The sequence below is a fragment of the Lynx rufus genome, unplaced genomic scaffold (assembly GCF_022079265.1).
Source record: "Lynx rufus isolate CCGP_SWC_20201006 ecotype Redwood Valley unplaced genomic scaffold, mLynRuf1.p SCAF_10, whole genome shotgun sequence".
Lineage (NCBI taxonomy): Eukaryota > Metazoa > Chordata > Mammalia > Carnivora > Felidae > Lynx > Lynx rufus.
In genome coordinates this window covers 72549810-72838167 of record NW_025814824.1, presented here as the reverse complement: position 1 = coordinate 72838167, position 288358 = coordinate 72549810, and the positions used below count along the sequence as shown (strand labels likewise).

The window sequence follows — 288358 nt, the reverse complement described above, 5'->3', positions numbered from 1 at the left end:
CAGTTGGTTAGACATCCGACTGTTAATTTTGGCTCAAAATTTTGGCTCAGCACAGAACGTGCTTGGGATTTCTTCTTTCCCTCTCTCTGCATGCACTCACATGCATGCAGTCTCTTTCAGAATAAACAAACTTAAAAAAAAAACTCATTATAATAATAGCATACTTAGTAAAAGCCACATGATGTTTCATAGAGCAATCGAGAAATCATACACTAAAAACAGCAAAGAATAATATTTCATATGCTTTCTTTAGCAGTCATTTATTTTACTCTAAGATTTTTATGATTTTAGGTCTTACAAGGTGTTGTTACTGATTCATTTTAAGTTAATTTTCCTATTTCCTATTTAAGTTAAATTTCCTACCATACCTTACCTTATGGTATGAAGTAGGGATCCAACTTCATTCTTTTGTGTGTGGAAATATAATTGTCCCAGCACCACCTGCTGAAGAAACTTCTTTTCCCATTGAATGGACTTGGCACCCTTGTCGAAAATCAATCAGCCCTGGGGCTCCTGGATGGCTCAGTCAGTTAAGCATCTGACTTTGGCTCAGGTCATGATCTCACAGCTTGTGGGCCCAAGCCCCATGTCAGGCTCTACTGACAGCTCAGAGCCTGGAGCCTGCTTTGGATTCTGTGTCTTCCTCGCTCTCTCTGCCCCTCCCCCACTCACACTCTGTCTCTCTCCCTCTCTCAAAAATAAATAAACATTTAAAAAAATAATAAAAAAAGAAAATCAATCAGCCCTATATATAAGGATATATTTCTAGACTGTTAATTGTATTCCACTGGTCTATACTTCTATCCTTATGCTAATACCACACTGTTTTGATTATAATAGCTTTGTAGTAAGTTTTGAAATCAGGAAGTATGAGTCCTCCAATTTAAAAAATTTTTAATGTTTATTTATTTTCGAAAGAGAGGTGCAGAGTGTGAGTGGGGGAGGGGCAAAGAGAGAGGGAGACACAGAAACCAAATCAGGTTCCAGGCTCCGAGCTGTCAGCACAGGGCTCGACACAGAGCTCTAACTCCTAAACCATGAGATCATGACCTGAGCTGAAGTCAGGCACTTAACCAACTGAGCCACCGAGGCACCTACCAATTGTTCTTTTTCAAAATTGTTTTAGCTGTTCAAGATCTTTCGCAATTCCAAATGAATTTAGGTATCAGCTGTTTAATTTCTGTAAAAAAAAGGCTATTGGAATTTTGATAAGAATAGCTCAGGGGAATATTGACATATTAACAATATTAAGTCTTCCTATCCATGAACACAAGCTATATTTCCATTTACTTAGGTCCTCTTTAATTTCTTTCAGCACCGTTGTTTTTTAATTTTTTTTATGTTTGTTTATTTTGGAAAAAGAGAGAGACAGAGTGTGAGTGGGGAAGGGGCAGAGAGGGAGACACAGAATCTGGAGCAGGCTCTAGGCTCTAAGCTGTCACCAAAGAGCCTGATGCGGGACTCGAACTCACGAACTGTGAGATCATGTCCTGAGCCAAAGTCAGACGCTTAACCGACTAAGCCACCTAGACACCCCTCAGCATTGTTTTAAAATTTTCAGTGTACAAGTATTTCATTGCCTTGGTTAAGTTTATTCTTAGGTATTTTATTCTCTTAGATGCTATTATAAATGGAATTGCCATCTTAATTTCCTTTTTGGATTGTTTCCTGAATATGTACAGAAATACAAGTGACTTGTGTGTGTTGATTTTTGTACCTTGCAACTTTGCTGAAATCATTTATTATCTCTACTGGATTCCTTGGGTTTTTCTATATATATGATTAGGTTATCCGTGAATAGAGATAGTTTTACCTCTTCCTGTGAATTCTGTGAACTCTAGTCACCTTGGCCTCCTCAGACTTCTATCCCTACCTTTTCAACTCAGTGAAACTGGCAGTCTCCACTTGAGTTCCCCCTCCTTGCACCACAGCCTAGAAATCCTTTCCAGGTAGTAAGCTGAAGCAGTCATGGGGTTCACCTTACTTGTTTCTCATCTCTCAGAAATCACTTGTATGTCAATGCCTGATATCCAATGTTTTAAAAATCACTGTTTAATATATTTTGTCTGGTTTCTTAATTGTTTCAGGTGGAGTGATAGTTTTATGTATCAACTTGACAGGTCACAGGGTACCCAGACATTTGATTAACATTATGTTGGTATGTTGAGTCCGTGCGGGCATTTCTGGATGACGTTAACATTTGAATCAGTACACTACATAAAGCAGATTGCACCCCTTAATGTGAGTGACCTTATCCAATCAATTGAAGACCTTAATAAAACAAAAAGGCTGAGTAAGAAGAAACTCTTCCTGCTTGATAAATGAACTGAATAATCAGTCTTTTCCTGCATTCAGACTCTAAAAAAAACACTGGCTCTTCTTGGGTCTTGAGACTTCAGGCTTTCAGATGGAAAGTATACCATCAGCTTTCCTGGTTCTCAGGCCTTCAGACTTGGACTGGAACTACATCATTGGCTCTATAGGGTCTTTAACTTGCAGACTGCAGAATTTGGGAGTTCTCAGCTTCCATAATTAAGCGACCCAATTCCTTATAAAAAATATGTAAACAAACACATCCAATTGGTTCTGTTTCTCTGCAGAATTCTGACTAATAATACAGGTGGGGTGATAAATCTGCTCCCAGTTACTCTAGCTTGGCCAGAAGCAGAACTCTTTCCATACTTTGGCTATTGTTGATAATGCTGCTGTAAACATGGGGGTACATGTGTCCCTTTGAAACAGCACACCTGTACCCTTGGGTATTTTTAAGACAACGTTTTATTACAAGGCAAGCAATAAGAGTCATCAATACTTTTTCTTACTTTTCTACAAGATTCATATCTTTTTAACAGACATAGGCGAAATTATTTGTACTACATAAACAAAATTCAGGATATAGAAGAGGAGGAGGGCAGTGTGGAAAACAGTGGAGGGTAATGATTAGGAGATGTGACTTTATTACTAGGAGATGTGACTTTATTATTAGGAGTAATTTTATAAAATATTTTCATATGCTTGTCTCTCATTTCATATCGTAAACAACTGTGAGACTAAGCTATTAGGTACTTTTAGTTCTATTGTACAAATATTGAAATTGATTTAGAAAAGTTAAGTAACTTACCCAAGGCCAACTAACAAAGGCAGGACCTATACTTGGCAGTGACAAAGAATGAAATAGGGCCTTTTGTAGCAACGTGGATGGAACTGGAGAGTGTTATGCTAAGTGAAGTAAGTCACACAGAGAAAGACAGATACTATATGTTTTCACTCTTATGTGGATCCTGAGAAACTTAACAGAAGACCATGGGAAAAAAAAAAGTTAGAGAGGGAGGGAGCCAAACCATAAGAGACTCTTAAAATTGAGAATAAACTGAGAGTTGATGGCAGATGGGTGGGAGGGGAAAGTGGGTGATGGGCATTGAGGAGGGCACCTGTTGGAATGAGCACTGGGTGTTGTATGGAAACCAATTTGACAATAAATTTCATATTAGAAAAAGAAAAAAGGCAGGACCTGAACTCAAAACTTTTTTAAACTTGTTTTATTTTTTATTTTTTTTTTAATTTACATCCAAATTAGTTAGCATATAGTGAAACAATGATTTCAGGAGTAGATTCCTTAGTGCCCCTTACCCATTTAGCCCATCTCCCCTCCCACAACCCCTCCAGTAACCCTGTTTGTTCTCCATATTTATGAGTCTCCTCTGTTTTGTCCCCCTCCCTGTTTTTATATTGTTTTTGTTTCCCTTCCCTTATGTTCATCTGTTTTCTCTCTTAAAGTCCTCACATGAGAAGTCATATGATTTTTGTCTTTCTCTAATTTCACTAAGCATAATACCCTCCAGTTCCATCCACATAGTTGCAAATGGCAAGATTTCATTCTTTTTGATTGCCAAGTGATACTCCATTGTATAAATATACCATGTCTTCTTTACCCATTCATCCATTGATGGACATTTGGGCCCTTTCCATACTTTGGCTATCGTTGATAGTGCTGCTATAAACATGGGGGTGCATGTGTCCCTTCGAAACAGCACACCTGTACCCTTGGATAAATGCCTAGTAGTGCAATTGCTGGGTCGTAGGGTAGTTCTATTTTTAGTTTTTTGAGGAACCTCCATACTATTTTCCAAAGTGGCTGTACCAGCTTGCATTCCCATGAACTCAAAACTTTTGACTCAAAATTACTTGCTCTGACATACAATTCTAAAGTCAGGAAATACTAGTTTTTAGAGACACCTGACTGAAGGGAAAATACTTGTAATTTAGAGTTAATCAGAGATCTGTATCAGAATTTCCTTCACTGACCAATTCTTTGACTCATTGGGACTCAAAGTCAATCCTACCATGTTTTCGCTGTCCCAATGATCCATCCTCCCTTATTTCTTTATGCAACTTAGATTTTGTGGTATATCATTTAAAACAATACCTTGTACACACTCAATTCCCTCGTCCCTTTCTTTCTTCAACATAACCTAATGACTATTTTCACATTAAACTTAAGATCACTAAACTCAAGTGGGTCCTCATGGCTATGTACTAATTTGTACTTATCTCTTTAGTCCGATGGCTCTCAAACTTTTTTGTGCATAATATCCCAGAAGGCTTGTTAAAACATACATTGACTGTCCTCACCTCCAGAGTTTCTGATTCAGTAGGTCTGGGATGAGACCCAAGAATTTGCATTTCTAACACATTCCCAGATGATATTGGTGCTGCTGGCCCAGGGATACACTTTGCTCAAATCTATTCTCTCTCTACTGTCCTAATTGAACAGCTCTTCAAATCTCCACTTCCTTCTGCTCCATCCTTACTCTCACTGAGGAAACATAAGCAATCAGAAGATAACTTTCACATGCTCCCAGTGTGCATCTACTTACTTCTCTGACATCATCCCCTTGTCTGTCACTCTGTTCCATCTGCAAAACCCTCCTTGCTCTTCCTCAAATGCATCAACCTTGCCCCCACTACAGGGACTGTGCATTGACTGCTTAGAATGTTTTTCTCCCCAGATATCTCTATGATTTGCTCCTTAAATCTGCTTTAGTGCCCTCTTAATAAAGATACCTTCCCAGACCACCTTATAAACCCCCACCCCAACATGTGTCTGGCACTCCCAAGCCCCCCTATCTTGAATTATTTTTCTTCACTGCACTTATTATCACCTGATCATTTTCTTAGGTGTTTGTCTATTAGGTAGGTCTAATTTTGTGGAGACTTTGAGTAGAAGGGGCAGAGACAGCCAAATTCCCTAAGATTAAAGAGAGTTAGTGATAAGAGAAAAGATAGCACCATAATCCATTTATTTAAGAATCTGGCTATGAAAGAAAGGAAATGGGAACAAGAAGTAGCAGGCAGGCTCAAGCACAGGTTTCTCAGTATGCAAAGACAAGAATGAAGGACCAGGGGCTAGGACCAGTGCAAAGAAAAAGTTTAAGGATGGTGAATATTGAAAGGATGCATGGGAGACAAGACTGCTTAAATATCTGGAAAGAATGGGCTCATGGGGCACAGGATTTTTACATTTGTTTTTAAACCAGGTATCTACTAAGAGGTTACTATAATGCAGAGCACTGTAGGAAACAGTTTATACCATCATCTAATTTAGTTAATCTCCACAATAACCCTAGGAAGTAGGAACTTCATCTAGACCTTTTTGAACATAATCAGAGACCTCTACTAACAGATTTTCCCACTACAAAAATAACACAGGCTGGTGCTCCTGGCTGGTTCAGTCAGGGGTCCGACTCTTGATTTCAGCTCAGGTCATGATCTCACAGTTTTAAGATCAAGACCCATGTAGAGCTCCATGTAGGAGCTTAAGAGTCTCCCTTTCCCTCTCCTCCTGCCCCTCCCCCACTCACACAAGTGGATGCTCTATCAAATAACTAAATAATAAAAACAGCTTTATTAAAAAATAAATAAATAACACAGCCTTCTTCTCCAAATAATTTCATCCTTCCTTTTTCCCTTACCTTACTTATAATTGATCCTGTAGGATCTCTAACTTCAGGGTCTCATGGAGTCAAACATCAGATCTCAGAAGCAAAACTGTGTGGAAGAAGATGAACTACTTCTTTACCACCTCAGGTGGTTATCAAGGTGCCCACACAGGTAATCAACTGCTTATGCTCAGAGAATTCAGAAATCACCCTGACTCACAGGCACCAACCTTTGTTGAATGACTCCACAGTGTCTTCATACGATTCACCCTCAGTTGAACCCTTAGAGGTACACCACATACTTTTTCATCACAGCTACTCTAAATTCTTTCTTCTCGTTCTTCTTAGTTGCTCAATTTCCCTCTCAGCGCCCCCCTACCCCAACCCCCCCCCCACCATTTTCTGCAGAAAGCCTTCATTCACCAAAAACTTGGAGGACCAACAGAAAATGTTTCAATCTCCCTTCCCTCCAATTTAAACTTTCATCTTATTCTCAAAAATATTCTTTTCCTTGGGACGCCTGGGTGGCTCAGTCGGCTGAGCGTCCAACTTCGGCTCAGGTCATGATCTCGCAGTCCGTGAGTTTGAGCCCCGCGTCGGGCCCTGTGCTGACAGCTCAGAGCCTGGAGCCTGCTTCTGATTCTGTGTCTCCCTCTCTCTCTGCCCCTCCCCCCACTCATGCTCTGTCTCTCTCACTCTCAAAAATGAATAAAGGTTAAAAAAAATTTTTTTTTAATATTCTTTTCCTCTATCCCATCACTATTCCTACAAATGGTGATAATTATATGGTTTCCTTTCCAATATCTATATCCATTTTTCTTGCCTATCTTAGGATTTGCAAAACAATGGTGATAACAGACATCCTTATCTTAACAGACATTCTGACTTAACCTGAAGGCCTTCAGTGTTTTCCTCATGTGGACATACCTTTACTACATCCATATGTTTTTAGTGTTTCCCCACTAAGAATGGGCCTGGCTTCTCACAACGATGCTTATTTTAAATGCTCAAAAATGGAACATCTACAAGGAGTCAGTCAGTTCAGGCTCACACAAAACCTCTTCTCTATAATAAAGTTATCCATATACTATTCTGCTAACAGAGAAGACATTAGACATAGCTACATTACTTCTTTTTTTTTTTTTTTTTTTTTAACACCATGTATAGTAGTCCCCCTTATCTGAGGTTCTGCCTTCAGTTACCCACTGTCAACTGTGGTCTTGAAGCAGATGATCCTCCTGATATAGTGTCAGAAGGTCAACAGCAGCCTAACACTGTGTCATTCACATCACTTCACCTCATAAGTTAGACATTTTATCATCTCAATCATCACAACAGTGAATGCAACACAATAAGATATTTTGAGAGAAACCACATTCACATAACTTTTATTACGTATAATGTTCTAATTGTTCTATTTTATTATTGTTGTCAATCTCTTACTGTGTCTAATTCATAAACTGAACTTTATAATTGGTGTATACACACACACACACACACACACACACACACACACACACACAGTTTGATACTATCTGCAATTTCAGGCATCCACTGGCAGTTTTGAAATATATCCCCCCACGGGATAAGGGAGGACTACTGTATTATCTTTCTAGGCATTTTAATTATAAGTCAGCTATTTCTTGAAATGTTTATTTTAGTGTCTTTTTTACACAAAATAATTTTCTTTCTATAATAACTATAAATGCAGGCTATGTATGCTCATATGTATGCAAAAGTACAATATAGGTGACTAGCCTATAAAAGTGAATAATTTTTAAATTAAACCATATAGTTTAACTAGTGGCCAGCAGGGCCAAATAATCTTATACAAATCTTATTAGAAAAAAGAAAATTAGACAATCAGCTTTATGGTACACATCAGCCAACAGAAAACTGATTTCAAAAACAATTCTCAAATGTTTAATAATGTATATTTTTATGACATGACTTTCAGCTGTTGTTTCACCTTCCAGCTAGACTGAATCAGATTTTAACCACCCTCATGGCATTGTACATATGCAGGGAGCAAATGCAATCTATTGAAGCGAAGCAGTGTGTGCAAAAAGGGCTCAATTAAATTGTGGAATGTTTCTTGTAAATTAAAGCCCTATTGAATAATCATCTTCCATGCAAATTATCTTTCATGGGGTGTTCCAACAATGTGCCATCATCATATGTAGCCGCTTTAATACATGCTTATTTGTAATGCTTGACATAATGAATTCACCCTCTTTATTCTCACAGAAATGACAATGAGAATTTAAGCTTTTAAATTTTTCCTTGCTAGACTGCCTTTGTGAATGTACCAGTAGTGAGACACTATTTTTTCATAACCTACAGTGCAGAAGAATGATTTAACCAGATGCACTACTCGTACATTTATCAGAAACAACAGTTTAAATGGATTTCTGATGGAAAAATACCATAGTATCCCCTCCTTCAAAAACATAAATTTTCCCTGGAAGTCCATAAGTTCACTCTCCTAATTCTTATCTCAAACCTTTAAGGTTTCCATTCTTATGAAGACAGAAGAAAGTCACATGCTAAAGTATAAATACACAGAATAGAGGTTGTTAGCATAATGTGTCAGAAAGATCTAATTTTTTCCTAAAATGTATACAGAATTGTATGCTATATATGCAGATGTACATTTTCTGAGAAGAGAATCCAAATTTTTTATCCAATTCTCAAAGGGGTCAAAGACCCACAAAAAGATTAAGAATTACCAAGTCAAGCTAAAACATACAGTATCTCAGAGTCATACTTGATCTTACAGGAATATAAACTTTGACTGATATCCTAGTCAATAGAAATTTAGTTCCCCTGCTGCTAATGCAGTATATTTATCACACAAAACAGAAAGTCCTACTCAAAAGACTCAAACTAAAATATTCAATCATAGTCATTTCTTACAATCTGAAGAGAGATTCCGTACATCCTTCCTGAGTATTCTGTGCATTCGATACACCAACCCAACCCTGAAAAGAATAACGAACCCAACAACAAGGGTGTTAGGGGGAGTGTGAGTCATATGCTACCTCTTTGGACCAGAGCCTAGGGTAACAGCAGAGGGCTGGGAAAAAAAAGGCTAATTCAGTGTCACAATTTTGTGTTTCATGAAAGTCTTTGTAAATGTATGGCTTCTTTCCTCCCACCTCCAAATACTTCTAAAAGTCCTTAGCTTAACTATTAACTAAATCATAAATACTGAATTGCATTTTTAAAAACTTTCTCAGTTTAATATAATGGACTAGGAAAGCTCCGAGCGACCTTCAGGTTCAATTAAATACCACAACAGCTACAACAGCAATGTCCTACTGAGCATATAAGTACCTGAGTTCTGTTAGGAACTCACTACCAAAACCACCACATTTCTAGTTAAGCACAATCCCTAGGTTCTATTCAGAATTAATGTGCCCACAGAAACCCTAAGTTATAACCTATGATTCTGCAAGGAAGGCAGAAACACTGCTGACTATATCTGCATTTATCCAGCTATGTTAAAAAGAAAAAAAGCAGCAGCTTGAGCAAGTAAAACTCCTGAAGACTTAGCACTGAAGAAAACAAAATCAACAGTGCAAAAAGATTTCAGATTTTTCCCACTAAAAAGTAATAGAATTTTATGCAACCCCCAAATAGTCACAAACACAAAATATAGTATGGACACAGTATGTATATAAAATCATCCTTCACTAAATTAAATACCACTAAGAAAAATATATCTAACTTTTTTTTTTTCATAAATTGTCAAAGTACTCTGTAGGTTAAATTCTGGGGTGTTTTTTTTTTCATACTTCAAATTTTAGCAAGCTTTATAATACATTTTGAAAGTCATTTTCTAGAAAAACTAAAAAAAAAGTGTTAATTCTTAACTATATCCATTATTTGAGTTCATTGGTGCTCAGCCTCTCTGAGATTAGGGGCATTCAAATACTAGAATTTTGGTGGCATGCTTCAGAGGACAGGGTTACATCCTCATCACTCTCTACTTGATTCCCTTTCACCAATTTGTGTCTGTCTATGCAGAGTTCTTTACTGCCCTGTGTATGCAGAGTTCTTTACTGCCCTGACCTATATACGCACAAAGCAAAGCTCTTGCATGCTCCAGTAAACAAGCAATCTTTCCTAGAGCTGGCTGGACACTGTGCCAATAGCTTTCAGGCCAGCCAGTGGCCTTTTATCATTCATCCTGTGCTGTGTTTAGTCATGTGACCCACTCACTCAGGCCACTCACCTAAGTCACAGTATTTCTCCTACTGAAGTTAAAATAAGTATTCTTCCCCCCAAAATTTGATAGCTGTGAAGGGTTTATAATATAAGTGCTACAACAGCACATGATTTGAACTCACTATGCTAATTAAGCTGATGTTAATTAAAATGTTAATAAATTGCTATTTGTTACCTATTAAGTCAAAGTAGAGAAACACATACAAACTTTCAATAACACAATCCAAGTACTTGCCGAACTCAAATTTCTCTGGTATCTAAGGCTCAAATACTTTCCCTTCCTGATATTTAAGCCTCCATAATAATTTGGCCTAGTTGCCTGGCATTCTACCCACATGAATTCATTTAATCCTCACAACAACCCTATGAGGTACATAGTTAGTACCAAATCATTTTATAAATGGGAGGTTAAGTACTAATAAGAGCCAGAAACAAACCCAGGTAGTCTGAGTCCTTCTATATATATGGTCTCAACCAGGGTGCTAGCCAAAAGAATTCATTATTAACACCATATTGGCTACAGGGGTTTTGGCACTGAGAAAATCTGGACAACAGAGATTTAAATTTCATTATTTTAAAAAGGATTTTTTTTATGTTAAAGATTAGATAAGTTATTAATGACAAAAATCACTAAAATACAGAATAACCTCAGATTAAACAGTGATGGAACATACAAACACGTATGGAAAAAAACTGAAAGCCTGAGTTCCTTCACTTCTTCAGATCATTTCCTTTACCCATAAAACAAAAAATAAAGGGGTCTCCACAGTTCCTTCCGGTTCAAACACTGAAAAATTAATCATTAAAAAACCAGCAACTCCTAAGATGATTTAAGACAGTGCTGTCCACTGGCAGGCTACAATCAACTAGAAGTAATTGACTACTAAAGTATGCAAAATCCTTCAAGTTTCAAAATACGCATTTTATTATAAAAGATAGCTAAATTATACGAGGTTGACCATGATGCATCATCACTGCCACCCTCACCCCCATTACCTGTCCAACCTCATCCCTTGCTACTCTTCTCCCCTTCCTTCACTCTACTGCAGCCCTTCATCTTACTGTCATTCTCAGAACACATCAAGCACATTTCCAACTTTGCTCCTTTATGCTTGATTTTCCCTCTGCCTCAAATGCTCTTCCTCCAACTCCCTGTATATCAAGCCCTTTCACTTATTTTAAGTCCTTACTCAAAAGTCATTTTCTCAGAGAAAGAAGGCAATCTAAAATATCAAGCCCTCACCCTAAAATATTTATCTCCCTTCCCTTTTTTTTCCATCTTAGCACTTATGTCATACATATTATTTTAGATATTTATCTCATTTATTTTCTATCTCCTCCACTAAAATTAAAGTTTTATGTGGGCAGGAATTTTTGTCTTTACTGATTTGCCAGCACCTAGAAAAGTAGCTAACACATAGCAAATGCCCAATAAATATTTGCTGGATTAATAATCTCTATCATCATTTTACTATTTAAAACAATTTTTAACGTCTATTCATTTTTGAGAGAGAAAGACACAGAGTGTGAGTGGGGGAGGGGCAGAGAGAAAGACACACAATACAAAGCAGCTCCAGACTCTGTGCTGTCAGCATGAAGCCTGGCAGGGGCTTGAACCCACAGACTGTGAGATCATGACCTGAGCTGAAGTTGGCCACTTAACCAACTGAGCCACTCAGGTGCCCCTCTGTCATCATTTTAAATGACTATATCCTACTCCATCAAGTGCTTACACCAGGATTTATCTTGTAATTCCCCAACTGATGGATATACTGGTTATTGCTAATCTTTCACTACTCTAAATAATGCTCTGATGCAGGGGTCAGCAAGCTTTTTCTGGAGAGGGTCAGATAGTAAATATTTTCTGTTTTGCGAGGTTTCTACAACTAAACTCTTCCATTATAGCACAAAAGTAGCCACAAAAAACAAATGGTTGAAACTGGATGTGGGCTATAGCTGGCCAGATTTAGCCTATGGTCTTTGATCTCTGCTTCACGGAATGTTTTTGTGCATGTATCTTTTTCCATCTTTTCAATTAATAAAATTACTAGATAATTGGCGATAGATATATTTATGTCTCCTGATACATTCTGTCAAAATGCTTTTCAAAAGGATAATCATGAAGAAGTGGAGCCACTGGGACACTAACACACTGCTGATGGCAGTATAAATTGATACAATTACTTTGGAAAACTGGCAGTATCTATTAAAGCTGAGCATATATACCCTGACTCAGCAATCAGTCAGGATACTTATTTTCCTTCAAAAAGACTATGTTAGATACAGAAAGCAGTACAAGGGGTTCCTCTAGGGTGCTGATAAAGTCCTGCTTAGTGATATGAGTGCTAGTCACATTTATACAATTTGTTAAAATTCAACTGTATACTCAATATGTTCATTATTGGTACACATTATATTTTGAAGGGGTTCAGAACATGCCACCCCAAAATATGTCACTTTGGCATATTATTTTGGGCTGAAAACACTTGAGAAATAGAAAATTCAGGAAAGTCTCTCTGACCTCTCTCTTCCTACCCAAAAGCAGATCATAAAATTTCCCATGAGAAAGATGCCCTCTTTATACCAGAAGAGAAGAACATTCTTAGCACTAGAGACTGGGAGATGATGCCAAAATGGATCTGTACAACCAAACCTACTAAAATAACCCTTATCTTCCATTAGTCTCTCCCATATATTTTCTAGTCACTGTTTCACAATTTATGGCCTCTAGCTGAAACTCCTTTGCCTAGTCACTTCCCATCAAATTTATTGATTCTTCGTTTAAAACTTATATAAACTTTCTGAGGTGCCTGGGTGGCTCAGTCAGGTGAGCATCCAACTTCAGCTCAGGTCATAAACTCATAGTTTGTGAGTTCGAGCCCCACTTTGTGCTGACAGTGTCAAGACTGCTTCGGATTCTCTGTCTCCCTCTCTCTCTGCCCCTCCCCCATGTGCACACACTTGCACTTGCACAGGCTGACATTCTCTCTCTCAAAAATAAATAAACACTAAAAAAAAAAACAAACTATATAAACTCTCAGTTCAACCCATTTCTTCAGGTCTTAATTTCCCTTATGAAGACCCTGTGTGCACATAAAAATATTAAATAACATCTCAGGGCCCCTGGGTGGCTCAGTAGGTTGAGCTTCCGACTCTTGATTTTCATGCAGGTCATGATCTCATAGTTTGTGAGTTCAAGCCCTGCGTTGGGCTCTGTGCTGGCAGTGTGGAGCCTGCTTGGGATTCTTTCTCTTTCCCTCTCTCTCTGGTCCCTCCTCTGCTCCCAAGTTCTCTCTCTCTCTTTCTCTAAAAACAAATAAACATTTAAAAAAATTTTTTTTACTGTTTATTTAGTTTTGCGAGACAGAGAGACAGAGCATGAGCAAAGGAAAGGCAGAGAGAGAGAGAAACGAAACTTGAAGCAAGCTCCAGGCTCTGAGGTGTCAGCACAGAGCCCGTCGCAGGGCTCAAACTCAGAAACTGCGAGATCATGACCTGAGCTGAAGTCATATGCTTAATCGACTAGGCCACCCAGGCGGCCCCTGAAAAATTTTTAATATTAAGTAACATCTGTATGTTTTTCTCTTACCATGTTTATTACTCAGGCCCTGCCACAGAATTGAGCAGGGTAGAACCAAGTTTTACCTCCCCTACACCTTCAAAGTTTAAAAGAACAGGGGCACCTGGGTGGCTCAGTCGGTTAAGCAGCTAACTCTTGATTTTGGCTTGGGTCATGATCTACTAGTCATGGGTTTGAGTCCTGCATCTGGCTCCACACTGGAAGTACAGAACCTGCTCTGGATTCTCTCTCTCTCTCTCCTTTCCTCCCTCCCTCCACCCCCAACTCATGCTTTCTCTCTCTCTTGCTCTCTCTCTAGATAAATAAATTTTAAAAAAAATTAAAATTAAAAAAAGGGAAATTTCCTTTAAAAAAAAGTTTAAAAGAACAAATAAATAATTCTATATACACATCGGCAAGATATGAGAATAACTTCCTCCCTTCTTTTCCCCCCCACCAGCAATGGGCATTATCTCATTTTATATTTTTTGCTGATTTTTTAAAAAGCAAATGATTAAGAAACAAAACAAAGGAACACAGAAAAAGAGAGACAAACAAACAAAAAAGCAGACTCTCATATATAGAGAACTGGTGGCTACCAGAGGGGAGGTAGGTGGGGGGATGGCTGAGATAGATAAAGGGGATTAAGAGCACACTTTTGGTGATGAGCACTGAGTAACATACAGAATTGCTGAACTAGTGTACACCTGAAACTGTATGTTAATTATACTGGAATTAAGAAAGCAAATTAAAAGAAAATGGATTGCTATATTATTTTTGCTTAATTATCAGTGAGGCTGAACATTTTTCTTGCTCATTTAACCTAATTGTCCTTGAAGTTTTATTAATTCTTTTGTAAATCATAAAAATAATACAGTGCCATGAAGACCTCAACTCCCTATCATATTGCTACATTTTCTACAAACTATTGCCTTTCTTTTTAATTGCATTATCTTTTTAAAAACAAACTTTTTATTTGTGTGTTTATGTGTGTGTGTGTTTTGAGAGGGAGAGCACAGTGAGTTCAGGCGTGCGCACACACACACAAAGGGGAGGGACAAGGGGAGAGGGAGAGAGACAATCTCAGTCTCCACACTCAACACCGAGCCTGCGCAAGGCTCAATCTTACATAAGTGACCATGAGATCATGACCTGAGCCGAAATCAAGAGTGGGACGTTTTTTGACTTTGGCTTAGGTCATGATCTCACGGTCTGTGAGTCTGAGCCCCGCATCGGGCTCTGCACTAACAGCTCAGAGCCTGGAGCCTGCTCTGATTCTGTCTTCCCTTCTCTCCCTGCCCCTCCCCCCCACTCGCACTCTGTCTCTCTCAAAATTAAATATTTTTTTTTCAATGTTTATTTATTTTTGGGACAGAGAGAGACAGAGCATGAACGGGGGAGGGGCAGAGAGAGAGGGAGACACAGAATCGGAAACAGGCTCCAGGCTCTGAGCCATCAGCCCAGAGCCCGACGCGGGGCTCGAACTCACAGACTGAGAGATCGTGACCTGGCTGAAGTCGGACGCTTAACCGACTGCGCCACCCAGGCGCCCCTCAAAATTAAATATTAAAAAAAAAAAAAAAAAAGTAGCACTGGGTGTTGTATGGAAACCAATTTGACAATAAATTTCATATATTGGAAAAAAAATTAAAGAGATTACTTCCTTGAAAAAAAATAAAAATAAACATTATCATGCTTGTAAAAAAAAAAAAAACAAAAGAGTGCGACGCTTCAACCAAGTCACCCTGACACCCCAAAAGCAAACTTTTTAAAAGTTTAAGTTTTCACATAGCCAAACTGACGGACCTTTTCACCTATGTAATCTTTTCTCAAAAAAAACCCCAAAACTATTATATAGAACTACATTCTTTCATTTTAAACAAAAATATTGTTTCTTACTACATAATGTATAAGGATATCCCTACTTCTCAGACTAATAGTATGCTCTTAGAAAGACAAATAAAATAACTATTTGAATGACTAACAGGAAGGCATCAACTAAAAAGGTATTAAGGCAAATCTACAGGATGAATTTTGACTCTAAAAATAAGTTTTAATAAGAAAAACCCTATGGGTGCCTGGCTGGCTCAGATGGTAGAGCATACAACTCTTGATCTCAGGGTCATGAATTTGAGCCCCATATTGGGGGGGGGGGAGGTTAGAGTTTACTTTAAAAAGAATAAAAAGGGATGCCTGGGTGGCTCAGTTGGTCAAGCATCCGACTTTGGCTCAGGTCATGATCTCACGCTTTGTGGGTTTGAATCCCACATTGGGCTCTGTGCTGACAGCAAGGAGCCTGGTGCCTGTTTCAGATTCTGTATCTCTCTCTCTCTGTGCCCCTCCTGCATTCACACGAGTGCTCACTCACTCTCTCTCTCTCTCTCTCAAAAAATAAATATACATTAAAAAAAAAAAAACTAAAGATTTGAGGCAATTACTTTATTAATGGAAAGTGTAGATTTTTTAAGTTTATTTATTTACTTTGAGAGAGAACCTGGCAGAGAGAGAAAAGAGAGAGAGAATCCCAAGCCGGCTCCATGCTGTCAGCACAGAGCCTGGCGCAGGGCTTAAACTCACAAACTGTGAGATCATGACCTGAGCCAAGAACAAGTCAGACACTTAACCAACTGAGCCACCCAGGTACCGCAAAAGTGCAGAGTTTTATACCTTATCAGTGTATAAACACATGATCAGAGAAATGCTAAATATACAGGAAATATAATTTGCGGTAAGACTTTTGTCTGTCAGAAGTAAACCAGCCAGTTGGCCAAAAAACAATTTATGAGTACAGCATATTAAGAATATATTCACAAATACTAAATATATTTAACAAAATATATTCATTGGTAGAATATTATTTACAAAAATATACACTTTTCATTGAATATACACATTTGCATGAAATATATTAGAAAGAAAATATTTACAAAAAGACTACACCATCATATAATCTTTGCTTTCAAAAACAGAACATTCCTAAAAACAAACAAAAAAACCCAGAACATTCCTTAAAATGCTGCTCTGAAGGTAGAATGGGAATACCTTCAGCTAAAATTTCACAGAAACATTCAAAGACTGTTTAAACAAGGTTTTGGTAAATCCATAAATTTGATCAATTTGTCAGTCAGGTGGATGGAATCTTCCTTGCATTTGTTGTAAGAAACCTGTCTAAAGTTGCAAAACTTCAGAGCCAGAAAGCTGAAGAGAATTTTCTGGGGACAGAAACAAATTTCTTTATCTGCCTGTGTTCATCCAAATGCCAGAAAAGGATTCTTGGCAGATTTCCATAAGTAACTGAATTGCCACCCTTTATTTAAATTTAACCACAGATGGGAAACATTTTCCCTAAAAATAATTAAAATCTTAAGTTTTGTACAAGAAATAAACTTTAGTTATACAAAAATTCATTAATGTGGAGCTCTGTTTTCTCAAGATGCCAAAGTATACTTATTATTATTGAACCACAATTGTCAGGAAAATGTTAACAACCCAAGTAATTTACAAAAGAATTGAATTCTCTGAAACAAATCTATGTCAGCTTATCACTATATTATAAAGCAAATAAACTCAAAAAACTATTAATCAAATTACTGCATATCTTAACCTTTTTTAACCTAATATTTGTCCCCTTTGACCAACAGGAACAAAAAGTTTTCCACGATAATAACAAAAAAAATCATACGTAAGAATGAACAAGGGGGGAAAAAAGAATGAACAAGGAGTTCTAAGCAAGTTAAACAGTAGCAAAGGCTTAGTTCTGGATTCTCCTCAAATCTATTCACAAAAACAGATGGAATAGACCAAGAGACAGACCCATCCGTATGCTCAACTGCTTTTTTACAAAGATGCAAAAGCAATTCAATGGAGGAAGAACAGCTTTCTCAACAAATGGTGCAGGAACAACTGGACATTCACAGGCAAAAAAATGAACTTCAACCTAAACTTCACACCTTAAATAAAAATTAACACTGGGGTGCCTGAGTGGCTCAGTAGATTAAATGTCCAACTTCAGCTCAGGTCATGATCTCACGATTCATGGCGTTTGAGCCCTGCCTCGGGCTCCGTGCTGACAGCTCAGAGCCTGGAGCCTGCGTTGGATTCTGTGTCTTCCTCTCTCTACTCCTCCCCCACTCACACTCTGTCTCTCTCTCAAAAATAATAAATAAACATTAAGAAAATTTTTTTAAATTAACACAAAACAGATCAGACTTAACTATAAAATGTAAAACTCAGGGGCACCTGGGTGGCTCAGTCAGTTAAATGTCAGACTCTTGATTTCAGCTCAGGTCATGAGCTCACAGTTCATGACCCACATCAGGTTCTCTGCTGTCAGTGTGGAGCCTGCTTCGGATCCTCTGACTCCTTCTCCCTCTCTGCCCCTGTCCCACTTGTGCGCATGTGTACACACACACACTCTCTCTAAAATAAATAAAATATTTAGAAATTAATAATAATAATAATAATAATAATAATAAACTATCTTGGCCTACTTCCACCTCCATCACAGAAACCTTCTCCTAAAGTACAGGTGAATCCATCTAAATTAAACATGAACAAGAGAAAAGAATGCAATCTAATCCTATGTGAAGTACTGTGATAAAAAGACAAAAAGAACCAAAAAATGCATTAACCAATGAAGGCACATCAGAAAAATATGGCCATAAAGTAGATAAGAACTGTCACATAATATCTTAATATTAATTAAAAGAAACTAAGAAACTGACAGGAGCTATAAAGAATAAATCAGAAATAGAAAACCTAAAAAAAAGAAAAGAGAGAGAGAATGTAGACATAACAAGAGCATTTACGAAAGCAATGACAAAATTCTGGACAGAATAAGAAAGAAAAAAAATTCAGAAAGGAAGACAAAACTGGAGGAACACTAGACTTAAAGGACAGATACCAGGGATACTGCTTAATAAAGGATAAAAAGGAAAAATACAAAAATAAAGCAAACTTTAAAAATAAGATAAAAAGAATTTGAGGAAAGATGTAGATATAAAAGACAAGCAATGAAGATCCAACATACATGTAACAGGAGACCCCAAAAAGAAAATGAAAGCAATGAAACGTTAAATACTAAAATCTATCACTGATGAAAATATTTATGAGAACAGCCAACACTTAATACATATTCTAGGGGCATCTGGGTGGCTCAATTGGTTAAGCGTTCAACTCTTGATTTTGGCTCAGATCATGAAGATCTGCGCTGATAGCACAAAGCCTGCTTAGGATTCTCTCTCTCCCTCTCTTTCTACCCCTCCCCTGCTCATGCTCTCTCTGTCTCTCCCTCAAAATAAATAAACCTTTAAAAATACATATTCTAGTAAAAGTATCGGTTTTTAAAGATTAAAAGTCCTTTGGGCATCTAAGAAAAAGTTAAATTCACTTTAAAAAAATCACAGGTATTAGACTCTGACAACAACACTTTTTACCACAATACAATAGAATAGGGCTCAGCAAACTATGGCTTGGGTACCAAATCCAGCCCACTGTCAGGTTCTGTAAATAAAGTTTCTCTAAACACAGTCATGCTTGCTCATTTACATACTCTATACGGCTGCTTTTGCACTACAGTGGCAAAGTTATGTAATTTTGACAGTGACTTATGTTCCACAAAGCCTAAAATAATTACTATTTGGCCTTTTACAGAAAAGGTTTGCCAAACCCTACCAGAGAGTAACATATTTAAGAAACCCGAGGAAAGAAAATGTGAGCCAAGTACTTATATTCAGCAAAACTGACCTTTTTTTTTTTTAATTTTTTTTTTCAACATTTATTTATTTTTGGGACAGAGAGAGACAGAGCATGAATGGGGGAGGGGCAGAGAGAGGGAGACACAGAATCGGAAACAGGCTCCAGGCTCTGAGCCATCAGCCCAGAGCCCGACGTGGGGCTCGAACTCCCGGACCGCGAGATCGTGACCCGGCTGAAGTCGGACGCTCAACCGACTGCGCCACCCAGGCGCCCCTGACCTTCAACTATAAAAGCCACAAACAGTTTTAACCATGAAAGACAGGACACATTATTCACATGAGGCATTTATGAGGGTTCAAAGAGCTTTAAACTATCAAATGATGATTACAGAAGCCTTAGCATAAAGACTTGTGTTGTGCATTGAATATATTTAACTGTAGAACCAAGACCAATGATAGGCAAAGGTGAGAGTACTATGTGATCTGTATGGGGCAAACAGAACTGAGAAATCTTGGGAAGCAGGAACCAAGTAGTCTAGGGACTTGATTATATCACACATATGGAGTGAAGTAGGTATGCATGAAAGGCAATGAGTGGAGGAATGGGCTGTATTATGAGCTGAATTGTTCACCCCCTGCCCCTGCCAAATTCATATACTTAAGTTCTAACACCCAGAACTTCAAAATGAGACAATATTTGGAGACAGGGCCTTTAAAGAGGTAATAAGGTCATTTGGGTGAGTTCTAAGGTGACGACTTGATGTCCTATAAAAAGAGGAATATAGGACACAGACAGGCACATAGTGAAAATATCTGAGGAAGACTGCCATCGAAAGCCAAGGAGAATCCTTAGAAGAACCCAACTCTGCCAACATCTTGATCTGGGACTTCTAGCCTCCAGAAGCGTAAGAAAATTTTGTTGTCTAAACCACCCAGTTTGTCATACTTTGTTATGGCAGACCTTGTTAACTAATACTGGCTAGGAAGAGGAAGTAGTTTTGGCTAGATAGGAGTTCACAAATACTGTTAACTCTGTCCCAGAAGTATGAAGTCTCAGAACAGCAGAGCTTTTGATATGTGGTGACTATGCCTTAAATAACACAATGATTTTTTTTTTGGGGGGGGGGCACCTGGGTGGCCCAGTTGGTCAAGTGTCCCACTTCAGCTCAGATCATGATCTCACAGTTCATGGGTCTGAGCCCCAGGTGAGGCTCTGTGCTGACAGCTCAGAGCCTGGAGCCTGCTTTGAATTCTGTGTGTGTGCCCCTCCCCTGCTCATGCTCTGTCTTTCTCTCAAAAATAAACAAACATCTAAATTTTTTTTAATGTTTATTTATTTATTTTGAGAGAGAGAGAGAGAGAGAGAGAGAATGCATGAGGGGAGAAGGGCAGAGAGAGAATCCCAAGTAGGCTCCACAAAGTCTGCACAGAGCCCAATGTGGGGCTCGAACCCACAAACCCATAAACCCGTGAGATCATGATCTGAATGGAAACCAAGACTCAGATGCTCAATCAACTGAGTCATCCAGGCACCCCAATTAAAAAATGTTTAAATAGGGGCACACAGCTCTTTTTTTTTTAATGTTTATTTTTGAGAGAGAGACAGAGAGAGAGGGAGAGAGGGAGAGAGGGAGGGAGGGAGGGAGAGGGAAGGGCAGAGAGAGAAGGGGACAGAGGATCCAAAGCCAGCTCCGCGTTGACAGCGGACAGCCCCATGTGAGACTCAAATTCAGGAACCCTGAGATCATGACCTCAGCCGAAGTCGGATGCTTAACCAACTGAGCCACCCAGGCACCCCTGGAGCACAAGACTCTTGATCTCAGGGTTGTGAGTTTGAGCCCCACATTGGGCGTGGAGCCTACTTAAAAATATTGTAAAGAAAAATAGGGGTGCCTGGGTGGCTCAGTCAGTTAAGCGTCTGACTTCAGCTCAGGTCACGATCTCGCGGTCCGTGAGTTCGAGCCCCATGACGGGCTCTGGGCTGATGGCTCAGAGCCTGGAGCCTGCTTCCCATTCTGTGTCTCCCTCTCTCTCTGCCCCTCCCCCGTTCATGCTCTGTCTCTCTCTGTCTCAAAAATAAATAAACGTTAAAAAAAAGAAAAGAAAAGAAAAATAATAATAATCCAAAAAAAAAACCACTTTAAATAGTGAACATTCAAGAGAAAACATAATGGACACAGTATTTGCAACTTGAAAAGCCCGGAAACGTTTCAAGTAGTGTCAGTTCTAAGGAAAACCAAGAAGAAGGAACACCCAAATAAGATACGTCTTATTCCTGAAATCAACTAAAAAAGTAAGTAAATAATACATAAACAATCCTGCCAAGCAAGAGAAAGTAATGGCAGCAACTTTGGATAATTCTTTAGAATTCAAATTAACTTTTTTTAAAGTAAGCTCTACACCCAACATGGGGCTCAAACTCACGACCCCAAGCTGCATCCTCTACCCACTGAGCCAGCCAAGTGCTCCTCAGATTAACTTTAAAAAATTTTCAGGGGCACCTGGGTGGCTCAGTCGGTTAAGCACCAACTCTTGATTTCAGCTCAGGTCATGATCTCACAGTTCTTGGGATCGAGCCCCATGTCAGGCTCTATGCTGACAGCACAGAACCTGCTTAGGATTCTCTCTCCCTCTCTCTCTTCCCCTCTCCCACTTGCACTCGTTCCCACTCTCTCTCAAAATAAATAAATAACTTGGGGCGCCTGGGTGGCTCAGTCAGTTGGGCATCCGACTTCAGCTCAGGTCACGATCTCATGGTTTGTGGGTTCAAACCCCGCATCAGGCTCTGTAAGACAGCTCAGAGCCTGGAGCCTGCTTCAGATTCTGTGTCTCCTTCTCTCTCTGCCCCTCCCCCACTTGTACTCTGACTCTCTCTGTCTCTCAAAAATAAATAAATGTAATAAATAAATAAATAAATAACTTAAAAAAATTTTTTTGCTAACAGAATCCCTGACGATCAACAAACAAAAACAGTTGCAAGCATCAAATGAAAAGATAGTTTCAGTGAGTATTAATGAAATTATGGTTCATTGCAAGTTTTTTTTAAACAAGTAATAATCACTAATAATTGAACCTATATTATTTCTTGCCCTGTATCTAAAACTATACAGGCCATAGATTTTGAGAGGACAGTAAGGTAAAGGGGAAAGCTATTTTCCAATTTGTAGCTACCTAAAAGAGACTTGCTCCCAGGTGCTGAGGGGGCCAAAGTTCAGGCAGATCAGAGGGGAAATAGCTAGAGTCAAATGCATCATTTTACAACAAGACTTTTAATGTTTTTAAAAGTTTCTTAAATGTTTTGGGGCGCCTGGGTGGCGCAGTCGGTTAAGCGTCCGACTTCAGCCAGGTCACGATCTCGCGGTCCGTGAGTTCGAGCCCCGCGTCGGTCTCTGGGCTGATGGCTCAGAGCCTGGAGCCTGTTTCTGATTCTGTGTCTCCCTCTCTCTCTGCCCCTCCCCTGTTCATGCTCTGTCTCTCTCTGTCTCAAAAATAAATAAACGTTAAAAAAAAAAAAAGTTTCTTAAATGTTTTAATGCCTTCTTAAAGTTTTTAAAAGTTGTATTTCACATGAAATTGCACAAGTTAGCAACATATATGTTACTTTTCTTTCAGTACAAAAGAACCAATTACAGATGTCCTAGACAACAACACTTTGCTATCTATATTAAAGTGTGACAAAGTTTTGAAATACATCTTGTCACTAAAGCCATTGGTATTACCAATATAGAATAGTGAAAAGGCTCTCCAACTAACTGTTTCAAGACTTTACAAAATACACTTGAATACTGCTGCATAATTTGCCTTTCTCCAGAAAAGCATATTAAACTTTGTTGACATTGAATACAAAATAAAATTCAAAAATCTGCATCTTGAGTACTTTTGGTTTCTTGACCTTTATTTGAATTTGAGACTAAGCTTTACCAAACAACAGAATTTACACTGTAACTAGCCAACCACAGTCCTCATTATGGAATCTATGCAGTACATTTGTTACCTAGGAAACAGATCAGAGCACAGGCAGAGTGCAATTTCTGTATAGCAAAAGAATTCTCCAATCATGCTGGTAAATAAAGTCCATAAATCAACTAATCAAAAGCAAAGTCAAGAAGTATCACATAAGAGTTAAGCTCTATGGAAACTTTTTTAAAGGAAAAAAGAAACCTGTGGGGCTTCCTCAGGCAACTATGTAGCTCTCTTAAGTAAATATTATGAGCAGGTTTCTTTACAAACACAAACTGTCAAAAAATAAACTGTTCAAAATAAATGGCTTCTCTCCAATCTTCAGCTTCTCTATTTTTGACAGTATTTAAAAGAAAAAGCTTCTTCAGAGCCAGCCTCGTACATCTGGTAGCAGAATATTAATCCAAGAATGAATTCCGCATTTTCCAAGAGCAGCACGAGTTTGTGCCGTTCTTAAACAATGCAGGACGATAAAGGCTGGAATGAGAGGTCACTGTCCACACTTCTAACAGTCAAGACCTGCTTCCACACCAGGCTACAAAAAACTTCATGAAAAAGAAGGATCTGAAAGTCACAGGTCTATTATAAAGAATAAAATTGCTACTTTTCAGCTTCCATTTGGTTATTACTAATGATAATACTAGTCCTTTGAGGGTTCCAAGTAATCTCAAGTGGCCATTTTGGGTTTCCTTTAATGGTAACACGCTGGTAACTAACAAGCAGGAAAAGTCTATAGATTTTCAAGCCTATCAAATTTAACTGGACAGCTTAGTGTTGTTTAAAAAAAAAAAAAGAAACTGGTAAGTGTCAGTTTATATTGCTCAAGTATATTTAAAACCCAACTTTACATAAAAATTCAAAATTTCTGGAAGTAACATTTAGTAGCTGAAAAAAATTTCAACCATGAAGACTAAAAAATAATTTATATGCCTTCCTAAACACCGACATACCAGAAGAGAAATCAATTGAAAATATGTAAGGTTCTCTGCACTGCTTCTGATTACTAAAATGTTACTGCTAATTATACAAAAACCAAAAAATATCCACATATCAGAGCCAAAAATAAAAACAAAGCAAAAAAAACTAAGTGTTATCTTTTAGCCAGCCCACGTAAAGACACTACACTGCCAATCCCAGAAAACTGTTAGGCATAACTACAAGTTGCCAAGCAATTCTCAAAACAGGCCACACACTCTTAATGTTTAATTTACACACTGACTCTTTGTTAAACCTTATCCCTCCAATTGCCAGTCCTATAAATAAATACATAAACAAGCAATTCAAGTTGTTATTTTCTTTTTTTGAAATTTCTAAGAACTGATAAAGAGTGTGTAATCTAATAGCTGAAACTCTGGGAGTGTTTTCGAATTCCATCCCATTCCTAATACAAATTAGGACAATAAAAACAACAACAACAACAACAACAACAACAAAAATAAATTAGGACAATAAGCCCGAACAAATTTCAATACCCATGCTCTTTAGGCCATCCTTATTGAAAAAGAAGAACCCTGCTCAAGAGCTTACTAGTGCCTTGCACTGAGCTCTATGCAGCCTAATTTGGTTTAGCTAATCTAGACAGGAAGTCAAAGCAGGAATATAATTTGATCAATTCAAAGGGGCTGGTGAGACAAATGTTAGAAGTAGCCTCGTCTAGGTTTTAAGTGTACAAAAATGTACACTCCAGGTATACATAAAATTAGGCATGCAATAATATTAATCTGTTAATGTAACTAGGGCAAGAATCTAGGATAAATTTTTCTCCTAGAAGAAGATCACTCTTTTTGGCATACTAAAATGGTCTCCTCTTCATAAGGACAAAAATCAGTTTGCCTAATTAAAACTGCATTAAAACTGTGCACTTCTGGGGCACCCGGGTGGCTCAGTCAGTTGAGCGTCCGACTTCGGCTCAGGTCATGATCTCACGGTTTGTGGGTTCGAGCCCCGCGTCAGGCTCTGTGCTGACAGCTCAGAGCCTGGAGCCTGCTTCGGATTCTGTGTCTCCCTCTCTCTCTCTGCCCCTCCCCCACTCTCACTTTGTCTCACTCTGTCTCTCAAAAATAAATAAATGTAAAAAGAAAACCTTTTTTTTTTAAAGTGTGCTCTGCTTTCTGATGAAAGCACATTGCGTCTGTACAAGCACATTGCTTTCTATATCTCATTTGATGAAAATTTAAATATTTTGCACCACTACGTTTTTCAAGGAAAGCCTCTGTTTTCTACATATAGCTGTATATATAACTGAGTGTACCCAAAACTATTCTTTTAATCTCCTTGATAAGTCAGATTTAAATTTGTCAACATGGATTCCAAACAATAGACAAAAAGAAAAAAGAAAAGTCTCCAGAAGTGAGTAAATTGAGATTAATATAAAGATATAAATCTGTACCTGCATTAAAAATCTGAATGTGCAATATTAAGTTTCTGGGTACTTATTCAACTTCACTTACAATTTGGATATCTACAAATATATAACAACTCTTCATAAGAAACTCAGATAAATAACATAAACTGGAAATATCACCCACGGTACTTTTCAAAAAATTATATCCACCAGTGCAACCCAATCGTTAGGTTTTGTAAAGAGAGAATACATAAAAACATAGAATAAAAGAGGGAAAGAACAATCACAGGGAGAAAAATCAGTTCTAACATTCACGTTCTCCCCATACGCTGTGGAAGATCTCATATTTTAAACCAACAAAAATAAAGGTTTTAGCCTGAACGGAAAACTAGATGTTTACTGCACTCCAACTTAACCTCCACTGTGGAAGCTATCACTATCTGAGTCGCTTGTTAACTGTTTACTTAATAGGTAGAAGATTCGGTCAGGCTAATCCTAAGGAGTCTGGGAAATAGCAAAACTTTACCATCAAACTTTAAAATATGGAGAGATATCCAAAAATTCCTAAAAAATCACAGCCATGTTCATCTTTGATTTGCCTGAAAGTCCCAACCTAATCTTAAGAAACAGAAGAGGAACCACCTGAAAACCAGAAACCTTCTCTGATCTGGGTTTGATTCTGGTCAACCCAGCCTCCTTGCACCCAGGGAATACATTTGTCGATGTATTTGATAACAAACACAAATCACTGCGCGCAGCCTCGGATGGGGGAGGGGGCGGAAGAGCGCTTCGGAGAAAGCCCTCCTCCGTTAGAAACAATAAATAAGGGACCGAAGCGATGCACGTTCCTCCACACACGCCCCACACGCACCTCAGCGTGCCTCTCGCGAGGGAAACAAGTCGGGCAAAGACCCGAACCACCTCTCTCCCTCTCTCCACAACCATCTCAACACTTGGAAACTAAGAGGGCAGATCTTTTCTTTCTCCTTCCCGCCCTCCTTCCCACCTCCAAACAGACCCAAGAGCAGGAGCAGGCGAGCCAGACCCACGCAGCGCGCCCGCGGCGGCGACAGGAGATGCCGGGCGCCGCGCCGGCCCCGCGAAGGCTGACCAGAGCCTCGGCCGCCGAAGCTCGCTCACGGAGCCCGCTCGGCCGCCTGGGGTCTCACCCGTCGCGCCCCCAAGCCCGGCGACGGCTGGCCGCCCGGGTCGCTGCCCTGACTCTCGGCCTTCCCACCCCGCCCCCCCCCCCGAGAAGACAAAAGAGGGTTCAGCCGGGTCACTGCTTGGCGGCCGAAGGGGAGACAGCCCGGACCCCAGCGCGGCCGCCCCCCACACAAAGGGGCTCCCCGGCCCAGGTCGCAGCGTCGGCGCGCTCGTCCCCGCCCCGCGCGCGGGCTCTCACCCACCTGCAGGTGTCTGTGCGTCTGTCCATAGGAACGCGGGCGGCGGGGGGGGGGGGGCCTGCGGGAGCCGGGCAGCCCGGGCTGGACGGGGCGGGACCGAGGGGAGGGAGGGAAAGCGGCCAGAGGGCCGGGGAGCGGCGGCAAGAAAAGCGGGGAAGGCGCCGGGCGGACGGAGGCGCGGAGCGGGGGGCGGGGGCGCCAGCCTGGCTCTCCCGACCGGCGCGCGCCGCTCCGTGCGCCCCGGGCTCCGCGCGCCCGGCTCGGAGCGCGGCGGGCTGGGGGCGGGGCGCGGGCGGGGCGGGGCCGGCGAACGGGGCGGGGGCTCGGACCCCGGGCTCCAGCCGGCACCGGAAACGCGCCGTGGTCCGCGAGACCTACAGGAAGTGTGTAACGACACCTCCTACGAAGCGCTCCGAGCTCGCGGTCGTCGCTGCCCGGAGGGGGTGTGGACCGACCCTCCTACCACACACCGGCGCGCACGGGTTCGGGTCTCTGCACCCAGACAGGTGTGAAACCCACTATCCCCGCTACGCTCTGAAGTGGGCAGCTCTCCGTCCTGCCGCGGTCCCCACTGCTCCTTGGAGCACCATGCAGCTCCACCTAAACCCAAGGAGCAGACCTTGCAAGAACCTGCTCCGTTCGTCTGGTGTGTAACACCTGTTTTAACGCACCGAGTAGAGTCACCTCCACATCCAGGCACGTCCAGGAACACCTCCTGCTGACACATCTAACCCACAGTCACCACAGCCCAGTAGAAGTTACCAATCCAACTACCACACTCCCATCCATCCCATAGAGAGAGAGGGGCAACTTAACACCTAAAACACACTAGAACCAGGGAGGCATACAATAGTATCACCTAGACAGCTTGGTACAACAGAGGTAGGGCTGGCACCTTCCACCTTTATTTTATCTAGCACACACTTTTATGGCACTTAATATGTGTCCGGGGTTAACACTAAGTGCTTAGAGAATACTAATTTGTTTAATCCGAAGAACTCTATGCAGTGAATGTTGTTAGCATTACCAGTTTTATGGATGAAGAAACGGAGGCACAGAGAAATTAAGACATCTGCCCAGGATCAGATGGTAGCTGGAGGAACCCAGATTCATCCCAGATAGTTTGGCACCATGCTCTTAACTCCCTTTCTACTTATAGCATTAAGTATCTCCAAAAAATAATAGTGGTAATAAATAACATTTAAAGCATATCTTATTAGCTATGTGGTGCTCACATCCTTGCCTCACCCCAGTGACAAAGGACACCTTAGTCCCTTTTACGCTTGGGGTATGTGAGGGGAGAGAAGAATATGAGGCAGAGAAAGAGACTAACTTCTAAACAAAGGATTCTTAACACCTTGCTCTGTCAACATCAGGACTCCTCCTGGCATAGGCTAATTAAAAAAAATCCATGTGAACATTTTTGACAAAATAATGTCTGTCCAAAAAACAAACAGTTACTTGCCACATATTTCAAATATGTTATCCTGTGGAGAAATTGGAACCCTGTGCACTACTGATGGAAATGTAAATGGTGTAACCACTATAGAAAACAGTATGGAGTCTCCACAAAAAGAATAAAATTATGAGCCAGAAATCCCACCTCTGGGTATATGTCTAGCAATTAAAGCAGAAACTTGAAGAGTTATTTGCACACCCGTTGTCACTGCAGCATATTCACAATGGCCAAGAGGTGAAAGTTGCCCAAATGTCCACAGTTGGATGAAAAAATAAACAAAATGTGGCATATACATACAATAGAATCTTATTCAGACTTAAGTCTTAAATTTTAAGAAAGAAATCCTGTCAAATGCTACAACAGGAATGAACCTTGAAAATATTCTAGGAAAATGTGAAATACTTCACATTCTTGTGAAGTAAACTAGTCACAAAAGGACTATTGGGATACTGCATGATTCCACTTATGTGAAATACCTAGAGTTGCCAAAATCATGGAAACAAAGTACAGTATTATGGCTGGTGCCAGGCACTGGGGGAGAGGAACATGGGGAGTTGTTCCACGAGAATAGAGTTCCAGTTTAGCAGAATGAAAAAGTTCTAGAGATCTGTGACAACAATGTGAATATAGTTAACACTACTGAACTGCAAACTTAAAGGTGGTTAACAAGATAAATTTTATATTACATGTTTTTGTTTGGGTTTTATTACAAATAACTTTTTAAAAATGCAATCCCTGGGGTGCCTGGGTGGCTCGGTTGGTTAAGCATCTGACTCTTGATTTTGGCTCAGGTCATAATCTCACAGTTTGTGAGTTCAAGCCCCGCATCTGTGCTGATAGCACAGAGCCTGCTTGGGATTCTCTCTCTCCCTCGCTCTCTCTGCTTCTCCCCCACTTGAGCTCTGTCTCTCTCAAAATAAATAAATAAACAAAAAGAATGCAGTCCCATTTAAAGGATATTTCCATCATGATGAATTTCTTCAATGATGCAGGCTTTCAGCTATGGTGGGATACTTTGTTGAACAAACTACTTCTCCCACTAAGGACTGTAAAATCTGTATTTAAAACATTAAAACAACAACAAAAACTGTTTAAAGCTATTGTAGAGCAACCTAGGCAACCAAGGCTTGAGAGTCCCAGAGCTCAGCAAGAAGGGAAACACATTGAAGTGAATCCTATATTCTCAATCACTTTTCCTTCTTAGGGCATTGTTGATTTGTGCCTAGGAGTATAGAAACCAGTGAGGAGCATCGTAGAATTTTCAACAGTCTGATTGGGCTATGGATACAAAATTTGGAGGTCAAGTCTATCAAGGCAGCTAGGACTTAAGAGGCCAACATCCCAGAGAAAAGGCAATCATGGCAAAAGGAGTCAATCACTCTATATGTCATTTGCTTTGTACACACAACAGGCATTTGCTTTGTGCACGCAACAGGCAAGAAGCCATGAAACTGCTGAGTACCCCCCACAAAAAAAAATCTTGGCAACAACACTTGACTGTCGTATAGTGTTAGAGAAAATTAAACAGGAAGGAAGGGTCCCAGTGAAACCTCAAACTTGCAGTTGAGACCCTTGAAGAACTATACCCTAAGAGTAAAATCATATCAGAAATAGCACTAACAATGACTGAAACAGCCTGAACTATTTATTTTTTTTAATTGTTTTTAATGTTTTATTTATTTTTGAGACAGAGAGAGACAGAGCATGAACGGGGGAGGGTCAGAGAGAGGGAGACACAGAATCTGAAACGGGCTTGAACTCACAGACCATGAGATCATGACCTGAGCCGAAGTCGGGCGCTCAACCGACTGAGCCACGCAGGTGCCCCAGCCTGGACTATTTAAATGACTAGGTGGGTCAAGATGATCTTTCCATGTTCTATGTGCCTGCAAGAAAAAAATCTTCTTTGAAGAATCTTAATATTTCATATACAATATCTAACATTCTATCAACAATCACCAAATACACCAAGAAAAAACTAACTGCACAAAAGCCAAGAAGAAGAAAAAAAGACTTTAGAAACAGGGGTGCTTTCATGGCTCAATCAGTTGAGCATCCAACTCTTGATTTCAGCTCAGGTCATGATCCTAGGATGGGGGGATCGAGTCCCACATTAGGCTCCACACTGAGCATGGAGCCTGCATGGGATATTCTCTCTCTCTCTCTCCCTCTGCCCCTCTACCCCACTTGTGCTCTCTCTCTTAAAAAAAAAAAGGACTTTAGAATTAGATGTACACATGATCCAGATACTGTAGTTTTATATGCAACTTTTAGAACAATTATGGTTAATATGTTCAAGAACATCAATAACAAAATGGAGAATTTCACTAGAGAGCTATAACCTTTAAAAAAGAATGAAATAGAGCCATCAGGGAGACACAAATCAGAACCACAATGATATCACTACACACCAAGATGGTTATAATGAAAAAGATAGACAATAACAAGTGTCGGTAAGGATGTGGAAAACTGAAACCCTCATACACTGCTAGTGATATTGTTAAAATGGTGCAGATGCTTTGGATAACAGACTGGCATTTCTTCAAAAGGTAAAACAAAGCTACTGTATGACTCAGCAATTCTTCTCCTAGGTATATACCCCAGAGAAATGAAAACATGCACACAAAACTTGTACATGAATGTTCATAGCAATATTATTCATAATGACCAAAAAGCAGAAACAACCCAAATGTTCATCAACTGCTGAGTGGATAAGTAAAAAATGGTGTGTTCATACAATGGAGTATTATTCAGCTAATAAAAGGAATGAAGTACTGTACACGCTACAATTTGGATCAACCTTGAAAACATGCTGTGTGAAGAAAGCCAGTCACAAGAGACCATATATTCTATGGTTCTATTTATATGAAATGTCCAGATAGGCAAGTCTAGAGACAAAAAGTAGATTAGTGGTTGTCTAGGCCTGAGAGGCTTTGGGGGGAAAATGGGGTAACTGCTAAAAAATAAAGGGTTTCTTTCTGGGGTGATGAAAAATTTTCTAAACTTGATGCTGATGATGGTTTCACAACTGTGAACATATGAAAACCACTAGATTATACACTTTATATGGGTAAATTATATGGCATGTGAATTATACCTCAAAAAAGCTGTTACAAGAAGTACTGCGTGCCTGGATGGCTCAGTTGGTTGAGTGTCCAACTTCGGCTCTGGTCATGATCTCTCATGGTTCATGAGTTCAAGCCCCGCATCAGGCTCGCTGCTGTCAGCATAGAGCCCACTTTGGATCCTCTGTCTCCCTCTCTTTCTGTCCTTTCCCTGCTCATGCTCTCTCTCTAAAATAAGTAAACATTAAAAAAAAAAAAAAAAAAGGTGGAGTGCCTGGGTGGCTCAGTTGGTTGAGCATCTGGCTTTGGCATCAGGTCATGATCTCACAATTCGTGGGTTTGAGCCCCACCATCGGGCTTGCTCCTGTCAGCACAGAGCCTGCTTTGGATACTCTGTCCTCCCCTTTGACTCTCCCCCACTCGCTTGCTCACTCTGTCTCTCAAAAATAAACATTAAAAAAAAAAAAAGAAGATAGTACCAAAAAAATTTTTCCAGAACCAAAACCTGTACTAACTAAAATTCTAAATCCAATAGATAGGTTTAACAGCAGATTGGACACAGCAAACATGAAAATTAGTAAACTGCCATAAAACACCCTCCCATATTTCAAATTCAGATATAATGCCACTTGATACTGGCTCCCATCCTCTGCCCAGCTCCTATTCTCAAACTGGGGAAAATTAAAGTTCTTATCTCCTAGAGGGGTAGGGAATAGCTGGGAAGTGATTTGGTCCTTTCTTGGATAAATATATGGTCAACTGTGTATACTTTTAAGTTTCACTAACTTTACTGTCATGCATTTTTGTGTGTGTTTAAACAATGTTTTGCATTAACCCTACAATAATGAAACCCTCAAGTTATATTATTGCAAAGTTTTAATAGGTTATATTATACATTTCAAAGTTCTATTAGATTCTTTTTATTTTTAATTAACCTGTTTTAGATTACTAGTTACTAGTAACTCAGGAACAGCCAGATGGAAGATATGGAAGGTGTGGGGAAAGGGTGTGAGGCTTCACTGCCTTCTCTAGATGTGTCACTCTCCATGTGTTCATCAACCCAGAAGTTCCTCTTAAGCTGTTTTTAAAATCTGCTGTTTTTCAATAAATGATGCTGGAATAATTGACTATCCCTAGTTAGAAAAATGGTCTACACCTTTCAACATGTACAAAAATTAACTTGATTTGTATCATAGACTTAAATGCAATACTTAAAACTATAAAACTTCCAGAGTTTTCAGCTAAGCCAAGATTTAATTATGACACCAAAAGCATCATCATGATTCATTAAAAAAAATTGGATAAATTAAAACTCCATCAATATTAAAAATGTATGTATGTAACTGGTAAGAAAATGAAAAAAATAAGCCGTTGAAAGGGAGAAAATATTTGCAAATATCTGAAAATGACTTGTATCTTGAATATATAAAGAACTACCATAATTCAATAAGAAAACAATGTAATAAAATATGGATGAAAGGTCTGAGCAGACATTTCACCAAGAAAGTATACAATGTCAAATAAGCACATGAAAAGATGCTTAACATCATCACGGATATGAAAATTAAAATACAATGAGATACCACTACATACTAGAATGGATAAAATTTAAAAGACTGAACATATCAAGTGTTGATGAGAATGTGGAGAGATGAAACTCTATACATTGCTAATGGAATGTAAAATGGTACAACCACTTTGGAAACAAATTTAGCAATTTTTTTAAAATTTTTTTAATGTTTAATTTTGAGAGAGAGAGAGAGAGGCAGAGAGGGAGACATAGAATCGAAGCAGGCTCCAGGCTCTGAGCTGTCAGCACAGAGCCCAATGTGGGGGCTCGAACCCACAAACCATGAGATCATGACCTGAGCTTAAGCCAGAATGCTTACATCTACTGAGCTACCCCAGGCGCCCCAGCAATTTTTAAAAATTAATTAATTAATTAATTTTTAATTTACATCCAAGTTAGCATATAGTGCAACAATGATTTCAGGAGTAGATTCCTTAATGCCCCTTCCCCATTTAGCCCACCGCCCCCCCCACACAAACCCCTCCGTAACCCTCTGTTGTTCTCCATATTTAAGAGTCTCTTATGTTTTGTCCCCCTTCCTGCTTTTATATCATTTTTGCTTCCCTTCCCTTATGTTCATTTGTTTTGTATCTTAAATTCCTCATTCCAGTCATATGATATTTGTCTTTCTCTAATTTCACTTAGCATAATACCCTCTAGTTCCATCCACGTAGTTGCAAATGAGCCCTAGAAATTTCTTAAGTTAAATATACACTTACCATATGATCCAGCCATTCCATACCCAAGAGAAAACAAGGGCTTGTACATAAATGTCCATAGCAGCTTTATTTGTAATAGCCAAAAGCTAGAAACAACCTGAATGTCTGTCAACAAGTGAATGGATAAACGAATTTGGTATATCCATATAATGGATACTCAGCAATACTACTCAGCAATAATAAAAAAGGAATGAACTATTGATATATGGAGGAACATGAATAAATCTCAAAATAATTATGCAGATTGAAAGCCAGAATGATAGAATATATATTGTATAATTCCATTTATATAAATTCCAAGGAAATGCAAATGAATCTAGTGATAGAAAGAAGGTCAATAGTGGCAAGGAATGGTGTGGAAGATGAGCATAAATGACTACAAAGGGGCAGAAGGAAACTTTTGGATATGTTTATTTTTGGATAGTTAGTGATGGATATATATTTACAGTGCAAATAGTAAACATATGGATAAATTTAAAAGGCATTTCTCATTTTTAAAAAAATTTTATTTATATTTGAGACAGAGAGAGACAGAGTGTGAATGGGGAAGGGGCAGAGAAAGAAGGAGACACAGAATCCGAAGCAGGGTTCAGGCTCCAAGCTGTCAGCATAGAGCCCGACATGGGGCTTGACTCACGAACCATGAGATCATGACCTGAGTTGAAGTCGGATACCTAACCGACTGAACCACCCAGGTGCCCCGACATTTCTCATCTTTTAATTTTTAAAAAGATAATTTACTTGTTTAACAGAACTATTAAATGATATACTGTGGAGCTTATAACATACAGGAAATAAAATGTATAACAAAAATAACACAAAGGATGGGAATGGGTAAAGGAAATATCTTGTGATATTCTTGCATTACATGGAAGACAGAATGAAATGGAAGACAGAAGAACTAGAAAATAGAAGAACAAAGATATACAGAATGAATGGGAAAGAAAGCAAGACAGTAATTAATAACCTTCCAAAACCTAAAGCACCAGGTCAAGAAGTATTCACTAGTGAATTCTAAAAAACATTTAATGAAGACATTATACCAATTATCTATAGTCCCTTTCAGAAGAAAGAAACAGAGAAAATACTCCTAATTCATTCCATGAAGCCAACATTACCCTAATACCAAAACCAGACAAAGACATTATAAGAAAACTAAAGGCCACTATCTCATGAACATAGAAACAAAAATCCTCAACAAAACAGTAGTAAATTGAACCCAACAATATATAAAATGAACTATGTTCCATGACTCTCATAGCCTGCTCAGGCTGCCATAACAAAGTACAGATCTTCCTCAACTTACCACGGGGTTGTACCAATAAACCCACCGTAAATTGAAAATATTGTTAAGTTAAAAATGCATTGAATACAGATAACCTACCAAACATCCTAGCTTAACCTAGCCTACGTTAAACACGCTCAGAACATTTACATTAGCCTACAGTTGGGCAAAATCGTCTAGCACAAAGCCCATTGTATAATATGTTGTCATGCAGTTTATTGAATACTATACTGAAAATGAAAAATAGAAAGGTTGTGTGGTACAGAACGGTTTGTAAGTGTATAGGTTGTTCACCCTTGTGATCGCGTGGCTGACTGGGAACTGCAGCTAACTGCCACTGCCCAGCATCATGAGAGTATTTGCCAGGTATCATTAGCCCAGGAAAAGAATAAAATGCCAATTTGAAGTGTGGTTTCTACTGAATGTCCACCGCTTTCACACCATTATAAAGTTGAAAAATTGTAAGTTAAACAATCATTAAGTCAGGGACCCTCTGTGCCAGAGACTGGGTAGTTTTTTAAACACTAAAAATTTATTTTGCATAGTTCTGGAGGCTAGGCACACACAGATTCGGTATATGGTAAGGGTTCAATTTCTGGTTCATAGATGGGAACTTCTTGCCGTGTCCTCACATGGTGGAAGGGATTAACTAGCTCTCTTGGTTCTATTTTATAAGGGCACTAATACCAATCATGAGGGCCTTACCCTCATGACCTAATCACCTCCCAAAGGCTCTACTTCCTGATACCATCATCTTGTGGGTTAGGGTTTCATCACATGAAACGGGGGAAGAGGGGAGACATGAACATTCATATGGAAACAACCATGTGGGATTTATCTCAGGTATGCAAGGCTGGTTCAATATTTGAAAATCAATTAATGTAAGCTACGACATCAACAGGCTAAAGAAGATCATATCAATACATGGAGAAAAAGCAATTGACAAAATCTAACACATACTCATGATAAAATCTTTTAGTAAACTAGGAACAGAGGGAACTTGCTCAACTTGATAAGGAATATCTGCAAAAAACCTATAGCTAACATACTTAAATGGTGAGAAACTAGAAACTTTCTAAGATCATGAATAAGGCAAAAGGATGTCCCTTCTCATTAATGCTTTTCAACATGATACTGGAAGTTCTAGCTAATGCAATAACATCAAAAAAGGAAATAAAAGGTATTGAGATTAAGAAGAAAGAAATAAAAACGATCTATGTTCACAGATGACATAATTGTCTATGTAGAAAATCTGAAAAAATTGGCTAAAAAATCCCTCCTGGAAATAATAATGATTATAGTAAAGTTGTAGGATACAAGGTTAATATACAAAAGTCAGTCACTTTCCTATATACCACTAAGGAAGTACTGAAATTTAAAATTTAAAACACATTACCACTTATATTAGCATCCTGCAAAATACTTAGTTAGGTACAACTCTAACAAAATCCAACAAGATCTATATGAGGACACCTATAAAACTTTAATGAAAGATACCATAGAACAACTTAATAAATGAAGAGGTGTTTCATATTCATGGATAGGAAGACTCAATATTGTCAAGATGTTAGTTTGCCCTAAACTAATATATGGATTCAGTGCAATTCCAATCAAAATCCCAGCAAATTATTCTGTGGCTATCAACAACTTGATTCTAATGTGTTTTTTTAATTGAGAAATACTTTTACTTTTGCTTTTTTTTAAAAATTTTTTTTAATGTTTATTTTTGAGAGAGAGCATGAGTGAGGGAGAGGCAGAGAGAGAGGGAGACAGAATCTGAAGCAGGCTCCAGGCTCTGAGCTGTCAGCACAGAGCCTGATGTGGGGCTTGACGCACAAACCACGAGATCATGACCCGGAAGCTTAACTGACAGAGCCACCCAGCATCTGTACAAATTGATTCTCAAGTGTTGTTGTTTTTTTTTTTTTTAATTGAGAAATACTTTTACTTTTGTTTTGTTTTTTTTTCTAATTTTTCTTTTAAGTAAGCTCTATACCCAATATGGGGCTTGAACTTATGACCCCGAGATCAAGACTGGCATGTTCTACCGACTAAGCCAGACAGGTGATCCTGATTGCAAAGTTTATATGGAGAAGCAAAAGACCCAGAATTGCCAACTCAATATTGAAGGAGAACAAAGTTGGAGGAGTCGCACTACCTGACTCCAAGACTTACTATAAAGCTACAGTAACCAAACAGTGTGGTATTGATGAAAGAATAAACAAATAGATCAGTGGAAAAGAATAGAGAGCCTAGAAGTAGGCCCACATATGTACAGTCCACTGATCTTTGACAAAGGAGAAGACAATCTTTTCAAAAAGTGGTGCTGGAACTGGATATCCATATGCAAAATAAAACAAATCTAAACAAAGACTTTATACCTTTCACAAAAATTAACTCAAAATGGATCACAGATCTAAATGTAAAATGCAAAACTATAAAACTCCTACAAAATAACAGAGGAGAAAACTGAGATGGCCTTGTGAATGGCAATGACTTTTTAGGTACAGCACCAAAGGCATAATCCATGAAAGAAATGATTGCTAAACTGGACTTCATTAAAATAAAAAAAACTTCTGCTCTGCAAAAGGCAATGTCCAAAGAATAAGAAAACAAGTTACAGACTGGGAGAAAATATTTGCAAAAGACAGCTGATAAAGGTCTGTTTTCCAAAATACACAAAGTACTCTTAAATTGCAACAATAAGAAAACAACTCAATTTAAAAATGGGCCAAAGACCTTAATAGACACCTTATTAAAGAAGATAGAGAGGCAAGGAAGCATGTGAAAAGATGTTCAGCATTGCAAACTAAAATGAGATACCATTACACACCTGTTAGAATGGCCAAAATCCGGGGTGGCTCGTCCGACTTTGGCTCAGGTCATGATCTCGAGGTCCGTGAGTTCGAGCCCTGCGTCGGGCTCTGTGCTGATAGCTCAGAGCCTGGAGCCTGTTTCGGATTCTGTGTCTCCCTCTCTCTCTGCCCCTCCCCTATTCATGCTCTGTCTCTGTCTCAAAAATAAACGTTAAAAAAAAAAATTAAAAAAAAAAAAAAAGAATGGCCAAAATCCACAACACTGACCATACCAAATACTGAAGAGGATGTAGAAAACAGGAATGCTAATTCATTGCCAGTGGGAATGCAAAATGGTACAGCCACTTTGGAAAACAGTTTGGCAGTTTCTTTTCTTTTTTTTTAAGTTTATTTATTTTTTGAGAGAGAGAGAGGCAGAGAGAGAGGGAGAGAATCCCAAGCAGGCTCTGCACTGTTAGCTCAGAACCCAACTCAGAGCTCAAACTCACCAACTGTCCGTGAGATCATTAGTTGAGCCAAAATCAAAAGTCGGATGCCACCCATGCACCCCTTGGCAATTTCTTATAAAACTAAGCTTGCTACCATGTATTTTCTTTTGCACAATTTGCCACCCTAGAAACTCATTTTTTTTGGTATTATTTCTCTAAAAATGTATTTTCTTTTGTTAAGATGTTATATAAGCTCAAGTTCTAACCACCCCTTTGAGTTACTCATGTCTGAATACTCCCACGTATATTTGTAATGCACTTTTTTAAAAATATAATTTATTGTCAAATTGTGTAATGTACATGTTAACACACTTCTCTTTATTTTTCTCTTAAGCTATCTTTTGTTAATCTAATTTACAAGGCTCCAACTGAGAACTTGATAGGCAGAGGAAAAAAAGACATTTTTCCTTCTGCTTAAGAGGCTCTTTATAAGAGGATTTGTTGAAATATAGGATTACTAGCAACAAACCATCTTCAAAATATCTAAATAACTTCACTCGATCACTCACAAGCCCAGTGACCTTGATTTCCCTCCATACCTTTTAATTTCAGAAATAGAGTTCAACTGGTTGCTGGACAACACACAACATGGCCATTCAAAACTTATGGGCGGTTCCACAACTTCAATGCAGCTGATGGGTAAGAGCCAAAAAAAGGTAACAGGTGAATTCATCAAGGCATCTGGCGGATGTGGCAGAAGAAGGCTTCAGGAATCTAGGTGTGGCCACCTTTATTTCTGACACAATACTGCAGATGGCTCAGAACTTCTTAGTGATAATGAGCCCAAAGGGGCTGCAGATGACCTAACCCAACTTCCTCAATTAGAGATGTGAATACCAGGGCCCTTGTGAAAATACTTTTTCCTAATGTTCTAAAGCCTCAGTAAGCAAGTTCATGTTTGAGTGATCAGAACCCAGAATTCTTGTCTCACAAGATTTTCTACTTTTTATTTTCCCAAAGCTTTGAGACACTTAGGAGAAGGCACAGAAAAGAGAAGTCTTTAATAAGCTTCAGTAAAGGGGTGCCCGAGTGGCTCAATCGGTTAAGCCTCTGACTTCAGCTCAGGTCATAATCTCTCGGTTCCAGCCCTGCATCAGGCCCTGTGCAGACAGCTCAGACCCTGGACCCTGCTTCAGACTCTGTCTCCTTCTCGCTCTCTGCCCCTCCCCCACTCACATTGTCTCTCTCTCTCTCCCTCAAAATGAACATTAAAAAAAATTAATAAACTTCAGCAGAAAACGAGTCTGCTGGCAACATCTGACCAGGATCTTCATGTAGCTAGAAATGACTGGCAGATGTAAAGGCAGTTGTGAGGCTGCCACCCCAAAGGCAATCCATCTGGGCTTCCTGAACGAGGAGGCAGTCTTCAGGAGTTCTATTCAACGATTATATCCTGGGAGGTTTTCATTGGATAGGGATTGTTAATTTTGGCTTTGGGCTAGTCTATTCCCATCTCTGATCAGGTTTCCTCATTTGTACTATACAGATAAATGCTTTTTAATATTATGGTTCTATGGAATGCCAGAATTAAGCTCAGTAATATTAGAGAATGTAAAATGAGAAGTAAAAGAATTACACCAAGTTTTTTTTTTTTTTTTAAGTTTACTTATTTTGAGAGAGAGAGAAAGAGCCCAAGTGGAGGAGAGAAAGAAAGGGAGAGAGAGAGAGAATCCCAAGCAGGCTCTGTGCTGTCAGCACAGAGCCAGATGCGGGGCTTGAACTCACAAACCATGAGATCATGACCTGAGCTGAGACCAAGAGTCAGACGCTTAATCAGTTGAACCACCCAGGCATCTCTGAGCAAGAATTTTTAACATATGAAATGAAAGGAAAGGGTTGTTTCTTGTTTTTTTTTTTATCCTTAGCTTTTTAAAAAAAGAAAAACAAATCATTATATTAGTTTGCTAGGGCTACGATAACAAAATACCACAGACCGGGTGGCTAAACCAACAGAAATCTTACAGTTCTGGAGAGCAGGAGTCTTGGTAGAACGGCTTCTTCTGAGGCTTCTCTCCTTGGTTTACAGATGACTGCCTTTTTGCTGTTCCTCACATGGTCATTACTTTGTGTGTATGTCCCTGGTCTTTTATCTCCAAATTTCCTCTTCTTATAAGGAACCCAGTCAGACTGAATTAGAGCCCACCCTAAAAGTCTCATTCTAACTTAATCACTTCTTTAAAGGCCTTATCTCCAAGTACAGTCACATTCTGAGGTACTGGGGTTAGGAAGTCAACAAATGAGTTTGGAGCATGCAGTTCAGCCCGTAACAACCAACTATTCTAATGTTCTCATTTTAAAAGCTTTTATTTATTTTTAAGTAATTTCTACACCCAATGTGGGGTTCGAACTCATGATCCCAAGATCAAGAGTCATGTCCTCCTCAGACTGAGTCAGCAAGGCATCCCTAATGTTCACTGTAAAATGCTGTGACCAAATGCATACTTCTGGGGAGAAATTATTTTATTTTAGGACATTATTACATACTTTAAAAAGAAAATACATACTATAATTACTTGAATTACATTAATAATATTTTACTATAGGTAACATACCTAGAAATCTAGTTAAAATGAAAAACTTTTTGTTTCATTAGTCTTCACAAATAGTATTATTAAGTAGTTTATGTGATTTCTGTGAAAATGCACTGTAGATGATCTTCTTCAAAAAAAGTATATAAAAATCTAAAATATCATTCAGATTTCATTAGTATACAATCCAAAACTGCAAAGTTTAAAAGAGATTAGTCTCCTTTTATAAGGGAAAAAGTGTTGAAAAGAGCTAATTTTACTGCTGGGACCTGATTAGTTGCTCATAATAACTTTCCTAGAAAATAGTGAATGAAATATAGAGCTCAGAGGGCAAAACTCACTAAATACAAAAGGCAGACTGTCTTAGAATTCCATGTAATGAAACTTATGTTAGCTAGCTGTTTTAATTACAATTTCAAGTCTTACAGATACAGAAATTCTATTTTTTCCAGAACAAACATGCATATCCTTATAACATGACAGAGAAGAAAACAGACAGATTTTTAACTGTTGAGCCCTTTTACTTTTTAAGCTTGGCAGCCAACAATTTTTTTCCCTTTTCCTTCACAGCCTGGCATTCATCTGATTCATTAACTTCTCCAATTTGATTGCTAGGGCCATGTTTCCTTTAATCTTCAATTTCCCTGACACGAATGCCATTGATGGTTTTAGTTTCCCTAAAATGAGAAAATGAGAGAAGGAAAAGCATCCATTAGTGCCCTTAGGGATATACCACTTCAAGAACACACATTATAAAAAGAATCTCCTTGAGTTCTATAAATCTCGGAAGCACACAAATTTCTAGTCCATAATTTTTTTTATCAGTACCTTGGGAATCCCAATTCCTAGGCTTAGATGTTAAAAATATATTATAGTATGAGAGATAATGTAAAAACAACAATCAGCAAAAGATTATATCAAAAAGCTGAAGATGCAATATTTATATACAAGTTACAGTACATTAAAGGTACATCGCCCTCAGATGAATTATAGTAAACAAATCTACCTACTTTAGTTGATTTTCCAATCTACTAGTTCATTAAACTTTAGCATTTCAGGTTTATATTAAAAAAAAATCAAATGTTGTAAATGCATATGATATTCTTAAGAAATTATCATTAAAAATATAGGGTAGGGACAACAAAAGTGTTAGCAATATTTTAACCACAGAAATGCCAGGATGTAAAACCTGAGTATTAAAATGGAATTGTAGTTAATAATAACATAAAATAAACTGAAGCTCCACAGAGGGAGTAAACTTTTTATTTGCTACTCTTATTCCAGTGTTAGTACAGGGTCTGGCACATAGTGGAGTTAATGAGGAAACTGAGGCTCTGAGAGGATTTTGACTTCCCCAATGTCACATAGCATGTATATAATGGTATTGTAATTCATAGCCAGGTGTTTCTGATTCTCATTTATAGTTTTCTGACCTATAGCATGCCAATTTATATATAGATCACATCTCCAGCAGACACAATATATGTCTGGTACATTAGTAAACTTCTACTGGGCCACACACAGACAGGATCTTTGTGTGGGTTGATGTATTTATATATATTGAGATATTAAATACCTTTAAATTCTTCTTTTTAAAAATTAGAAAACATATTTATTTTAGAGAGAGCATGGACGCACAAGCTGGGAAGAGGGTCAGAGGGAGGAAGGGAGGGCAGGGGAAGAGGGACAGGGAGAGGGGGAGAGAGGGAGAGAGGGGGAGACAGGGAGAGGGGGAGACGGGGAGAGGGGGAGAGGGGGAGAGGGGGAGAGAGGGGGAGACAGGGAGAGGGGGAGAGGGGGGGAGAGAGGGTGAGGGGGAGAGGAGGAGAGGGGGAGAGGGGGAGAGGGGGAGAGGGGGAGAGAGGGAGAGAGAGAATCTTAAGCAGGCTCCATGCTCAGGGCAGAGCCTGATGTGGCACTAGATCCCACAACCCTGGGACTCATGATTTTGGCCAAAATCAAGAGTCAGATGCTCGACTGACAGAGCCACAGGCATACCAAAACACCTTTAAATTATTCTATGTAGGGGTTGTAACACAATATTATAGATTGCTTAGGGATAGAAAGAATCAAGTCTAATTCTTTTACTTTAATGAATAAACTGAGCTGTGCAACCTTCTATGGAAATGTGATGTTAAAATACCAACATTTACAAATAAGTAAATAAAGGGTAATTTTTATTTACATTGAGGATACTGGAAAATCTGGGTTTTTTTTAATGTTTATTTATTTTTGAGAGAGAGAGCCCAAGCAGGGGAAGGGAAAAGGGAGGGGGACAGAGATCTGAAGCAGGCTCTGTGCTGACAGCAGAGAGCCCAATGTGCGGCTCGAACTCACAAACTGTGAGATCATGACTTCAGCCTGAAGTCAGACGCTTAACTGACTGAGCCACCGAGGCGCCCCGATCTTTGTTCTTTAAGGGAACAGAACAGGGGCGCCTGGGTGGCTCAGTCAGTTAAGCGGCCGACTTTGGCTCAGGTTATGATCTCGCGGTCCATGAGTTCGAGCCCCGCGTTGGGCTCTGTGCTGACAGCTCAGAGCCTGGAGCCTCTTTCAGATTCTGTGTCTCCCTCTCTCTGACCCTCCCCTGTTCATGCTCTGTCTCTCCCTGTCTCAAAAACAAAACAAAACAAAACAAAACAAAACAAAACAAAACAAAACACCGTTAAAAAATAAATAAATGAACAGAACAGCTCTCTGGAAACCTACAATCACTGACATCTAGGTGCCCTTCAGCTAAAAAATTGGCTCCCTGTTCTGTCACCCTCCAGTGGAACCTACTAGTCCTCAAGCCCTACTCACACATACGCAGCTTCCAACCAGCTTTATGGAGACTTGCCTACAAAGATGAATAGACATCATTAAAAAAAAATTAAAGGGGCACCTGGGTGGCTCAGTTGGTTGAGCATCCGACTTCAACTCAGGTCATGATCTCACGGCTTGTGAGTTCAAGCCCTGCATCAGGCTCTGTGCTGACAGCTCAGAGCCTGGAGCCTGCTTCGGATTCTGTGTCTCCCTCTCTCTCTGCCCCTCCCCCACTCATGCGCTCGCGCTCTCTCTCTCTCTCTCTCAAAAATAAACATTTAAAAAAAAAAAAAAGGAGCATCTGGGTGGCTCAGTCAGTTGGGTGTCCAACTTCGGCTCAGGTCATGATCTCACGGTCTGTGCTGACGCTCAGAGCCTGGAACCTGCTTTGGATTCTGTGTCTCCCTCTCTCTGACCCTCCCCAGCTCACACTGTCTAATCTCTCTCTCTCAAAAATAAATAAACATTAAAAACAATTAAATAAAAAAGAATGGACATCAAGTGGAGACAACAAAACACACAGGTAAAAGCCATCTGGAGGAAACAAAGTGAGGCACTGAAGAAAACTCAAAGTAAATGAAAAATAAAAAATTCCATAATTCATGTCCTTATTGTTAAGAGAAGACATAACAACAATGTATTAAGAACAGAATGCTAGAGAAAGGGGGAAGAACAAAGCACAGGAAAGAGGGAAAAAAAGAGGAAGCAACTTAAAGGGGTAGGGGTGGAAAATGAGAAGGAAGGGAGAGAAGCAGCAGCAGAAGGCGAACAAAATGGGATTGAGTGAGTAGGAAGGGAACGGTAAGAGAAGAAACAATGACTGGAATTTAAGAAGCAAAACAGGTGAACATATGAGAAGGGGGGAAAATAAAAGAGAGGGAAACAAACCATAAGAGACTCTTAATGATAGAGAACAAACTGACGTTGATGGAGGGAGGTGGGGAGGGGATGGGGTAGACTGGTGATGGGCATTAAGAAGGGCACTTGTTGGATGAGCACTGGGTGTTGTATGTGAGTGACAAATCACTCCTGAATTCTACTCCTGAAACCAATACTGCACTGTATGTTAACTAACTAGAATTCAAATTAAAATTTGAAAAGAAAAAATAAATTAATGAAATTAAAAAAAAAAACAATGACAACAAAGGTGAATGCCTGGAAATTAAAAAGTTGACAGATAATACTAAAGTACAATAGGAAAGAGGCACTTGCAGATCTCTGGTCACAGAAGTCAACTCTCTATTGCAACCATCCCCCTCCCATTGCAAAAGTCTCTCTCCATGCACCACCCCCAAAAACAGTCTTTCCAAATTAAGTTTCTCCTTACTATATAAAAAAAGAAAATAGTTCAAAATAGGAAAGTAAATCAATTTCCCAAAAAATAAAAAGGTTATACAAAGAGATGTGCAACCGAAGAAAGAGATGATGAAAGATCAAATGTTTTCTCCAGAAAGTGAGAACTGAGAGATCAAAGAGATAAGACACATTCTCAGGGGCCCACCAAATACCCAGGAAAATGAAAAAAAAAAAAAAAAAGAAAAAGAAAAAGAAAAAAGACCACATGACCCTGCATCATTGTGAAATTTCAAACCACTACAGAGAAAGAGAGCATTCTGATTCCAAAGCTTTTAGAAAGAAGAGGGGGTAGACGCAAAAGATTAAGAACAACAATAGTACCAAATTCTCAATGGTAATCTTAGAAGATGGAGCAATGGCTTCACAATTCTGAAGAAAAATGAATTTCAACCCAGAAATCTCTACCCAGCCAAACAATGTGTTGGTGGGATATAAGTAGTTTTAGACACTCACAAAATACCACCTCTTCTGTATCCTTTCTCGTGAAGCTACTGGAGAATGTGTGCCAGCCACCAAAAGAGGATGTAAGCCAAGAAAAAACATGAGACACGGGAAAAAAGAGGTTCAGTGCTGGAGAGAGTTAAAAATTTCTAGGATCACAGCTGTGTGGCAGGCTTAATGAGACTATCTGTCTATTATAACAAGACAAAGGGCTCCAGGAAAAAAGTAGACTGACAGGTAATCCGACACAACTGGCACAGTGGAAAAGTGTATCAAAAGGTTGTGGGAAGAGAGCATAGGAAGATTTTGCTCAGTTTCTTTACACCTATTCTAATGAGGAAAAATAGGGCAATTATTATGTCCAGGAAAAAGAAAAGTTCTGCGAGGAAACATAATAATAGTATACTATTTGACTCAGCAGGAAGCTACATCAGAATCATAATTATTTCAACAAACACAGAGTATTGACTTAAGCAAAAATGGTGATATAATTAATTGGGAGGATGGGAGAGGGGGAGGTAAAGCAAAATCAAGGTGCTATAAAGAGAACTTAAATCCCACCTGCCAGTCTTTACTGAATCTAAACAAAACAGCATTAAGTATACATCTAACATTGAGAAATGTGATCGCATTGAAAAATGTGGAGTTAGATAATGAAAGAAATACCAAAAATACCTGAAGGAGATCACCTCTGTGGAGAAAAAGGGGGAAAGGCCAAAGAAAACTTTTTGAAAATATATACTTTGGAGGCGCCTGGGTGGCTTAGTCGGTTAAGCATCTAACTTCGGCTCAGGTCATGATCTCGAGGTTCCTGGGCAAGCCCCATGTCAGGCTTGCTGCTGTCAGCAAAAAGTCTGCTTCAGATCCTCTCTTTCCCTCTCTCTCTGCCTCTCCCCCACTCTCACATGGTCTCTCTCTCTCTCAAAAAAAAAATACACATACACTTTGGGGCACCTGTCTCAGTTGGTGGAGCACGCAACTTTTCGATCTTGGGGTCATGAGTTCAAGCCCCATGTTAATTTTTTTTTAACATTTTTTAATTAAAAAAATAAAAATATATACTTTTAAAAACTGAGGTGAATTCAGAGGATATAAAATTAACCCTTTTATTATTTTAAAAAAATTTTTAATGTTTATTTGTTTTTGAGAGAGAGACAGACAGAGTGTGAGTGGGAGAGAGGCAAAGAGAAAGAGGGACAGAGAATCAGAAGCCGGCTCCAGGCTCCAAGCTGTCAGCACAGAGCCCATTACGGGGCTCAAACTCCTGGACAGCGAGATAATGATCTGAGCTGAAGTCAGCCACATAACCAACTGAGCCATCTAAGCACCCCAAAATTAATCCTTTTAAAGTGAACAATTCAAGGGAGGTGGGTGGGAGATGGGCTAGATGGGTGATGGGTACTAAGCAGGGCACTTGTGACAAACACTGGGTGTTTTATGTAAGTGATGAATCACTGAATTCTATTCCTGAAACCAATATTGCACTGTATGTTTAACAGAAATTTAAATTAAAAAAAGAAAAAAATAAAGTGAACAATTCAGCATTTAAGTACAGTCACAGTGTTGTACAACCACCACCTCTATCTAGTCCCAGAACATTTCTATCACCCCAAAAGGAAACCTACATCCATTATGCATTCACAGTTCCCCTTCCTTCTAGGCCCTGGCAACCACCAATCAGCTTTCTGTCTCCATGGATTTACCTATTCCAGTGTATTATATAAAAGGATTCATGTAATATGTGATCTTTTGTGTCTGGCTTCTTTCACTTATTTAAGTTTTCAAGGTTCATCCACATTCTACAATGAATCAGTACTTCATTTCTTTTTATGGCTGAATAATATTTGTTTATCCATTCATCTGTTAATGGACATCTGGGTAGTTTCCAACTTTTGGCTACTGTGAATAGAGCTGATATGAACATGAGTATACACGTATTTGAGAGTCTACTTTCTTTTGAATATAGGCGTGGAAATGCTGGGTCATATGGTAATTCTTAGGTTTTTTTTTAATGTTTATTTATTTTTGAGAGAGAGAGAGACAGAGCGTGAGTTTTGAGAGGAGGGACAGAGAGAGAGGAAGACACAGAATCCGAAGCAGGCTCCAGGTTCTGAGCTCTCAGCACAGAGTGCAACGTGGGGCTGGAACTCACAACCGTGAGATCATGACCTGAACTGAAGTCGGACGCTCTACCAACTGAGCCACCCAGGCACCCCATATGGTAATTCTGTATTAATTTTACCCGTATATCTATGGTCAACTAATCTTTAACAAGGTTGCCAAGACCATTCAATGGGAAAAGAATAGTCCATTTAACAAATGGTGCTGGGAAAACTGGATATCCACACGTAAGCAAATGAAGTTGGGCTCCTACTTCACACCATACATAAATATTAATTCAAAATGGATTGGAGGCCTTGGGGAGCCTACATGGCTCAGTCAGTTAAGCGTCCTACTTTGGCTCAGGTCACAATATCGTGGTCTGTGAATTCAAGCCCCGCCTGAGGCTCAGTCCTGACAGCTGGAGCCTGCTTCGGATTCTGTGTCTCCCTGTTTCTCTGCCCCTACCCCGCTCGCGTTCTGTCTGTCTCTCTCTCTCAAATGAATAAAACATTTAAAAAAATGGATTGGAGGCTTAAATATGAGAGCTAAATCTAAAAACCCTCAGGGATGCTTGCGTGGCTCAGGCCTCAGGCATTTAAGTGACTAACGTATGGTTTCAGCTCAAGTCATGATCTCACAGTTTTTATGTTTGGGCCCTGTGTTGGGCTCTGTGCTGACAGCATGGAGCCTGCTTGGGATTCTCTGTCTCCCACTCTCTGCCCATCCTCTGCTCATACTCTCTCTCTCTCTCAAAAATAAATAAACATTAAAAAAAAAGTGAAAAGATAACTCCCCAAAATTGGGAGAACATATATGCAAATAATGTATTTCAAAAACAATATCTTCTTTATACCTGGAATGTACAGAGAATACTTATGTTTAATAGAGAAGGTCTTTTTTTGTTGTTGCTTTTTTTTAATGTTTATTTTGAGAGACAGAGAGAGAGACAGAGTGAAAGAGCACTTGAGCAGGGGGGAGAGAGAGAGAGAAAGAGACAGAGAATCCCAAGCAGACTCCATGCTGTCAGTGCAGAGCCTGATGAGGGCTCAAACTCACAAACCACGAGATTATGACCTGAGCCAAAATCAAGAGTCAGATGCTGAACCGAATGAGCCACCCAGGTACCCCTGGAATATATAAAGAATCCTTAAAACACAGTAAAAAAAAAAAAAGGGGGGGGGGTGCCTGGGTGGCTCAGTGGGTTGAATGTCTGACTCTTGATTTCGGCCCAGGTCATGATCCCCGGGTCATGGGATCGAGTCCCACATCAGGCTCTGTGCTGAGCATGGAGCCCGTTTAGGTTCTCTTTCTCTCTCCCCCTACCCCTCTCCCCCACTTGTGTTCTCTCTCTCTCTAGGATGGAAAAAAATAATAATAAAAACCAACTAAAAAAAAAAAAAGACACCCAATTAAAATGTGTAAAGGACCTGAAGAGACATTTCTTAAAGGAAGATGAACATATAACCAATAAGCACATGAAAAAATGCTGAACATCATTAGTCATTAGGAAACTGCAAATCAAAACCACAACGTGGTATCACTTCACACCCACCAGGATGGCTATTAAAACAAAAACAAAAACAACAAGTGCTGGTAAGGGCAAGAATGCAAAGAAACAGAAGCCTTCATAACACTGCTAGTAGGAATGTAAATGGTACAGCTGCTGTGGAAAACAGTTTGGCAGTTCTTCAGAGAGTTAAACATAGAATTACCACATGACCCAGCAATACAAGAGAAATGAAAACGTAAGTCCACTCAGACACTTGGACACATATGTTTATAGCAGCATTACTCACAACAGCCAAACAGTAGAAACAACCCAAACGTCTGTTAACAGTGAAAGGATAAACTAGTTATGGCGTATCTCTATGATGGAATACTATTCAGTCATAAAAAGCAATGAAGTATTGATATAAGCTACAACTTAGATGAACCTTGAAAACATTATGCTAAGTAAAAGAAGCTACACACAAAGGTTACCTGTTGCGTGATCCCACTTATGTGAACTATCCAGAATAGGCAAATCCATAGAGAGCAAGAGAGAAAACATTATTAGTGGTCGCTAGGGGATGGAGAAGGCTGGAATGAAAAGTGTTACTTAAATGGTATGGAGTGCACTGGGTGTTGTATGGAAACCAATTTGACAATAAATTTCATATATTGAAAAAAAATAAAAAATAAAAAATAAATAAAAATAAATAAAACAAACAAAAAAAATGGTATGGAGTGTTCTTCTGGGGTGATGAATAAGCTTTGAAACTGAAGGGAAATGCTGGTTGCACAGCATTGTGTATTCACTAAATTAAATGCCACTGAACTGTACACTTTAAAATGGTTAACTGTATGTCAAATGAATTTCATCTCCACTAAAGAAAAGAGAAAGTACTGATACGTGCTACATCAAGAATGAAATTTGAGGGGCACCTGTGTGGCTCAGTCAGTTAAGCATCCAACTTCAGCTCAGGTCATGATCTCACGGTTTGTGAGTTCGAGCCCTGTGTCGGGCTCTGTGCCGACAGCTTGGAGCCTGGAGTCTGTTTTGGATTCTGTGTCTCCCTCTCTCTCTGCACTCCCTCCCTGACTTGCACTCTGTCTCTCTCAAAAATAAATAAACATTAAAAAAAATTCTTTTTAAATTAAACTCGAACACATGCTAAAAGGAAAAACATGCTGAAAGAAGCCAGTCACAAGCAAATCAACATTATACTATTCTGTTCATATGAAAGTTCGGATTAGAAATCTATAGAGACAAAAAGTAGATTAGTGGTTGCTTAGGAGTGAAGGTAGGTAGATGGGGATATGGGGTTAACAGCTAATGGGTATGGGGTTTCTTTTTGAGGTGATGAAAATGTTCTGAAAGTAACTGTGGTGATGGTTGCAAATATCTGTGACTATGCTAAAAACTATTTAACTGTACACTCTAAATGGATGAATTGCACAGTATGTGCATTATTCCTCAATAAAGCTATTAAAAAATAAAAGCTATTGTTATATATAAAACAATAAATTGAATTAATAATTTAAAATTTTCCCACAAAAAATCCCAGGGTTAAATGGCTGCACTGGTTTTTCACAGGATATAAAATTAATACACAAAATTAATTATATTTATGTACAGTAGGAACAGATCATTCAAAAATAAAATTAAAGACAATAATTCCATTCACAACAGCATAAAGAAGAATGAAATACTTTGAAAAAAAAGCATGAACCGTAAAAGAAAGAAATGATGGATTAGACTTTATCAAAACTAACAAACTTTTGTAATTCAAAAGACACCATTAAGAAAATGAAAAGAAAACTCAGACTGAGAGAAAATATTGGCAAATCACATGCATCTAGAATTTATAAAAAAATTTTAACAATCTAACAATAAAATGATAAGTCAATTCAAAGACGAGCAAAAGTTTTGTTTTTTTAATTTTTTTTTAATGTTTACTTATTTTTGAGACAGAGAGACAGAGCATGAATGGGGGAGGGTCAGAGAGAGGGAGACACAGAATCTGAAGCAGGCTCCAGGCTCTGAGCTGTCAGCACAGAGCCCGACGTGGGGCTCAAACTCACGGACCGTGAGATCATGACCTGAGCCGAAGTCAGACACTTAACTGACTGAGCCACCCAGGCGCCCCTGCAAAAGTTCATCAAATGTATATATCCATTAAGCAGATGGAAAGATGCTCAACATTAAGAAAATACAAATTAAAGTCACAAAGATGTACCACCACACACTTACTAGAATGGCTATAGTACCAAAGACAGGGCCATGTGTAACAACACAGATAAACCTAAACATAGAAAGACAAATACGGATCTCACTTATATGTGGAACCCAGAAGCAGAGAATAAAATGGTGGTTGGCAGGGGTTGGGAGTAAGAGAAATAGGGAGATGTTGGTCAAAGAGTACAAACTTTCAGTTACAAGATGAATAATTCCTGGGGATCCAATGTAGAGCATGATGACTACAGTTAATAAAACTGCATTGTATATGTGAAATTTGCTAAGAGTAGATCTAAGAGTAGATCTTTTTTTTTTTTTTAAGTAGGCTTCACACCCAGTGTGAGCCCAATGCAGGGCTTGAACTCACGACCCTGAGATCAAGACCTGAGCTAAGATCAAGAGTTGGATGCTTACCTGTTGGGATGAACACTGGGTGTTGTATGGAAACCAATCTGACAAGAAATTTCATATTAAAAAAAAAAAAAGAAAAAAAAGAGTTGGATGCTTAACCAACTAAGCCACCCTGGCACCCCACTAAGAGTAGATCTTAAGTGTTCTCACTACACACACAAGGAAGTTAACCATGTAAGATGATCAATGTGTTAATTAGCTTGATTATAGTAACTTAACAATGTGTGTGTGTGTATATATATAAAAAATCATCCTGTTTTATACCTTAAATAGTCTTTGTCAAGTATACCTCAATAAAGCTGTAAAAGAAAAAAAAGCCACTAATAAGTATTGGTGAGGATTTGGAGAAACTGGAGCCTTCACACATTGCTAATGAGAATGTAAAATTGGTGCAGCTACTTTAGCAAACAGTCTGGTAGTTTTTGAAAAAGTTTTATATACAGAAACTTTAACAGTTCCACTCTTAGGAATCTATCTAAGAGAAATGAAAATATATATCCACCCAAATACATGTATGACAATATTTGGAGCAGCATTATTCACAAAAGGCAAAAACTTGAAGTAACCCAAATGTCCACCAGCTGGTGAGCAGACAAATAATATGTAGTACAGTCATACAGCAGAATGTTATTCAGCAATAAAAAGGAACTGAACTATTGATAAATACTATGACATGAATGGATGAATCTCAAAAGCCTTATGGTAAGTGAAATAAGCCAGATACAAAAGGCTATATATACTGTTTGATTTCATTTAATATCTAGAAACAGCAAATCTGTAGAGACAGAAAGCAAATCAGTGGTTGGCTAGCTGGGAGTAAAAATGGGGACTGACTACAAAGAGACATGAGAGAATTTTCTGGGGTGATAAAAATGTTCTCAAACTGGATTGTTAGTGATGGTTGTACAGCTCTATGAATCTACTAAAAACTACGTACTACACTCATACTGGGTGGACTTAATGATATATAAATTATATTTCAATAATACTGTTTATAAAAATAACTTTTAAAAAATTGCTAGTAAGCACAATATCCTATATAGAATCTCTCTTCCCATATATTAATCAGGTAATCTTGTACAATTTATTTCCTTTCTATTATAATGTTTTACCATACAGTGGCCTCTACTGGCCAAAAGGAGAGATTTTGATTAGTTGCTCAAAAATCACTAGTTGCTTAAAGTTTTTATATTTATAATGTATCTGCTATATAAATTAGGTCAGGAATGGCTATGGTTTCTTAAAAGAGAAACCATATTAAGATATAAGGGCTGGGGCACCTGGGTGGCTCAGTGGGTTAAGCATCCAACTTCAGCTCAGGTCATGATCTCACAGTTCACAAGTTCAAGCCCCTCCTCCAGCTCTCTGCTGTCACACAGAGCCCACTTCGGATCCTCTGTCTGTCTCTCTCTGCCCCTCCCCTGTTGTTCCCCCCACCTCAAAATAAATATATAAATAAATAAACTTAAAAAACCAAAGATATAAGGTCTAAATTGTGCCCAAAGGAAAGCAGATGGGATAGAGTAGGAATGAAAGGACATAAGAAGCAGAAGCAAACTCACTGTTGCTATAAAAGAAACCTTGTAAGAATACTTTTTTTTTTAACGTATTTATCTGACTGATCTTCCCTAGTCAATCCAAAGACACATTCACAGAAAGATAAACGGAAAGCCCATTATTACAGGTTTATGATACATAAATAAAATGTAAATTAAAGTCGCCACCTGACTCTTCCACCTTTGGAAGGCAGAGTAATATGATGATTAAAAGAGCATGAGTAAAGAGTTAGCCTGGATTCAAATTTCGGCTTCAACATTTCCTCACTATGTGACTTTGGGTTTATTATTTAAATCATCAATGCCTCAGTCTCCATTTTTATAAAATGGAGAAAATATTTTATCTCAAAGCATTTTTCAGAGTATTGTTCATCTCATAGTAACCATACAATGCATATAATGCATATAATTATTGTTATTTAAATTTAGAAATCGACAGTAAATTTTTTTTAATTTTTTTTAACATTTATTTATTTTTGAAACAGAGAGAGACAGAGCATGAATGGGGGAGGGTCAGAGAGAGAGGGAGACACAGAATCCGAAACAGGCTCCAGGCTCTGAGCTGTCAGCCCAGAGCCCGATGCGGGGCTGGAACTCATGGACTGTGAGATCATGACCTGAGCCGAAGTTGGACGCCCAACCGACTGAGCCACCCAGGGGCCCCAATAGTAAATTTTTAAATAATCTTTAAGTTCAAAATATTACTTATTTATAAGGTGCAAATTTGCCAACATTTACTGATCATCTAGTATGTACAAAGCACTTTAAGCTTTATAAGGAAATAGCTGTTGGAATACTAAAACACTAAAAACACTATTGAAAATGACTAAAGAGAGGGGTGCCTGGGTGGCTCAGTTGGTTAAGCATCCGACTTCGGCTCAGGTCATGATCTCACGGTTTGTCAGTTCGAGCACCATGGCAGGCTCTGTGCTGACATCTCAGAGCCTGGAGTCTGATTCAGATTCTGTATCTCCCTCTCTCTCTGCCCCTCCCCCACTCGCACTCTCTCTCAAAAATAAATATTTAAAAAAATAAAAATAAATAAAAGAAAATGACTAAAGGCATAACTATTCATTAACACTGAAAGATGTTATATTAGTGAAAAATATTACCAAACAGTAGTAATGCTATAATCCTGTTTTTATAAGCACATATGTGTATTTATTTTTTATTTTTGAAAAACACAATTTTTCTTTAAATGTTTATTTATTTTTGAGAGAGACAGAGACAGAATGCAAGTGGGTTAGGGGCAGAGAGAGAGGAAGACACAGAATCCGAAGCAGGCTCCAGGCTGTCAGCACAGAACCCAACACGGGGCTCTAACTCACGAGCTGTGAGATCATGACCTGAGCCAAAGTCAGATGCTCAACCGACTGAGCCACCCAGGCACCCCGAAAAACACAATTTTTTAAAAATGTTTATTTATTTATTTTTGAGAGAGTGAGAGACAGCAAGTGCAAAGCAGGGGGAAGGCAGAGAGAGACACAGAATGTGACACATGCTTCAGGCTCTGACCTGTCAGCACAGAGCCAGATGCAGGGCTTGAACCCACGAACCGAGACATCATGACCTGAGCTGAAGTTGGATGCTTAACGAACTGAGCCACCCAGGGGACCCATGTGTGAGTATTTATATATTCACTCACAGAAATATATATGACTCTAAATCAAAATCAACTGATGGTCATTTCTTATTAGTGTGATAAAGAAGTATTTTTATTTTGCTTTTTCTTAAGTGTATTTTCTGATTTTTGTACCATGGATATTTACTACTACTGTAAAAAAAAAAAGAAAAAAAAGGAAAAGTTGAAGGGACCTCAACCATTAGTAACACATACAGATTGGCTCATAAAGTATGTAGGCCATCAGCACCCTGTATTGGAGATGGAAAGCAAGACCTAGAAGGCACGGAGTATGCACTGTGATCTTCAATTTATGAAGATTAAAACAGAGCAAAGAATGAATAACACTTATAGATCATTAAGTGAATCTTTTTGATTAGAATGTTGTAACGGTTTAAAGTGTTGTTTCTAAAAAATACATGTGATAATTACTGTTTGGAGTAGTGTTCTAAGAGTAGAAAATTGAAAAAATACCCTTAAAGTTTTCTGGCACAGTTAAGAGGTACACGAGCAGAGTAGAAAACTACGAAGAAGATTCTCCTGGCTAGGGATGCCACAGAAAGCAGGCTCATGGGGCTATGGGAGAGGGCCACTGTTTCCTATTACAGTCACGGCAAGATTGAAATATGACCTTAGTCTCAACAAATGGGCTGCAGCTGAGTGCAGCACCTTTGGTGTCCCAGGTGTTCTCGGAAAGGGTTTCTTAGTTCAACTAGTACAAATAAAGCCCACCTACAAGTCCTCTTGAACTACGTCTCTGTTCCTAATATTATCTTTGGGCTTCTCAGCCATGAAAAAAGGAAATTCTGACTTCTACTTCCCACTTGTTGGCTGAAGTAGAAGGGGCAGGAGAGGTTAGTCGTAAGAGTAGGTACCAAACAGTAAGAATCACCTTCTGCAGACTACGTGCTCTTCAACATCAATAGTTGCTAAGGGTCTGCAGCTACAAAAACAAGTCTTGATTATTTGGAAAGGAATCAAGTTGGAACTAAAGTCTCCTTAAACACTCAGTAAATTCATAAAATTGAAAACTCACCTGAAAACATTTTTACAAAATCATCAGTAGACATACTCATCACCACATCTGCCTGATGAGAGGGCTCTCCATATCCAACGTTCCCACCTTTGCTTTTAAGATCAAGAAACCATGTTCCACCATCTTCACCTACACAAAATATAAAGATGTAGAAATAAATGCCAAAGTAGCCCTGTTCTTCTTAAACTTAATAACTGCTGCAGTTAAAATAAACGCTCTTTTCCAGGTTAAAACCCTCAGGCCTTTATCAAATTCAGCAAATATCCATTAAGTACTCACATGCCAGGCACTAGGCTAGGCTCTGAATACTCCGCAGTAACATGGTTCTTACACAAGAAGAAGTGGAAGGTTAATGTGGAGTCAGGCAAGACCAGCGGAAGGTGAGATTTAAAAGTCAGGTAAGCGGGTGCCTAGGTGGTTCAGTCAGTTAAGCATCCAGCTCAGGTCATGATCTCACAGTTCATGAGATCGAGTCCTGTGTCAGGCTCCATGCTGAGTGTGGAGCCTGCTTGGGATTCTCCCTCTCCCTCTCTCTCCACCCCTCCACCTGGTTATGCTTTCTCTCTCTCAAAGTAAATAAGTAAACACTTTATTTTATTTTTTTTATTTTTTTTTCAACGTTTTTATTTATTTTTTTGGGACAGAGAGAGACAGAGCATGAACGGGGGAAGGGCAGAGAGAGAGGGAGACACAGAATCGGAAACAGGCTCCAGGCTCCGAGCCATCAGCCCAGAGCCTGACGCGGGGCTCGAACTCATGGACCGCGAGATCGTGACCTGGCTGAAGTCGGACGCTTAACCGACTGCGCCACCCAGGCGCCCCAATAAGTAAACACTTTAAAATGAGTAAGAGTCAGGTAAGAATTAGCTAGATGAGGAACTGAAAAACGTATACTGGGACTGAAGGCAGAAAGAGAATGAAGAGTGGCATCAGATGAGCTCATGAAGTGGTCCAGATGCAGGGGGGGCAGTGAGCCATGTAAAAGATTTACTGACTTCATCCTAAAGGGATAGGCTACAGAAGGAGAATGACATAAGGCTGGTATTTTCAATAAATCACCCTAAAAGCAGTGCAGAGAATATACCGGAGAGGGATGAAAGAGGATGCAAAAGGCAAGTTAGGATGGTGTTGGGGTAGTTTGGGAACTTGAGGATGTATGCCTGGACCAGAACTGTGACAAAGGGAATATGGGAAAGTAGGCTTATTTGAGAATTTCAAATAAGAAACACAAGACTGGGTAAGTGAATATGATGAGGAAAGGTATGGAGAGTGCATAAAAATGATTTGCTAATTTTTGGCTCAGGATACTGGGTAAAACTGGTGTATTTTTTACTGAGAGATGACTACTGAAGAAAAACAGATTGAATAGGTAGTGTCTGAGGCAGGTGTTGGGAATGGTGTGCTGTTTTAGGCATTTTCAGATTGTTGAGGCATTTTTGTGACAGCCAAGGGAAAATGTCAAATGAAGTCTGACTAGCCTAGAAATATAGATACATAAATAATCATTTCCTCTTTTTTTTTAATGTTTATTTTTTGAGAGAGAGAGAGAGACAGAGAGAGAGAGTGAGTATGGGGGAGGGGCAGAGAGAGAGAGGGAGACACAGAGTCCGAAGCAGGCTCCAGGCTCCAAGCTGCCAGCACTGAGCCCGATGCGGGGCTCGAACTCACAAGCTGTGAGATCATGACCTGAGCCGAAGTCAGACGCCCAACCAACTGAGCCACCCAGGCTCCCCTGAGTAATCATTTCCTATGGTCATTGAAGCCATTTGAGTGACTGAGGTTTTCTAGGGCAAGTCTGTAACTGACAACGATGATTACAGACAGAGGAAGGAAGCGAGGAGAGGGGCTATCAGCGAAGTCAAGGAAGGGAGTATTTCCAGAAGGAAAGAGTGGTCAACAGTTTCAGATGCTGTAGAGTGGTGACAAGGTAAGAATGACAAAGGCCCACTGACGATATAGAAGTCACTGAGGACTTTGGTGACAGCAAATTCAATGGAATGGAGAAATATACCAGCGCAGAGTGAAGTGCACATGGAAATAAATTTGGCTCTTAAAAGGGAGAAGAATGGTGGAGGCAGAAGTGGGGCTGGGGGTTGTGTTTTGATTTGAAGATGGTATGGACTTTGAGAATGTTAAAATACCACCAGAGAGTAGGCTGTAAGATGAGCAGGTCAGAGAGAGGGCATAATTACCAGCACAATGTCCCTAAGGAGGCCACAGGACATGGGATCTACAGCTTTGCTACTCAAAGTGTGATCTGTGGGGGTGCCTACGTGGCTCAGTGGTTAAGCATCCGACTTCGGCTCAGGTCATGATCTCGCGGTCCATGGGTTTGAGCCCCGTGTCAGGCTCTGTGCTGACAGCTCAGAGCCTGCTTCAGATTCTGTGTTTCCCTCTCTCTCTCCCTTTCCCCCACTTGTGCACGCTCTCTCTCTCTCATGAATAAACATTAAAAAAAAGAAGAAAAGAAATGCAGAATTCAGACTCTGCTGGAGACAGGCTAAATCAGATTCTGCATGTTAACATGATCCCAGGTGATCAATATGAACATAAAAGCTTGAGATGCATGAATCTAGAGATGAACTCTGTTCTACTGGGAAGGAAGAAAGAATGATGCTCATAATGGCTGATTTGATATCAGATGGCAGGAAGCTGAAGCAATTTGTCTGCAAGTTTCTATTATCTCTGTGAAAGAGGAGGTGGGATTATCTGCTGACACTGGCAGGGATGTGGTGAAGGGAGAGCTGGGAGATTTGTGGAACACTGAGAAGGTTAAAAATAATTACTGTAGTGCTTTCAACAATAGCCAACATTATGGAAAGAGCCTAAATATCTATCAACTGGATGGATCTATCAATGGATAAAGAAGATGTGGTTTACATATACAATGGAATATTACTTGGCAATGAGAAAGAATGAAGTGATGCCATTTGCAGCAACGTGGATGGAACTGGAGAGTATTATGCTAAATGAAGTAAGTCAGCCAAAGAAAGACAGATATCATGTTTTCACTCCTATGTGGAACTGGAGAAACTTTAAGAGAAGACCATGGGGGAAGGGAAGGGAAAAAAAGTTACAAACAGAGAGGGAGAGAAGCAAACCATAAGAAACTCTTAAATAAAGAGAACTGAGGGTTGATGGCAGCAGAGCAGGGGAGAGAGGAAAATGGGTGATGGGCACCGAGGAGGGCACTTGTTGGGATGAGCACTGGGTGTTGTATGTTAGTGATGAATCACGGGAATCTACCCCCAACACCAACAGCACACTGTATACACTGTATGTTAGCCAACTTGACAATAAATTATATTAAAAAAAGTTAGAAAAAAATAAAATAAAAATAAAATAAAATAAAATAATTACTGTGAAAAAGGAGGCAGTAAGCTTGACTACAGAAAGAGAATTCTAAGGCACTGCTTAGACTCCAGCTGAAGAAGGGCAATGATGAATTTCTTTACTTTTTTTTTAAAGAACTTTTTTTTTATATGTTTATTAATTTTGAGGGAGAGACAGAGAGCCGACACGTGTAGGGGAGGGGCACAGAGACAGGGAAAGAGAGAATCCAAGCTCTGACAGTGCAGAGCCTAATGGGGGGCTTGATCTCATGATCCGTAACATCATGACCTGAGCTGAAATCAAGAGTCAGATGCTTAACTGACTGAGCCACCCAGGTGCCCCAGTGATGAATTTCTACTGGTACAGATCCACTGGGTGGTGTGATGGGTTTTTTCCATTTCTCCAGGAGGACTTGGCAGCCTGGGTGCAACTGTGGGGCAGTCACATAACGTGATTCATCCAGGATTAGGCTTTTGACAGATGGTGACATAAGCACAAAAAGTTCAGGAAATTTAGGATACAGGCAAGAGAGTGATTAAAGCAATGGACCATGGGTTCTAAAGGGTAAAAAGGAAGAAGAGATGAAACAGGGGAGGCAAAGGATAAAAGAACTGATAATGTCAAAGTTTGCATTCAATGGGACTAAAGTAGCTAGTTCTCAAAACTATCATTAATGTGTTAATACTATGTTGAGAAGAAAACTACTGAGAAGTTTGAAAAAACTGACTACATGTAGACTGACCTAAATAATTCCAAAGATAAAAATGGTAAGGTGCTACAGCTAATGATAAATTACTGTATTATACTGCCTGTCATGATCCACATGCCCTCCTAAACAGGATTTTCTCTCAATTACATATGCCAAAAATGTATTTAACACTGACAGTATAGGTAACGAAATTTTATGTTTATTTATTTTTGAGAGAGAAAGAGTACAGTTGGGGAGGGGCAGAGAGAGAGGGAGACACAGAATCTGAAGCAGGCTCCAGGCTCTGAGGTGGCAGCACAGAGACTGACTCGGAGCTCGAACCCACGGTTTGCCAAAGTCAGACGCTTAACCAACTGAGCCACCCAGGCACCCTGCTATTCTTGAATGTCTACATTCTAGGGTTAAGGGTTCTGGATACAGCCAACTATCAAGGTGATTACTACTGGAGGCTGATTTTCTGCCAAGGGACATACCCTACTTTGTTTCACAAAAGTGCCAAATTACTAGATATGATTTTTACCTGAGAGTTCAAACTGATAGATTCCTTGAGTGGCTTGAACGACGTCATCAGTGAGAGAGTCCTTAACAATTCTAAATGTTTCTTCCACAGCTCCAGAACGTGGTTTTGGTGGTGGCTGTGGCTTCTCTTCTTTGAGTTCCGGAACAGCACCTATAAAACATTATTGATATAAATGTCTTTAAAGCCTAGGCAGTGTAAGGCCCCACACAGAATTAATTAATTAGCAAAAGAGACTTGCCACCAATTAGACCTGTTTGACCAAAATGACTTTAAATATAGTTGGTGACAAAGTGTTAAGTCAACCTGATGAAATAATATCCAAATACATCAGTTACACATCAGTTGGTTTATACTCTCCAGGTAAAAGGCTGACTCTCAGATTACGTTGAAAAAAAACAAACCATTACTAAACAATAGTGTTTTTTATTTTTTTGGTTTTTTTTTAAGGGACCTAAACAAACTTTTGGGAGTTTTAGGAGTAATAATCACTCCTTTATCATCCGCTCCGAGTTCTAAAACCAAATGAGAAAAGACACTAGAGTAGGTACCATGGAGATCAGAACATCAACCATGTAAACAGCAGAGCTGAACTGGAGATTGTAGCTTGAATTAACAGCCAAGTGAACTTCCTAGTAACTTTGCTTCTAAATTTGACTTAGTTCCTTCACCCCTGGATTGAACTTGCCTCCTCCCATCAGGGCTTAGAAATGCCTCTAAAAGTACAGGTCATGTGAAAACCGGGGACAACCTGCTCAGACAGAAAGAACCTTCACAAGAGTCTAAACCACACAAAATTAGTTCCTCTTCCAGTTTCATCAGACTGGTCCCCCCCATTGGATAAAGATGGAGATCAGACTACAAGCCTCATGAAAGCCCCCCCTGCCTAGAAATATAAGGCCAAGGGAATGGAGGTTATAGTGTTTTTAAACTTGTATCCATGTAACCCATTGGCCGTAACCATTCAGCGTGTAACGAGCCAGTAGATGTGCAGTCCATAGGACTGTTCAATTGCCATAGCATGAAGCTGTCCTCCAAAACCAACCTCTATTCCTTTATTTTTCCTCCTGGAATCACTTGTGGGCAGTTTAGCAGTTGCCCCCAGAAACAGGTGAAAACAATTCATTAATTAAATTAATTCCAAGGCCAATCTGTGCTCTAGGCTAAAAATGAACTCTCCATCTACTTCCCGACTCAAATTACACCGAGCCATGTAACTCACCAAAGGTTATTAAATGAAATATAATTGGCAGCACAAAAATACTCCATAGTACAACAGAAGCAATATAAAAGTATCCCAAATTTGCTGGATATAGATTACCCTCCACTATAATGATTCCAGAGACAAAAACACCCAAACAAATAAACAAGAAAATCCTTCTCTTCTTACAAGTTAAAATCCAAACAGATATTAAAGATGAAATCCTCAAGATCCAATGGAGCAAAGATACACACTTTTAAATAAACTTTTAGTTTCTTACTAGTTTTAAATTCATTAGAGAGTGCACCTCTTTATTGCCTACACCCATGGCAAACAACTCCGACTGCCTTGCCCTTGCTTTTTATTCATGGATAACATGCATGAATAATGATCGTAAGTGTATAGCTCAAAAAGTTACCAGAGGGGTTGGGGGATGTGTAAAAAGGGGTGAAGGGGAGTAAGAGGCATAGGCTTTCAGTTATGGAATGAGTAAGTCATGGGGATAAAAGGTATGGCACAGGAAATACAGTCAGTGGTATTGTAGTAACGTTGTATGGTAACAGATGGTAGCTACACTTGTGATATGCACAGCATAAGATATAGACCTGTGGAATCACTAGGAAACAAATGTAATATTCTGTGTCAACTATACTTCAATAATTTTTTAAAACCTATCAATAAGTGGATATACTGTGTCATCATCACCTAGGTCAAGAAAGAAGATAGGGGTGCCTGGGTGGCTCAGTCGGTTAAGCATACGACTTCAGCTCAGGTCATGATCTCACAGTTCATGGGTTCAAGCCCTGTGTCGGGCTCTGTGCTGACGCTCAGAGCCTGGTGCCTGCTTCAGATTCTGTGTCTCCTTCTCTCTCTGCCCCTTCCCGCTCACGCTTTGTCTCACTGTTTCTCAAAAATAAATAAATGTAAAAAAAAAAAAATTTAAAAGAAAGAAGATATGGCAAGTCCCCCAGAAGCCTGTGGTGGCAGACTCTAGCAAAAACTTTAGTGTAGCCCCAAAAGACATTTGCCAAGTGATAAATTGCATAATTTGATCATCTGGACTATTTAGACATGGCATGATGACTTTGCACAAGAGAATAAAACTTCAGGAGACAAAAAACAAATCAGTAATATATTTGAAAGGTACAATCAGTAGACTACAAATATGTAAGCTTTAATGAGAAACAACATTTTGGTTACTTAAAAAAAAAAGAGGGCGGTGCAAAAACAGATACTCAGATCAATGGTACAGAATAGAGAACCCAGAAATGGTCTCACAAACGTATGGCCAACTAATCTTTGACAAAGCAGGGAAGAATATCCAATGGAATAAAGACAGTCTCTTTAGCAAGTGGTGATGGGAAAACTGGACAGCGACATGAACCTGGACCACTTTCTTACACCATACACAAAAATAAACTCAAAATGGATGAAAGACATAAATGTAAGACAGGAAGCCATCAAAATCCTCAAGGAGAAAGCAGGCAAAAACCTCTTTGACCTTGGCCACGGCGACTTCTTACTCAACACGTCTCCAGAGGCAAGGGAAACAAAAGCAAACTACTGGGACCTCATCAAAATAAAAAGCTTCTGCACAGCAAAGGAAACAATCAGCAAAACTAAAAGGCAACCGACAGAATGGGAGAAGGTATTTGCAAATGACATATCAGATAAAGGGTTAATATCCAAAATCTATAAAGAACTTCTCAAACTCAACACCCAAAAAACAAATAATCCAGTGAAGACATGAGCGAAAGACATGAATAGACACTTCTCCAAAGAAGATATCAAGATGGCCAACCAAGACATGAAAAAATGCTCTACATTGCTCATCATAAGGGAAATACAAATCACAACCACAATGAGATACCACCTCACCCCTGTCAGAATGGCTAATAAAGGGGTGCCTGGGTGGCTCAGTTGGTTAAGTGTCCGACTTCGGCTCAGGTCATGATCTCACGGTTCGTGAGTTCAAGCCCCGCGTCGGGCTCTGGGCTGACAGCTCAGAGCCTGGAGCCTGTTTCAGATTCTGTGTCTCCCTCTCTCTCTCTGACCCTCCCCCGTTCATGCTCTGTCTCTCTCTGTCTCAAAAATAAATAAACGTTAAAAAAAAAAAAGAATGGTTAATATCAACAACTCAGGGAACAATAGATGTTGGCAAAGATGCAGATAGAGAGGATCTCTTTTGCATTGCTGGTAGGAATGCAAACTGGTGCAGCCACTCTGGAAAACACTATAGAGGTTCCTCAAAAAATTAAACATAGAACTACCTTATGACCCAGCAATTGTACTATTAGGTATTTATACAAGGGATACAGGTATGCTGTTTTGAAGGGACACATGCACCCCCATGTTTATAGCAGCACTATCAACAAAAGCCAAAGTATGGAAAGAGCCCAAATGCCCATCGATGGATGAATGGATAAAGAAGATGTGGTATACATATACGATGGAGTATTACTCGTCAATCAAAAAGAATGAAATCTTGCCATTTGCAACTACGTGGATGGAACTGGAGGGTATTATGCTAAGTGAAATTAGTCAGAGAAAGATAAAAATCATATGACTTCACTCATATGTGGACTTTAAGATACAAAACAGATGAACCTAAGGGAAGCAAAGCAAAAATAATATAAAAACAGGGAGGGGGACAAAAACATAAGAGACTCTTAAATATGGAGAACAAACAGAGGGTTACTGGAGGGGTTGTGGGAGGGGGGAATGGGCTAAATGGGTAAGGGGCATTAAGGAATCTACTCCTGATCATTGTTGTGTTATGTGCTAACTAATTTGGATGTAAATTAAAAAGATAAATTAAATTAAAAAAAAAAAAGAGGGGTGACCAGCTGGCTCAGTTGGTGGAGCATGCGACTCTTCATATCAAGGTCGTGAGTTCAAGTCCCATGCTGAGTGTGGAGATTACTTTAAAAATAAAACCTTAAAAAAAAAAAAAGATAATGACTAGCAGCCCCATCATACCCTAACTCCATACTTACATAAACATGTAAAAAAATTATTAAACATCACCTAGACTCACAAACAATCACTGTCAGAATCTAGGTACAAATGTTCAATAACTCTAAGGTAGACAGAGTCAGCCTAAGAAACACGGAACTGCCTGTGCTTTGCCTCATGAAAGATCTCAGAGAAAGAATAGCTCTACTAACCTAAACAAAGAAGACAGGTTTTCATATTTTTAAACCACTGGACCAGACTCTGGGCTTGTTTCAACTAGAAGACTAGGATCTGTACCTCTGTTCTACAATGCTGCCTTTCAAGAACGCCTCCATCTTTCAAATCCAATTTCAAAGCTTGTAGCTCCCAAATATCAGAGGAGCAGACAGTAGGGGGAGCCCTTGTAGTGAGGCACCCTGGGAAGTACACGCCCCAAAGCAATACTGATAAAAATGGGGAGGGAAGAACCTTGGGAGCAGGGCATGAAGGGGACAGTAGGAGGTAAAAGAAGTTCCCATGTCAGCCTTGCACACAGGCACTAGCTATGTGCCTACCAGGTACCACAACAGAAACTATAGCTCTGAGAACGCAATTCTACCAGAAGGACAAGGAATGAAGCCAGAAGCAATCTATACATCCCTGTCATTTGACTCTACTAGCTCTAGAGATATTTCCTAATATGAAGATAAATTAGCAGTGGGGAAAAATAACCTGATGCCTATGAGAAACAACATACCACAAGGGTAATGGAAAATTATTCTGAAGAGAAAAAAATCTACCTCTAAAAATAATTTACTATGAAACCCACAAGAATTCCTCCACATGAAAACTATATGAAATGAGGGCACAAAGTCATATATAACTGGCTGGAATGAAAAGACAATGGAATAAAATGGACAAGGAAAGAGGGAACATGAGAAATGAAACATAATAAAATTAAAATAAACATTACAGGCCAAAGGGAACAGAGATGAAAGTGTCAAAAGTCTTTTTTTTTTAATGTTTGTTTATTTTGAGAGAGAGCGAGAGAGCAAGTGTGCGTGCAAGCAGGGGAGGGGCAGAGAGCGAGAGCGAGAATCCCAAGCAGGCTCTGCACTGTCAGCACAGAGCCCAATGTGGGGCTCCATCTCACAACTGTGAGATCATCACCTGAGCCCATATTGAGTTGGATGCTTAATGAACTAAGCCACTCAAGTGCCCCAAAAGTCTTTGTTTTTTAAAGTAGGCTCCACGCCCAATGTGGGGCTTGAACTCCAACCCCAAGATGAAGAGTCGCATGCTCTACCAACCAAGCCAGCCAGGTGCCCCATCAAAAGTCTTATCGGTAATTTACAGTACAAACTTGAGCAGGTATCCCAGAATGCAGAAGGAAAGAACAGTAAGATAGAAATAATAAAAGATGGTGACAACTACAGGGGAAAGGAAGAGGACAGCAGGCTAAGAATAAGTGTTTCTGAGGAGAATCCAGAGCAACTGGAACAGAAGCAATAAAAAGTGTAACTAAAGAAAAAAAAAAAACAAAAATAAACTGAACAGACAAAAAAGACTATGGGTTCCCTGTGGTGTAATGGGAGGAGGGAGATCAATGAAGAAATGACAGTATTGCTTTTAAATTTTTTTTTTCAACGTTTATTTATTTTTGGGACAGAGAGAGACAGAGCATGAACAGGGGAGGGGCAGAGAGAGAGGGAGACACAGAATCGGAAACAGGCTCCAGGCTCCGAGCCATCAGCCCAGAGCCCGACACGGGGCTCGAACTCACGGACCGCGAGATCGTGACCTGGCTGAAGTCGGACGCTTAACCGACTGCGCCACCCAGGCGCCCCTACAGTATTGCTTTTAATATGAGAAAAAACACTTAAAATTATGAACATAATCTACAATATACTTCATAATTACAAATACACTATATAAAACAAATATACATAGCACAAATAACCAGAAAAGGTACAATCAAACGTTAATAGAAAGGTGAGCTGCTCCCCCTTGGGAAATAAGGGATACACACTGACCTCTGAGAGAGAGGATGTGGATAGGGACTAACCAATCACCTGAAAGATGTTAGATTCTAAACCAGATATACTGGACTATATGAATATATTAAGGTATCTACAGCAAATGTTGAGTACAATTGCAGTAGACTGAACAAGGAAGAAGAGGGAATAAAAAAAGAGAGCTACAGTAGCAAACGCTCTCTCCAGCAGCATATGGGGAAGAAAAGCTTCAGCCAAAGGAATTTGAGTATTGTGACCTCAAGGCTGAGGGCATCCCTCATGTGGAGATGATATATGGATTGTAGTCAATGCACGTGACACATTCTGATCCCATAGGCAAAATCATTCCTATCGAAATTTGATGCCAGTAAACATTTATCTTACATTTTACTCATCTAACCTCCCTTGTTCTGATTCCACGGTCATGAAACAACCTTCTGATCGTGATTCTGTTCCCTATGTAATTAGGACCCAAGGGAGAGAATGGGATGATCATAGCAACTGTATGCCTAGTCCATGAGATGGCAACTCATTATAAATTAATAAGTTGGATTACTGGGGGGAAAATATGCTAATTTAAAGGACTTTAAGTATTCAGGAGTTAGAAAAGCAATTTAAATTTACTGGTTAAAGTTACAGGCTTAACAATCAGAGAAATACAAATTTAAATCCTGGCTCCACCACCTGCCATGATCTCAGATGTAAAATGAAGATAATAACACTTGTCTTGCAGGCTCGTGTTAACTGTGACAATGCATACAAAGCACCTGGCTTAGTGTTTGATGCACAGTAGTGCCCAATAAATATGTGCTGAAAAACAAAATGAATATACATGATCGATAAGTGGTTCTTATTATTTAAACTTGGAATTTAGAGAAGCTCAGATCCAATGTTACGGTGCTGCACAAAAATCAGGATTTTGCTCTTGCCTGGCCTTAAGCCTAGACTCTTTTCAGACTTTGATAAGATGTGTTTTCAAGTTTTCCATGCTACAAATGAAAAGTTGCCATTTTTATTAAGTAATTTTTAAAACTATCTCCAAAAATTTAGACAAAGATAAGGTAAAGGTAGAAAAGATTAAGCCAGAAAAAAGGTGGCACTAAAATGCACTGCGGTATAAGATTCTATAAATTTGCTATAAAGGTATAGAGGAAATTTGTTCTTAAATTTTCTAGCAGCCATCTAAAGAATCTGTGATCACTTAGGAGATTCACACTGTCTGTGAGATAAAATAAGGTAAGGGCCCAGGAGAAGCACAGCCATTCTTGTTAATAAACCATGAGAGAAATTCTTCTCATGGGTATTTGTTAAACAGTGTTTCTTCTGAAATCTTTCAGTAAGCTAGTGACACAATGCCAGAACACAAAAACTAAAACGTAAACTCTGGACCAATTAAGGGAGGCTATTGTTTCTGAATTATAAAAGCAAAATAAAGTAAAACCAAAATCTCCTTTGAAGTGAATTTCTCCAATAAAGCAGTCACACAGCACAAACTCTGAGAATGCTGTTAGGTATACTTTGATGTGACACATTTTTCCTCAAAATAAAATAACACATCAACATGAAATACCTAAACACAGTGCCAAGGAAAAGAAATAAAAATCTTAAAAAAGGGTCTGTTTTCTTTTTAAGATTTTTTTTTTTTGAGTCAAATGAAAAGCATATATTAAGAACTTCTTACTGGTGGAAGGAAAAGACAACCTTCTTGAATTAACAAGACCACATATTACTGTCTAGTTTAAATTACAATGGATCAAAAGCAGAAGGCAGCAATGTCCAATTTTATATTCTGAAAGAAATATGTAAGTTAGTATCTTTATTTTCCTACATAAAGTATGGTCTACATCTTACCACGTGATTCCACTTTCTTGATAATTGTATCTGGGTGTTCATCTAAGAAGAAATCTGGTAACAAAGGATGGCCTGAAAAATGACCCCAAAAATAATCAGGTTACTAAGACAACTTAAATATATTAAGACTCCTAACACCTGTTTAATGAACATTATATCTGTTTTTATTGTAATAATCATTCTTGTGCAATGGAAAAGACTCCCATGAGAACTGTTAAACTACTTGACTTTCACAAAGCTAAAATACTTTTCCCATAACCCAGTTATCCTCCTCTCCAATGGCAAATTTCATCACTAAGATCCAAACAGAGTCACCTGTTACATTAAGCTCCTAGCTGCCCTCCCAGGAGGCTCTGCCCCCTTCTCATCTATCCATGCAACCCTTCTGTCCTACATCCCTCCGAAGTACTCAGGACTCGTTTCTTACCTAGCCCCCTGAGAAAAGGGGGTTCCTTATTAAGAAACTTGTTTCCCATCTCTGTCTCTGTCTCTCCCTCTCAGAAGATTAAGAAAACTGGAGGTCAGGAAGGCATTGGTCTTTATTATATCCTAATACTTATCACAGTACGTATTCATCTTAAGCTCTCAACACTTGATAGGATTTTTTTTAATGTTTATTTATTTTTGAGAGAGGGAGCGTGAGTTGGGTAGGGACAGAGAGAGAGGGGGACAGAGGATCCGAAGCAGGCTCTGTGCTGACAGCAGACAGCCCGATGTGGGGCTTGAAATCACAAACCATGAGATCATGACCCGAGCTGAAGTCAGAAGCTTAATTGACTGAGCCACCCAGGTGCCCCGATTGTGTACAAAATTTTAAATTTAAGATTAAAAATCGTATCAAGTGGGGCGCCTGGGCGGCTCTGTCGGTTAAGCGTACGACTTCGGCTCAGGTCATGATCTCACAGTTCATGAGTTTGAGCCCAACGTCAGGCTCTGTGCTGACAGCTCAGAGCCTGGAGCCTGCTTTAGATTCTGTGTCTTTCTCTCTCTCTGCCCCTTCCCCTGCTCTCTCTCTCTCTCAAAACTAAATAAACATTAAAAAAAAGAGTACATTAAAAAATTTTTTTGTGTGCACAATGACACTGTGCCTTTCAAACCTAAAGTGATAATTACATTGTACCAGGACCCAGGACACCTCAATCTGGTTCAGGTTCTGCCACTTATTAGCTGACTGCTACTAGGCAAAGACTAAGCTCTTTAAGCCTGTTTTCCTACTGTAAATATTAACTACTGAATACTACAATTGTATCATGTGTCAGGCACTGTGACACACACATTAAACACATTATTGCACTTCTTACAAAAATCCTGCATGGAAGCTATTATTCCCCTAATTTTACCAATAAGGTAAAATAAGTGAAGCTCAGAGAAAGTGGGTGATATGCCTAAAGTCACACAGCTAGTGAGCAGCTGAACTGGAATCTGAACCTGGGTTTCTCCTCTCAAACTCCATGCTTTTAATCCCTAAACAATACTGCTTCTCTCACAGGATTGCTGTGAAGATTAAATAGATAATGTATATAAAACTGCCTTGTAAGGGTACTTGGGGGGCTCAGTCAGTTAAGTGTCTTGATTTTGGTTCAGGTCATGATCTTGTGAGATTTAGCCCCACATTGGGCTCTGTGCTAACAGCATGGAGCCCACTGGGGAGTCTCTCCCTCTCTGCCCCTCTGCTGCTCACAGGTACTCTCTCTCTCAAAATAAATAAATAGGGGTGCCTGGGTGGCTCAGTTGGTTAAGCATTAGACTTTGGCTCAGGTCATGATCTTGCAGTTTGTGAGTTTGAGCCCCACGTTGGGCTCTCTGCTTTTGGTGCAGAGCCCGCCTCAGATTCTCTGTCTCCCCCCACCCCCACCTCTCCCACACTTGTGTTCTCTGTCTCTCTCAAAAACAAATAAACATTAAAAAAATTGTTTTTAAAAATTAAAACTAAATAAATAAACTTTAAAAAATGGCTTTGTTAAACTGTAAAGAGTTATTTAATTCAGTTCAAACCGAAGAGACAGGGATGACGTGGAAGCTCAACCTACTGAATAATATTTAAAATACACTTTATTTTTATCTTTTAATGTTTTATTTATTCTTTTAGATTGTTTTTTTTTTTAATTTTTTTTTCAACGTTTTTACTTATTTTTGGGACAGAGAGAGACAGAGCATGAACGGGGGAGGGGCAGAGAGAGAGGGAGACACAGAATTGGAGACAGGCTCCAGGCTCCGAGCCATCCGCCCAGAGCCTGACGCGGGGCTCGAACTCACGGACCTCGAGATCGTGACCTGGCTGAAGTCGGACGCTTAACTGACTGCGCCACCCAGGCGCCCCTGTTTTATTTATTCTTGAGACAGAGAGACAGAGAGAGAGACAGAGCATGAGCGAGGGAGAGGCATGGCGAGAGAGGGACACAGAATCCAAAGCAGACTCCAGGCTCTGAGCTGTCAGCACAGAGCCCGACGCGGGGCTCGAACTCACGAGTCGTGAGATCGTGACCTGAGCCGAAGTCAGACACTTAACAGACTGAGCCACCCAGGTGCCCCTATTTAAAATACACTTTAGCACAAGTAAATAGACCCCTCGCTTATGGCTATGTTGTCTATTATTTAAATTTTTTTAACGTTTATTCAGTTTTGAGAGACAGAGCACAAGCGGGGGAGGGGCAGAGAGAGGAGACACAGAATCTGAAGCAGGCTCCAGGCTCCAAGCTGGCAGCACAGAGCCCGACACGGGGCTTGAACTCACAAACCATGAGACCATGACCTGAGCCGAAGTCAGCTGCTTAACTGACTGAGCTACCTAGTCACCCCTATATTGTCTATTATTTAACATATATTATGTTTTAGGAGTACCTGGGTGGCTCAGTTGGTTGAACATTCAATATCAGCTCAGGTTATGATCTCAGAGATTGTAGTTTGAGCCCCACATTGGGGTTGCAGCTCTCAGTGCACAGACTGCTTCAGATCTTCTGTTCCCCTCTCTCTGTCCCTCCCCAAGTTGTACTCTCACTCTCAAAAGTAAATAAAACATCAAAACATATATAGAATATTTTATACATACAGTCAGAATTCATTTTCACCACCAGCATCTACAATTTTGGAAAGAATGATCTTTGAACAAGGGGGCCTTGAGAACTTCTCAAATCATACCCTTGTACCAAGGACAGATTGTATTTACTCATCTTCACCATCTATCAGTGAGTTACTCTAAGAGACTGCACTTAAGAGACAAACATTTGGGGGAGTCTGGGGAGCTCAGCTGATTAAGTGTCTGACTTCAACTCAAGTCATGATCTCATGGTTTACGGGTTTCAGGCCCTTGTCCGTGCTGGCAGTGCAAAGCCTGCTTGGGATTCTGTCTTCCTCTCTCTCCCTCTCTTTTTTAATTTATTTTTTATTTTTTTTTTAAAATTTTTTTTTTTTCAACGTTTATTTATTTTTGGGACAGAGAGAGACAGAGCATGAACGGGGGAGGGGCAGAGAGAGAGGGAGACACAGAATCAGAAACAGGCTCCAGGCTCCGAGCCATCAGCCCAGAGCCTGATGCGGGGCTCGAACTCACGGACCGCGAGATCGTGACCTGGCTGAAGTCGGACGCTTAACCGACTGCGCCACCCAGGCGCCCCTCTCTTTTTTAATTTAGAGAGAGAGAGAGAGAGACAAATATTTGGAAAGAGTCCATATATTTTTTTTAAGTATTTGAGAGAGAGAACAGGGGAAGGGCAGAGAGAGGGAGAGACAGAATCCCAAGCAGGCTCCACATGGTCAGCGCAAAGCCTGACATGGGGCTCAATCCCACTAACTGCGAGACCATGACCTGAGCCAAAATCAAGTCCGACACTTAACTAACTGAGCCACCCAGGGTTTTGTAAAAAACTCACTCCTGTATCATCTGTCTCCACGTCCTTGAACAAAGTCTTTCCTCTGATTTTAAGACCAACTTTAAAAACCAATTTTCATTTTTGGTTTCTTTCAAGATTTGGAAATGGCTAATAGCTGATATGCCTTCCATATCTGCATATCATTTAAAAATCCCTCAACTCACTTCTACTTTTCCTTTCTCTCTTTTAAGTCCTACCCTTCACCAGGAGGACGGCTTTTAAAAGAACATATTAATTTTATAATGACACAAACGTGCACACAAAACAGAGGTGTGTTCCTTGCAGGAAATGCAGAAACAGACATCACTACTTTTAAAAACTGTAGGGGCACCTGGGTGGCTCAGTTGGTTGGGTGGCTGACTTCACCTCGGGTCATGATCTCGTGCTCCGTGGGTTCGAGCCCCGCGTCGGGCTCTGTGCTGACAGCTCGGAGCCTGGAGCCTGTTTCGGATTCTGTGTCTCCCTCTCTCTGACCCTCCCCCGTTCATGCTCTCTCTCTGTCTCAAAAATAAATAAATGTTTAAAAAAAAAACAAAAACTGTAAGCATTACCTGGTTTAATTGCATAGACGTCAAAATTTTTTACTCCTTCTTCTCTTAAGATGTTTTCATCAATAATAAAGTTTCCTGTAAAACTTTTTGGCTTTTTAAAAATGGAATAGGCAGCATCTGCAATAATATCAACTTTTCTACACTGGCTTTCAATACCAGATCCTCCCAGCATGTCCATAGCAGCGGTGTGGATGGCTGTGGAGAGAGCAAATACACACACAGAGAACTCCAGATCAAATAATGGGGCTCTGGAAGTAACAAACCAGACAGCTGATCTCTTTACTTCTCAGATGATGAAAATAAGGTCCGGAGAGCTTAACGGATTTGCCGAATGTTCTACTGACATAACCAGGTAGAAAACACATGTTCCTTACTCTTCACAATGCTGCCTCATACAATAGAATGGGTTCCTGAGATTAACCAAATTTAATTGGACTTCTGATTTAGAATGCTCAAGAATTTGCACAGGATTCCTGAAAGTTGAGAAAGCCAGGAGGGTATAACAGAAAAAGCACTGAGCAGTAAGTCAGGTGAGTGGAATTTTTAGTCAGGTGAGTGGAAAAAGCACTGAGCAGTATGTCAGGATTTTTGGCAAGTCACTTTAACATCTCTGGGCCTGTTTCCTGACTCTACAATAAGAAGCTCCTTTCCTAAGTTTATTATCTCGCCCCTCTATTAAAATACAGAGATTTTGTTTCTGTCATTCATCAGGGTATTCCTCGTGGCTAAAACAATGACAAATGCATTATTAGCACTCAATAAATACTAGTTGGATTTTTGGTGGTCCCTTTTAAGTTCAGATACTTCCTTTAATACAGGAAATACTAGAAAATAGAGAAGCAAAAGGAAGAATTTAAAAATTATCTATAATTCCCCTAGCCAGAAATAATTACTATTAATATTTGCATACAGAGGCACCTGGGTGGCTCAACAGGTTAAGTGTCAGACTTTGGCTCAGGTCATGATCTCATGGTTCGTGGGTTCAAGCCCCGCTGTCAGGCTGACAGCTCAGAGCCTGAAGCCTGCTTCAGATTCTGTGTCTCCCTCTCTCTCTCTGTACCTCCCCCACGTGTGTACTCTCTCTCTCTCAAAAATAAATAAACATTTAAAAAATTTTTTAAAATTTGCTTACAATTTCTACTATTTTAGCTGCATATAATTTTTAAATTCTGTGTTTATGAAGTAACTTGAAACTCTACCATTAATAGTACACTATTAATTATACATTGTCAAAATTGTGAACAGTAACTTATCTCAATTTACTTACATTATCTTAGCTTATATTTAAAGCAATGAAAGTCAATTTATTTAAATGTACTTTAGGTTTCAGGGTTTCTAGTAATTCAGATAAGGTTCTCTCCATACCATTGCCGAACCATTATTTTAAATCAATACACACTGGAAGACTTACATAAGTCAGTCCACAACATAAAAACTTTGTAGCTTTTAATAGCCACTGACCCCTTTACATTCATTCAACATATAGTTATCGAGCAATAAGTCAGGCATTATTGTAGGGATTGGGGACAAATGGGTTGATCAAATAGACAAAAGTTCCTACCTTTGTGGTGATTACCTTTTAGCATACACCTCTACTACTAAGACAACACAATCAACTTGGGGAATTTCCAAAAGCACAGAGTTAGGAAATACATCCTGTTCCTATCTTGTAAGTATGGTTTCTTACTAGGAAGAATTTTTTACTTAACCAATAGCTCAAGGGCTCTGGTCTTGCTCTTGGTGTGACACTTCATTAATAAAAAATAACAGCTAATATTTATTAAATGTGGCCTATGCTGGGCATGCTGCTACAGACTTCACATACATTATCTGAATGAATTCTGTGAGGTCAGTACTGTTATTCCCATTTTACAGATGAGAGCACTCATGCACAGAGGAGTTAAAAGATTACAGGAGCTAGAGTTCAAACATCTGACAGCTTGATTTCAGAGCCAGGATCTTAACCATCAAGAGACTAAAGGGTCATACTTTGTAAACCAACATTCTTAGATTTGATTTACACTATTCTCACTCCCATAAACCACAGAATTTTATTTTTTTAGAGAGAGAGTGAGTGTGTGCAAGCAGGGTAGAGGGACAGAGGGAGAGAGAGAGAGGGAGAGAGAGAAAGAGAAAGAATCCCAAGCACGCTCCATGCTCAGTGCAGAGCCCGATGTGAGGCTCAATCCCACGACCCTGGGATCATGACCTGAGCTAAAATCAAGAGTCAGATGCTCAACCAACTGAGCCACCCATGTGCCCCAAACTGTAGAATTTTTCTAAAAGTATTTCAGGGCGCCTGGGTGGCTCAGTCGGTTAAGCGTCTGACTTTGGCTCAGGTCATGATCTCGCGATTCGTGGGTTTGAGCCCCGCGTCGGGCTCTGTGCTGACAGCTCAGAGCCTGGAGCCTGCTTCCGATTCTGTGTCTCCCTCTCTCTGTGCCCCTCCCCTGTTCATGCTCTGTCTCTCTCTGTCTCAAAAATAAATAAAAAACTTTAAAAAAAAATTTTTTAAGAAAAAAATAAAAATAAAAATATTTCAATATAGGGGTGTCTGGCTGGCTCTATCTGGAAACCACACGACTTTTGATCTTTAGGTCATGAGTTCAAGCCTCATGTTGGGTGCAGAGATAATGTAAAAATAAATAATTTTTTTCAATACGGTGCACCTTAAGTCTATATGCATATGTATATACTCTAGTCTCAATGTAGACTATATGAATGGTATAAGAATTCTTAAAAGCTTTAATTAAGAGTATGTCATGGATGTATACGTGTGTGTGTTCATATGTATAGACACACACACCACATAAGAACAATGAATGATTTCTCCAAGCAACCTATCTTTACTTCAGTAATCTTTCTAAGGAAGATACAAAGGCACATAAATTCACAATCAGGAAATAAGCCAGAGTTATTCTCAGCAAAGGTTTTGCAACGTCGTAGGCTAACCTAATAGGTCATAAAACTGACAACAATAGAAATAGGTTAACAATAGGATACAACAAATGAAATTCACTGATGATTCCTGGGAAAGAAAAAAAGCACAAGTTTTAACGAAAGTTGATATGCCTTGGATTACAAGAATCCTAAAGGTGAGCCTAAAACTTAAGTATTATTAAGGAATAATTAAAAAAATATCTAATAGCTTCCAATTGATGCTCCATTTAAAACACACAGTAACAAGTCTTCGTATCAACCAAAGATTTCCTTTCACATAAACATATAGAGTACATATCAGACTTAAAATATCAGCATTGCCTTTGACTCCTTCTCTGGAAAGAAAGTTTGTCTCACCTCTGAAACACCTGCTAGCCACCACACACACACACATATTCTTTGGGTACTCACTGAACCAAAGATACCACTGATTATAAAGTGTTCCGCTAAGAAACAAACCACCTGCCAATAACCTACTGTACATCATTAATAGTAAGAGCAGCCTGATATCAAAGATATAAAAATATGAAAACACGGGCATCTCAGAATCAATGAAATATATATAAACTGCTATTTAAACAAGTTGGTAAGCAAGCCCCTTAAAAAACAAGGAAACTAGTTTCGGTTTCTAGGACCAGAGAGGCCAGCTGCCACTTCATTACCCTGACCTCCGTGGTTAGGGGAGTTACCACACCTGTACGTAGCGTGGTCCAGGTGGCAGAGGCCTGCAGCTGCTCTATGATACATCTGTTATCTTCCACTCGGCTGCCAGTACCAAGATCGGTGGCTGGATGCCCAGACTCCTCACCCCAGCCCACATGCAATCCTTCCCGAAGTGGACCTCCCTCTTCCACCACACTTGTTCTGACCAGCCAAGAGGTCAGAGGCAGCAGGCATTTTGAATGGCAGCTCTTCTCCCTCCTGCCTTCCCCACCCTCCACTTCAACAGAAACTATGAACTAAGTCTTGTAAAAAGACAAACTTCTGAAGGTGACCTAGTTGGGGCTTGAGATCCTCATGTTGTTCAACCACTCAGGGCTATTCTCTGATCCCTTCTCTGGATGTGTTGAATTCAGTGGGGTGAAAAGTTCTAAACCCAGAAGGGGATTGTAGCCGGTTCAGAGAAGAAACACTGAGCCAGAGAGGACAAAGAGTGGACCAGGACACATACAATGTAGACAATGTATGTTACACTGTATCTCTTCCATTAAGTGTCATAAATCTCCTTTTCCTTGAAGGGAATAATGCTGGGAGATTACTTCTAGTTCCAGCAAGCGTAGAGAGCTGCTCTACACAGTCTAGGAAGAGAAACCATGTTTTTGAAATAGAGGCCTCACAAACAGCCAGGAGCCTGGACACCCTCTCGAATCCATTTTTATTGCCTCAGTTATGAATAATGCAACATCCTAACTAGCTTTCCAGGCTCCTCTCTCCATAATCTTACAAGCCATCCTACATTCAGATGCCAAATTAAACTTCTTAAACCTCATCAGCAACCACATCACTCTACTGCTCCTATTTTCCCTCTGCTCTCCTGCTTCTCAAATTCTAAAGTGGCTCTCTATTGAATACAAGTTAGAATTCAAGCCCCTAAATTTGGCAATCAAGACCTGGGGCTTAGCTCAAGCTCCTCCCCCCACCACCTCACACCTACCCAATAATCAAGACAACTGCCCAAGTCCAGTGGGAAATAAAAAGCTCAGAGTCTATCACATATACACCATTATCAAATTCCTTGACAGTTCCACCAAACACACGGTATTTTCCCATACCATGGCCTTGGTTGTTCCCTCTGCTAGGAATGCCTTGCCCAATGTTCCTTCTTGCTAATTCCAACATCCCCCTGAGGTCCTATTTCGATCGATTACTTCTATTAGAACACCTCTTTTCCTGACCTTTAAACGTGAGCTACGTGGCCCTCCTGCTCTCTTTCAAAAGTATCCTGTACACAATCCCATCATGCCACATATCACAAGGTACATGATTGTAAATTCAACTTACTGTGCCATCAAGTCTAGGCTAAAAAAAATAATACTAATGGTTCTAAGTTGTCTGGTAAAACTTCTAAAATGAACATCTCAGACCTAAAACAAAGATGTTGGCAGTGAGCTGATTTCTCTTGCCAATCCTGGTGGCGACCTCCACATTCTCTGTCATGCAGTATTCTGTTTGGAGCTAGGCAGAAGGTAATCATACTGTACATTCATTAACTCATCAAATATTTGCTGAATGTTTACCATGACTACAGTAAAATGAGCAAAGCAGATTCTGTCTCTACCTTCTAGAAACTTTCATTCTAGCAAGAAAGACATTAAACAACTAAGTTATAAAATCAAGAGTTTAGGGGTGCCTGGGTGGCTCAGTTGATTAACTGTCCGACTTTGGCTCAGGTCATGATCTTGCAGTTTGTGAGTTCAAACCCCACATCGGGTTCTGTGCTGACAGCTCAGAGCTTGGAGCCTGTTCAGATTCTGTGTCTCCCTCTCTCTGCACCTCTGCTGCGTGTGCTCTCCCTCTCTCTCTCAAAAATAAATAAATAAATATTAAAAAAATTTTTAAAATAACATCAAGAGTTTAATTACAAATGTTGTTAAGTGATGTGAAGGAGATGTACAGACTACTAAATCCAGTGGTCGGTCCCCATCTTATAACAACTGCTAGCAGCATTTAACATAATGAATCTCTCCCCTTCTTCCCTTAAAACACTTTTTTCAATTGGCTTCCAGGATATCACACTCCTTCGTTTTCTTCCTACCTTTCTCTCCTATATGGTTCTTCTCCTTCCTAATCTCTGAATGCTGCAATGGCTAATGGTCCTTTCTCTTCTTATGTAGCATTTACATTTGATAGCCCACAAATTGCTATCTCCAATTGCTGGACCTCTCTCCTGACACCCACACTTACAAATCCAACCATCTACTGACCATCTCCATATGGATGCATGAGCACAATGCCCCCAGATGAATTCCTAACCTTGCTCCCTAACCTGCCCCATCTGCAGCTTTCCCTGTCTGTTGGTTCCACCTTCAAAATAGGGGCACCTGGATGGCTCAGTGGGTTGAGCATCTGACTTCGGCTCAGGTCATGATCTCACGGTTTGTGAATTCGAGCCCTGCGTCAGAGCCTGGAACCTGCTTCAGATTCTGTGTCTCCCTCTCTCTGCCCATATCCCAATCATGCTCTGTTTCTCTCTCAAAAATAAATAAACATTAAAAAATAAAAATAAAAAAATACAGCAGGATGTGACCACTCTCCATCACCTTTACTGCTATCACCCCAGTCACAGCTACCAACATGTATACTGCAGTAGTCTCTGAACTGGTCTCCCTGTTTCTCCCTTTACCCAAGAATCTATTCTTTAGATCCTTTAAAAAATTCAGGTATGATCAGGTCCCTCTCTACTCAAAGCCCTGCAAAAGCTGCCCATTTCACTCAGAGTAAAAACCCAAGTCTTGGCAAGGACCTACAACATCTGATCCCCATTTCCTTATGGACACGATCTCATTTTCGACTGCTCTCCCCTCACTCTGGCCACACTGGCCTTCTCTCTGCTCTTTCATCATGCCAGGCATGCTCACCTCTTAGGACCTTTCCCCTGGCTATTTCCTCTGCCTTCAATGCTTCTCTCAGGTACCCTGTAGCTAACACATTCCTGGGGCTAACTCCAGCACCCTCTTCAAGTCTATGCTCAAACGTCACCTTCTTGAAAAATATAAACCCTTCTACTCTATTTAAAATTGCAATCTACCCTCCCAACATCTGAGACTCCCAATCCCCCTTACTTTGTTCTATTTTTTTACATAGCATTATCACCTTCTAGCATGCTATATACTTGACTCTTCTTTATGTTAACTGTCTATTGTATCTCTCCCAATTAAACTGCAAGCTCCAAAAGGACAGAGCTTCTTGTCTGTTTTGTTCTCTGATGTGTCTTAAACAACTCAAACAGAGCTTGGACATAACGGGTATCCAAAAATTATCTGTTGTACAAATAAAATCTAAAATTCTTAGAGTCAAACTAGGCTTTTTCTAACTTTGTTACCCCATGGTTCCAAAGACCTAAAGGTGAGCAGAGTGGAGGGGTGAAGGGAAGAACAAAGTGCAGACAATGGTACCCTAAACAGTAAACTCCAAGAGTAAGGCCTGTTATCACAGGCATCTTCATTCCCCTTAATGCCTCGTACACAAGTGGACACTTCATAAATCATCTTCAGATGCATAACGAATAAAGAGTGCAGAGAATTGTACCTGGCATATACAAATGTTCAGAAGATGAATGAATAGAAAATGACAAGTAACATAATAGAGGTACAAAAAAGGAAAAATACGATGTTAGGACTTTGTTATCAGAGAGACCCCTTTCTAATTAACTGCCTGACCCTCACTATCTACCAATAACAGCAACGACTGAAGTGGGGGGAGGCTGAGAAAGGATGAGAGAAGGAAAAGAAGGTGAAAAAGAAAAGCACCACAAAGTGTGAGCTTTTAAAGTTCTTCAGTGTGATCCACAATAAGTATCACTTTTTACCTACATGACTAGTAATACATAACACATACATATACACACACTCACACACATATTCATTCAAATATGAAACAGTACCGACTAACACCCGCAATATTTTATTTTTTATTCCATTAGAAGTAAAACAAAACAATGAAATTCTGGCTGCTACCTTCTAACTCAATTTTACAAACCACGAAATTGATTTCATGATTCACCAATGAGTCCTGACATGCAGTTTGAAAAATGCTATAGAAGCATTCTTTCACTCTCACCTTTTGCCTCACTGCAAAGAATATCACTCTCCAGAAAAATCTTAAGAGAACTGTATCTGCTTCAGAAACATCAGGGAAATTAAGAAGCAACGAAACACGGTTCCAATCCCACAGTGGGCCAGGGAAGAAAGGAATCTCGGTCAAACAGAAGAAAGGAATTTTAAAAAATTGATTCTTGGAGCCCTCAGAAGAAAAGCAAGGTGGTAACTATAGAGGTGCTTGCAACAGCTAAATTTTCCTAGAAATTGTATCAGCAACACGCCCTCGGGCCCCATACATTCTCACCTACAGCCCCATTTCCTGAGCTTCAACACCACAGGCCATTGGCCCTTCCACTACTTCTTGATGCTGAGGAAATCCCTTCACTCAGGAGATGGGAATAAAGATAAAAAGAAATCTCCCAATTGTCCTTAAGCTAGAACTCTGGGTATGTTTCATAGGTTACATGTGGCAATTCAGTTCAAAAGTACTGCTAGGGCTGCAATACTTTGCAAAAATGCTGGATTAAATGTGCTTTTCATGGTCAACTCTTACCAAACTAGTCATCTATTAGGTGAAAGGTCAAAGAAGTAGGCACAGTACCCTGGCACAAGGTCTGCCACATGGTAACTGTCCAACAGGTATTTGTTGAGCAATAAATGAATACACAAAATAATTTCAGAAGGAAGAAAAATAGGAATAAACAATATAAAGGTCCTTAGAGAATAAAGAAACATGTTAAAAGACACAATGGGAGGGGTACCTAGGTGGTTCAGTCGGTTGAACATCTGACATCAGCTCAGGTCATGATTTCACGGTTCATGGGTTCAGGCCCCGCGTTGGACTCCTGTGCTAACAGGGCAAAGTTGGCTTGGGATCCTCTGTCCCCCCCACCTCTGCCCCTCCCCAGCTCACGTGCTCGCATGCGTTCTCTCTCTCTCTCAAAATTAAATTAAAAAAAAAAAAAGACACAGTGGGAAGAATCAGGAAAATACAGGATTTTGGAAATTCTATAAATGACCTGGTTTTTCAAGAAATCAGTGACAAGGAAAAAAAATTAAGTGTAACTACTATAAATGAAAACTATAACACAAATGTAATGTGTTAACTTTTTTTTTTTTTTTTAGAGAGAAAGGGCAAGAGGGGGAGAGGGGCAAAAGGAGAAAGGGAGAGAGGGAAAGAGGGGGAGAGGGAGAGAAAAAGAATCTTAAACAGGCTCCACGCTCAGTGCAGAGCCTGATGCAGGGTTTGGTCCCACAATCATGGGATCATGTTCTGAGCTGACATTAAGAGTTGGACACTCAACTGACTGAGCCACCTGGGTGCCCCTATGTGAAACCTGTTTATATCCTGATGTGAATAAACCAACTGCAGAGAAAGTACCTGAGACACCTGGATAGAGCTAGAGAGTATAAAACTAAAGTGATATAAGTCAGTCAGAGAAAAGACAAATACCACAGGATCTCACTCATATGTGGAATTTAAGAAACAAAACAAATGAGCAAAGGAGAAAGAAAAGAGAAGAGACAAACCAAGAAACAGACTCTTAACTATGGAGAACTAATGGTCACCAGAAATGAGGTAGGTGGGGAGACAGGTGAAACAGGGGAAGGGGATTAAGAGTACACTTATGGTAATGAACACTGAGTAATGTATGGAATTGCTGAATCACTATATTGTACACCTGAAACTAATATAACTATGTAACTGTACTGGAATTAAAATTAAAAATTAATTAAAAGAAAAGGTAGGTAGTTATCTGTAACTTTAAGATCCTAAAGCATTTCCATACCCTAGCCCCAAAAAGAAAATACAATTTTTAAAAAGCATACCATCTAGTATTGTGGCTGCCACAAGATGAGACTGTCGGAATACTTTTCCGTCCCCAATCTTCCAATGCTTATATAGCCCTTCAGAATTCAATTACTTTCATATTTCGTCCTTTCCCGACTTCTAAGCTTTAAAAAGACTGTTTAGTGCTTTTGCCCAGAGACTAATCTTAAAGTTTTCTCTTATGCATGTCTTCTATACCAAGAGTTCTTATTTGATACCCTGTATTTCATATTCTTGGTCATTCTATCACACCTCATTTACATTTAACCATACGCATTACAGGGTTTTTTGCTTGCCATTATTTCCTCTCCACTCCATTTCCCTCTATGTTGAAAAGTCTTGACTATGACTGATTTGCTGTTTGGTTAACAGCACTTCTAGATTTTTCTCAAATGTGATATCCTTGCATGCTCCTATATCTTCCCCTTGTCAATAAATGTTATCTTGAATGGGTCCCTTCCTATCAGTAATCCACGATGTTATTTCACTGCCTTCTAGTATTGATGCAATCTTTTTCCTTTGTAAGTAACATATTTTGCCTGAAAGCTTGCAAGATTTTCTTTTTATCCTTGAAATTCAGAGATGTCTCCCAGATGTCTATACCACCCCCCCGCCACCCCATAAATTCAGCCTCCCACTTGGTAAACCTTTCAACTGACACATTTAAGTCTTTGGCTAAAGGGAATTGTTTTCTTTTTCTTTTTTTTAAATTGTATGTATGTATGTATGTATGTATGTATGTATTTATTTATTTATTTATTTTATTTATTTAATCTCTATACCCAACATGGGGCTTGAACTCATGACCCTGAGATCAGGAGTCAGATGCTCTTCTGACTGAGCCAGCCAGGCACCCATTTTCTATTTTTAGTTAAATTACTGTTTTTCCTCTATTTGTTTTGTCCTTCTGGGGCTCCTGATATTTACATGGGAAGTCCCGTGAGTCTATTTTCTTTTTCTTCAGAGTGTTTTTGCTCTGCATTTTGAGATATCTCTTACACTTCAACGGCCAAGCTACTTATTCAGGTGTTAACAATGACCACTCAATCCCTCAACTACAGTTTTTTTTTTTTAATTCAAAACACAATCTCTGTGTAGATCCAGAAAGCATTTTTATGCTATAATTCAATCTCCTAAGTAGCTGTTGCATTTAGTTTCTTTTTTTTTTTAAGTAAACTATGACTAAAGTGGATCTTGAACTTAGAACCCTGAAAAAAAAAAAAAAAAAGAACCCTGAGATCAAGAGTCACATGCTCTACTGATTGAGCCATGACCTTGGGATCATGACCTGAGCCAAAATCAAGAGTTGGGACACTGAACTGACTGAGCCACCCGGGTGCCCCTCTCTTTAATGAAACTCTTCAAGTGTCCCAATGTTCGATGTCTCTAGCATAGTAATTGGCTTTAAAGTCAGTCATGTAGTCCAAGTCAAAGGTAGAAGGTGACTGAAAAGAGCCTTGTATGTATAATAAAAAGTTTAACTTGTTTGCCACCTCAACCTACCCACCCAAGATGCATCTCAAAACTGTTAAGGACAATAAATGAAAAACTAATTAAATGGATATATTTTTTTAAGTACATACCTGTTTTAGGCCATAATGCATTGACTGCAATTTCACCCTTAAATTCTTCTGCCATTCCAAGCACACACATAGACATACCATACTTAGCAATGGTGTAAGCTGAAAGAAACCACAAAGAATAGGATTTAATTAATGGACTAATTTGTGAGTATAACCAATTTCTTTCTATGGCTATACTGCCAGTGAAACAAGAACAAAAAGTTGCAAATTTGTTTAATCTAGTCAATTAAAACTGAACTTCTTTCAGTTTTACTGGGAGTTTCTATTCCAATTGCCTGTCCAAATTTTAGTAAATTATGTACAAAAAAGGACTAAGTATCTGATGCAACTATATTAAAGGAAGCACCTATACATAATTCTTATAGGTTAGCATACACACCTCAAATCATTAATTTGCTGTGAAAGTGAAAGTACTTCATAGCTTTTAACCAACTTCATTGAAGAATAAGTTATATACAAAAAACACACCTACTGAGACTGGAGGGAGCTTTCTGGAATGATGGAAATCCATATCCCAATTTGGCTATTGGTTATGCAGGTGTATACACATTTGTCAAAACTCATCAAACTGAGCCATTAAGATCTGTGCATTTTATTGAATGTAAACTATACCTCAACGTTTTAAATTACAGATAAAAGATGAAGAATCTACTTTCCAAAGTGCTACCAATATCGCACAGAAACTTTAATGTTGAATGCCATGTACAAATTTTGATCACATCATAGATACACTGACTTAATACAAAGCAAATTAACCAAACAAACCATCCCCTCAACCAACCACCTACCACAGTGCTGTTTGAACCACAATGGATTTAGGTTCAGCGGTGGACTGAGATTGAGGATATGGGCAATTTTACTCTTTTTCAAATAAGGAATACATGCTTTAGATCTGAAAGCAAAAGAAAACACAAGTCAACAGCTTTCTAACAACTTACCCACTTTTTAAAATTATATATTAAAATTTTTTTTTAAATTTATTCTTAAGACAGAAAGAGAGAGAGAGACAGAACGTGAGCAGGGGAAGGACAGAGAGAGAGGGAGACAGAATCGGAAGCAGGCTCCAGGCTCTGAGCTGTTAGCACAGAGCCCAATGTGGGGCTTGAACCCACGGACCACAAGATCATGACCTGTGCTGAAGCTGGATGCTTAACCAATTGAGCTACCCAGGTGTCCCTAAAATTATATTTTAAACTACTTCTACAAAGCAACTAAACTTGCTCAGTAATGTAGCGTACTTTTTGTTTGTTTTCACTTTTCTAGAACAAAGACAGGAAAAGCAGTAATTTTCAATCTTTGAAGTTTTGCTTACTAGCCTAACATGATCTGCTTGATGAAAATAATCAAAACCCTGGTACATTAGCCTTAAATCCAACTGAGGCTACCCTCAACTACATCCTTCCAATTCTCCCTCCCCAACACACGCGCACACACACACACACACACACACACACACACACACTTTTCGGTAAGTTAATGTATTTGCCAGTCAGCACAGGCAGCACTGTAGTAGAGAACATGGTACGCAAGTCAGACAGACCTGGGTTCATACCCTCTTTCTGTCTCTTCATTGTGTGATCTTAGGCAAAATACATTCTAACTCTCAGTTCATTTGTAAATGCTGGTAACACCTACTACCATCGAAGACTGACCAAAGGATTAAAATGAGATGATAAATATGAGGTACTTAAAACAGTGCACAGGGGCGCCTGGGTGGTTCAATCGGTTGAGTATCTGACTTCAGCTCAGGTCATGATCTCACAGTTCGTGAGTTCGAGCCCCCCCGTCAGGCTCTGTGCTGACAGCTCAGAGCCTGGAGTTGCTTCGGGTTCTGTGTCTGCCTCTCTCTCTGCCCTTCCCCCACTCACGCTCTCTCTCTCAAAAATAAATATTAAAAAACATAAAAAAAAACAGTGCATAACTAACCATGAAATAAACAACTATTATTACTATTACATATGCTAACTTATTTCATCCTAGTAGGTGTGGTATTCCTGCTACACTGGAAGTGTAGTTTAATAACAAAACTCCCAATACATTCCCAAATTTAATTTGCACCAATATGCAATGCAATATACTTCTGGGAGCAAAATTTAGTTTTTATATATTTTTTTAAAAATGTTCAAAAAGATCCAATATTTTAAATTTATTAAGCTATAACATACTATATGTAGATTAATAGTTGTATAGCTTTTAGTTTTGTATCACATTCAATAATCTCTAGGATTTTGAATTAGTTCATTCTTCTCGTTAGTTTTATGAACATGTACAACATTCTCATTACCTGTTTTCAAGCCTACATCTTTTCAAGCCTAGAAACCAAATACAATCCATATCACCAAAGGGTTTTTTTATACACATTGTTTTCCCTTTCCAAAGGTGCTTTACTTTTGTGTGGGTGAGTTGGGGAGGGGCAAACAATATTACAGCTAATACTCATTAAAACAGTGAAGATGCACCTCAAAAATCTCAGGAGGAAAAAAACTCCAATCTATTCTAGGCAATAAGACCATGACCACATTGTACACTCAAAAAGTAAAGAACTCATTTCATTTACATTATACACAAGAGCTTCTCCTTTGATCTATTAGACAAAACCTTTCCACCTGCACTTTGCCTACCTGGCCCTCAGCATTACTGACCCTAAATGAGCTGCAGTTTTAACAGTAATAAGCCCTATCTTACATATTAAAAACTATTAGTGCCATGCTTAGGTACTAATATTTCAGCTTAATAAAATAGTTAAGCTTACTGAAAACTTACTGTGTGCTAGGCACTGCACTTACCACTCTTACACGAATTATTTTACCTAACTAGGGTTATGAGCTCAAATGCCTATAGGGTATTTGAATAAATGAATAAAGTAAGCTGGGTACAGGAAAAATCAACCGTTCAGAAATACTACAATTAAACTTTATTACTGAATTTCTATAAGCATTTAACATGATACCAACACATATAACACCTGAGGTTAAATATTTCATCGAAACTTAAAAATATAAATTAAGGGTCTGCCTTCCAACCCTGTTTCTCTAAACCTTTACAACACAAGTCACAGGCCACAGGGTCCTGCGTGCCAGGGATCAGGAAACACTTTTAGATCCTTGCTGAAACTTCCAAACAGGTGAGTTCCTTGGGCCTTGCCCCCACTCTCTCCCTCACAATGATTCTCAGGCTTGCCTGAGAAAACAATCTATACCTTCCCTCCATGAATAAATGGGTGTCACAAAATAAAAAATAAAACAAAATAAAATGGAAATATTTCATTATCAAATTTCTCTTTTTCACCTTCCATAGAGCCAAAAACCTGACACCTTTTCTCTGGTCCAAAGGCCAATGTCAAGTCTTTCATTCAGCATTGCAATAAGCCTTTAACTGGAAAACTATTTAGTTTTATTTTAAAAATAGCTGTTCCAGGGGCGTCTGTCTGGCTCAGTCAGTAGAGAATGTGACCCTTGAACTCAGGGTTGTGAGTTCAAGCCCCATGCTGGGCATGGAGCCTACTTAAAACAAAAATAAAAATTAAAAATTAAATAAAAAAACAGCTGTTCCTAAATGGAGGAACTTTCAACAATGAATAGAATCTTTGTTTTAAAAAAGGGTTTATATTTTAGGGTATCTATTCCTGAGATATTTGTAGATCTGCTATTTCAATGTACTCATATTTAGTTTTGAGTACCTTAGTGCCATATGGCTTACACGTTCCATTTGTAGTTCTTCAACTACACAAGTAGTATTCATTGAAAAAGGTAGCTGAACAAGGTTAGTTCACTATCTTATAGTCTGAAAACAGTGGTTTTTTTGTTTTCTTTCGAACTGAACCTTCAAACCTACAATTGCAAGAATGTAGTTTAGGCCATCATTTTCATGTTTAGAAAATGACCATGGTATATAGGAAAGGGGCCAGATTGCTCTCGCCAAATGTTTTCCAAAGACGTAATTTCACAAGGAATGATCAATGACAATCAAACATTTGTGTTTACATAAGTCATAATATCAACTGAAAAAACTGTCTTTGATCCAATCTTTCTATAGGAATTGAGTTGGGAATTTTATCATGGGTGGTAAAAAGTTGATTTCTGGGATGCCTGGGTGGCTCAGTCGGTTAAGCATCCAACTTTGGCTCAGGACATGATCTCACAGTTCATGAGTTCAAGCCCTGCATCAGCCTCTGTGCTGACAGCTCCGAGCCTGGAGCCTGCTTCTGATTCTGTGTCTCCCTCGCTTTCTGCCCCTCCCCCACTCATGCTCTGTCTCTTTCTGTGTGTGTGTGTCTCTCTCGAAAATAAACATTAAAAAACGTTTAAATAAAAAAAGAGTTGATTTCTTTCAAATTAAAGCCAAAATGTCTTCAACAATACACCATTGCCACATAATCTCATCACAGAGCAGACAATCATGTTTGTAGCTCACATGAGTAAAGCATCTAACTAACTGTGTGGTTGAAACTGTGGAAGTGTATGTGGTTCTTAAAACTCATAACATAGTCCATTTTTAACTTTTTAGCTGGCACAAAAACAGACACATAGACCAATGGAATAGAATAGAAACCCCAGAACTAGACCCACAAACGTATGGCCAACTCATCTTTGACAAAGCAGGAAAGAACATCCAATGGAAAAAAGACAGCCTCTTTAACAAATGGTGCTGGGAGAACTGGACAGCAACATGCAGAAGGTTGAAACTAGACCACTTTCTCACACCATTTACAAAAATAAACTCAAAATGGATAAAGGACCTGAATGTGAGACAGGAAACCATCAAAACCTTAGAGGAGAAAGCAGGAAAAGACCTCTCTGACCTCAGCCGTAGCAATCTCTTACTCGACACATCCCCAAAGGCAAGGGAATTAAAAGCAAAAGTGAATTACTGGGACCTTATGAAGATAAAAAGCTTCTGCACAGCAAAGGAAACAACCAACAAAACTAAAAGGCAACCAACGGAATGGGAAAAGATATTTGCAAATGACATATCGGACAAAGGGCTAGTATCCAAAATCTATAAAGAGCTCACCAAACTCCACACCCGAAAAACAAATAACCCAGTGAAGAAATGGGCAGAAAACATGAATAGACACTTCTCTAAAGAAGACATCCGGATGGCCAACAGGCACATGAAAAGATGTTCAGCATCGCTCCTTATCAGGGAAATACAAATCAAAACCACACTCAGGTATCACCTCACGCCAGTGAGAGTGGCCAAAATGAACAAATCAGGAGACTATAGATGCTGGAGAGGATGTGGAGAAACGGGAACCCTCTTGCACTGTTGGTGGGAATGCAAATTGGTGCAGCCGCTCTGGAAAGCAGTGTGGAGGTTCCTCAGAAAATTAAAAATAGACCTACCCTATGACCCAGCAAAAGCACTGCTAGAAATTTATCCAAGGGATACAGGAGTACTGATGCATAGGGGCACTTGTACCCCAATGTTCATAGCAGCACTCTCAACAATAGCCAAATTATGGAAAGAGCCTAAATGTCCATCAACTGATGAATGGATAAAGAAATTGTGGTTTATATACACAATGGAATACTACGAGGCAATGAGAAAAAATGAAATATGGCCTTTTGTAGCAACGTGGATGGAACTGGAGAGTGTGATGCTAAGTGAAATAAGCCATACAGAGAAAGACAGATACCATATGTGTTCACTCTTATGTGGATCCTGAGAAACTTAACAGGAACCCATGGGGGAGGGGAAGGGAAAAAAAAAAAAAAAAAGAAGTTAGAGTGGGAGAGAGCCAAAGCATAAGAGACTATTAAAAACTGAGAACAGGGGCGCCTGGGTGGCGCAGTCGGTTAAGCGTCCGACTTCAGCCAGGTCACGATCTCACAGTCTGTGAGTTCGAGCCCCGCGTCAGGCTCTGGGCTGATGGCTCAGAGCCTGGAGCCTGTTTCCGATTCTGTGTCTCCCTCTCTCTCTGCCCCTCCCCCGTTCATGCTCTGTCTCTCTCTGTCCCAAAAAAAAATAAATAAACGTTGAAAAAAAAAAATTAAAAAAAAAAAATTAAAAAAAAAACTGAGAACAAACTGAGGGTTGATGGGGGGTGGGAGGGAGGAGAGGGTGGGTGATGGGTATTGAGGAGGGCACCTTTTGGGATGAGCACTGGGTGTTGTATGGAAACCAATTTGTCAATAAATTTCATATATATATAAAAAAAACTTTTTAGCAAAAGCAATTCCTAATGAATAATACAATGAACAAAATTATCTTCTGCATCTCTGTGAAACATTTCTACATTAGTAAGTCTAAAATTAACACTGACCATTTGGGCTTAAAGTTAACAATGACCATCACAATAGCGTTATCTATAGTTATGGTTACTAAAATTTTGACAAATCTATATTAAACTTCCTAAGACGTTTCTCAACACTTAACAAGTCATTTCCATGCTCATGTCATGGATACTAGTCTAAAAAAATCTTAATCACCTCAAAATTCTCTTGATCCCTTAAATAAATAAAATTTGGTGAGTGGAGTATTTATATCTGTGGCTTCATCGTCTACAATTGAAACTGCCACAAATGATTTAACTTTTCACAAATCGTTTCCTTCTAAGCCTTAATTCAACATGCTGAGCAACAGTATTCCTGGTTAGATTATACTTTCTAAATGCTTTTTAAATGAATGTTTATATTTAATCAAAATTCTTTCACAAAGTTACCATCTGTAAAAGATTTTGATGCCCAGATAATTTCTTCATGTAACATATGACTACATCACAGAGCTGCAATGCTTATTTTAGCTGAAAATAAACACAAATCCTATTGAAATGGTAGTCCCTTTTCTAGTTCATTAAGTTTTTCACCACAATCTCTTCTATATCTTTGCCATAGTTCTTACTAGGATTTGATTCACTACACTTTCCATTCAAGAGAGATAATATCTTACATATTGAATTTACAGAAATATGCGCCGCATCCACAAAGTAGTAAACTCTAATGCATTTTTTTTCAACATATGGTCCTCCTGGCATATGTCTCATTTTCCCACTTTAGACAGACACATGGGTATGAGAAATATTTTATTTCCCTCTTTAAGAAAAACAGCAAGGCAAGTACAACAATAAAAATGGCAACCTTTAAGCCTGTCCTCAGCATCCAAAAGACAGCAGACTCATGCCATCTACTGAGGCAGCTAATACTGTCACTCAGCTACAGCAGCTCAAGGTTGCCACATGAGTATGCTGTGGCCACATTTTCTAATGTTTCAATAAAAAGCCAGAAATCTGGATCTTTGTGTAAATCTAATCTTTTTCATATAGGCAACTAATAAAATTCTGAACTAGCAAAGTAGCTAGTAAAAACAAACTTTTTAAAATGGTCAAGGCCTAGTTTTGCATACCCAACAAAACACATCTGAGAGAAAAGTTCAAGACTATTAACAAACTTTACGTTCAACCCTCAGAACGAATCCTGTGATTTTATCATCCCCGTCTTACAAACGAGGAAACAGAATCTGCAAGAAGTTGCTTGCACAAAGTTATGAGATAGCACATCAGAAAGGGTGGGAAGTAGGACTTGAATCCTACTCAAGGGAGTCTAACGCCAAAGCCCAAGGTCCTAACAACCTATTTTGTATGTACATGTAAGGCAGATACATATGAGACACCTAGAAGGCAGACCAACAAGTTCTATATTGATTTATCCTCGTGTCCACATGAAAAAAAAATGGTAGAACCTAAGGGAAAATAAACAGAAAAAAAAGGAACAAACAAGAGTGGGCTGTCTGACCCATCCAGAACAGATCACGACTACATTTGCTTTCATTCTGTATTTTGTATTGCCCCTGATAATCCCCAAGATAGCATTAGCCTTTGTTACATAAAATGTGATTCACAGACACCTGAAGCTAATAAATATAACACTCTATGTTAACTATACTGGAATTAAAATTAAAAATTTAATAAAAATGAAAAAAAATGTGAGTCTTAACAGGCTTCTTCTTACTTATATAACTAAAACCTCGGGTTTTTCAGAGGAAGGAAAGGTGATTGCTAGCTTGAATAATCAGAAGACTTGGTATGCATGTATATATTTATTCATGCAAATGTTTGAAAATGCTTGGGCTATACTTTAGACTTTATTAGATTCACAGAGAAAAGGAGCTCTGAATAAAACGGTTTAAAATCCCATCTACCAGCTTGGAGCACTTTTAGGCCTTTGTAACAAGTGACTAGGTTTTATATTGTATTGCTGATCTGGTTCAAATCTGTTTACAACTAGTTCTCTGAGAAAACATTGCAATGTTCTCCCCAACAACTCTAACTTACGTCAGATAGGTGCCTCTGGTGTTGACATTCATCATCAAATCCACTCTCTTCATAGGCGTTTCCAATGTGTTGGTCAAGCTAATGGCACTGGCATTATTCACCAAAATATCAATTCCTGTTTTCAAATAATCAACTTCCTATTAATGCAATTTAAACTTTGTAACAAAAAGAAATAACATTTACACTATATAGTTGAACCCTAAGTTGGTTCACAAATACTTCTTTTAGATAATATGACTGACCAATACGCCAATGCAAGACTCAATAGCTGTGTTAAAACACCCAAGTATTTTCACCGGCACAATGGAGATAGCCAATAGCCAGAGCTTCGCATGAAACTGTAAGAAGGCTTAGTCCTCAGTGATTTGTAGCTTCCATTCTTATTTGTTCTCTTACCTCCTAGTATTCCCTCCTTGCCTCCAAGAACCTTAGGTTAACTTCCTTAAAGTTCTCCCTTCTCTCTAGCATCTTTCCAAGGCCTGTCCTCCTTCCAAGCTCACTGACCTCCCTCCTAAGACCCTCACTTAAATAAAAGAGGTCCTTCCTGGTCTTGAGAACTGGGAAAAGAAAAAAGACCTAGAGTGAATTTTCAATTCTAGGTAAATCATCAAAGTATATCAAATTTGTTTTAGTAATTCATACACAAAATAAAATTAATTTAGAATAACAATTATTTATGTATATTCTGTCCAGTTCCTCTATATGTAACATATTTTGTTTACAAGTTTAATTACAAGTTTTAGTTAAATAATGTTAAATGAAAATGGTAAAATACAGAAGTATCTTAAACACTTCTCTGTTTCTACATGATTCATAGTTCTTTTTAAAGGGCACTTAATATTCCATCAAATAGAATATCATAACTTCTACTGCTGGGGTTATACTGTTGCAATAAACATTATTTGTTATCCTCTTAACTTTCCTATGCTCCTCTCTCACAGTATGTGGATAATGGCTTAAATAAGTCTATTATACTCACTAAAACATTTTTGTCTTAAGCACCCTTTCTTCATATATAGTAACACTATAACATTTTGATCACATCCTCATTCCCCAATTTCTACATCTTTTTGTATACAGTTTGTGTTGCTAATGTTTTCTTAAAATGTGTCCTTAGAATAACTTTAGACTCAACTACATTACATTTTATACCTTCATTATAACAAAACTCAAACTCAAGTAAATCACCTGGATATCTGAGACAAGTACCAGGCCCTGTGACTACCAACTTTCTAGAAGGAACATAATGATGGCTGCCTTCACAAGGAGTAAAGACCTGTGAAAAAAAGTTTTTTCTTTTTTTTTTTTTTAAATTTTTTTTTTTTCAACGTTTATTTATTTTTGGGACAGAGAGAGACAGAGCATGAACGGGGGAGGGGCAGAGAGAGGGAGACACAGGATCGGAAACATGCTCCAGGCTCTGAGCCATCAGCCCAGAGCCTGACGCGGGGCTCGAACTCACGGACCGCGAGATCGTGACCTGGCTGAAGTCGGACGCTTAACCGACTGCGCCACCCAGGCGCCCCTCTTTTTTTTTAATTAATGTTTTATTTATTTTTTTTTTGAGAGAGAAAGAGAGAGACAGCACCAGCAGGTGAGGGGCAGTGAGAGAGGGAGACACAGAATCTGAAATAGGCTCCAGGCTCTGAGCTGTCAGCACAGAGTCCAACATGGGCCTCGAACCCATGAACCAGGAGATCATGACCTGAACTGAAGTAGAACGCTTAACTGAGGCACCCAGGCACCCTTAATTTTTTCTTTAATGTTTATTTTTGAGAGAGAGAGAGCACGAACAGGGAAGGGGCAGAGAGAAAGGGAGACACAGAATCCGAAGCAGGCTCCAGGCTCTGAGCTGTCAGGGCAGAGCCTGACACGGGGCTTGAACTCATGGACCATGAGATCATGACCTGAGCCGACAGAAGCTTAACCAACTGAGCCACCCAGGCATTCCCCTATGAAGAGAATTTTTAAATATAGGACATGCTTCTCATTCCACAAAGCTATGAGCTACTCAACCACATCAAAGATAATCATGGAGTGGCTATTCTATATAAGGCTAGGGCCTAAGAGGCAAGAAAGATGATACTCACTAAAGAAGCAGCCAGGTGGGAGCAAAGCAAAATGAGTGTACATCGGAGTGAAACACTGGACTGAGGAGTATATACACCACTTGCATAGAATTACCCTCTTCAGAGAGATGAAGGTAGCAGGGGTTAACCAGTCAATAGATTCCTTAAGCAAATCCAGACTTTATTGACTTCATCTCTCTCACTATGTGACAACAAATGACAAGTATGTTAGCAGAACAAACATCTGGGCCCACAGGCAAAGAAAGGAAATGAGGAACAAAAATATACTGATGTGGTAAGCTGTATTTGACTTGCCAATGCTAAAGAAAAAAAAATGGCTCCAATCAAGATGTAGGTTAAAATTTCTAAATTCCAAAGGCCCAAATTAAAATGGATTAGGGAACAGTGAAAAATAATACACAAACAGCATATATACGCCAGCTGCAGAAGAAAAAAAGTAGCAGGAAAGAATGTTTCTGTGGTTTATGAAATAGCATAATTTACTCAAGGCTTGGACAACTCAAGGTGAGGGAAAGCAAAGTGTTAGGGAGCACCCTGTGGTAGAGAACCCTGAGGGCACAGGTTTGAAAGCATTATCAACCGCTCAGGACTTTGTTAAAGACAACTCTCCAGCACAGAGAAATATCAGGAAAAGGTAAAGTCTTCCCAACAGGCAGAATTCACAGGCCTACAGAATTCCAAAACAGAAGGCCACAATAGTAGCAACCACAGTATGCAACTAAAACCAAACAAATAAAAACTAAAGGCGTGGGATCTTTGTGAAAAAAAACAAAACAAAACACGGGGGGGCGGGGAAGGAGCATCTTAGATGTCATTTCTTATAAATGTGGCATTCACCATAATTATGAGAGAGCAGCTGAGTGGTTGAACAGAGCTCCCTCTTTTTTTTTTTTTTTTTTTGAAAGAGAGAGAGAAGGAGAGAGAGAGAATCCCATGAGGGGTAGCGAGCAAGAGAGAAGTGGGGCTCGTGTTCACCTGAGACGGGGCTGGAGCTCACCCGAGATTATGACCTGAGCCGAAGTCAGATGCTTAACCAACTGAGCCAACCAGGTGGCCCAACCGGGTTCCCTCTTAATTGTGCATTGTTATGGCAGGAAAGCAGAAGCTGATAGTTAAAAGGAAAGCAAAAAAATTTAAATACATCAAAGTGGATACTAAGGAGGAAGGAAGGAAAACTTAAGACTTCAAAACAGATAACTCCAGGGGCGCCTGGGTGGCGCAGTCGGTTAAGCGTCCGACTTCAGCCAGGTCACGATCTCGCGGTCCGTGAGTTCGAGCCCCGCGTCAGGCTCTGGGCTGATGGCTCGGAGCCTGTTTCCGATTCTGTGTCTCCCTCTCTCTCTGCCCCTCCCCCGTTCATGCTCTGTCTCTCTCTGTCCCAAAAATAAATAAATGTTGAAAAAAAAAAAAAAACAGATAACTCCACTGCCAATCTATAAATTTATCAAAAAGATAAAAGTGTTTCAGACGCCTCTCTCAATAAAAAGTAGCAAAATATACTGGGAGATTTTTTTCTTCCTCAAAGGTATGGAAAACACATCCTCTTAAGTGAAAATTCCTACCAACAGAGTTTAAGTTCAGGGATACAAATGCCAGATCCATAGTATGGATCAACTGGCATCTGAAAACACAGAAGCCAAGATTTCCTTTTGCTCCTTTTATTTCCTCTGTCCTGGAAAAGGAGATCATATGATTGGCAGAACTGGATTAATCCAACATTGAAGATGCTGAAGGAATGATCCCAGAACCAATGGAAGACAATCTATAATGGCTAAATAAGAAATCCAGACCATCCATGTTTCTGAGTGAAAATTCTTTGGCTGGGGCAAAACAGAGTATGAAAATTGAAGAGATTTCAATGTGGGTCCTTAAATTCTCTGTGGCAAGAAGAAATTAATTTGTGAGAATTCAATTTCTCTGTAGGAGCCCAATACTGCCCAGTGGAGGTGCATCCCATTTTTGACAGGCATAAATTAATGTGCTATGCTGTCATGTACTATAGAATGTGTAAGTCTTTCTGGTGAATCAGGATAGATCGCACAGCTAGAATTCAAGATGGAAGTCAAACAGGGGGTGAATTCTGGGCCTGTACAGTATGGCTTTTAAGCACCTTTAACTAATGTCCTATCTTGACCTAATGTCTCTACATTTCTTGGCACCATACTGACAAGAGCTGAATTGCTGACATTTTCCAGGAGAAAGACAGAAATAAAGACAGGAAGGGCTTAGACAAAGGTGGTGGTGGCTCTCTCTGATATTCTGATGATCTCATTCTCCGGGAAGGATAAACTCACCCTCAGTTGACAGACACAACAGAAAAAACTAACACTGAGCTAAATATAGAAGGGGCACCTGGGTGGCCAGTTAAGCGTCCGGCTCTTGATCTCAGCTCCGGTCATGATCTCGTGGTTTGTGAAATCCAGCCTTACGTATGTTGGGCCTTGTGCTAACAAGCATGGAGCCTGCTTGGGATTCTCTCTCCCTGTCTCTTTGCTTCTCTTCCACTCAAGCACGTGTGTACTCTATATACATACATACATAAAAAAAAAAAAAAAGAACATAGGGAAAGGAAAAGCTCCTGTCTACCCCCTTTCTCTTTCTACTATCTACTTTCTCCCTTAATTCTTCCCTAAAAAGGAATGTTTAAGCTAATCAGGCCAAATCTTAATTAGCACTAATTGGCTACTTTTACTACCAGGTGAAGTTATTTTAGATAAAAGGTCCTGCACATGAACATGGCTTCCTCTCCTTTCTCTTCCACATGTGTCCCTATCAGTAAGAAATAAATAAAACCAATAATTTTGCATTCTCTTTCTGCTTCTCACATAGGCATTGACATTACTTTGCCAGGTAGGGGTTAAGACTTTGGATTTAAAGATAGAGGCCCCACTTGAGCCAAAGCTGTGTTCCGATCCTTTATAACACAGTGCTCTGCACCGAAGGTTATAAGCACAAGCCATGCTAACAATAAAATATTATCTTGTTTCAATTACCTTGTTGTCAATTATCTTTCACATATACATACAGTCTCTGAAATACTATGGGGGACGAGAAAGAGTGATAATGGTTTGGGCAGGATTTGGACATGGCCAGGTGCCTTGCTATAATACCTTCAAAGCCTTAGCTCAATCCCCAACACCTGCCTTCTAGGAGTTTGTAAACTAACTGAGGAGGAAAAAACCCACTAAGATCTAAAGCAGTACAAGAGAAGGATCAAAGGAATGATTTAGGAATTCAGAGAAAGAAAAATACACTTCTGATAAGTCGGCAAGGTCAGGAAGAAGGTAAGATTTAACCACAGAAAGGTGGGATTTCAAAAGATAGAGAAGGGAGCATTTCAGGCAGGATTGGAGATGGAGAGGTGGGCACTAGAGAAGCCTCAGGAAGAGGAAGAGAAAAAGAGACAAAATCTTAAGGCAAGGATATGGAAGTAAACTATCTGGGCAGGAGTAAAGCATTTACACAGGGGTATAAAAAAAAAAAAATGGAACCAAAAAAAGTCTGTTGAGATCAGAATGCGAAATACCTTGAATGTCAGTAAGTTATCTACACTTTATCCAATAAATACCAAAGAGTCATCAAATGATAGGCTACATTAATTGAGGAGAAGCAAGAAGACGGGATCTGGGAAGCTCATTGATTAGACATATGTATGGTCAAGGGCCTAACTTTACATTGAATGGTAGATTTGTTATATTATTCAAAATAATTTTTAGCAATAATAAAAGTCATCAGATGGTTTTAAGCTGCATTTCTACATAACCAAATACTCCTACCTGGTGATCCTTCAATGACATAGAAAATTTAAAAAAATTTTTTTAATTTAAATTATTGTTACAGTAGTCAATAATTATTTCAGAATTAAGGCACTACCTCCAAATTGCTCCACTGCTTTCTCCACAGCATTATTGATTTGCTGTTCATCTCTCACATCAACAGCACATGGCAAGGCCTTTCCTCCAGCTGCTTCGACTATAAAGAATAAACAAACAAAAACAAAGCATTGAGGCATTCAAATACTAAACTTTCCGTTCTGATATGAATCAAAAGAAATAAGTATCCTATTTTCAGAAAATCAATATAAATAAATATGTCTTAGAACTACTAGTGATTCTACCCTACAGCCGGACAGACTGACTAACCCATATCCAGCCTCAGATTAGAAAAGCCAACTCTATTAAAAAACAAAAAAAAGGGGGCGCCTGTATGGCTCAGTCGGTTAAGCATCTGCCTCTTGATTTCGGCTCAGGTCATGAACTCACGGTTCCTGATTTAGAGCCCCTCTGAACTGACAGTGAGGAGCCTGCTTGGGTTTCTCTCTCTCCTTCTCTGTCTCCTCCCCCTGCTCGCTCTCTCTCTTAAAAAAAAGGGGGGGCAAGTAAAAAATATCCTATTAAAAAGAAAAAAAGGGAAGGTAATTTAAAAAACCTTTATTATGAAAAATTTCACAAAAAATATACAACACAAAGAAGAGTATAATAAACTCCATGAATCTATCACTTATTAATGATTATTAATGCTTTGCCAGGTGTTTGAGTTGTTTAATTTTTCTACCCCCGATCCTGTTTTGTTTTTGGCTGGTATGTATTTTAAAACAAATCTCAGGCATCATTTCACTCTTATGTGTTCCCCTAACATAACCACAATGCTATAAACATGACTAACAAAACTAGCAATATTAACCAAAGTTGAATTTTAAGCCCTCCCTCCCGGTACTATGTCTAGCACAATGCCTTGAATATAAGCACTTGATAACTGTGAACTGAAAGTATTAAGATAATGACTTTCAAATGGCACAGAGAATAAATAACATGGAGAGCTTTCTCGAAGTGCTGACATCATCCACCTCTCCATTTCCACTCCCCCATTTTCTGCGTAGATCCAAGAACAACTGCCCTCAAGAGACATGATTTTTGGGGCGCCTGGGTGGCGCAGTCGGTTAAGCGTCCGACTTCAACCAGGTCACGATCTCGCGGTCCGGGAGTTCGAGCCCCGCGTCGGGCTCTGGGCTGATGGCTCAGAGCCTGGAGCCTGTTTCCGATTCTGTGTCTCCCTCTCTCTCTGCCCCTCCCCCGTTCATGCTCTGTCTCTCTCTGTCCCAAAAATAAATAAACGTTGAAAAAAAAAATTAAAAAAAAAAAAAAAAGAGACATGATTTTTAATGGGAGTCTCTCACATCGCTCAAAAGTGATGGGAAAAAAAGTTTCTGAATCACTGCCCTCAGCTGACAAGATACTTCTTTAACCAGATAAAATGATTTTTAGGGTACCTTTCCAATAGCTACAATTAAACTCTCCAGTAAATCTCTATGTATTGAAACCATGGTTAGGACATTTCATGAAATGGCACTGTCACATTCACTCACTTTCTTCAGCAGCAGTATAGATTGTGCCTGGGAGTTTGGGGTGTGCTTGGGTGGTCTTCGCAGCAATGACAATGTTTGCTCCATCCTTTGCTGCTTTCAACGCAATAGCTTTGCCAATACCACGGCTGGCACCTGTGATAAAAACTGTACATCCTGCTAGCTTCCTACAACAGAACAAATATGACCTTATAAGAAGCTCAATGTTTTAATTACTTATTAGTAACAGGAACTTCTGCATATTTCACATACGTATGTTTCCCCTTCTGAAACTTTCTCTGAACCTTCCTCCTTCCCTCCCTGATAGCTAATAATTCTGTGATATTGCCACTGCTATAATATTATAACGGCTTTTGGCCAGTCTTGATATGATTTGGCAATCAAAATCTGCTCAGATACAAGTAAATCTTAAGAAATAAGGAATTATTAACCTATATAGACATGTATTTTTTTCCCCACAGAAAAAGTGTTAACAAAGCTTATTTTTGAGTGGTGGTATTATGAACAAATTTTATCATATTTTTATATTTTTCAGGATTTTTCAAATTTTCTACAATGAATACAAACCCACTTAAAAGAAATTATCTGGGGCGCCTGGGTGGCGCAGTCGGCTAAGCGTCCGACTTCAGCCAGGTCACGATCTCGCGGTCCGTGAGTTCGAGCCCCGCGTCGGGCTCTGGGCTGATGGCTCGGAGCCTGGAGACTGTTTCCGATTCTGTGTCTCCCTCTCTCTCTGCCCCTCCCCCGTTCATGCTCTGTCTCTCTCTGTCCCAAAAATAAATAAACGTTGAAAAAAAAAATTAAAAAAAAAAAAAAAGAAAGAAATTATCTGGGGGTGTCTGGGTTAAGCATCCAACTCTTAATTTTGGCTCAGGTCATGATCTCAGGGTTTGTGACTTCAAGCCCCGCATCAGGGTCTGCACTGACAGCATTCTCTCTCTCTCCCTCTCTCTCTGCCCCTCTCCTACTCATGCTCTCTCAAAATAAATAAATTAACATTAAAAAAAAAAAAAAGGAAATTACCTGAAAGCAAATAATTGTATAATGGATGCTCATCATTGCTCCTAATAGCCAGAGTGGAAACAATGTAAATATCCATCAACTGATGAATGGATAAACTGCAGCATATCCATACAGTGGAATAAATTCAACAGTAAAAAGGAAGTAAGTACTGATCCGCGCTAAATAGGTGAACCTTGAGAATATTATGCAAGTGAAAGAAGCTAGTCACAAAGGACCACACATTGTATGATTCCATTTATATGAAATGTCCAGAACAGGCAAATCTATTGAGACATGAGGACAGTGGTTGCCTAGGGCTGGGGGCAGGAGTAGTTGGGAGTTGAGAGCTGAGGGGTGTGGGGTCTCTTCTGAAGATGATAAAAAGGTTTTAAAAATTGTGGTACTGGTTGCACAAGTCTGTTAATTTACTAAAAAACATTGAATAGTATACTTTAAAAGGATGAATTGTGTGGTAGGTGAATCACATCTCAATAAAGTTAAACAAACAAACCTAAAAGACTGGCAAAGAGCTCAGAGTACTGATGGAAATTCTCTGACCCAACTGTACTGAGGAAAGTTCTCTGTGCCCATTCATCTTTACATTCATCTACCATAACTTTTTTTTGTTAAGTTTATTTATTTTGAGAGAGAGCGCGGGTGCATGTGAACACGAATGGGGGAGGGGCAGAGAGAGAGAGAGGGAGTGAGAGAATCCCAAGCAGGCTCCGTGCTGTCAGTGCAGAGCTCGATCTCATGAACTGTGAGATCATGATCTGAGCCAAAATCAAGAGTCAGACACTTAACTGGTTGAGCCACCCAGGCACCCCCATCTGTCTTAACTTTAAACTTTCTATTTACTTAGGTGTTAGGTGGGAAGGAAACATCTAAAATAAAATCAGGTAGGGCGTGTCTAGGTAGCTCAGTCTGTTGAGTGTCTCTCTTTTTTTTTTTTTAATCTTTTAATGTTTATTATTTTCGAGACAGAGAACAAGTGAGGGAGGGGCAGAGAGAGAGGGAGACACAGAATTTGTAGCAGGCTCCAGGCTCTGAGCTGTCAGCACAGAGCCCGACGCGGGCCTCCAACTCATGAACTGTGAGATCGCGACCCAAGCTGAAGTCAGACGCCTAACCGACTGAGCCACCGAGGCGACACGAGTGTCTGACTCTTGATTTCAGCTCAAGTCATGATCCACAGGTCGTGGGATCAAGCCCCACATTCGGCTCCATGCTGAGCGTGCAGCTTGCCTAAAATTCTCTCTCTTGCCCTCTGCCCCTCTCCCCCACTCATGCTGTCTCTCTTTATCTCTGAAAAAAATTTTAATAAAATAAAATAAATAAAAGGAAATAAAGTCAGGGAATAGGGAGGAAAACCACTCCCCTGTTTATTTTCTAAATGCATATAAAAAGCTTGCCTAAGGAGAAGGATGAAGAGAATACAGTGGAAGTGACAATGACAAAGAGAAAAGGGGACAGTACCCAAAGATTAGCATGTTTGTTAACAATGTTAACATGTTTTGAACATGGGAAGCGTTTTAATATCATGAATAACCAGTTTGGTAAGAAAGAAGCGGGGTGGAGAAGAGGGGAAGAGACAGAGAGGTGTGACTATTTTTAGTGAAATACAGCAAACATACAAAAAGCACATAAACTAATGTATATAAAGAACAAAATAATATGAATTGCAAGAAAGAGAAATAGAATATTACCAATACTCCAGAAGCCATTGGTCTACTCCTCTAATTCTATCCTCCTCCTTTCTTTCCTACCCCACAAAGTAACAACTACTTTACATAGGATTACTTATTCCTGTTTTTTATGATTTCTAATACCAACATAAATGTGTCCAAGCCATGAGCCAAATCCAACCCTCCACCTGTTTGTGCATAGTCCTAAAGCTAAAAACAGTTTTTACAGCCGAATGTTCTACGATCAATTTGATGATAGCGAACACTAACTTTAAACCTCAATGAAGCCAAACATTACCTCCCTGCTGTGGATTGAATTGTATCTACCTAAGTGTATGTTAAAGTCCTAACCTCTAGTACCCCAGAATGTGAATTTATTTGGAAACAGGATTGTTGCAGATGTAATTAGTTAAGATGAGGTCATATTGGGGGCATCTAGGTGGCTCAGTCGGTTGAGCATCTCAGCTCAGGTCATGATCTCATGGTTCGTGGGTTTGAGCCCTGCATCAGGATCTCTGCTGTCAGTAGAGCCCACTTTGGATCCTCTGTTCCCCCCCCCCCCCGCCCTTTCCCCACTGGTTCTATCTCAAAATAAGTAAACTTAAAAAAAAACAAAAAAAGATGAGGTCATATTGGAGTAGGGTGGGCCCTTAATCAGGTTACAATCTTGCCGTTTGTGGGTTCCAGACTCAAATCAGGCTCCACAAGGACAGTGCAGAGCCTGCTTGGGATACTCTCTCTCTCTGTCTCAGCCCTTGCCCTGCTTGTGCTCTCTTTCTCTCAAAATAAATAAACTTAAAAAAAAAAAAAAAAAGAAGAGGAATGTATTTTTTCCCTCCCTTTGAGTCTGGATTAGCTTTATGGCTTTTTCTGAGCAACAGAATATGATGGAAGTGATATTCTGAGATTCCCAACCCCACATTGTAAGATAGCTGGCAGCTTTCACTGTCTCTCTCTTGGTAGCCAGATGCCATGATGCAGAGGGACAGATTACCAAACGATGACAGGCCAAATCCTGGAGGGTGAGAGGCCATCTACGATGTTTCAGGCCCAGCCAAGGACTCAGCTACATACAACCATATAAATGACCTCAACTTATACTATGGAGAACAGAAGAACCCAGTTAGCCCAAGAACTGTGGATTAAAAAAAAAAAAAAAAAAATCACTGTTGTTTTAAACCATTATGTTTTAGAGTCACTGGTTATATAGCAATGGGTAACTGAAATCCACATTGAAGTTCAGCTTTCCCAAATAATGCTAAACATCTTTCCAAAGAGGTTAATACTCCTACTAGCAGCAATATATGCAGCAATGTATGAAAGTTCCCATAAAAGTTCCCATATCTTCCAAGCCTTAATGTCAGACATTCAAAATTTCTGCCAATTTGGTACACATGAATGGTACCTCAGTGTTTTTATTTATTTATTTATTTATTTATTTATTTATTTATTTATTTATTTAATTTACTTATTTATTTTTAGAGAAAGAGAACATGTGAGTGGGGAAGAAGGGCAGAGGGAGAAAGAGAGACTCTGAAGTGGGCTCCACTTAACTGAAGCATGGAGCCTGACACAGGGCTTGATTCCAGGACACTGGGAACGTGATCTGAGCCAAAATCAAGTCAAATGCTCAACCAACTGAGCCATCCATGCACCCCTCACTGTGGTGTTGTTTTATTTTTTCTTTATTTTTGTTGTTGCTGTTGTTTTTAAATGTTTATTTATTTTTGAGAGAGAGCACACAAGCAGGGGAGGGGCACAGAGAGAGGGAGAGAGAGAATCCCAAGCAGGCTCCATGCCCAGTGCAGAGCTCTATGCAGGGCTTGCTCTCAGGACTGTGAGATCATGGATCAAGCTGAAATCAAGACATTCAACTGACTGAGCCACCCAGGCACCCCCTCTCAGTGTTTTGTTTTGTTTTTAAATGTTTATTTATTTTGAGAGAGCAAAAGAGAGGCAGGGAGGGACAGCATAAGCAGGGGAGGGGCAGAGAGAGAGAATCCCAGGTAGGCTTCCCACTATCAGCATGGAGGCAGACTAAGGGCTTAATCTCACAAACTGTAAGATCATGGCCTGAGCTGCAACCAAGAGTAGGATGCTTAACGGACTGAGCCACCCAGGTGCCCGGACAGCACTGTCTTAATTGCAATAGCTTTATCGGTCTTGATAACTGATAAGGCAAATATTTTCAGTTTGTTCTTCCTCAAGAGTTTCCTGGCTATCTTTGGATCTTTGCTTTCCTACAAATTGTTTTAGAATCAGCTTATCTAACTGTGTAAGCAAATCAGTTGGGATTTTGATAAGAAATTTTATTGAACCTATAATTCAATTGGAAAGAACTAGATGACCCTGAGTGCTCCAATCAATGAACATGATATTGTTCTCTACTTCACACAATGCTTATCTATACTTACTGGTAATATTAATTTTGATCATCCAATCATTGTGTTACTAGATATCTCCATTATTAATTACTATTCTTTCCCTTGCAACTAATAAACAATCCAGGCAAAAACACTTAAAGACCACTATAAAATTTTTATTATGAAATTTTCAAGTAAGTCTTAAAGAAATACTGTAAGATCTCATGTTTAACAATGCATCAATTATCAAAAATTTGAAAGTGATTATCAGGAAGCAAATCTCAGAGGTCATAATTTCACCTATAAATGCTTTATAGTGTATCTCTTTTTACATGATATCATTATGACTAAGAAAATTTGTATATTTATTTTTTTGAGAGATAGAGATAGTGCACACACACTCACATGCCAGAAAAAGGGGGAGAGGAAGAGAGAATCTTTTTTTTTTAATAATTTTTTCATTTCTATTTTTTTGAGACAGAGTGCGAGTGGGTGAGGGGCAGAAAAAGAGAGGGAGACACAGAATCCGAAGCAGGCTCCAAGCTCTGAGCTGTCAGCACAGATCCAGACGTGGGGCTCGAACCCACAAACCATGAGATCATGACCTGATCTGAAGTCAGATGTTTAAATGACTGAACCATCCAGGCGCCCCTTGGAAGAGAATCTTAAGCAGGTTCTACACCCAGCATGGAGCCCAATGTGGGGCTTGATCTCATGACTGTGAGATCACGACCTGAGCTGAAATCAAGAGTCAGACATTTAACTGAGCCACCCAGGTGCCCCCATTATCACGACTAAGAAAATTAACAGTAATTCCTCACCATCATCTACTACTTATCCATTTTCAAAGCCATAACTATCTCAAAAATGTCTTTTTACAGTTGGTTTGATCAAATCAGGATCTTCTAAGGACCTCACACTGCATTTAGTTGCTATAAGTTTCTTTTAGTCTGTAACAGCTCTCCTTCCATTTTATTTATGACATTTATTTGCTCAAGAATATAGATTATTTGTCCTGTCCATATCTTAGATTTGGGACTTCTGATTTTTACTGCTAATGTACTGTATTACTTGCAGTTTTTGCTTTATGTAGATATGTGATTTTTTTCACTGACTTGTATCCTGAAAATTTGTTAAACTCTTATTAAATCTAATAACTTAGTTATATATCTTTTTGGTTTTCTATATAATATCAACTGCAAATAATGACAGCATTGTTTCTTTCTCTCCAATCCAGAGACTTTTATTTCTTTTTCATGCCTTATTATTACTTTTTTTTTTTTTTTAATTTTTTTTTCAACGTTTATTTATTTTTGGGACAGAGAGAGACAGAGCATGAACGGGGGAGGGGCAGAGAGAGAGGGAGACACAGAATCGGAAACAGGCTCCAGGCTCTGAGCCATCAGCCCAGAGCCCGACGCGGGGCTCGAACTCACGGACCGCGAGATCGTGACCTGGCTGAAGTCGGACGCTCAACCGACTGCGCCACCCAGGCGCCCCTATTATTACTTTTTTTAATGTTTACTCATTTTGGGGGCGCCTGAGTGGCTCAGTTGGTTAAGTGACCAACTTCGGCTCAGGTCATGATCTTGCAGTTTGTGAGTTCAAGGTCTGCGTCGTGCTCTGTGCTGACAGCTCAGAGCCTGGAGCCTAAAAATCTGAGTAAAAACGAAAGTAATACAAATAAAAATACTAGAAGAATACTTACCAATTCAAAAGAAAATCCTAGTTTAAGATGGCCTTATAGGTTGTCACAAAACCACAAAGCCTTAAAAGATTAACTCTTTTAGTTAATTAAATTAATTAAATTTAGTTAAAGTGATTGTTTCAATAAATAAATATTGAAAAAAATTTTTTTATTAAAAAAAATTTTTTTTAACATTTATTATTGGGAGACAGAGAGAGACAGAGCATGAACGGGGGAGGGTCAGAGACAGAGGGAGACACAGAATCCGAAACAGGCTCCAGGCTCTGAGCTGTCAGCACAGAGCACAATGCGGGGCTTGAACTCACAGACCTCGAGATCATGACCTGAGCCGAAGTCAGACGCCCAACCGACCGAGCCACCCAGGCGCCCCTAATAAAAATTTTTTAAAAATGCTTACTCATTTTTGAGGAGAGGGAGAGCACACACGCAAGCAGGGGAAGGAGGAAGAGATAAAGGGAGACAGAGGATCCAAGCAGGCTCTGCACTGTCAGCCCAGAGCCCGACGCAGGGCTAGAACTCAGGAGAGTTCATAACCTGAGCCAAAGTCGGACACTTAACTGACTGAGCCATCCAGGCACCCCTCATGCCTTATTTATTCGAAGAACTGTTCCCAGATGGAAGGTCAGAAATGCAAGAAGACATTAAAACCAAAAAGAATAAAACAAAGAAAACACACACACAAAAAAAACCCACAAAAACACTGGTAAATTAAGAACAGAAATCGATTAATGTATTTATAATAATCAGTAATAACATAAATAATAAATAATACTTGTATGGTTAAAGAATTAAAATGTATTGTTACAATAACGTAAGTTTAAAACAGAGTGATTAGAGTTTAAGTTTTGTAGATCCTTACAGTGTTTGAGGGAGTGGTAAAATTTTATTTACTTTAGAGATTTTAAGTTATTTTTTTTTAAATTTTTTTTTCCAACGTTTATTTATTTTTTTTGGGACAGAGAGAGACAGAGCATGAACTGGGGAGGGGCAGAGAGAGAGGGAGACACAGAATCGGAAACAGGCTCCAGGCTCTGAGCCATCAGCCCAGAGCCCGACGCGGGGCTCGAACTCACGGACCGTGAGATCGTGACCTGACTGAAGTCGGATGCTTAACCGACTGCGCCACCCAGGCGCCCCTAGAGATTTTAAGTTATTTACACGTTAAAATTTCTACATTAAGTGGCACCTGGGGGCGCCTGGGTGGCGCAGTCGGTTAAGCATCCGACTTCAGTCAGGTCACGATCTCACGGTCCGTGAGTTCGAGCCCCGCGTCGGGCTCTGGGCTGATGGCTCAGAGCCTGGAGCCTGTTTCCGATTCTGTGTCTCCCTCTCTCTCTGCCCCTCCCCAGTTCATGCTCTGTCTCTCTCTGTCCCAAAAAAAATAAATAAACGTTGGAAAAAAAAATAATAAAATAAATAAATAAATAAAAATAAAAATCCCTAGACCCATGACATTTCATTTAAAAAAAAAAAAAAAAATAAGTGGCACCTGGGTGGCTCAGCTGGTTGAGCATCTGACTTTGGCTCAGGTCATCTCACCATTCATGAATTCAAACCCCCACATTGGCTCTCTGCTGTCAGCACAGAGCCTGCTTTGGATCCTCTGTCCCCTTCTTCCTCTGCTCCTCCCCCGCTCACACTCTCTCTTTCTCAAAAATAATAAATTTAAAAAAACATTAGGGGTGCCTGGGTGGCTCAGTCGGTTAAGCATCCAACTTCAGCTCAGGTCATAATCTTGCAGTTTGTGGGTTCGAGCCCCAGGTTGGGTTCTGTGCTGACAGTAAGGAGCCTGGAGCCTGCTTCAGATTCTGTGTCTCCCTCTCCGACCCTCCCCTACTCGTGCTCTCTTTCTCTCTCTCAAAAACAAATAAACATTAAAATTTTTTTTAAAAAACATTAAAAAATTTATACATTAAATGTGATAAACAGAAATCCCAGACCTTGGGGCACCTGGGTGGCTCAGTCAGTTAAAAGTATCCATCTCTTGATTTTAGCTCAGGTCATCATCTCACAATTTCGTGGGATCTAGGCCCACGTCGGGCTCTACACTGATCCTGTGGAGCTTGCTTGGGATTCTCTCTCTTTCTCTCTCTTTGCCCCTCCCCTGCTCATACTCTGTCTCTCTCAAAAGAAATAAACTTTAAAAAAGTATAAAAAAGAAAAAAGAAATTCCAGACCTTGACAGTTTTGGGAGACAAGGATGGTATGCTGACACAGGTATGGCTTTCTACAAGAAAAAGGACAAGAGCGCCAGGAGCCAGCTTAGGGGATATGAAAAAAACCCCAGTAACACACTCTTGCCCAAGGCAAAGGGGGAGAGTAAGGATCTTCATCGTTCTCTTAAGGAAGCAGACCAACTAGAGGAAGGTATATACTATAAGTTACAACAGTATTTGAATTATTGTACTAATATCTCTCTCCTCCAATAATCTACTAAGTTCAAGTTCTCTTTATATTTCTTTCTTTTGTTAGACCAAATCCCTCACAAGGTATACAAATTACTATGTTAAAAATTATTTCTTTTTCTCTGTATATTTGGGATAAATTTGATAAATAGTTAACTTCCTTTGTGAATGTTTGCATTCCATTTCAGCTTATTTTCCCTCATCTTTAGTGAAGGATGTGGTAAAACACAGACATGGTTTAAAAGTTACAACCTTATATAAATATGTACACTCAAATCTCTTACCTGTAGGTAACCAGCTTCAATTACTTCTGGCTTCTTATCCTTGTAGTTCTTTTTTCAAAATATGCAACTACACACATGTATGTATAAAAACACATTGTGTGTATGTGTGTGTAATTTTCCCTTTTTATACAAAAGGTAGCATATACATAGACTTTTTTTTTAATTTTTTAAATGCTTATTTATTTTTGAGAGAGAGAGAGAGCATGAGCTGGGGGAGGGGCAGAAAGAAAGGGAGACACAGAATCCGAAGCAGGCTCCAGGCTCTGAGCTGTCAGCACAGAGCACAATGTGGGGCTTGAACTCACAAACTGTGCGATCACCACCTGAGCTAAAGTCAGATGCTTAACCGACTGAGCCACCCAGGCTCCCACCATAGACTTTTTTTTTTTTTTTTTTTTTGAGAGAGAGAGAGCTTGTGCATGCTAGTGGGGGAGGGGCAGAGAAAGGGAGGGAGAGGAAGAGAATACTAAGCAGGCTCTGCACTCTCAGCAGGGAGCCCAAAGCAGGGCTCAGGGCTGGAACTCACAAACCTAAGATCACGATCTGACCCGAAATCAAGAATCAGATGCTTAACCAACTGACCCACCCAAGTGCAGGGGCACAGACTATTAAAGTGATTTTTTTAGTCTAAGTATTAACATGAAAATGTCTTAACTGTTGCTTTAAAAGCTCCATCCCTTTGCCTTTGGTCTAGCTGGACTGATTCCCAGTAGGATAAAGGACATTTTTCTCCTCACACTGAATCTAAACTTGTGAATGGCTAAAACTTGCTAATGTAGAATTAATCTACACCACAGTTTACAAAACTTCTCTGGTATCTCAAAATCAGAGTCAATGTGATGAAATTTTTATTAACAATTTTTAAAAAGAAAAACAATAACTTAAAAAAAAAACTATACAAGTTACTCTAAAGTTCATTTAGAAAAATAAACATCCAAGAATAACCAGGAAAATTCTGAAAAAAGAAAAAAATTCAAATGAGACAGAAACCACCCTTCCCAAATATTTAAACATTTTATAAAACTAGAGTAATTAAAATAGTTGGGTAATAGTGCATGAATAGACACATTAATGTAATAAAATAGAAAATCCAGAAACAGATCCTTATACATACAAGAATTCAATATATGATAGATGTGGAGTTTCTTTTTAATTTTTTTTTTCAACGTTTATTTATTTTTGGGACAGAGAGAGACAGAGCATGAACGGGGGAGGGGCAGAGAGAGAGGGAGACACAGAATCGTAAACAGGCTCCAGGCTCTGAGCCATCAGCCCAGAGCCTGACGCGGGGCTCGAACTCACGGACCGCGAGATCGTGACCTGGCTCAAGTCGGACGCTTAACCGACTGCGCCACCCAGGCGCCCCTAGATGTGGAGTTTCTAACAGAAAAAAAGATTAGTCAGTCAATGGTACTAATACAACTGTGCAGCCAGCCATCCGAACCAAAATGAAGTGGACTTTCTAACCCACTTCCTATGTCAAAATAGTAAGCAAAATAGTATTTCACCTCGGGTGGATGAAAAATCTGAGTAAAAACGAAAGTAATACAAATAAAAATACTAGAAGAATACTTACCAATTCAAAAGAAAATCCTAGTTTAAGATGGCCTTATAGGTTGTCACAAAACCACAAAGCCTTAAAAGATTAGCTCTGACTTAGTAAAAACATGTTTTTTCATGATAAACAAATAGTATAATCAAAATCAAGACACAGTGGAAAAAAATCCAAAAATATTTGTACCACATATGATAATTTTTTTTCAAATAGCACTCTCAGAGATCAATAAAACCTAACTGTGGGGGCACCTGGCTGGCTTAGTCAAAAGAGCCTGCAATTCTCAATCTCATGGTGGTGAGTTTGAGCCACGTGTTGGGTGTAGAGATTACTAAAAAGAATAATAAAAACTACAAACAAACCTAACTGTGTAAGCCAGAAAAAGAAAAGACACACAGGTGGCTTTAAATCAGAATTTCTCATCTGCACTGCTAACATTTTGGACAAGGTTAAGTCTTTGTTGTACAGGGCTATCCATCCTGTGCATTGCAGGATATTTACCAGCATTCCAGGACTCTAAAGATCCAACAGCGTGCACCCCCACGCATACACAATTAGGACAACCAAAATGTTCCCAGATATTGCCAAATGTCCTATGAGGGTCAAATTGGTAAAAAGATCCTCATCCTCGCTCGTGATGCAAAATTTAACTGTAACGAAGTGCCATTTTTTTTTTCAATTAGGTTTTTATGATCAAACATTTTGCTGTTTGCCAACATGTTGGATTAGAAAATTTCATTCATCCTTTTTACTTCTTTGGAGTGCTAAGGGTATCAGCCATCAAAGTATATCAGCCATATACTTTTTCATTCAGGAACTTCACTTCCAGGAATTTATTATATAGACACACTCAAATATGTGCAAACAGTGGATACAAGGATAATCATTGCAGCAAATATGCAGTAACAAAAACCTAGAAATGATCTGGTATTCAATGACAGGGGACTGGGTAAATAAATTATGGTACATCAATAGGATACCATGTTAACTACCAAAAGAAAAAATCCACATATACATACCTGAAATGTGTGTCCCAATACATATTATGTAAAAATGGCAAGGCCCAGAAGGGAGTTTGCTACTATTTTTAAAAGTGGTGTGTGTGTGTGTGTGTGTGTGTGTTTAAGGTGGTGTGCAAATGTTTATAAATGCATAGACTATCTCTGGAAACAAACCAGAGTAACTGGGGGACTGAATGTTAAGGATGAGAAAACACACTTTTTACCTTAACCATTAGAGCTGTTTAAGTCTTTTTGCCATGCGCCTGTATCTTTCAAGCAAATTACAAAACAGACATGTCACTCAGCTCAAGACACCTACACTTAACAAAAACAGACAACAGAATGGTGGTTGCCAGGGTCTGGAGAGAAAGAAGGAGTTTTTAATGGGTATAGAGTTTGTTTTGCAAGTTGAAAAAGTTCTGGAGATTGGCTGCAGATAATGTGAATCTACCTAACACTACTGCACACTTAAAATTGTGGCTGCGTGGCTCAGTCTATTAAGCCTCCGACTTCAGCTCGGGTCATGATCTCACAGTTTGTGAGTCCAAACCCCACCTTGGGGTTTGTGCAAACAGCTCCGAACCTGGAGCCTGTTTCATGTTCGGTGCCTCCCTCTCTCTCTGCCCCTCCCCCACTTGCGTTTTCTCTCTCTCTCTCAAAAATAACCATTTTTAAAAAACGGTTAATGGGGCGCCTGGGTGGCGCAGTCGCTTAAGCGTCCGACTTCAGCCAGGTCACGATCTCCCGGTCCGTGAGTTCGAGCCCCGCGTCAGGCTCTGGGCTGATGGCTCGGAGCCTGGAGCCTGTTTCCGATTCTGTGTCTCCCTCTCTCTCTGCCCCTCCCCCGTTCATACTCTGTCTCTCTCTGTCCCAAAAATAAATAAACGTTGAAAAAAAATTAAAAAAAAAAAAACGGTTAAGATGGTAGATAGTTATGTGTATTTTACAATGTTTAAAAAACGTAAGTGAACCGTCCCCCCCCAAAAGATACCCATACTTTAAGATTGGTTTAATTTGTTACTCATTTGAAAATCACTTTTTAAACACCCCATTATTATTTCATTATTCCAGAATTGAGCGTTCAGGAAAAGTGAAGACTCACTGGCGGTGCAGCGTTCCAGTGACCCTTCACCTAGAACTTGAAAGACTTCACAAGCCACGGAGAAACCCACGGAAGGGCCCGCCCCGCGAGTGGTGGGGTAACCCACTCTGGATCCTCTACGTTTGAGAGAGATTTGCACGTGGCTGCCACCCCGAAGTACATAACTCCGGGTTACTTTCACGCTCGTCACCGCAGATTCCATGAACACCACGTCCAGCGCAGACCAGCACTCCAAGGAGCGCCCTCCCACCCCAGGGACCCCAGCCATCCACTCCAGCCTAGCCGCGCACCACGCCCCTTACCCGGTCTCCTCCCGCGGCGCCCCCATCCCCTTACCCGGTGTTGGGTAACATGACTTTCCTAGGGCAAAAGTGGTGGCGACAGCAATGGCAGCAGCGGCAGAGAGCGGCGTGCGAGGGGCGGGCCTTCTCTCCTCATTTACGCCAGTCCCCCGAGGCCCCACCCCGAGGCCTGCGGGGAACGGGCCCTTCAAGCACTCGCAGATCTCTGAGTGCGCCTGCGCACGCAGTGGGCCTCCTGGCTCTCGGAGCTAGTTTCCTCCTTCCCCGGCCTGGCCCCTGGAAACTAGCTCTCTGCGCAAGCGTCGGGAAAGGCAACTCCACCCCACCTCACTCGCGGGGCTCTGCGGTGACAATCGGTCTCCCGTCGGCGTCAGCCGCTACGCACGCTTTTTCCGGCTCTGTGAAGGCCTCCTAGGCGCAGCGCTTCGTTCCTGCGCCGGTGGGGTGGCCGTTTTGAGTCGTGCACTAGGGACCTTGAAGGCTAGGGTGCGGCTTCTCCTCTGCAGACACTGAGCTGCGAGTACTTGGCTCTCCCTCTTCTCTCCCTCTATGACCCGAACCTGGGAGCCTGTCCAGCTGCATGCGCTCCGTCGAATTTCCCCTAGTAGGAACCAGTTTTCCTCGGCAGGTACTTTTCTGCCAGAAACCGGCCAGCGTCGCATTTAGACTCTCCCATGGAATCTGGACTAAAGCCTGCCGACCTCACCCAGCTCTACATAGCCCTGTGATGAGCAGCAGCTTCTGGGTCAGAACTCTGCAGGAGTCTGGCGGAAGAATGCATAGTTAGCTCTGGTCTCGTAGAAGGAACATCCAAACTCAGTGCTGGAAGAAGGTGAATTATGGGATCTTGTATTGCCTTTTTTTACATATAAAGTTTTAATTTAAATTCCAGTTAACATACAGTGTATGTAATATTAGCTTAAAGTGTACAGTATGGTGATTCAACACTTCCATACAACTCCCAGTGCTCATCACAGCAAGTGCACTGCAGTATTGCTTTTGGTAGTATCTTTGGACATTAGTTAGCTACCCTAATGAACTAAAGACCAACATATTTTTAGGGAGACATGAAGAAATTTTATTTTGAAGTGATACAACAGGGCGATGAGGTTGTTATCTGAGGACTAGTTAAACTAGCTTGGAGATGGGGTATGTACTCTACCATTTACTGCAAACCCTAAACGGCTCTATTCATGTATATCTCTTGCCTGCCTCCTATAGGTATTTGAATTGACGATCTATGATATTGTCCTTAGAGACAACAGAAGAATTTCTTTATTCAATAAATATCAGCATCTAGTGCATGCTGGTCACTGTCGAGATGCAGCAGGACAAAAAAGACAAGGTCGGCCTGCGTGGGAGGAATGAGGAGTGGCCAGTGTGTTGTTTAGAATGTTGTAAACATTAGGTGTTTCAAAAAGAGTTGATAGGGACTGTTAGATGAAAAGCTTACTCTCCACTCAAGGAAATGAAAAGACAACCTGCGGAATGGTAGAAAATATTTGCAATTCATATATCCAATAAAGTCTGGTAACCAGAATATATAAAGAACTCTTACAACTCAGCAACAAAAACATGAAAAACACAACTAAAAAGTGAACAAAGGATCTGAATAGACATTTCTTCAAAAAAAATATGCTAGTGGTCAGCAAGCATATGAAAAGATGTCCAACAACAATCATTACTAGGGAAATGCAAATCCAGACTACACTGAGACTCCATTTTACATACACTAGGCTAGCTATAATAGAAAATATGGAAAATAACAAATGTTAGCCAGGATGTGGAGAAAATGGAACTCTCTGGGCTCCTGGGTGGCTCAGTTGGTTAAGCGTCTGACTTAAGCTCAGGTCATGATCTCACGGTTTGGGAGTTTGAGCCCTGCATCAGCTGTGCACTGATAGGGTGTAGCCCGCTTGGAATTCTCTCTCTCTCCCCCACCCCCTCAAAATAAACAAATAAAAATAAATAAATAAAGTGGAACTCTCATACATGGTTGGTGAGAATGTGAAAAGGCACAAACCACTTTGGGAAACTGTTTTGCAGCTCCTTAAGTTACCACCTACTGGATATCCACATGCAAAAGAGCAGTTACACTTTTTGGGTACCTGGGTGGCTCAGTGGGTTAAGCATCAGACTCTTGGTTTCATCTCAGGTTATGATCTCACAGTTCCTGGTTTCAGCTCAGGTCGTGATCTTCCTGAGTTCAAGCCCCACATCGGGGTCTGTTCAAACAGTGCAGAGCCTGCTTGGGATTCTTTCTGTCTCCCTCTCTCTGCCCCTCCCTTGCTTGTGCTCTCTCTCTCTCTCTCAAAAAAAAAAAAAAAAAAAGCAATTCCACTTTGAGATTTATACCCAAAGAGAAAGAACCACCAGATGGCACTGTTTTTTTAAAATTCAGAATTCTATAAAGCAAAATGTTAATTTATTAACAATATTATGGTATAATATAATCTGACTTTCATTAAGGCAAAAATAGCATGAAGAGCTACAGGACTCCCATAAAGGGGAAATAGGATGTATAAATTTTAAATTCCTTAAAGAAAATACTTTGTATAATTAAAAAACAGGATGTGATATTCTAGGGGCTCCTGGGTGGCTCAGTTGGTTAAGCATCCGACTTCGGCTCAGATCACGGTCTCACAGTTCATGAGTTTGAGCCCTGCGTTGGGCTCTGTGCTGACAGCTCAGAGCCTGGAGCCTGCTAAGGAGTCTGTGTCTCGCTCTCTCTGCTGCTCCCCCACTCATGCTCTGTCTCTCTCTGTCTCAAAAATAAACATAAAAAAAATTTTTTTAATAAAAAATAAACAGGATGTGATATCCTAATTCATCTTATATTATTATTTAAGTTAATTACTAATTAATTACTTTTACCAACATTAAGAAGTAATTTTCAAACACATGGGAAGTTGAAAATGTATACTTAAATTGAAATACTAAAAGACATGACACTGAGAACAACTTTAATCTTAAGTTATTGAATAAGGACTCTTCTAACCCTATGTTGCATAAGAATATATATTTTTAAGTGTGTAATGCAGTAACATTCTGCATTACATTCTGTTTGTTGGCCACATCCACATAAAGAAAGATATTTTCATCCAGATCCAGTAAACACAATTTTCTATTTTATTGAATCTATTATATTCTATCATATTAAGTAGATCATAACTTACTTAATTATGTTGATGACTCCAATGGATCATAACCTACTGTTTGGAAAACACTGTTTCAGTGTGTTATAATTTACCATTGTGATTTTTCAATTTGCCTTTTAAGATATTTAGCCTTCTCCAGTCAAATATAAAATTACTAATTAATGGTCAGAGGCCAAGAACACAATGCAGATGCTTTCAATGGCTTTGGAACAGTCAGGGTTCTTGAAACTTTCCATTTCCTTCACCCACAGGACAGCTCACCCTGGTCCAGGTTAAACAGGGGAAGTCCCTGGGATTTTGAGGGTATGGCAGCTCCTCTGACAATGTACCAAATCTTCCCCCATTGGACCGGTAGCGGTAACTTCTGTTCCTCAAAGAATTATTACTAGTCACTATGTTATTAGTAACTGTTGGATATTAACCTCAATGCTGTATTTTAATGTCTTTATCTTTCTGATGACTACACCAATCTAGAGAATGTGAAAATTTCCCTCTAATACCATCCTTCAGAGATAATCATTAACAGTTTGGCATGTTTCCTTTAAGACTTTGAAATTTTTATATAGGTTTTGATCATTTGTAAATCATAGGGGAGATTGTTTTGGAACCTGTTTTTGTTTTACTTAATATATCATAGACATCTTTACAAGCTTACAACTAACGGTTTACCTTGACTTTTTAAAAAGAGGTACATAGTTTTCTTTTATATAAATATACTGGAATTAATTTTACCATTCTCATTTGTGATGGACATTTTGTCTCAACATCATCCCTGTTATAAACAGTCTTGCAATAAAAGCTTCTGTGCATGCATCATTGTGTACTGCTCATTTTTCCTTAGAATACAAAAATCAAGACTGTTCAATGGATATACATAACACCATTTAGCAAGGCTGTGCTAATATAGTCAATTCTTGAACAACACTGGTTTGAACTGTGGGAGTCCACTTCTACATGATTTTTTTTTTCAATAAACACAGTACAGTACTATAATCATTTTCTCTTCTTTATGATTTTCTTAATAACATTTTATTTTCTCTGGCTTACTTTATTGTAAAAATACAGTATATAATACATATAACGTATAAAATGCATGTTAATAGACTGTTGATGTTATTGGTAAGGCTTCTGGTCAACAGGAGGCTATTAGTTACTTTTCGAGGGAGTCAAAAGTTATATACGGATTTTTGACCATGTGGTCATCAGCGCCTTTAACCCCTGCATTGTTCAAGGGTCAACCATAACTTAGACCAGTATTTCTCAACCTTGCTGCTGTTGACCTTTTGGGTTGGATAATCCTTTGTTCTAGGAGTCTGCCACGTGTATTCATATGTTTAGCAGCATTCCTGGCCTGTACCCCTTAGATGCTAGAGCCCCCACCTCCAAGTATGTATGTTTAGATATATAACGTAAAATTTACCATGTTAACCATTTTTTAAAATTTTTTAAAGTGTATTTATTTTGAGAGAGAGAGAGAGAGAGAGAGAGAGAGAGAGCATACGCAAGCACAAGGGGTTACGGGCAGACAGAGAAAGAGAGAGAATTCCGAAGCCCGACTCAAGCCTCCAACTCACAAACCGTGAGATCATAACCTGAGCCAAGATCAAGAGTCAGACTCTCAACCAACTGAGCCACTCAGGGGCCCTCGTGTTAACCATTTTTTAAATAATTTTAATAGTTTACTTATTTTTTAGAGAGAGAGCAGGGGAGGGGCAGAGAGAGAGACAGAGAGAGACAATCCCAAGCAGGCTCCAAACTGCCAGCACAGAGCCCAATATGGGGTTCAAACTCAAAAACCATGAGATCAAGACCTGAGCTGAAATCAAGAGACGCTCAACTGACTCAGCCACCCAGGCACCCCTCATGTCAACCATTTTTAAGTGCACAGTAGCCTTAAGTACATTCACATTGTTGTACAACCAACACCACCATCCCAGCCCTTCCAGTCTTGACACTCCAAAATTGCTGAATATCCCCTGGAGAGCAAAGTTAACCCTGATTGTTTATATCATCACGGAGGTAAATGAGAAGTCAAAAATGTCAATGTAATAGAAAAATGAGAGGCTGAAGAGCTGTAAGAGATATTTAAGAAGACTAAAAAGACATTACAACTAAACACATGTGATCTTAGACTGGATTCTATATAGAAAAAAATTTTTGCTATAGCACAATCAACAAATTAGAATATTCTACCCACTACAGGTTAAAGTATTAGGTCAATGATGAATTTCCTGAATTTGATAACTGTACTGGGGTTAAGAGAACATATGTCTGTGTTCTTAGTATGAAATATTAAGGAATAAAAGGAAATTAAGATCCACCTATTCGTGTGCATGTGCACACACATGCGGTGTGTAGAGACAGAGAGGGTATGCTAAAACAAATGTAGAAAAATGTTAAAAATTGGTGATTTGGAGTAAAGATATATGAGAACTTCTTTTTTATTACAACTTTCCTCTAAGCTGGAAATGAATTCAAACTAGAAAGCTCTGGGGGTGCCTGGGTGGCTCAGTTGGTTAAGCGTCTTACTTTGGCTCAGGTCATGATCTCATGGTTTGTAAGTTCAAGCCCTGCATCGGGCTCTCTGCTGTCAGCACAGAGCCCACTTCAGAACCTCTGTCTCCCTCTCTCTCTGCCCCTCCCTGCCCCCTTTCTCTTTAAAAAAAATAAACATTAAAAAAATTACGAAGAAAACTAGAAAGGTTTTCTTTAAGTGAAAGCAAATGCTTACAGCTGACACTATTCTTTGCTTGCCCGTGCTTTTTCAACTCCTAGTCCTTGCTAATTTTGTTCATCCATGCTTTAGAAAATGTAACCATAGGGGTGCCTGGGTGGCTCAGTCGGTTAAGCGGCTGACTTCGGCTCAGGTCATGATCTCACAGTTTATGAGCTTGAGCCCCGAGTCGGGCTCTGTGCTGACAGCTCAGAGCCTGGAGCCTGCTTTGAATTCTGTATCTCCCTCTCTCTCTCCCTCTCCCCCATTCACACTCTGTCTCTTTCTCTCTCAAAAATAACTAAACATAAAAAAAATTTTTTTTAAATAGAAAAGGTAAACATAACTACAGTTTAGAATAAAATCCTGATTAGGGGCACCTGGATGGCACAGTCAGTTGAATGTCTGACTCTTGATCTCAGCTCAGGTCATGTTTTCACAGTTCATGAGTTCAAGCCCCACATCGGGCTCTGCACTGATGGCACTGAGGCTGCTTGGGATTCTGTCCTTCCTCTCTGCCTCTCTCTCTCCCAAACTAAAATAAATTTTAAAAAATTAAAAAAATTTTTTTAAAAATCCTGATTAGTCTAGGTCAGTGGTTCTCAAACTTTAATGTGCACCAGAATCACTTAAAGAGCTTTGTAAAATGCAGGTTAATGAGCCTGACCCAAAGTTTCTGATTAAGTCTAGACAATGGAGTTGAAGAATTTGTAGTTCCATTAAGTTTCCAGGTAATGCTAATGCTGTTGGTTGGGGCACCAGAAGACGTAGGTTTGTAGTTCTTAACTATGTTTGCAAATTGAAATCACTTGGGGGTCTTTAAAAAATTCTGATGTCTGGGTCTTACTGCCAGAGATTCTAATTAAGTTGACACGGAGTACACAGGTGGTATTTTTTTAAATGTTTGTTTGTTTGTCTATTTATTTGTTTTAGAGAGAGAAAGAGTATGAGGGGAGGTGCACAGAATCTGAAGCAGGATCCAGGCTCTGAGCTGTCAGCACAGAGCCTGATGAAGAGCTCGAACCCACAAGCCAAGCCGTGAGATCATGATCTGAGCCAAAGTCGGACGCTCAACCCACTGAGCCACCCAGGCACCCCACACGGGTGGTATTTTTTAAAGCCCCTTGAGTGCTTCTGATATGCGGCCAAGATTGAGAGTCACTGACCTTAGTCAATGTAATCCCATGGCCCTCGCCGATGCCTTGTTTAGAAGTGGGCATGTTATCTGGTTCTGGCAAATGTGAGGTCTGCTGGGAAAGTTTTTCTTATTTTAAGAAAGACAACAGAATTGGTTGCCTCTTCTACATGTTATTTCTGGATGTGATGCTTGGAACAGCAGCATCTATGTTACAATCATGGAGTGGGGGACTAGCCTTCCCCTTTCCTGTGGCTCCTTCAAAGGTGAACTTTCCCCTACAACATTCATGAAACAAAGCTTAGGGTTGGGGGGGCAGTCGTCTCAGTACCCTCCTGAGTTTCCCACATAGCCTTCTGATATTCTCACTGCTCCAAGGTACACTGTGGGTTTTCCTCACTTTGCAGCTGCCATCTCGTAGAATTCCAAGAAACAATTTCCTCAATAGACAAGTGCTAGTTTACTTGAGTGCAAGTAGTGGACTAGGTATGTGGGTGTATGGATCATGCCTTATTTCACTTTTTGGCTTGTTGGTTTATTTACTACACCATCCGCACACAACTAAGCCAAAGGGTTGAGGTTTACATGAGGGCATATTATTATATTAATATGTTAATATAATGATATCATATTAATATATTATAATTATATATAAGGCAATTAACTTTAGCTTTATGTGATAATTGCTAATGCAGAGACTGATATTTGCCTACCTATTATGCATTCTCCACTTCTTTTTACCAACAGTATCTATTTTTTTTTATTTTTCTTTAATGTTTTTTATTTATTTTTGAGACAGAGAGAGACAGAGCATGAGCAGGGAAGGGGCAGAGAGAGAGGGAGACACAGAATCGGAAGCAGGCTCCAGGCTCTGAGCCATCAGTACAGAGCCTGATGCCGGGCTCGAACTCACAGACCGTGAGATCATGACCTGAGCCGAAGTCGGACGCTCAACCGACTGAGCCACCCAGGCGCCCCAGTATCTATTTTTTTAATGTTTTTTATTTATTTTTGAGAGAGATAGTGCAAGGGGAGAGGGGCAGAGAGAGAGGGAAACAGAGGATCCCAAGAGGGCTCCACACTGAGAGCAGTGAGCTGGATGTGGGGCTTCAACTCAGGATCCATGGAGCTGAAGTCCATCGCTCAACTGATTGAGCCACCCAGGCGCCCCTACCAACAGTATCTATTATTGGAAGTGTCAACATGCCCAGAAAAAAACCTGAATCTCTCAACTTGTCTTTACCTAGGGGTGGCCATGTTACCAAATTAAGGCCAATGAGATATAAATGGAAGATATTGCAATGGACTTCCGGGAAAGTGTCTTTTTTTTTTTTTTATGTTTATTTATTTTTGAGAGAGATGGGAAAGTTTCTTTAAAGAGCTTCTAGGGGCACCTCGGTGGCTCAGGGGGTTAAGCCCCCAACTTCGGCTCAGGTCATGATCAAGTCACGATATTGCAATCTCATGCATGGGATTCTCTTTTTCTCTCTCCCTCTCTCTCTCTGCCCCTCCCCCACTTGCCTTCTCTCTCTCTCTCTCTCTCTCTCTCTGTCTCTCTCTCTCTCTCCCTCTCTCTTTCTCATGCACGTGCAAAATAAACTTCAAAAAAAACCCAAAAATTTCTTTTTAAAAAAATTTTTTTTAACATTTATTTATTTTTGAGACAGAGACAGAGTATGAGTGGGGGAGGGTCAGAGAGAGAGGGAGACACAGAATCCGAAACAGGCTCCAGGCTCTGAGCGGTCAGCACAGAGCCCGACGCGGGGCTTGAACTCACGGACCGCGAGATCATGACCTGAGCTGAAGTCGGACACTTAACCGACTGAGCCACCCAGGCGCCCCAAAAATTTCTTTAAAAATAATAAAAATAAAGAGCTTCCAGTCATTTTTGTAATGTTAAGAATGAAAACCATACGCTCACATAATAAAACAAAAGGGAGGCTGGGTCTCTGATGACCATGGAATGACATAATAGCCCTGAAGCTACTACTGCTAGACTTCTTTTACAGGAGAAATTAATCTTTAGTTTAAGTCACTGTTACTTTTTTGTTTTCTGTTATATGCATCTGTACCTGAGTCTTAAGCGATACTCTGTCTCAAGACAAAAGTATCAGAAGAATACAAACCACTGCAGGGGGTTCCCTCTTGAGCTTCCCCCCAGCTTTGCTCCTTGTCTTCATATCTGTCGCTAAGAGCATCAATATTGTTCAGATTTCCTTCTTCAAACTTACTTTTAATAACTCCATCTCCTTTTAGGAGATACCATGCCCCACACACAGGAATTTGTCTCATATCATGAGCCATCCCCCTTTCCCAGGCCATACATTTTCCCAAATCTGAATTATTGATTCTATATAGAATATGACATTAGTAAGAGAGTCCAGGGTTGGGTCTGGGTATTCCAAGTACAGTTCCCTTGGAGATATTTCTACCTAATTCTTCCTGGTGTCCAGTAAAAAGCTATTTGTAAAATACACTCACATCTCCCAAAGTCAGGCATTTATTCTATGACACAATACTCTACTGTCAGTATATGTATTCTTTCCAAGCTGAGAAACACTTGACTCTTCTATAATCAAGAGAGCTTCATCCCTGTTCACTGTAAAGATAGTATTTTATTTTGCAGAATGTCAATTCTTTTCTTTATCTTCTAGCTTTCAAACTGTGCCTAACAGTCATTAAAACAACAACAATAAACCATTCAAAGTTAGCTTAAGAATCTGGCCCATAATGGAGCCATCTATTTCTTAATGCCTACTACTTTACTACACAAAGATCAAGCTTTGGACTGTGCCAAATTAAATTTGTGTTGGTGTCATCCTACTACCTCCCTCTACTAAATTAAATTCTTGTTTAGGGTCTCATACTCCCACTGCTCCAGGAGAAGAGAGGCTATGTGAAGACTTATTATCCTCTGCTAGAAGTAACCCTCCACCTCCATGGATGGGGGAAGGGATGGGGAGATTTGCTTTTCCAGTGACATAAATAACATATTTTCATAGAGAAATGTCTCAGGTTGTTCTTTTGTTTTTCTGCTACTGACCTTTTGCTTGTTTGCCTGTTCAGGGTTGAACATTTGCCTGGTGCCCTGTGGGATTATCTGCAGTTAAACATTTTTTAGAAACATATTGGGGAGGGAGAACAGCAACTCCATCCAGTTGTCCGGCATCCCTGGAACATTTCCACTGACCCTGTAGACTATGATCTCCTTTACAAAAGGCAAAGGAGGAAAAAGAAAACAGATGTACTCGAATCAATCTATTTGGCTCCTTGTTAAATAGTTATGTCAAAAATTTTAGAGAAGGTTTGAATTAGTGGCCAGAGTAAAGGTTTTGTTCTAATTGTAAAATAAAATTTATATTTCCTATTGATGATATGTTCTCAGATACCTAAGAATGGACTATTTTGTCCCATATAAGAAATTTTACAATATTATAGGCATCTGTCATATGTATCAACTTTATATATCTATAGACAAATGAAATTCCAAGGTAGGAAAAGCAAATCAACTATACTATAGTAATATATAGTATGCTAGACCAACTATAGTATACTAAACTATATAGTATAGTAGACTAACTTCAACTCAGGGAGAAAGAGTTGTAAGTAGCAGGTTAAATGGAAAAGAAGAGAAAAAAAGGGAGTTGCCCCTTTTCCTCTGCTACCCTACCCACAGCTATTTCTTTTCTCTTTTTTTTATGTTTTATTATTTATTTTTGAGAGAGAGAGATAAAGAGAGAGCACAAGAAGGGGAGGGGCAGAGAGAGGGAGACAGCAGATCCGAAGTGGTCTCTGTACTGACAACAGTGAGCCCAATGAAGGGCTCAAACTCACCAACCCTGAGATCATGACCTGAACCAAAGTCAGACACTCAACCGACTGAGCCACCCAGGTGACCCTCTGATATTTCTTTCTGCCTCCCCTTTTTAAAAATTTTTTTTAATGTTTATTTATTTTTGAGACAGAGAGAGACAGAGCATGAATGGGGGAGGGGCAGAGAGAGAGGGAGACACAGAATCGGAAGCAGGCTCCAGGCTCTGAGCCATCAGCCCAGAGCCCGACGCAGGGCTCGAACTCATGAACCATGAGATCGTGACCTGAGCTGAAGTCGGACGCTCAACCGACTGAGCCACCCAGGTGCCCCGACTGCCTCGCCTTTTTTGAAAAGATGAGATGAATCATATGTTAGTTAACCAGTTAGGGATAAAGTAAGGGAGAATCCTGTTAAGGGCTGTGGAAGGAAGAGTGGAAATAGCTGCTTGAGAATAATAATATATTATTATATATTATATTAATATTATAAATATAATATTATATATATATATATATATATACATATATTAAGTAGGCTCCACATTGAGCGTGGGACCCAGTGTGGGTCCTGAACCCATGACCCAGAGATCAAGACTTAAGCTGAGATCAAAAGTTAGATGGTCAACTGACTGAGCTACCCAAGTGCCCCATAATGAAAGTCATTAATGATTACATAACTTTAAGGGAAGATGGAAGTCTAGGAAAATGAACAGAAATGAACTAAAAGCAGAGAAGAAAATTTCAAGTATAATAAAACTAGGGAACTGACATAATCCTATCACAGACTATGAAGAATACCTTCCAATTTGCACCCAAATTAAGGAAGGTGGTGAGATTTGTAAGCATTTCCTCTAAATAGTAACTCACTGCTTTTCTCAGAAAGCAAATGAGATGGTCCTAAAGATCCAACAGTAATCTGAAACTTGAAGAAATAAGGACTAGGGACCTGGCCGGACTATGGAAAAATTAAGGCCACCTTGGCATCCATTCTCAAATGGTAAGGAAGGTAGAATTGAGGAAGAGACAATGTAACACACATTTTGATTTTCCAGAACTCAGTTTCTTGACTTATAAGTGAAATGGGAAAGTGAGGGGCAGCTGAAAGGTTAACAGTGACCTGCAAGACAGATCTGCAACCATTGATCAAAGTAAACTGAGCAGAGTAAATAAACACTGACTATAAGATTAAAATCCTGTACGGAGAAAAAGGATCTCTTTTGTACTGCTGGTGGGAATGCAAATGGTGCAGCCATTCTGGAAAACAGTGTGGAGTTTCCTCAAAAAATTAAAAATAGAACTACCCTACGACCCAGCAATTACACTACTAGGTATTTATCCACAAGGGATACAGGTATGCTGTTTTGAAAGGACACATGCACCCCAATGTTTATAGCCACACTATGAATAATAGCCAAAGTATGGAAAGAGCCCAAATGTCCATTGATGGATGAATGGATAAAGAAGATGTGGTATATATATATTTACACTATATATTACATTGCTATTTACACTATATACTATTGCTATTTACACTACAGTGCTATATTTACACTATATATTACATTGCTATTTACAATGACATGGATGGAACTAGAGGGTATTATGCTAAGCGAAATTAGTCAGAAAAGAACAAATATCATATGACTTCACTCATATGAGGACTTCAAGATACAAAACAGATGAACATAAGGGAAGGGAAGCAAAAACAATATAAAAACAGAGAGGGGACAAAACATAAGAGACTCTTTTTTTAATTATTTTTTTAATGTTTATTTACTTTTGAGAGAGACAGAATGTGAGTGGGGGAGGGGCAGAGAGCGAAGGGGGGACACAGAATTTAAAGCACAATCCAGGCTCTGAACTGTCAGCACAGAGCCCAACACAGGGCTTGAACTCACTGGCTGTGAGATCATGACCTGAGCTGAAGTCAGATGCTCAAATGACTGAGCCACCTAGGTACCCCAAAACATAAGACACTCTTAAATATGCAGAACAAACAGATAATTACTGGAGGGATTGAGGGAGGGGGGGATGGGCTAAATGGGTAAGGGGCATTAAGGAATCTATTCCTGAAATCATTGTTGAACTATGCTAACTAAGTTGGATGTAAATTAAAAAAAAAAAAAGATTAAAATCCTATAAATCCTATAACATGCTAGATTGAAACTTTCAAACTAAAAAAAATCAATCTTAATTCCAGTAAACATGAGCATACCTAGTATTCAGATTTGATTTCTTTCTTTTTTTAAAAGTTTTATTTTTAAGTAATCTCTACATCCAATGTGGGGCTCGAACTTACAACCATGAGGTCAAGAGTCAAATGCTCTACCAACTGAGCCAGCCAGGTGCCCCTTAGATTTTATTTATTTATTTATTTTTATGTTTATATATATTTGAAAGAGGGACAGAGCGCAAGCAGGGGAGGGACAGAGAGAGAGAGGGAGACAGAATCTGAAGAAGGCTCCAGGCTCTGAGCTGTCAATACAGAGCCCAACACAGGGCTTGAACTCACAAGCCATGAGACCATGACCCGAGCTGAAGTCAGACGCTTAACTGACTGAACCACCCAGGTGCCCCGGATTTCTAATACTATATACTCCAATAAAAAGAATCAGGGCTCTTTGGAAAAAAGGCCAATTCTAAGGGCGCCTGGTGCTCAGTTAGTTGGGTATCTGACTTTGGCTCAGGTCATGATCTCATGGTTCATGGGTTCAAGCCCCACATTGGGCTCTGCACTGACAGTGCAGAGTCTGCCTGGGATTCTCTCTCTTTGCCCCTTCCCGATGTGTGCCCGTGTGCATGCTCTCTCCCTCTCTCTCAAAATAAATGAATAAACTTAAAAAATTAAAGAAAGTTCCTAAAAAAAAAAAAAAGACATGACCAATTCTAGAACTAGAGCAGAAAATACACAAGATGGGCCTGGAACATCTTGTAGTGGAAGAAAGTTAGGAAGTTCTGAAAAATGAAAACAAAACAAACAGCTCACATTGAAGGAAGTATCAAAAGAGAATAGAAGTCAACTGAAAGGCCTTCCAATGGACAAAGCTGCAAAAAAATAAAGTGGTATTAGACTATAACCAAAGTAAAAATAAATATCTTTCAGTCCATACTGATTGAATAAATAAATGGGAAGAAATAACAAATATCCTGTATAGAAGAATTCCAAATAATTTATGTAAATACTGCCCCCCCTTAAAAAGGTGGAGAATAACTCTTCATTCCTTAAGTATGGACTGTATACAGTGACATCTCCCAAAGAGTACAATAGGAAAGGGGAGGAAAATGACTCTCCTGTGAAGAAAGCTGACAAACATGATCTTGGTTAGGTGATCAAAGTCAAATCAACTGTGATAAGCCATGTTGATAAAACATACCCTTTAAAAAATTATTTTATATTTAAATAATCTCTACACCCAATGTGGGAATTGAACATACAACCCTGAGATCAAGAGTTGCACACTCCACCAACTGAGCCAGCCAGGCACCCAATAATACCTACCTCGGATCCGGCATGATGACAATGGCACTTTATCTCTATGGTCTTTCTCTCAAAAACCAATAACCCTAGTCTAACCATGAGGAAGAAAAACAAAACAAAACAGACAAATCCCAGATAAAATACCTGCACAAAATACACGAGCAGTACTCATCAAAATTGTCAAGACCATCAAAAACTGTCAAGGTCAGGGAAGTCTGAGAAACTGTCATAGCCAAGAGAATCCGAAAGAGACATAATGATTAAATGTAACGTGGTGTCTTGGATGAAATCCTGAATCAGAAAAACAATATTAGGTAAAAACTAAAGAAATCTTAATAAAGTATGGACTTAGTTAATAACAATGTATCATATTGGTTCATTAATATGATTAATTTATCCTACTATGTAAGATGTTAATAATGACAAAAACTAGGTAAAAGACATGTAAGAACTCTGTACTCTGTTCACAATTTTTCTGTAAATCTAAAACTGCTCTAAAAAATAAAGTTTGCTTAAAAAGTTTAAAAATCTTGGGGCACCTGGGTGGCTCAGTTGGTTAAGCGTCTGACTCTTGGTTTTGGCTCAGGTCATGATTTCATGGGTTGTGGGATCAAGCGCTAACAGCATGGTGCCTGTTTGAGATTCTCCCTCTGCCCCTCCCCTGCGTGTGTATGCACTCACCCTCAAAATAAATAAATAAACATTTTTTAAAAAATGTTTTAAAGTCTTAAAGGACTACATAGTTTTTTTTTTTAAAAAACACATCATTTTCAGTGATTGAATTCAGAAGAAAATAAGGGAAATCTCCAAGGCAATGGTTCTCAATGGATTTTGCTAACCAGGGGACATTTGTGAATGTCTGGAGACATTTTTAACTGTCACATTTGGGAGGAGAGTGGTACTGGCATCTAGTGAATAGAGCCCGAGTTGGCTGCTAAACATTCCACAATACACAAGACAGTCTACTTTCCTCCTGCAAGAATGACCTAACCCAGGGTGCCTGGGTAGCTCAGTCGGTTAAGCATCTGACTTCAGCTCAGGTCATAATCTCACAGTTCATGAGTTCGAGCCCCACATCAGGCTGTCTCCTGTCAGCACAGAGCCTGCATGGATCCTCTGTCCTCCTCTCTCTCTGCCCCTCCCCCCACATTCTCTCTTTCTCTCTCTCTCCCTTAAAAATAAACATTACAGGGGCGCCTGGGTGGCTTGGTCGGTTAAGCGTCCGACTTTGGCTCAGGTCATGATCTCACGGTCCGTGAGTTTGAGCCCCGCGTCGGGCTCTGTGCTGACAGCTCAGAGCCTGGAGCCCGTTTCAGATTCTGTGTCTCCCTCTCTCTCTGCCCCTCCCCTGTTCATGCTCTGTCTCTCTCTGTCTCAAAAATAAAAAAATAAAAAATAAAAAAATAAAAATAAACATTACAGGGGCACCTAGGTGGCTCAGTTGGTTAGGTGTCCGACTCTTGATTTCAGCTCAGTTCATGATCTCAAGGGTTCATGGGTTCGAGCCCTGTGTCAGGATCTGTGCTGACAGTGCAGAGCCTGCTTGAGATTCTCTGTCTCTCTCTCTCTGCCCCCCTCCCCTGCTCATGTTGTCTCTGCCTCTCTCAAAAATAAAGACTTAAAAAAAAAATCACACAAAAAAATTACAAAAATGTTAATTGTATCGAGGTTGTGAAACTTCTGCCCTAAGGAATGAGGTCTAGGCACCTATATCATTGCTGACAGAAATAGGTTAGATTTTATGGATATGTGTGGGTATAATAATTTAATACATCCAAAATATGTGTAATGTACAGTAAAACCTTCGATTGTGAGTTAACTTGTTCTGCAAGTGTTCCATAAGACCAGCAAACATTTCTAACAAATTTTAACTTGATAAACAAGTGATGTCTTGCAATACAAGTAGTACATGATGCCCAATGTCACATGATCACAACCAAGCCAATGGTTCCTCCCCACCCCTTTCTCTCTGTGGGATTGTGAGTGACCATCTCCCATACTCAGATGCTCGGTCTCAGGCCATGGTGTTTGGTAGAAATCAGTGATTCTAAAAGAATGTTGGAAAGTGCCCACAACTGGCACTAGTGTATTTTTTGTCACTACAGATAGTCCTTTGTTCTTCCATACAAGTGTAAGCTTAGGAATGCTTTGCTTCATTCTAGGTCAGGCTGCCTGCAGATAGAGACCCTTTCCTCTGCTGCCTTATTGCCAGTTACATTAAATACAGTATATGACAAAGTTTATTAATACTGCACTGTAGTCAACATCCGTGCGAGCATGGTCCCCATGCAGAAAAAGGTTGAAAAGAAAAGCAGTAAGAATAAGGAGATGATCATAGTGGAAGTTAAGAAGGAAATCATCAAGAAATACGAACAAGGTATGTGAGTGGCCGAAACTGCAAGATTTTATACATGTGCATCTCGTCTGCAGAGGAGGAGGAGAGAAAGGCAGAGGACTCCCTCACTTAAAATGAGCTTAGGGAGATGTGTAAAATGTGGGAAACAGTGAAGAATTTGTAAAAAAAGCACCACCTGAATAAGGCTGTAGCAGTGCGAGCAACGAATCTGTTTAACAACAATACAATGTCACATTTCTGCGAAATCCTCAAAAGGAGGCAAAAGCAAGAATCATTGGATAGGTTCCTTGTTAAAGTTGCAGGAAAAGAGAAAGATTTCACTGAGCCAATAGACAGCAGTGATTCCGTTAGAGTGAAAGTCGTCCTACACAATAACCCTCCTCTCTCGTCTCCCTCACACCAGCCAAGAAGGTTTTCAAAGGTAAGTGCAGGTTAATTTGTTTATTTTTCTTTATATTTTGTATTTTCTTTATTATCTTGTATTATATTACGGCATTGTAATCATTTTTATATGAATATTTTTGTGTTGTGGAATGAATCATCTGAGTCTCCATTACTTCTTATGGGGAAATTCGCTTTGATATATAAGTGTTTTGGATTACAAGGATGTTTCCAGAATGATTTATGCTTGCAAACCAAAGTTCTACTGTATATGTAAATCATGAGATGATAATAAACATTTATGAAACTATCACCCAGCAAAAGGACAAGAAATGAATCATGTGCTTCTCTTGATCCCACAAGCTTTATATTTATCTTTTTATCTATTTATCTATATTTATCTTATATTTATCTTTCCCTTGTCATCTTTTATAAAAGTGTGTGTGTGTGTGTGTGTGTGTGTATGATACATTGGTTAAATTTGGTAGAAATGGTATCCTAGTACATACAATTTTCTCTGATTTATTTTTTCATTATTTTATTTATCCATATCATTGCCTATTATACTTTATTCATCTTCATTGCTGTATAGTATCCAATTGTGTGAATATGTCACAATTTATTTGCCCCTTTCTCTTGTTAATGGACATTTAAGTTCTTTACATATTTTATTATAAGCAGTGGTGCTATGAATATTCCTTCACACGTCTCATGGCGCACATGTGCAAGTTTCTCTAGGTTGCATATAACTAAGTGGAATTGCTAAAGTGTACATACATGTCTTTAACTTTAAATTGAAATTATTTGTGGGGCTCTTGGGTGGCTCAGTTGGTTAAGTGTCCAACTTCGGCTCAGGTCATGATCTCGTGGTTTGTGGGTTTGTGCCCCGCATTAGGCTCTATGCTGACAGCTCAGAGCCTGGAGCCTGCTTCGGATTCTGTGTCTCCCTCTCTCTGCCCCTTCCCTGCTCATGCTCTGTCTCTCTCTGTCTTTCAAAAATGAATAAACATTAAAAAAAATTGAAATTGTTTGTAAGAACTCCTTTTTCTATCCTAAAGTCATAAAGATAGTCTCCTAAACGTTCTTCTAGAAGCTTAAAAATTTTGCCTTTCAATTTTTAGTCATCTGGAGCTGCTCATTGTATGTGAGTAGGAGGTTGATAACTGTATTTGGAATGAGCTAGAGATCAACTTTCCACTTCCCCCCAACCCCAATTGATCTAAATACCTCCTGTGTCCTACATCAAGTTTTCATATATGGTCAGATCTGTTCCATTAGACAACCAACTTGCCTATCCTTATGGCAATACATTTTTCTGGATTATTTAATTAAAAAAATTTTTTAATGTTTATTTATCTTTGAGGGGGGAGGGGCAGAGAGAAAGGGAGACAGAGAATCTCAAGCAGGCTCTGCACTGTCAGTGCAAAGCCCGATGTGGGGCTCGAACCCATGAACAGTGAGATCATGACCTGAGCTGAAGTCAGACGCTCAACTGACTGAGCCACCCAGGCGCTCCAAGGATTATTTAATTTTATGATATATGTATTAATACTTTGTGAGGCAAGTCCTCTTCTGTTGTTATTCCTCAAGATTGTCTTGGCTATTCTAGAATACATTTCCTCAAACTCCTGGGAAAATCTTTTTGAGATTTTTATTTAAATCTATAGATATTTTTGGGAAAATATATCTTTACAACTTACTATCTTCTGATCTATAAACATATCATTTAAGTAAGCTGGGTCGTTCCTAATATAATTTCATCTTCCTTTCCATAAGGTAGTACAAATATTTGGTTAAACATATTCCTCAGTATCTTATTTTTTTATTGCTAACAACATTTAATGGCATCTTTTTTTGCTTTTTTGTAGTAAAATACACATAACATAAAATTTGTCATTTCTACCATTTTAAGTTCTATAGTTTTGTGGCAATTGAATTGCCATTTTTATTTTTATTTTCTAAAGTAATCTCTACACCCAACATGGGGCTTGAACTCATGACCCCAAGAACAAGAGTAGCGCATATTCTTCGATTGAGCCAGCCAGGTGCTCTATTTTTAAATGATACTTTCTAACTCTTGTTGGCAGTGATATATCCAAATGCAATTGATTTTTATATATTCATCTTATACTGAAACTCCTTACTAAACCATTTCATTAATTTTAATTTAACATACTATTAAACTTTCTACATAATGATTTCAACTGGAAAAATGGCAATTTATTTTCTCCTTTCCAATGTCAATATCTTTTGTTTCTGTTTCTTGTCTTTATTGCATAGAAACTATGGTATAATACTGAATAGAAACTTAAGCTAAAGGCCCAAATCATAAACAAAAAAGGTTGATAAATTTTACTTTGTCAAAATTAAGAGTTTATGTTCATCAAAAGACACCATTGGGGTGCCTGGGTGGCTCAGTTGGTTAAGTGTTGGCCTTCAGCTCAGGTCATGATCTCGAGGTTCATGGGTTCAAGCCCCATACTGGGCTCTGTGATGACAGCTTGGAGCCTGGAGCCTATTTCAGATTCTGTGTCTCCCTCCCTCTCTGCCCCTCCCCTGCTCATGCCCTATCGTTCAAAAATGAATAAACCATTAAAAAAAATTAAAAAACAAAAAGACACCATTAAGGGGCACCTGTCTGGCTTAGTCAGAATAACATGCAACTCTTGATCTCAGGGTTATGAGTTCAAGTCCTATATTGAGTGTAGAGATTACTTAAACAAATACATCTTAAGAAAGAAAGAAAGAAAGAAAGAAAGAAAGAAAGAAAGACAGACACCATAAAAAATGGAGAGAGAAGACACATTCTGGAAGAAGATACCTACTGCAGATATTACCAAGGATACTGTCACCAGCTAGACACCAACACCTGACCTTTACTGCTCATCTGCTTGTACCCACTGACCTTTGTCCCACATTTTTCCTTAAGCTCTTCTTTACAGCTCATCTCTTAACTCAGGCAAAAGACCTGAGGGGTATAGTATCTCCTGATGGAAATCCAAACTACCCCTTAAGCAATAACAACTCCGCTGACAAAGAATTCTGGCAGGCCCAGACCACTCAGACCAGTTTGAACTTAATCCCAGACTCATGCCTGTGCAGATGGAGCAGAGGGTAACCCAGGGAGAGTTATCTTTACCTCGTTATAATGCTAAAATCTCTGCCCCAGAGGAGCACACATTTCATTTACATAACATACAATATAAGTATAGGCATGTTTCCATAAGGCACATATGCCACCTTATGCCCGCCTCTAAATACGGTAGAGGTGACAAGGCTCTGCTATCTAAATACTCATTCTAACCCTATTTAAAAGGAACCCATTCACCCTTCCTCAAGGAGTCATGGGCTTTGGAAGTTATTCCCTGTGATCTCTTTATTTATTGCAAGTAAAGTTTCCTTTGTGTGACAACTACACCACCTGGGTAGTTTCTATCTGTGACTCACCAAGGAGCAAACTCACGTGAATTCGGTTACAATACCTGCAAATAATTAAAAACCACAACAAACAGGAAAAAAATGGGTATATAATAGTATATAATAAGAAAATTGTCTATAAGATTGCTTCTAGAAAAATTAGTGTATTCAAAATAAGGCATATTCTAAATAATTATCTAAATTTCAAAGATGAAGAAAGGTTTCTTTTACACATCTGCCCAAAGAATTAGTTCATATAGAAGGAAAGACTGGCTTGGGGGCACCTGGCCAGCTCAGTTGGTGGAGCATGCAACTCTTGATCTTGGGGTTGTGGGGTTTGAGGCTCACAGTGCATGTAGAGATTACTTAAAAATAAAATCTTAGGGGTGCCTGAGTGGCTCAGTTGGTTGAACGCCCGACTCCTGATTTCAGTTCTAGTCATGATCCCAGGGTTGTGGGATCCAGCCCTGTGTTGGGCTCTGTGCTGAGTGTGGAGCCTGCTTAAGATTCTCTCTCTCTCCCTCTGACCCTCTCTGCCACTCAAGGTCTCTCTCTTTTAATCTCAAAATAAATGAATAAATAAATATGTGAAATCTTAAATATTCTAGAAGGAAAAGACTGGCTTGAATCCTTTTCATCATAGTTTTTCTTTTTTGGTTTTACTGATCTTTCATTTATTTATTTTTTAAAGTTTATTTATTTATTTGGCAGGGGGAAGGCAGAGAGGGAGGGGGAGAGAGAGTATCCCAACCAAGCTCTGCAATGATAGTGCGGGGCTTGAACTCGTGAACTGTGGGATCATGACCTAGGGCGAAGTTGGACAATTAACCAACTGAGCCACCCAGGTGGCTCATCATAGTTTTAAAGAAGAGTTAGGCTATAGCTACAGGGTTTTCTGGGAAAGGAGGGGAACTCAATAGTTCTTCATCCACTAAAGTTTTAATGTAGAAAAGTAATAGAATCATAAGGACTCAGGAAACAGATAATCCATGATGCCTTCTAAAAAACTTGTTATGGGGCACCTGGGTGGCACAGTTGGTTAGGCGTCTGACTTTGGCTCAAGTCATGATCTCATGGTTGGTGGGTTTGAGCCCCACATTCGCATTGGGCTCTGCGCTGACAGTGTGGAGCCTGCTTGGGATTCTCTCTCTTCCTCTCTCTGCCCCTCCCTAGCTCATGCTCTCTCTCTCTCAAAATAAATAAACTTAAAAAAAAAAATAAATTGTTGAAGATATAATTCTGCTGACTGAAAGATAAATTTAAAAAAACATTGTCAATGAGCATTAATTCACTTAGATGTGAATATTCATAAAATATAACATGATGGTTATAATTCTAACAGAAAATTTACATAATGTGAAGATAATAATACTCTGACAAATTGACTATAAAGAAAGAGAGTCATGACAGAGTGTGAGGGTTAATTTGTTCATTTCTTAGAGTGGAATCAATAAATACATTTTTGTTTCTGAGGTTGACGATTTAAGTATATTATTTAAAGTTTAAAGATAACCACTAGTGGAAACTAAAACTAGATTTTCTAATTTACCAGAGGAAGTTGCCATAATTCTGATACTAAAACTGTACAGACCACAAAAACTCTAAAGCAATCTCATTTATTAATAGAGATATTAAAACTGGAATAAAAATATTAACAAATGTACTAATGTATTTAAAAATGCATACCTTGACAAAGTACATTTTATTCTATGAATGCAAGAATGTATTGACATGAGAAAATCTATGACAATAAATTTTCTACGTTAAAAGAAAAAAGGAGTGGGGCGCCTGCATGGCTCCATCAGTTAAGCCTCCGACTTTGGCTCAGGTCATGATCTCACGGTTTGTGGGTTTAAGCCCCACGTTGGGCTCTGTGCTGACAGTTTGGAGCCTGGAGCCTGCTTTGGATCCTGTCTCCCTCTCTCTGCCCCTCCCCTGCTCACATTCTGTGTCTCTGTGTCCCTCAAAAATAAATAAATGTTAAAAAAAAATTTTTTTAATTTTAAAAGTAAAAAGGAGAAAAACTATATGATAATCTCATGATCATATACTGGCCATCAAGATAATCTCAAAAGCCAAAATACTTGATATATTGAATTGAATATCTACCTGATGAAATTTTCAGAAAGCTATAAATAGAAGAACACTTTCCTTTTGATGCTAGTGTGTCATTTATGCCAATACTTGGTAATCTTTTTACCAAAAGAGAGATAGGGTTTTGGGCAGGAGCCAAATAATAGTATCTGGCTAGAAATTAATAACATTTTCTATTTTCATTGTATCTATTTTTATTTATGATAGCTCTTATGGCAAATGATACTGGTTTTCTATATATGACAGTGATAGAAAATTCCCTTTTAGAAAATTAAGTAAAAAAAGTGAAGTGCTTTAAAGAAAAATGTTAAGTAGACAAAAGTAAAGATGGTTCATGGATTGAGAAAGAATTATGGAACTGGTATTGGAATGAGTCAAGTTTGATAGACTGCTCCAGGCCAATGTTTCTTTCTTTCTTTTTTTTTTTATGTTTATTTTTGGGGGGCGGGGAGAGGGAGAGAGAGAGAGAGAGAATGAGCAGTGGAGGGGCAGAGAGAGGGAGACAGCAAATCTGAAGCTGTGAGAGGCTCCTCACTCTCAGTGCAAAGCCTGATGTGGGGCTTGAACCCACAAACTATGAGATTATGACCTGAGCCAAAGTCAGATGTTCAAACGACTGAACCACCCTGGTGCTCGCAGGTCAAGATTTCTTAAATGAGCCTGTGAATACATTCATGGAAGTCTAAGGGTTTTTTGTAAGAATGTTGGGATTTTTCACATTTGTGTTTATATATATATATATATAGATCTAGATATAGATATCTATATATAACTATATTCTAGATCATGTGGATAACCATCTTAAAACGAAGTGCTATCACGTACATTTGTGTCTACGTTTGTATTTACAGTTGCTTTCTCACCCATTAGTGTCACTTTAATTGTCTTGGGCTAATGAGAAAAGGATAGAGAGGCTTGGTATGTAAGTGATGTATTTGATTCAGATAGAGGCCAAATGATATCATGGCATGCTAAAATGAAGGTATACAGAAAGGTATCTGATACAGTTGAGTCATTGTGACATAGCCCACTATAGTAAAGTTATAGCCAGGAAGGTATTAAGCTAATGTACAAAGGTTTGGCCTTACTAGTTGTTTAAGGACACCTGTTTTGAATGGGTGGTGTCCATTTAGTACCAGTTAGTAACTATTTCAAGCATCACCTATAACAGAGAACAAGTGGAAGAAAATCTCATTGACACTTACTTGGGTTGCTCATGAGAAAAAGGAACAAAGAAGCAAGAATATGAAGAGGGGACAAGGGCAAAAATACGTTATTAGTTCTCAAGAAGTAGATGGCCTAAAGGTAAATCTGAAAAAGTATTCTGTGAGCTCAGGTTACAAAAAAAAAAGTTTCTGGGCAACATCACCTGGGAATCAGCAGTATCACCTGGGAATCTGCTAGAAATGCAAACTTTGGGGACCCATCTCTGAATCAGAAACAATCAGTTTCTGTTTAACAAGCCCTCCTGGTGATTCTAACTCATGTTAAAGTTTGAGAATTACTGATCTACACTGATAATTTTTTTAAGTTTATATTTATTTATTTTGAGAGAAAGATAGAGCTGGGAAGGGGCAGAGAGAGAGGGAGAGAGAATCCCAAGCAGGCTCTGCACTAACAGTGCAGAGACCAAATCGGGCTCAAACTCAGTGAGATCATGACCTGAGCCAAAATCAAAAGTCAGATGCTTAACCGACTGAGCTACCCAGGTGCCCCTCTACACTGATAATTTATCAGTGGATTTAAAATGATCAGTGATGGGTAGTTGAGGGTCATTAAACTATTTCTATTTATTTGTTTATTTGTTTTTAGCATTTATTTATTTATTTTTGAGAGACAGAGCGCAAGCGAGGTAGGGGCAGAGAGAGAGGGTGATACAGAATCCAAAGCAGGCTCCAGGCTCTGAGCTGTCAGCACAGAGCCTGATGTGGAGCTCGAACCTGAGAACTGTGAGATCATGACCTGAGCTGAAGACAGACGCTTAACCAATGGAGCTACCCAGGTGCCCCCATTTATTTGTATGTTTGAAATTTTCCATAGTAAAACATAAAAAATAAAACAACACTCGAATAGAGAACATATTCATATATTACTTCTAAAATAAAAAGTTGAAAAAAATTTTAAGTTTTATTTTCTTTATTTTGGGACAGAGAGACAGAGACAAAGAATCCCAAGCAGGCTCCACACTGTCAGCACAGAGTCCTATGCAGGGCTTGAACTCCCAAACTGTAAGATCATGACTTGAGCCAATATCATGAATCGGAATGCTTAACCGACTGAGCCACACAGGTACCCCAAAAGTTGAAAATCTTTTTTCTGTTTTTTTTTAGAGAGAGGGTGAAAGTGAGCAAAGGGCAGAAAGAGAGAGAATCCCAGGAGGGGAAGAGAGAGAGAGAGAGAGAGAGAGAGAGAGAGAGAGAGAGAGAGAGAAGCAGGGCTCACTCAATGTGGGGCTTGGGTTCACCCAAAGCAGGGCTCATGTTCACCTGAAGCAGGGCTCATGGTTACCCAAAGCAGGGCTCGAGCTCACCTGATGGGGGCTTGAGCTCATGAGCTATGAGATCATGACCTGAGCTGAAGTCAGATTGCTTAAATGACTGAACCACTAAGGCACCCCAAAAGCTGAAATTTTTTTAAAAAAGGGATCCATATATAGAGAAATAGTAGACTAGTGCTTCTCAAATTTCCAATCCTTTGTGGAGTATTACTTTTTTTTAAATTTTTTCCCTGTTTATTTATTTTTGAGGGAGAGAGTGCACAAGTGGGGGAGGGACAGAGAGACAGGGAGACACAGAATCCAAAGTAGACTCCAGGCTCTGAGCTGTGAACACAGGGCCTGACTCGGGGCTCAAACCCATGAACCATGAGATCATGACCCAAGCCAAAGTCAGCAGCTTAACCAAATGAGCCACCCAGGCACCCCTTGAGTAATACTCTTGTAAAAATACAATAAAAATAACTAGAAATTGAAATAAAAAATAAATACAGAATATTAATCCAATTTTTTTTTATTAGGTTCAATAGAAATAGTATTTGTTCAATTGTTAGGAGTTTCCAGACACTTTTTCTCATTCTATTCTTTTCTTGTTAGGAACTAGTTAACAGTTTAGAGACCAGCACCATTCCACTGTCCACATTAAATGATAAAATGATAAATAAATGACTCAAGGAATTCTGTTGTTTTGTAAGCTCATAATAATAATCAAAGTAATAATTATGAACAACTATAAACATTGAACATTTACCATATGGTAAATATCATCTTAGGTACTTTTCATGTACTAATTTAAACCTTCCCCTAAAGCTGTAAGTACTGTTATTATCCCCTCTTTACAGTTGTAGAAGCTGAAGCACGGAGACGTTAAGAAAATTGTTCCAGTTTACTCTTAGCAAGTGCTGGTCTACTGTTAAAAACTTAACAGAAAATCAGGAAATGAAAGTTTAGGAGTCGTGCTAATGGAAAACAGGGAAGCCACGGGGCCAGGGTTGGGGTAGCTGGCAGTAGTGTCTCCTTCGCTCCCACACCTGGTGTTGTCTCCTGCAGAGGGACAGATGGACACATTTCAGAATGGGTGGGGGAGTCTTCTACTGTGTCTGTTCAAGGTATGATGACATGTCTGTCTCATCAGGTAGCTCATTAATATTGACCTCAAAGCAATCCTGCACATCCTTGAGGATCTTGGCATCATTCTCATCTGATATCTGACATAAGTGTGATGGCCAAGCCCATGGTACCAAACTGGCCGGCTCTGACCACACAACGCCGATAGAGGTTGGAATCCTCAGGCATTTTTTTTTTTTAATGTTTATTTATTTATTTTGAGAAGGAGGCAGGGCAGAGAGAGGCAGAGAATCCCAAGCAAGTTCTGTGCTCAGCACAGAGCCCACTGTAGGACTCGATCCCACAAACTGTGAAATCATGACCTGAGCCGAAATCAAGAGTCGGAACCTCAATTGAGCCACCCAGGTGCCCCTCAGGCATGTTGTTGTTAAACGCAATTTGCAATAGTGCAATGTCCATGCCTCAGCCGAATAGGTTGGTAGCCACCAGAATTCATCACTGAAAATCGTTAAACTAGGGCACCTGGGTGGTTCAGTCATTTGGGCATCCTACTCAGGCTCAGGTCATGGTCTCGTGGTTTGTGAGTTCAAGCCCACGTGGGCTCTGTAATGACAGCTTAGAGCCTGCAGCCTGCTAAGGATTCTGTCTCCCTCTGTCTCTGCCCCTTTCCCACTCTCTCTCAAAAATAAACATTAAATTTTTTTTTAATTACTTAAAAAAAATCTTTAAACTTCTAGTACTGAGAAAACCTCTCCTCCTGGGGCATCCCATAGGGGATGGCAATGGCTGGGAAATTCGGCTCCAGCAGGAGCTGGCCCAGTGCGATGCTACACAGACCAAGAAGATTTAAGATTCTAAACTAGGTAGTCTGGTTCTAGAGCACATCCTTAACCATTATACACTATTGTTCATTTGATTGTGTAGGCAGAGGTATTCTTCTACTTAAAGTGTCCTTTTTCTAGTTCTTTGATAATTAGTGAATGGAATTCACTTTGTGAGAGCAGGGGTTATCAGCTTGAAATCAAACAGGAATATATTTAAGCATATCTGCAAAGGTGTGCCAACCTCCACTTCCAAGAGTTCTACTCCTGCAGTGGGGCCAAGGAGTTTCCCAGATTAAGAACCCATCTTCAGGGCAGAGAGTGGTGTGCACCAGTTTTAAGGATAAAATGTCAGTGCCTGGGGGAATGATGACACTTGGAACACTGCAGTGATTGTTAGTTGGTTCTCTGGCCTAGTCCCCACAAATTCATGCTTAAATCCTAAAAGATTTCTGTGAATAAAAATAGAAAGGGCTGCTTCATTAAAAATTTTGAGGGACCTATGTGATATAAAATGACAAAAAGGGGAAAGGAATGCTCCCATTTCGGAAAAATGCTCCAGAAAATCCAATGCAATTCTGATATGGGCTGGTAGGTCCTACTACAGGATGGTGATAGGAGACAGCACCTTCCATGCAAACATTGGAAACCTCTGAACCAGGTATTGGTCATGTTAGGAGCTTCGTGTGCAGATGAGTATGTCAGGGCCAGGTACAGGTTGAAGAAAGTGGACATGACTCATGGTGGTAGAGCAGTCAGTAGGAGACGCTTTCAAGCTTCCTCCTGATAGTTGGGAAGGCCTTTAAAGCAAGGTTCACAATTCGACAGATTGGGCAGTCTGTGAGGCTCAGTGTGCTAGCTATTATAACCCTGTTTGACTAACTACCAAGGTGATGTAGCCTGAAAAACGTGAATTATACTCCCACACATTTTTCTTAAGCCTTGAAGTTTATTATTGCTTAGCTATTGAACAAATAACAAGTTTGAAGGGAACACTCCTCAAGTTTTCTTTTGACATAATTGCAGATTCATACGAACTTTAAAAAGCAGTGCAAAGAGGTCCTGTGTACTCTCTACCCAGTTTCTCCCAAAGTAACATCTTAATTATAACAAAACCAGGAAATTGATATCGATACAATCCAGAAATCTTATTATTCAGATTTTGCCAGTTTTATATGCACTTGCATGTGTCTAAAGTTCTATGCAATTTCATCATGTGTAGACTTGTCTAACCAGTCCCATAATCAAGATATAGAACTGTTCCATCACCACAAACATCCCCTTGTGACTCCATTATAGTGCCATCTGTCCCCTTGTCTTTCCATACTCTCCCACCCTGGTCCTAACCCCTGGAAACCATTAGTCTGTTCTCCATATATATAATTTTTTCATTTTGAAAATATTATATACAAATGGAATCATAATGGGTACCTTTGGCATTTAGCTTTTTTTACTCAGTACAGTTTCTATTTTAAGGAATACATATTAATGATTATATTTTCTATTTGTCATGGGATAATATATTAAAATGTTCTCCTTCCAGAAAAAATAATAAAGAATTATCTCTCAAAAAAAAAAATATGCTCCTTCCAGATTCACCTAAAGGCTGATCTTATTTCTGACCTATACTGGCATCTTTCTATTACTTGTATGTCTTAAGAAGTCTTACCTGTAAACATGAATAGGGTAATGTTAGTTAAAGGTTAACTATCAATGCATAATGGAATGCCTTAAGGCAAATGTTCAAAAGCTACATTTTGTCCAAACATAATAATAGTGGATAAAGTGGATGTGTGTGTGTGTGTGTGTGTGTCTTCTCAGTGAAGGCATTTCAGGGGAATTTCTTATTTTTTTTCCCCCAGGGGAATTTCTCAGACAAATTAGAACAAAAACAAAAAGAAGCAAAATCTTAGAAAATTTATAAATTAAGTCATTGTAACTGTCTTACTTTTCAAAAGTTTAGAGCAAACAGAGAACACAATATTCTCTTCACCATCAAAAAGCCACTCGACAGGACATAAAGTTCTCATGACCAGCTAGGTCTTGTGGATGATATCTGATCATTCCGGAACCTCAGAAACTTTTGCTGAGATTATAGAAGGCCACGGTTTTCCCATGCCATTTGGACTATGGGAATATCTAGGATTCTAAAAGTGGTTCTAGAAGACCTAACTTCTATTCTGTCTACTGTTTTGAATCAGAGGCACTCACAAACCTAAGGCACTCAATCAGTGAGAAGTCTTTTGAACTTAGGACCAAAGGCAAGAGAAATAGAAAGGTTTCACCTTGCTTTCTGTTGTCAGCTGTTTTCTTCTATCTATGCTTCTGTTGTAAAATGGGATGTTAAGTGTTTAGGAAATGTCAGTTTTGTTCATTAGTCAGATATGCTATCTTTACATTGGAGACTTTCCAGAGCTATTGTTAGTAATAGGGACAATGAGCTTCAGATCGATTTCACATTTATTTTTTAAAACTGAAATCTGTCAGCTATCTTAAGGCATGGGGCTAAGAGAAAGGCAACTTAAGAAAATGTAAATCAGAACAGCCTTTTTGGAATCATTTTGGCAATATTTATCCAACTTGAAAATGTTTATACCTCTTTGTTCTGCAATTCTACTTCTAGGAACCTATTCCTCAGAAACACTCATATGTGCAGAGATGCTCATATATATTATGTTCTTTGCAATATTGTTATTTTGAATTAGCAACTCTAAATTTCCACTATTTTGGAAGAGGTTAAATTAATTATGGCACATGAAATTATGACCTAGTATGCAGTATAAAAACAAATTAAGTAGGAGCACCTGGGTAGCCCAGCCTTTTGAGCATCCAACTCGTGATTTGGCTCAGGTCATGATACCAGGCTCGTGGAATCCAGCCCCACCTTGGCTCTGTGCTGAGTGTGGAGCCTGCTTGGGATTCTCTCTCTCTCCCTCTCTCAGCCCCTCCCCTGCTTGTGCTCCCTCCCTCTCTCTCTTTCTCTCTCTCAAAATAAATAAATAAGCATTAAAAAAAAAAATAGCTTGTCTTGCTGAATTTTTAACATCTGTCTGGCAATGTAGGGTGCAACTTAATATTGTATTTAACATATAAAACAAAATATATTTTATCTTTTGGAAAGAGGGATTGAAGTTAGATACAGTTCTTTAAAAGTAGGCTCCCTGAATTAGATACCTGAGCTATCTGAAAATTGTTTTTTGCCAATAAATAATAAAGTGATTGACGAATCCATTCAACCATAAAGGCTGGAATCTGATTTCTTGGTTATTCCTGCAGTGCTAGGCACATAGTAAACACTCAATAAATAATGCCTTAATGATGGATGAATCGACAGTTTAAGTCGTTTTAGTAGCACCTACTTATTTAAAAGCAGGATACTAGCAAAGATAGAGGATGATTGAGTGTCTTGTTACTTGCTTTTCAAATGAGGAGGCTGGGGGGGGGGCAGCCCCTCTCTTCCTGGTCAGGTTAAGAATTTGGTTGAGGATAGCCTTTCGTGGCTCATGTTTTGATGAACTGTGAATTGGGAAATCATTGAATTTCAGAACCATACAGCATATAAAAGGGAAAACGATCGAGGTGCCACTACTTAGATACAAAATTTTGCCCAGACGAGAGGAAAGAGATCTAGTGGCAGTGAAACTGTGGGCAAATCACTCTACCAGTATCTACATTTTCACGTGGAAAAAAAAAGGGAATAATCACTCCGTCATAGGATTTGTTTCTTTACATGAAGGGATATGAAAACCTGTATAAAATACTGGCAATATAGTGGCCCTTCCGTATTGTGCAACGACTATTTCGTGTAAATCCAAACCCAGACAGTAGGGTAGAATAGAGACTAAAACTGTACACAATTGAGAGGTTCTTAAGTTACGGGCAGTCTGTTTCATCTCATTCATTTTAATCTCAACCTATCGGTCCACTGGGAATCCCAGAGATCCACTCATAGTACCCGGCGGACGACCGGCGGGTCCCGCACTGGAGTTCGCCCCGGCCCGGGTCCTGAACCCCGGCTTCCGTGGGTTGCAGGGCTCGGGGCTTCGGAAGACCACTGCCCGCGCCTTCCCTCGGTGCTTGGGGTCGAGCCACCGCCAGCCTCGCTCACCAGGAGCAATTCTGGCGCTGTTCTGGGGTCCTGGCGAGACACTCCTACCTACGCTCAGGAGTCGGGTCTCCAACGCTCTTCCCGCCGGTAGACAGCGGAGTCGGACCCACGCAGCCCGAGGCAGAGTAGCCGGAAGGCCGGCAGGGCCCGCGGGTGGGCGGGCGGGACTGCAAAGCGAGAAGCACAAGGAGCGCGCTCCCGTGAACGCAGGAGGGAGGCAGGGGCGAGGCGCGCGCGTGCGCTGGGATGAGAGGCCGGGAGGCGGAGTCCTAGGGCAACGGCAGGAAGAGGGCGCCCTGGAGCCGAGCCGGAGGCCGGCTGGGGGCGGGGTGGAGGGAGGGCGTCGACGCTAAGGGGCGGGATGAGGCGAGGCGGGGACGCGCTTGCGGGGTGGGGAAGGTGGGGGCGCGGCGGTGGCGGGAGCGTCCCTGGTCTCCGCCCCTGTTTCCCACTCTCCTTCCACCTCCCACCCGGCGGGGCTCCGGAGAGGCGCCGCTTGCCAGTCCCCGGAGCCGCCCAGCTGCCGCCGCCTCCGCCCTCCGCTCGCGGTGAGCCCGTCAGTCCCCGCACCGTGCGCTCCTCAGTCTGGGCCATGGATGGGTAAGTACTCGGTGGCTCATCGGCTGCGCTTGCCCCGCTTCCTTTCGGCTCTCGGCCGGACGCGCCGCGGCCGGGGAGCCTGGCGCGGCGTTGGCGACCGGAGGAGCTGCCCCGGCCGAGCCCGACGGCGGGGCTTCCGCGCGGCCCGAAATCGTGGAGGGGCGGTCCGCCGCCGCCTCTCTTTCCCCCACGGGGCGCCCCCTTAATGTCCGCCCCTTCCCATCCTCACACCCGGAAGCGGAGGAAAGCCGGGTGCAGCCGCCGGGTGCCGGGGTCCGCCCTCCGCGCGCAGAGTCCGGAGAGCCGGCCCGGCCTGCCGACACTTCCTCTCAGAAAATGGTGCGCGGCGCTGGGGGAGGCGGAGGCGGCGCTCGGGGCGGGCGTCCTCCCGCTTGGGGAGTTGCTGTTTACCGGTGAGGTGGGGCGAGCGCCGGAGCTTCCCCTGGCGGGGAGGCGAGCGGCCGCGGAGAGGCGGATGGCGAGTGCACGCGTCGGTGCACGTCTGGGCGGCGACCTGGTCCCGAGGCCAGTGCCCCCTGCGGATGTAGACGTGCGGGGAGGCGGGGGGGTACCGGAGGAGGTCTCCCGACTTGGGCTGTGAGCTGTGCCAACGATATCTGTATACCGGGCGTCTGGACTTGGTGACCGTGGACGCTCTCCCCCACAACCCCCCAAAAGAAGCCCCGTGAATTTCTTCAATTTTCGAGGAGCTCTTTAAAAGTTAATGAGGTCCGTGACCAAAATAAAAAGATTTGGAATCGCCGTTATAAATATTTGTCTGAGGACCCAGGGATTTGGCGTGGGACCTGACAGATAATTTAATGTTTAAGGAAACGACTGGATTAAGATCTTCATAGATTAATTATTGTTACATATGTACATCAAGATTTTTAAAATATCTCCAGCTCTATCAGAGCTTGCAAATCCCCTTACTTATTCCTATTATGTATTTGAGGTTTTGTTTGGCCTTTTACTTGCTTTTGAGGACAAGATATCTGCAAACCCCTTGGTTGTAGAATATATGAAACTTGCTTAAACAGTAAAAGCCTTGTGCATGTTACCATATAGTTGATGATTGTTGCCATGCTGTGTAAAGACAATGGAATCTTCCAACAATTTTTGTCTTCGTTAGACTTCATTTATGTATGTTCACAGTATGAAGTGTATGGAATATTTGGATTAACTCATTTGAATGCTAATTGCATACTGCTACTGACTTTAGACAAAGTGCGATTTTAGATTTCATTCATGGTTGTGATGTTCTTTATTTTGTTTTAATTTAATTGAAGCTATTTTTATTGTTTAATTGAAACTTTTCTGAGAGCATTGTTGAAAACTCACTGCACATCACCTTATTCAGTTACACTTTATATGGGTGCATAATTTTGCTGTTTTAATTATTTGTGTAATTATGCCAGTATTTCAGTTTAGGGAGGTTGTGAAATTGGTGTCTCACAGTGTGTAGTGTGTTGTCCGTTAGATGATTTGACTTGAGCTGTGGACGCAGGCTAGCTTTTGGTATTGGAAAATTTAGAGTGATAATAAAGAGGACTGGAGTTTTGCATTTTGTGCAGTGCAGACTTACTCTTTTGGATAGTTTAATAACTCTCTCTTCACCCTTTATATGTTATTAAAGCTAAGAATGAGTTGTTTATTCGTTGAAATATGTGAGGCAGTAAGACAGATCCTGGAAGGTAAGTTCAGGACTGATACAATCTTAATTTTTATGCACAGTTATTTGACACATTTAAATTTCAGACAAATGAATTTCAAGTTTTCACCAAGTCTAAGGAAAAAATTTTAACCTACATGGTTGTTTAAAACAAGTAAATTTGCATCATTGAGCAAGCCAGATTCATAAATTTGTTTACTTTTATTAAGTAATAGCGATAAAGGTTCTTAATAATATGTTGAATTTAGTTAGAGCTTTAGGAGATATGGAGGTAAATTGTAATTGAAGATGGTTTCTTGGGGGTTAGAAGAGATGGATTTTTGCTTGGGAGAACTTTATAGGGTTTCTACACCTTGGGGTTAAGGGATGTGGTTTTGAACACAGTGAATTTTTGCTTCTAGAGGCTAATTAACTTTTTGCATTTTCCCACAGCCTGAAAAAGGTCCTTTTTCATTATTTCGGATAGTTAAAAAAGAAACAACAAACCACCAGTCATTGTATCTTTCTAGTTCTTCCTCAAATTCCAACTGTCTTTTGTGTGTGTGTATGTGTTCATTTCCTCCTGAGATAATTTATACTTAAACACAGTTTTGATGTGGTAGAGCTTTTTTTTTTTAAAGCAGATCTTTGAAATTTTTCATGTCTGAAATTTGATGTTTGCATTTATTTTAGTTCTGAGAGACTATCTTAGCTGTATTTTGGTGAGCTGTTTTGGGTGGTAGATGCAAATTTGCAAGATACCTTCTATTTCTGTAAAAGCCACTCAGTGGTTTTATTTCATTTAGAATTTTAAACATGATAATTCAGACCAGTGATTTAAAAGAATGAAATTTGGTGATTTTTAAGTTTTGATTTGGATTTGTTAAATAGAGGCAAATGGATAAACACATATTCATGTTATTGAAACACACGTATACTTTAATAAATACTAAAAGAATTTGATCTACTATTTGTTTCTTACGTTGCGGTTAAAGCTTTGCTTTTATACTCTGCTGTTGCTAGACTGACCCATCACTTTTCTTTGTATTAACATTTCATAACTCATCACATTCTTATTTTTATTAATTTTTATTATTATAGTGCTTTTCCTTTTTTTCTTTAATCTTATTATCTCTGTCTTTTAAAAACTTGTTCTCTAACTTTGTTTTCCATTTTCTCTTTTTACTTTTTCCATACAGTGTTGTTACAGATCTTATAGCAGTCGGTTTAAAGGTAGGACTCTTTTACTATCCTTTCATAAGCTTTTTTAAATCTTAGTTTCAGCATTTTTTTTTCCAATGGTGAAATCATCTCACCTGTTCATAAAATTATCTGTTTTACTGTGTGATAATAATCTTTCATTTTTATTTAGCTCCAAAATAAGTGGATTTGTAGCTGATTTTGGATTTTATATATTTTTGAAGAGGTACTACAGTATTAATCTTGTATATCTAAAATGTGAACAAAAAGTTTAGCCTATAGTTTTACTTGAACTATCAGAGTGAGTGTGTTCGATTTTGTTTTGTTTTGGCTCAGCAGTTAAATGTAACCTAGGCTGTGTTTCCCTGTCATGTTCTTTCTTATATCTTCTCTTGGATGTGCTTATGAGTAATACAGTAATAGTAGCAGCTAAGGTTTCTCTAATTCCTACTATGTGCCAGGTTGCTTTGCACGTATTTCACTAATTAATAACAGTTCTTCAAGGTAGATATCAATAAATTCCCATTTTAGAGATGTAAAATAGGTTCAAGGTGTGGTACACCAAAGTTGAAACCCATGTCTTCCTGGTTCTAAAGCTGGACGTTTACCCCACACCCCATTATAACTGGCTGCCAGTAATAAGGGTTCTGTCTAGAAGGTGAGCAGCAGGAGAGCTGGATAATTAGTATTTGACAGTAATAATTCTTCTAAGTAATGTCACATCAGTTTAATCAGTTTTCTCGTTTATTGAATTCTAAACTATAAATCAAGTAAACAATGTTCATCAGTATGAGGTTTTTAAATATAAATGGATGTTTTAAGGTTTCCTTTAGCAATTTGATATTTGATAAACCTGTTGAGCATCTAGTTCTAGAGGCCACTTAATAGTTTGGATTACTGTAGAAAACAGAAATAAATATTGATGTTTATATGTATTTTATGTAAAGTTGTTTAATCACTTTCTTCTCTTCATCATCTCTTCTTGCTAGCAATTTTAGCACTTCCACATTTGCAGTTATTCTATGTGTTGCTGCTCATATTCTTGAAACATCTTAAAAAATAAGCATAGGGGCACCTAGGTGGGTCAGTCTTGTAAGCATCTGACTCGATTTCAACTCAGGTCATGCGTGATCTCCTGGTTCGTGAGATCAAGCCTCGTGTCGGGCTCAGTGCTGACAGCATGGAGACTGCTTGGGGCTGTGTCTCCCTCTCTCTCTCTGCTCCTTTCCTGCATGCTCACTCTCTCAAAATAAATGAATAAACTTGAAAAAATCCACAAATACAGCAAATAGCATATGAAACTAACAGTAGGATTCTGAGACTAACATAATTGGGAACTACTTGCTTACACTGTCTTTTGAAGTTGGGTTGAATTAGCTTGCTTTGGCAAACTTTAAACATATTTTATGAATTGAAAATAAATGGAGGAACCTCTTAGGTATGCTTCTCATCGTCGTCTTTTTTTTTTCTCACCGCAGATACTCAAGTCATTTTCTCTTTTGAGAATGACGCTAAAGAGAATGACATGGAGATTAGAAATTGCAGGCTCATGTCTAGAATCACTTTTGGTGTCTCTGTATGTCCCTGTGAGGGAAAGGATATTTAAAGTGAATATTGTTTTGGTCTTATCCAAAATGTAATTCGTGATACTAGTTTATCTGGCAAAAATGAGTAAGCGAGACATTTAAAAAACTTACCATTTTGAAATTGAGAAATTATCCTTGAGGGACTGTTATGCCTGTTTTATTGTGGGGAAAAAATATATCTTGATGATAAATAAAAGAAAAAGACTAGGCATAGCCACTGGATTTGAATACATGATTTGGATTTCTGACTACCTGTTTAGTAGCAAGCACTTTGGAAACAAAGGTCAAATCCTACTCTGAAGAAACAATATGCTGATTTAGTTGTTGGTCAATCTATATTTTTATAGACTTACATACTGGAAATGTCTGTAAAATTACTCATTATATGGAGAATTTCTCCTAAGATTGTTCTGCTTCTTTCTTGGATCCCATCCAAGGAATTTAGTTACCAGGTAATAGGCTAATAAGGCTCATAATTTGTCTAGATTGTATAAACCGAAATTAGCAAATTTAAATAAGTCTTTTGAGAGTATCAGTTTCTTACCTTTTTTTGCTATCTGAATATGATGATACAACAAATAGTTTCAGCCACTGGCAAGAGTGGATTTCAGGTTATGCTCCACAAGTTGCTTTCCCAGACTCAGACAAATAATATGGATTTCATTTTTAAAGAATTAAAAATACTCAATATAAAATCTTTTATTTTAGAGAAACAAATGGAATTGTTTTTAGAGATGAAGTTATTGACTATGATATGTCATGAAGGCCGGAAATTTTGATATTTTCTTCACTACTGTGTTTCCAATGTCCGGCACATAATCTCTCAAAAAATACCTGATAAGTGAATGATAGCAAAATGGGCAGCTAGTTTGGTGACAAACGTAAAATGGAACCCAAGCCTTCTGATTTTGCTGGTGTTTCCTCAATTAGGTGTTACTGTAGTGAGAAAGAATTAGATCCATTTTTTAGATTGGAATTTTCTTGAATACAGATAAACATTTTCAAGCAGTTTAGGGACATACCATGTTTGAGATTTACTTATGTAGTTGTATACCCTGGATACAGCGTATCAATTTTTGAGCCTTGCCTAAATTATGCAGGAAAATTAATTTTGGGTACTTCTCACAAAGTATTTGTTTTATTGTATCATGTTATTTCACGTTTTAATATGCTTTTAAAAACAAGCAGGGGCACCTGAATGGCTCAGTCAGTTAAGCACCCGACTCTGGATTTCAGCTCAGGTCATGATTTCAGGGTCGTGAGATCAAGCCCCCAGTTGGGCTCTGTGCTGATACTGCAGAGTCTGTCTTGAGATTCTCTCTTTCTGCCTCACCCCTGCTTGCTGGTGTGCTCTCTCTCTCAAAATAAACATTAAAAAAAAAAAAAAGAAACAGTGTTATCCTTTATTTTAAATTCTTTTGAATGAAGAACCAACTAGGTGACTATGAGTGATAATGGACAAGTTTCAAGAACTTTATTATACTGGGTGCCTGGTTGGCCCAGTTGGAAGAGCATGTGACTCTTGATCTTGGGGTCATGAGTTCAAGGCCCACATTGGGTGCATACATTACTTACATAAATAAAACTTAAGAAAAAAAAAAGAACTTCATTATACCAGATAAACCAAACTGTCCACATCGTGGGTAACATAGCTTTTTGTGTGTGTACCTAAGTGTATTTAAAATTTCCAGCTTATAGGTCATGACCTCATGATGCATGAGTTTGAGCCCAGTGTCGGGCTCCTTGCTGACCATGCAGAGCCTGCTTGGAATTCTCTCAACCTCTCTCTCTGCTCCTCCTCCTTTTCTGTTTCTCTCTCAAAGTAAATAAATAAACTTAAAAAAAATTTCCAGCTTACACTTTATTTACTAGTTGGTTTATCTGAAACTCAAATATTTCCCGTATTTGTAGTTATGTTTTCAAAATGCTGTAGTAGCTATTAAAAAAATTCTTCACTACTTCACTACTTTTTAAAAAAAAAAATTTTTTTTTTTTAAATATTTCTGAGAGAGAGTCCGTGTGCATGCGTGGAGGAAGGGCAGAGAGAGAGGGAGACACACAGTCTGAAGCAGGCTCCAGGCTCTGAACTGTCAGCACAGAGCCCTGTGTAGGGCTTGAACTCACAAACTGCGAGATCATGACCTGAGCCTAAGTCGGGTGCATAACCAACTGAGCCACCCAGGCGCCCCACAAATGATTTTTTTTAATGATGATTTTTTTATATGTTTTCTGGGTTGTCTTCCTATTTTATTTTATTAAAGTTTATTTATTTATTTTTGAGGGAGAAGGAGAGGGAGAAGGAGAGAGAATCCCAAGCAGATGCCACACTGCCAGCGTAGAGCCTGTCGTGGGGCTCAAAATCGCGAACCCTAAGCCAAAATCAAGAGTCAAATGCTTAAGAGACTGAGCCACCCAGGGCGCGTGGGTGGCGCAGTCGGTTAAGCGTCCGACTTCAGCCAGGTCACGATCTCACGGTCCGTGAGTTCGAGCCCCGCGTCAGGCTCTGGGCTAATGGCTCGGAGCCTGGAGCCTGTTTCCGATTCTGTGTCTCCCTCTCTCTCTGCCCCTCCCCCGTTCATGCTCTGTCTCTCTCTGTCCCAAAAATAAATAAACGTTGAAAAAAAAGAAAAAAAAGAGACTGAGCCACCCAGACCCCCGTTGTCTTCCTATTTTAATTCATTAGATGCATATAGAAAAACTCATGTTTAGGAAAGACTATTAATTGGTTTCTGATAATTATCATGCCTGTTAGTATAAAGGGAAGAACAATATAACATATTTAAATTGATTTTGAAGATTGGGTTTTTTTTTTTTTGCTTGACCAGAGCTTAGCAAAGTACAGACTGTGGACCATATCCAGCTTGCCACCTGTTTGGTAAATAGTTTTGTTGGAACACAGCCATGCTAATTCCATATTGTCTGGTGATTTTCATGATAGATGGATAGAGTTGAATAGTGGTAGCAGAGATCATATGACCACAAAGCTTAGAATATTTACTTTCTGGCCCTTTTCAGAAAAAGCTTGCCTGCTGCAGTGCTTGAGCTATACAAAATAAAGAAGGCCTTTACTGGATTTTTTTTTTTTTAATTAAATCGGGCTGTAATTTGCATAGAGTGAAATGCACAGTTTTCAAGGGTACAGTGCAATAAATTCTGAGAAATGTATCCACCTATGTTTCCTACTCTCCAGTCAAGGCCATAGAACATCATTCCAAATTGTTTTGTTGCCTTTTTTCAGAGTCAGTTTAGGCAACTGTTCTGATGTCTATTAATTTTTCTGTTTATGAACTTTGTATAAATGGAATAAAATATTTATATGTCATATATACAGTAAAAGCTCTTTGATGTCTGGCTTCTTTTACTCAGCAAAATGAGTTTTAGATTTAACCATGTTGCATGTATCAGTAGTTCATTATTTTTTATTTCTGAGAGTATTCCTTTGTGAATGTATTACAATATTTAAAAATCTGTTCTCATGTTGATAGACATTTGGGTTCTTTCCAGATTTGGACTGTTGTGAATAAAGCTGCTTTAAGCATTTGTGTATGTCTTTGGATAGATGTATGCTTCATTCTACACCATATGTAGGAATAGAATTAGATATGCATATATTTAAATTTGTAAGAAACTGTCAAACTGTTTTGTTAAATGTTGTACCATTTTATACTCGGACTAGCTTTGTATTATGGAGTTTAGGTTGCCTGCATCCTTGTCTACAGTTGGTATTGCCAGTCTTCACTTACCCATTCTAGTGGGTATAACCAGAAAGGCTGACAGTATCTCATTATAGTTTTAATTTGCATTGACCTCATGACTGATGGTGGTGCTTACCTTTTCATGCTTTTCTACTCTTTCATGTATTTATTAGTCATTCACTTATCTTTTGTGAATGTTCATTAAGTCTTACATATTTCCTAATTTATTTTTATTTTTTTTAAGTTTATTTATTTATTTTGAGAGAGAGAAAGAGAGAGCATGCAGGAGGAGCAGAGAGAATCCCAAGCAGGTTTCACACTGTCAGCTAGAACTGTGAGAGCATGACCTGAGCCAAAACCAAGAGTCTGATGCTTAACCGAATAAGCCACCTAGATGCCCGTCCTATCTATCTATCTATCTATCTATCTATCTATCTATCTATCTATCTATCTATTTATTTATGTTTACTTATTTATTTTGAGAGAGAAAGAGAGCATGGGCAGCAGTTTATTTGTTTTGAAAGAGAGAGGGAGAGAAAGAATCCCAAGCAGGCTCCACACTGTCAGTGCAAGGCTCTGTGCAGGGCTTGAACTCCCAAACCGTGAGATCATGACCTGAGCAGAAGTCAGACGCTTAACTGACTGAGCCACCCAGGCGCCCCTGTAAGGTCTTTTTTCAAATCCACTCTGACAGTCTTTTAATCGGTATATATAGACTCTGCACACTTTAAGGGATGATTTAGTTGGATTAACATCTATCTTGTTCATAATTGTTTTCTGTTGTTAAAATCAACCAAGTAAATTTGAAGATCTAATTGGATTTACTAAGGGGTTTATGAATCAGCATTCCAGCTAAGTAGTACAACATAGGTTTCTATAGGAAGGAAGGTGGGGCAAGCTATTAGCAAAGAAAAGAAAAGAAAGGATTGTTCAGGCAAGGTCACCTTCTTTTACAGGGGTCTTACTATGTAGATTGCTCCATCTTCCTTTGAGGGATTGAGAGGGCCCTGTGACAGATGGCCTCATTGATGCTCATCAGAAAGTTCCTGACTGACCAATTAAGACTCCAATTCTGAGGGAGGTTGAAACTGCTAGTAGGTTACGTATTAAGTCCAGACTTGGTGATTTGTCGTAAGTGGTGCCATTTGGGGCCTGCAGTTTTGTTTTGTTCTCTTTCTTTCTTTCTTTTCTTTCTTTCTTTCTCTTTCCTTCTTTCTTTCTTTTTCTTTCTTTCTTTCTCTTTCTTTCTCTCTCTCTCTCTCTCTCTCTTTCCTTCCTTCCTTCCTTCCTTCCTTCCTTCCTTCCTTCCTTCCTTCCTTCCTTTATATGCAGTTTATTTATTTTGAGAGAGAGTATGTGTGTGTGTGTAGGTGGGGAAGGGGCAGAAAGAGAGGGAGAGACAATCCCAAGCAGGCTCTACACTGCCAGCGCAGAACCCAATGCAGGACTCAAACCCATGAAATAGTGAGATCATAACCTGAGCCAAAACCAAGAGTCGGATGCTTAACTGACTGAGCCACCCAGGTTCCTCCTCATTCTACTTTCTTAATGGGTGCAGGGTTTCTGATGAGAAAGAAACCTTGTAATTCTTATCTGTATTTCTCTATATGGAAGGTATTTTTCCCCCTATGTTTTTTTCCCCCAAGATCGTCAGTATTTTTTTTTATTTGAACTCTATTTGAAATAGGGTTATAAGGGTTTTCTGTATATTCTAGGTGTAAGTCCTTTTTCAGATATATGTACTGTGAATATTTTCTCCTAGCCTTGTGGCTTGCCTATTCATTTTTTAATGGTATCTTGATAAATAGAATTTAATTTTGATAAATTTCTTTTGCATTTTTTGGTTATGGCTTTCTATGTCTAGTCTAAGAAATCTGCTTATCCCAAGGATATAAAAATATTCTATTTATTTGCTTTAAGCCTGTACTTTGAACTTTTAAGAAAGGTTAGGTTTGAGATGAATCTCAGACTTGTTTTTGTGTGTGGTGTGTGGTAGAGATGGAGATTCACTTGTTTCCATATGGTTATATAATGAGTTTGACACATTTGATGAAAAGATTTTCCTTTCCATGATGAATTGTATTGGTACCATTATTTGAAAATTAGTTCACCATTTGTGAGTGTGTCTATTTCTACACATTATCTTAACCATTTCTTTTACTGAATTCTTAACCATTATCTATTACTGTGTTAATGTCACACTGTCTTGATAACAGTAGATTTATAGTGTCTTAAATTCAAGTAGTGTTAGGTCCTCCCAACATTGTTCTTCTTTATCAGTATTGTTTTAGCTATACTAAATCATTTGCACTTTCCTTAAAAATTTTACAGTCTGCTTGTCAGTTTCTATTTAGAAACTGGGATTACTGGGATTGCACAGACTATCTAGATCAATTAGGGAGACATTGATGTTTCAACCATACTGAGTCTTGTTACCTGTGGAATAGAGTATCTCAATTTTTTTTGGTCTTCTCTAATTTCTTTTACTGCTGTTTTGTAGTTTTCAGTGTACAAGTTTATATGTATGTTTTAAATGTATCCCTTTTTTTGTATGGTAAATTGTATTTTCTCTTCAATATATAGAAATACTTCTTTGCACATTTACTTTGTAACTTACGGCATTGCTGTTACTGTATTTTTTTAACTGCTTAGGATCTTTTTTTTTTTTTTTTGTACATGACCATATCATCTGTGAGTAGAGTTTTATTTTTTAAATTCGAATCTGGATGATTTTTTTTCTTGCCTTAATCCAAAATTAAAACCTCCAATATAATGCTAAGTAGAGGTGACAACATCCTGCTCATAAAGGTAAGTAGTCTGTCTTTGTTACCTGTAGGTTTTTCTTAGATGTCTTTCTCATGTTGAACAAATTTTTCTATTCATTGTTTTTTGTTAAAATGAATGGGTGTTGGATTTAGACCTTTCAAGGAGTTTGTCACGTTGGAGCTCCTTATCTTGTTAATCCCTAGGATCTGTAATGATTTCCATCTTTTCAGTTCTGATCTTGATAATTCATGGTGGGTTTTTTTTTGTTGTTTTTTGTTTTTTTTCTGATTGGTATAGCTAGAGGTTTTCAATATTAATGATCCTTTTTAAAAGGCAATTTTTGGTTTCATTTATTTTCTCTTGGTTGACTTTTCTGTTTCATCACTTTTACTCTTTATTATTAAGATTTATTTTCTTACATTTTCTGTGGGTCAGGAATCCAGGTATGGCTTAGCTGGGTCCTCTGACTTTGGGGCTCTTATGCTAGACTGCTATCAAGGTGTTGGTAGATGCCGCTGTCATCTTCTGGGGAAGAACCTGCTTGCAAGCTCACTCATGTGATTGGCAGGAGTCAGTTCCTCCTGGGCTATTGTCCTGAGGGCCTCACTTCCTTATTTGTTGGCTAAAGGCTGCCCTCAATTCCTTGCCATGTGAGTCTCTCCATAGTGCAGCTTGCCTCAGCAACTTGCTTCTCCCAAGTAACCAAGAGACAGAGTAAGAGTTAAGCAGAAGTCAGTCTTTTGAAACCTAATCTGGAAGGGAACAATCTATCACTTCCGCTAAAGTATTCTGTTCATAGAAGTAGGTCACTAGGTGTAGCCTACATCTAAAGGGAGGGAGTTAGGCCTGGGTGTGAATGCTAAGCAGTATGGACCATCTTAGAAATGTGCTTGCTACTCCAGAAGAGAAATTGTAGGCTAGTGTAGGGACAATACACATGTTCAGCTTTACTAGATAGTTCCAAATTATTAATGGCAGTGTTTGAAAGTTACTGTTACTACAAATTCTCACCAACACTTGGTATTTTCACTTAAGATACTTCCAATGTAATAATTTTAATGCTATAAATCTTCCTCTTAGCATAGCTTTAGCCACATCCCAAAAGTTTGATTTGTTCTGTTTTCATTTTTATTGAGAGTAAATAAAACCACAAGAAAGTAGAAGGAGATAATAAGTAACAACTGAAATGTACAAATTCCTTGAAAGACAGAAAATAGCAGATGACCAAAACTGACATGAGTTGGAAAGTATTCCCTTTTTTTTAAAAAGAGTTTGTATGGGGCACCTGGGTAGCTCAGTCAGTTGAGCGTCCAACTTCAGCTCAGGTCATGATCTCATAGTTCGTGAGTTCAAGCCCTGTGTCAGGCTTTGTGCTGACAGCTCAGAGCCGGAGCCTGCTTTGGATATGGTGTCTGTCTGTCTGTCTGTCTCTCTCTCTCTGCCCTTCCCCCTGCTCACACTCAGTGTCTCTATCAAAAATAAATAAACATTAAAAAAATTTTTTTAAAGAGTTTGTATAAGATTAATATTTCTTCCTTAAATGTTTGATGAAATTCAGTGTAACTATTTGTGGGTGCATATTTTTGTGTGGGAAGGTTTTTATTTTTTATTTTTTTTAAAAAAAAATTTTTTTTTTCAACGTTTATGTATTTTTGGGACAGAGAGAGACAGAGCATGAACGAGGGAGAGGCAGAGAGAGAGGGAGACACAGAATCGGAAACAGGCTCCAGGCTCCGAGCCATCAGCTCAGAGCCTGACGCGGGGCTCGAACTCACGGACCGCGAGATCGTGACCTGGCTGAAGTCGGACGCTTAACCGACTGCGCCACCCAGGCGCCCCGTGTGTGGGAAGGTTTTTAATTATGAATTCGGTTTTTAAAAATAGATCCTGTGTTAATTCAGATTTTAAATTTCTTTAGCTGTATCCCACAGATTTTGATATACTGGGAATTTCTAAATATTTTGGGTTTTTCCAGATATCTTCATGTTACTGTTGTTTTTTTTTTATATAGTACTTTGAATCATTTCAGTCTTTTCACATTTCCCGAAAATTTTTTTAATTTTTCATTTTTAGAGAGACAGAGAGAGCTTGAGCAGGGGAGAGGGACAGAGTGAGAGAGAGAGAATGAGAATTTCAAACAGGCTTCATGCTCATTGTGGAGCCCAATGTGGGCTTCATCCCATGACCTTGGGATCATGATCTGAGGCAAAATCAAGAGTCAGTCGCTCAACTGACTGAGTCACCCAGGTGTCCCTCCTGAAATTTGTTTTAATGTCAAGTATATGGTGTGTATGAATGGTCTATATACACTTTAAAAGAATATATAGTTTACTTTTGTTGAGCATATTGCCTTTTAAATGTCAATAAGATAGGCTGGTTGATAATTCAAGTCTTCTGGGGTGCCTGGTTGGCTCCACTGGTAGAGCATCTGACTCTTGATCTTGTTGTGAGTTTGAGCCCCATGGTGGGTGTTGAGATTAGATTTCTTAAAAAAAAAAAAAAAAAGATGGCACCTGGAAGGTTCAGTTGGTTAAGCATCTGGCTCTTGGTTTTGCCTCAGGTCATGATCTCACATTTCATGGGATCAAGCCCCGGGTTGGGCTCCACACTGTCAGCCTGGAGCTTGCTTGGGATTCTTTCTCTCTCTTTTCCCCTCCCTCTCCTGCTTGTGTATATTCTCTCCCTCTCTCAAAATAAACAAACTTGGAAGGAAGGAAGGATGAAAATTCAAGTCTTCTGATATCCTTTCTGATTTTCTTTCTTTTTGTTCTGTAAATTACTGAAAGAGGAGAGGGTATTGGAATTTCTATGTATACTTACAGATTAAAAAAAAATTCTTTGTAGTTGTGTCAGTTTTTGATTTGTATTTTTGAGTCTCAGTTATTAGATGCACTCATATTTAGGAATGTTCTATTTTTTGATGAATTGACTCTTATTATTTGAAATACACATCTTTATTTTCAGTAATAATTCTGCCTTAAAATCTACTTTGTCTGATAGTAATGTAGTTATTCCATTGTTCTTGTGATTAGTATTTGGTATTTGGTATATCTTTTTCTTGTTCCTTTTCCTGTTCTTTTAATCTGCTTTTTGTCTTTAAGGTAGGTTAAGGAATAGATAAGCCAGACAGACAACAAGGTAAAGTAGCAAGATGGTGGTATTAACATCTTAACAACTTGAGAGGTTGAGTTCCAAAAGACTGGCTTCTCTTGCTGTCTACTTTATTCACTCTGATGAAAGTGAGGTGACATGTTAGCTGCCTGGTGGTCCACATACAAACTGAATACTGCCAGCAGCAACTTGACTAAACTTGGAAGTGGATCCTCTATTTCCTCTACTGAACTTTGAAATTATTACAGCTTGTGAGAGACACTGAGTCAGAGGATCTAGCAAAGTCATGCCCAGATTTCTGACTTATGGAAATTGAGTTAAAAAATACTTGTTTTTTATCAGCTGCTGAATTTGGGGGTAATTAGTTTGCATCTGTATGTAACTAATACAACTACTTAACTCAAAGTGGTAAATAAATACTGAAAAAAATGAATAATAAAATAGCTTATTAATATCCAAATAAGATTGCTTATGTAAGTGCAGATACTTTTTGGTTGTCAGTCATTATGCATATGACTTTTTTATATGACCACATTATCTCTTTCTAATAGCTTACCATGGTTTGTATATACTTTGATTTTCCTTTTTAAAGGTTTTCTTTTTTCTTAGTGTACTAATGTGTATTTCATTGATAACCGTATTTTTTTTTACTTTACACTAAATTTTTTTAAACCTTTTTATTTTAATGCAAACATAGGTTGCAGAATAGTACAAAAAACCTGTGTAACCATTACCCAGTTAGCTCACATTTGCTCCATTTGTTTCATCACTCATATTCATTTGTTAATATTCTCTACACACACACACACCTTTCTCTAGGTATACATACATCTCTACATATATCCTTTTTTTCCTTCTGAATTGTAAATTGGTTAATGTGATTGTCATCTAGGTTTCTCTACTATTAAGTTACTAATTTTCCCTCATAATCAATAATTTGTCAGTAGAGTCTTTGAAACTTTATTGATATATTATCTTAATTTATTTAAAGTTTATTTTTTTTAGTAATCTCTATATCCAACATGGGGCTCAAACTCATGACCCCCAAAATCAAGAGTCACATGCTCTTCCAACGGAGCCAGCCAGGCATCCCTTATTTTACTTTATTTATTCTCTAACTGCTAAATACTTCAGAGTTTATAAAAACAAAACTTTTCTTTACATTACTATAGTATAATTATGAAAGTCAAAATGTCAAAAGGTTCCTCAGTCCTTTTTTTTTTCTTTTTCTTAAGTTTATTTATTTTGAGAGAGAGCACGCATGAGCAGGGGAGGGACAGAGAGAAAGAATCCCACTGTTGGCGTGGACCCCGATGTGGGCCTTGAACTCACAAACCATGATGAGATCATGACCTGAGCTGAATCAGATGCTTAACCGACTGAGCTACCCAGGCACCTTGGTTCCTCAGTCTTTTTGATTCATGACATTGACATTTTAAAAGAATATAGGCATTTTATTGTGTAGGGTGTCCGTCACTTTGAGTTTATCTGTTTCTTCATAGTTAGATTTAGGTTGTATATTTTTGGTAGGAATACCATAGAAGTGATGTTATGTTCTTCTCAGTGTATTATATTAGAAGGCAAAAGATGTTGATTTGTCCTATTATTTGTAATGTTAATTTTAATCACTTGGTTAAGGTATTTGCCAGGTTTTTCACCGTAAGCTTATTAATAGTTTTTCTCTCAGAAGTTTGAAAGTTTGGTTGATCTCACCTGTAAAGCCATCTGGGCCTAGGTTGGGAGTAGAAGGTGAGAGGTCTTTATTTACTAATTCACTATCTTTAATTCTTATGGTTTAATTGAAGTTCTGTGTTTCCTCTCATAGTAGTTTTGGAATTTTATATTTTGTAGGAATATATTCATTTGATTATTGATTTCTTAAGCTTTTATTCTGCAGTTCATAATACTCATGTTAATTTTAATCTCTTTAGTCTTTTGTTATTCTTTTTTTATTCGGAATTGTTTTTTCTCTCCTTGATCAGTTATGCTAGAGGCCCAGGTTGGTGTTTTAAAAAGAACCAGCTTTTAGTTTTTAGTAATCTTTAAGTGATTTTTCAGTTCTTGATTTCATTTCTTTTCTGTTGTTTAAAAATTTTTCTTTTTTCATGTTTGGGTTTGTTCTTTTGCTCTTTTTCTAAGTTTTTTTTTTTTTAATTTTTTTTTTGACGTTTATTTATTTTTGAGACAGGGAGAGACAGAGCATGAACAGGGGAGGGTCAGAAAGAGGGGGACACAGAATCTGAAGCAGGCTCCAGGCTCTGAGCTGTCAGCACAGAGCCCCACGTGGGTCTTGAACTCATGGACCGCGAGATCATGACCTGAGCCGAAGTCGGCCGCTTAACCGACCGAGCCACCTAGGCGCCCCTTTCTAAGTTTTTTTAATTGGATAGTTAGTCCACTTATTTTTAAATTTCTTGTTTCAGCTGTAAATTTATCTTAAAGTACTAAAGCTCGATACCACAAGTTTAGTATCTGTGTTTTCATTTCATTATTTCTTAAATATTTTTATACTTAAGACTTTAAAATTTTCTTTTTTTAATTATTTTATTTATTTTAAACGTTTATTTATTTTTGAGAAAGAGAGAGAAACAGAGCATGAGTGGGGGAGGGGCAGAGAGAGAGTGAGACACAGAATCTGAAGCAGGCTCCAGGTCTAAGCTGTCAGCACAGAGCCCGACACGGGGTTCAAACTCATGAGCTACGAGATCATGACCTGAGTCAAAGTCGGACGCTTAACCAGCTGAGCCACCCAGGTGCCCTGAAAAAAATTTCCTTTTAAACCCAAGATTATTTACTAGTGTTAAAATTTTAGTTTCCAAACATTAGCTACTCTTTTATTGTCTGTAGTTTTATTTATTAAAAAAAAATTTTTTTTTTTAATGTTTATTTTTGAGAGAGAGAGAGTGTGTATGCACAGGCAGGAGAGGGGCAGAGAGAGAGGGAGACACAGAAACTGAAGCAGGCTCCAGGCTCTGAGCTGTCAGCACAGAGCCCGACGGGGGACTTGAACTCACGAACTGTGACATGACCTGAGCTGAAGTCGGACACTTAACTGACTGAGCAACCCAGGCACCCTGTAGTTTTATTGTAGAGCCTCTGTTCACTATATTCTTTTGGATAAAATTGGTATTTCTTTTACAAACTAATGCAGGAGTTGGCAAACTGTGACTCAAGGGCTAAATAAGAGTTCATTGCCATCTGTTTTTATAATACATCCTGCAAGCTAAAATGGTTTTTACACTTCCAAATAGTATTAAAAAAAATCGAAAGATTACTATCTTTCATCCCAATGTTTATAGCAGCACTATCAACAATAGCCAAAAGTATGGAAACAGCCCAAATGTCCATTGATGGATGAATGGATAAAGAAGATGTGGTATATATATACAATGGAGTATTACTCAGCAATCAAAAAGAATGAAATCTTGCCATTTGCAACTACATGGATGGAACTAGAGGGTATTATGCTAAGTGAAATTAGTCAAAGAAAGATAAAAATCACACGATTTCACTCCTATGAGTACTTTAAGAGACAAAACAGATGAACATAAGGGAAGGGAAACAAAAATAATATAAAAACAGGGAGGGGGACAGAACAGAAGAGACCCATAAATATGGAGAACAAACAGGGTTACTGGAGGGGTTGTGGGAGGGGAATGGGCTAAATAGATAAGGGGCACTAAGGAATCTACTCCTGAAATCATTGTTTCACTATATGCTAACTAATTTGGATATAAATTTGAAATAAATAAAAAAGAACAAAGATTACTATCTTGTGACAGGTGAAAAATTGGTAAGATTTGAGTCTCAGTATCTGTAAATAACTTTTCATTGAAACACAGCCATGTTGTGTTTTGTCTATGGTTGCTTTTGTGTAGTTGTGGCAGAGACTCTATGGCCTGTAAAGCCTAAAATACTTAATATTTGGCTCTTTATAAATACAGTTTGCCAAGCTGATACAGTATCCTTTTTGTAAGTGTATATTCTTAGGTGGATGTCTGGTTTTGCAGTAAGTGTATCTGTTAGTTCAAGGTATTAATTGTATTATTTGTTTTTTTCTGGTCATATGTTGTATGTTTTGTTGGTTTCTTTTTAAGTTTATTTATTTATTTAGAGAGAGAGAGAGTAAGAGTGAGCAGGGGAGGGGCAGAGAGAGAATCCCAAGTAGGCTCCACACTGTCAGCACAGATCCTGATGTGGTGCTCAAACTCACAAACTGCGAGATCGTGACCTGAGCTGAAATCAAGAGTTGGATGCTTAACTGAGCCACCCAGGCACCCCTGTTCTATTGATTTCTAATAGGAACGTGACATTTCAACTCAACTGTTGATTTATCCTTTTTTCCTTATTATATTTCATCATAATAATTATGATCCAGAACTTTAGTCTTGGGTTATACATACTTTCTCATTTTCTCTAGAACTCAACTTTTTTTTTTTTTCCATAACAGTTTAAACTTCAAGGTATCTGATGACTTTTGTTTTTTAGGTCTCTTGTATCATCTCTTAGATTTGTTTTTCAATTGGTTGAGTACTTTTTTCCAATAAGTTTATGACATGTATCTTTGTGTGGCAAATTTAGTAAGGCTTTGTATCTCTGAGAATATTTTTAGAAAAGAACAATTTAAAAAGCTTTCTTCTAACTTGTCCTGTCACTGACACCTTTGGGTTCTCAACTGCAGTCTGTAGCTTGCTCATCTCCACATTATGTACTAAATGAAAATGGGACAGTGTTTATAATTTTTTGGACAAATACTTTTTTTAATGTTTGTTTATTTTTGAGAGACAGAGCGTGAGCAGGGGAGGGGCAGAGAGAGAGGGAGACAGAGAACCTGAAGCAGGCTCCAGGTACTGCGCTGTGAACACAGAGCCTGTTTCAGGGCTCAAATGCACAATGCGTGAGATCATGACTTGAGCCAAAGTCGGATGCGCAACCAACTGAGCCACCCATCGCTCCTGGACAAGTAATTTTTAACCCACAATTCTTTTACTAAGTCAAATGATTAGTTACGAGGCTACAATTATGAGGATAGAATTTTCAGACATGCATGGACCCAGAAAGTTTGCCTTCTGTTTACCATCATTTAGGTGGTTACTTAAGGATATACTGTGGCAAAATGATAAAGTAAACTAAAGACAATGAAGACAGAAGTTGAAGAAAAAGTTGAGCCAACCCAGAAGTGTAAAAAGAAGTCTCGGGTTAACAGTTGTTCAGAAGGCCTAGAAAGCACTCTAGATTGAAGCAGGGGGAAGTAGGATTTAAGGAAGGAGATTTTGGGAAGAAAAATGGGGACTGGATTGAATGATTGGTATCTTCACAATCCTGTGAGGAAAATAAAGGCATTTAAAAATAATCATGGAGAGCAAAACAGGAAAGAAAATCATGATCTGACTATAAGCCAAATTAGAATGCGGCATGGTGTTAAGATATTGAATGTAACAAAGAATCCATTTGATCTTGATTTTAGGAATAGTTTTTTTCAAGTGGTCCTTAGGTTGTAACATTAGACTATAAAGTAGAAAGTGAAGTGTGGTAAGCATTATGTTTCCTTGAACAGTATTTACATAGTTATGAAAATGTAAATGCTGTTTATTGATTTTTCAGCTTTGAGTCAAACTTTGGGCAGGACATGATTGGTGGAAGCCTAGAATGCTGTTGTTGCAGGGCAGAATGTAACAACTATAACAAGATGGAAGTGAAGCTGGCAGAGGGAGGGAAGGAGAGAACAGATTACTTGTGCTAACAGCTTTATCTTTCAAAGTAGAGAATCAAGAGGTTGTCAAATTGGCAAAATAAGGACTAAAACTATAAGGTTACTATTTAAGATTTAAAGGTAACTTATATAAGAATTAAAATTAATAGTATATATTTCACACATTAAGAAGGCAAGAAAAGTGGGAAGTTTAAGAGATGAATTTTTAAATTTTCATATTAGAGGTCAGTTGGTTTATTTTTAAAGTTGGTAACTCAGAAGTAGTGGTATAACTGTATTATCTAGGGTTATGAGGATGTCCATTAGAATAACTGAGAGCTGTTTAAAGATTAGGATTAGGTTGGAGAGATTTGCTTTATCATATAAACTTGTTTGTAATACTTGTTATAGAACATGAATTTGATGAAAATAAAAGTTCATAAACAAAAGTTAAAAGAACAGAAGTAATTCAACAAAAATAAATTTAATTATGTTTACACAGAGAACTTTCATTTGCAGTGTTGTTTTAGTCTTCCCCCAAAGGTAACAGTTTTATTAGTTTTATAATTTACACTTACAGTATCTTATATGCATATAAAGGCAGATATACATATTTTTCTTCCTCCTCCAATACCAAAAGCAGAACATGTATATACATTGTTCTACACTTTGATTTTCTCACTAAAGTGTAGGGAATCTTCCTCAGAATTCCCCCCATTCTAATTTTTTAACGGCTATAAAATATTTTGTGGATATAGAAGTTAATTAATTAGGCCCTTTAATGATGGACTCATGTTATTTCCAGTATTGTGCTATAATAAACTATTCCTCATGAATAATCTTCACATTCTTTTTCTATATTTTAGGGAGAGAGAGTATGTGAGTTGGAAGAAAGGCAGAAGGAGAGAGAGAGAATCTTAAGCAGGCTCCACACCCAGCGCTGAACCCAATATGGGGCTCAATCCCACGACCCTGGAATCATGACCTAAACTTCACGTAGAAAGTAGTGGAGTTAGGATTTGAACCCAGAGGGTATGCTTTCATAGCCTGTGCTGTTCAACGCATTTAACCCTACAGCACTGTGTCCTGTCTTTGATCTTAGTGGAGGCAGCACAGAGCCTCTGGTTTCTCCCCTTTCACATTCATGACTAATGCCATAGTAGCAGCAATGACCATGGAAATAGAACCTGAACTAAAGAAGTGTATCTGGGTTCCAGCCTTACCAGAGAGCTACAAGAAAAATCAAGATCTGTTTGGCCATTTGGGCTTGGCAAATGTACGGAAAATAGTTAATGTAGTAGGCCGAAGACTGCTATCCTTAGAAAGGCTGCTTGTAAGGTTGGCCCTTGGCTAGAATCCTGGTTGGTAAACAGTTCCCTACATTGATATAACTTATCCTTAAATGATAAGAGTGGCTTATTGTTCCTAGAATGTTTGTGTAAATGATAATGGTTTATACTTTCTGGAATTTTTGGTACATGCTGGACAGAGGGTGTCTGTGTGACCCAGCTCCCAATAAAAGCCTTGGGCAGTGAATCTCTAATGACCTTCCCTGGTTATCACATTCCACATGTATTATCACAGTTCATTGCTGGAGGAATTAAGTATGTATGTCTCCATTGGGAGAGGACTCTTGGAAGCTTGCTCTAGGTGTCCTCCAGATTTTGCCCCATACGCCTTTCTCTTTTGTCTACTTTGTTTGGTATCCTTATAATAAGTCTTAGCTATGAACACAACTTTCTGCCAAGTCCTGTGAGTCCTTTTAGAGAATTATTGAACCTGGAGTTGGTCTTGAGGCTAATTTTAGACTTCAACATTACAATGTTTGTTGTGATTTGGGCAATAGGGGTATGTGTACATATGTGAAGGTGGAGGTTGGAGGATCATAGAGAATGAATGAATGTATATGGAATTTGAGAGCTTTATATCTTTGGGAGGTTAGCAGCAACAATAGTTGAGACTAACACCAGAGAGTTTCCTTCTTCACATGCAGAGGGAATACTGGCAGATTAACAGTGGTTTGTGCTCAGTCACTATTGCAGACAGGAACTTCATTCAGTAGCTGTATTGCTAGTGATGACATTTAGAGCAATAGCATCAACAATGAAGGAATAGTAGAAGCTGCAGAGAATCAACCTTTTAGACTAAGCTAGCAGTCCTCAGATTTTAGGATTTGTCATTTAAGAGAGGACTCCTACCTAAGAAAATGAGACATTTTCTTGAGAAGTTGCATGACAGTTTTGGGTGACAGAAGAAAGAGCCAAATCCATAATCATAGATTTTAACATCTCTCTCAATTGATAGAATAAGTAGACAGACATCAGCATTCTTTTTCCCCCCCAGACATCAGCTTTCTAAGTACTGCTTTTGCCCCTCTCCTCCAGATTAAAAAAAAAAAAAAAAAAAAGAATTTAATCCCTATCTTGCTAGGTATCAGTATGCAAGAAGTCCTTTATAAAAAGGAACTTTGCATATTTATTATAACATTAGACCAATTTTACAGAACAGGATACCAAACCTGTGATGTTACTGTAATCTAATACCTTAGATCAAACAGGTGGTAAGTGACAGATTCAAATAAAGGTTTGTTGGCAAAGCATATGATCTGAAGACCATCCTAAGTCCATATAATTTGGCTATTACACAGTTCAGAGGTGCTTGCAGATCACTAAATGATGCAAAAATAAATTTTATTTGTTTAAGAAATTTTAAATGTTTTGTTAACATTTTGAGATGATAATATGGTAAATGGTCTATAGTAGAACTGGCCAAAAATCCTCATGAAATGTGTTTAATTGAAAGATCCAGTTACAGAGCTTGAGACACATATTGGCAAAATTTTAAGAGTTGATTATTTTTCAAAATGAAAATAACTCCTTTCTCTCTGATTAATTAATATTTAAACATGACAGAAAAGCCAGATATGATAATCCCTGCTGACATTTAGGTAAACTTGCTCTTAGACTTTTACATACAGGCTCATGGTACATATGTATTTATTATTTATTTTTACAAAAATAGAAAATATGTATTGTAACTAATGAACAGTGTTATATTAAGTGATATGCAGATTGATAAGTATTATTTCATCATTTTATTTATTTAAAACAATTTTTTTTTAGTGTTTGTTTATTTTTAAGAGAGCCCAAGTCAGGGAGGTGCAGAGAGAAGGGGACAGAGGATCCAAAGAGGGCTCTGTGCTGACAGTAGTGAGCCTGATGTGGGGCTTGAACTCATGAACTGCAAGATCATGACCTGAGCCAAAGTCAGAGGTTCAACAAACTGAGCCACCCAAGTGCCACGTTTCATCATTTTAATAACCACCTAATATTTCATTGCATGGATATATTGTAACTCATTTAACTAATCTCTTATTATGAACATAGTGATGAGTTAATGTTTTTGGCAGTTCAGTGTAGCAATTAAAAGCATGAACTCTGAAATTGCCCTACATGGGTTTGAATATTTTTTTTATTTGTTTTAATGTTTATTTATGAGAGAGAGAGAGAGAGAGAGAGAGAGACAGAGCATGAGTGGGGGAGGGGCAGAGAGAGAGGAGTGGGGGAGGGGCAGAGAGAGAGGGAGACCCAGAGTCTGAAGCAAGCTCCAGGCACAGAGTCCAACATGGGACTCAGACTCACAAATCACGAGATCACGACCTGAGCTGTAGTCAACACTTACGACTGAGCCACCCAGGCACCCTGGTTTGAATCCTTATTTGCACTTTATTTGTACTCTTTATTTGTAGTATGATTTGTCTGAGTTACATAACTCATTTGTGCCTTAGTTTCTTCATTCCCAGAATGGTGTTATCTTTCCACCCCTGTTCTGAGAAACCTAAGAAATTGTTAGGTTTTGTTTACAAATGTATGAGGAGAGGAAAGTTGTAATGATTGGGTTAATAAAAAAACTTGCAAGTGTATATATATTTCAGAAAATAGGTGTCAATATAAGTATTACTACTGCTAGGACAATAAATAATATTAAGTATGACAACTAGCCAAAACCCAGACCTTTGTTATTTTTATGACTCCTTTGTTAGAAATAGCATTTGTAAACAGTTTCATGACCAGAGTTGTGTCTTTTTCAGCAGCTATGATGGAAGAGAGAACATTTTTTCCTTGCCTTGCTGAGATTTCTTTTACATGTGTTTATAAAGGCTTGTGGTTTTTTTTTTAAAAAAAAGAGGTTAGAGTGGGAGAGAGCCAAAGCATAAGAGACTGTTAAAAACTGAGAACAAACTGAGGGTTGATGGGGGGTGGGAGGGAGGGGAGGGTGGGTGATGGGTATTGAGGAGGGCACCTTTTGGGATGAGCACTGGGTGTTGTATGGAAACCAATTTGACAATAAATTTCATATATTAAAAAAAAAATAAAGGCTTGTGGTTTCAAAGTTATGCAGTAATATTTCATTAGTTATCACCTTGAGGGAAAAAAGGTAATTGAAAGAGGCTCAAACGTTAAAATGCGGAAAGGAAAAGGGTAGAACTAGTATTTTTAATCAATTATATATGACATAATATTTTGAACCAATTGGTCACCATAATAATATTGAATGATTAGAATTTTGTGAGGATTTGATATTTCATTGATTCTCAGGCACAGTTTTTTATTAACATTTCTGACATCAGGGTGCATCCATAAGTTGATAGCGTATTAGTTGATAGTGACAATTTTTAATTGGCAGTACTTTTTCTTTTAAGGTGTTAGATAAAGTTTTGGGTCTTAAAATTAAAGGCTTCTTAGATTACATGAAATATGTATGCTAGAGCGCATAGAACACTACGTGGTGTGTACTATGTAATCAGTAAGTATCCTTGTTTTTATTTTGCTCTTGTTAAGGATGATTACATGCAGCTGGTCTCCAATTATGATGGTTTGACTTAAGATTTTTCAACTTTATGATGACATGAAAGCAATATGCATTCTGTAGAAACCATGCTTTGAAGTTTGAACTTTTCTTGGGCTAGTGATAAGCAGTGCGAAACTCTTAAGATGCCTTGCAGCTGCTGAAGCAAAGAGCTGCAGCTCCCCGTTAGCAGTGCAATCACAAGGTTAAATAGTTGATACAGTTAAAACCATTCTGTACTCATTCATACAGGCATTGTCTTTTTCACTTTCAGTATAGTATTCAATAAATGACATGAATTATTCAACTCTTTATTATAAAATAAACTTTGTGTTAGATGATTTTGCCCCACTGTTGGCTGTGTAAAGTGTTCTTGCCCCACTGTAGGCTATGTAATTGTTCTGAGCGCGTTGAAGGTAAGCGAGGCGAGGCTAGGATGTTCAGTAGGTTGGGTGTATTAAATGCATTTTTGACTCAGGTTATCTTTATGATGGATTTATCAGGACGTAACCTCATTCATAAGTTGAGGAAGGTCTATATACGTATCTTTGTATATGGTTGTAATGTAAAATAAGGTCTAGATGTGGAATAAATAGATCAAAAGGTTGGCATAACATACTAGAGAAGAAATTTGTTTATTATACTCCAGGGGAACAGATATGTAGGATGAAAAATAAACCAGGCCTAGATTGTTTTTAAATTTTTATTTATTTTAGAGAGAGAGACAGTGTGAGCAGGGGAGGGACAGAGATAGAGAGGGAGAGAGGGAATCCCAAGCAGGCGCCAGGCTCAGCAACCATGAGATGGTGACGTGACGCTCAACTGACTGAGCCACTCACATGCCCTTAAACCAAGCCTAGATTTTAATTGTACCATTTACCCTCTAACGTATGTTAAATAACATAACCTGATTTTTATAGTTTCTTTGAAGGATGAGAATTAGAGAATATGAATATAATCTTAAAAATGTCTGTAGACTAACCACAGGGCAAGGATATTTTACAGTGTTAGCTATTTGGGACGACCAGGACTTTTCTACTTCTTTTTTTTCTCTTCCCTTCCACATTTAATTCATTAGCAAATCTTTCCAAATATATTCACACTCCAGCCATTCTCCGCAGGAACTGGTGCTCTTTTGGCCCCTTATCTGGATTGTCATTATAGTTTCCTAACTAGAGAAGCTAGAGTTTCTGCTTCCCTCTTTGTGTTATTACAGACTGTTCTCAACACAGTAGCCAGAGTGATCTTGTAAGAAGTAAATCAGATCATATTATTCCTCTGTTCAAAAGTCTGTGTCCTTCATTTCACACAATAACATTTTTTAGAATTGCCTTCAAGGCCACACATATTATGACACACCCTCCTAATCTCTATTTGTTTTCCCTTTGCTCACTTTGTTGCAGTAACAGTTGCTTCCTCAGAGTTTTCTAGAACATGCAAAGCATTCTAGTCAGTTTCCTCTGCCTCTAACATTCTTCCCTCAGATAACTACATAGCTTACTCCTTTCCTCCTTTAACATTTTGCTTAAATGTCACTTTATCTTGTCTTTCCTTTACTGCCTATTTAAAATTGTAATCCTCTTCATCTCTGGCTGCTCCTTATCCTACATTTTATTTTTATTTTTTTTTTTTTAAATTTTTTTTTTCAACGTTTATTTATTTTTGGGACAGAGAGAGACAGAGCATGAACGGGGGAGGGGCAGAGAGAGAGGGAGACACAGAATCGGAAACAGGCTCCAGGCTCTGAGCCATCAGCCCAGAGCCCGACGCGGGGCTCGAACTCACGGACCGTGAGATCGTGACCTGGCTGAAGTCGGACGCTTAACCGACTGCGCCACCCAGGCTCCCCCTTATCCTACATTTTAAAAACCACTTATGACTCTAAAACATATTACATAGTTTAATATTTTTGACTATTTGTTTCCTTCTGCAGGATTGTAAACTCCATGCATAAAGGGCAGGGTTTTTTCTTTGTCTTGAACATTGCTATAGCTTTATGTTTGTAGAATTTGCCCCATCGTTGTCTTTTTTACTCTCACTGTCCTAAAATCTCAATAGTGGTAGACTTGGAAAGGAAAATAGCACAAGAGAACAGTTTGGCAACTGTTTTTTGGGGGGTGGTAATTGTTTTTTAAGAATAATGTTGGCTCAGTTGGCTAAACGTCCGACTTCGACTCAGGTCATGATCTCACAGTTCATTCATGAGTTCAAGCCCTGCGTTGGGCTCTGCCTTGACAGCTCTGAGCCTGGAGCCTGCTTCGGATTCTCTTGAGCTCGCTTGCGTGCACGTTCTCTCTCTCTCTCTCTCTCTCCCTCTCCCTCTCCCTCTCCCTCTCCCTCTCCCTCTCCCTCTCCCTCTCTCCCTCCCTGCCCCTATTCTGCTTATGCTCTCTCTCTCTCTCTCTCTCTCTCTCTCTCTCTCTCTCTCTCTCTCTCCCTGCCCCTATTCTGCTTATGCTCTCTCTCTCTCTCTCTCTTCCTCTCTCTCAAAAATAAATAAATAAACATTAACCAAAAAAATATGTTTAGGTATAGTCACACATTTAGTAGATGATGAGTGTTAATGGGGCCACAGTGTTTGGGAATATGATCTCCAGGTCATTTGCAAAGGTAGAGTTACCAATAATAGCTAGTGCCTTTGGGTTTTGGATGTGCTTTGAATAACAGGAAGCTGTGAAATGGTGAATGTTAACAAAAGGCTGAATTAGGAAAAAAATACTTGAAGTTACATACTGCCTCACAGTTAATCTGAAAGCCTCACTGAATATTGTTTGTTCTCTTCTCTGTGTAGTTTTTATTCATTTTTAAATTCCTTTTTAGACAAGAAAGTTTTGAACATAGGTGCCATGTAAAATGTTATAGTAGGTTCTGTGGAGGAAGATACAAAGGTGAGTAATCAGGAGATCATAATCAACAAGTGTATATACTATGGTGAGACTTTACATAATGTCACTTTTATTCCTGTTTACGGAAAAATGTATCCACAGGATTAACATGTGTTTCTGTTCTGGGAAGTGTTCATAGAGCCTCACTAAGACTGTCTGTTAGACATTTAAAAGGGGAGGCTAGCTTGGCTTCATGGTACAACTTGGATATTAATTTCAGTATTTAAGATTCTTTTGTTTAAAAAAAGTACTAGGATCATAGACAATTCTGAGATAATTTTGATAGCCATTTTTTTTTATGGTCATAGCATCTTGATAGGCTAAAACAAATGATATCTTATTCTTGAATTACGTGTGCATTTTTGATATGATCTGAAGATTAACTGTGAGTTAATGGTTTATTTTTCAGAATCTTCCTTACATGTTACTTTAGTGGCTGTTTCTCAGTTGTGTGGATTGCTTTCTATCATAATAATATTGCTCTAATGCTAAATAAAACCACTCTCCATCAAATTTGTTAATGGAACACCTTATTTGTGCTGCTAATTACAGTATTGTTTTGCTTTGTTGGTCCTGTATATTTCATTATTCTTCAATAGGAGAGAACTTCAGTAATTGGTACCAGAGGCAGTGAAGCTGATTGGTGTGTTGACTTAGCCAGAGAGCTAACAAGTCCAGAAAGCAACTGCTGCACTTACGTAAATTTACTGTGTGTTTCTAAGGAGACGGTTGAGCCAGTGTTTTCATGCAGCCCACCTTCTGTGATGTCTTCATTTGGCTTGTTAAAGCCTTTTGTGTAATGTTAATTTGTTTCTCTGTGGTACAGGGGTCTTCATTCTGCTCATCTTCCACCCATCTCTTAAACCATCCTCTCTCATAGCAGCCATCCCTTGTGAGAGATCCTCAATTTGCCTAGTCTGCATCGCTCTTCCCTTACTTTAATGGAAAATTGCTTTTCAGACACATAGGATATAAATATTAAGTATAATTTTCAGAAATTTGTTTTGTACTGAAGTAATCTGTAATTATAGATGGTGATGTGTTTTCAGGAGAAAGAATTTATGTCTAGGAAAGAAAAGTTGGTTTTTAAAAGAAGGGAATGTTTAATACAGAACTAATTGTGTTTTTCTCCTCTTTTACAGAACTTTACAAAGTAATATGGCTTTTGGGATTTGAGCTTTATAATATTAATAACCTTTGTTTTCTATAATTTGAAAATGAATTCTTGGGGAAAAGCTTAGCCAGTAAATTTTGATTATCAGAATACTTTTTCTGTGACTGAATTTTCAAATGTAAGCCTTTTTGTTCTCTTTGTCTTGTGTTTATCAGACCCCTATTAGGGTCAGGAAGTTACCATTTTTTTAAAAGTATCGTAACTATTTGAGAGATGTGTGGTTTATTTTATATGATAGTCAACCCTTTTTCTGATGTAAAACAGGATTTTCAGGTATGAAACTTTAGTATCAAATATTTTTTCTTGTGTGATAAAGTATAAAAATAAAAATAGTCATGGGGCTTCTGGGTGGCTCAGTTGGTTAAGCACCCAGCTATTGATCTTGGCTTGGGGTCTTGATCTCACAGTTTGTGGGTTTGAGCTCTGCATGGGGCTCTGTGCTGTCTGCTGCTTGGGATTTTCTCCCTCTCCCTCTTCCTCTCTTCCCCCCCACCCTTTCAAAAATAAAGAAAAAGAAAAATACATTAAAAAAATAAAACCAGTCATTCCAATACTTCACTCAATACTATAGTGTTTGCTTTACTTATAAGTTGCTCCTGTTATTCTTGAAAGATCTTGTAGAATTTTTAGACTTAAATACAATTTATTTATTTATTTATTTTAATGTTTTTATTTTTGAGAGAGAGAGAGAGACAGAGACAGAGAGCCAGCGAGTGCGTGTAGGGCAGGGGCAGAGAGAGAGAGGGAGACACAGAATCTGAAGTGGGCTCCAGGCCCAGAGCAGTCAGCACAGAGCTTTGATGCAGGGCTCGAACACACAAATTGCAAGATCATGATGTGAGCTGAAGTTGGGCACTTAACTGACTAAGCCACCCAGGTGCCCCTTATATGTGTTTATTTTGAAGACTCTGCAGTGTTCATCATTTTTTTATTATGGCAGTTTATATTTTGTGTGGAAACATAGAGTGTGATAGTTAAGATGTTACATTAATTTATTTAAGGTGTCACATAAATTTAACTTAATTATTCTGGTTTTTCTATACTTGAATATTTTATCACATTTTTAGGTTAAATTTTTCTTTTATAGTTAGAAGTCCAAATGGTAATTCAGAGGTTAAGAATACAGTTTTTAAAAATCTGTTAAATGAATACTTTTATTATATTTGATTGATTCATCATTTAACCTTGAGAGGAATTAGGCCAACTGCAAAGTTAGGGGACATAGTCCACAGAAGACTACCCTCACTTACAACACCAACTGTAAGTTCTGGGGGTTTCCCAAACCAATGCTGAGGTCCCATAATTTGCTAAAAGGATTTATGGAACTCACTGAAAGCTGTTATACTCATGGTTAGTGGTTATTACAGGGAAGGGGTATAGATTTAAGTCAGCCAAGGGAAGAAACACATACGGCAGAGTCTGGGGAAGTACCAAACACAGAGAGCATCCTTTGTCCTCTCTCTGTGGCATCAGGACACATTACTTGCCCATCATCAGTGTGTGGTAGTACTTATGGAGTATTGTCAAACAGGGAAGTTCACTTGTGCTTTAGTGATTAACTCTATATTTTTTTCTATTGAGAAGCTCCTTTGTGTAGGCATAATTGATTGCCCTTGAGGCAGATCTCAGTCTTTAGGCATGAGCAAAAGCCCATATTTACCCTAAATTACATCGTTGATTTTTTTGATGTGGTCAGTCCCTTGTCAGTGACCTAAAGCCCTCAAGTTAAAAAAAAAAAAAAAAAGATACTTCTTTCAAGCGTGACCTTCCAGGACTTTAGAGATACTTCCCAGAAGGAGAGGGCAAAAGCCAGACCTCTAATTGGCAAAGTTAAATTCTTTCCTACACAAATTGTGAGCCAGACTCTGAGTAATACTAAAATGTTGTGGGAAAAAAATAAAATGAGGTGGTCATGTGCTAATTCTAACAATATTTGAAAGACCCCTATAGAAATAAAAATGCTTCTTCCTAGTCACGTGTAGTGTAGTAGCAACTTTAAGTTACTCTACATCGTTGAGTGGAAACTTGAGATTTCTTGCAGTCTTACTTTATGCTCACAAAGGACGAACTGTTTATTTCATTTCTGAATATTCATTTTGAATAGAATACAAAGACTGCAACAGTGTGGCAAAAGCTTATCAGTTATAAAAGGATTACAGACAGGGGCATGGATTCATATTATAATGTTGCAGAATGTACTTAAGATACAATGAATTATAAAAATAAAAAATCAGGCTGTTTAACATCTACAGATTTATCCTGAGATAATTGAATAAGTATGCAAAGATGCTTAAATAAGGATGGTTATAGTGAAAATTTTTACTTTTTTCTCTTAACAGATCTTACCAGTGTTCTGCAGGAAAAGTCCTAATGCCCAGGCAGATACATGCTTTATTCTTTCTCATCCTCAGAGGTTAATCATAAAATGGGACTTTATTAGCTCTCGTATGCAATCCTATACAAAGAATGTTTCAATTTTATTTATTAGAAATGGATATATATTTTAAGAGTTTGTTACATAAAATGTGAAAAGTATTGCTTTCAGTTTTTAAGCATGTTTTATCAAAGCCAAGCCTTTCGTTAATTTTTTGCTGTTAGGATGGGAAGGTGACGTTTCTTTTTAAAACTTTAGAAAGTTTTCTTTATTGAAAGAATGTTACCTTTCACCTTTAGGAGATTGTTATCTAGTACTAATTACATTGAATACAAGTAACTACTGACATGTATATAGCTTTTCAAAAGGACTGAGTAATTAATCATTAGTGTTTATCTGCTAGTGTTTAGTGATACCTTATGTATTAGAAACATTAATCCTCAGAGGATGGTGATGATGGGTAGCATTATTATCCTCATTTTACAGATGAGTAAACAGCCTTAGATTAAATAACGTGTAGTATCATACAAAGGTAAATTTAAGATTGTGGAGTCTGTTCGAACCTAGATCTGGTCTACTCTAGAAGACTATTTTATTTTAGTCTTTTAAACCACTTCACTCTTATATTTCTGTGTTTATTAAAACATCTGTTTAGGGGCGCCTGGGTGGCGCAGTCGGTTAAGCGTTCGACTTCAGCCAGGTCACGATCTCGCGGCCCGTGAGTTCGAGCCCCGCGTCGGGCTCTGGGCTGATGGCTCAGAGCCTGGAGCCTGTTTCCGATTCTGTGTCTCCCTCTCTCTCTGCCCCTCCCCTGTTCATGCTCTGTCTCTCTCTGTCCCCCCAAAAATAAATAAATGTTGAAAAAAAAATGAGTAAAACATCTGTTTATAGTGGTCCTCAGGTGGGTACACATTAGAGCTTTGGAAATACACAGGTTCCACCTTAGCCTAGACCTATTGGTTAAGAATCTTTGGGGTAGGACCTGACATCTGGTGTTGATTTTAAACTGATTATATGGGATTCTCTCTTTCTCTCCCTTTGCCCCACTCCCCCTATTTGAGCACATGCTCTTTCTCTCAAATAAAAACAATTTTTTTTAACTGGTTCTATGATTGTAATGTATAACCAAGGCAGAGAGTCATTACATATAATATACCTGACACTGTCCTATAGACTGTGGGGAAATACAATCAAGTGTAAGACACAATAATAGACTGAAAGTGGCTGAAAAAAAAAAAACTTTGCATACATATTTGACAAAATGTGTGATATTGATAGCTATACATATAGGAAGAATACATTATGCAAGTGTACTAACATCCTAAAACATACGTACATTTTATTTTATTTATTTATTTTTCAACGTTTATTTTTTTTTTATTTTTTGGAACAGAGAGAGACAGAGCATGAACGGGGGAGGGGCAGAGAGAGAGAGGGAGACACAGAATCGGAAACAGGCTCCAGGCTCCGAGCCATCAGCCCAGAGCCTGACGCGGGGCTCGAACTCACGGACCGTGAGATTGTGACCTGGCTGAAGTCGGACGCTTAACCGACTGCGCCACCCAGGCGCCCCCATACGTACATTTTAATCCCGCAAGGCAATCAAAATTAAGTTCAGCCTCTTCATTTTGGGGAAAGGAAAATTTTCAAGGATGTGATAGTATTTACTTGTGATCATTATGTAGGAATGGATATGTAGTGAAGGGATAGTGTTTGAGGTGGGAGAATAGCATAACGAGGCAAGAATAAAGATAGTGTGTCTGGGGCAAATTACAAGACAGGAGTGTTACTGTGTGTAGGAGGAGGTCTGGGTTAGAAAGAGCTTTTAATGGCCATATAGTAAGTTTAGAATTGATTCAGTAAGCAACAGGGAATAATTTCATGTTAATGGTTGATTGGTGATTTACTTGTTAGGAAACCAGGTAACAGTTTATTGAATAAGATGGAAATAGAACTATGAGTAACTCAGTTCTCCCCAAATTGAAACTGAAATGGCTTGTGTGCATTAAGAAGACTGCAGGGAAGTTTTTGGATTCTTAGCTGTCAAACATTGTGTGGGGCCTTTGTTAACAGTCTGACACTTTCGCCAGTTGCATTTAAGTAATCTCATGTGCCTGCAAGGGAGGGCTTTCCTGAAAATTTTTTCTGTGTGGCTTTTGGATACTTAAAGTCCAGATTAAGAGTTGGTTCTCTGCAGTAGGTAACTTCTTTGGATGGTAGAAAGGTGTGTTTTGCACTTTTGGCTCTCCTCTTTGTAATGTCTGACTTTCATGACACTGCTTTATTCTTTTTTTTATCAATCTGTCTTTTAAATCGTTTGGTAGAATTCTTACTTACCTCTCCTTTGAGCTGTTATATCCCTTTGCATTTTATTTAGGAGAGGCTATTTTCTTAATTTTTTATTTTATTTTACAAAGTTCTTATTTGCTCATAATTTAAAGTTGTATACTTTTTCTGGTGTATGTTGTCTGGCTTTTGAGTCTTCCCTTCCTTTACCTTATGTACAGATTCCCATAAGGAACTCATAGGATTGTTTTTCTTTGAATGTTGCCTGTCTTTGAAGGGATGCCTTCTGGATCACCATTGTATGGAACAGTAGTGTGAGGCATGAACTCTGACAGTGAGCTGTAGTAATTGACAGCTTGACCAGTCTTGTCTTATCCCTTCTTGAGGGTTGATCGAGCACAGGTGTTGGTGATGACTATTTTAAGCCAGCAAAAAGTCTCAAGTCAAGTAGGAATCCTCTGGCTTAGAATGATACATCTGTTTTGTTCTGTTTTGTTTTTTATTTTTTATTTCAAAAAAATTTTTTAATGTTTTATTTATTTTTGAGATAGAGTGTGAGTGGAGGAGGGGCAGAGAGAGGGAGACACAGAATATGAAGCAGGCTCCAGTCTCTGAGCTGTCAGCACAGAGCCCGATGTGGGGCTCAAACTCACAAATCGAGAGATCATGACCTGAGCCAAAGTCAGACACTCAACCGACTGAGCCACGCAGGCGCCCCTGTTTTGTTTTTTGTCTTCACTTTTTATTTGGGAAAAATTTCAAGATTCACAACAAATTGTAGAGATATTGTGGAGGGGTCCTGTGTACCCTCCCAGGTTCCTCCAATGGTTACATTTTAATTACAGCACACTATCAAAACAAAGACATTGATAAAGTGCCTGTTTATAATTGTTTCATTTTGTTGCATGTGTAGATTCATGTAACTATTACAGTCAAGATACAGAACTAATCTATCACCACAAAGATCTCCCTTCTGGCATCCTTTAATTACCCACTACCCTCTCCCAACCATCTCTGCTCCCTCACAACTGTTGGTCTCTTTTCCATCTCTATAATTCTGTCATTTTGAGAATGTTGTATGAATAAAATCGTAGAACATGTGCATTTTTGTTTTGAGAATGTGATCTTTTGAGATTGCTGTGTATGTTTCATTTTAAAGAAACCACCAAACAGTCCAGAGTGGCTGTACCGTTCCTATCTTCAGTGTATGAGAGATACACTTTCTTCCACATCCTCTCCTGCATTTGATATGTCACCTTTCCTTATTCTAATTGTTCTGGTAGGTGTGTGGTGATGTCTTAGTCTTACATTTTATTTGAAGTGCTCTCTGTGGTTTTAAAATTTGCATTTCTCGGGCAACCTGCGTGGCTCAGTCGGTTGAGCGTCTGACTCCTGATTTTGGCTCAGGTCATGATCCCAGGGTCATGGGATTGAGCCCTGCTTCAAGCTCTGTGCTGAGTGTTGGAGCCTTTAAGATTCTCTCTCTCCCTGTCCCCCGCTTGCGCGCTTTCCCTAAAAACAAACAAACAAAGTGCAAATACTGCACTTATTTTTTTTAAATTTCCATTTCCTTAATGTCTAATGATGTTGATATTTGATATTTTCATGTGTTTATAGGCCATTTGTATATCTTTGGAGAAATGTCTTTTCAAATGCTTTTTGCCTGTTTATTATTATTATTATTATTATTATTGGGTTATTTGTCTTTATTTAGTTTTTGCAAATATTTTCTCCCATTCTCTGGCTTGGTTTTTCATTCTTTTTCTTTTTAATGGTGTCTTTGAAGAATGAAAGTACTTTTTATTTAAATTGCAGTTAACATAGCCTAATATCAGTTTCAGGTGTATAGTATAATGATCAGCATTGCCATACAGCACCCGTGCTCATCACAGGTGCACTCCTTAATCCCTGTCACCTGTTCAGCACATCCCCCTTCCACCCACCTTCTTCCTGGTAATCATCCATTTGTTCTCTATAGTTAAGAGTCTGTTTCTTGGTTTGCCTCTCTCTCTTTTTTTCCCCCCTTTGGTCATGTGTTTTGTTTCTGAAGTTCCACACATGAGTGAAATCATATGGTATTTATCTTTGGCTGACTTATTTCGCTTAGCGTAATACTCTGGCTCCACCTGTGTCATGGCAAATGGCAAGATTTCATTCTTTTTTATGGCCAAATAATATTCCATTGTATATATATGCTGCAACATCTTTATCGATTCATTAGTTGATGGACACTTGGGCTGTTTCCATAATTTGGCTATTGTAGGTAATGCTACTATAAACATTGAGGTGCATGTATCCCTTTGAATTAGTATTTTTGTATTCTTTGGTAAATACCTATTAATGCAATTGGTGGATTGTAGGGTAGTTCTATTTTTAAGTTTTTGAGGAACCTCCATACTCTGTTCCATGGTCACTGCACCAGTTCACATTCCCACCAACAGTGCAAGAGGGGTCTCCTTTTTCCACATCCTTGCCAACACCTGTTATTTCTCGAGTTGTTGATTTTAGCCATTCTTACAGGTGTGAGGTGATATCTCATTGTAGTTTTGATTTGTATTTCCCTCAGATAAGTAATGTTGAACATGTTTGCATGTGTCTGTTGGCCATCTGTATGTCTTCTTTGGAAAAGTGTCTTCATATCTTCTGCCCATGTTTTAATTGGATTATTCATTTTGGGGGTGTTGAGTTGCATCAGTTCTTTATATATTTTGGATACTAACCCTTTATTGTGTATGTCGTTTGCAAATATCCTCCCATTCCATTGGTTGCCTTTTAGTTTTGTTGATTGTTTCCTTCGCTGTGCAGAAGCTTTTTATTTTGTTGAAGTCTCAGTAATATATTTTTGCTTTTATCTCCCTTGCCACAGGAGAAATATCTAGAAGAAGTTGCTATGGCTGATGTCAAAGAAGTTAGGATTTTTATGGTTTCAGGTCTCATACTTAGGTCTTAAATCCATTTTGACTTTATTTTTATATATAAGTGTAAGAAAGTGGTCCAGTTTCATTCTTTTGCATGTTGCTGTCCAATGTGTAATTTTGTTTTCACCATATTCTTGAACTCCATATAAATGCAGTAGTATGATACAGTATATATTCTTTTGTGAATGACTTCTTATGCTTGTGAGATTTATCTATGTTAGTGTATGGGGCAATAATTCATTCTCAGTGGCATAAATCATCGAGTGCATTTACAACAATCTATCCATACTAGAGTTGATAACGTAGCTGTTTCCAATTTGATGAGTAGAAACAATGCTGATGAGAACATTCTCATGTGTTTAGGTGCACATAAGCATGAACTGTCTTGAATGTATTCATAGGAATAGAATACATAAGGTTTGTAGGATAGTCATATATTCAACATTAGTATATTGGGTCAGTTTTCCAAAGTTGTGCCAACTTGCATTCCCACTAGCAATATACTAGTTCTGATGTTCCACATTGTTATCAACTCTTGATATTGTCAGTCTTTTTTAATATCTAGTATTTTATTATGGTTTTAACTTACATTTCCCTGATGACCAGTGAGGTTAAGCATCTTTTCATATGTCTATTGGATATGGTTTTAGTCATTTAGATATAGCTTAGATATAACATTTGTTTCTCATTCACTTATAGTGGTTGGTGGCTGTTCTGAAGCTGTATGTGTTCTTTTTCTGGGAATCAGGTTGAAAGAACAGCCCGTATTTAAGGGGGAAAGAGGAAAAAATTAGCAGAAACTAGTAATATCTTTTGAAGCCTCTGCTTGGATTTAGTATGGGTCATGTCTATTCATATTCCATAGGCCAGAGCATATTGTAAAACTGTGCTCAGTGTCAGTGGGTGAGGGAAGTATTCTCCCACAGGAGACATGGCAAGTTATGTCACCATGGATGGGGGTGAAAAATCCTTTCACAGGAAAAAGGGAAGGCACAAATACTCTGGAACACAAGTAAAGTCTACCACTTTGTTAGGTGCCTATGGAACTCTTTTGTTGTTTTCTTTTATTTGGACTTTCTTAGTGATTGCTAGTGAGGATTTTTTTTCTCCTTTTTTCTCTTTCTTAGTAAGTTCTGGATATAAAATTTGTTATGTGTATTGCAGATATTTTCTCCCACTCTGTTACTTGCCTTTTAAATCTCCTAATGTCTCTTATTAAATAAAATTCTTAAAAAAAACCCAAAAACCTGACATACAGCATTAGTTTCAGATGTACAACATAATAATTTGACATTGTGTATATTGTAAATAAAATTAATTTCAATGTCAAGTTTATCAGTATTTTTCCTTCATAATTGTGCTTTTGTTTCTTGTTTAAGAAATCTTTCTCTACTCCAAAATTATGAAAATACTCTTCTGTTATCTTTCTGGAAGTTGAGATTTTCCTTTTTATTTCTTCTTATGTGCTTATTTAATTTCTTCTTGTCCCAAGCTGTCTGTATAAACTCGTGAAGAACGAAAGGGAATAATTTCCAGATGTTTAATACAAGAATTGTTTAAGTAATTGTATTTCTGTTATGCAAACACATCAGTGCTTTGCCTTTCTTTAGCAAAGGCTGAAGTTGTTTCCTACAATGGTACTCAACACCTAAACATTAAACATATTTTGGAGCATAATTACTATTCTGGTATTTGTAGGATAGTTTAAGGATTAAGTTTTATCATCCAGTAGACCAAAATATTTGATCTTCAAAATTGACCAGGTTAAACAAACAGTAACTTTGGAAATTGGTTGATTTTAACTTTGTACATGGCATTTATTGTCCATTGTAAATGTAAACTTTTAAATCTTGGTAATAGATCTTACAGTTAAAATGAGAAGGCTTGTCTGACTTGTCTTTTCGCATTGACAGTTCAGCTTGCAATTGGTCAAAACTCTCATCAGCAGAAAAGAGTAAATTATTTAAACAGTAGTTGTTTAAGAATTAGTACACATTAGAGATCATTCTGAAGATTAATGGGTACAAAAATCACCAATTATAAAGGGTTTCAGCTATCACCAAATATAGAAGTAAATTGCATCTTTGTGTTCAACTTTAAAAAACACATAGGAAAAAATACATGAATAAAAAATGAAAAATAAAAAAATATGTAGGTATCAAGTCAGGATTCTTAACAGGTGCTACACAAATTATTTCCACATGAATACTTAAGAATATACTAAAAAAAACAACATATTTTAAAATACTAAGTATATTTAAAATATACCAAATATACCTTAAAATAAATTACAGAAAAAATTTCAGGATGCAACCCCTAAGTATGGTTTTTGTTACTTCAAATGAAACATCTGAAGATTGGGTTTGTTCAAAAAGGGATGAAGGATTATGTCCCCAATTATATGATAGCAGGTTGGCTTTTTTTTTTTTTTTTTTTTTTTTTTTGGTATATATAACTAACAACCATGTGGATATGCAGTAATTTTTTTTTCTGTGAAATTCACTTCTCCAACCTTTAAGTTTTGTGATTCTTGAGGATTTCCCTTTAAAGGCCTTGATATTCAAACAGAAGTAATAATATTAAGTTTTAATATTTTTAGTAGTAAATGTGGACCATTATCCAAGACTTGTTTTATTAACAATATTGCCCTTGCTTTTCAGCGGGGATCTGATGAGCTTCTTTCTTCTGATGACATTGACGGACCCTTTACCATGAACAATTCTACTTCTACAGGTGTGTATGGTGAGTTTTCGTTTTTTCAGAATCTAGAATGTTTTCTTTCCATGAGTTTCAAAAAATTTTTTTCTTCGTTTGCTCATCTGAACATTTATTGAAATGCCATTATTTATAACAAAAACACTTATTGCAGTAAAGTTCAGCAAACATTTATTGCGGTAAAATTTATTGTAGGAAAGTTCACATAGATGAAGTTAGCAGTTGTGGCCCTTAAATTTTAACTTGTATCTAATTCGATAATTCCTTTTTTTTTTTTTTTTTTTTTAATTTTTTTTTTCAACGTTTATTTATTTTTGGGACAGAGAGAGACAGAGCATGAACGGGGGAGGGGCAGAGAGAGAGGGAGACACAGAATCGGAAACAGGCTCCAGGCTCTGAGCCATCAGCCCAGAGCCTGACGTGGGGCTCAAACTCACGGACCGTGAGATCGTGACCTGGCTGAAGTCGGATGCTCAACCGACTGCGCCACCCAGGCGCCCCTCGATAATTCCTTTTTTGATTGATGTTCTTTGTGTTACATAATTGTGATAAAACTGTCAATATGTTGGTGACCCAGAACAATTGAGTAAAAGAGCTAGATTTAAAAGCTTGTGTTTAATGATGATTTAGAATAATAGAAGTATTAAAACTATAAGTTTACATGATTTTAAAAAATTGGAACATAATTTACATTCCATAAGTTACCACATTGTTTAAAAATACATGTTCTTAAAATTTAGGGACTGTGAAATGAACTGGAAGAGTGCAATACAGGAGGGAGGGTGAACAGTTAAGAGGCTATTGCTGTATAGGATTTCCCAGTTAGGGATGGTAATTAGTACTATAGCACTAGCAGTTGTAATGGAGAGAATTAGAGAATTCACAGAAGGTGAAATTGATAGTAACTGGTGATTAATTGAATATTTGGATAAGGGATTCCATTGATGATTTATTTCCAGGTTTTGGACTTGGATAATTAGATAGATGAGTGGTGGTGCCATTCATATAGAAACTGTAGGAAGAACAGAGTTGGGTAATATGGCAGGTTCTGATGTTTATATATTGAATTTGAAGTTCCTCTGCAACATCCACATGGAAATGTTGGGTAGTCATTGGGTTCTTCCCAACATCACAAGAGAAATTTGGAAGTTAGTATCATCCGCAGTTTAAAAGGCTTGAGAGTGGAGAGTGTCTCAAAAGGCAAGATTTTTATCCAAATGTTTTTGGAGATATAGGAAGCAGGAATGAGTGAACCTCACTTTCCAGACCCTCAGCCACATGGTGTTTGGGAGAGTGAACAGCTTTTATGTGAGAACTCTATAAGAGAAGAGGGTTAGTTTCAGTTGAGGGAAAAGATAGAAAATTCACTGAAGAGATTAAGAATGTCTAGGAATTGGTTAACCATGGTACATTGCTCTAGAGGACTAAATGGATAGATTTATTGGCAGGACAGCAGCAGAGGATTTGTTCACGTAGAAGTGTGAACAGATAATATGAGCATGAGACTAAAGCAGCTTTCTCAAACTGGAGCTGGTGTCAGAGTCACCTGGAGGGCCTATTAAAGCATGGTTGCTGAGTCCATACCCAGAATTTCTAATAAAGTAGATCTGAGGTGGGTCCTAAGAATTTGCATTTCCACAAGTTCCCTGATAACAGTGATGCTACTGCGGAGCCACACTTTGAGAACTGCTGTATTAAGGAAATACTAGAACCTGATATTTCTAAACCTGATTATCCTCTTGGTGTAGGATGCTAAAAAAATGTCCTTATTCCTAGAGTTACAGTACACCTAGGGTGGGGCCCATATGTTTGTTCTTTTAAAAACAGGTCACTTTGTTTGGTCATGTTTATGAACTACCAGGATGGATGACCAGGAGGATTTTCATCCTGGCTGATTGATTACTTAGGGAAAAAAAAAAATGAAATGTGAGTTTAGCTGGCAACAAGAGTTTGTTGTGTTTTTTGCTTTTATGTTTTGAATTTCTTCTTATATCCCATTCCATTCTATGTTCAGCCCACCCTATTTAGTAGCTATTTCTGCAAAGCTCTATAAATGGTAACTTCTCAGACTTTATGACTAAAAAATGTCTATTTCATTATCACTATTGAATGTTAGTTAGCTATTTAGAATTTTAGGTTGACAGTTACTTCTCTCTACACTTTGAAGGTATGATTCTGTTATTCTTTTAGCTTCTATTGTTGGGAAGTTTGTGAGCAGGCTTACTACTCAGTAGGTAAAATTACTTCTCTGTAGTTATTTTTAACATTTTTCTCTTTATTTTTGTTCATTGGTTTAGCTGTTTGTAGGTATGGATCACAGGTTCTCAAACCTGGATACTCACTAAAATAGCTTGGGAAGCTTTGAGGGAAACAAAGATACTTTGACCTACCCCACACCAATTCTAAAATCTCTGGGTGGTGTAGGTTTAGGCACTGTTTTTCTTTCTTGCTTGCTTGCTTGCTTGCTTGCTTGCTTGCTTGCTTGCTTCTTAGGTGATAATATAAGGTTCAGCCAGTATTAAGGACCATTGCCGGAGACTTAACTTTCATTTATCCTGTTTTGGAGTGACCCAGCTCTTCACAGAACTGCCTCCTGTGGGCACCTGGGTGGCTCTGACTTCATTTTGGCTCAGATCATGATCTCTCTCTCTCTCTCTCTCTCTTTTTCTCTCTCTCTCTCTCTCAAAATAAATAAAATTAACCTAAAAAAAAAAAATCAGCTCCTTCTGTAACTCCAGTTAGACATGTATAAGACCCATTTCATTCAGTCCTGTATTTGTTTTAACCTCTTATATTGTCATGTCTTTTTCCTTGAGGTCCTGTATCTTGGATAATTTCTTTAAAATGTTTTTCTGATTCACTCATTCTCTGTTCAACTTTGTCTAGTGTACTGTTTAATTCTTCTGTTGAATATTTGCTTATATTCTAGTGTTTTTCCTTGTGTGAGTAATAGTTTTTAGCTGAATTGTTTTTTCTTCTGTGAGAATCTCTAAGGTGTTTTGTGGTTTGCTCTGCTAGATTTTCTAAGGTACCACCAGCCCCTACATCTTCTAATGTATATGTTAATTTATTACCTTGGAGATTCTTAAGCCAGAGAGGAAGAGAAAATTCAGAATGTAAATTCCTGAACAGAGATAGGCTTCCTTTTTAAATGTTTCTGGTAGATGGGAAATTTCTCCCCTTCCCTTGCCTACCCTTCTTTTCTTTTCTTTTCTTTTCTTTTCTTTTCTTTCTTTCTTTCTTTCTTTCTTTCTTTCTTTCTTTCTTTCTATGGGAAATTTCTAATTTTAGTTTGCTTTTGCTGAGAGGTTTGGCTGTTGACACCTGGAAATTTTACCTTTTTTTTTTGGAGGTCACTTACACACAAAAATATTTTTATGATATTTGTTCTAATATTTGCAAACTTCAAAAAACTTTAAACTTTCAAGGTTTTGGTGTTCCATTCCATGACTATATTCTAATTGATTTTGAACAAATTTGGAGAGAAAGGCTTTACTGCTCATTTACAAAGGAGTTTAATCCCTGTGTAAGGTGATTTTTTTGTTTTTTTTTTTTGCTTTTAGTTTTTAGTTTTGAGAGAGCATGAACAAGGGAGGGGCGGGGGGGGGAGGGGAGACAGAGGAATTGAAGCATGCTCTGCACTGACAGCAGCAAGCCCAGTGTGGGGCTTGAACTCACGAACTGTGAGATCATGACCTGAGCGGAAGTTGGATGCTCAGCCGACTGAGCCACCTAGTGCCCTAGGTATTTTTTTAAAAATACAAAAATTTATTTTATTTTATTTTTTATTTTTTAAAGTTTACATCCAATTAGCATATCGTGAAGCAATGATTTCAGGAGTAGATTCCTTAGTGCCCCTTAGCCCATCCCCCCTCCTACACCCCCTCCCGTAACCCTGTTTCTTCTCCATATTTATGAGTCTCTTCTGTTTTGTCCCCCTCCCTGTTTTTATATTATTTTTGTTTCCCTTCCCTTATGTTCATCTGTTTTGTCTCTTAAAGTCCTCATATGAGTGAAGTCATACGATTTTTGTCTTTCTCTGACTAATTTCACTTAGCGTAATACCCTCCAGTTCCATCCATGTAGTTGCAAATGGCAAGATTTCATTCTTTTTGATTGCCGAGTAATACTCCATTGTATATATATACCACATCTTCTTTATCCATTCATCCATTGATGGACATTTGGGCTCTTTCCATACTTTAGCTATTGTTGGTAGTGCTGCTATAAAAATACAAAAAATTTTTAAATTGCATTGATAATGGGTAGAATCACAAAATTTTTGTGGTTCTAAATGTGGATTTAAAAATAATTTGTAAAATTTGAGAACTATAGCTTCTTTCTATTAGTAGAATATTGCTTGTTTGGTAAAGGAGTTATGTATGCACCAGACCAGTTGCACATACACGTCTGCCCCTGGGACTGTCAGAACAGTATCTTTATCATGACACGGTTGCACCAAAACTTACATTTGTATTACTGCCTCATAAAAAGTTGATGTTGAAGGTAGAACTTTTAAAACTCAATTTTCATTAATGTTGGATATTTCACTTTTGATAGAATGACTTCCCAGAAGCTATACTTTGATTCCTTGAGATGATTCAACATTAAACCTTTATTGGGTAATAACGGATATTTCAGTGTTAGCAGATGATGATAAAACTGATAAGATGTAGCTGTTGGCATAGTTCTGTTAATGGGGTCAACATATTAACACCTTTACACATGGAGAAGAAACTTTGCAAGTAAATTAATTACAAATTTATGGATTTACCGCAAGATATAAAAATTGGAATGGTGATAAACAAAATTGTGTCTTTCTATCTGGGAACCTGACCTGTGATTTCATATTTGTGGGTCCTATTTTATGTCCTTTGGTAATTATGAAAATGTTCTACATATTTCTTCATGAAATGTATACCTTTCCTTTTAAATTTAATCTTAGGAATTACGGCATAGATGGTTTATTGTGTACCCCAATACTTTTCTGTTTTCTTCTGTTTTCTTTAGTGACAGAACCCTAATTTTCATCTGGGCACATTGTCTCCCAAATTAAACAGCTACTTTTCAGTCTTCCTTACAGCTAGATGTGGTCATGTGATTAAGTCCTGGCTAATGAGATGTAAGAGGAAGTTATAGAAGTTACTTCTGGAGCATTTCTACATGGGTATACTTTTTCCTCTTTTATCCTACTGCCTGTGGGAGTTCCAGTTTCCATTTTAGAGGATGAAGTTGAAGGCTGCACCCCAACAGAAAGACAAGTAGAGCCTGAGTCACTGATAACTTTGTATGTCACCATTCCACGTTTGGAATGTCTACATTTAGACTTTTTACATGACTGACAAGTTAACTTTTTTTTGAAGCAGCTGTTATTTCAAATATATTATTATTATATGCAGGACTAGGATTTCGGATCACAATGAACAACTGAGGCAAGCCCTATTATCACTTTGCCATTTTTTTTTTTAGACTTTATGTAAGCTGCGGGGGCAGGGTGGGGGCACGGTGGAGGGGAACCCAAGCAAACATGGCAGAATTGCTGAGTTGAATAGACAGATCCATGTTTGAAAGGCTGAAACTAGGAGCTGTGGAGGCAGTGTATGGGAGAGAAGGGAGCTCTGTGAGAAAAGTGCTCTAGAAATCTACCTTTGAATCTATTGCCAAATAGTAAGCCACACATGCCTTACTGCTAATGGTACACCAGCTCTAGCGTAAATGCTACCATTCTAAACCCACACTAACAAAGCTTAAAAACAGACTCCAGGGGCGCCTGGGTGGCTCAGTTGGTTAAGCGTCTGACTTTGGCTCAGGTCATGATCTCATGGTTTGTGGGTTCGAGCCTTGCATCGGGCTCTGTGCTCACAGTTCAGAGTCTGGAGCCTGCTTCAGATTCTGTGTCTCCCTCTCTCTCTGCCCCTCTCTCACTCGTGCTCTGTCTCTCTTCTCTCTCAAGAATAAATAAACGTTAAAAAAAATTTTAAATTAAAAAAAAAAAAAAAAGACTCCAAAATAATTGCCTGATATGAAATTACCTTTTTTTCCAGAAAAGAGTCTGGCATGTTAAAGTTATAAAACAAATCCTAGTGCTCACAATGTTGACTGTTGAGTCAAAAATTGCCAAACATAGAAAGAATCACAAAACTGTGACTCATAACCAGGAGAAAAATCAGTCAACAGAAGCAGACCTAAAAAATGACAGAGGTGATGAAATTAGCAGATTTGGACTTTGAAATGGTTATTAAAAGTACGTTTAAGGATTTAAAGGAAAATATTAGTATAAGACAGAAAAATGGAACCTATAAAAAATCAAATATAATTTCTAAAGATAAAAATACATCTAAAAAACACATGGCATTGCATTAATAGCACATTATATAGTTATATAATGATCACTGAATTTAAAGACATCAGTAGAGGGGCGCCTGGTCCTCCTGGTCAGTAGAGCACACAACTCTTAATCTCGAAGTTGTGAGTGTGAGCCCCACGTTGGGTGTAGAGATTGCTTAAAAATAAAATCCTAAAAACAAACAAACAAACCACAATAGAAATGAAAACATACAGACCAAAATAGATTGAGGAAGAAATGAATAGTTTAGTAACCTATAGAACAAAAATTAGGTGGTCTGACCATATATGTAATTAAAGTTCCAAAAAGAAAGATGGGGGTAGGGAAGCAGATATATCTGCCTCTCCCAGTGACTTCTAGTGGATTTAAAGGCCTGGTGCTCTTTGCTTCTTCCTTCATTTTTCCTCTTTTACCTTATTTGGGAGTGAGGCATCAAAAACTAAGACATTAGAAAACAACTGTATCTACAGGGAAAATTAGAAAGTGATAGTATATGCCTAGGCAAAGGCTCGGAAGAAACCAGAAGAAAAGACCTTAAGTTTACACTTGAGGCTGATTCTTGGTACAGAGAAATAGCCTACAACAATCAAAAAAAGAAAAACAGTAACAAAACGGAAGACCCTGAGGAAGGGGAAGAATCTGATTTCCAGAGTTACCACAGCCACAAATTTGATGCAAAACAGGAGTATAAATATCCAAGAAGCTTAATGAATTCCAAGTAAGGTGAACTCGAGGACACCTCCCATGAGACACATTATAATAAACTTTCTGCAAAGAATCGTGAAAGCAGAAGGAATCAACTCATCACACACAAGGATCCTCAATGAGAATATGAGCACATTTCTCATCAGGAACTTTGGGCACCAGAAAGCAGTGAGCCAATCTATTCAAAGTGCTAAAAGAATTAAACTGTCAACCAAGTGTCCAATACTTGGCAAAACTGTCCTTAAAAAGTATCTTTGTGTTGGGAATGCAAGCTGGTGCAGCCGCTTTGGAAAACAGTATGGAGGTTCCTCAAAAAACTAAAAATAGAACTACCCTACTACTCAGCAATTGCACTACTGGGTATTTATCCAAGGGATACAGGTGGGCTGTTTCGAAGGGACACATGCACCCCAATGTTTATAGCAGCACTACCAACAATATCCAAAGTATGGAAAGAGCCCAAATGTCCATCAATGGATGAATGGATAAAGAAGATGTGGTATATATATACAATGGAGTATTACTCGGCAATCAAAAAGAATGAAATCTTGCCATTTGCAACTACATGGATGGAACTGGAGGGTATTCCGCTAAGTGAAACTAGTCAGAGAAAGACAAAAATCATATGACTTCACTCATATGAGGACTTTAAGAGACAAAACAGATGAACATAAGGGAAGGGAAACAAAAATAATATAAAAACAGGGAGGGGGACAAAACAGAAGAGACTCATAAATATGGAGAAGAAACAGAGGGTTATGGGAGGGGGTGTGGGAGGGGGGGTGGGCTAAATGGGTAAGGGGCACTAAGGAATCTACTCCTGAAATCATTGCTTCACGATATGCTAACTAATTTGGATGTAAACTTTAAAAAATAAAAAATAAAATTAAAAAAAAGTATCTTTGTGTTTTGGGGTACTGGGTGGCTTAGTTGGTTAAGTGTCCAACTGTGGCTCAGGTCATGATCTCATGAACTCGTGAGTTCATGAGTTCAAAAAGTATCTTTATGTTTTACTTTAAATAAATTGGATTTAAAAATAAATTAGGTCATTTACATGTAACATACCTGGCTCTATGGGCCAGTCACGAATTAAGAAAAAAAAGAGAGGGGCATCTGGTTGGCTTGGTTGGTGGAATGTTCAACTCTTGATCTTGGAGTTGCAAGTTCGAGCTCCACATTGAGTATAGAGATTACGTGAAAATAAAATCTTTTAAAAAAGAGAAAGAAATTAAGATATTTCCAGATAAACAGAAGCTGAGGGAGTTTATTACCACTAGACCTGCCCTGCAAGAAAAACTCAAAGAAGTCCTTTAGCTTGAAAATGAAGGCCATGAGACAGTAACTCAAAGCCATGTAAAGGAATAAATATCTGAATGAAAGTAAATACAAGGGCAATTATAAAAGTTAGTATTTTATTATGTGTGTATGTATTTATTTATTTATTTATTTATTTATATCCAAGTTAGTTAGCATATAATGCAATAATGGTTTCAGTAGTAGATTCCAGTAATTCCTCCCCTATGTACAACACCCAGTGCTCATCCCAACAAGTGCCCTCCTCAGTGTCTCATACCCATTTAGCCCATCCCCACACTCATAACCCCTCCAGCAGTCCTCAGTTTGTTCTCTGTATTTAAGAGTCTAAAAAGCTAGTGGTTTTTGAACAATGATTATAACTCTTCCTTTTATTTTCTGCATTATTTAAGCTGTTACTTTTTTCCTGTAAGTTTTAATTTTAATCCCACTTAGTTAACATACAGTATTGTATTAGTTTCAGGTGTACAGTATAGTGATTCAACAGTTCATACATCATCCAGTTCTTATCACAAATTCACTCTTTAATCCCCATTGCCTATTTAACCCATTCCCCCTCCCCTCCCCTCCCCTCCCCGATGGTAACCATCAGGTTGTTCTCTGTAATTAAGAGTCTCACAATACCACCATCTTCCAGTAATTCGCCAAAATGACCAACACAAAGGGAAAGAGGAGAGGTACTCGCTATATGTTCTCTAGGCCTTTTAGAAAACATGGAGTTGTTTCTTTGGCAACATACATGCGAATCTACAAGAAAGGTGATATTGTGGACATCAAGGGAATGGACACTGTTCAAAAAGGAATGCCCCACAAATGTTACCACGGAAGAGTCTACAGTGTTACCCATCATGCTACTGGCATTGTTGTACACAAACAAGTTAAGGGCAAGATTCTTGCTAAGAGAATTAATGTACGTATCGAGCACATTAAGCACTCAAAGAGCCGAGACAGCTTCCTGAAGCGTGTGAAGGAAAATGATCAGAAAAAGAAGGAAGCCAAGGAGAAAGGTACTTGGGTTCAACTGAAGCGCCAGCCTGCCCCACCCAGAGAAGCACACTTTGTGAGAACCAATGGAAAGGAGCCTGAGCTGTTCGAACCCATTCCCTATGAATTCATGGCGCGATAAATGTAAAAAAAATAAAAGACGTCAAGACTGTAAAAAAAAAAAAAGAAAAAGAGTCTGTCTCTTGGTTTCTCTCTCACTTTTTTTTCCTTTTGCTCTTAGTTCCACATATGTTTCTTAAATTCCACATATGAGTAAAATCGTATGGTATTTGTCATTCTCTAATGGACTTATTTCATTTAGCATAATACTCTCTGCCTACATCCATGTCAGTGCAAATGGCAAGACTTCATTCTTTTTTATAGCTGAATAATATTTGGTGTGTGTGTGTACACATACATATATATACCTATATACATATATACAGAAGATTTATATATACCACATATTCTTTTTTTTAATGTTTATTTATTTTTGAGACAGAGAGAAAGACTGAGCGCAAGTGAGGGAGGGGCAGAGAGAGGGGGAGACACAGAATCCGAAGCAGGTTTCAGGCTCTGAGGTTCAGCACAGAGCCTGACTCAGGGCTTGAACTCACAAGCTGTGAGATCATGACCTGAGCTGAAGTTGGACACTTAATCAACTGAGCCACCCTGGTGCTCCTGTATACCACATATTCTTTATCCATTTATTTATTGATGGACACTAAGGCTGCTTCTATATCTTTGATATTGTGAATAATGCCGCTATAAACATACAGGCCACATGTATCCCTTTGAATTAGTGCTGCTATAAACATAGGGTTGAAGGGGACGCCTGGGTGGCTCAGTCAGTTGAGTGTTCGACTTCGGCTCAGGTCATGATCTCATGGTTCGTGGGTTCAAGCCCTGTGTCGGGCTCTGTGCTGGAGCCTGCTTTGGATATTGTGTGTTTCTCTCTCTCTGCTTTTTCCCTGTCTGCTCCTACTCTGTCTCTCTCAAAAATAAATAAACATTAAAAAAAAATTTTTTTTAAACACATAGGGGCGCATATATCCCTTTGAATTAATGTTTTTGTATTCCTTGGGTAAATACTCACTAGTGTGATTGTGGGATCATAAGGTAGTTCTGTTTTTAACTTTTTGAGGAACCTCCATATGGTTTTCCAGCGTGGCTGCACCAGTTTGCATTCCCACCAGTGGTGTACAAGGGTTCCTTTTTCTCCACATTCTCACCAATACCTCTTCATTCTTGTGTTACTGATTTTAGCCATTCTGACAGATGTGAGGTGATGTCTCACTATAGTTTTGATTTGCATTTCCCTGTTGGTAAGTGATGATGAGCATCTTTTTGTGCGTCTGTTAGGCATCTGGATGTCTTCTTTGGAAAAATGTCTGTTCATGTTTTCTACCCATTTTTTAATTGGGTTGTTTGTGGGTTTTTTGGGTGTTGAGTGTTGTAAGTTATTTATTTTTAATATTTATTTTTGAGAGAGAACACCAGCATGAGAGGGGGAGAGGCAGAGAGAGAGAGCGGGATGGACATCCAAAGTGGGCTCTGTGCTGACAGCAAAAAGTCCGATGCTTGACTTGAACTCAAGAACCCTGAGATCATGACCTGAGCCACAGTCAGATGCTTAACCAACTGACTAAGCCACCCAGGCGCTTCTATAAGTTCTTTATGTGTTTTGGATACTAACCCCTTGTCAGATATGCTTTTTACAAGTCTCTTCTCCCGTTCTGTAGATTGCCTTTTATTTTTGTTGACTGTTTCCTTCACTTTGCAGAAACTTAATTTTGCTGTAGTCCAAATAGTTTTTGTTTTTTGTTTCCCATGCCTCAGTTGACATCTAGAAAGAAGTTGCTAGGGCCAGTATCCAAGAAGTTACTCTCCCTGTTCTGTTCTAGGATTTTTATTTTTATGGTTTCAGACCTCACATTTAGGTCATTAATCCATTTTGACTTTATTTTTGTGTATGGTTTAAGAAAGTAGTCCAGTTTCGTTCTTTTTCATGTTGCTGTCCAGTTTTTCAACACCATTTGTTGAAGAGACTTTTTGTCCTCATTGGATATTCTTTCCTGCTTTGTCAAAGATGAATTGACTATATAATTGTGGGTTTATTTCTGGGTTTTCTCTCCTTTTTTTCTTTTCTCTTTTTTAAGAGGGAGGGGGAAGAGAGAGAGAGTCAGATTCAGAGTCCTAAGCAGGCTCCAAGCTCAGTGTAGAGCCTGATACGGGGCTCAGTGCTACAATCCTCGGATCATGACCTGAGCCTAAATCAAGAGTTGGAGGCTCAACTGCCCCCTGCATTATCTCTTCTGTTCCATTGATCTGTGTGTCTAATTTTGGAGCCAGTACTATAGTGGTTTCATTACTACAGCTTTGTAATGTAACTTAAAGTCTGGAATTACAATTCCTCCAGCTTTGCTTTTGCTTTTCCAAGATTGCTTTGGCTGTTCAGGGTCTTTTGTGAGATTGTTTGTTGTAGTTCTATCAAAACTGCTCTTGTTATTTTGATAGGGGTTGTATTAAATGTGTAGATTGCTTTGGGTAGTGTAGACATTTTAACCGTATTCCAGTCTGTGAGCATGGAATGTCTTTCCATTTCTTTGTGTTGTCTTCCATTTCTTTCATCAGCGTTTTATAGTTTTATAGTTCTATAGTTTATAGTTTATAGTTAAAGACCTAAAGTACAGGTCTTTAACAAGAGACTGCCTTTTTTTTTTTTTTTTTAATTTTTTTTTTTTTCAATGTTTATTTATTTTTGGGACAGAGAGAGACAGCATGAACGGAGGAGGGACAGAGAGAGAGGGAGACACAGAATCGGAAACAGGCTCCAGGCTCTGAGCCATCAGCCCAGAGCCCGACGCGGGGCTCGAACTCCCGGACCGCGAGATCGTGACCTGGCTGAAGTCGGACGCTTAACCGACTGCGCCACCCAGGCGCCCCAAGAGACTGCCTTTTTTTAAGGAGTTCTTAATCTAAAAGCATGTGACTTGTTTGTAGCTCCACATTTGTTTTTCCATGTAATTTAGGAGACTAACACATTTAAAAGAATTAGTTTGTGTTTTGGGGCACACAGTATATAAGGATATAATATGGTGGCGTCAACAACAGAAGGGTATGGGGACAGGTGTAAAGGAGCAGAGTTTTTGCATATTAGTGAAGATAAGCTGGTATAAAGTCAGATTAGAATGTTATAACTTGAGGATGTTAATGTAATCCCCATGGTAACCACAAAGAAATTAGCTGTAGAATATGCACAAAAGGAAATGAGGGTACTCAAAGTCCTAGAGGCAGCAAGTAGAATGGTGGTTGCCAGGGGCTGGAAGAAGAGGGAAATTAGGGAGTTACTGTTTAATGAGTATAGAATTTCAGTTTGCGTGATGAAAAGAGTTATTGAAATGGATGGTGGTGATAGTTGCACAACATTAAGAATGTATTTAACACTACTGAATTCTGCATTTAAAAATGGTTAAGGGGCACCTGACTGACTCAGTCGGTAGAGCATGTGACTCTTGATCTCAGGATTGTAAATTTGAACCTCATGTTGGGTGTAGAGATTACCAAAATAAATAAATAAATAAATAAAATCTAAAAAAAAAAATGGTTAAGGTAGTGAATTTTCTTATGTGATTTTACCCTAGTTTAAAAAGAAAAGAAAGAGAAAAAAGGTATGGAATGCTGTCTATGGAAAGGTCTGTAAGATACGTTAAGTGTACAAAAACCTGATGCAAAAAGAAAAAAAGATAATTGACTATTTAAAGCAAGATAAGGGAAATAAATTTTGGGGGTTATAGCATATGTGAAAACTAAAATATGACAGTAACATAAAGGTTATGATGAGGGAAATAGACCTATGCTTTGAAAAGTTCTTACGTTGTACCTAGGTGATATCATTTAAAGGTAGACCTTGGAAAGTTAAAGATGCATATTGATTTAGCCCCAGAGCAGTCACTTAAACAAAAGTAAACAAAGTGTAAATATTCCAGTTAAAAAGATTGTCTGCCTTTTATGTGTCCAGTATATGTTGTTGTTGTTTTTTAATGTTTTTACTTACTTTTGAAGGAGAGAGAGACAGAGCATGAGCGGGAGAGGGGCAGAGTGAAAGGGAGACACAGAATCCGAAGCAGGCTCCAGGCTCTGAGCTGTCAGCACAGAGCCCGATGCGGGGCTCAAACCCACGAACCATGATATCATGACCTGAGCCAGGGTCGGACGCCTAACCGACTGAACCACCCAGGCGCCCCCAGTATATGTTTGCATGTATGCATGCAGTACATGTATGCATGACATACTATGTTTTCTTGATAAATTGATTCTTTTATTACTATGAAATGTCTCTCTATCCCCAGTAATATTCCTTTTCCTGAAGTCTACTTTGTCTGATAGTAGTACAGCCACTGCATTTTATTATGATTAGTGTTTACATATTTATCTTTTTCCATTCCTCTTACTTTGAACGTGAGATTTTTATATTTAAATGCATTTCTTCTGGGGCACCTGGCTGGCTCAGTCGGTAGAGCATGTGACTCTTTTTCACAGGGTTTTGAGTTCAAGCTCCATATTGGGTGTAGAGATTACTTTAAAATAAAATTTTTAAAAAATGGATTTCTTCTTCACATCACATAATTGAGTCTTGCTTTTATTAGACTGATGAACTCTGCCTTGTATTTGGAATCTTTATGTCATTTCCACTTAATATAGTTATGTGACATGGTTAGTTTTAAGTCTATCATCTTGCTATTTGTTTTCTATTTGTCCCATTTATTCTTTGTTATTTTTCTTCCTTTGTTTCTTGGCTTTCTTTGTACTGTTTTGTGTGTGTGTGTGTGTGTGTGTGTGTGTATTTCATATTTATTCATTATTTATCATTTTGTAGTCCATTGTATTTATTTGTATTTCTTGATAAATATACGTATCTTGAATATACATGTATATTTACCTAGTTACAGAGCTTCAAGATATATAAAGTAAAAGCTAATAGAACTAAACAGAGGAATAGGCAAATTCACAATTATAGCTGGAGATTTCAAAATCTCTGTCTCAGTAATTGATAGCACAGTAAACAGAAAATCAGTTAGGACACAGGACAGGGGTTTATATTTCCTGTGACCTAAGACTGATTTTTACATTTTTAAATTGTGAAAAAATAAAACAAAGAACAATATTCTGAGATACCTGAAGCTTATATGAGGTACTAATTTTGATGTTTATTCATAAAACTTTATTTCAGCGGAGGCACACTCTTTTATTTCTGTCCATATGGCTGCTTTCATGCTACCACTGTAGAGGTGAATAGATGCAGCAGAGATTGTATGACTCACAAAGTCTAAATTATTTATGTAGCCCTTTAAGAAAAAGTTTGTAGATCTCCTAATATAGATGTTTTCAACACTAACAACCAACTTATTTTAATTGACAGTGGAGTAGTTTCTGCAACACCATCAGAATATGCTTTTTTGGAAGTTCACATGACATAATCACCAAGATAGGCTATATGTGCATCCTAAAACAAGTCTCAAAGTGAATGCATTAAAATTATTTATAGTTCGTTCTCTTTAAAACTATATTAGAAATCAAAAACGCATAATCCTCAAGTATATGGGGGAAAATTTTCCAGTTATTTATTTAAAAATTAACATTTAGGGGCGCCTGGGTGGCGCAGTTGGTTGAGCGTCCGACTTCAGCCAGGTCACGATCTCGCGGTCTGGGAGTCCGAGCCCCGCGTCAGGCTCTGGGCTGATGGCTCAGAGCCTGGAGCCTGTTTCTGATTCTGTGTCTCCCTCTCTCTCTGCCCCTCCCCCGTTCATGCTCTGTCTCTCTCTGTCCCAAAAATAAATAAACGTTGAAAAAAAAAAAAATAAAAATTAACATTTAACCCATGAATCAGATAAGTCACAAGGGAAATTAGAAAATATTTTGAGGTGAATTAAAACAAAAACACAATTTACTAAACTTTGAAGGGTTCAGCAAAAACTGTTTTTAGAAGTAGGAATTTACAGCTTTGTTTACATTAGAAAAGTGTAAAATAAATCATCTAAGCTTCTAAGCATAGTATAAGAAAAACAAGTTAAACCTCCAGGTTTAAAGGAAGAAAATATTAAATATAGGAGCATAAATTAAGGACATAGAAAACAGTAGAGAAAAATTAATGAAACCAATAGTTCTTTTTGTATAGGTCAATAAAATTGATAAACCTTTAGGTAGACCAAAAAATGAGAGAAGACAGAAATTACCAACATCTGTTGGTAATTTGTTTAAACCCCACCCCCATTGTGATGGTATGTGGAGATGGGGCCTTGGGAGTTGGGCCCATTGTGGGGCCTTCACAATGGGATTAGTGTCCTATCAGAAGAGATATTAGAGAGTTTGTTCTTGCCTCCACCTCTGCTATGTGAGGACACTGAAAAGGTAGCTTGTCTTTAAGCCAGGAAAAGAGTCCTTATTCAAAAGTGACATTGCTAGTACCTTAATTTTGGACTTTTAATCTCCAGAAGTATGAGAAAGTAAATTTCTATTGTTAAATGACCCTGTCTATATTTTGTTACAGTATCCTAAGCAGGCTAAGACAGATATTAAGGAAATATTATGAACAATTTTAAGCCAATAAAATGAATGAATAGGCATTCATTCAATGTAGATGAAGTGGACAAATTCCTTGAAAAATACAGAGTATCATAACTGGTACAAAATGACTAGAAAACCCAAATAACCCGTATACTTGTTTTTTTTTTTTTTAATTTAAATTTTTTTTTTCCGTATACTTGTTTTAAAAATCAAATTGATAATTAAAAAGTTAAGACCCAGGGACGCCTGGGCGCCTCAGTTGGTTAAGTGTCTGACTCTTGATTTTGGCTCAGGGCATGATCTCGTGGTTCCTGAGTTCAAGTTCTGCGTCAGGCTCCACACTGCCTCTCCCCTACTCGCCCCTCCCTTGCTCACTCCCCCCTGCCACCTGCCTTTCTCTCTCTGAAAATAAATAAACATAATTTTTTTTTTTAATTTAAGACCCAGTGGTTTTTTTAAAGGAAGAAACCATACCAGTGCTACACAAACTCCTTCAGAATATAGAAGACAACACTTTTGGGGTTCCTGGGTGGCTCAGTCTGCTGAGCGTCCAGCTCCTGATTTCAGCTCAGGTCATGATCCCAGGGTCGAGAGATTGAGCCCCACATTGGGTTCCATGCTGAGCTCGGGGCCTGCTTGAGGTTCTCTCTCTCCCTCTGCCCCTCTCCTCCATTCTCTCACGTGTGCTCTTTCTCTCAAATAAATAAAATGAAAATAAATTTAAAAAAACACTTTCGAATTTATTTTTATGAAGTTAGTATTACCCTTGATACAAGAGGGAAAATAAAATTACAGATTAATATCTCTCATGAAAATGGACCCAAATATATTTAGAAGGCATTAAATCAAATTCAGCTATATGTGTGTGTGTATATTTTATATATATATGTAAATATAAATATATATATACATGGAGAGGAGGTCATATATCATGACCAAGTCAGATTTATTCCAAGAATACAAAGTGGTTTAACTTTAGAAAATTAGTACAATATACTCTATTAACAGAATAAAGAGAAAAACTTTATGATCATCTTAATATGTCCTGAGAAGGCATTTAAAATTCAACTTTGACTTTTATTCATGATAAATAAGACCTTCGGCCAAATAAGACCTTGGCCAGGAATAGAAGGGAACCTGTTTGCCCTACTAAATGTGTGAAGCTACAGCAAACAATATACTTAATGGTGTAAGACAGTCGTGTCCCCTGAAATCCACAGTAATGGAAGTAATGTTCACTCTCATTATTTCTATTCATCTTTGTACAAGAAGTCCTAGCCAGCTCAATAAAACTAGAGTAAGAAATAAAAAGCATCACATGTTGGAAAGTAAGCAATAAAACTGTATTATGTAGAAAATTCTAAAGAATTTAGCATGGTTGCAGAGTATAGGGTCAGCATACCAATATGTGCAAGACCATTACACTGAAAACCACAGGACGTTAAGGGAAATTAAAGAAGGCGTAAATAAATGCAGAGAGAAATGATGATGTGTATGTTTTAGATGACTCAAAATTACTATGACATGAATTCTCCCAGTTAAATACCTGATTTCAAGAATTGCTGTAAAGGGGCTCCTGGCTGGCTTAGAACAGCATGCCACTCAGTCTTGGGGTCGTGAATGCAAGTCCCACTTTGGGTATAGAGATTACTAAAAAAAAAACAAACTTAAAAAAAAAAAATTGCTGCTGCGCCTGGTTCAGTAGGTTAAGTGTCTGACTTCGACCCAGGTTGTGATCTCACGGTTCTTGGGTTCAAACCCTGCATCGGCTCTGCACTGACAGTGTGGATGAAGCCTGCTTGGGATTCTTTCTCCCCCTCTCCCTCTGCCCTTCCTGCACTTGCGCTTTCTTTCTCTCTCAAAATAAATAAATAAACAAACTTAAAAAGAATTGCTGTAAAGCTATGGTTTTTTGTTTTTGTTTTTGTTTTTGTAAATCTATAGTTATTAAGACACTATGGTAATGTCAAATGATAGCTGTATAGCTTGAGGAGGTGAGAGTCTTAGAGGGAGGATTGACTACAAAGGGACACCAGGGAACTTTTGAGGATGATGGAAAAGTTGTGTATCCTGATTTTTGTGGTCATATGGATATATACATTTGTCAAAAGTCAAACTTTGCATTTAAAATGTTACATAGATTTTATTGTATCTAAAGTATACCCTAGGGACGCCTGGGTGGCTTAGTCGGTGAAACGTCTGACTTCGGCTCAGGTCATGATCTCACAGTCCACTGGTTCGAGCCCCGTGTCGGGCCCTGTGCTGGCAGCTCAGAGCCTGGAGCCCGCCTCAGATTCTGTGTCTCCCTCTCTCTCTGCCCCCTCCCCTGCTCAAAAATAAACATTAAAAAAAATTTTTTTAATAAACAGATAGATAAAGTATATCCTATTAAAGTTGCATTTTTAAAAAGATCCAGATTTCTAGGATAGTTTTCCTGGTGGATTTCTCCAATTTTGAGATGGAAATACATGAATTTTAAAAAGCTTCTTTCAGGGCACCTGGGTGGCTCAGTAGGTTAAGCATCTGACTTCTACTTAGGATCTCATAGTTCATGGGTTCAAGCACCACATCGGGCTCTGCACTGACAGCATGGACAGAGCCTGCTTGGGATTCTCTCTCTGTCTCTCTCTTCTCGCTCTCACTCTCCCCCTCCCCTGCTTGCACACTGTCTCAAAAATAAATAAATAAACATTGAAAAAAAAAAAAAACCTACTTACTCTCTTTGGAACCTAATATGTAGCAAGTATTCAGTAATTTTCAGTGTATCATTCAGTAAAATATGAAATTTTTACAAGTGAAGTATTTTGAATGCTGATTTTTATAATAAAAATTTTGGAAAGTCTCATGTTATTTTTTTGTATAGAGAACAATTCTTCAAAGTTACGTGTTTAATACATTAGAATTTCCTTGTTTTCTGTTGACTTTTATTAAATGATGCCATATATTTGCTTATGTATTTTCCATTTTCAGATTATTATATTTATCGAGTCTTTGGCTATCACCTTTTCTGTGGTCATTCTTAGATTTTTAGCTTTCATAGAATAATTAAATTTTTAGTTAATTTGGACAGTGTCTTAAATTTTCCAAAGTAAGCACTTATAAGAGAAAAAAATCATTGTTACCTATAATCATCATTTTAATACCAAAAAAGTAGAAAGACTATCACTTCTAGATAAAAATCTTTCTTAAGAAAATTGTGACATATTATTGATTACTATGTGCTAGGCATTACACCTTGTATTTAAATATGTTATCTAATTTACTTTTCAAAATAACCCTGTTACACTCATTTTACTGGGAAAGAATTTGAGGCTCAGCTATTTCAGGTAACTTGCTAGAACAGGATGTCTGATTTAATAGCCCATGCTCTTAACATTGCTCAGGCACTTTTATAATTCAGAACAATTAACAACCTAAAATGCTGGGTTTTTATAATTAAGTATCTCTTGATAAAATTTGTCACCAGGGGTGCCTGGGTGGCTCAGTCGGTTAAGTGTCTGACTTCGGCTCAGGTCATGATCTTGTGGTCTGTGAATCTGAACCCCTCATCAGACTCTCTGCTGACAGCTCGGTGGAGCCTGGACCCTGCTTCGGATTCTGTGTCTCCCTCTCTCTCTGCCCCCCCTCCGTTTGTGCTCTGTCTCTGTCTGTCTCTTTCTCACAACTAAATAAACATTGAAAAAAAATTTTTTTTAATTTGTTACCATAGGTCTTTATTTGATAGTCCAACACGAGTTCACATAGCATGTGCAGGCATTCATTTTTGCTTACACAGTTTTACAGAGATGATGAAAACCTCTGTTAAAGAAACCACATCAGGGTGCCTGGGTGGCTCAGTCCATTAAGTGTGGACTGTTTGTTTCAGCTCAGGTCATGATCTCATAGTTCGTGAGTTTGAGCCCCACAAGGGGCTCTGCGCTGACAGCTCAGCACCTACTTGGGATTCTCTCTGTCCCTTTTTCTCTGCCACTCCCCTGCTCAGGAGCAGCCTTCCCAGTGTTCTTCCATTTGTTTTTGGAATATTCTGGGTCAACTGATAAAATCTCCTTGCATCTAGGAGGTTTTTCCAGTCTTTAACACCTTGTGCTAGTTAAGAAGGCACAAGATGGTGGTAGTGCTATCTTGCCATCGAGGCAAAGGAGGGTGCAAAAGGGCATACTCCATGGCTAGCTTTCACTCCTGTTTAGGACGTGATGATTAGTGTTCTAATTTAATGACAGTTGTCATTATAATCCACATAAATCTGCACATACTTTCAAAATGTATGTCCATGTCAAGTGGCTTGCTTTTTTCTAGGAATGGTAAGACATTTTGAGATGTTTGTGCTAAAAAAAAAAAATTAACCTTTAAACTTCAGTTTGACGTTTTCACTTGCTAGCTGTGTACAAAATCATTTAGTTTCTGAACTTCTGTCTCTTCACCTGTTAATATTTAACTCAGTATATTTTTATTTGTCTACTCAAATGAGGTAGTATAAGTGAAAACAGTGTGAAAACTAGAAACTAAGGGACATTTCAGGTGGTTGCAAGCTGGTCAGCGTGTTTAGAGCAGGATATGTGGTCGGTCGATAGGATGTTGAATCTGAGTGGGGGTGGAGGAGGGACTGAGGCTAGAGGGAGGTAGAGTAGAAGTGGAAATGATCATAGGTGAACTTAGTGACATTGTGAATGGACATGAAAAATGTAATTAGTGATTTTGGAGGGAAAAATCAATATTTCTGGGTGGTTGAGAGGAGAAGAAATCTCTTGACTCACAGATTAATTTGCAATAAATATTTAACTGCCTATTTTCCACAGTCTCACTAGGCATTTGTTATATACAGGTACAGACCACTAAGGACCTGAAGGAATCAGTAGTATTTGGTGTCTGGGTAGGATGCTGCCTGCATTCATGAACAGAGAATTGGGAGTGAGTGCTGATTTGGGTATTAAGTCAAGCTACTCACTTGAAAGCAAGTTGACTTCTATGCCACAGATATGGGGACACGATATGGCCATATAATTTTTATGTGGTCCTCATTTATTTATAGCCATAGACATCTGGTTGCAAAGTTCCATTAATGTTTGGAAAAATGACAATTTTAGACATTTGGAAAGATTGTATTTTCCTCCTAATAGCGCTAAGTATGGTACTGTTTAGCATTTACACACACACACACACACACACACACACACACACACACACACACACTTTAATGAAACAGGGCTTTCAGATAATTTGCATTCAGTCTTATATGGTGCTTTTTTTCCAAGGAAAAACATTTCTGAATCTTATGTACATAAATTTGAGTATTCATTACAGGCTTATCAATTCTAGTTATTGTCAGTGTTGAAACAAAAGAATTTAAGTAAAATCTAGCTGTAACTGAGATAATGGATTTCTTTATTGTGCAGCAGTCTTCTCAAACTTCAGATTGCATCAAAATCATCTGGAGGGCTTGTTAAAATACAGGTTGCTGGGTGCCACCCCTTAGGTTCTGATTTAGTAGGTCTGAGGTGGGGCTGAAGATTTGCATTTCTAATAAGATTGTCTTAGGAAACTGCAATTTAGCTTCTAAAAAACACTTTATAAATAGATTAGTAAAAACTACATAATGCCTGAGAAATAAACTTAATTTTCATAATGATACAGCTCGAATCCAAATCCCCTCAGGATGTGGTAAATATAAAATTTCTTTTGTAGTCTTTCCTGAAAGTTAATTGTTCATATTTACTTATTTAGCACGGGAACAAGTTAGCAGAATATCTTTAAAAATACATTAAAGACATTATAAACATTATTCTCCATTCACAATAGTTGTTTAGAGGAATTTGATCCCTCTCTATATTAATTTATTTATCCAATACTTTCCCTTGAAATTAAAAATCAGACTTCAGTTTTTTTTTTTTTTTAAAATTTTTTTTTTCAACGTTTATTTATTTCTGGGACAGAGAGAGACAGAGCATGAACGGGGGAGGGGCAGAGAGAGAGGGAGACACAGAATCGGAAACAGGCTCCAGGCTCTGAGCCATCAGCCCAGAGCCTGACGCGGGGCTCGAACTCACGGACCGCGAGATCGTGACCTGGCTGAAGTCGGACGCTTAACCGACTGCGCCACCCAGGCGCCCCTCAGACTTCAGTTTTTAAAAAATTTAATACTTGCCATGAAAAACCAAAAACACCCACTCATTGAAAGTGGATGGTTTTCCACTGTCCTTATCTCTGATCAGCCCTAGAGTTTCCCTGAATTTCAAAAACTAAAACTGTTGGAGATGAAATGTGACAATAGGGTTAATGTAGTATGTCAACCTAAATTAGTTTCAGTAATTTGAAAAAATCTTATATTTTTTTAGCTAATGGGAATGACAACAAGAAATTTAAAGGAGATAGACCTCCCTGTTCGCCTTCTCGTGTTCTCCATCTTCGCAAAATTCCAAGTGATGTCACCGAAGCAGAGGTCATATCATTAGGTCTACCATTTGGCAAAGTAACTAATCTTTTGATGTTGAAAGGAAAGAGCCAGGTATGTAATATTTAAAGATTGAACCACAGTGATTATCTCTGGGTACTAGTGTTAAAGATGACTTTTATTTTCTTGAACTTTTCTGTATTTTCTAAATTTCATTTTATTTACATAAAGTAGTTTTTTAAATAGAATTTTTTTTATGTATGACAGGAAGCAACAAACAAAAATATTAACACAGGACATAGGATTATCTCTTTTTCAATGACTTGTCCTTTTCTTCCTGAACAAAAAAATTTTATATTCTTAATTACAAAATAGTTTATGAAAATACCCTGTGATTATCAGAATACCAAGACACAGAGACCATATAAATTATGCCTCATTTGGTAGTTAAAGGATAAGTTTTCCAAAATTTGTATAGAAATGTGTAGTATATTTTAGTTTAGAATTAATATATAACTTCTTTAATAATTCAAAAGAGATTGTTAGAGGTTCTTCATTTCAGAAGTTAATAGGTTTTTCTTAAGATGAATAAGGAAACTTGCTTTTGTGGTGACCATGACAAAAATATAATACTTGTTATGTTGATTTGAGTAATCACCTGCTTTTTTGTTCCAACTCAGACCCCATTAGGATGAATTCTTTAGTTCTTTCCCAGTCTTTGGTTGTCCTGAAAATCTTTTAAACTGAGCAATGCTGGTAAGAAGAAGACAACAGATTTAAGCCCTAAACATTGTGTAGTACATTGTGATAAGACCCTATGTTCTTACACTTTTGTAAATAAGTTTAAGAAACAAATATATTTATAAACAGATTGGTATGTGTTTGGACATGAAAGAGGTTATCATGTCTGATTCTGGCCCTTTAGTGAAACTAACATTCCTGTTTAATTCGGATGAGGTTATTTAAATCTGGAGAGGCTAAATAACATGTTTTAGTATTCAGCTCTTGTATGTTTACACATTTATCTTACATCTTCTGGAAATCTTACATGTGCCTGGATCTTTATTTTAACTCAGTTGCCACTACTGAGAATATATGGTTTGGGTGGTTTTAAAAGAGCCAACATGGCCAAGTCTAATGGCTGTGAGATGTATCGTGTATGTGTATCATGTACATTATCATGTTTCATGCAGTGTATCCTGTATATCCTGTTAGATGGTTGTGAGGGGCAGCAATGTCACAATTTGTTTTTGTCTCTGCTATTGGTTCTGGGTTTATTATTTATCTGCAGTGCTATTGTGTTAATTGCTTATCTTTCAGTCATAAATCATGTTTAGAAAATATTTTGTTATATACTTTAGCAAGAGAGTGATGTGAGTCATTAGAACTACTTGTAGCTGTAATCTTTCTGATGGCGCTTAGAGGTGGGAGTGTTGAGGGCAGCATACGGGATATTTTCGCCAGCCTTTCTGTGGTTAATGACTTCTGGGATTTTTTTTTTTCCACCCCTTATTATGAAAATTGATTTCTTTGGATACTTTAGAAAAACCTAAGTAATTCCTACTGGGGTCCATGTGGAAAAAGTTCTTTTTATGTATGAATTTTTAGGTTGTATATACTCTCAAGAAAAATTTTCTGTAACAATAATCATGTATTCCAAAGATACTGTTTAGCTTTTCCTTTGTGTGACTAATGTTAGACATTGAGTTTAGTTCTTTGCATTTATGAAGGGGTTTTCAGAAAGATACTCTCCCTCTATATAGTGAATATTATTAGCAAAAAGTTTATATATTCTTTGTTCAAAAGGTGATTAAAAACCAGACAGGAAATGTTGCTATTGCTTTTTGGTTACCTTGATCATTTTTATCTTCCTTAGAAAAATTAGTAAAAGCATATTACTAATACAGATAATGGTTTTAAAGTGCATTTCTTGAAGATAGTAGAATTTATTTGTTTAATGAGGATCAGTTAATTAATGATATTTGATCTATTGTGGTGTGGCTAACATTACTACTTCATAGAATGTTGTTAATTAAAGCATTTAATTGGTTCATTTGTGACATTTGATGGATACAGTTAAGCATCACATTTAACATTTGTCAGGTTAATATTCCTTTACTGGAATATTTGCCAAATAGAAACACTTAGTAAGATAACTATAAACAAATAAATAGTTTGACTTACAGATATTTGCCATTTCCTATGTTCAGGAAATTTTGTTAATAAACATATTTTTATAAATTGTGTTTTATATATAATTTGAAGTGGCTACTGTACACTTGCTAATTACATGCTCTGTTGTAGTAAAAAAGAATTGAGTTATCAAACTAGAAATTTGCATGGACTTGGATCAGGAGTTCTTCCTATACATTTTTAATTTGAGATGTTCATTATAGGTAGTTCTGAGGGCTCAGAATGGTTAGTATTTCATCTTCGTGACTAACCATTATGATAGGGGTGGCAGAACCTCTCACGGAAGTTTCAGGAGTTCTTACAGCTGGAAGAGGCCATGTGTGGAATAAGACATAGATCTCAAGGAGCCTTTTCTGATCTCAGCTCTTCCTGTGTTATTTTGCAGATATCTAATATTCATACAATGATTACAGGTGTTAAAAGATGAATTCAGTTGAGTAAATTTTAAAGATTTTATTGGCTTTATTCAAGGATTCGTGAATTGGGTAGCATTTCATCTAGCAGATAGAAAGGAGCTGTGGAAGAGCAGTGCATAATGAAAGACTTCTGTAGGCAAAATAGGGTGGGGCAAGGAAGTTACTAGTAGAGTGAGTTGTTTGAGGCAAGGTCATCTTCCTTTAGGGAATGGTTGGGGTCTGTCAGTCAAATAACCTCACTAGTGCTGACCAAGTAATTCCAGATGAACTGGTTTAAGATTCTAATCTTGGGAGAGGTTGAAACTATAATTGTTAGGTATTAACTCCTGGTTTGGTGATGTGGGCTTAGTCGGGCTTAGTACAGGTGACTTCATTTTGGGCTTGTTGCCTCTGTATTTTTTAACACAGATCTCAGAAACAGTCACTTGAATGATTCAAATCAATATTGACTTAATGTAGGAAAGATGTTATCCCATTTCCCTAACTTGAACAATTGAGCCTTTACACCTGAATTCTGCATTTAATTGTATCATAAACTTAAGTGTATCATAAACAGCTATTTAATTAAAAGGTGAAAGAGCAAATCATTATGCCCCATCTTGGAGAAGTTCTTATTTAGGAAAGAACTATTAAATTCTAACCCCTGAAAGCATCCATTTTACAGTACTGATGCTCACCTTTATTTTCACCTTTTTAATTATTTCTAGATTTTAGAAGAAAGAGAAAAAAGAGGAAAACCAAAAACCACATGAAATCATTTATTCAACTGGCAATTTCCCGGTCCCAAATCCTTTATTGAGCTTGACTTTTCATATGTATTTTCATTTAACATCAGTGGTACACTTTGAAGCAAGAGTTTTTTCATAGTTCTTAGCTGTCTTTCAAAAACATGAGCTTTCACTTTACTTTCTTGTGTTTATTACAGGCTTTCTTAGAAATGGCTTCTGAGGAAGCTGCTGTTACTATGGTGAATTACTACACTCCTGTTACTCCTCACCTTCGAAGCCAGCCTGTTTTTATTCAGTATTCCAATCACAGAGAACTTAAGACTGACAATCTACCTAATCAAGCTGTAAGTATTGAAAGCATTTAAAAAATTAGCTACAAAAAAAAAAAAAAAAGCTACAAGAATACATGGTATAATAGCTTAAGATTAATTTTCTATTTCTCAGAGAGGAAAAAATCATGTTCCTTCCTGTTAGGATGCTTTATTAGTAAAGATTATGTATGTAAATTCTTACCTGAAGGCTTAAGTAGTGCCATTTAGAAATACGTTTGAAGTTGCGGTGCTAGAAATGACAGATACTGGGGGTATAGCTCAGAGGCAGAGCATTTGACTGCAGAAATGGCAGAAATTTAGTTTGCCCTTGAAACCTTTTTCATGAGTAAGAGAAAAACTTACATTCTTATCTCTTAAAATTTCAAGTCCAAAAGGAACTTTTTATAGGATACTTAGAATATATAACAAAGGCATTAAGAATTTCAGTGCCGCTTCTATTTGATGTTAACATTTAGGATGTTAATAAGAATTTGTATAGATATGTTCATTAAATGGTTTTTGACTCTTCTAGGTGAATGTGGAATGTAGAATATCAACATCTCTAACCTCATTTTTCAGTTTTTATTTTGATATAGTTCATATTGACTATAGTTCATCTTTTGTGTCTCTCCAGGTTGATTTGTAGTAGCTAAAATAGTAATTTGAAGTTACTTAAGGGTAAGAAAAATTGATCCACAAAGCAAGAAAGAGGTTTTTTTATTATGTTATGAGCATGTTTGGGCCCTATAGTCTTGCTCTAGGTAAAAGAACTCCTCCAGCCCTTTGATTCTGTGCTGAAAGTCATTATAGTGCAAGCTACTGAATTTAAATTAGTTTTCCACATTTTTAAAACAAAGACTTTTTCTGTGCATAATCCTTAGCTTGTTCTAAGAGATATTAGTGGCATATAATAACCTATATAAACTTAGTAAATGAGATGTTAGACATTTTTAAATAGTGTAGACTTTTGTAAATGAAAAATTGACTTCAAAATTCTAAATAGCATCCATTCTCATGGTAAAACATTCAAATAGTCCAGAAAAGTAAAAATGACAACAACAACAACACAGTTGTCCAGAGACAACTAATTAACATTTGCTAACAGTTTGGTGTGTATTCCTTCTCTATCCAGGTGTATTATTATCTGTGTATATAATTTTACATAAGTGGAATCCTAATGTTTTGAAAGCTCATATTTTTTCTTTATAATGTGTCATGGGTATTTTTTTGATGGCTATAAAGGCAGAATTCACAGTTTTTAAGTGAATGCATAATACTCCCTTCTATAAGACAGCCATAATCTATCCAATGTCTTGTTAATAGACATTGAAATTGTTTCCAATTTTACACTTTTTAGAAATAGCACTGTAGCAACATTCTTACATATTCTAGCACACTTGCAACATTTTCTTACTAGTTAACATTTGTGGCAGTGAAATTGCTGGGACTAAGCATATGCATATTTTATATTTTGATATACGTTTCATGATTGCTTTTTTTAATGTTTATTTTAGAGGGAGAGGGTATGTGTGCAAGTGTGGGGGGGGGGGGGGTGGGCAGAGAGACAGGGAGAAAGAGGACCCGTAGTGGGCTCTGTGCTGACAGCAGAAAGCCCAATGGGGGGCTTGAATTAATGAATGGTGAGATCATGACCTGAGCCAAAGTCAGTCACTTAACTGACTGAGCCACCCAGATGCCCCACATGATTGCTTTTTTTAAAGAATATGTGCCAGCTTAGGGTGCCACTCATATGTGTAAGCAAGCAGTTTTCCTGTCATCTTTATTAGAGGATGAAATCATATCTTATTGTTTACTTAATATTTATTTGATAACTTATAAAGTATAGTGATTTCTGTTGATGCAGTTTTTTTCCCCATTTTTAACACTGTGGTAAATTACATATAAAATTTACCATTTTGACCATTTGTAAATGCCGAGCAGCATTAAGTACATTCATATTGTGCAATCCATCACCACCATCTTTCTCCAGAATTCTTTCACCTTGGGACACCAGGTCATGATCTCATGGTTTGTGAGATTAAGCCCTGCTTTGAGCTCTGTGCTGACAGTGCAGAGCCTGCTTGGGATTCTCTCTCACACTCTCTCCCTCTCCCCTTCCTCCTTCTCTCTCTCTCTCTCTCTCTCTCTCTCAAAATAAGTAAATAAACTTAAAAAAATAAATTCTTTCACCTTCCCAAATTGAAACTCTATGCCCTAAACGCTAATTCCGCATTCTTCTGCCCCCCTAGCCTCTGGCAGCCACAGTCTACTTTCTGTCTCTGAGTTTTGTCTACTAATGCAGTTTTAAAAATATTTTTACACAATAGTCAAATCTCTTGAGATTGTATTATGGTTTCTGATTTTGATACCATGCTCATCAGGACCTAGTATACCAACATTAAAAAAATTGTTTTTGGGGTGCCTGGGTGGCTCAGCCGGTTAGGCGTCCGACTTCGGCTCAGGTCGTGATCTCGCGGACCGTGAGTTCGAGCCCCGCATCGGGCTCTGTGCTGACAGCTCAGAGCCTGGAGCCTGTTTCAGATTCTGTATCTCCCTCTCTCTCTGACCCTCCCCCATTCATGCTTTGTCTCTCTCTGCCTCAAAAATAAATAAACATTAAAAAAAATTTTTTTTAATTTTTTTTTACCTGTCTTTTCTTCTCATATTTTTATGTTTTAGTTGTTTTTATTTAAATGTTTAAATTTTTGTTTTATTAGAAATATTTTGGAGGTGGGGAGTGAGGGTAGGCTTTGATCTCTTTTTTAACTCCCATTGACCAGTTTCTCCTTTATCGTTTTTTTGAATAACCCATTTATTATCTACTTATGTGAAACTTGTTCTTTGTCATGTTCTAGTTTTCTGTACATTTGCTGTACCTACTTAAAACATGCATGTATACCCTTCTTAGACATGCGTACACATTCTGCTTGCCTGGCTCTGATATGCCCTTATGTCTGTGCTACTCACATGGTGTGTACTCCATGTCTAATCCAGACTACCTTTTGTATTCACTTCTGTTCCATTCCTGTTTTCACGTCCCTAGAGCTAATGTCTTCAGTATTAATATTTTGTAGGGCAAAGCCCTCTTTTATACTCTTTTTTCAGACATTAATTAGCTATTATATTTTACTTATGTCTCCATATATAATAGAATTATTTAGATAACTTCTACCCCCCCCAAAAAAAAAACACAATTGGAATTGGGTTGATTTTATAGATTAATTTGAGATAATTAACATATTTATATTGCTCTATGATTCTTTTGAGGAGGATGTATTTTGACTCCTGTCTTTCACTAGAGTTTTAAATTTTCATTCATGTAAGTCATGGCAGTTTTCTTATTAGTGTGATTCCTAAATATGTTAGAATAAGTCTTGAACAAGGAATAAACAATTTAATAAAACTCTTAAAGACTGGATTATTCTAAAGAGAAACTGTGAGGCATTCCAGTTGCTTGGCAACCAAAGCCAGCTGAAATGACCTAGTTCATTCTTCGATAGCCTTGATTTCTTCCTATTGCCCTTTCCATTTTGTTATTTTTGTGCAATTTTTATACATTGATGTTTGATAAAATGTAATAGTTTTTCTTTTATTCAAAGTCCTACACCAAAGTTGAAGTCAGAATTTAAGGTACTTGTTTGCATATATAAAATGTACCAAATGTCTTTTTTTTTCTGACAGCCCTGGGAAACTGATAAATTACTATTTCATTATCTTTTATTCTCTGAATAACAAGGTAACCCAAAACATGTACATAACTTCTTTTCCAGCCTATGGACATACTTGCCAGAGAGGGTCAGGTGAATATCAAATATTTTTTAAATTTTATTTATTTATTTGAGAGAGAACACAAGCAGGGGAGAAGTGCAAAGGGAGAGAGGGAGGGAGGGAGGGAGAGGGAGAGTGAGAGTGAGAGAGAGAGAGAGAGAGAGAGAGAGAGAGATATCTTAAGCTTCGCAGTCTGCACAGAGCTCAGCCTGGGATCATGACCTGAGCTGAAATCAAGAGTCAGCTGCTCAACCAACTGAGGAGCCCTTCAAGTATCTTTATCTTTTTGTTTAAACTAAAATTATAGTTGGGACACCTGGATGGCTCAGTCAGTTAAGCATCCAACTCTTGGTTTTGGCTCAGGTCATGATCCTGTGGTTTAGTGAGTTCTAGCCCCACATCAGGCTCCAAGCTGACAGTGCAGAGCCTGCTTGGGATTCTCTGTCTCCCTCTCTCTTTGCCCCTCCCCCACTTGTGCTTGCTCTGTCTCTCTCAAAATAAATAAATAAGCTTAAAAAATATGTAAACTAAAATTATAGCTAAAAAATTTAGATTGTATTTTGAGGTACAGCATTTGAGAAATGGTTTTATTAATAACCATCATTAGGGTATAGACAGTTTTGTTTTATTTTGTTTTTTACCTTGTGGGTGGACATTTATAAATCTGCAGAGATAACCATGGAAAGATTTTGCCTAAAAATGTTTTCTTAAAAAATCATCTAACTCTACACTTAAGGTCTGTGCATTTTATTGTACATTCATTTCTATCTCAATTTTAGAAATGTCTTTTTCACGTTATCCAGACATGTTTAAATTTTATATGAAGTCTATTTGTCCTCCCCTCACCTTGATGAAATACTTGCATTTCCAGTCATGCTACTGCTGTTTCCTTTATTAAGTTATTAAACTATTCCAGCGAGTTTGTTTAGGAAACACTTTAAAAATTATCTCCCATAGTAGGAATTCTGCTGCCTCATAATTTTTAGCATCAAATACACAGAACATAAATCTTCTATGTGAAATAATCTCTTTATATTAAGAAAATATTTCTCATTTTCTCCCACCCCCAACTTTTCTGTTGTCCTCTGTGGAGAGTGTGCCTCAATTTTATTTTTTTTTTACTTGAATGTTTTGTCTAATTAAAAACGGAAACTACAGAGTTATTTATTAAATAAATCTGTCTTCAGGTGTTATTTTCTCAGGTTTTTATTGTCAAAAGCATTTCTTGCATGCCTGCTGCTCAGAGACCTTTGTACTCAGTGCTCTGTGAAATACTAATGCAGAATATGTTGAGAACTCTAGAATGATTAGCACAATAGGTACCGTGGCTTCTCCTATTTCTCTGTTGTGGTACCCCCCCATGCCAAAAAGGATGAGTGAAGGAAGAGGAGCTATGATAAAAATAGTAATATCAGTAGCAGGAAGCATATGTGTAGAATTGTTTAATAAAAAAGATTGGTAGAATGATTGATGGCATAATGAAGTAAAGTCAGCAAGGTTAAGTTTACTTTTGGTTGTGCAGGCTTAGTTTTGTAAAGATTTAATCCTCCTGATCTAAGAAAAAAAGAACCATTGTTCCATTTAGAACTTCTCTATGTTGAAGTCTTTGCCTAGACGTTCTAGAGTTATGTTTGGTATGGTAGCTGCTGGCTACATGTGGCTAAATTTAAATAAATTTAAAAATGAAAAATTTAGAGGTACCTGGCTGGCTCAGTCGGAAGAGCATGTAACTCTTGATCTTGGGGTCATGAGTTCGAGTCCCACATGTTCTTGTCTGCTAATTCTACCTTCTGGGTCTTTTTAAAATTAATTATTAATTGACCCACACCTTCTGCTAATTATAGACTCAAAGTGGAAGTCTGAATCAGTTTTCAAACTTGAAAACAATAGAACCCATTTTCCAAATAAACTCTTACTGGGGATCCCAGTGTAAAATATATGAGATAAACTGCTGTTTCTGAGGCAGGCTTGGGATGCTCAGTATTCCATACACATGGCTGTTTTTATAAGAGCACAGTTTTGAAAACAAATGATATAAAATTTTCAAATAATTACGCATACATTGTTCTCAAAGATAATGATGTTTTAGAAACTGAATGTTGGGCAGTTTGAATATTACCTGATACATAAAAATCTATATGGCCTAAAAATGCTGGTAAAAAGTATAAAAAAGGAGTTGTATATAAGCATAAAAGTGGAAGTTGTTCTGGGGCACCTGGGTGAGTCAGTGGGTTAAGTGTCTGACTCCAGGTTTCAGCTTAGGTCATGATCTCATGGTTCATGGGTTCCAGATCCCCATCAGGCTCTGTGCTTCTGGTGAGAATCCCTGCTTGGGATTCTCTCTCTCCTTCTCCCTCTTGCTGTCTCTCTCAAAATAAATAATAAACTTTAAAAAAAAAAAAAGTGGAAGTTCATCTATTAAGCATACACAAAGTTAAAAGCCAATCTTCAGAAAGATTCTTCTTTTAATGTTATTTGTCATAGCATAATGTCTCACATTAGAGAGATGATATAATAAACTAAAAATTAAAATAATAAAAGCAAAACACAAGAAATGTTAATTTAAAATTGGAAGTGAATATAATATGTAAAAAAGTGGTGATTTTTTTTCATTTTGTGGCACAGACTAATTATCACCATTCTTAAGGAATGATGAAAATGGAACAAAGAGATTGATGAAAACTTGCATTTGATTTCATTAATCATTAACCGTGCTTTTTTCCCTTAAATTTTCCTTCCTTCACCCACTTCATTTTCTAAATAATGGTTTTAAATTTTGAGGCAGTCATAAAATTGAAAAAGAGTTACAGATACAATACAAGTTTTGATTTCTTTAGGCATTTATGAATAAGTTGCTTACCTGATCAGTCTTCATTGTCCAATATTTTAGTGTGCATTTCCTATAAGCAAGGACATTTTCCTACACAACCAAAATATATAGGTCAAAATTAGGAAATTGACATTCAGTCCTCAGTCCCCATTCAAGTTTTGCCTATCATCCCAGTAATGTTTGTTAGAGCAAAACAAACATTATTTAGAATCACATGTTCTGTTTAGAAGTCACATCTTTTAGTGTTCTTTAGTCTGAAACATTTCCTCAGTTTTTGACTTTAATGACCTTGATTTGACACTTTGGATAATTACAGGCAGTCTGTCGTCTTGATTTCCCTCAATTTGAGTTTATCTGGTATTGCCTTGTGATTACATTCAGTGTATATAGTTTTGACAGGAACATTGTAGAAGTAATGTCCTTTTTTTCTCATTGCATCATATCAGGTGGCACATAATTTCAGTTTGTTGCATTACTGATGTTGTGCTCTTAGATTCCTTGATGAGGCTCATGTTTGGCTTCTCCACTGTAAAGTTATGACTTACAAAGGAGGAAAGAGGAATATTTTGGGGGAAGGTACTTTAAAGCAGTATATATATACTTCTTACCAACTGTCAACTTATACCAGTATGGATTTAAGGTTTCCTGTTTTATTTGATGGGTTGTTATTTTTTACAATCACTATTTTGATTCTCAAACTGTCCTATATTTGGCCAGTGGGAGCCCCTTCAAGAAGCTGTCTTCTATCTTTTGGCATGTTTCCATAAATATTTGAATAGTTCTTTGCATCCTAGTAAAAACAAACAAAAAAAACCAAAGAAACAAAAAAGTTACTCATTTTGTACTGTCTTTGCTCCAGCTCTGGAACTCGACTTGTTTTAGGGCACTCTGGTCTTTTTAGTGGAGCATGCTATTTCGAAACTCGTCTGCCGAATGAAATCTTGCCATTTGCAACAATATGGATCTACCTAGAGGGTATTATGCTAAGTGAAATAAATCAGACAGAGAAAGACAAATGTGTGATTTACTTATATGTGGAATCTAGAAAATAAGTGAAAAACAAAAAACAAATTCTTAAATACACAGAGCAAACTAGTGGTTGCCACACAGGAAGGTGGTTGGGAGGAGGGTTTGGCAAAATAGGTGAAAGGTATTAAGAAGTGCAGACTCCCAGTTATAAATGTCATGTAGATAAAAAGTACAGCATAGGGAATATAGTCAATAATATTGTACTAGTGTTGTATGGTGGCAGATGGTGACTGCATTTGTGGTAAGTATTGAGCAATATATAGAATTTTCAAATCACAGTGGTGTACACCTGAAACTAATATAACATTGTACGTCAACTGTAATTCAATAACAACAACAAGAACAATAAAAATAGGAGACGTTTCCAGGAGTTTGACAGAAGTGGGGTTCAGAATTGTGTTTGAGACATTTTCAGATTTTCATCAAGTGTTTAAGTACCACTGTTTACAGTCCTCTGTGTGACTCCAGACAAACCATTTAACCCATCTCAGACTCGGTTTTCTCATCTGAAAAAAATGTAATAATACATGCCTCGTAAATTGTTGTGAGAATTAAAGAGAGTTGTATAGTGAATGCATAGACTGATACCTGCAATTAGTGCTCCGTAAATGTTCTATTATAAGTAAATATTGTCTTTTTGCTAAAAAAAAAAAAATAATAAAACTTTTCTGCCTGCCCCTGCTTGGGTTCTTACATCCTATTTTAGGCTGCCCCACCATTGAATTACCTTCTTACCCCAGTCAGGCCTTCATGGACCTCCTCTTCACCCTGCTTGGACTGTCTTCACTACATTGGTTCACACCATGTGGACCCTTTCCTAACTCTCCTTGGGCTCTAACAGTCCTGCCAGGCTATTCTCTTCTGGATGCATTTCTTACCCTTTTCATATTCCTCAGGTTTGATGTCTAGCACTGAACCACCCCCACACTAGATACCTTTCTTAGCTTGTTTGGGCTCAAGTTGCCCTTGCCAGGCAGCCTACTATGTAGATGCTGTCCTCATCGCTCAGGCTCTGATGCTTATGCCAGGATGCCTTCCTATAGGGATGCATTCCTAACCCCCTCTGAACCACCATAGCTCCATATTTGCATCTATCATATGCCACCCAAAGGTTTTATTTTTTTTTTTATTTTTTAAAAAAAAATTTTTTTTTTTAACGTTTATTTATTCTTGACACAGAGAGAGACAGAGCATGAACGGGGGAGGGGCAGAGAGAGAGGGAGACACAGAACCGGAAGCAGGCTCCAGGCTCTGGGTCATCAGCCCAGAGCCCGACGCGGGGCTCGAACTCACGGACCGCGAGATCCTGACCTGAGCTGAAGTCGGGTGCTTAACCGACTGAGCCACCCAGGCGCCCCGAAAGGTTTTAGAACTCAGTGGTTCAGGGAGGGAAAAAGAAGAGGGACTTGAGTGGTTTTTAAGTCATCTTTAATGTTACTTTCACTTTTTTTTCCTGTTATTTAAAAATTAGGAAATAAAAATCATCTCCACATTTTCCTCTTTTTTTTTTTTTTGCCACGTGTTTTTTTTCATTTCTTCAAGTAACTTTAAGTACCTTTCTTAAATATTGTGTCATTGTGATAAGAAAGCAAGTCTTTTGAATCTTAACTGATTACAAATTTAGGATATGTGCATCTAGAGAAAGTAGATATGTATTTTTTTTCCTTATTTTGGATTGTTTTATAGAGAGCCCAAGCTGCACTGCAGGCTGTCAGCGCTGTCCAGTCAGGAAGCCTGGCCCTTCCTGGAGCTCCTACCAATGAAGGCACAGTCATACCTGGGCAGAGCCCTGTGCTCCGAATAATTATTGAAAACCTCTTTTACCCTGTTACTCTGGAAGTTCTTCATCAGGTAAAGTGCCTCTTAAGAGGCAAATGTGACCTCTGTAGCTTTTGATGTTTATATCTTAACTTTCTTTTTTTTTTTTTTTTTTTATTTTGGCTGGTATATATGTTTAAATAATAATAACCTTAGGCATCCTGTTTTATGTAGGAAATAGTATCTATTAGAGATAATTTTTTTTTAATGTTTATTTTGAGAGAGAGAGAGAGAGAACACAAGTGGGGGGGACAGAGAGAGAGGGAGACACAGAATCTGAAGCAGGCTCCCGGCTCTAAGCTGTCCGCATAGAGCCCGATGCAGTGCCCGAACTCGTGAGCTGCGATATCATGACCTGAGCGAAGTCGGACGCTCAATCAACTGAGCCACCTAGGCGCCCAGAGATAACTTTTCTATAGCTTCATTTTTCTAACTTAAATACTTGATATAAAAGGGTATGTAAGAAATTCTTTTTTAAAAATACATAAGCATGAAAATGAACAAAGCATAGAATCCTATTAAAAACACACTGATAGTAGTTATTCTATTAACTCTTTCTTACATTTGCGTATTTTCATTTTAAAAACTCTGAAAGTATGTGGTAACTCTTCATGTATAAAATGGAAGTATCATGTTAAATACTGACTGATGGCCAACATAATTTTCATAGACTACCCATTAATATGTCCAAACTGTTGTGATAAAAGGCACCCCACCACATCATGGCCTACTATGAGAGTGTCGAATTTAAGAACTGGAAGGTAACTAAGTTACATAATTTTGTAGTGAATAAAACTGAGAGATAATTAAATATTGTAGAGAGTAACTGAAGAGACAGTTAGAACTCAAGCCTCCTAATATGAAGTCCAATGTTGTGTTTTGTATGCTTGTTATACATATATATGTGTGTGTATATATGTATATGTATATGTGTATATGTATATGTGTATGTATATATATATGTGTATGTGTGTGTGTGTGTGTGTGTATGTATTTCCAAAAGAGGGCAAGAAAGAAGAGGACAGAAGATCCAAGGCAGGCTCTGTGCTGACAGCAGAGAGCACAATGTGAGGTTTGAACTCATAAACTGCAAGATTATGACCTGAGTCAAAGCCGGCTGCTTAACCAACTGAGCCACCCAGGCACCCCTGCTTGTTACAGTTTTAACTAATACTCCATATATACATATCCTCAAAATGTAACGTACAATTACTTGGTATCTAGCCCAAAAACTTCAATTAGTTTTTGTCCTCTTTTGCTGCATATTGATTCCATTCCCTCATACTTGTCAAGCCATACACTGTAATGTTAAAACACTAAAACGGGTACCTGGGTGGCTCAGTCGATTAAGCATCCAACTTCAGCTCAGGTCATGATCTCCTAGCTTGTGGGTTCAAGCCCTGCATCCACCTCTGTGCTAACAGTTCAGAGCCTGGAGCCTGCTTTGGATTCTCTCTCTCTCTCTCTCTCTCTCTCTCTCTCTCTCTCTCTCCTACTCTCCCACTCTCCCTCTCTCCCTCTGTCCCTCCCTCCCTCCCTCCCTCTCCCTGCCCCAATCCCTCGCTCAGGCGTGCATACTCTCTCTCTCTCAAAAATAAATAAATATTTAAAAAATTTTAAACACTAAAACATATACTTATTTTCATATTTATATCTCAGTATGTACTGCATAGTGTGATGCCAAGTCAGTCCAGAATCACTTAACTGTTTTCCAAACCTTTGGCTTTGCACTACTAAGTGAAGAGTCATAGGGATGTATATGTGCATGTGTGTTTAAGAATTGAAGTACTTTCCGGGGCGCCTGGGTGGCTCAGTCAGTTAAGCGTCCGACCTCGGCTCAGGTCATGATCTCGCGGTTCGTGAGTTCAAGCCCCGCGTCGGGCTCTTTGCTGACCGCTCAGAGCCTGGAGCCTGTTTCGGATTCTGTGTGTGTCTCTCTCTCTGACCCTCCCCCGTTCATGCTCTGTCTCTCTCTGTCTCAAAAATAAATAAACGTTTAAAAAAAAAATTAAAAAAAGAATTGAAGTACTTTCCATCCTATTCTCACATTTTATAAATTAGGAAACTGGGGTCCTTAAAGTCACATTACTTTCCCACAGTCATTGTACTAATTGGCAATAAAGTTCAGATACATTTCCCAACACAGTTCCTGTGCCATGCATATAAATATCAAAATATACCATTTATTAGGCCTACTGTGTTCCCTATAGTAGTTTTATGCATACCATTTTCTAAATATACGCATTTGTGAAGCATGTCTAGGAAAGGCCTTAACAGTACTATCCATAGCCACCCTTCTTCCTTACAAAGGTTTCAGCAGTTGCTTAAGTGATTGGCTTCTTAGTTCTGGTGACTTTTCTTGTCCTATGTTTATCCCAGAGTGTCAGTGAGCACTGTGATCCATCAGCAGTGTTTGTTTGCTTTTGTAACGGTAACATCGAAGCTGCTACTAACTTACTAACGCTGTTTTACAGAAGATGTTCTTGCACCTGTGGCTCAACAGTGCCATCATTCAACCTTGAGTTTAGCTAGAGTCTTGTGGTTCTGCCCTGTCATTCCATTTATTTTTTCCCTGAGAGCAGTAACAAACCTTGTTTCTCTCCCAAAAGATCATGAGGTCCTTCAGAGTGAAGAGGAGTAATTCTGAGAGTCCTTAATAGTAAGCAGGACTCTCAGCCTTTCAGTTATCACACTTCCTTGTTTAATCCTCTTTTCCCTTGCTGTCGGAATGAAATCAAAGCCCTTACCAAGGCCCTTAAGGTCCCACATGCAGACCTCTCCCCTTCTCTTTAACCTCATTTCCTAACACCCTTCTGCTTATTTAGCCACTGGCTTTTCTGGCCCTTTGCCCCCAGTTTACTCATGTCTTAGTCCGTTTCTATCTCCTATTTCTTTCCAAAACACTTCACTGAGACGGTCACTTAGTTGAACCTACATCATTCAGTCTACAGCTCAAATTTGCCTCCTCAGTCTTTCTGTCATTGCATTAACTGAGCCCTCTCCCCTAGCACTCTGTGTCATTAGCCAACTAAAGTGTAGTATAACATGATTAAGAATACAGGGTCTGGAGCTGGTTTGAATCCTGGCTCTTCCACTTACTACCTCTATAACCCTGGGCAACTAACTTACCTCTCTGTATCTTTTTCTTATTTATATAATGGGGCTGGACATGGTGTCTATCTTTTATATATCTTTATATCTTTACTGTGAAGTTATCTTTATATCTTTATTGTGAAGATTACATGAGTGAATGCATTTAAGGCACCTAGAAATATTAAGGTATACATTAGAAAGATACATATTAAGTGCTCAAGAAATGTTAGCTGTAATTATTAGACACTAGTAAATTGCATTGTAAGAAACTGATCCTTGCTCTGGTCTTGTGGGTAAGATATAACTTCCTAAGTAATAGCCTAAAAATGTGATGAATATTGTGGTGGGATAATACATGGAAGTATGGAGTTGGTTGCACCTGTTGTAATTAATTAGCATATTATTTTATATTTTTTGCTGAAGAGTTGGCATTAGCTAAGCTCTTCTCTGACATCTCTTGAAGTTAGTGTTTTTTTCTTTAGTTCATGGTAAGGGGAGTGAGTGAGTGAGATGAGAGAGTGGTGCTATTTCAGGTGAGGAAAGTTAACGGAGGTTTTCAATATGATGATATTTGAGCAGAGGCTTAAAGTATGTGGTAGAATAACACAGAAAGAACAGCAAGTGTAAAGTGTCTAAGTGCAAGGGTGCTTAATGTGTTGAAATATCAGAAATAAGGCTATGTAATTGCAATTGTAAAAAGTGGGAAAACTATAAATGATAGAATCAGAGAAGGGGTTAGGATCCAGATGATGCAAAGCCTTTATAATCTTTACACTATGTAAGATGGGAAGCCATTAGAGGATTTTGAGTAGAGGAGTAAGATGATAGATTTATGTTTTAATGGAATCACTCTTGTTGCTGTGTTAAGAATAAATTGTAGGCATAAGTGGAAGATCTTAGCATAGTCCAGGTAAGAGATGGTGGTGACCCATGTGAGGATGTGGTCTCGGGAAGTGGTGATTATGGATATATTTGGAAGGATTTGCTTATGGGTTGAGTAATCGTGGATTATGAAGAAAAAGTGGAGTAATCAAGAATGCCTTCCAGATTTTGGATGTGAGCCTCTGGTAAAATAGAGCAATTTTATACTAAGATAGTAAAGACTAAAGGGAAAAGAAGATTTGGGGCAGGGGTAGAGGTAGTGTTTTGGACAAGATAATTTTGGGATACCTATTAGGCATGCAAGTGGTTGATGTTGAATAGACAATTGGGAAATAAGTTTGGAATGAGTGTAGGAATTCAGGGCTGGAGATTTGGTTATCATCAGCATATGGGTGGTAATTAAAGCCATTGGATTGGATTGCATAATCTAGAGAGTGTTTGTAAGTTAGGAAGTCATTTCTCAACAATTCCATAATGTAAATTCAACCTTGCATACTAAAAAATGTCTTTGTGTACTGAAATAGTACAAAACAATGTTCTCATGTAGTCCATTACTTCCAAATACTGTTATTTAAGGGAATTTTTTATGAATGTCCAATAGATGAATGTCTTCAAGATAAAGAACTGATCTTTTTGAATTGCAGAGTAAAGATAAATAACTTTAAAAAGCAATTATTAAAAGAGTCAGTACTAGTAATATACAATTCTGGTTCTTAAATCTTACTGTTTCATTGGGGACAAAAATTACTGTAAACAAATTATAGCCGATACACTAGGTTTTTGGGTTTTTTTTTTTTTTTTTAGTGTGTATTTATTTTTGGATGTTTGAGCACCCAGGCGCCCCAGTACACTTTTTACAAGTGAATACTAGTGAACTTTTTTAGTTTCTGATAAGTGCTCCATGTATAAACATCACCATGAAGATTAATTTTACCTGAATTTGATCTTTGGTATTCTCTTCGTCCCCCCCCTTTTAATGTTTGTTTGTTTGTTTATTTGTTTGTTTGTTTGTTTGTTTGTTTAGAGAGAGTGAGTGCACACATGTGCACACAAGCAGGGGAGGAGTAGAGAGAGAGGAAGAAAGAATCCCAAGCAGGCTCCATGCTGTCAGTGCAGAGCCTGACTTAGGGCTTGACCTCATGAACCGTGAGATCATGACCTGAGCTGAAATCAAGAGTCAGGTGCTTAATCCACTGAGCCACCCAGGCACCTCTCTCTTCATCCCATTTTAAAGTCTTAAAAGATTAAATGCACAGGAGACATCAAGAGTTGGGTCTGTGTGTTTGTGTTTATGACAGAAAAATAAATATATTAGAGAAGTAGAATCAAAGAGTCAAATTATTACTGTAATCAATAATAATAAATCCATATATATTAAACTTTCCTGAATGTTAATCTTATGAGACCAAATCTGTTTAAAATTGTTGGTAAATTATTACTGTTGGTATTACTGTTGGTAATTATGAAAAGTTATTAAAAATCACACTTGAGGGGTGCCTGGTTGGCTCAGATGGTTAAGCATCCAACTTCGGCTCAGGTCATGATCTTGTGGTTTGTTCATGGGCTCAAGCCCCGCATCAGGCTCTGTGCTGACAGTGCAGAGACTGCTTAGGATTCTCTCTCTCTCTACCCGCCCCCCCCCCCCCACCGCCCCATTCCTCTCCCACTCGTGCTTTCTCTCTCTCTCAAAATAAATTTTTTAAAAAATCACACTTGAGGCATTAGCCTAGATTCCCTGGTGTTGCTCACTTACTTTGTTCAAAAGTATCAGATTGATTTTTAAGGCTACTCTGTCAGTACATACAATCCAGGGGACCCTAGGTAACTATCCATGGTTAGCCAGTTCCACCCATTTATATTCTGTTAACACATTCAGTTAAAAATCACACAGCCATTAAAAAAAAAAAAAAAAAAAATTTAAGGGGCGCCTGGGTGGCTCAGTCGGTTGAGCATCCGACTTCGGCTCAGGTCACGATCTCACGGTCCATGAGTTCGAGCCCCGCGTCGGGCTCTGGGCTGATGGCTGAGCCTGGAGCCTGCTTCCGATTCTGTGTCTCCCTCTCTCTCTGACCCTCCCCCGTTCATGCTCTGTCTCTGTCTCAAAAATAAATTAAAGTTAAAAAAAAATCACACAGCCAAACACAGCAGTGAGTGAGGATGTGCATCATGTTAGTGTTCATGTTAAATGAGAGAATGTAAACATTAATAAAATCTGAAGGTTAAGTAGAAATTTTCTAGGTTCTAAGCATAATTTAGTGTAAAATTCCAGATTTGAGAGCAAATTGTATGTTCTTACTACTTCATTAATGAGATGTTTTACATGAAGAATGTTTATTATTTTCAAAAAACTGCATATTGCCGTAATTCCAATCAGGTCTTTCTTTTTTTTTTTTTTAACGTTTTTATTTATTTTTTGGGACAGAGAGAGACAGAGCATGAACGGGGGAGGGGCAGAGAGAGAGGGAGACACAGAATCGGAAACAGGCTCCAGGCTCTGAGCCATCAGCCCAGAGCCCGACGCGGGGCTCGAACTCCCGGACCGCGAGATCGTGACCTGGCTGAAGTCGGACGCTTAACCGACTGCGCCACCCAGGCGCCCCCCCTTTTTTTTATTTTATTTTATTTTATTTTTTATTTATTTGTTTATTTTTTTTAAAGTATAATTCTTTATCAGTTCATAATAAGCATTTACCATGTACTTGTTTATATGCCAAGAATTTTACTCAATGATGTAGAAATGATTAAGACAAGGTGTGTGTGTGTGTGTGTGTGTGTGTACATACACACACCTTCAAGGAGCTTTCAGTCTAATTAAAGGAGACATATGTAAACAAATGTATAGCACAGTATAAGTAAAACAAAAATATATATGAGACCAAGAAGGGAGTAATAAGAAAGAGAATGAACTCTGTTGATACTTGGGAGAGGCTGAGAATTTTCTGGTGGCATTACTTTCCTGAGCTGAGTTTTGGAAAAGATAAATGAAAATTTACTAGGTATTAAGCATAGAGTTCTAAGAAAAAGGGAATAGCCATGTGTATAGGCATAGATGTCTGAAATCCCTTGGTACATTTAGAGAACTAGACACAACTGCACATTGTTGGTATAAATAGTGTGATATAGAGTATCAGGAAATGTGGTTAGAGAAGTAAACCAGAGCAAAATTATGTATGATATAATCTTACTTGTAGTTTAGAATACTACCTGTGGCTGCAGTAAAAAAGTCTATTACTACTCCTTTACCCAACACTCCGATTATGCACTTATATAGATTGGGGTGTGTTTGTGATCACAGTATCACCAAGGATGGAAATAAGAAAATACAAGACCTTTTCCCAGGAATGCTTGTATCTTAAAGAAAGATACAACATAAAATCTATATTCTTTGACAGTCAGCTGAGAAGATAAGTGTGGTATTCTTTTATAAATTTTAAGAATATTATCTAGAACACGCAGGGTGTACTGAGGAAATGCCTGTGACAGGACCAGAATTTTCATTAAAGAACAAAAAGAAATTCCTAATGTTTTCAGAACAGTTAAATGAGAGATTAAGATGAGTTGTTTGTTTGTTTTTTGTTTGTTTTGAGAGAGCGAGGGCACTAGTGAGCAAGGAGCAGAGAGAGAAAGAGGGAGGGAGAATCCCACGAGGGGCAGAAAGAGAGAAGCAGGGCTTGCCCAGGGCTCTTGTTTTACCTGAGAAGCTGATCTCTTGCTCACCAGAGGGGCATGAGATCACTCTAGGTGTGGCTCAAGCTCACCCGAAGCAGGGAATGAGATCACACAAAGTGGGGCTCAAGCTCACCAGATCAGGGCTCAAGCTCACTTGATGTGGGACTCAAACTCATGGAATGTGAGATCTGACCTAAGCCAAAGTTGATGCTTAATGACTGAGCCACCCAGGCGCCCAAGATCCCAAAGTTCTAAACTCTGAAGTATGACCATAACTAAATTAACTGCGTTGTTTTTTTTTTTTAAAGGAATTTCAACAAAGAATCCTCAGACTAACTAATTTTAAGTAATAACATTTTTTGATGAGCCCTTCTAAGACAAATTGGTTCTGCAAATCTTGTTCAGTGGTGTTATCTCCTATAAGAAGTGTTTGACTCTAAGCTGATTATCTGTTAGCATTTTGCCAAAAATGAGTATTTGGACTTTAGGACAGTTTATTTTATTTGGGGGTTGTAAAGTATACATAAATTTTACCATTTTAACTGTTTTTTAAGTGTACAGATCAGTGACATTAAATACACTCTCATTGTTTTGCAATTATCACCACTCACCTTATATCTCCAAAAAGTTTTTTGTCTTCCTAAATTGAAACTCCCACACCCATTAAACAATACCTCCCCATTCCCCTTTTCTCTCAGCCCTTGGCAGCCACCATTCTACTTGCTGTCTATGAATTTGACTTCTTTACATTATATAAGTGGAACCATGGATAATTTGTTCTTTTGTGACTGGCTTACTTCACTTAAGTGTCTTTAGGGTTCATCCATGTGGTAGCATGTATCAGAATATCTTTTCTTTTAAAGGCTGAATAATATTCCTTTGTATGTATTTAACACATTTTTGTTTATCCATTCATCTGTGGATGGACATTTAGGTTGCTTCCATCTTTTGCAAATAATGCTGCTACCAACATGGATGTACAAATAAATACCTCTTTAAGTCCCTGCTTTTGGTTCTTTTGGGCTTATACTAAGAAGTCGAACTGTTGAATCATACGGTAATTTTTTTTTTTAATTTTCTTGAAGAACCACCATCCTATTTTCCATAGCAGCTACATCATTTTACATTCCTACCAACAGTGCACAAGGGTTCTGTTTTCTCCACATCCTCCCCAACCCTTGGTATTTTCTGGGTTTGTTTTTGTTTTTGATAAAAGCTGTCCTAATGAGTGCGAAATTTCATTGAGTTTTTATTTGCATTTCCCTAATGATTAGTGGTGCTGAACATCTTTTCATGTGTTTATTGGCTATTTGATTATTTTCTTAAGTCCTTTGCTGATTTTTGTTGTTGAATTATAGGAGTTCTTTATATATTTTGGATAGTAACCCCTTACCAGATATGATTTGCAAATATGATCTCCTGTTTTGTGGGTTGCTGTTTTCACTCTGTTGATAGTGTCTTTTGATGCACATAAGTCTTAAATTTTGATGTAGTAGAAGTTGCCTATTCTTTTGCTGCTATGCTTTAGGGTATTTATTATTGATCATTCTTTCTAAAGGTAATTAAAAGGGAGGAAGGACTATTTGGCTATTAAGGACATTCATATATAGTATTTGATAATAGTGATAATAGCAAATTCTTACCAGCATAGGGAATAATTATCTTTTTATTCTTAAAAGTGGACGGACAAGCTTCTGGCTGATTAAGATCCACATTTAAGATGGGATGGGATATAAGAGGAAAACAAAGTGCATTGTAGTAACCGTGGCTATTGGTGATGGAGTAGAGCAAGCATATTGTAAGAACTTGGTAGGGTAACCAGGTATCTGTCAGGAAATCTCCACACTGAGTTTATTCCTCTTCTCCAAAGACACTTCAGAGAGGCCTTCTTTGACCAGTCTTGCACCTTCCCAAGTTACATTCCAGTTCACTCTTACCCCTTTTCCTTTTATTTTTATTCATAACACTTTTTTATGATGAGACATTGTTTTTCATTTATCGTCTGTCTTTCCTTAGGGCATAGACTTTTGTTGTTAATTCACTGCTGATTTCCAAGGCCTAGAAGAGTGCTCTTTGAATATTGAATGAATTAACAGAGTGGCCTGTAGAGGAACATTTTATAGTTTGTCTGCCTATAAAAATCTTAAGTTGATGCTGATTCTCAAGGTGAAATAGTTGATCCATATGACTCTTCCACTTCCATTCATTTGCTTTGTAACACCATTATCTCTTACCAGTAATTAATTCCTACTGTAGTCTCATGTTTTTCGTATTGTGCCATTTATCACATACTATAAAATAGGTTAAATATTTGAGTACCTGTTGTGCATCAGGCACTGTTTTAGGCCATGCGTGGATGTTGAAACATTAACATCTTAGGCTTGATTTAAGTCATTTTTGTACCAACAATTTTAATAGAGGAAATTCTTTTCATTAGGGCTGCCTAGGTGGCTCAGTTGGTTAAGCGTCTGACTATTGATTTCGGCTCAGGTCAAAATTTCATGGTTCGTGAGTTTGAGCCCTGCCATCAGGTTCTGTGCTGATAGCACAGAGCCTGCTTGGGATTCTCTCCCTCCTTCCCTCCCTCTCTCTCTCTGTCTGTCTCTCTCTCTCTCTGTTCGTCCCCCACTTGTGCTCACTCTCTCTCTCTCAAAATAAATAAACTTAAAAAAATAATAGACAAAAATGGAATTTGTGAATTGAGTTATATTTATAAAAGTACATTAGCCTAATTTTTACCTTAGATTTAACCTGTGAACTTTTTCCAGATATTTTCTAAATTTGGCACAGTCTTGAAGATTATCACCTTTACAAAGAATAATCAGTTTCAAGCCTTGCTTCAGTATGCTGACCCAGTGAATGCACATTATGCCAAAATGGTAATTACGATCTTTTTTCATTTTTCATTTGTTAATTAGTCTTCAGTGATACCAAAGAACGCCATCATGTCTTCTCCCTTGCTGCAATTTACCGTGTGTTTTTAATTGTAGTAAAACATACGTAATGTAAAATTTACTGCTTTTAAATGCACTGTTCCATATGCTTTTTAAAATGATAAGCTAAAGATTTCTTTCTTCATATGAAATGGTTTCAAATCATTTATCACTTCTCAGATCTTTGGGACTCATTTCTGTTATATTTTTAAAGTCTAGAAGTGGAGCACAGTATTCCTGATAAAATCTGAATAATAAAGTAGAATTATCTTTTTTCTTGTATCTTCATTTTGATTCAGTCGCCCAAAGATTGTAATTTTGTAACTGTATTCACTGCTGAATTTTGTTGAGCTCTGATTTTGTGAATATACAACATTTTAGGAAGCTTGCTGCTGTTGGTTTATATTGTCTTTTTTTTTTTTAGTACATGAGTGCTTGACTTTTGACAAGTAGAAAATTTCATATTCAGTTTGATTATATTTTACTCATCTCCTGTTGAGATCTATTCTTAACCCTAATTCTATCTTTTATCAGTATCTGAATTATTTCTAATTTCTTTTCAAAGATTGGGACTAAGGTTTTTAGTAGTTTTCTGTACCACACACTGTCTGCCATATTAGGAATATGGACTTTATATTTGCTGTACCCTTTACCTGCACATATTACTTTGTACCTTTATGATGATGTACTCATCTATAACTGTTTATAAGCCAGTGTTTTTTGTATATTTGCATTTTTCATGTTTTGGGGTTTCTGGTATCTATTTTTATAAATTTGAGCATTTGTGAAAGTCAAGTGGCTACATATATTCCTTTGATAAGTTTTCATTATTGTGAAGGGGGTAAGAATTACTGATCTTCGGTCTCATGTCAGAACTAATTGCAAAATTTCCCTCATTTATTATTCAAAGTATTATAAAATAGATTTACAAGAGAAAAAAAGAGATAGATAATATTTCATATGTTGTGGTTTCATCTTAAACTGTGTAAAGTGTGCTAAAAAATGCGATGAAATATAAAATCAAATCATTTTTAAACATTTGTTGTGGACAAAATAATCATAATGGTAGCTAGTACGATGCTCAATAATGTGTAAGTTTTCCACGTTTTTACATTTCTCTCCTTTCATTTGATCTTACCATAGACAAGAAAGGGATTATTATGACATTGTGAAAAACTGAGAGATTTTCTTTTTCTCTCTTACGTTCACACAGTTAGTGACCTAGGTAAAAGTAAACACAAGTCTTTGGCTTTTAGTCCTTTACTCTCTGCTTTACACCTAATTGCCACTCTGTGTCAAAGTAGAGGCTACTTGATTTATCAGTGTTGTTGTCTTGCAAAACCTCAGTCCCTTTCTTACATGCTTTAGGCTCTGGATGGCCAGAATATCTATAATGCATGCTGCACTCTGCGTATTGACTTCTCCAAGCTCACCAGCCTTAATGTGAAATATAATAATGACAAAAGCAGAGACTTCACTCGTTTAGACCTTCCTACTGGTGATGGCCAGCCATCCCTTGAACCCCCTATGGCTGCTGCTTTTGGTGAGTAGTTCCATTTTGGGTCGCAAAGCAAGCTTTCTGAAGTTACAAGTTTTATACATTAATCTGTGTATATCAGTCTTTTTCTTCTTGGATTCTCTCAGGATTTCTAAAGGAAAGAAAAATCTTGGAACAAAATGTGTCCTTTAATTAAATCTTAATATTAGTAGATTCTGTTAGTTGGCAAAACAAATGAATATCTGAAATTGAGTTAAAAATTTATGTTCTAACATTAATCTTACTCATTCTTTGTAAGCCAAACAACCATTTGCTTTAAATTAATGCTCATAAGTATTAACATTGCTTTAAATGTGTTGACTTATAGCCACGGAATATTGGTATCTGTGTTCTTGAGAGAAATACTTTTCTCCTTTTGAAGTAGTGGTATTTTATTTATTTTTAAATATTTATTTATTTTTGGAAGAGAGAGATAGGGAGTGACCAGGGAGGGGCAGAGAGAGGAGGCAGAATGCCAAGCAGGCTCCATGCTGTCACTACAGAGCCCGATATGGGGCTTGAACCCATGAACCATGAGATCATTACCTGAGCTGAAACCAAGAGTTGGACACTTAACTGACTGAGCCACCCGGTGCCCCTGAAGTAGTGTTATTTTAAAAAGGGGCCTAAATTAGTGGTATGTTCTTCCTCTGTTCAAAGAAGGGGATTTATTTTATTTTGTTTTTTTTTTTATAAATCAGAACTCCCATCTGTAACTTAAGTTTGTGTGAAGTTGTATTTTTGCATTATAATTATTAAAATGACAACCTTCTGAATTATCTCTGCAAATGCTGGTTTGAAGGGCTTTTTTCTTTTATTTAAAATTAGTTACCAATAGGGGCGCCTGGTTGGCTCAGTTGGTTCAGCGTTCGACTTCGGTTCAGGTCATGATCTCGTGGTCCGTGAGTTTGAGCCCTGCGTCAGGCTCTGTGCCGACAGCTCGGAGCCTGGAGCCTGTTTCAGATTCTGTGTCTCCTCCTGTCTCTGACCCTCCCCTGTTCATGCTCTGTCTCTCACTGTCTCAAAAATAAACATTAAAAAAAAAATTTTTTTTTTTAAATAAAATTAGTTACCAATATATTTGTACTTTTAAAACAAATCTTTATGTAAAGGAAGAAGCAATGGATGGCCCAGTTGGGTATATCATTAGGTTGATATATGCTACTTTTGGATTTTGCAGCCCTTGAAGGTGTGGTTTATTATCTAGATAAAGTATTAAATTTTATTACCTTTTGTGATTAGTTTTCATTTCCCAGATGACACCATAAAATATTGCTCATTGAGACCTTAAGTGATATTTAGTCCATATTTATTTTATAGGTGAGAAAAATGAATCCTTAGCCACATGTCCAATTTTCTGGAAAGTAGTTTGTAACTTTATTTTCAAGTAAAAGCTTTCTGTTATTTATAACTGAGAAAGACAAGTGAATTGTTCAGTTCATGTTCCTAAACTGTTAAAGTTTCTGTCTTGGTCTAAGCAAATTTTTGTGTTTTATACTTGTTACCAGCCTCTACTTACATGTCCGATTTGGCAGAGCCAGAGGTCTTTGTAATCACAATTTCAGGAATACATGATAGAAATTGAGGCTGTCGTTCAAGTTTACCAAAACTTTGCTATCAAATGCAGAACTGTACTTATTCCAATAATTGAGTATATATTTTTGATGTAATTAATTATACATTATGGGAGGAGGACATTTTTCAATTATGATCAAGAATTTTGGTTTCTGAGTATAAAATAACAGAGTAGTAACAGCCTTTTTCATCGTTTTAATAAATCCTTAGTCATTGCAAAGTAATGTCCACATCTTAAGAGAGCTGATTCATCTACAGAGAACAATACTTTTTTGCATATTATGTGAAAGTTTACTCTGCCTCTTGCTAATATTTAACATGATTCACTGTTCCCTTCTCTTTTCTGTTGGCTTGTGCAATACCACTCTCCTGACTTTTTCCTCACTATCTCTTCTTTCTTTTTTGAAAGGTTCTTTACTGCTCCTAGGGTTAAGTCATAAGCACTCTGTCCCTGTTTTTAGTGATAATACACTATACCTTTAGAAAATCTTCTAAAATATGCAAATATATATTTTAACACCCATGTAGTTATCATCCAGGTTAAGAAATAATATATTTATATATCCTGAAGAAGCAGTGTTTGTAGCACTCTCATTGATTATGTATGTTCCTTCCCTTCCTGTCCCAGGATGATCAGTCTCAAATTTGATGATATTCATTCTTTTGCTTTTCTGCTTTTTCCTTGTGTATGTTTTTCTTATCACTCATTATGCAGCTCTAAGTGTTAATTTAAACATTTTTTTCTCCTTTATTTAGAATTTTATGTAAATGGCATCATGCTCTTCATTTTCTTTTGTTGACTTGTGATTCATCCATATTTATGTATATATATATATATATATATATATATATATATATATATATATATGGCTGTTGCTTATTCATTCTCAGTACCATCAAGTGTATAGATATCTATTGAATGAATATGCCACAGTTTGTTTATCCATTCTATTGTTGATAGTCATTAGGATTGTTTTAGTTTGAGGTCATTATGGACAATGCTGCAGTGAGATATTCCTGATTACCCATGAGGTTAAACATATTTTTATTTGTTTATTGGCCATTCTCCCTTATGAATTTTCTGTTTTAACTTTTTTTTTTTTTTTTTTTTTTTTTTTTTTTTTTTTTTTTTTTTAAATTTTTTTTTCAACGTTTATTTATTTTTGGGACAGAGAGAGACAGAGCATGAACGGGGGAGGGACAGAGAGAGAGGGAGACACAGAATCGGAAACAGGCTCCAGGCTCCGAGCCATCAGCCCAGAGCCTGACGCGGGGCTCGAACTCCCGGACCGCGAGATCGTGACCTGGCTGAAGTCGGACGCTTAACCGACTGCGCCACCCAGGCGCCCCTAACTTTTTTTAACCTATTTTTGTGTTTGCTGTCTTGTTTCTTTCTTTTCTTTTTATTTTTCTTTCTTTTTTTTTTGGTGGAAATTCTTTTTATATATATCCCACACAATAGTCCTTTGTTGGCTGTAGCTATATGTGTTTCAAATAGTTTCTTCCATTTTTGGCTTACTGGTTTATTCTTGTTATGGTATTTTTATTTAGTCAAATTTATTTGCCATTTCTTTTATATTTATGTTTTTTGTGTCTTGTTTAAGAAATCCTTTGTTCCTCTGACGTCATAAATATATATACCTACATTCTAAAGTTTATAGTATCTTAGTGCCACCTGGGTGACTTAATTGGTTGAGCATTCAACTCTTGGTTTCTGCCCAGGTCATGATCTCAGTTTTGTGAGGTCGAGCTCCGCGTCAGGCTCCATGCTGACAATGCAGAGCCTGCTTGGGATTCTCTGTGTCTCCCTCTCTCTTTGCCTCTTCCCCACCTTCACTGTCTCTCTCTCAAAATAAATAAACTTTATAGTATTTTAATAATTTTGTTTTGAAATAGTTGAAGTTGCAAGATTAGTACAAAGAAATTCCCTTATATCCAGAAGCATCCAAGATTCCTCAATTAACATCATGCCACATTTACTTCATCGTCTCTCTGATTATATGGAAGAGGTGGATAGTTGTTTTTTCTTTTTCCCCTCAATTATTAGAGAGTTAGTTGCAGGCATGATGCCTCTTTACTTCTTAATACTCAGTGTGTATTTTCTTTTTTAATTTTATTTATTTAATTATTTTTTTAACATTTATTTTTGAGACAGAGACAGAGCATGAACGGGGGAGGGTCAGAGAGAGAGGGAGACAGAATCTGAAGCAGGCTTCAGGCTCTGAGCTGTCAGCACAGAGCCCAACGTGGGGCTCGAATTCATGGACCGTGAGATCATGACCTGAGCCGAAGTCGGACGCTTAACCGACTGAGCCACCCAGGCGCCCCTCAGTGTGTATTTTCTAAGAATAAGGACATTCTTACCTAAACACAGGTCACTTATCAAAATTGGGAAATAAACATTTATATAATACTATGATCTAATCCATAGACCTTTTAGAAATTTGCCTGTTGCAAAAGTAATGTTCTTTATAAGAGAATTTTTTCTGGTAAAGACCCAAACCAGTATTAGGCTAATTTATTTGGAGTCTCTTTAGAGTCCTTTAATTTGGAACATTTCCTCACTCTTTGTCTTTCATGATATTTGAATTGGTGAAGATTTCAGGTTGGGTATTTCATAGATTGTCTCTCAATATGAGTGTCTGCTTTTTTTTTTGGCTAAAACAGCGTTGTGTCTTTCTCAGTTGGTTACATCAGGAGACATAGGATGCCAGTTTATCTAATTCATGACGATACTAACTTTGATCACTTACTAACGTGATTTCTGCAAAGTTTCTTCCCAGTAAATTACTGTTTTTATCTGTAATTTGTAGGGTGATACATTGAGACTGTATAAATATCCTGTTCCCTATCGCTTTTCACTCTTGAATTGTATCATCCATTGCCAAATATTGTTGTTACTGTGATGGTTACCTTATTGGAGATTTGTTAATCTCATCATTCCTTTAATGCTTATTAGCTGTAATTTTATTACAAAGGACTTTTTTCTTACCACCACTCCCTTCATTTATTTATTCATTCATTTTGAATAAATTTGACATCTAACATTGTGTGAATTTAAGGTGTGTAACATGTTACTTTGATACATTTATATGTAATAATGTCTGTCTAAATTCATTATACTGTGCATTAGGTCTCTATGCTTATTTATTACTCATTTATTTTTTCTTGTCAATGTGGTCTTACAGATTTTTTTATAATTTTTAATTTAATTTTCTTCTAATTTACATCCAAATTAGTTAGCATATAGTGCAACAATAATATCAGTAGATTCTTTAGTGCCCCTTACCTATTTAGCCCACACCCCCTCCAGTAACCCTGTTTGTTCTCCATATTTATGAGTCTCTTCTGTTTTGTCCCCCTCCCTATTTTTATATTTTTTGTTTCCCTTCCCTTATGTTCATCTGTTTTGTCTCTTAACGTCCTCATATGAGTGAAGTCATATGACATTTGTCTTTCTCTAATTTCACTTAGCCTAATACCCTCCAGTCCCATCCACATAGTTGCAAATGGCAAGATTTCATTCTTTTTGATTGCCAAGTAATACACCATTGTATATATGTATACCACACCTTCTTTATCCATTCATCCAGCGATGGACATTTGGGCTCTTTCCATACTTTGGCTGTTGTTGATAGTGCTGCTATAAACATGGGGATGCATGTGTCCCTTCGAAACAGCACACCTGTACCATTGGATAAATGTCTAGTAGTGTAATTGCTGGGTCGTAGGGTAGTTCTATTTTTAGTTTTTTGAGGAACCTCCATACTGTTTTCCAGAGTGGCTGCACCAGCTTGCATTCCCATGGTCTTATAGATTCTTCTTATTCTGTGGGTTTTATGCTGTGATTTTTCATTTTATGTTCAACCTGTCCCAGGTTTGGCCAGTGGGAGCCCTTTCACAGTGGCTTCTATGGCCCTTGACATATCCCTGTCTTCGTTTGAACATTTCCTAACTTTCTGGTTGAAGATATTTCAGCTCTTCTTTACCTCCCCTCCCTTAGTGCTGCAATCGGCTACTTCTCCATTGAGGCCCGGTTCCTTTTAGTTAGAAATGGTTTTTTGAAATCAATACTCAGGCATTAGATGTGCTCATTGTTGATAGGAACATCATTGCTTCTAGGCACTTTAAATGAACATTACTGGGATTCATATGTATGTGTAGGTCATAAATGTATTTCTTTGTGCTTCATAAATATATGTCTCTGTGTGGTTAAAAACCACAAATTTTAACTAATACCTCCAATTCCAATCCCCGCACCCTTTTCATACTGTTAGCTCCCTGCTTCAAGAATGAGATATTTAGTTTCTATTAGCTTCAATGTGTTTACTTATTTGCTCAATCTTGTAATACACAGAGCGTGGTTTCAGAGTTGTTAACACATAGCATTAACTTCAGCTGAATATTTGCTTAAGTTGTTTTGTGGGTATTATTCCTGGGTCTTTTTATTAGTCTCTCCTTTAATCATCACCACAAGTCTCAATACCTGACAGAATAAATCTTTTTACCTTATTTTTCAAGAGTGTCTTTGCACTTCTTCATCATTTTACCTATGAATTTTAGGGTCAACATGTCACATCCTCAAGGAAAAAGCTGTTAGAGTTCATTTGGATTACGGTGACTTTATAAATCACGTAGAAGATAATTGACATCTTTACAATACAGTCTTAACCGTCTTTGAACATTGTACATCTCTTCATTTTTTTGAATGTTCCTTAGTGTCTTTCCAAAGAGTTTGGTGACTTTAGGTGACTCCACAAATATGTGCATGCTTTGTTATATTTACTCCTCAGGACCATACTTTTTAAATGTTTATTTTTGAGAGAAAGAGTGCAGGTGGCGGAGGGGGAAGATAAAGAGGGAAACACAGAATCCGAAGCAGGCTCCAAGCTCTGATCTATCAGCAAAGAGCCTGACGTGGAGCTCGAACCCGTGGACCGTGAGATCATGACCTGAGCCAAAGCTGGATGCTTAACCAACTGAACCACCCAGGCGCCCCAGGATCATACTTTTTAGATTCTAATTCTAGACCTTATATTTATGATCTGTGTGACTTGGGGCAAATAAATTGTTTAACTTCTCTGCACTTTTGTTTATTCATATGTGAAATGAGCATGGGGCGCCTGGGTGACTAAGTTGGGTTTAGTGTCCAACTCTTGATTTCCTTTAAGGTCATGATCTCCTGGTTCATGAGTTCGGGCCCCACGTCAGGCTCTGTGCCGAGCGCATGGAACCTGCTTGGGATTCTCTGTCCCTCTCTTTCTGCTCCCTCCCTGCTTGCATGTGCGCTCTCTCGTGTGCTCTCTCTCTAAAATAAATATTTTTTTTAAAAGCTATCTAAAATAGTCAAAGTATTTACAATAATTGCTTAATGAAAGACTTAATGTAAAGCTGCAGAAATCAAGCCAGTTTGGTAGTGTATATAGGATATATAGATTTACATTAATAGAGCAGAATACAGAGTCTAGAAATAGTCTCATTTATATGTAATACATCTGTTGATTTTTCAACAGTGTAAAATTCCATAGAGAAAATCTTTTCAAAAAGTTTTTAGACACATAGGTATTCATACTGAAAAAATTAAAAATTTTTCCTGTATCTTGTACCATACTGACAAACTGACTTTCTTGAAATAGATCTTTAGACCTATACTGTAAGGTTTAAACCAATGCAGAAGTTATATACAAGCCTAATGGTAACCATATACCAAAACCCACTAATAAAACATTCAAAGAATAGAGAGGAAGAAATCCAAGTATATCACTAAAGAAAATCAGCAAAACATGAAAAGAAAAAGGATCAGAGAAAATCAGAAACAGCCACAAAATAAGTAATAAGATGGCAATAAACATGTATCTATCAATAATTACTTTGAATGTAAATGGACTAAATGCTCCAATCAAAACAGAGATTGACAGAATTGATTAAAAAATAAGACCCATCTAGGGTCGCCTGGGTGGCTCAGTTGGTTGGGCGTCCGACTTCACCTCAGGTCATGATCTCGTGGTTCATGGGTTCGAGCCCTGTGTTGGGCTGTGTGCTGACAGCTCAGAGCCTGGAGCCTGCTTCAGATTCTGTGTCTCCCTCTCTCTCTGCCCCTCCCCTACTCACACTCTGTCTCTCTCTCTCTCTCAAAAATAAACAAACATTTAAAAAAAATTTTTTTAAACAAGACCCATCTAAATGCTGCCTACAGGAGACTCATTTTAGACCTAAAGACACATTCAGTTTGAAAGTGAAGGGATGGAGAAACATCTGTCAGACAAACAGATCTCAAAAGAAAGAGAGTAACAGTACTTACATTGGACAAAAACAGACTTAAAAACAAAGACTGTAAAGAACAAATAAGGATGTTATGTAATTAAAAAGGGGACAATCCAACAAGAAGATACAAAAATTATAAATATTTATGCACCCAGCATAGGAGCACCCAAATACACTATAAAACAGTTATTAACAAACATAAAGGAATTAATTGATAGTAATATGCTAATAGTAAGGGACTTTAACACCCCACTTACCCCAACGGACAGTTCATGTAAACAGAAAATCAACAAGGAAACTGTGGCTTTGAAGGACATACCAGAACAGATGGATTTAACAGATACATTCAGAATATTCCATCCTGAAACAGCAGAATACATATTATTTGCAAGTGCTCATGGAGCATTCTCCAGAATAGACCACATATTAGACCACAAAACAAACCAGCAAATTCAAAAGATCAAAATGATACCATGCATCTTTTCAACCACAAGAAAAAATCTGGAAAGACCATAAACACATTGAGGCTAAATAACATGCTAATAAACCATGACTGAGTCAACCAGGAAATAAAAGAAGAAATTAAAAAGTACATAGAAACAAATGATAATGAAAGCACAACAGTCCAAAACCTCTGGGATGCAGTAAAAGTGGTTCTAAGAGGGAAGTTCATAGTAATACTGGCCTGTCTCAGGAAGCAAGAAAAATCTCACATAAACAACCTAACCTTATACCTAAAGGAGGTAGAAAAAGAACAACAAACAAAACTGAAAACCAGCAGAAGGACGAAAATAATAAAGATTAGATCAGACATAAATGATATAGAAACTAAAAACAAAAAAACAATAGAACAGATCAATGAAACCAGGAGCTGGTTCTTTGGAAAATAATCAGTAAAATTGATTATCCTTTAGTCAGACTTGCCAAGAAAAAGAAAAAGAAAGGACACCAAATCACAAATGAGAGGAGAAAAAACCAACACCACAGAAATACAAACAGTTGTAAGAGAATATTATGAAAAACTATATGCCAACAAACCGGGCAACCTAGAAGAGATGGTTAAATTCCTAGAAACCTATAAACTATCAAAACTGAGACAGAAAGAAATAGGAAATTTGAACAGTCAGTAACCAGTCATGGTATTGAATCAGTAATCAAAAAACTCCCAACAAACAAAAGCCCAGGACCAGATGGTTTCACAGGCAGTTTCTACCAAACACTTAAAGAAAAGCTCATAGCTTTTGTTCTCAAACTATTCCAAAAAATAGAAGAGGAAGGAAAACTTCCATATTCATTCCCTGAGGCCAACATTATCCTGATACCAAAACCAGATAAAGACCCACTAAAGAGAACTATAGGCCAATATCCCTGATGAACATGGATGCAAAAATTCCCAATAAGATACTAGCAAACTGCTTTAAACAATACATTTTTTTTTTTTAAATCACAATCAAGTGGGATATTCCTGGGATGCAAAGGTGGTTCAATAATCGTATTTCAATCAACATCATACATCACATCAGTAAGAGAAAGGATAACCATATTATCATTTCAGTAAATAACAGAAAAATCATTTGACAAAGCACAGCATCCATTCTTGATGAAAGTGCCCAACAAAGTAGGTTTAGAGGGCCTAATGTAAATAAGGCCATGTGTGAAAAACCCACAGCTAACATCATCCTTAATGGGGAAACACTGAAAGCCTTTCCCCTAAGGTCAGGAACATGACGAGGATGTCTACTGTCAACACTTTTATTCAACATAGTACTGGACGTCCTACCCACAACAATCAGACAACAAAAAGAAAGAAAAGGCATCCAGTTTGGGAAAGAAGATGTAAAACTTTTAATATTTGCAGATGGCATAATACTATATATAGAAAACCCTAAGACTCAACCAACAAACTGCTAGAACTGATAAATTCAGTAAAGTTGTAGGATATAAAATGAAAGAACAGAAATCTGTTGTATTTCTTTATACCAATAATGAAGCAGCAGATAGAGAAATTAAGAAAACAATCCCATTTACAATTGTACCAAAAATAATTTAAGATATCTTATGTAGGATACCTAGGAATAAAGAGGTAAAAGACCTGTACTCTGAAAACTGTAAAACACTGATGAAAGAAATGGAAGACAACACAAAGAAATGGAAAGACATTCCATGTTCATGTATTGAAAGAACAAATATTTTTAAATGATTGTAGTACCCAAAGCAGTCTATACATTTAATGCAATCTCTATCAAAAACCAAGAGCAGATTTCACAACTAGAACAAACAACCCTAAAATTTGTATGGAACCACAAAAGACCCCAAACAGCCAAAGCAGTCTTGAAAAAGAAAAGCAAAGCAGGGGACATCATAATTCTGGACTTCATAGGTCAATAGACCAGAAGAGAAAACCCAGAAATAAACCCACGATTGTGTGGTCCATTAATTTTCAACAAAGCAGAAACAAATATCCAATGGGAAAAAGAGTCTCTTCAACATACAGTGTTGGGAAAACTGGACAGCAACATGCAAAAGAATGTGTGTACACATGGAATATTATTCAGCCATAAAAAATGAAATTTTGCCATTTCCAATGACATGGATGGAGGTAGGGAGTATAATTCTAAGTGAAATAAGTCAGAAAGACAACTACCACATGATTTCACTCATGTAGAATCTAATATAAAACCAAGGAAGAAATAAGAGAAAGACATCAATAAACAGACTTTAATTTGTGTTTGTTTGTTTGTTTGTTTGGTTTGGTTGTTTGGTTTTGGTTTTTTTGTTTTTGTTTTTTTGGTAATCTGTTTACCCAACATGAGACTTGAACTCATCACCCCAAGCTCAATATTTGCATGCACTTCTGACTGAGCCAGCCAGGCACCTGAACTCTTTTTTCTTTCTTTTTTTTTTTTTAAAGTTTCTTTATTTAGAGAGAGCACATGGGAGGGGCAGAGAGAATCCCAAGCAGGCTCCACACTGTCAGCACAGAGCCTGATGCGGGGCTTGAACTCACAAACAGTGAGACTGTGACCTGAGCCAAAATCAAGAGCCAGTCACTTAGCCACCCGAGCACCCCACCCCCAACTCTTACTTACAGAGAACAAACGAATGGTTACCAGAGTGGGGGAGGGGGTTTAAATAGGTTATGGTGATTAAGGAGAGCACTTGTAGTCATGAGCACTGGGTGATGTAGGGAATATAGAAATGTTGAATCACTGTAATATACACACGAAACTAATATTACACTGTATGTTAACAGTGCTTGAAAGATAACATCAAGAAAATCAAAGGCAGGGGCACGTGGGTAGCTCAGTTGGGTAAGTGTCTGACTCTTGTGTTCAAGCCTTGCATTGGGCTCCGTGCTGACAGAGGCTGCTTGGGATTCTATCTCTCCCCCTTCTCTGCCCCTCCCATGCTTATACTCTCTCTCTCTCTCTCTCTCTCTCTCTCTCTCTTTCTCTTTCTCTCTCTCTCTTTCTCTCTCTCTCTCAAAAATAAACTTTAGGGTGGCTCAGTCATTTGAGTGTCCAACTTTGGCTCAGGTCATGATCTTGCAGTTAGGGAGTTTGAGCCCCACATCAGGCTCACTGCTGTCAGCCTGTCAGTGCAGAGCCTGCTTCAGATCCTCTGTCCCCCTTTCTCTGCCCCTCCCCTGCTTGTGCTCTCCAAAAATAAATACTAAAAAAAAGTAATAGAATAAAGAAGTAAATTTTTTAAAAAAAGGAAATCAAAGGCAGGCTACAGACTTGAAGGAAAACCTTTGCAGCACATATATCAGACATAGTAGTTACATCAAGTTCTGTGAAGACCTCTTATAACTCAATAGGAAGAAAACAAACCAAGAAAAAATGTGCAAAAGATATGAAGATAGTGTACAAAAAATGGCATATGAATGTCGACAAGCACCTGAAATGATGCTTATCCCCAGTCATCAGGGAAGTGGAAATTAAAATCACTATAAGATAGTGGTACATGCCCATTAGAATGGCTAAATTTTGTAAGGTTTACTGTATCAAGGATGTGGATCATCTTTCACTGGTGTACTATGTTGGTGGCAATGTAAAATTTAGGTAAGACCACTTTAGCAAAGACTTGGACAGTTTCCTTAAAAGTTAAATGTGTGCCTGCATTATGACCCACTCATTCTACCTGATCACTTATCCAAGAGGAATCAAAGTTCATATCCACACAGATACCTGTGTAGAAATGTCCTTAGCAATTTATTTGTAATGACCAAAATCTAGAAATATTTTATTACAGGTGAGTATTTTAAAGTATAGTTTGTCCATATGATGAAATGCTATTTAAATACACAGGAATATATCAATAAGGAGAACCAGATTATTTTGATTGAAAGAAGCCAGACAAAACTTTATTCTGAATTAAAGAAACCAGATTTTTTAAAGAACACCTATTGTATGATTCTGTTTATGTGTAAGTCTGAAAAATGCACACTAGTCTATAGTGACAGAAAGCAGATCAGTGGTTACCTAGGGACAGGGTTTGGAGGGAGAGGGATTACAAAGGGGCACAAGGAAATTTTTGAAATAAAGACATATTTGTTATCTTGATTGTGATGATAGTTTCACATGTTTTAACTATATGTCAAAACTTTACATAATCCCTTTTAAAAAAGAAAAGTGAGTCCTATCAGTTTCAGTCTAATGCTGACTGAAAGCCCTCCAAAACTTCCTTTTTCTTTCAGAGTAAATGCTCACATCCTTATGTTGGATTACAAGGCCCTATACCATGCACTCCAATTTTACTTTTTAAATATCTTTGTCAGTACCCTCCCCGCCCCCCTCTACCCCACTCTTTCTGCTCACCAAACTGACAGTCCCTCCAGTTTATAAAACATTTTAAGTATGTTCCCACCTCTAGATTATTCTAGTTATTCCCCCTAGCTGGAGTACTTTTCTCTCAGGTACCCTCAGTTTTTTTCATGCTGCCTTTGACCTACCCTGACTAGCCCTCAGTGCTCCTAATTCTTCCTATTCTATTTTTTTAAGGTTTTTTAATGTTTGTTTATTTTTGAGTGAGATGGGGAAGGGCAGAGAAGAGGGAGACACAGAATCCGAAGCAGGCTCCAGGATCTGAGCTGTCAGCACAGAGCCCAACACAGGGCATGAACTCACAAACCCGAGATCATGACCTGAACCGAAGTCGGGCATATAACCGACTGAACCACCCAGGCACCCCTATTCTGATTTCTATAGTATTTATCACTTTCTTACTTGTAGTTTTTTACTGTATTTATTATTTTATTTTTATCACTAGAATTAAGCTTCACCAGGGTAGATTTTTTCTTCTATTTAGTTTATATATGTTTATGCCTGGCATGAAATAGGCATTCAAAAATACTTGTTGAAGTAATGTTTTTTGTTTATTATTGTTTTTCTTGCTGTTTTTGGAATTTAGTACTGTTTTGTGTTTGTATCTATGATTTTTAACTTTCATACTTATTTTACCAAAATCGAAAGTTAACTGATAGTGTACCCTTTCCTTACATAACTTAAGAACTTTTAGGGAAGTTTAACTGCTTTTACCCTCTTTTACCTTCTCCTAACTCATGATATTATTGTTACATTTTAAAATTAAAACTTTTTTAATGTTTATTTTTGAGAGAGAGAGAGAGAGTGTGAGCAGGGGAGGGGCAGAGAGAGGGAAACACAGAATCTGAAGCAGGCTCCAGGCTCTGAATGGTCAGCACAGAGCCTGATGTGGGGTTTGAACCCACAAACTGAGATCATGACCTGAGCCAAAGTTGGACGTTTAACCAACTGAGCCACCCAGGTGCCCCTTAAAATTTTTTTAATCAGGCAACTTGTTAGTATTGTTTTATATAATAAATATTCGTTTAGATCAAACCGTATGTAACTGTAGACTTTTTATTCCTTCTTTATTTTTTTTAATGTTCATTTATTTAGTTTCAGAGAGAGAGAGAAAGGGAGCGCAAGTGGGGGAAAGGCAGAGATGGAGAGAGAATTCTGCACTGGCAGCGTAGAACCCGATGTGGGACTTGATCTCACAAACCATGAGATCATGACCTGAGGTGAAATCAAGAATCAGATACTCAACTGACTTAGCTGCTCAGGCGCCCCAACTTTTTATTCTTTCTTACAACTCAGATATGCCATCTGGATTCACTTACCTGAACAGTATCCTCCAGTATTCACTTAGGAAAGTCCATGATAACATATTTGAAGTTTTCAAATTTTTGTTCAAAAATGTCTTTATTTTGTTGTCAGTTTTAAAAGATGCTTTTGCTTACTATGGAGTTTTAGATCAACAGATGTATTTCTTTTTCTTTTCATTCAGTATATTAAATCATTTGATGATGTTCTGGTTTTCATTGTTGCTCTTAGAAAGTCAGCTGCGTCAATTTAACTACCGCTTGTTTCTCTCTGGCTATTCTTCAGACCATTTCTTCATCTTTGATGCCCTGTGGTTTCAGTGTGATGTGTCTGTGATGTGTTTGTTCTAATTGGAGCTTCCTTGAGCTTCTTGATTTGATGGGTCATTGCCTTTTATTGGTTATAGAAATTATCTTTTCATATATTTTCCCTTCTCACAATTTCTTTTCTTACTCTCTGAAACTTTGATTTGACCTGTTATACCCTCTTACTCTATTCTGAGGGTCTCAGACTTTCATATTTTCTATATTATCTCTCTAAAATGCATTCTGAATAATTCCTTAGGACCTTTGATTTCACAAATCAAAGTTTTTGAAACTTTGTCTAATCTGTTGTTAAGCTCATCCAGTAATTTAGATTTCATTAATTGTGTTTTTCATTTCTAGAAATTTTATTTTGCTCTTTTTAAGTGTCTTCTGACCTACAGTATTTTTTGGCATATCTTTTATTTCTTCAAGTGTACTATCTAAAATCTTGATCTGATAATTCCTGTGTCTGTCTCTGTTAGGTTTTTCTTTCTTTTAAATGAGCTATTCGTTTTACTTAGAGAATTAATTGTATGAGTTATTTGGGATCGTGGTATGCTCCTCCAGAGAGAATTTGTTTGTCTGCAAAATTAAAGGCTCTGTGTTTGGGACCATTTCAGTCTAAATCCATAACTTCATTAGTTTTATTTTGGACTCCTAAGAAATGTGAATTTGAGCTGCTGCAAATTGTCAGAGCTTGCTTTTGGTTAGGCCTTTTCAGCAACTTTTTTCTCCCTTTTCTACTAGACATGAAGGCACTTTTTCTTACAGTCTTGTCTGAGGGTGAGAAGGGTAGGTTATTAAGGTGTACACTTCCAGATTAATGCCATAAAGGTCATCTATTGACTTCCTTCCTGGGGCCAATCCTGGAATTTTCATCTTGTCTACTACCCCATGAGGCTGATAAAACCAAAGCTCAGTTTCTTGGGGCTTGGCTTTTGACCTCGTTATTCTTTATCATCTTGTTGGCTGTTAGATTTTTTTAAAAATCTTTACACTCTTCGGGCATTTTCTGCATGAAGGTTGGTCTGTTTATTTAATCTGCTACTGGGTCCACATTTTTAAAAAATAATTACGGAGCATTATTTCTTTTGTAGTACACACTCTCTGTAGTATTTTAAATGGCTCTGTATTTTGTCTAGCAACTCATAATTTAAACATTCTCCAATTTGGACATTAAATGTGTTTCTTTAGGGTTTTATTATTATAAATATTATTGATAAACTGATTTCACAGGTAAAAATGTTAACAATTTTTATTGCCTTAATTGCTGTTGTAGGGGTACATTTTCCAGATGTAAACAATTGTTAGTCACTCAACTCTTAAGCCTTTTTCATAAAAGTTTGTATAATCTTTTCATAAAGATACTAACCCATTGTCTAAAGGTTACTTTGCTAAAATGTTTCTGTTTCTGCTTATTTGGGGGAATGTTTATTTATAGAAACTATCAATGATTCTTCTGTCAAATTTTAACAAATGTTCTTATTAATCATATTTTACTTGGGAGCAATTACTTAAAATTTATCCCTGTTAATTGTTTGCCAATTCTTTTATTTATCGCTATTTAGCATTCTGGGATACTTACCTCAAAATTTTTCCTCATTTCTCTAAAACCTACTAGTCTCGCAACCTCATAGCCCCCTACCATAGCCATCTGTATTAGTCTTTTTGTGTGTTTTTTTAAATGTTTATTTTTGAGAGAGAGAGGGAGAGAGCGTGAACAGGGGTGGGGCAGCGAGAGGAGACAGAGGATCCGAAGCAGGCTCTGAATGCCAGCAGAGAGCCTGATGCCGGGCTTGAACCCACGAACTGCAAGATCATGACCTGAGCTGAAGTCGGACACTTAACTCACTGAGCCATCCAGGCGCTTCAGTCTTCTTGTGTTTTAAAAATACCTCATTTGCCCTCCCCCCAATTTCAGTAGCTTACAGCAATTAACATTTATTTCTTTCACACCCCTGACATTTATGCAGCTGTGAACCCATTCTTGCAGCACTCCTTCACATGTATTTGTGATCTAGTGCCCAGTTTAAAAGTGTCATTACATTTGAGACATGGCATTCTGGTGCCAGAGAGTAAAAAATAGGAGAGCTGATGTAAACCCGTAATGCCTCTTGAAGGTTCTTTATAGAGAGGTGGTGTATGTCATATCGCTGTGTACTCCTAATTAAGTGCAGTGGGAATTGCATAAAGATGTGTGCAAGTCACAGTACTAGCCAGAGTTATACGGAAGGGGCAGGTAAATACTTGGCAACAATAATGCAATCTACTATATATCTCTTCATATGTTTAACTTTCTAGCACAGATTTTCATAATTACTCATATCCATGTTGAAGCCTCTTTGTTAAGTCTTTATGCCTTAAATATAGTTATTCCTGTTGTAAAAATGAATCATTTTAGGAGCGCCTGGGTGGCTCAGTTGGTGTCCGACTCTTGGTTTTGGCTCAGGTCATGATCTCACAGTTCTTCGATTGAGCCCCACATCAGTCTTTGCTCTGGCAGTGTGGAGCCTCCTTGGGATTCTCTCTCCCTCTCTCTGTGTCCCTCCCTTTCCGTCAGAATAAATAAATAAACTTAAAAAAATTTTTTAAATCATTTTTCTGTATGGTCTTGAACCTACTTGAATATAAGTTTAACAAGGACAGTTCTTCCTTAGCACTAGAAAAATGCTTGACTCTCAGTGTGCTCTCAATAAATGTTACGTTCCTCTTATTTCATCACTTAATTCTGTCAGTTATCTCATTTTTTGTATCTTCACTTAACTGTCAGTTCTCCCTGCCAGCTCTATCCCTGAAGTCTCTTAATGACTATATATTTTCTTGAGTTATTTTAATAAATCACAACTACATATTTAACAGATTCTGTTAACTATTTTTAATGAAGAGAATAAACTTTTTGAGTTTTTAATTCCTCTGGAAAATACAGCCTACATATTTCTTCCCATAAATATGCTCATCAACCTATCATTAAAAAGAAAAAAACCTCTCCCTTTGACTCTTAAAGTCTAACTTCTCGATATTGCTCTAAAACTTCTTTACTTTTTATATTTCTTATTCTCTTTGACTTATCCTGAGCCCCCACCCACTTAAACACTGTTCCTCTAGATCCTGAGGGGTTATAATTCTCTGTTTTGTTTTTTTTCTATTTCTAAGGCTGTTCTCTTTTTCTTAGAATGTTCATCTTCTTCCTCTATCACTTAAATGTACTAATACTCCATTCCATTTTTGGAATCCATTAAAGTATCCATTAATACTCTCTTCCATTTTTTGTCTTCTGTCTTTTTAAAAAAGTGTAACTTTTTTTCATACGGCTTTCACGTTTATTTCTACATAGATGATTTACAGATCTGTGTCTTACTTTTTCTAAGTATGCCTTCTCATTTCCACTTGTGTCTTAACCATCACCTCAACCTTGACATGTCCGAAATCACATTGTCTTGCGACTAGTATTGACTTCTCCATTGGAACTAACTCCTGTTTTTCTTGATGGTCACAGTCTCCAGGCTTCTGGAAAGAAAGGAAATAATACCAGCATTTGTTTAGCATCTGGTATGCAGTAGGCACTGTGCTTTTCAATTACATAATGTCTAGCTCAAGTTTTACTTCCTGAGACACCTCCAAACAATCACAGTGAATCCTCTGCATTTCCTTCTTAGACCACTTGCAGTACATTTGTGTTTAAACTATTAGATCTTCAGTATATGAATCTCTTGTAATTCATATAATAATATAAATAATATTATTATATGAATTACATAATTCATACAATTGTAGTTTGTAAGCCTTTCAAAAGTAAGGATTTTTATTTCATATTTTCATCACCACCGTACCGTCTAGGTATAGTACATTTTAGTAAGTATTTGACATAGAAATTTTCACATAGAAATAGTGCTCTAAATAAGGGCATGAATCTCAGCCTAAGTAACAAAATAAAATAAATGAAAATGAAGTAACTAGTAACTCAAAACTAAATAACAAGCTAAGCTGTACTCTTGAACCTTGAGCCCAGGTGAAAGAGGTTAGGCTCTGGAAAGGGCAGAGGCTCTTACACATTAGGTATCACCTTTTGAACAAATCTTTATTCCATAACAGTATCTCTTTATCAGTAGTGTACCATCATAAAACTTTTTTTTATTGCTTTGATAACCGTATCTATAGAAGGTAGAATATTTACTTTAGCTTTTCTTCCCCATTAGGTGCACCAGGTATAATTTCTTCTCCATATGCAGGGGCTGCTGGATTTGCCCCAGCCATTGGATTTCATCAAGCTACAGGTGACTCTTTAAAGTTGAATTTGAAACAGTTTTTTAGTGATCTGTATGTTCTAAGAGCTTATCAAGATGAAAAACGTCACTATATTTGAAGAATTTACAATAAAAACATTATGTATATCAACCATAGGAATGGCTCATTGTATGATGCACAGCTTCCTTGTCTTTACAGCTCATTCCCTGTGGTTCCATTCTCAGTTCCCAAATTCCATTATATGTCCTGCATCATTTATACTTGTTATTGACACAGATATACTATAGGTTGACTATATTAAGTAGCCTGACATTTGCCTTTTAGATTACTCTATGAAATGTATGAACTGCTTCTGTCTTTGCTAATAAGCTTATCAATTACATGTTGAATGGACCTGTGTCTTATTTACATTTAGGTTCTTAATGCCTTTGATGGCCTTCAACACATACTATGCAGTCAGTAAATACCTGAATTAATAAATACTAAATATTAAATCCTTTCTTATATCATTAATGGTTTCAGAGGATTACCATAGAGAGTATGCATGCTGTTTATTTTAGGAGATATATATATTTTCTTAGCTAATAGAGATAATTAAGAGATAGCAATTGGTTAATACTTTGATAATGACTCTCTCACTCTTTTCCAAATAGTAAACAAAATAAATTTGATCATAAGTTCAGGAAAAGAAAAAATTTACTTTATGATTTTCTCTTTAATGCCTAAAGAAAACACTATGGTTGGTGATTAGAAGAGTGGCATAATGTTAAGCCTAGTGTACATATGACATTTCCAGTTTCCAGCTGATTTATGAGTATAACTGTATTTTAAATTGCAACATAACTCCTTTCTGTCTGTAATCTTCATATTCTGCCCCTCTAATCTTGGGATTTTAACTACTATCTTTGATAGAGAGGATGAAGTTGACTAAAAGAGAAAACATAATAAGGTTGACATTTAAGTTTTATGTTTTTGGTGGTTTTAAGAAATCTTAATACATGTTTAATTAAATGAATATTCTACCTATTCCATTAAAATGAAGGCATTATACATTATTTTTATTTATTTGAAGCTCCCCAAAGTTTAATTGATAAACATTTGGGAGTAGTGATATATGGTTTCCTTCATCTTAGATATATTTTTTAAATTTTTTAATGTTTATTTATTATTGAGAGACAGAGCATGAGCATGAGCATGGGAGGGGGAAGAAAGAGGGGGAGACACAGAATCTGAAGCAGGCTCCAGGCTCTGAGCTGTCAGCACAGAGCCTGACACGGTGCTCCAAAACACGAATCGTGATATCATGGCCTGAGCCGAAGTATGCTTAACCGACTGAGCTACCCAGGGGCCCCTTGATATTTCTTTTTGACACACACCATGTGTAAATCACCACAGATATTAAGGAAGAGGGGGAAAAAATGCATTTAAGAGACTCCTGAGTTGATAAGACTTAAGCTTCAGTAGAGGGTAGATACATACACACACACATACACACCGCATACGTACATAACATACTACACACCGTACCATATAGCTACATTGTACTACTGGTGATATGTAATAAACCTACACAGGTTATTCAGAAGTTGCAGTGTTGGATTGGAGGGGCATGGGAAGAGGCCATGTAAAGGACCCATTGAATATCGATTTCATGGGGAAAATATCCAGCCTGAGAAAGTGGTCTGCAGAGTTTTAAAACTCAGGAGGATGATGGTCATAATGACCTCATTGGATAGTCAAGCAGAATAGTCTGAATGTAAACTATATTGTTTAATTATGTAATTTGTGGGAAAGTGACCAGACTGAATTATAAGGAACTTTGAGCTTAAAGAATCAAGAAATACCATTAAGGAACTGGTTTATTTTACATAAACTAGAGATTTTGCCTTAGATAATTTTTAAGCTGAGAACACAAATAGTAGGACCTTCTGAAAAGTAAAGTGCTATTTTAGGCATAGTATATAGTGTCAATATTCCAGTATTACCAAACTTGAAATAGTTCTGGACTATCTAGGGGAATAGAGAGCTCTGAAAATTCTCACTACAGAAGAATACTGAACTCTATAAATCAATTATTGATGGTTATAATATTTATATAGCACTTTACAAGGTTACAGGTTTTTTTTCTCACAAAATACTTCTCTTATACAGAATGTTATGTATTCTGAATGCCTGGTATACAGTCCAGTGATTTTTAGTCAATTTACAGAGTTGAACAGCCATTGCCACAGTCCACTTTTAGGACATGTAATACTTCCTAGTCACAAATATGACTTTTGCTGAAGGGCTTTTTTTTTAAATATATATAATTTTGTGGTAAAAGCCAAATGAAAAAATACATCTACCTTATAGGGATGTGCTAAAATATCTTTGAAGAAATGGAGCACTTAACAGTTGATAGATCCTCTAACGACTTTTAAGACCAGTGAATTCAGTTGCTCTGCAAAATTCTGTATTATAAATAACAGAGTACTGACTGTGATGATGTCAAAGAATAAGGATCTTGACTTCTAGGCTAACTGGCCTTTGATATTTTTATGGTAGCTTTGACTTATTTTCTTCTATATTTTTGCTTTCATCTTCATTTATTTACTTAAGTTATATCCAGTGTTGTAATTCCCCAGATAACCAGTATATGAAATGCTTTTGATGTTTTAAAAAGGTATATCAGTCCCAGCTGTTCCTGGAGCTCTGGGCCCTCTCACAATCACCTCCTCTGCTGTCACTGGAAGGATGGCCATTCCTGGGACTAGTGGTGTACCAGGAAATTCTGTTCTGCTTGTCACCAATCTCAATCCGGATGTGAGTTGAAAATTATTTTATAATTTTACTCTTTTCAGGAGGAGGTATCATAGCTTCTGGTCTAGGGTTATATTCAAATTAAAATGTTTAAGTTTGCTTCAAAGATTTTTATTAAAATTCATTACTAGTATATATAGAAGAAGCATATAAAATCAGTGCTTTAAACAAAGTCAGCTGCTGTTTTTATAAGTAAACTTACTTTGTTTTACTTAGACACTTATATTTTGTGTTATCCTTTTCAAACAGCTTATCACACCACATGGGCTTTTTATCCTATTTGGTAAGTTCTTTTTTGCTGTTTTTAATGTCTGTAATGTGGATTAAACATGTTTCGTCATTCAGTAATATTTATCGATTGTCTCTATGTGCTAATAAATAGTGTGTTTGACACTGAAGATAGAGAAGGAAATAAGTAAGACTTAGTAATTACAATAAAGTTTTATGAAACGGGAAATAGGGATTGTAATAGGAACGTGTACTTAGGAGACCTAACCTAGCTGAGAGAATCAAAGGTGGTGTACCAATAGAAATGATAGTTAAGCTGACTTGTGAAAAATGAGTAAGCATTAGCCAGGCAGAAAGGAAGGGCAGATGTGCTTTCCCAGATGCTAGCAATGCGTGAGAGAGCTCCTGGAACATGGAAGTGAAGGAAGCCACTTCCCACTGGAAAGTGTTGAAGCTGAACAGATGAATACGGACATGGTCAGGAAGAGCTTTGTAACTAAATTAAGGAGCTGGATTTTTAACCTAAGAACAGTGGGAAACCGTTGAATAGTTTTAAGCAGAGAAGAGGCATAATGAGATTCAGGTTTTAAAAATAGTCTCCAGGGGAGCCTGGGTGACTCAGTCAGCTGAGTGTCCAACTTTAGCTCAGGTCATGGTCTCACAGCTTGTGAGTTCGAGCCCCACATAGGGCTCTGTGCTGACAGCTCGGAGCCTGGAGCCTGCTTCGGATTCTGTGTCTCCCTCTCTTTCTCTGCCCCTAACCCCCTCACATTCTATCTCTGTCTCTCTCAAAAATAAATAAACATTAAAAAATAAAATGAAAATAGTCTCCAGACCTTCTAATAGTGTTCCTCTCTTAGTTCAAAAAAAAAAAAAATGTTAGCATGTACTCCTAATTTATGTATGATTATTTATAAACTTTATCCACCTTTTACTGTACTCATTATGTATAGTATAATATGCACAGATAGAAATATAAGAACAACGAAATAAGTAGTCCGTATTTTACAGATTTTTATTAACGGTGAAACTTAGTAAAAAACTTCCTAACATTTAGTGAGAAATATTATTTAATATGTTTCATTATTTAAAATCTTTTCCATTTTGAATCTGTGTTCTCAGCTTTGATTCCAAGTTCACTTTATTTTAGTGCTTGATCTTAAAGGTTGTCATAACTGGAAATGATAGCTCATAAAGATAAGCAATTTAAGTGGAAATGTTTCATTGTCACTGTACCTCATGATTTAGTAATTTTTCAGTCTAATCCACTCATTTTCATTGTACTTTACCTAGAAAAGTTCCATATTTTCCTCTTGTTAAATAAATCAGCTGATGTTGACAACTGCTGCATTAGAATATTTTTTTAACAAATGGGGTTAACAAATGGTACTCTTTATTTGGAAGTTTTAATAGGCTAGAAAATTGTTTCAAATTTTTGAGTGGATAATAGGTTTTTAGACGATCTTTTTGAGGTATAATTTATAACCATATAGTTCACCTGCTTTAGGTACATAAATCATTGATTTTTAGTAAATTTACATCATTGTGCAGCCATTACTACATCCAGTTTTGAACATTTCTATCATCCCACAGAGATTCTTCATACTCATTTGTAGTTCATAAAAAAGTAAAGTTTTTATTCATGACACATTCATGTAATTTTCAGTAACAAAATTATGTATTAATGATAAATTTTCACGTCTCTTTAATAACTAATGTACATTTCTTTCTAAAAGTAGTTAATTTCTTACTCGTTTAAAAAAATATCACCCTCAACTTGAAGAACAAATTGTATGTATTATTTTTTTAATGTCTATTTCAGCCACTTGTCACTTCTGAGAAGGACAGCTAATTTGGAATTCAGAATACTTGTCTTTTTTAAAAGTATCATTCATCTCTGACTTTAGTTGCTGTTAGGTGCTTGCCCACTGGATAACCAGCACTCCTTTTGTGTCCCTTGAAGATATTCATAGTCATTCTTTTTGTCACATAAAAAGTGTGGTTACGGTGCTACTGATATTTAAGGGTCTTATTTTTATTATATTGGTGATACCCTCTAGCATGTAAACTGCAATCTATTTTGATATATTGAATTTTAAAAAAACAATATTTTTCCTATTGTAGAAATTTCTGCCTATAATTTCATGCATATATTAAAAAATTAGTAAAATATAGTTTTTCATATTAGCTTATATAATCAACTCAGTATAAATAGGAGTTTGACTATTTTCCCCCTACACCCCAATCATTTTACCAGTCCTTTGGAATATTAGATCCACTTTGGGGAAGACTAATACAGAAAAATTGGTTGTATTGAGGTCAGTTGGGAGGCTGTTACGGTAGTTTAGATGTGAAACAATAATGGTAGCTTTGATGGTGGTGAGGATGGGGAGAAGTGGACAAATATAAGAGATATTTAGGCCATAAAATCAATGGATGCTGGTGATTGGGTGATTGACTAAATGGAAAGGAAAGGGAGAAGTTAAAAGATGAGTCCCAGGTGTCTGACTGGAGCAAATATATGAATGATGATAATATATATCGGTAGAGTTGGTGAACACTGGAAGCGGGGAGAGAAAAGGGGAAATGAATCCATTTGGGACATACTGAATTTGAAGTGTTTATGGGACATCCAAGTGAAAAGGGTTGAGTACATTAATAGATCTAGAACATAGAAGGCAAATTTGTTAATTTGGGAGCACATGTGTGGAATTGCCCAGGGAATATGTATATGAGAAAAGAAGCCTTCTTTAAATGTATGAGTAAAATTGAACATTAAACAGGCATTTTTTTTGTTTAATTAAGGTTTTGTTTTGTCTTTTCTATTAGGAGTATATGGTGATGTACATCGAGTGAAGATTATGTTTAATAAGAAAGAAAATGCCTTGGTTCAGATGGCAGATGCAAGTCAAGCTCAGCTAGGTACTATGGTTAATAGTAGTAATGAAAGCCTCCTCCTTTTGTATGTGAATTTGCCTATAAAATAAATTTCTAGGTGGTAGGACTATCATTTTACTGAAGGGTACCTTCTTATGCAAATGTCTTCATTATTATTTGAGCCTACTTCTGGTTTAAGATTAAAAAAAGAGGGGCACCTGGGTGGCTCAGTGGGTTAGGCGTCTGACTCTTGATTTCGGCTGAGGTCATGATCTCACAGTTGTGAGATCGAGCCCCACATCGGGCTCTGTGCTGGCCATACAGCCTGCTTGGGACTCTCTCTTCCTCTCTCTGCCCTTCTCCCTTTCAGGCTCGAACTCTCTTTCAGGGGAAAAAAAAAAGGTTAAAAAATAATTATTGCTCTTTGAAGTCTGAAGTTCGTTTATCTACTTTAACATATTGTTGATGTTTGGACCTTTATAAACTCTAGGTTTTTTCCATTAAGTATAAACTAATAAATGTGACTTTTTTTTTGTTTCATTTAATTTTGTTTATTTATTTGTTTTTCTTCCAAATTAAGTTTTCTGTAACTGTTTCATGGCTTAAAAGTTTGAGCAAACTTCATAATAATGGTGTAAGAAAGTTGCATTCCATGGCCTTATAGTCATAGTTCATAGTTACAGTGGCTCTTAAAATATTACTACTCAGATTTTTTTATTAAAAGAATGTGTTGCCAGGGGTGCTGGCTGGCTCAGTCGGTAGAGCATGCAACTCTTGATCTCAGGGTTATGAGTTCAAGTCACTTTGGGCATGGAGTCTGCTTTTAAAAACAAAAAACAATGTGTTGCTTGAGATTAAAATACTTTATTCAATAGCCATTTCCTGAGCACTTGTTCTGTGCACTATGGAACTTTCTAGCACTCTGCTAGAAAGATAGTTAGTTTTTGTTTAATTGCTTCTCTTTCATCATAGTAAAGTCATTTAATACATTTCTATATGTAAGAGTTTTTGAATTTAAAACTATTATAACACCCAGAACTGGCAATATAATTTTAAATGATTAAATAAAAGAATTTAATGATAATTTAGACAAATTTTACAAGAACTTTATCTTAATACCCAAACTTTTCTTAATTTTCTTCTGTGCACTAGCCATGAACCACCTGAGTGGGCAGAGACTTTACGGAAAAGTGCTTCGTGCTACACTGTCCAAACATCAGGCAGTTCAGCTTCCCCGAGAGGGACAAGAAGACCAAGGTCTGACTAAGGATTTTAGCAATAGTCCTTTGCATCGCTTTAAAAAACCTGGCTCTAAAAACTTCCAGAATATTTTTCCACCATCAGCCACTCTGCATCTTTCCAACATCCCGTATGTACCTAATTAATTATTATTCATTTAGATGATTAATAGTCTACAGTATATGGTTTGGGAGAGGTAGAAACTCTGAAATTATTGTAACGTAGCAGTTGTCCTAGTCACCAATTTCTTATAAGATTACTTATTTACCATCATGTCTTAAAGTCATATCTCTAGTCATACACCAAAAGTGAAAGATAAGTTTCTTTCTAAATGGAGAATTAGCAACGTTACCTTTCAGTTATAAAAGGGCATAAAAATAAGTTTATGCAGAAATATTCCATTGGTACATACTTGTTCATCCCTTTGTATAGAAGTAAAGAATTAATATAACAAACTCAAATAATTTATGTGTCTAAGAATATGGTAAAAATGAATTTTCTTTATCTACAAGTTGCAAAACCATGTATATGTTAATTACTCTGGGGCACATGGTGGCTCAGTCAGTTAAGCATTTGGACTCTTACTTTTGACTCACATCATGAAGTCAGGGTTTGTGAGTTTGAGCCCCACACCAGGCTCCACAATGACAGCACAGAGCCTGCTTGGGATTCTCTCTCCCTCTCTCTGCCCACCCCACCCCGCACCTTGTGCATGTGCGCATTTCTTCTCTCTCTCTCTCTCTCTCTCTCTCTCTCTCTCTCTCTCTCTCTTTCTCAAAATAAAAAATAAGCTTTTAAAAAAATAGGGGTGCCTGGGTGGCTCAGTCAGTTGAGTGTCCAACTTTGGCTCAGGTCACGATCTCACAGTTTGTGAGTTCAAGCCCTGCATCAGGTTCGCTGCTATCAGCATAGAGCCCGCTTCAGCTCCTTGGATCCTCTGTGTCCCTCTCTCCATCCCTTCTCCACTCTTGCGGTCTTTCTCTCAAAAATAAAATAAATAATTTTTTAAATGTTTATAAAAGCTAAAAATTACTTTATTGTGACTACTCCATTTTAACCAGTGTTGTAGGAGACTTGTTCTTTAGTCATCATCATCTTTTTTTTTTTTAAGTTTATTTATTTTTGAGACAGAGACAGCTGAGTGGGGAAGGAGCAGAGAGCAAGGGAGAGAGAGAATCCCAAGCAGGCTCTGCACTCTAAGCACATATGAAGATGGCAGTTGTATATAACTTAATCTAATACATGAAAAGAGAATAAACTTTGGAAAGAGTGGCGTTGTGTATGGCCATGTGTGTAGAAATTTAAAGACTTGAGGGAATGGAGAAGGGTAAAAAAGTTCTAGAACATTATTGAGAATGAGAATGGGGATGAATAGGAATAGAAAGTAATCACCCAAAATAATGTTGAGTGCTCAGGCTGCCAGCTAGTCTCTGGGTAGGCTACCTGAAGGAACCTTGAATCTGAATTGGACAATGGCTCAAATCTCATGCCAGCTAAGAAACTGGAGGAGTCCCTTAAAAATCTCTAGGTTATGTGGATCTAGAAATGTAGCAGCTCATCATTATGGAGACAGAGTGACAACATATTTGGATACCAGGGCAGGCTCTTGTCATTATTACCTTCTTAAATACATTATCTAGGGGCTGGTCTCAGGTTGCAGCCTACATAGGATGTGTAGGCAGAAGAGGGAGAGGACATGAATATTTTCTGAACCATCTACCAAGTTCTGGGCACCATGCTGGCAATTTACATTTGTTACCTCATTTAATCTCCATATAATAACCTTTTAAAAAAATGTTTATTCATTTTTGAGAGATAGTGTGCACGAGAGCAGGGGAGGGACAGAGAGAGGGGGACAGAGAATCCAAAGCAGGCTCTGCACTGACAGCAGAGAGCCTGATGCAGGGTTTGAACTCACAGACCAGGAGATCATGACTTGAGCCAGTCAGATGCTTAATTGACTGAGCCACTAAGGTGCCCCCATTTTAACCATTTTTGAATGTGCAGTTTGGTGTACATTCACATTAAGTACATTCAGATTGTACAACCATCACCTCTGTCCATCTCCAGATTCTTGTCATTATCCCAAATTGAAACTCTGTACCCATTAAGAGTAATTCCCCATTTCCCTCTACTCTCCAGTCCTTGGTAACCACTATTCTTTCTTTCTTTCTCTGTTAATTCATACCTAAAAACCTTTGAAATAAAGTCATTTGTTTCATTTTATCAGTGAAACTCAGGTTTAGTACCTTACTCAAGGTCATACACCAAATGAATGAGAAATAGAATGTGAACTCAGATCTGTCTCCATGCAGAACCAATCGTTGTCCTCCTGCACCGTCCTTACTGGCAGTTATGAGATGAGATACAGTGTTCTTAAGACAGTATCGCAGTTAAATCATCTCATAGGAAATTAGTGAATAGGACAACTGCTATGTTGGAATAATTTAGTCAGTTGACTCTCATGTGATAGGCCACTATATTAGTTATCTAAAATGTTTATTAGCTGATACTGTTACTGTGATTCAGGAATACAGAGTGGCTTAGCTGGTTAGTTTTAACTTAGAGTGTCTCAAAAATTTGAAGTTTTAACTGGGGCTACAGGATCCACTTCCAAGGTGGCTAACTTACTTATGAATCTAGTTGTTGACAGGCAGCCTCAGTTCCTTGCCACAAAGGACTTCTCCATATGGGTGTTTGAGCATCCCTCTGAAAGAGTAGCTGGTTTCTTCCAGAGCTGATGATTCAAGGGAGGGCAGGGTGGGAATTGCAATGTCTCTTAGCCTTAGAAGTCTAACACGTCAGGACCCCTGGGTGGCTCTGTTGGTTAAATGTCCGTCTTCAGCTCAGGTCATGATCTCTCAGTCGGTTAGTTCGAGTCCAGCGTCAGGCTCTGTGCTGACAGCTCAGAGCCTGGAGCCTGCTTTGGATACTGTGTCTCCCTCTCTGTCTGGCCCTCCTCCACTCATGCTCTGTCTCTGCCTCTCAAAAATGAGGGGCGCCTGGGTGGCTCAGTCGGTTGAGCGTCCGACTTCAGCTCAGGTCACGATCTCGCGGTCCGTGAGTTCGAGCCCCGCATCGGGCTCTGGGCTGATGGCTCAGAGCCTGGAGCCTGCTTCCGATTCTGTGTCTCCCTCTCTCTCTGCCCCTCCCCCGTTCATGCTTTGTCTCTCTCTGTCTCAAAAATAAATAAACGTTAAAAAAAATTTTTTTTTTAAATGAATAAACGTTAAAAAAAAGAAGTCAAACATATTGTTTCTATGGTACCCTAAAGGTTACAGAGGACATCTCTTCCTTATGGAAGAGGAGTATCTAAAGGCCTTGAATACTAGGAGGCAATAGTAGTGAGGGGAGGGGGAAGCATCTTAGAGCCTGACTCCCACATACATGTATTCAGAATTACCCTAAAAGCCATTAAAAATGTAGACATCTGGTCAAGAGCCAACAAGTCAGAACTGGGAAGTAATTTTGGAAACACTAGAAGTAGTTTTGGAAATACCATTAACATTAATTACTGAAGCCAGTGGTATGGGTAATTATCGCTTTAAAAGAAATACAGATAGATTTTCTTGTTCTTTAAATACCTGCCCGTGTTTTTAAAAATTTTTTTAACGTTTATTTATTTTTGAGAGAGAGAGCACAAGCAGGGGAGAGGCAGAGAGAGAGGGAGACAGAGTCTGAAGCAGGCTTCAGGCTCTGAGCTGTCAGCACAGAGTTCTGATGCAGGGCTTGAGCCCATGAACCATGATATCATGACCTGAGCTGAAGTCAGATGCTTAACTGACTGAGCCACCCAGGTGCCCCAATACCTGCCCGTATTTTATGCAAAAGATTTTAGACCAAAGTACATTGTTTTAGAACATGTATGTGTCAACTTTGAACATCTTTCAGGGCAGTTCCAAAAGCCCTTTCAGGGCTTTATTGTCTTAGAAATGTGAGATACTCTGAAGATTTGACAGTTGAAAATTAATCTTTGGTTCATTTGAGAACTGGGGCTAAGATAGTTGACACTCTCTGTGATGTTTTCACAGCCCTTCTGTTACAGTGGATGATCTGAAGAACCTTTTCACAGAAGCTGGATGTTCAGTGAAGGCTTTTAAATTCTTTCAGTAAGTCCATGCTTTCAAGAAATACATTATTTTAAGTGGTGTGCAAATTTTAAAGGTAGTTCAATGAAGTCTTCTAGGGTTGGGGAGATTTGTGGGTAAAATTAATTCTACATACTTTTTATATTTCTTCCATTATTTTCAGGAAAGATCGCAAAATGGCACTCATTCAGTTGGGATCTGTGGAAGAAGCAATCCAGGCCCTCATTGAACTTCATAACCATGACCTTGGAGAAAATCATCACCTCAGAGTTTCCTTCTCAAAATCTACAATCTGATTTTTCTGTGAATTTTTCTCCTAAGACTGGACCATAATTTCAGTAAAACCTTCAGACATAGACTGAAGCAACTCAAGACCAATTCTGCCTCTTTCACAAAAATAACTCTGAGTTTGATATCCACGTATATTCAAAAAATTAAGGGACGTTCTTTTTTTCCATTTTTCCCCCTTGCCAGTATGTGATCAAAGGTTCGTTTTTTCCTTTGTACCTTAGTGTCTATGAAAATAACCTTCAGGAAAAAAAATCAGGAAAAGAATTTTTTTAATAATTTAATTCCCTGTATTAAATTGGATTTCAAGAGGGCAGTCTTTCTTTTAGTTTGGGTCCAGATCAGCCTTATACAACATTTCTAAACTCCTTTGTACTTTGGAAAAATTTAAACATACAGGCTTTTAAAATTACTTACAACAAAGTTTTTAACTTTATGATTCAGAAGTTCAACCCCTATAGGAAATTATGTTCACTTCTAAATTATATCGGTTGTTAGGCATATATTGATAGGTATTATACATAAACAAATTGGGTTGTATTGGAAGAAAATTTATAAACTTGCACATTTTCTTTCAATTGTTTCTTTTTTTCACTGTAAGACACTCCTTTGAAGAATACATATCTTTAACTTTTTAAGACTATTTGGAGAAATGAAGTGTCTCAGTTGTCCCCAAAGGAAATTAAGTGGAATCCAAGATCTGTTAAGGTGTCAAAAGAAATAGTAATTTTATGAGGAAAAATCATGGTTTAATTTTCAAAATGATACTATTTGCCGAGTAATATGATCTTCAAAAATTTAAAAAGAAAAATAATCCTACTTATAAACTACTTTTTTATAATTGTTTTCAGAAAAAAAAGTTTACAAGGAAAATATTCAGGTCTATCATATGGTTTGACAGATTTTTTAAAAGTTATTTTTGGTAAGGTCTTCTTTTAGAAAAAAATTAATCTCAAGGGTTTTTTGTACCACTATAATCTCTAATACTTATTCAGAATTACTGTGTATTTACTTAATTTCTTATTATGTGCCTTATTATGTGCTTATGATACAATAGGTTAGAATTTTATCTAAGTATCTTGAAAGCTATATTGTGGGCTTGGTGAGCATTTTGTTTTTTCTTTCCCTGTTTTGGTAAGGATTTTAAAGTTTTTTCATTGCAATTTTAAGTGGTTTTCAATAAGTAATAGTTTTTATTCAAATTTTTGGTGCTTTGGTGCAGAGATGGGGTGGGGAAGGGTGAATGGTTTGGGGAATAACTCAGTTGCACACCTGTAGGCCTCTTCACTTTGTGACCAATAGCGGTCATTGCCAGTTATAGCATACCAGTTTGGGACTATAAAATACAATTTCAGTTTCTGAATCTTGTCTAACCTTTATCACCCATTAGAATTTGTCTCAGGATTACTTGGTTTTTCTCAGTACAGTGCGATGCTTTTCTTTGTTAATGTAACTTTATTACTAAGTGTCCACATTATATGGGGTATGAGAAGGTGGGTCCTTTCTCATACTCTGTCCCTTTCTCTTTTTGGTTGAGTGTAAGAATGCATTTTAATGTTACTTCAGTGATTCTATAATGTAAAATTATTTCTTTTTAATAAGAAACTTTGCATTTGTTCATTATTTTTTCAATGCTTGATTAGATTTTTTTAAAGCAGAATTTGTCATAGGGGTCATTTTTGTCCATCCCTTTTACACTTTTCAGATTCTCAGAGTAGCTCATCTCACCTTTAAAAAGAATATCTCAACTTCTTTACTATATTGCAGCCATTAATTCGAATGTTGGAAGATTTTTACAAAAGAAATTTTACAGAAAATTGGAGACTACAAAAGATACTGTAGGTTATAAAAAACAATTCACTTCACACTGAGGAGCAGGTATCTGATAGACTAGGAAGGAGGCCACTAAATTGAGATTCATTTCAAATGAATCCATTTTAGCATTGGCTGAATAGATAGTAATAATTAGCTATATAGTTTTTATTTTTTTCACTTTACAAAATGTGTGTTTACACATTTTTACCCCTCTGGTAAGAGGGGAGAGGAAAAAAAAAAACCTTTTTTTTTTTGAGAAATCTCCCCAAATTTGCTTCTTGTTTCCTTCCATACAGGCACTATTATAATTTTCAGTGTCACATTTATTGGATTATTTTGTTTGCTTTGAGTTAGGAATTACTGTGTAATTTTAATTCATGATTCTCATACATTTAGTGTCAGTGTAGCAGAAAGGAGATAGTAATAGTGTTGAATGTTAATTTTGAAGTAGGGAATGGCCTTTAAATCTGAGAGAGAACATTTGAATCTTTTTCAGGGATGTGTGTGTGTGTGTGTGTGTGTGTGTGTGTGTGTGTGTGTGTGTGTGTAGGTAAGTATGTATACATATACATGCATTCTTCTAATGTACATACATATACACATTACATACATTTTAATTTATTGACAAAATCAAATTAAGATTTGGAAAAGTGAGATATTCTTGTCTAAAACAGTATGTTTGAAATCTTCAATTTGTGTCTGAAATTAGCTGTAGTGCATGGATATTGCCCATATTGAGTTATTTACTATTTGAATTATAGAGGTCTACAGTATTTGTTGGCATAGTTTCTGTAGAGAGATTTAAAGATATCAGGGTAGTGGAAAAACTAGATCTTCATACTTTTGTTTTGGCGTACATTTATTCAGTATCTTCTAAGCAATGTTTATTTTCACTGTTGAGCTGTCATAGTATCCTATTTTTAAGTTTATTTACTTTATTTTAAGGACTATTGTCTTAATCACTTTTGGAGGTGTCTTGACTTGTACACAAAGTATATATATTCAGGTCTTCAAAAAATAGCAGTACACGTTCAGCAATAGCAATGTATGCCAAAAAGTTTGAGATTTAAATAACTTGCATAGCAGTAAAATGTGTTTTGTGTGAGATACAAATAGAAAAATGACCCAGTATCTTAATATCTTAATCAATAACTTACTGAAGAATATCAGAATTCCCCAGTAGCTCCAATAGAATGCCATATAGTCTTTAAAAGTAAATATTATGATGTTATTTTTAGTAATGTTTCTTATTCTGTAGTTAAAAGTTGCAAATCTCACAATTTTTAAAGACTTAATTTCTGCCTGCCTAATTCCTTAAGGGAGCAATGTCTTATTTGGCTCCACCTAGGGTGGTGATCATTGGTTCTGCTTCAGATGATAAAGAGATAACTCCCATAAATGTCATTAGGCAGTGGAATTTATATAATGAATATATTATCATGTAATTTCTGGTCCCACTAAATATTTTTGGGCAGAAGGTGACAAGCTCAAAAGTATGTGTTTTTCCCCCCCTTGAGTCACTTAAAAACCCTAAGTTTGCCAAACTATCAATCTATCTCTTAGAAAACCTAATGTGTACTGCTATTTTTAAACCAAAAAGACAGCATGACTATGCGTAAAAGCATTTTTCTTAGCCTTTCGTCTTGATCAGTCGTTAACAAGAATAAAACTGCCAGACTTAAAATATTCTATTATTGTGCTTAAAAAATACAATTTAGATTGCACAGAAGTTTTCCTTTAAAGAAAATAGAACTCAGCTGTCCTTCAAAAGAGCTGTGTTGTTATCTACAAGACTATTTGCAGTCTTTTTTCACAGCAAATTCTAACAGTTATGAATGGTTTAAAGAGTAGAAAATTACTAAAATATTAGTGGGGGGTTTTATAGAGGGAAGAAAACAAAACAGGACCAAAGTTTATGTGCCTTCTTCAGTAGTCTTAATTGACCTTTTCTTCCTATTTGAGACTAAGGTAGTTATCAGTATTCTGGTTTTCAGGAAATATGTACTATAAAGTTTTAAAAGAATGTTATCTCACAGACTATTCATACAAGCAAAGAATTGTAACTGTAGAAATGAGGTTTCAGTTACACTTCTGCCTTTATCACATGATATTCATTATATAGCATTGTGCAGGTCCAAGAATGAGCCGCTCTAAATCTCTGTGGTCGTCATTTTTGTTTTTGTAACCTGAGGCATATGTTCCAGAAAACAGGGATATTTGTCTGGTCCAGTGACCTTGGTGATAATAGTCATGATTGAAAGCTGCTTATAGCAAGCTTAAGTCAGCACTGTAAACAGATTTTGTTTTCGTTGTTGTTATTTTCAGCTTTTGAATCTATGTAGTAGTTGTATTAACAAATATTTAAATAGATATTTTTGATGTCATTTAAAAAACAAAACATGCTCTGGCCTTTTCCCCCCTTACCATTGTTACCCAGATCTTTTAAAAATTCATCCCATATCCAGAAAGTACTAATTATAGATTGCTGACCAAGCAAAGTTTTGCATCAAAATGTCACCTCATTGCTCTGACCAAAGACTTAACTGTTCGGTTTTAACTCCTCTCATTAAGCATTTTTTCCCAAGCTCCTTTCTGCAAGAAGACCCAGCGCAAAGCGGCCTTTACTTTCTACTTCCTATTGGTGAATAGACTACTTAGAGAAAATGGGAGTATAAATGTGAACAGAATGGATTAGGATGACAAGGGTTTGATGGGCATTTTCAGTACTGTATTTAAGAAAAAAAAAAAAAATAGCACAGCTAGGAGCCTCTGACATTGTCTTGTGTTTTATGTGGTCTGTTCATAAAATTCCCTTTTTCAGTTTATAAGAATGTTCATCTAACAGAAGAAGATGCTGTAAATATTTGTAACAACATTTTTTTTAACCAGGCCAAAAAAGAAAAAAAAAAAGGTTTTTGGGAACAAGTTAACATATAAAGTGGTTTTATATAAAACATCAATTGTCTTGTATATTTTGATAAGCAGCAGTACCAGCTTTCATTTGTAACACAGTTTGTGGTGTTGGAAGAAGAGGATTCTGTGATTAAGTGAATTATGTTATAAATGCAAAGAGAAGATAAAATATTAAAAAACATATTTTCTAAATGCGTAGTGCATGGTTAATTCAAGCTTCTGTACACTACAGTATATTCCATTTTCATTCAGTTTGTATATTTGCTGACAATTACTTGGTATCTCTAATCTCTTTTCCTAACAAGTATAGCATTGTAGCATGCCTTTTAATAAATGTCATGACATCTGTACTCTCTTAAAATTTTTCTGTGTTCTTGTGTCTGTACTTTGGGTTTCTTCTTGTCTTACTTGTAATTCTAATGATGTCATATTTTCTTTTCTTTTTCATAGCCATCCATCTAAACTTGTCATAGTTAGGGATCATAGCAAGCACATATTCATACAACTTTAAAAACTGATGAAACCCTAAGTCTGCTAACCACCTCTCTTTTAATTAATTAAGGAATGATTTTTAATAATGAGGGGCATGGTGCTTTTCTAATAGTCCTACAATGCAACAACTTCTATGGCCCTCTCCCTGTAGCACAAGCATATTGGCACACTTGCATGAGTTCTCTTTCTCTCTCCTCTCTCCCTTTCTCCACCTTTCTGTGTAAGTGTCTAACATGCACAACTCTTCATATAAATGCGATTGCCAAACAAGAGTTGGAACACTTTTTCCAGTTCGGTTTTTGGCTTCCTGTGGGATTAGTATATATACTTGAAACGTGAGGTGTCATTCCAGACCAAATTTGTCTTGCTTTTAGTTAAAAGGTAACACAGCTACAGCTGCCTATATATTGCTTTTACTTAGACAAAAGTATTATTTCTGTGTTCTTTAAAGACCTATTGGAGGGGCGCCTGGGTGGCGCAGTCGGTTAAGCGTCCGACTTCAGCCAGGTCACGATCTCGCGGTCGTGAGTTCGAGCCCCGCGTCGGGCTCTGGGCTGATGGCTCGGAGCCTGGAGCCTGTTTCTGATTCTGTGTCTCCCTCTCTCTCTGCCCCTCCCCCGTTCATGCTCTGTCTCTCTCTGTCCCAAAAATAAATAAACGTTGAAAAAAAAAATTTAAAAATAAAAAAATAAAGACCTATTGGATTGTAGGAGTTTTCTTTAATCTTTTACTAAGGATCTTTTGGAAGTGGGAATTTATTTTTAATGGAATAGGAAATTAGGTAACCACTATTGATCTTTGCTGGCTAGCCTGTAAAATGTCTTATATCCGTAAATGTAATTACTTTTTTTTTTCCAGCATTACAGACATTTTTATCAACAAAAGATAAAATAACACTATGGCCAAATGAGGTTTTAAACTTGCTTTTCTGTGAAATGCTCATTTACACAGTAGAGGGCTTACAACCATCCCTGAGTCATGTAGTTTGGAAATAAATGGATCTAAGAGACCACCTAGTTCATTTTACACTTTTTAAAGATCAGCAGTGCAGAGAAGGAAGTGACTGGCCCAAGGCCACATGACAGTTAATTGCAGAATCTGGACTAGAACCCAGGACTCTTTGGCATTACTCAGTACTCAGTGTTGCCCCTAGGGGTTCTGTCCTGCCAACTGTTAGGATTGTGATCTTGAATGTCTGTACACAGGATTGAGGTACTTCTATGCTGTTCTGGAAACTAATAAGACCAATTTGAAAGCATTGCATAGTGGTGGGGGTGTTTCTGCTGAAGAGTAAAAAAAATGCTTACCTCCTTTTGAAAAGTTTAAGCTGAAAATGTAATTACAAGTTGCAAGTTTGAGAACTCTTAAAAACAGTTGCTGTTTGTATTACTTTGTTAGGGCTGACATGACAAAGTACCACAGACTAGGTGACTTAAACAAAAATTAATTTTCTTAATTCTGGAGACTGAAGTTTCAGATCAAGGTGTCAGCAGGGTTGATTTCTCCTGAGACCTCTTTCCTTGGCTTATAGATGGCCATCCTCTCCCCGTTCCTTGACATGGTCTTTCCTCTCTTGTGTAACTGTGGAATGTCAGCCTAAATCCATAAACCAAATAGTCTTAAACTCTTGCCTTCAATAGCAAGCCCCCAGAATGGATCCTGAGGCCTCTCTAGGCAATTCTAGTCTGAATACATGTGGCTAAAACTATACTACAGCTAATTATTAATATGTAGGAACACATACACTGCAATAATTATCTAGTCTTCACTTTTTTAAAGATTTTTTTAAGTTTTTTTTTTTATTTTTTATTTACTTATTTTAAAAGAGGGAGAAAGAGCATAAGCAGGGAAGGGGCAGTGAGAGAGAATCCCAAGCAGGCTCCACACTGTCAGCGCAGAGCCCAAGGCTAGGCTCAAACCTAGCTGTGAGATCATGACCTGAGTCGAAACCAAGAGTTGGACACTTAACCGACTGAGCCCCTCTTCACTTTTAGAAATGAGCCATTTCAGAGCAGTGACCATTTCTAAGATATACCAATACTAGAAGGACAGTTGAAGAAATCAGAGGACACCATCAAAGCTATGTCAGATTTTTAATGGCCAACATTTGTTGATTGAACTAGGACTGAAAATTGAACTTAGGAATAGTTCAAAGTGTTAAACTCCACTCTTTGCAATCTGAGTGATTATTCCTACATCATCAATTTTTTTTTCTGTTCTCCTATTTCAGCTTTTAGTGGAAATTCATCACTGTGTTTCTAGCAAAATATACTGAACTGATAAAATTCTAATAATTTTGTTGGAAATACTACACTTAACAAGCCATTGGGTTTGAATGTAGAACTTTCAACTCTGCAGGTACAAAGAAAGTATAGTTCACCAGGAAAAATGAATAATTCTGATGTTCCATGCAGGGCCATTTAACCAAATGAAAGCTGGTATTAGTTGTATTAATTAAAGTAAACTTTAAGGCATCAGGCATTATTAGAGATAAAGAGATTTCATAATGATCTATAAAATGGAATACTTTATAGTTACGCAAAATATATAATAAAACTGCATAAAAGCTACATGAAGAATCTCACAGATGTGATGTTGAACAAATAAAGCTGTACACAAAAGAGTAGATAATGTATAATTCCATTTACATCAAAAACAAGATAGTGGTTACCTTTGGAAAGGTGATAATTGAGGGCATGAGAGGTTCTGGTGTGTGGTTAATGTTTGATTTCTTAACCTTTGCACCAGTTATCCAGGAGTGTTTACTTTCTGGTGATTCATTCAGCTTGGACACTTTAGATTTGTACATTTATCTGTGTGTTATACTTCAATTAAAAGGATTTTGAGAGGCACCTGGGTGGCTCAGTCAGTTAAAAATCCGACTTCAACTCAGGTCATGATCTCACAGCTCGTGAGTTGGAGACTCGTGTCAGGCTCTGCTGACAGCTCAGAGCTTGGAGCCTGCTTCAGATCTCTCTCTCTCTCTCTCTCTCTCTCTCTCTCTCTCTCTCTCTCTCTCTCCCTCTCTCTCAAAAATAAACATTAAAAAAATTTTTTTAAAGGATTTTGAAAAATGTAATTCAGCAAGGAGCTATAAACCATTCTTGGTGCTTAACCTAGCTGATTATTCGATCCTAGTAAGTAAGACCTGTTGTAAAGTACTCAAGATACCATGAACTGGGTTTCACAGTGTAACCCTCCTGCACATGTACAGCATTTCTCTAACCATGGCATACCTATAGGAAAAATAGTACCTTCAACAAAACAAAAAGCACAAACTGTTTTCAAGTAAATTTTACATTTTTGAAAATTTTACACCCAACTCATTCAGAAAAGTTTTCATTAATAAATAGTTTTGTTTTTGCAACTATAAGCCTGATCATATGGGCTATTTGATGTCTAATCCCATATATCCACCAAGAAAAGCCAGAAAGACCCCTAGCTCACTAGCATCCTTAAAGGAAGAGACTTTATACAAAAGGCTTAGCAAAACTTGTCGTTAAGATTCTCAAATATATACTAATCAGTGTGATGAACCCCCATGTACCCAATACCCACTGCAACCAGTGACTGATTTGGTTTCATCTATTCATCTCATTCCTTGGATGATTTTGAAGCAAGTCCCAGTCATCATATGATGTCATCTGTAAACACTTAAGTATGTGTAAGTACGTATGTTGTAGTTGCTGATAAAGTCTTTCAATACAGTATATAGCTTTCCTTTCCATCATTTTGATGTTGTTCCCTTGCAACTTAATTGTTGAAGAAATTGAGCTATTTACTATGTAAAAATTCAGTCTGGATTTCACTGAGTATGTATGTCCCATGATGTTACTTCTTTAATGTCTCCCCACTTCAGATTTTCTGTAAATTGGGAGCTACTGCTTTCCTCACCTTCCTCCTGACCTCCCTCCTTTTTTGGGGGTGGGGAGAGAGAAGAATACTTCATAGATAGCATTGGGCATTTAAGTGTGTCAAAATGGTACTAGCCATCGTTGACTATCCTATAAATTCATTAATTTGTAAGGATAACAAAATGGCAAAGTTCTGTCCTGCCTTTTGCATTTATTATTGTGATTACTTTTATATAATAAGAGAAACTTCCCATATCAACAGACAAGGTAAACACTTGATTCTTGGCCTTTACTTGCCTGTTTTCAAAATGATTGTTTTGTTTTCTGTCATCCTCCAAAACTTTATTTGCCTTGGTGTTTTTTTTTTAAGCCTGTGCTTTTGTGAAAAATTTCAAACATTTGTGAAAGTAGAAAGCTTAGTATAAGAAACTTCATGTTTCTGTCACCTAACTTGCACAATTCACATTCAGTGTTTTCTATACCCATGCACACTCTCTCCTTCCACTTGGAAGATTATTAATAATTTAAACCACTTTATACAATAGTTTTCAAACTGGTAAAAAAGTTTATAGTATTTTTTAATTGTTTATTGTGAGAGGGGGTGGGGGGGAGGGGCAGAAAGAGAGGGAGAGAGAATCCCAAGCAGGCTCCACACTGTCCGCACAGAGCCCATTGTGGGGTTCAATCTCAGAAACCATGAGATCATGACCTGAGCTGAAATCAAGGGTCAGACCAACTGAGCCATTTAAGTGCCCTTGTTTATTTTATAGTATTTTTAAAAGTCTACCTAATTCGTAATTTTAGTCATTTTTTAATATCTTTTTTTTAGTTGTGTCTTTCTTTTTCTTCAGCCATCTTGCCAGAAGTTTTTTTTTTTATTTTTTTTTCAACGTTTTTATTTATTTTTGGGACAGAGAGAGACAGAGCATGAACGGGGGAGGGGCAGAGAGAGAGGGAGACACAGAATCTGAAACAGGCTCCAGGCTCTGAGCCATCAGCCCAGAGCCCGACGCGGGGCTCGAACTCACGGACCGCAAGATCGTGACCTGGCTGAAGTCGGACGCTTAACCGACTGCGCCACCCAGGCACCCCCAGAAGTATTTTTAAAGAACTTGCTTTTCAGTTGTTTTGATCTCCCAAATAAGTTTGTTTTTTAGTTTGTTAATGCTTTATTATTTTTATACTACCTTTGATTTTATTTTGTGTTTCTTTTGGAAAAGATTTTTGACATATTAATCATAGCTGTATACTCCAATTTCCTAATTTATCCTAAGGATTTCTACTGCATATCTATTCTTTGTGACAAAAGCAATAAATATGAGAAAATATGAGAGAAAATGATTTGAGTAGGAATAAAAACTTACTCTTTTTAAAAAAAGGTGTGGGGGGTGCACCTGGGTGGTTCAGTCAGTTGAGTGTCCAACTCTTGATTTCCTCTCAGGTCATGATCCCTGGGTCACAAGATCTAGCCCCACATTGGGCTCTGTTCTGAACATGGAGCTTAAGATTCTCTCTCCCTCTGCCCCTCTCCCCTGCTCATGCCTGCTCTCTAAAATTAAAAAAAATAATAATAAAAAAGAAGGTTTAGGATGTCCCAATGATTCTCTCACCCCCCATACCTCTTACTGTTGTAGTTTTATGTAGACCAATTTCATAGACACATATATTTGCTGGGAAGCTTAAAGTTGAAAAGTTACTCTAGCCATGCCATCAAGGAACATAGTAATGGTGCAAAGGACTGGTGTGTCTTTTGTTGTAGCTTGATGCTGGCTTACAAACTAGTTCTAAAGAATTTACCTGATTTTTCTTCTCTCCCTCTTCCTCCTTTGGGTAACAGGAACTTTTTTCTTCAGATTTCAGTATCAGCTCAGCTATGTGCTTGGAACAGGTTGGTTGGTTCTCAGATACTATGAAAAATGTGGCTTGTGTGACTTCCAAGGCAATGTTCTCTGTGTTGACAGAAAGCTAGTTTACATCCACTTTCAGGTCACAGCAAGGCCCCTTTTTGGCAATAGAATATTAGGCTGATGAAACCTGACTTGGTTATCTGTAACAACTTCCTGGCAGCAGTAGGTGACTTCAGAGTGCATACTGTAGTTGGTTATTATTGTCTTTGCATGATCATTTGGTTAATAACCGTTTTTTGCACTAGACCATAAACTCCATGAAGACAAAGTCATGGTGCTGTTTTATTATTTTTTTTTAATTTTTTTTTCAACGTTTATTTAGTTTTTTGGGGACAGAGAGAGACAGAGCATGAACGGGGGAGGGGCAGAGAGAGAGGGAGACACAGAATCGGAAACAGGCTCCAGGCTCTGAGCCATCAGCCCAGAGCCTGACACGGGGCTCGAACTCACGGACCGCGAGATCGTGACCTGCCTGGCTGAAGTCGGACGCTTAACCGACTGCGCCACCCAGGCGCCCCATGGTGCTGTTTTAAAAGCCAGCATTGTATGTCCAGAACCAACTGCACTACCCTGTGTACTTAACAAATACTGGTTAAACAAGTAAATATATACATATACATATATATATATATATATATATATATATATATATATGAAGAATCTACCTGATTTATTGATATCTAGTGTTTTTAAACATCTCTCAATAGGGTCCAAGAACAGTGGCTATCAGTTTCAGATTTTCCAAAACAAGCATAAGATCTGTATATTCAAAACATGGCTTCCAGGGTTTTTTTCTTTAAACACACACACACACACACACACCAGATCTTCAAGCTACAAAATTGTTTGCTTGTGTGCCTGATGTATGACAAGTTAGCTCACTTTTAGATTAATTACTGTGGGGGCACCCGGGTGGCTCAGTTGGCTCAGGTCATGATCTGATGGGTTGAATTTGAGTCCCGCATCAGGCTCTGTGCTGACAGCTTAGAGCCTGGAGATTGCTTGGGATTCTGTGTCTCCCTCTCTGCCCCTCCCCCTCTCACACCCTGTCTCTCTGTCTCAAAAATAAATAAACATTAAAAAAAATTTTTTAGGATGCCTGGGTGGCTCAGTTGGTTAAGCATCCGACTTCAGCTCAGGTCATGATCTCACAGTTTGTGAGTTCGAGCCCTGTATCAGGCTCTGTGCTGCCAGCTCTCAGAGCCTGGAGCCTGCTTTGGATTCTGTGTCACCCTCTCTCTCTCTGTTCCTCCCTGGCTCACACTCTGTCTCTCTCTCTCTCTCTCTCTCTCTCTCTCTCTCTCTCTCTCAAAAATAAATAAACATTAAAAATTTTTTTCTTTTAATTTTTTTCAGATTAACTACCCTGAATTCTCACAAATAAAGGCATGAAGATTAAAGAGATTACAGGATTCTAATGATAACCCCTGTTCAGTAAGTAGCAGTTTTTCCTTAAAGCACCCATACAGAGACCAGCATATGGTAGATTATCTGTTGAATAAATAAAGAGTTGCCATTGCCTTGCAGTGGTAGGAGTTTATGGTGGAACCAGCCCTAAATTCTTTACCTTGGCAGTGCCCATCCTCCATTCCTGAACTAAAAATACTAAGACCATTATAGATAGAACCCTGGTGTTTTCTGGTAACTTTGCAAACTGGCTATTATAGACCAACAATCTTGTCTAAACCAAGCGGCCAGCTGATTAATGAAATACACAGAAAGCTGAATAAATACAGAAGGAAGTGGGGGGGGGGGCCTGCCTCAACCTACAAAAATACCTACTCTCCACGTCAGGGCTTTGGGAATTTTGTGACAAACTCCCAACAGCACAATTATCTTTTACAGTATTTGTATTTGCAGTATTTGCAGATCCCTACCCTTACTGAGACTGTTGCTTCTAACCTATACATTTTTGGGGTAGCCATAATTTCTTCGATGATGTCCCCCAGAAGCAAAGTTTTCCTACATCTGGTCAGTCCCAAGGAACCCAAAATATTCCCCTGCATAATGTATTAGATAGTTGGTTTCTTTTCCGCTTGACTTGTACATAGCTGCCTTCTGTGTCCTCACGGTCGTGTGTGTGTGTGTGTGTGTGTGTGTGTGTGTGTGTGTGTCTATGTCTTTCTGTATAAGCACACCAGTCATATTGGATTAGGGCCCACCCATCTGACCTCATTTTACTTTAATTACAGCTTTAAAGGCCCTATCTCCAAATATAGTTACACTCTGAGGTACTGGAGGACTTTAACATGAATTTGGTGGGTGGGTGAGGGTGGGGGCACAAACTAGTCCATAACACATTTTCCCCTAGGAGTGCATGACCTGCTAAGAGAATCTTCAGGACCTTAGGAGCCAGAGTTTCAGAAAAACTGTCTTTTCCTTAATCTTACTACCTGTGGTCTGTGCTATCTGTGTAGGAAAAAAATTCAGAATTGAGACTACAGAGGTTTGAAAGTAAAATTTTTTAATTGTTAAAAACATAATTCTCATACAAAAATAGACACGAGTTAAAGTTTTATTTAACTCAATGAAGGAGCTGGCAGGATGACAAGCTGTGTAGAAAAGAACTACGTTTCATGTAATCAGTGGGAAAAGAAATTCTAAAATGAAATTTCTAATTTAGATATAAAACCAGCTAATCTTCAAGCAATTAAACCACAACACTTGGGGTTCTCTTCTCTACTGGACATAGATGTGTTTTTTTAAGTTTATGTATTTGCGAGAGAGTATGAGCAAGCTGGGGAGGGCAGAGAGAGAGGGGGAGAGAGTGAATGTGAGAAGTAAGCCCACTGACCCAATCAAAGGAGGGACATGGAGACTGAGCACAGTGAAGCGGGGCTTTAATCAACATTCTTGCAAGAGCCTGTCTGATGGACAGGCACACTCTGGTAGGTTAGTCTCCTAGTGTGCAGGTCCCTCCCCTGATTCCTCATTGGCTGAGGACTACCGAGGCTACACCATTAGCCGGAAGTTGCCTATGCCCATGTAAGGCAAAAAGTAGTCTGATTGGAACAAATGTACATCCCCTCACGTGATGCAGAAACTTCAGTTCTTTGGCACATGCTCATTGCAGAGCCCACAAAATGGAGAGGATAAGAAGAACCAGGAAGTGAAGTGTCTAAGGATTTGGGACTCCATTGTTGGGAGAGGTTCGTACATATTTCCAATAGGTTGTAAACCTATTAACTAGACAGCACAGCTTTTTGTTTTATTTCAGAAAGTGAAACCTTTCACTTCTCGCAGAGAATCCCAAGCAGGATCCGTGCTGTTAGCACAGAGCCTGACATGGGGCTCGATCTCATAAATATGAGATCGTGACCTGAGCTGAAATCAAAAGTCAGATGATTATTCCACTGAGCCACCCAGGCACCCCTCTACTGGATATATATGCTTTCTCAAATCACACCTTAATGGCATTCTATAAGTTAACCTCTAACATTACAGGATTGTTAGTCACATAATCGTCCATTATGTACTAATTCAAAGCTTTAGATCCTTTCCTGCATACATAAAATCACCACTTACAATATAATACATATTTCTTCATCCTGAGTCTCCTTGAACAACTTTGCCAGCCATGGATCTTAAAAGAAATACTTCTGAGGACTGACTTCTGGCATGATGTCATAAGGTGCTCCACTGACCTTCTCCCCAGTAAAAGTGAAGCTACAAAAAAAAGGGGGGGACAGGGGGACTCCAGAAATGTTCCTAAAGGCAAACAGCACATAAGAAAACATTTATTGAAGAACAGCTAGGTAAGAAAACATAATAAGAAAGGTGAGAGTCTGTGGTATTTGAACCAAGATGGCAACCTGTCCCCAGGTCCCACACTGCTGAGACCCAGAACATCCCCAGTAGCAGAACAATACCTTTTCTCATCCTTCTCACAGCCACCTATTGCTGACACTAAGTCCAAGTGTGGTCAAGAAGTAGGGACCTTCTTCTACTCAGCCCCTCTTTGTGGAATGGAGGCTCTTCCTCAGGTGTGGCATGTTGAGAATACTGGGTCCCTGTCACTTTTGCCCTGGCTTGTGAAGCAATGGTTCCATGCCAGGAAAGGCAAGCCAAGAGGACCTTAGGCTGCTCCCCATTGACATAGACTCTCCCTTTGACAAAACTTGAGTCAGGCTCTTTTTTTTTTTTTTTTTTAATGTTTACTTATTTTGAGAAAGAGAGAAGGTGTGCATGGGACAGCAGCAGAGAGAGGATCCCAAGCAGGCTCTATGCTGTCAGTGTGGAGCTGGACACAGAGCTCAGGAACCGAGAGATTGTGACCTAAGCCGAAATCAAGAGTCAGACTAAGCCACCCAGGCACCTCTAGTCAAGCTCTTTTAAACTCTTATTCTCAAATAGACCTCATCCTTGGGCCTGTCCTCATGAGCCCAATTTTTGCCAGAATCCTGCTAAATCAGTTTAGGGAGAATCCTTTGTTTTCATTAGCCTGACTTTGCTACTCTTCTGTCTTCATTAGGGTGACTTTTATTTTTCCAGGAGTCTCCTGTGTAGGTAAATAGTTTGATTTTTCATATAAGATCTTAAAGAAATACTCATCAAGTTTTCAGTGGAAAACAATCATTTTTGCCCTTGAGTCTTGAGTCTTCCCCTTAAAATCCTTACCTTGCTATTTACACCATTCCTGGACTGTGATATTGTGACCTTCACCCAATCCTAACCAAGATCCCCCCTCCCATCCCTTCTTTGAAAAACCTGTCTTAAATCAAACTTCCACCTAATTCTGACCTTACTCCCTCTATCTGAGACCATCTGAGACACAGCCAAAGCTTTTTTCAAAGCTTACTGAGGTAAGCAGTAAACTAGCTTTGTCTTCTCAATAGGTATGTTGGTGAAATTTGAAGATCTGACTTTTGACACTGCTTTTGCATAGAAAATTTGATTTTACTTTGATTTTATGTTTATCTAAGGAGTCTTGAGATTATAGAGACACAGCACCCCACACACCCACATTTATGTGGCTCTAGTGCCCACCCATATTTCCCTCCAGGAGGCCTGTGCCTGGTTTCCTCATGATTTGGGGGAAATTCTGGTCAACCAGGATGAAGAATCTTGTATGCCAAAGCATGTGTATTAAGTTCAGCTTAACTTTACTGTTGCCTTTTATGTGTCAGATTCTGTGTTGGGCACAGAGATAAATAAAGCATATCTGCTACTGAGCTCACAGTATAATCAGAGAGGCAGACACATATACAAATAAGTATAATAAGAAGACCTAAATGTCAGGATGAATTAGGATGAAATGTTATGAGGAAACACATAGATGAGGTATCCAGGGCGCCTGGGTGGCTCAGTCAGTTAAGTGTCCAACTCTTGATTTCAGCTCAGGTCATGATCTCACGGTTCGTGAGTTCACTGTACTGACCTCGCTGAACGTGCTTGGGATTCTCTCTCTCTGCCCCCCTCTCTCTCTTCCCCTTCCCCACTTGTGCACGTTCACACATGCTTTCTCTCTTTCAAAATAAACAAATAAATTAAAAAAAAAAAAAGGCATCCAATTCAGTGTGGGCTGTAGGAAAGGCTTCCGGGAGGAGGGGCAACCTGAACAGGGTATCTACAAGAGGCAGGAAAAGCCAGATGGATGAGAAGAAGGGCATCCAGACAATGGGGAGAGCATGATACCAAGCTGAAAAGCAGCATGGTGTGAATGGAAAGCTAACAGTTAAGTATTGCCAATTTTAGGAGCTTAAAAAGTCTGCAGCTAGGAAGGACACAAAGCTAGAAACATGGGTGGAGTCTTGATTTTATCTTGTGCACAATGGAGAGCCGTGAAAGTGCTTTAATCCTATGCTGTCCAGTATGGTAGCCACCAGCCATGTGTGGCTTATTTGAAATGTGGCTAGTCCAAATTGAGATGTGCTGTAAGTACAAAATAAGCCCTTGATTTCGAAGACTCTGTACAAAAGAAGAGTGTTAAATATCTCATTAATAACTTCCTATTGATTAAATGCTTAAATAAGACTTTGGTACATCGGGTTAAATAAAATACATTATTAAGGGGCGCCTGGGTGGCCCAGACGGTTAAGTGTCCGACTTCGGCTCAGGTCATGATCTCACGGTTCGTGGGTTCAAGCCCCGCATCAGGCTCTATGCTGACAGCTCAGAGCCTGGAGCCTGTTTCGGATTCTGTGTCTCCCTCTCTCTCTGCCCCTCCCCCACTCGCTCTGTCTCTGTCTCAAAAATAAATAAACATTTTTTTAAATTTTTAAATAAAATACATTATTAAAATTAATTTATCTGTTTTTTAAAATGTGACTGCTAGAAAATTGTGAATTACACGTGAGGTTCAAATTTGTGGCTTACATTATATTTCTGTTGAGAAGTGTGGCTTTAACTCATTGGATGAAGACAGAAAAAGGTTGAGAGTATGATTGCTGAAGCCAGACTACCCGGGTTCAAATCTTAGCTCTCCCGTTTAAGAGCTGTGTGATCCTGGGCAAATTTCTTAGTTTCATGGTATATTAGTTTGCTAGCTGCCACAACAAAATACCACAAACTAGGTTGTTTAAACAACAGAAATTTATCTTTTTATAGTCCTGGAAGCTGGAAGTCCCAGATCAAGTTGTCAGCAGATTTAGTTTCCCCTGAGGCCTCTCCCCTTGGCTGGCAGACAGTCCTCTTGCTGTGTTCTCACATGGCCTCTCTGTGTGTATGCATCCCTGGTCTGTTCCTCTTATTCGGACACGAGTCCTGTTGGATTAGGGCCCTACCCTCATGACCTCATTTAACCTTAATGTTCTCCTTGAAGACCCCCATCTCCAAATACAGTCACATTGATGGTTACGGCTTCCACATATGAATTTTGGGGAACACAATTCAGTCCATTGCACTTGGTCCTTTGGTTGCCTCTCTGTAAAATGAAGAGGCACCTGGCTGGCTCACTTAGTACAGCATGTGACTCCTATCTCAGGGTTGTGAGCTCAAACCCCACGTTGGGTGTAGAGCTTACTTAAAAAGAAAATGAGGATCATAATAATGCCCTTCTCATATAGTTGTTGTGAGGCATTAATGAGTTACTGTTTATAAAGTACTTAGGATAATCCTGTAATACCATAAACGTTATCTAAAGTTACCTATTATTGAACAGTCATCCAACAGTCCAGGAAATGATCCAAAAGTTCTACATTTACCTCCAGTGAATAGCTATGTCCCCTTTCCCTGAGATCCTAAGGTTGTAGCCCTGACACAAGAATGAAGTTAGAAAATCCAGTTGAAGAGAAAGATTGCTATGTTCCTTTGTCTCTGCCATAGACCTAATTATCTTAGCTAGGTGTTTGGAAGACGCCAAAGATGTCTTAAACTGGGGAAGTGGGTCCCCACCCCATAATAAGATGATATTATACCATCATCTTACAGAAATGTCAGCTAAACAGTGGTTTGGCCAGAAAACGATGGAAATTAGCATAAAGCCAGAGAAACCTTCATGGTTTCATGCCACGTTCCTACTCTGACACCAGGCAACACACACACGGTCTAGCGGGTCATCTGGAATTAATGATCTCAGTGGGCATGAAAGGGTCAGGTGGACAAGGAAACCCTGCCCATCTATCTCAGACCCAAAGCCTGAAATCTAGAATGTCTTCACAATAAAGTGTTTCTTATCCTAAAGTCACCGTCCTCATAGAACCAGATACGCCCTCCAACTAGGCCAGGAATTTGAATTTAAGTAAGGTACTGTCAGCACGGTAAAGCCTCTGCGATTATTCTTGGCACTGTTTTTTTCCTATTTAGAGCAGTTTTTCCTCAACTCTTCCTTATTCTCCTTTGATAAACTTACAACACCCCCCACATCACCCTTTAGGCTCATTAGACAGTTTATACTAATTAAACATCACGGCTAAAAACAAAGCAATGGCAATTTTTGAGAACAAATGTATTTTGGTCTTTAAAAACTTTGTGTTTTTATGTATGTATGTATGTATGTATGTATTTAAATATGAAATTTATTGTCAGATTGGTTTCCATACAACACCCAGTGCTCATCCCAACAGGTGCCCTCCTCAGTGCCCATCACCCACCCTCCCACCCCCATCAACCTCAGTTTATTCTCAGTTTTTAAGAGTCTCTTAGGGTTTGCCTCCTTCCCTCTCTGTAACTTTTTTTTTTTCCCTTCCCCTCCCCCGTGGTCTTCTGTTAAGTTTCTCAAGTTCCACATATGAGTGAAAACATATGATATCTGTCTTCCTCTGACTGACTTCTTTCACTTAGCATAATACCCTCCAGTTCCATCCCTGTTGTTGCAAATGAAGAGGATTTCATTCCTTCTCATTGCCAAGTAGTATTCCATTGTATATATTCTTTAGCCATTCATCGGTTGATGGACATGTAGGCTCTTAATTTGGCTATTGTTGAGAGTGCTGCTATAAGCATTGAGATACAAGTGCCCCTAGGCATCAGCGTTCCTGTATCCCTTGGGTAAATTCCTAGCAGTGCCATTGCTGGGTCATAGGGTAGATCTATTTTTAATTTTTTGAGGAACCTCCCCACTGTTTTCCACAGCGGCCGCAGCAGTTTGCAATCCCACCAACAGGGCAAGAGAGTTCCCGAAAAGCTTCGTGTTTTTAATCTTAGTAAGGTAGTATCGGTGTGAGTGCTGAGTGTACTGGCTCCCACAACAAGCCTTGCATCTTATGTACGTGGAAGGCACAGCCTGCCTCTATTTGGTTTCTGTGGCCCGATGTGCAGACAAATCAGCTTGGCCTCATACGTTGACGGAAATGATACCGTGGCATACAAAACCGGTCTCTTCTTTACGATAAACAAGGAACTACTTCATCCCTAGATTTCCAATGTGCTTTTCTAAATGTTTTCTTATGCAACTGACTCAACGCCGTATCACTTAAGCTGTTCTTGAGGCATTTTCTGGCAAAGACTGAAAATCAGGAAGGAAGAATTTCCCTCCCACCCTGAGTTTCACAAAGGAAATTTGGGTCTACCTCCCCATACACAAGGAAAAGTTAGCCTGAGTTTATCCTGCAGCTGGACTAGAATGAGGTTGGGATTTGTTTTTCTTGGAAACCACTTTCAAAATTCTTGTCCTTTAGAACATCATCAAGATGAGCAAATGAAAAGACATTCAAATATCAACTGGAATAATCTAGAAATCAATTTTTGTAACACATGCTTAAAGGAATGAACAAGGTTGGTATTTGAGCCTTTATAGCTCAGATTCAATGTCTTCAGGGCTTCAATTCTATATTCCAAACAAAACAAGCTCAATTGCAAGCTAGCCATTTTTGAAAAGTTTGAAAATGTTAGCCTCACCCTGAAGTAGGATAGTAGTTTCTAAATTTGGCCGAGTGAATTTCTTTGACCACCCACAAACTTCAGTATGGAACTGCAGAAATTTGTACAAATTTAGCATTGGAGTTCAGATATTCATAAAAATAGGCAAATAAATCCAGTTTTCTACCTACCCCCTGATTACCATGATGGCCTGCAGTCCCCAGAAACCTGCCAGGGACTCTCAAACCAAGTCTTTGTCCGTGTGTGTGTGTGTGTGTGTGTGTGTGTGTGTGTGTGTATTAATTTTGAGAGAGACAGGGGAGGGGCAGAGAGAGGGAGACACAGGATCTGAAGCAGGCTCCATGCTGACAGCAGAGTGCCCCCTGCGGGGTTTGAACTCACGAACCAAACCAAATCATGAGATCATGACCTGAGCCGAAGTTGGACGCTTAACCGACTGAGACACCCAGGTGCCCCAATTCTTTGTCCCTCTTAACCTCTTCCCTCGTCTGTTCAGTTTCTTCACCCCTCCCCACTGCCCCCGAGATCTCTCTCTATCCACAATCCATTATCTCTATCCATCCTCCGTTCTCTCCTGCTTTTTCCACCTCATCTCCTGTACTGGATTTTCCTTTCAGCCTTTAAAACATGCTCAAGGGGTGCCTGGGTGGCTCGGTCGGTTAAGCATCCGACTTCAGCTCAGGTCATGATCTCACGGCCCGTGAGTTCGAGCCCCACGTCGGGCTCTGTGCTGACAGATCAGAGCCTGGAGCCTGTTTCAGATTCTGTGTCTCCCTCTCTCTCTCTGCCCCTCCCCTGTTCATGCTCTGTCTCTGTCTCAAAAATAAACGTTAAAAAAAATTAAAAAAAAAAAAACATGCTCAAGTCTCTCCAATCTTAAAACAAGGAAATACAACTCCCAAAGCTCTTTTGCTTTACCCTTCTACTTCTCATCTTCCCGTTCACAGACAAACCTCCAAACAGAATTGCCTCTGCTTCTTCATCTTTCTATCCTCATCAAAGCCCCCTCTTTTTTTTTTTTGCCACATCCTAAGAACTCCAAATCAAAACTTGCTTTAAAATAAAAGCCTCCACTCCCCTTAAAACAAAGATGACTTACTTTGTGTTTGCAGTGGGAACAGTAGCACAGATGGTACCAAACACGCAACACAAACGACACCCTTTGGCTAACGAATGCGCACCGATTTCCACCTCAACTGCAGCTTGTTCTGACTGCTTGCCCATTCCATATTCTCTACATGCCTCACAGCCTAGAGTGTTACACTTGAATCTCTCTGTATTTTGTATTACAAAATGAATTTTCACAATAGAATAAAATTTTTTTAATTTTTTAAATTTTTTTTTAATTTTTTTTTCAATGTTTATTTATTTTTGGGACAGAGAGAGACAGAGCATGAACGGGGGAGGGGCAGAGAGAGAGGGAGACAGAATCGGAAACAGGCTCCAGGCTCTGAGCCATCAGCCCAGAGCCTGACGCGGGGCTCGAACTCACGGACCGCGAGATCGTGACCTGGCTGAAGTCGGACGCTTAACCGACTGCGCCACCCAGGCGCCCCAAATGTTTATTTTTGAGAGAGAGTGAGGGAGCACAAGCAGGGGAGGGACAGAGAGAGAGAGAGAGAGAGAGAGAGAGAGAGAGACAGAATCCAAAGCAGGCTCCAGGCTCTGAGCTATCTGTCAGCTCAGAGCCCGACATGGGGTTCAAACCGGTGAACCTCAAGATCACGGCCCGAGCCCAAGTTGGATGCTTAACTCACTAAGCCACCCAGGCACCCCAAAATCAAAATATTTTTTATGTTTCCCCCATTCTGAGATTCTGATATGCATGCACACTTCCCACTTCGTGGTTGAGCATCACTGATCTAAATTTTTAGGGAAATAGTAATTCCTTTTTTCTTCTAAGTAGACTGTGGGCCCCAGCCTTTCTGTATTAGTAGCAATGACATCTCCAGAAAGCATAGATGATTAGAATGTAAACATGGCCTTGCAATTAGGGCTTCTGAATGCCAGGTGACCTTTTCTCTCACAGTGGAAATGTCATTGTCATGTTTCTCTTTTAATTTGTGACTAAGAATGAATGTCATCACCCACAATCTCTTGTTCTTCTGATGACCAGTCACTATATAAATAACACAGCTACATGCAACTAAATTTCCCAAGATTGCAGACCTATTTAAAGAGAGGTGGTCCTTTATTTAAGGAATAATGGAGATAAAACCTAAAGAGGTAACGTCCTTGGTGATACCAAGATGAATTTGAAGAGAACTTCTGGCCATTCATTCAGCACACACTAAAGTACTTCCTGTGTGAGATCCGGTGATCACAAAGTCAAATAAGGCAAGACTCTTGTGCCCTGGTTAGAGGGGGAGAGAGAACTAAGCAGGCATTTATTAAACATTGGAAGCAAGGGGTTCATAAAACATGAGAGGAGCACAATGGAAGAGGAAGGAGCCAGAGTGACGTCTGGGCAGGGTCTCGAATGATATAACAGTCAGAAGGGTCTAGGTGATGCTGTGGTAATAGATAAACCCTAAAAATTCACAACTTTCCAGCTATGAATGAAAGTTCATTTCTATGAGCTGGGCAACCATCCTTTAACTTTTATATATATATATAACTTTAACTTTATATATATATATATAATGTTTATTTTTGAGAGAGTGAGAGAAAGCACAAGCAGGGAGGAGAGGGGGGTGGGGGACAGAGGATCCAAAGCAGGATCTGTGCTGACAGCAGAAAGCCTGATGCGCGGCTCAAACTCACAAACTGTGAGATTATGACCTGAGCTGAAGTCAGATGCTTAGCCGACTGAGCCACCCAGGCGCCCCACCCATCCTCTATCATATCATCTAAAACACATAACCTCCAAAGTCTCCTCAGCAGGGGAAGAACAGTGACTCTCGAATGCCCGAGTCCTTAAGTGCCTTGTCTGAGAAGTGACACGTACTTTAACATACAATACTATTGTATGGGACACACTCATACTGAAACAGCATTTGTCGTTTATGAATTCAAGTTTAACTGGGCATCCAGAATTTTTATTTGCTAAATCTGGCAATAGTTAAGGAAAAGTTTGCCAACATTTTGTGAATAGTTGCCTCCCCCAGCAGCAGAGACGGATGCGTCCTGAGTGTCAGCCTCACATGTTGAGTTACACAGTCCCCACAGGCACCAAGAGCTCTTGCTGGCATATAGGTTCTGCCTGGGCAAGCAGAGGAGAGAGCTTGGGCAGTGGCCAGAAGACCATAGCTGTTGAAGGAAATGCAGAGCTGCCTGCGTGGGTGAGAGAGCTGTTTCAGCACTGACCGAGCCCTCTGGAGCTCTTCTCCATGCCAGAGCCTCCCACACACCTGGCCTGGAAGCTCACATGGGTTTCCAGGGCCAAAGTGGGTCCCATCTGCTCAACTGCAGAGGGAAGTGTCCTTCTGGGGACTGAGTCTGTCCAAATGTCTTAGTGGCCACCCATCTAGAAGCAGGGCACAGAGCGAGTAAGAGTGTTACTGTTCCGGGATGGTGCCCTCTGTACAAACTCCCATCAAAGGCACAGGGGTCCATCTCCCAAGTTCCAGCATCCAGGCTCAGACTTCAATATGGCAGAACAGGGGTATATTTCAGAGTACACTCTGGCAAGCCTGCCCCTGTATTTGCAGAGCCCAGGGCAAGAGTAAACACACCTCATATGGAAAAACATAACTTCCTAAATATAAACTTGAAAAATATGTGAAAAGCTCTGGCTTTTATACAGCTAAAAGTTGGCAGGCTATTAAAGATGACTACCAATATCACACATGTCTGGGTGTTCTGTTGAGAAGCCAGTGATGTTTGGATAAGTAATAAAATAAAGACATTCATAATTTATAATTTGTATATATGTATTCCATAAATTTTAAAAATTCATTTCAGCAAAATTATGTTGATATATTAAAGATTTTCACATAATTTGTATTCCTTTGGCAGTAATCATCCAAAGCAGAGATTGGCAAACCTTTTCTATGAAAGACTAGACAGTAAAAATTTTAGGTTTTGTGGGCCATATGGTTTCTGTGAAAACTACTCAACTCTGTCACTGTAACATGAAAGCAGCCACAGACAACATGTAAACGATGAGCAGTATAGCTGTGTTCGAATAAAACTTTATTTACAAAACAAAAACAGGTGGTGGGCCAGATTTAATCCTGCAGGATTAAAAATCTTTTTTGAATTGTGTTCACAGGGTACAGCATTTAATACATGTTATATTCAAAATCCTCTGTTAAAATTAAGAATAAAATTCAAATTATGATTAGTCAGGATCAATATTTTAAGGCAAAATCACTTAAATAAAGCTGACTTTTAATGTTAAAGACTTGGTTAAATCTTATTAAATATTTTTATAAAAATGAAACTATTCACGATTCTAGCCATCAGTGTTCATTTTGTTGCCAACATAAAGAGCTGGTATCGTGGTTCATATACATTGGATCTAGATCTATATATTTACAGATTTAAAAGTCATATGAACTGGTAATGTTGCAAAATATTTTGTCAGCCATCATAAGCAAAACTGTGCAAAAACTGTGCAAATCTCCGAATATCTTTAGAGCCAAGAATTGGATAAAACATGAAAACAAAACCAACGTGGGCCCTGAACACTGCTGGGAAATGGTACCTCATCACGTCAGAATCTGACATTTGTACCGTCCCAGAGAAGGGATTTATAAGGTAGCCAATCTGTCTTCTCTCCTTTTGATGTACTTTCAGTTTTCAGTCCTTCCTGTAGTTTGAAGCGTCTACATCTTAAGTCAACAGTGATACAGTGAGAAACTTTCAAAGCATTTGGAAGCTACTGCCTCTTGTTTAGGAATATGGAGCATGAGAAGCGGAGAGGCATTTCCTAAGTCTGGACAGGGTTGATCACGGGGTCGATGTTTAGAGTGATGGGGTGCTTATGCCAATGCTAAGAGTAGGATCCTGAGGGAGAGGGCACTTTGTGTGACTTTCAATAAGATAATTTTAATGTTCATGCCAAGTCTTTCTTTTCTTCTTTATAATTTATCTGTATTATAACATTCCACTTTCCCAGGAGGCCACGGAAGATGGCAGAGGGCAGGTCCTGGTGCTCCATGGCCCAGGCATCTCCCAGGGCACCTGGCAGCCATTGTGGCCAAACAGGTACCACTGGGCCAGGAGGTAATGGTCACTTGCTGTGAGAGCATCAACGTGTCTGGCAATTTCCACAGAAACAAGTTAAAGTACCTGGTCTCTTTCTGCAAGAGAATGATCGCCAGCCCATCCTTTGGCCGCTACCCATTCTTTGCCTCCAGTTATTCTTTATGAAGGTGCGAGGCAGGCTGTCTCCAATACCAAGGGAGGCCAGGCTGCCCTAAGCACCTCAAGGTGTTCAATGGGCCCCACTGCCCTACAACAAGAAGAAGCAGAGGGTCAGTTCCTGCTTCCCTCAAGGTTGTACATAGGTAGCCTGCAGGAAAGTTTGCCTGAACCGGGCACCTGGCTCTCAAGGCTGGCTGGAAGAACCAGGCGATGACAGCCACCCCGAAGAAGAGGAAGAAGGCCACAGTCCATTATCTGAGGAAGAGCAGCTCACAAGACTAATGAAACAGGCCTGAAAGAAGGTTGAGAAGAAAACTGACAAATAGACAGAGGTCCTCAAGACTCTCAGACTCTGGTCTGAGTCTAATAAAGACTGTTCATTAAGACTGTTCATTAAAAAAAAATCCATAATTTACACATATTATTTTTATGATTAGATGATGAAATGCTATTTTGTACATTAATAAATTTAACTTGGGGTATGCCTAGCTGGCTCAGTTGGTAGAGCATGCAACTCTTGATCTTGGGGTTCTAAGTTTGAGCCCCATGTTGAATGTAGAGATTACTTTAAAAAAATCTTTAAAAAAATTTAATTTTTAAGACTACGACTGTAACATGCAGGGTCCTCTGAAAAGCAGGGTTCAGAATGGGGACTCCTCTTACTACAATTAAAGAGTATCCTGACGGGCGCCTGGGTGGTGCAGTCGGTTAAGCCTCCGACTTCAGCCAGGTCACGATCTCGCAGTCCGTGAGTTCGAGCCCCGCGTCAGGCTCTGGGCTGATGGCTCGGAGCCTGGAGCCTGTTTCCGATTCTGTGTCTCCCTCTCTCTCTGCCCCTCCCCCGTTCATGCTCTGTCTCTCTCTGTCCCAAAAATAAATAAAAAACGTTGAAAAAAAAAATTAAAAAAAAAAAAAAAAGAGTATCCTGACTTGGAGACATTTCCTAGGGAAGTGACAACATGAAGGCTTAGGGCTGGGAATAGGCAGAATTTTCCTTTTAGCTTCGTTTTAATGTATGCCTTTCTTTTGTGTGTCCATGACAAATCAGACACCTCCATTCCCCAGCAAATTTCTTTTTTAAAAAAATATTTATTTATTAATTTATTTAGAGAGAGAGAGCATGGGAGCAGGGGAGGGGCAGAGAGAGAGAATCCCGAGCAGGCTCCATGCTGTCAGCACAGAGCCCGATGCAGAACTTGATCTCAGGAACCATGAGATTGTGACCTGAGCTGATATCAAGACTTGGACACTTAACTGACAAGCCACCCAGACGCCCAGCAAATTTCTTCATGTGTAGATTTTTTTAGACAAAAGCCCTTTTCTATCTTGTGTTCCCTCTTGGGACCCCATTTTCACCTGTTGTGAAAACATACCTGTCTTTTAGGGTCT

The 288358-nt window shown here is 38.3% G+C and overlaps 3 protein-coding genes and 1 long non-coding RNA gene across 11 annotated transcripts; 3 read left to right on the top strand and 1 right to left on the bottom strand.

Moving 5' to 3' along the window:
• Window positions 1-40445: 40445 nt before the first annotated feature.
• Window positions 40446-113562, bottom strand: HSDL2 (hydroxysteroid dehydrogenase like 2). Of its 2 annotated transcripts, none has more exons than XM_047067998.1 (11): window positions 113337-113562; window positions 99933-100096; window positions 98441-98539; window positions 92478-92592; window positions 84994-85097; window positions 84206-84304; window positions 73092-73286; window positions 68672-68743; window positions 60674-60823; window positions 56112-56240; window positions 40446-41741 (listed from the first exon to the last, which is right to left on the bottom strand). In XM_047067998.1, exons 1-11 carry the CDS (start codon window positions 113360-113362, stop codon window positions 41629-41631), a joined length of 1266 nt encoding a protein of 421 aa, XP_046923954.1. In that variant the 5' UTR covers window positions 113363-113562; the 3' UTR covers window positions 40446-41628. The 2 variants fall into 2 exon arrangements, with proteins under 2 accessions (XP_046923954.1, XP_046923963.1); XM_047068007.1 differs by having other exon boundaries at window positions 113371-113538.
• Window positions 113563-144892: 31330 nt separating this feature from the next.
• On the top strand, window positions 144893-266340 carry PTBP3 (polypyrimidine tract binding protein 3). Of its 6 annotated transcripts, none has more exons than XM_047067942.1 (14): window positions 144893-144972; window positions 183819-183900; window positions 206122-206291; window positions 209712-209858; window positions 219139-219303; window positions 229683-229793; window positions 231216-231390; window positions 249853-249930; window positions 252564-252703; window positions 252950-252983; window positions 255758-255850; window positions 256958-257174; window positions 261076-261153; window positions 261296-266340. In XM_047067942.1, exons 2-14 carry the CDS (start codon window positions 183870-183872, stop codon window positions 261426-261428), a joined length of 1572 nt encoding a protein of 523 aa, XP_046923898.1. In that variant the 5' UTR covers window positions 144893-144972; window positions 183819-183869; the 3' UTR covers window positions 261429-266340. The 6 variants fall into 6 exon arrangements, with proteins under 6 accessions (XP_046923898.1, XP_046923906.1, XP_046923889.1 ...); XM_047067950.1 differs by lacking the exon at window positions 144893-144972 and adding an exon at window positions 145614-145701; XM_047067933.1 differs by lacking the exon at window positions 144893-144972 and adding an exon at window positions 147838-147856 and having other exon boundaries at window positions 183819-183891.
• LOC124503140 (60S ribosomal protein L21-like) lies at window positions 192354-196959 on the top strand. 2 transcript variants are annotated; one of them, XM_047067986.1, is made up of 3 exons: window positions 192354-193355; window positions 195401-195403; window positions 196719-196959. In XM_047067986.1, the coding sequence occupies exons 1-3, from the start codon at window positions 192888-192890 to the stop codon at window positions 196800-196802; spliced, it is 555 nt and encodes a 184-aa protein (XP_046923942.1). In that variant the 5' UTR covers window positions 192354-192887; the 3' UTR covers window positions 196803-196959. The 2 variants fall into 2 exon arrangements, with proteins under 2 accessions (XP_046923942.1, XP_046923932.1); XM_047067976.1 differs by lacking the exons at window positions 195401-195403; window positions 196719-196959 and having other exon boundaries at window positions 192359-193402.
• A 5671-nt stretch (window positions 266341-272011) lies between the features above and the next one.
• LOC124503104 (uncharacterized) lies at window positions 272012-287706 on the top strand. Its single transcript, XR_006960110.1, has 3 exons — window positions 272012-272382; window positions 273758-273835; window positions 286722-287706. It is a non-coding gene; the product is annotated as an uncharacterized LOC124503104 (long non-coding RNA).
• Window positions 287707-288358: the final 652 nt, after the last annotated feature.

Bases quoted from the DNA above. Each gene is read 5' to 3' on its own strand.
- HSDL2 (XM_047067998.1), bottom strand. From the start codon at position 113,362: ATGGGGGCGCCGCGGGAGGAGACCGG. The intron at 100,097-113,336 runs GTAAGGGGCGTG...GTTCTGTTGTAG, and splicing joins GCGCCGCGGGAGGAGACCGG to GAAGCTAGCAGGATGTACAG. The intron at 84,305-84,993 runs GTAGGTGGTTGG...GGTTTCTTTCAG, and splicing joins GTGGTTCAAACAGCACTGTG to CTTACACCATTGCTAAGTAT.
- LOC124503140 (XM_047067986.1), top strand. From the start codon at position 192,888: ATGACCAACACAAAGGGAAAGAGGAGAGGTACTCGCTATATGTTCTCT.
- PTBP3 (XM_047067942.1), top strand. From the start codon at position 183,870: ATGAACAATTCTACTTCTACAGGTGTGTATG. The intron at 183,901-206,121 runs GTGAGTTTTCGT...ATATTTTTTTAG, and splicing joins TACTTCTACAGGTGTGTATG to CTAATGGGAATGACAACAAG. The intron at 252,704-252,949 runs GTGAGTTGAAAA...CTTTTCAAACAG, and splicing joins TCACCAATCTCAATCCGGAT to CTTATCACACCACATGGGCT.